A 273212-nucleotide genomic window follows, 5' to 3' on the forward strand; every position below is an offset into this window, starting at 1 on the left:
GAACGGGGCACAGCCGGGCGAGCGATGGCACTGCCGGGGAGAGCGAGGGCAGCGCTCGGAGCGGCTCCGCGGCGGAGGCAGAGCGGGAGCGGCATCGCCGCGCCCGTGGGCCCCGCTCCCACGCACCCCTCTTTCCCTGCTCTCCCCTCCGTGTCCCCCGTCGCCGTTTCCCGAGTGTCCCTGGGAACCCACGCGAGTTTGTGCCCACCCCCAGCAGATCCCCCCTCCGGGTTGTGGCTCCCGACTCCTGCCCAGCATTCCAACTCTTTGTCATCCTCGCATCCCTGCTCTGTGCCCGCCAGCTCCGCATCCCTCTCCGGTGCCGCGTGCTTGGAGCTGGAGCTGGAGCCGTGTTTGGCGGCGAGGAGGCGCTGACCCACTCGGGAGAATTTGCGGGAGGAATCGCAGGGCTGCTCTGGGAACTTCCAGCGCCCTTCGTTCTGTGTTTATGTGCGAGGACGCGGGTCCGTGCTGGGGACACGGGGCTGTGCTGGGAACCAGAGCGGAGTCGCTCTCTGGACGTTTGTTTGGATGTGGATTTGGGAAGGAAGGCTGGCTCGGGAGGATCCAGCGCTGCCATTCATCACCGCCTGCTCTCGCCTTCCCTTTGGAATTACGCTGAGCCGGGCAGCCCCGCTCTGCCCAGGGAGTGCTGCCGGCGGAGCGATGGAGCCAGGCTGGCCCCGCGCTCCTCGGTGGCTCCTCCGCGACACCGAGCCGGAGCACAACCAGCTCCTCCCGTCATTTCCTCGCCGCTGGATGGTGCCTTCGGATACCGCAGAGCGTTTCTCTAGCTAAACACACCTTTTCTTGGAATTCTTTTTTTTCCCTCTATTAGCCAAGAAAAACTTTGCAACTTTCCTTCGCTGTCGGAGAGGAGCCACTGCCGCTGCTGCGTTTCATTTTGTTTTTTTTAATTCGAGGTCACGTGTGCGTTGACAGTGTCTTTGATTCCAAACGATGGTCTCGTCTCCAGCTTAGGAAGAGCTTCTGAGCTCTTCCCTCTGTTGTTTTCTCTCTGTTCAGGAACAAAGAGATTTTTTCTGCCTTTAATTAAAAGGAATATTAATTCCCTGCTCCTTTGTCGAGCGACTTGAAGACACTCTGCAAACATCCGTCTGCTCGGCGCCGCGGTGGGGTGAGCTCTGCTGTGGTACAGGGCATGGAGAAATGGGGGAACCATCCCGAAATGCCACGGCAGACACGGAGCAGCAGCCGGGGAGGATGCTGACAGCCTCGGTGCTCGGGTGAGGAGCCCCACGGAGCTGAGCTGCCGCCTGGGGTGGGCTCTTGGATCCTCGGAGGTTTGTGAGGCAGGTCCCCGTGCTGAGAGTTTCCACACAGAGAGAAATTCCGTGGTTGGGGAGGCGAGTGGAGGTGAGCTTGGCTGTGCCAAGGGGGTTTTCCGTGCCGGCTGCCTTCCATGCTGGCAGGTGAGGTTTTACCCGGGAGCAGACAGATGTTGGCTGTGTTTTGTTTGGAAAACCTGAGTGCAGATGTTGGTTTGTAGGGGAGAAAAGGCCAGAGAGTGGCTTTTGAGGCTGTTCTTTTGCAGAGGCTGTTCTCCCATGGCTCTGGGTGCTGGCGTGGGGTGGCTGCCGGGTTTGGGCAGTGGGGAGGCCTCGTGTGGGTGCCGGATTTGCCTCTTACATCAGGAACTTCCAGGCTGCAGGATGGAAAAATATTCTGGGGTTCAGCCCCACTTCAGGAGGGGGCTCTGGCAGGTCCCACGGGGAGCCTGGGGCTGGCAGGTCTCTGCTGATGTTCCTGGAATTCTGCTTTGAGCCGTGGGTGTCTGCACGTGTGGAAACCCCCCGGCAGGATCCAGGCATTGTGGATCCTGTGGGTGTCTGGCTGTGCCGTGGGAATGGGGTCTGGGCTCTGCTCACTGCCCAGTAAATCCCTGCTGAAATCTGGGAGCTCTCGGGCTCTGCAGGGTCCCCTGTCCTGCAGCCACCTCGGGAAGGTGTCTGGGTGCTGTGGGACCCCCATGGAGCGGAACACCCTATAAATATTTGTTATTGTACCTCTTAGTGTGAGTCAGTGGACTGGCAGCGAGTCAAGCAGGACGTGCAGGGCTGCCAGGGAGTGCTGGCAGTGGGGACACACAAATCCCCCCCACAGCAGCACTGACCCTCTCCCGCCCCCAGCCAGACCAGCACAGTCAAGGTCTGGGGCAGATCAGGGCCGGGTGTTGTGAATGGGGCTGGGAAGGACCAGGGGCAGCCCAAGGGTTAAGCTGAGCTTAATCGCTGCTGCTGGGGTTGGGGGGATGCTCGATGCTGCAGGTCGGATGCTGTCCAGGCTGGATCTCACGTGGGAGATGGATTGAGCTGCCCAGCAGGACGGGAAAGACAGGAGTCCCCAGGCTGGGATCAATCCTTGTCAGCAAGAACAGGCTGGTGGCACAGAGGACACCCCCTGCCCGGCTGCCCTGGCCTTAGTGCCATTGCCGGGTTTGGGCTTATTTTTAGATTTCCTGAAGCTGTTTTCTGCCGTCCCTCCCACTGTGCTCAGGCTCCCCAGGGGGAACCCCACCTTGACAAACCCCCAGCTTTCCTTCGGAAGATGCTGACCAGAAAACATCCCAGGGATTTCCTGTTTATTTTGCAAATTTCCCATTTATATTTTTTTCCCCCTCTGTGTTCTTTGATTCAATTTCACATGGGCAAAATCGCCTTGAAATGGAGCCCGCGGTTCAAAAATAGACAAAGAGTCGGTGAGGCAGCAGCCTGGAGGCACGGCCGGACCCGGCACCCCCTCGGAGCCGGTACCAGCCCGGCGCCTGCGGGGCAGGATCTGCCGCGGGGTCCCTGGGGAGCCGCCGGCGCCTCGGCGTTCCCACGCTGCGGGGACCTCTCCAGGGTGTGGAGGGGGAGCTTTCCCTTCTCCGGCCACTCTCTGCCTCCAGGATGCCCCGAGCCCGCTGCGTGTGCCGCTTGTCCCTGCCCCAGCCACCAGGGCCACCTTTGGGCAGAGCATCCCCGTGCCAGGGCTGCAGAAATCGGGGCGTGGGGCTGGTTTTGGGGTGCTCCTTTGGCAGTGCTTTGGGCTGGTTTTGGGTGCCCCTTCGGCAGTGCTTTGGGTTGGTTTTGGGGTGCAGCCCCGGCGTGGGTGTTTCCCGGGTGGGGGAAGCTCCGGCAGGGTCAGCGCCAGCCCTGCTCCTCTCCAGGTGTTCCGGGCTGCCCGCGGCACTGTTTACTCCTGGTGTTTAGCCAGGATATTTAATTTCCAGGAGTGTAAGGCAGCTGGGGAGCAGCAGGGTGTGTGTGTGTGTGCCCACCTGCCCGTGCCACCCCGGTGGGATGAATCCGACGGTGGCAGCGGGCACGACACTGCAGCAAATACTGTGCCCTGGCTGGGTGCTGCCGGCCAATAAGTCAGAGGGACCCCCCAAACTGTCCCTATTCGGGGGGGACCCTCCTCCCAGCAGCCACGTCGTCGCCAGCCGCTGTTGACTCACAGGCTCCGCCGTCGAGTCCCGGGGCTGAGGCCGAGATGCTTTTACAGGCAGGGCTGAAATGCACAAAATGTTCGACTTGTAAAATATGTAGCGTGAGAAAATAGCCTTTTCTGCTCTCCTCCTCCTCCTCCTGCCGCCGCTCCCTGCCCCATCTGCTCGCTTGGAAAGCTTCCCGCAGCCGGGGGGGCCGGCGGCGCCCGGGGTCCCTCGCAGGGATGGCACCCACCCCGCGCAGGGGGCGAGCCCTGGGTGCCAGCAGCGCTCCCGGGGGCGGCGCGGGGATGCTCTCGGTCCAGGAGGATGTTGGCTCTTTGCTCCTTTGCCATCCCAAAGTTTCGCTCTCTCTCCGTGGACGCGTTTGGAGAGGGAGCGCGGGGCTGGCGCCGGCAGTGCCAGCGGGGCTGTGCCGCCCGGTGGGGGATGAGGTGACCTCGGGGCATCCCGCGGGGCTTGGGGTTCCCAAAACCTCTCCGGAGGGTCCCGGGAAATCCCTCTATGAGACGCCAGGGCTGGCCAGGAGCCACGGTTTTCACCTTAATCCATCATTATCTGGGCACATTTCGGATCCTTGCCAAGAGCAAGGTGGGAAGGGGGGGTGTAAGCATGCTTTCCCTATTCCCCTGCCATCCTTTTTGCTGCCTGTGTGTAATTAACAGAGTAATTAAAAACAGGATGAGTTAATTGGTATTCATTTATGTGGCAGATGTTTTTAATTGAGATACGAAACAATTTACCTGTTTACATAAACAATAGCAAATGAAGGCTTGTAAAACAGAGAGGGCGCCTTCCTTTTTTTTTTTTTTTTTTTTTTTTTTTCCCCGGCTTTTTTGTTGTTGTTTCGAGGAAAAATCAAACCCATCCCCATCCCCCCACCTCTGGCCACGCCAGCTCGGGGCGAGCTGGAGCTGCTGGCACTGCCTTGGTGGCACTGAGCCAGCTGCTTTGGGTCCCTGGGTGGATGGTTTTGCCTTGAAAACTGGGATTTGGGGGCTTGGGGTGTGTGGAGAGCCTGGCTGTGGGTGCTGCTGTCCCTGCTGTCCCTGCCACACCACGGGAGGATGAAGGGGACCCTTTGCTGAGGGAGGACATTGCCTGTGGGGCATCTGCCAGCAGTGCAGTTTCCTTACAGGGCCTGCCAGAGTAAATAGTTTGTTTCAAAAAAACACCTTTTATTTTCCTTTTCATGGCAATGTCCATTTCTGGGCAGAGCTTTGCCAGGCTTCTGCCATCACTCAGCATCCTGGGGGATGTGGGTGCTCAAAAAGCAAATTGGGATGTACCTGAGTGTGAGGAAATCTGCTTTAGCCTGGAATTGTGCTGGTGGGAGGTGTCCCAGCTGGGCCAGTGGCACAGGACCTGTCTCAGGTGGGGATGACCTGCAGGGGCTCCCCAGGCCTGGAGCTGGCTGAGTCTGGGCTCCTTTATGAATTGTGCAGAGTTTGATTGATTTGATTTACTTTTAAAGGATTTTGTTTGTGCTGATGAGTGCTGCCTGCTAGGCTGGCTCCCCAAAATGAGCATCACCCTGGTGATGGGTGGGCAGCATCCCTCCAGCATCATCATGGAATTGTGGAATGGTTTGGATTGAGAGGGGCCCTAAAGCTCAGCTCATTCCACTGCCATTGCAGGGACACCAGCCCAGGCTGCTCCAAATCCTGTCCAGCCTGGCCTTGGGCACTGCCAGGGACCCAGGGGCAGCCACAGCTGCTCTGGGCACCTGAGAAGAATTCCTTCCCAATATCCCACCTAAACCCACCTCCTGTCAGCATCCCACAGCTGCACTCTGCTTTCTGCTGCTCCAGCTGCAACTGGGGATGAACTCCAAGCTACCTCTTGTCACCTTTGTCACCAAAGAGGGGATGAGGATGGTGCAGGGTGGAAGGGGCTGATCCCAAAGAGGGGATGAGGATGGTGCAGGGGAGCAGGGAGCTGATCCCAAAGAGGGGATGAGGATGGTGCAGGGGAGCAGGGAGCTGATCCCAAAGAGGGGATGAGGATGGTGCAGGATGGAAGGAGCTGATCCCAAAGAGGGGATGAGGATGGTGCAGGGGAGCAGGGAGCTGATCCCAAAGAGGGGATGAGGATGGTGCAGGGTGGAAGGGGCTGATCCCAAAGAGGGGATGAGGATGGTGCAGGGTGGAAGGAGCTGATCCCAAAGAGGGGATGAGGATGGTGCAGGATGGAAGGAGCTGATCCCAAAGGGGGGATCAGGATGGTGCAGGGGAGCAGGGAGCTGATCCCAAAGAGGGGATGAGGATGGTGCAGGGTGGAAGGAGCTGATCCCAAGGAGGGGATCAGGATGGTACAGGGGAGCAGGGAGCTGATGGTGCCCTGAGGTCCCCCAGCTCCGCGGGGCTGGTGCTGGCGCTGCTGCCTCAGGCACTGCACGCTCCCAAAGCTGCTCCAGCTGGGACAGCTCCGGCCCTGCCATCTTATCGGGGAGTTGCTGCTGGCCCCGCTGGCCGCGGCAGCTGAGGAGCAGGAATGCTTCCCTGCCTTTGTTTCGGAGGCAGCCTGGCTTGGGGAGACGTCGCCTCCAGCATCTGGATTTCATTTGTGGCCATTTGGAGAGCATGAAGGATGCTGGGCGCTGAATTCCCTTTAACCCCTTCTTTGCCCGGGAAGCTTTGCCTGCAGGCAAAGTGTGCAGTGGTCACATCCAGGGCGGCTCCGTGCCGGCTTCACCCCCATCCCTGGGGAACGCAGAGCAGAGCAGCCGCCCCTGGTGCTCCCCACTCACCCCCGAGCTGGCACATCCCGCTTGTTACCCGGAGAGGAGGCAGAACCCCGGCTGGGGGTGGCTGGATGGGCTCCCTGGGGCTGTGGGAAGCTGTGGGGTGGCTGCCAGCCCCATCCCTGTGCCCACTGGAATGTGTGACAGTGTCGCCCCAGCAGGGTTAACCCTGCCCTGTGACTCGGGGTCACCCGGGGGGTGCGGGGGTCCGGCATCCGCTGCCCCGGGGGGCAGGGTGGGGAACAGCCGCTCCAGCCAGCCCAGGAGAAAATACTAATCCTTTTATTTTTATATTATTACTTATTCATCTGGGCTGCACAGACCTAATGGAAACCAGATGGAGGAAAACAGACACGGCCCCGAGCGGCTGGGACAAATTACCCCAAAGAGAGAAAAAAACAGAGGGAAAAATCATTCCAGTGGAGTTGGAGTTGTGCTGGGGAATCGCTGCTCGAAGGTGCTGAAGGGAGGCTGTACTTTGCTCCCCAAAAACCTCCTTTGCCCTCCTGCAAAGGACCCGGGTTGGGCTCTCTGGGCATTCCAGGCTCTTTATCCCATTGGATCTGGGACCATTCCTGCGCCTGCCTGGCCGTGTTTGGGTTGCAAACACCTCGAGGAAAAATTTAAAACTTAAAAAAAGAAAACACAAGAAAAACTAGAACCAGGCCCCGTTTTCCCTGAGTGCTTGCTCAGCTTCATGGAAACTTTCCTGCTGATGGGAAGCTGTGGAAAAGCCATGTCAGTGCCAGGGTGAGTGTATCCATGTTTTGCCCTTGGTGTGGGAATGTGGGGGAGCCAGGGGCACTGGAGCTGGGATGGGGATGCAGGCAAGGATGCTGTGACAAGGACAGGGATGGTGCCAGGGATGCAGGCAAGGGTCAGGTGGGATGGAGGTGCTGCAGCTGTGTCCCCTCACACTCTGTGCACACTCAGGGCTCTTCCTCTGCTGTCAGAGCTGGATCCTGCTCTGCTGAGTGATGGGGGAAGCCTGGGAGGCTGGCAAAGCTCTGCCCAGAGATGGACATTTCCATGAAAAGGAAAATAAAAGGTGTTTTTTGAAACAAACCATTTATTCTGGCAGGCCCTGTGAGGAAACTGAGGTTTTGGGGGGAGGGAAGCTGCATGGTCTGGAGATTTCTCCTGTGGCTGGGGAGGGAGAAGGGAGTGAGGAACGGGAACTGGAGCATGCACATCCAGGTGTCTGCAGCATTCCAGTGTGCTGTGGTCAGAGAGGGATATCCTGAGATATCCACAGAGAGACACCCATGGTGCTGCAGCCAAGATTTTGGCTCCTATCACCATCCCTGGTGCTCTGTGTGCCCCTGGCTGTGGCACAGCCCCGAGAGCACCTCTGTGAGGATGAGGCTCTGCTTTTATGTGCTGTGCACGGCTTCAATTAATCTCCCCACAGCTGCCCTGGATTAAGGATGAATATTGGATTATCAGCCAGGCTGGGGCACGGGGGGACCCCATGGCTGGGGTGGTCACTTCCATCTTTGGTAGAGCCAGGCATGGGCACAGTGACAGATCCCCACAGCTGCCAGCACTTGTGGCCACCCATCATCAGCAGTGTGGCAGCCACAGGGCCCAGAGCCTGCACTGGGATGGTGCTGGCCAGAGGGGATGGTGCTGGCACTGCCCCCCTGGGAAGGCACCACCAGGGCTGGGAGGGAGGTGGCAGTGCCCACTGGGGTGATGATGATGGCAGGAGCCCCACGATCCCTGGATTGCAGGATCTGGTCTTGCAGGGCCACTCTGGGGGCTCTGGGGGGGACAGTCACTGGTGGATGTGTGGGTGCCACTAAACACTGGTGAAATTATCTCTGCCAGTCCTGGGTGATGCTGCCAGGGGTGCTGAGGGCTCAGCAGGCAGCAGGAATTCCCAGGATGTGGCAGGAGGTGCTGTGCTGTGACAGCAGTGATGTGACAGGCTGGGGCAGGGTTGGCACTGCAGTGTCCCTGCACAGGGCACTGTTCCAGCGCTGTGCAGATGAAGAGCAGGTGATGTGGCACACAGGACACAGGTCACTGTCCCTGTTACCTGAGTTCTGCAGCAGGGACAGAGATACCTGAGGTCCCCAAGTGTCCCCTTTGCCCCTGAGTGCTGTTTGTCAGGGCTGGCCCTGCCTGACACACCTGCCTGACACACCTGCCTGGCACTCCCTGGTGGCACACCTGCCTGACACACCCTACCTGGCACACCCTGTCTGGCACACCTGCCTGGCACTCCCTGGTGGCACACCTGCCTGACACACCGGCCTGGCACACCTGCCTGGCACTCCCTGGTGGCACACCTGCCTGGCACACCTGCCTGGCACTCCCTGGTGGCACACCCTGCCTGGCACACCTGCCTGACACACCCTGCCTGGCACACCTGCCTGGCACTCCCTGGTGGCGCACCTGCCTGGCACACCTGCCTGACACACCCTGCCTGGCACACCTGCCTGACACACCTTACCTGGCACTCCCTACCAGGCACACCTGCCTGGCACACCTACCTGGCACTCCCTATGCCTGGCACACCTGCCTGGCACACCCTGCCTGGCACTCCCTATGCCTGGCACACCAGCCTGGCCCTCCCGCTCAGCCCTCCCTGTTCCCGCAGGTAGCGCAGCCCGTGGCCGCCGCCATGCCCGACTCCCCGGCCGATGTGAAGGCTCCGGCTCGCTCCAGCCCGCCCGGCATGGCGCCCCCGCCGCCCGCCGCCAGCCAGGGAGCCGCACGCCAGCCCTCCCTCGCTCCCAGCACCAGTGAGTACCAGCCTGGGCTGCAGAGCCCGCAGCTTCTCATGGCACCGGGGCTGCAGATCCCGCAGCTCCTCACAGCTCTGGGGCTGCAGATCCCGCAGCTCCTCACAGCTCTGGGGCTGCAGAGCCCCCAGCTCCTCACAGCACCGGGGCTGCAGATCCCCCAGCTCCTCACAGCTCTGGGGCTGCAGAGCCCGCAGCTCCTCACAGCACCGGGGCTGCAGATCCCGCAGCTCCTCACAGCTCTGGGGCTGCAGAGCCCGCAGCTCCTCACAGCTCTGGGGCTGCAGATCCCGCAGCTCCTCACAGCACCGGGGCTGCAGAGCCCACAGCTCCTCACAGCTCTGGGGCTGCAGAGCCCGCAGCTCCTCCCGGCACCGGGGCTGCAGATCCCGCAGCTCCTCACAGCTCTGGGGCTGCAGAGCCCACAGCTCCTCACAGCTCTGGGGCTGCAGATCCCGCAGCTTCTCACAGCTCTGGGGCTGCAGAGCCCACAGCTCCTCACAGCACCGGGGCTGCAGAGCCCACAGCTCCTCACAGCTCTGGGGCTGCAGAGCCCGCAGCTCCTCACAGCACCGGGGCTGCAGAGCCCACAGCTCCTCACAGCACCGGGGCTGCAGATCCCGCAGCTCCTCACAGCTCTGGGGCTGCAGATCCCGCAGCTCCTCCCGGCACCGGGGCTGCAGATCCCGCAGCTCCTCACAGCACCGGGGCTGCAGATCCCGCAGCTCCTCACAGCTCTGGGGCTGCAGAGCCCGCAGCTCCTCACAGCACCGGGGCTGCAGAGCCCGCAGAGTCCTGTGCCGAGCTGCCTGGGACATGGGTGACAGTACCTGGCTGGGACATGGGTGACAGCACTTGCCTGGGACATGGTGATGTTACCTGCCTGGGAAACAGGTGACATTACCTGGCTGGGATATTGGAGGTGATGTTACCTGCCTGGGACATGGGGTGATGTTATCTGGCTGGAACATGGAGGGTAACATTATTTGGCTGGAACATGGGTGACATTACTTGGCTGGGACATTGGGGCTGATGTTACCTGGCTGAGATATGGGATGACAGTACCTGCGTGGGACATGGGTGACATTACCTGGCTAGGAGATTAGGGGTGACATTACCAGGCTGGGACATCCTGTGCTCAGGCTGGAGGCTCTCCTTGGGTGCACATTCCCAAGCATGGCTGAAGCCTGTTCCTGCTTCCATGGCCAGCAGTGTCCTGTGAGGTCCCTGGGGACAGGGACATCCTGCTCTTCTGCCACCAAATGTTGGTGTGTGGTTGGAGGAGCCCCTGTGCATCAGAGACGCCCCATGGTGGGTCCTGTGTGTGTGGGGACACATCTGTCCCTCTGCATGTGGCACCCAGTGGTGGCAGGGCAGTGCCATGGCTGGGACCTCCTTGCCCTGCCCAGGCTGTGGCATGGTGGCATCAGGGGACTCCAGGTGGGAGTTTCAGTCTCTGGAGTTGGACTGGGGACAGCCACCCCCCCAGTGGCACGTGGGCTCATTGCACACCTGCAGACATGGCACAGGGATCGGTCACTGTGCCAGTGTCACTGTCCTGGCATGTGCAGTGCAGGATCCAGACAGGCAGGGGACAAGGCTGGCCCCTGGCAGGAGTGGCAGTGGCCACTGCCAGTGGCTGTTCCAGTTCTGCTGAGACTTTCCTGAGCACATGCACGTGCAAGGGTTTTGCTCGTAGCTGTTTCTTGCTTGGAGAAACCCCAGTGGGGAAGAAAAAACCCCAAAACAACCCCAGAGATCCATCCCCTGACAGCTGCAGCCCCCAGCAGCACTTCTGGATGGACTCCCGAAATCAGCTCGTGTTTGGCTGTGCTTGGAGGGAGTTTGGGTGTCAGTCCCAGCCTGTGGCTGATGTGGCAGCCCAGGTGTGGCTGGGTCTGGGATGAAGGACCAGGGGTGCAGGCAGCCTCTGCACCATGCCCAGCACAGAGAGAAATTTGGGACACAGGGCTGGGGGTGCAGGCAGCCCCTCCATCACAGCTCAGCATGGAGAGGGTTTGAGACACAAGGCTGGGTGCACAGAGCAGCTTGGCATGGACACCACAGCATTTTTGGCCTGGGGGAACTACATTTGGTCCCTGAAATGTCAGGATTTACCAGGCAAGTGAGCATCCATCCCCTGAACCCTCCCTGTGGCCGCTGTGGGACGCAGGGACCCGGGTCCCTGGTGGGTCTGGCAGCTTTGCCCATGGCAGGAGTGGTGAGGAGTATCCCGTGCAGGGCCCCGGGCTGAGAGCTGCCCCCTCTGCTCTCTCATCAAAGCGTGTTTTATTTTGCTTGCAGATCGAGACGCTGGCCCTCCGACGTTTCTGCCCCGCGGCCGTTTTCATGGTTGCTTGAAATGGTCGATGGTCTGTCTTTGTAAGTAAAATGAAACACCCGCTCTCATGAGAGAGCCGAGCACAGCCCAGCCCCCGGGGTGCTCCCCAGGCCAGCCCCTCGCCCTGCCCCGGGGATGGAGCCCCAGCCCCACCCCAGCCCAGGGACACGTGTGGTGTCCAACTTAAGCACCCACCTGTCGCCGCAATAAAAGCAGTTGTGGCCACCGGGTTATTTTGGGCAGCTCCTCAGCACTGCCCGGCCGGGGAGAGCAGGGGAGCCCCCAGAGCAGGAGGGCTGGCAGGGCAGGGCAGCACAGCACAGAGCACAGCCCAGCACAGCAGCCCCAGGTCGGTGTGAGCCCAGCGGGGACAGCGTGGGCGTGCTGGGGGCCGTGGGGACATGGTGATGTGTTTTGGGACATGGGTGATGCATGGTGTCACCCACGCTGGCAGGGACATGGGTGATGTGTGTTGAGACATGGGGATGTGCATTGTCACCCATGCCACTGGGACATGGGTGATGTGTGTTGTCACTCGTGCCATCAGGACAGGAGTAATGTATGTTGTCATCCATGCTGTCCAGGACATGAGTCATGCATGTTGTCACCTGCATGGCCAGGACATTGGTGTTGTGTGTTGTCACCTGCACTGGCAGGCACATGGTGTTGTTATCCATGCTGTGGGTGATGTGTGTTGTCACCCGTGCTGTTGGGATGTGGGTGATGTGTGTTGGGACATGGGTGATGTGTGTTGTCACTCCGTGCTAGCCAGGGAAAGGTCCCTGTGCCCAGCAAGGCTGCTGCAGGAGGGAGGGGTCTGTCACTGATGGTTGGTACCCCAAAATATCCCCTCTGGATCTCTGGTGTGCAGTGTTCAGGCAGCTCCTGTTCTTCCTGACCAGCAGTGGGGACAGAGGTGGCAATGTTCTGCGAGCCAGGCTGGGCTCCATGGGGAAAGGCTCCTGGGCTCTGTCTGGGAGTGCTGAGCAGCTCCCAGAGGGGCAGGAGGGAGCCCTTTCCCTTGGCTGCTGAGGAGCTGGCTCAGGCTGTGCTGGGGGATGCTCTGCATCCCCTCCTTGCCCACTGCCCCCACAGCACTGGGACCAGTCCAGCATGCAGCCCCAGGCATCCACCAGCATCCTGAAGCCTTCCAGGGAGTTCCATCCCCACATCACCCAGCAGCACACTGCAGTCCTGCCATCCCCAGGGTGCCAGGGCACAGCCACCCCCTCTGACCTCCCGTTCCTGTCTCCCCAGTGATGAACGGGAGCAGCCACTCACCCACCGCCATCAATGGGGCTCCGTCCACCCCCAACGGCTTCAGCAACGGCCCAGCCACCTCCTCCAGCGCCTCCCTGTCCACCCACCAGCTCCCTCCAGCCTGTGGTGCCCGCCAGCTCTCCAAGCTCAAGCGCTTCCTCACCACCCTGCAGCAGTTTGGCAACGACATCTCCCCCGAGATCGGGGAGCGGGTGCGCACCCTGGTCCTGGGGCTCGTGGTACGTCCGTGGGGTCAGACACGGGGTCCCCCCATCTGGGGATCCTCTGGTTTCCTTTGGGGATGGAGGTGCTGCTGAAAGGGAAAGAGGTTGATCTAAATCCTGGAGACAAGGGGGTTGTTTCCCCAGCATCTCTGGGATCTGTAGGGTTGGTTCTGGCTGCTGGTGTTGTCAGTGAAGCCTTGAGCGTGGTTTCCCCTTGGGTACGGTTTTCCTGTGAGCCTGGCAGAGCAGCAGGAATGGGGGAGGAACAAGTGTCACCCAGGGGTGCAGGGGGCTGTGCCAGGGGTGCTGAGCCCAGGCTGTTCCCACAGAACTCCACCCTCACCATTGAGGAGTTTCACGCCAAGCTCCAAGAGGCCACCAACTTCCCGCTGCGACCCTTCGTCATCCCCTTCCTCAAGGTGGGTCTCCACGGTGGGATTCATGGCAGCATTTCAGCACAGGGTGTTTGGGGCTGCCTTTGGGGCTGGCAGCTGCCTGTGGGTCTGCCCATGTCCCCCCAGGCACACGTGTGCCCCCACACATGTGGAGTCACACAGGGCCAGGGCTGCTTGCAATAAAGCAAGGGGTCGGCCCAGCTGGTTGCCATTTGAAATTCATTAAAAATTCCCTCTTTTTTTTTATATTTGCCTTTTAATTCCATGCTGACTCTGCAGTATCACCCTGCTCCAGAGGGATTTACCCAGCAATGCTGGCACTGCCAGCAGATGTTTGAGCCTGGTGTCCCCTGTCCCTTGTTAGCAATAATTAAATAATTAAAATATTATTAATAATAAAATATATATAATTAATAAATTAAATAATTTAAAAGTGCAAAAATAGCCCCTTTTCCACCTCTGCATCCCAGCCCCCCAGAGCAGGGCTCCATGAGTGGAGGTCCACGCTCACACAGCAATCTGCTGGAGCGCTTTGCTCCAGGCTGAGCTGGAGTGGGGCAGCAGAGCCCCCTCCCCTCCTGTCCAGCCTGCAGCGTTTTTGGCATCCATGGGAGCAGGGAAAGGTGAGCCCCAGGCCCGGCAGGCACTGGTGGCCCTGTGGCTCCAGGCAGGCTGGGATCCATCCCCGCTGTCCCCGTGCCAGCCCTGGCACCCCGCTCCCAGCTGTTCCCACCGCCCGCTCCAGATGTTTCTCATTATCCTAACTGCGACCAGCCGGGCTCGGCGTGCTTCCCAGACTGGGGACTTGCTGTTTTTGTGGGATTGCTCCCCCCCGGGCAGGGAAGGGAAGGGGAGGGAGGGTCCGGCCCCGCTCACCGCAACTGCAGCTCCGGCTCGGGCGCTAACGTGTCCCACAGATGGGATTTGGCCACGGCTCAGCTGCCTAAGGCAAAATCCAGGGCTGGCAGCCAGAATGCCGGGCAAAGGGGGGTTCTGCTGCTTAATTCCTGCTGCTCCTGGGACTGCAGCGCTGTGGGGGGACACGGTGGGTGGGTGGGAGCTGATCCTTACAGCTGGGGGTGCCCCACGGACTGGGGGTCCCACAGGTGCCAAGGTGACTGACCTGGCTCAGGGATGATGCTGTGCAGCCCTTGCCAGGATGCAGGAGGGCTCTGTTGAAGCTGTGTCTGACCCCTGTGGGGTGCCACACATTCACCCCAAAAGCTCACCTGGCCCCTGGGCATGCTGTTGGCATCCCCTGGGGAAAGGAGCAGGACCCCAAAGGGAAGGCAGAGCCAGGCAAGCTGGGGGCACAGCCAGGCTGTTTTGGGGAGTGCTGTGGGGCTGTGAACTGGACTGTGACCCCCCTGCAGGCCAACCTGCCGCTGCTGCAGCGGGAGCTGCTGCACTGCGCCCGCATGGCCAAGCAGACCCCGGCCCAGTACCTGGCCCAGCACGAGCAGCTGCTGCTGGACGCCAACGCCTCCTCTCCCATCGACTCCTCCGAGCTGCTCCTGGAGGTGGCCGAGAGCGGCAAGAGGAGGACGCCAGACAGGTGCCAGCCGGGGAGGGGCGTGTGGGATTTTTTCAGGGACGCATCCCTGAAAAGGGGAGGTTGTTCCGGGGGAGGACCAACCTCCTGTTCTCTGTCCAGGACCAAAGAGAACGGTTTGGACCGAGACCCCCTGCACCCCGAGCACCTCAGCAAGCGGCCGTGCACCATGAGCCCAGCGCAGCGCTACAGCCCCAGCAACGGGCTGAGCCACCCCCCGAACGGGCTGGGGCACCCCCCTGCCGGCCCCCCCCTGCCCCAGCACTACCGCCTGGAGGACATGGCCATGGCACACCACTACCGGGACTCCTACCGGCACCCCGACCCCCGCGAGCTCCGCGAGCGCCAGCGCCCCGCGGGTGAGCCCTGGATGTCCCCGAGCACGGGGGGAACGGGGCTGGGACCCCTGAAAGGAGAGGAGAGGAGTCCGAGCCCTGGATGTCCCAGAGCACGGGGGGAACGGGGCTGGGACCCCGTGAAAAGGGGAGAGGGGTCCTGCGGGGGCTGAGCCCGCTCCGCTCTTGCCTTGCAGCCGTGCACGGGACGCGGCAGGAGGAGGTGATCGACCACCGGCTCACGGACCGGGAGTGGGCGGAGGAGTGGAAACACCTCAATAATGTACGTGGTGTCCCTGCCCCATCCTGTGTGTGCGTCCCTCCATCCCCACCGTGTCTCCCACGGGGCTTTTCTCCTGAGCATCCTCAGCTTCCACAGCTGGCACAGCACCCTGGAGCTGGCACTGCTGGCACAGCTGGCACAGCCCAAACCCCTTTGCCCTGCGCCGGGCACCACAACCCCCCGGCCGCCTGCAGCAGAGCCCCCTCCCCATGCCCGCTGTTGCCCCCACAGCTGCTGAACTGCATCATGGACATGGTGGAGAAGACGCGGCGCTCGCTGACGGTGCTGCGGCGGTGCCAGGAGGCCGATCGCGAGGAGCTCAACCACTGGATCCGGCGCTACAGCGACGCCGAGGACATGAAGAAAGGCAGCCCGCCCTCCGCACGGCCCCACAACTCCTCCTCGGCCGAGGCTCCCCAGTTAGGTACTGACCCCCGGGGCTGCGCCCCTCGCCGGGGTGCCCGTGCTGTTCCGTTCTCCCGGGGGTCTGGCGCTGCCGGCGGCCGCGTTCCGAGGGGTGGCGGCTCCTAAGGGCGTCCCCTCTCTCCTTCGCAGACGCTCACCGGGACTTCGCCCCGCGGCCGCTCTCCGGGTACATGCCCGAGGAGATCTGGAGGAAAGCTGGTGAGTGCGGGGTGGGCGCCGAGCCCTGGCTCTGCCCCGGCTCCGCTCATTGGGCTGCCAGCGGCGCAAAAGGAATTCGGGGTGGTTTAGCGGGAACGGGGCGTGCCGGGGCGCTGTCACACCCCACACGCTCGGCTGCTGCCTTCCAGAAGAAGCCGTGAACGAGGTGAAGCGCCAGGCCATGTCCGAGCTGCAGAAAGCCGTGTCGGATGCCGAGAGGAAAGCCCACGAGCTGATCACGACTGAGCGCGCCAAGATGGAGCGGGCGCTGGCAGAGGCCAAGCGCCAGGCGTCCGAGGATGCCCTCACCGTCATCAATCAGCAGGAGGACTCCAGCGAGGTGGGGACCCTGGGGGGCACCTTGGTGGCACTGATGGTGTGCGGGACCTGCTCCTTGTGCAGATGAGGGTGCAGCGTGTGAGGGTGGGAAGCACTGTGGGATGGGAGGAGAGGAATTCCTGCACCGAGATGGGGATGCAGAGGGTGGGCAGTGATGGGGATGCAGAGGGTGGGCAGTGATGGGATGTGGGGTGTGGGCAGTGATGGGGTGCATGGTCCTGGATGTGGATGATGTGCATGGTCAGGGTAGGTTTGTATGGTCTGGGATTAGGGGGACCTGGTTCAGGAAACGTGAGCACGGTCCAGAATGGGTGTGCCTGGTCTGATATGGCATGAGTGTGTACAGACTGGGATGGATGTGCAGAGACTGGGATGATGTACATGGTCTGAAATGGATGTGCACGACCTGGGATGGATGTGCATGGACTGGGATGGATGTGCATGGACTGGGATGGAAGTGCACAGTCTGGGATGGATGTGCATGATCTGGGATGGATGTGCACAGTCTGGGATGGATGTGCACAGTCTGGGATGGATGTGCATGAACTGGGATGGAAGTGCACAGTCTGGGATGGATGTGCACAGTCTGGGATGGATGTGCATGATCTGGGATGGATGTGCATGGTCTGGGATGGATGTGCATGAACTGGGATGGAAGTGCACAGTCTGGGATGGATGTGCAGAGATTGGTATGATGTACATGGTCTGAAATGGGTGCGCACAGTCTGGGATAGCTGTGCACAGGTTGGGATAGACGTGCACAATCAGGGCTGACGGAGTCCCCGGCCCCAGCTGCGGGTGCCCAGCCCACCCAGTGACCGCACCCTGCAGTGCTGAGCCCGTGCATTCCCCGTTCCCGCAGAGCTGCTGGAACTGCGGGCGCAAGGCGAGCGAGACCTGCAGCGGCTGCAACACGGCGCGTTACTGCGGCTCCTTCTGCCAGCACAAGGATTGGGAGAAGCACCACCACGTCTGCGGGCAGACTCTGCAGGGGCTGCCGGGCCCCGCCGCCCCCGGGCCGGGCCAGCCCGAGCCCGCTGTGGCCGTGGCCAGCAGCCCCAGCGAGGCGGGCTCGGTGGCCGCGTCCCGCGCCGCCACCCCGGCCACGCCCGCGCCGCTGGACAGCGCGTCCCGCTGAGCCCCCGCGGGATGTCCCGGCTACCTGACTCGTGTGACCTCGGAAACCACCTCGCTAGCTCTCACAACTAACCCTCACGGATCCTCAAACTGGGCTTTAAGTGGAGTTAAGGCAAATACCGCTCTCTGTTCTTTCTTCAGTCTTTGTTTTGGCTTTTTTTTTTTTTTTTTTTTTTTTCGGTTGGTTTTTATATCGGTTGGGGGATTGTGGTTTGGGATTTTTTGGGTTTTTTGGCTGTTTTTTTTTTTTTTTTTTTCTTTTTTTTTGCTCTTTGGATGAGGAATTTGGCTCCAGCCTCACCGTGCAGTGCTGTGGGGAGAGAGAGACCAACCTGATCCCACCCCCCATCAGCACTACTGAGGGGTTCACTTGGAGGAGGAAAGAACCTTCTTTTCTTCATTTCTCTCTTCCTATAATTTTTTCTTTTTACTTTTTTTTTTTTGGTAAAAAAAAAATAAAGAAAATAAAAAAGAAAACGTCGGACTCTTTGGCTTTAAGTAAGAAATTGTAAAAAAGGAAAAAAAAAAAAAAAAAAAAAAGAAAAATCCAAAAACCAGACGACGCGTGATGGACGCTCACCTGTAACTACCTTGCTAGCTAGCCAAGAACAGACCAGACTCACCTCTGCTCCAAAGGAAATCCAAAACCAAGGAAGATCCAAACGTCTCTCCACTGCCAAAGTTCGTTTCGTTCTGTTGTCGCTTCCTTCCCCTCCCCACAAGGATGGATGGACGTGCCCCTGGGGCTTTAAAGAATTTCTATTAAAATAAAGAAAAAAAAAAAAAAAAAAAGTGTTTTTTTACTGAAACCCCAACCCCCAAGGTGTGGGAGGGGGAGATGGGGCTGAGAACTGCAGCCGGAGCTGGCACATCTCTACCTCTGCCCAGGAAAAGGAGAACAAAAGGAGATTTTGGGAAAAAAAAAAAATAATAAAAGAGATTTTTAAAAAAGAAATTAAAAGACGGATTTTGGGTTTCTCCCTCCCCGAAGCCGTCGGGGGAATCCCCCCCATCCCTTCACTGCTCCCACACCCTGCGCTGGATTTGTTTCACAAGGATTTTTAAAAGGAAAAGGAAAAGGAAAGGAAAAAAGGAACGCTGCCTCCTTCCTGGCCAGGACAATGTGGATTATTTGGGATTGTTGCCTCGCTGGAGCGGCTGGAGGACGGAAGTGCAATACGGGAAGTCCGAGCTCCGAGCGGAGGCAGCAGTGCTGTGCGCTCATGTGAATGTAAATAGTGTCTGCAGAGGTCCAAAAATGATTCATAATAATGATGATAGTGCTGATAATAATAAGAGACGTTTGCCAAATAAAGGATGAGGAGGAAGCGTGGAGCTGTGGCGCTGGCCGGAGCGAGGCTGGCATCGAGAGGAGCCGGAGTTTTTTCTGCATTTGCAAAACCCATCCTGTGTGTTTTCTGTAGGAGAGGAAGAGGAGGGAAGGGCGCTGGGCTCGTGGGGGGATTGTGCTGGTGGTCACAGGGCTGGGCTGGGTCACAGCAGAGCTCGGGACATGCCAGGGGTGGTGTCACAGCCCTGTGCCACCAGCACCCAGCCCTGCAGGGGGATCTGTGCATCCCCTGGGAGGGTTCTGTGCACCCCAAAATCTTGGTGCATCACCTCTGTGCACCCTAAGACCTTCATGCCTCTCCCTGAGGGGTTTCTGTGCACCTCAAGATCTCTCTGAATCCTCCCAGGGTTCTTGTTCTGAGGTCTCAGTGCATCCCCCCAGGAGATTTTTCTGCACCCCAAGACCTTGGTGCATCCTCCTGGGAAGGTTCTGTGCACCCCAAGGTCTTGGTGCATCCCCCCAGGGGATTTCTGTGCACCCCAAGGTCTTGGTGCATCCCCCCAGGGGATTTCTGTGCACCCCAAGGTCTTGACCCAACCCCGGGGACGTTTCTGTGCCCCCCAAGATCTCAGTGCACGCCCTGGGTGTTTTCTGGGAGCTTCGCCGGGTGCCCCTCCCGTGACTGTTCACTTTATTTATGGTGTGACATATGTAATATTGTCTATTTTTCTTACGTTTCCTGAGAAGAGGTAATATATAAGAGTATTGCAGATGCCCCTGCTCGCCCGGGTGTCCGGCCTGTCCCTGCCCTCCCGCCTGTCCCCACCTGTCCCCGGCCCCGCTCCTGCCGGGGCTCTGCCTCTCTACCTCCACCTCGCCGGGAAACCGCGGGCGAGAGCACTTCCACAGGGACTGCTCTCCTTTCCACTCCACTCCCTGCTGGTTTGCTTTTTTGGAATTATTCTGATTTTTTTCCTTTTTTTTTTTTTTTTTTTTTAATAATAATAAAACTACCCTACAGAACCTTGCATTGAAACCAAAAGCCGAGGGAGGGGAGGGAGGGGACGGCGGTGACGGCCGAACCAGAACGACAGCTTTAAATGCGAGATTTCCCAAAAAAAAAAAAAAAAAAAAAAAAAAAAAAAAAAAAAAAAAAAAAAAAAAGTGTGCTGCGGGGAGGAGGGAGCGGCCGCGGGGCTGCAGTGATGCTGCGCTGGTGCTGCGGGGGATTCCTCCGAAATGGTGTTTTTGGGGTGCGTGGGGGGCCGCGGGCTGTGCGCCTTTGGTGGCTTTGTGGCACCTTGGAGATGGCAGTGGTGCTGGCACAGCCCTCGGGGACACGGGGTGACACACCAGGTGCCCCCGGCTGCTCGCAGCTCGGGGTTCGCCGCTCCCATCACGGCTCTTGGGGACACGGGGACAGCGTGTGCCAGCTCCCCGTGTCCGTGGGGAGCCAGAGCCCAGGGCGCTGGCTGTGGCACCAGGCTGGGGAGGTGGCAGCAGGGACGTGGCTCTCTGGTGTCACCAGGGTCCCCTCTCCAGCCCCTTCCTCACGTTCCCAACCCAAAATCCCAGCTGAAACCAAAGCGCCGCGTCCCGGCCGGGCTGGAGCGGGGGTCCCACACCTGCCTGGCGTTTGCTCCATCACTGCCAGAGCCCCCCGAACTCCCCCTGCAGCATCTCCTCCTCCTCCTCCTCATCCTCCTCTTCCTCCGGGGGCTGCTGGGGTCCCCCCACTTCCCCCCGGGGTGCTTCTCTGGGTCCCAGTGGGTCTGAGGCTGGGGACAAGACGCCACTGTGTCCCCAGGTGCCAGGCACTGTGATGGGGTGTCCCCCCTGGCGGCTCCTCCAGGAGGGGGAGATGGAGCCAGTGTCCCCCCTCTCTCCTGGGGATGGCTTCCCCGATCCCGTGCGGGGCTGAGCCCTGCCCTTGTCGCCCTGCCAGCCCTGGCATGGGGACACCGGGGCACGGGGGGGCCCCGAGGGGCTGGAAACCAGAGCCCCCCGCCAGGGCCAGGCGTGGGGTGTGGGGCCAGCCCAGAGACATGACGTGGTAGGACTTCCCTTCGGCATGCTGTCCCCCCCTTGCTGTTCCCCGCTTTCTCTAAGTGTACTGTATGTTTGACCTGTGAAAGATGTAAACTTTATGATTCAGGTTATGTCTGTTCTTAACTCTGTATCTGTGTAATAAAGACAATTTAATATCAACCAGAGCCTCCGTAGCCTGGGATTGTGCTGGGTCCCCTCGTTCTGCACTCCTGGCAGTGTGTGTCCCCAACCTTGGCTTGGGGGGTTCATTACATTGGGGAGTTAATTACATTGGGGGGTTCATTGCATTGAGGGATTAATTACATTGGGGGGTTCACTTTATTGGGGGGTTCATTACATTGAGGGGTTCATTTCATTGGGGGGATTCATTGCATTGGGGGGTTCATTACATTGAAGAGTTCATTTTATTGGAGAAGTTCATTACATTGGGAGATTCATTACGTTGGAGGGTTCATTACATTGAGAGGTTCATTACAGTCCTGGGGCCGCTCTCTGCAAAATAGGGGTGTCCGGTGGGGGGAATTCAGGTATACTCAAAGGATGTGTCCCCCCTGCCCCCCTGCTCCCCCCAGCGGGGTCGGTGGGCGGGGAGGGGCGGAACGGACCCTGCCCACACCCACCAGCCCCAGCTGAAGGTCGTTACCGGGTCTCGAACCCGCGGCCCGAGGAACAGTAATGAGCCGCCCGCCGGCGGGGGCGGGGCCTGGCGCGCGCCCCGCGCTGATTGGCCGCTGCGGTATGAAAGTGGCGCGCGGGCGCGAGGCGCGCTCGTGGTGGCGGGAGAGCCGCACGTGGTCGCCGCTCGCGCGGGCCGCGCGCAGCAATGTTCGGGGGCCGGGCCAGGTGCGTGCGGGGCTCGGGGCCCGCGGGGCCTCCGGACGGGCACGGCTCGACCGCCCCTCGCCCACCCCTGCCGCGGCTCCCCGGGCTGCAGCGGAGCCGGCTTCTCGCTCCTGGCTGGGAGGGCGTGTCCCTCCGTGAGCCCCTCGGGGGTTGGGAGGGTGCGGTTCTGCCTGCGTGCAGCCTGGCAGTTCTGCTGCTGCCCGTGTGCTGCCGCCTCTTTCCCTTCCCTGCCCGCCGGCCGTGTTTCCCTGGGGGTTTTTCCCGCTGCCTCTGCAGCCCCCGTGAGCTGGGATTCGGTGTGAGCTGGAGACCTTCTGGCTGCACTTTGCATTTCGGGGGTTTTGCTGCACAGAGAGCCAGTTCTAGGTGGTTAATTAACGTCACCTCTCCATCCTTCTGCTGGAAACGCCCCGCAAGCATTTGCCGGGCTGGGGCTGTGCTCTAGCTCAGACGTTAAATGGCTGTTGGTTCAAAGTTCTTTTGCCCCTTGTCCCGCCCAGTTCTCTCTTCCTGGACACTTCAGAGATTTGGTGGCAGGACCCGCCGTCCCTGCAAGCGGACGCAGCGTCCTGGGATGTGGCAGAGGTGGCAGCGGTGTGTAAGGCAGCCGATGAGGGCTCAGATCCGAGCCCCAAGGAGGAGAACAGCACGGAGGAGGAGCAGGATGTTCAGGACCCGGTGAGTGCCTGCCTGCATGGGGAGCCAGTTTTCCCTGGCGCCCAAAGGAATTGGGGAACTTTTTACAGCTGGGGTGTCCCTGCTCCGTGTGCTGCTCATGAAATTCCTGGTTTGGCATCCAGGAGCTGGAGGCCATCAAAGCCAAACTGCGGGAAATAGAGAAGGAGGATGAGAGGTTGAAGGAGCTGCAGCTGGAAGCTGACAACCACCTGTTCATGAGTTCAGAAGCAGGTATGGGTTGTCCCTAGGGGCTGTTGTCCCTCCTCAGGGACACCTCTGGGGCACAAGGTGACAATTGGAGTATTTGGCTCTGCCTTTCTGGGCATCTGGGACTGGGCACATCAGGTGGGTGAGAGGACCTGGTGTGATGTTAATGCAGATTCTATCAGCTCTGACCTCCTACCTGTGTGGGCCCAGATGTAATAAATTAATTGCATTTAATTCAGTAATGTAATTGAGTTTAGTACTAACAGCCCCACTAGAGGAGTCACTGTGAAAACAAAAGGGGCAAAGGGGTGGGAGGGGAGGCAGCAGTGGGAGGATTTGGCTACACCTGGATGTGAGCAGGGCTGTGAGGAGCTTTGCAGTGTGTCAGCTCAGGGGTGGCTGTGCTGCAGACAGACAGATGTCCCTCTGGCCATGACAAATCCCTCCTTTCCACAGCTCTCTTCCCACTGACAACCAAGGAGAAGGTGGAGGCTGACCAGCGTTCCATCTACGTGGGCAATGTAAGTGGGAGCCCTTCCACTGCTGGGTGTCCCAAATCCCTGCCATGGGGCCCATCACCCCCACCAGAGCCTGCCTGTTCCCATCCCAGCTGTTTCTCCTCTCCCAGCCCAGCCTGGGAATGTGGCTCATTGTGTGGCAGCTCCCCCAAAGCCCCCCTGGATGCTGTGGGTTGTGTGGTGTTGCTTGCTCCTTCAGAGCAGGGCAGGATTTGTGTTCCAGCTGGGAGGGTCCCTGAGGCTCAGCAGAGGCTGAGCTGTGTGGGGAGCTGTGAGTGGGCCCAGGTGTGGATCCCACACTCACGAGGGGAGGCTGGGGCTCTCCTTGCAGGTGGATTACGGGGGCACAGCAGAAGAGCTGGAGTCTCACTTCAACAGCTGTGGGCAGATCAACCGCGTCACCATCCTCTGTGACAAGTTCTCGGGCCACCCCAAAGGGTCAGTGCTGGGTGCAGGGAGGGCTGGGGGGCTGCAGGGGGTCCCTGGGGCTCTGCTCACCCCCTTCCCTCACAGCTATGCCTACATCGAGTTCGAGGAGCAGAGCTCTGTGAAGGCTGCGGTGGAGCTGGACGAGAGCGTGTTCAGGGGCCGTGTCATCAAGGTGAGAGCTGGGGGATGCCCTGGGGGGCTGCTCCTCCCAGTATTCCCAGCCCTGGCTCCTGGGGCTGTGCCAATCCCAGCTCCAGCAGCCCCTCCCTGCCCTCCAGGTGCTGCCCAAGAGGACCAACATGCCCGGCATCAGCAGCACCGACCGTGGGGGCTACCGGGGCTGCTTCCACGCCCGGGGGGGGCTGGGCCGCTGGGGAGGCTGCTATGGGCAGCACCCCCGGGTGCGAGGCAGGACCTACAGGTGAGTTCTGGGCGTGGGAGGTGCCTCGGGTGGGGAGCAGGCTGGGGCTCCCTGCTCCTCTGCCTTGGGAGTTGTGTCCCTGTCCCTGCAGGAATCTGGGGAGTGGGGATGGCACTGCCGGCCTGAGCAGTCCCTGAGCTGTGCCTGGCTTTGGGGTTACCCTGGTTTTGGGGCAGGAGGGGGGATCCCAGCCCTTGGGAGGGGGAAGGATCAGGGAGTGATGCCCCTGTGCTTCAGGGTGTTGGTTTTGTTCCTGTTTAGGGGTCGGGCAAGGCTGCTGCCTTGGTATTTTCCATACTAGAAAAGACTGGACTGCCTGGTGATGCCAATGAGACTGGAACGAGGAGATGGGATTGGAGAGATTGAAAAAGATGCCTAGCCAAGCCAAAAACCAGATTAATTTTAAAAATGCCATCTGCCTGGCCATGAGGATTACTGGTGAGCCCTGTGCTGGGCTGCAGGAGGGAAGATGGGATCTGCCAGCATCCCAGGAGAGCCCATCCCACCTCAGCTGTGCCCTGGGCATTGTGCTTGCACAGAGAACAGGCTCTACCAGAGAACCCTCCTGGGAAAGGAGGAGCTCTCCCAGACCATCCACTCTCCTCCTTATCCCAGGAAAAGGGCTGTGCTGGAGGGTTTGGTTTGGCTCCAATGCCCTCAGCTCTTCCTGCAGCAGCTGGATGCTGCTTTCTCAGATCCTAAAGACTTTCCTCTCCCAAATCAATGGAGGAAGTTTTGGGTTGCAGCTCCAGATCTGATTGCTGGGGAGCTTTTCCTCCAGCAGCCCCATGGATGTGACCTTCCTCTTGGGAAGCCTGATGTGGTTTGGGTCTGGATTTTAGCCTGCTGTGTTTGTACCCTGTTCCCAGGACAGGGAAAAAACATCCCTTGTTTCTCTGGAAGCTTCTCTGTATCTCTGTGGTAGTTAAACAAGACCTGGGTGTCACAAAACCCTTTTTTTTTTTTTTTTTTTTTAATTTTGGATGTCAGCAAACCCCTCTTCCCTCCCTCCTGCTTTTATTCCAAGCACCAGCAGTCAAAGGGTGCTGGCAACCCCTCACTTTATTTCTTGCAGTAGCAGCATTGCAAAATCACCTTCACTGGTGCAAATTTGGGGTGGTCTCCCTCTTTATTCCCATCACCATTCCTGCTCTGGAGTCACATCTGGGGATGGTGTGAGCCCTGCTGGAGGCTCAGGGTACCAGGGAAGAAGGTTCCTAGCTCTTCCCTTTCCTGCTGATTTTGTGTTTATGAGCTCTGAAGCCAGGTGTTTTTAAAAGAAAAACTTTGTGTTAGTAGAGGCAGGCTGGGAACCCCAGCAGACAGCATTCCTGGGGGAATTTCTGCATGGAAATGGGTTTTATTATGTAATTCCCACACTAATCTTTTGGGATCCTTGGTTAGGATTCCTCTAACCCAGATGCAACAGATGCAACTGACTCCTAAAGCAGCTTTTCACAGCTCAGGGGCATTGCCAGGCTAAAAATCCCACTGTTTTTTTTTTTTTTTTTCCTCCTCTTTAAGATCTCTAGATTTTTTTTTTTTTAAAGCTTGGGGCCTTAACTCTTCATGTTATGTTGATATTGTCCTCAGAGCTGCTGAGACTGACCTTGATTTGAGCTACCCTTAAGCTTAGACTATAAACCAGCTTTTTCTAGGGCTTCTGTTTGATAGGATTATACATTTTTTAAGCTTATTTTTTAATAAAAAAATACTACTTTGAGACTCTCTTGTGGAACACTGAGGTGCCATCTCTGAGTGAAAACAGCCACGTTTTTTAGATGCAAATGTTTGTGGATAGCAGTACACAGCTGTGCCTTGTGGAGATGGTGGGAGAGGCTTGAACCTCCCATGATATTCCAGGTGGTTGCTGATAAAATGTACTTAAATTCTGTTTGAGAAAGTATCTGTAGCTGTTACTTTATTTTTAAAATAAATGATCCTGCTGTGTGAACTTCATGTGCAGTTCTGGCTTTCTCCAGGCTCCTGGGGTCCCCTGGGGCTGGGCAGATCTGTTATTTTTAGCTGGTTTCTGTGGTTTTTAACTGATGAGGTGCTTGGAGTAGAGGTTTGTGTGCCTGCTCCTGCTTCCATCTCCTCTGCTGGACCAGGAATGGTGGAGCTGGGATGCAATTTGTGCTTTTACTCCATAGAAATACCTGCTTCTGATTTGGGAGTCTGTAATTAGAACAGCAGGGAGCTGCAGGGGAGGAGATGCTAACAGAGATTATTTTGGGATGAGCCAGGCAGCTGTGCAACCCTGATGGATTAAAGCCTGGCTGGATTGGGTGGATTTATTCCAGCTGCTCCACCTGGGCTGGGAATCACTGGGGACTGTGTCTGGATGAGGTGCAAAGTGCTAACAGCAAAACTGAGTGACCCAAACATGAGCCCAGGCAGGGAAGGTTTGGGTTGGGAGGGAGCTTGGAGCAGCCTGGGACAGTGGAAGATGTCCCTGCCCATGGAATGAGATGGATTTAATGTCCCCTCCCACCCAAACCATCCCATGGTTCTGTCAGCAGTGCTTTCTGCTTGCTCAAGTACAAAGCCAGGCAAAGCTTGCAGGTGTCAGGTTTATTTTACACAGGATAAATTTAAATTATTACACAGAATGGAATATTTACAGCACTGCAGGCACATTTCTGCACACAGGGAATGTTTCCCAGGGGGGTGGGAAGGGGTTCAGCACACCTGCATCATCATGGAGTTCACCATGGTATCAAAAGCTCTGGAGAGGGAAATAAATTGTTATTATTAAAGAGAGCAGCTCATTCTGCACAGCTTTTGTAACAAAAGCACCTTCTCACCCTGCCTCTGCCTGGCTTTCCCTAAGCTGGACATGGGGTTTTACTCTTTACAGCACAGGCTGTTGAGGGATTAATGACTTTTAATTAAGCTGAGGTAAGGACAGGTCTTGTCCTGGTTACTGCTCTCTATCTGAAAAGTTGTTCTGGCCATGGAAACTCCCAATTATTGAAGTTCCCTGTGAGGTTACAATGGGAATGGGGGGACACTGACCCTCACAGATGAGGAATTCCATGTGCTGAATGTTTGTCCCTGCACAAGGACACTTGTTCATTCTTTAACCTGTTCTACATTTTAATATTCACAGTTATTACATTTGCAAAATACCTCCAAGATCAATTATTGCTTACCTCTATTCTCAGGTCATTTTTTCTCCTCAAAAAATACATTTTATTGACTTAATGCTTGTAACCCCAGTTCTGAGATAGGAGTGAGAATTCAGTATAACTTTTTATGACACCATTAGTTTTTTTGTGAGTAGGAATGACCCAAAACCAACATCACTGTTCTCATTAAGGCACTTAGAGCAGACACACACCTGAATTAACCAACCACAGGGCTGGTCTTGCATCAGAGATGCCCTGAAAATTCCACAATGATGTCCAAGAGACAACTCACCTGGAATGGATCCTGTCCCCAGGGTTATAGAAAGGGTTACACATGATGTCTGTGTAGGAATTGTGCAGCTTTCTGAACATCTGAAAAGGGAGTTCAGGTGAATGAATTGCTGGATTTGCAGTTTCCCAGCCCTTCCTGGGCAGCCCAGCAGGTCCCTCTGCCCTGCTGCACTCACACTGCGGATCTCGTTGTCCCTCAGGGCTGTGTTGGAGGAATCCACCACCATGACAAACTTCACCTTGGAGTTGGTCACGTAGCCATAGCTGGGCAGGGGTTAAGGATGTGCTCCTCACACAGCAGGAGTGGCTAAAGCAGGCTGGAGTGTGCCCAAAGGGACAAACTGAGAGGAAACACGAGGGAATTTCCTCATTGTGAGAAGGGACAGGACCCAAGGAATGGCTGGAGTTGGTTTAGGTTGGATTTTAGGGAAAAGGTTCTTCCCCCAGAGGGTGCTGGGCACTGCCAGAGCTCCAGGAGAGTTTGGACATTGCTCCCAGAGTGGGATTTTTGAGGTGTCTGTGCAGGGCTGGGGTTGGACTGGATGATCCCTTCCAGCTCAGGACATTCTGAGATTAAACTAAACCCACAAGGCTGTGCCAAAGATACACCTTGTAGTCCTCAGTGGGGTAGAGGAGGCCCAGGTACAGCTCCCTCTGGTCCACCAGGGCTTTGCCCATGGCTGAGATCTTCTCATCCACCACGTCCAGCGAGGTGTGCACGGTGTAGTGGAACTTGAGCTCGTTCTCTGTGGGGACACTCCGGATGTACAGGGGATAATTCTGGGGGAGAACAAGCCACAGTGCCTGGGAGCTGCTGCTGCCAGAGCCCTTGAACCATTTATGGTGCCAGCATAAATGTGTCTCTCCCAAGGAAATCCCTTCTCTCCCAGCAGCAGGACAGCCCTGAGCCCCCTCACACTGCCCGTGCTGCCTGCCCAGCCCATTTCACCCCAGTGTCCCCCCCTGGGGCTGCTCTGTCCTGCTTCCCTCACCCCCACCCAGACCCCACAGATCCTGCTCATTCCCCTCTCCCCTACCCCACAGCCCCAGCCCTGCTCAGACCCCAAATCCAGAGCCCCTCGCCCTCCCCAGACCCCACTGACCCCCTGTTCTCCATCCCACAACCTGAAATCCTGCCCATTCCCCTACCCCAGACCCCACTGACCCCCCTGTTCTCCATCCCACAACCTGAAATCCTGCCCATTCCCCTACCCCAGACCCCAAATCCAGAGCCCCTCATCTTTCCCCAAATCCCACTGCCCCACCTGATCCCCTGTTCCCTTCACCCTGCAAACTGAAATCCTGCCCATTCCCCTCTCCCCTACCCCACAACCCCAGCCCTGCCCAGACCCCAAATCCAGAGCCCCTCACCCTTCCCCAGACCCCAGTGATCCCGTTCCCCTCACCCCACAACCTGAAATCCTGCCCATTCCCATCTTCCCTACCCCACAGCCCCAACTCTCCTCAGACCCCAAATCCAGAGGCCCAGACCCCACCAACCCCCCATCCTGAGGCCTCCACTCCCTGCTCAGCCACGCTGTCCCCTCACCCCCCAGGCCGTCCCCTCACCTCCTTGGCGATCACGGCGATGCACACCGCCATCTTGGCCCCGCCCCTCCCGCCGGGTCACGTGAGGGGGGGCGGGGCGGTCACGCGGGGCGGTCACGCGGCGGTCACGCGGCGGTCACGCGGCGGTCACGCGGCGCGCGGGCCCCGTTGCCATGGCGAGCGCGGCGCTGAGGCCGCTGTGCCTCTGCTGGGCCCTGGGCGCCGCCGCCGCCGCCCCCAACATCCTCCTGCTCCTCATGGACGATGTGAGTGCGGGACGCGGGGGGACACGGGGGGACACGGCGGGACACGGCGGGAGGCGCTGTGAGGGGTCCCGGTGAGGAGCGCACCGTGGGTCGCCTGGGGAAAACGTGAGGGGTCACCGCCCACTCCACGCTTCCACCGAACTGGGTTTGCAGTTCCCTTTTTATAGTCTGGTTTTCATTCTAGGAATCAATAATCTTTGTTGTTTTGCTATAATAATTCTGCAAGGTAAGCAGCGGTGGGTAAAGAGACTTCCAAATTTCCGTGGAACGGCTCTTGGGACAATTGGTCATGGAACCATCTGGTCTTGGTGGATAAAAACCAGAAGTGGGAAATCTGATTTTAGCAGAGTTTGTGATTGATTACACAAAGGCAGGAAATCTGATTCTGAAAAAAAAAAAACCCTTTCAGACTATGGAAAACCCCTCTTTTTTGTTTTCTTTTACAAACTGATATATAATATTCAATATACAAAATTCATAACAGGGGGATTTAAACAGAACGGGTTTAATCATATATTTCCCTTTATCTAGATCCATATTTTTTATTTTAAGTATTTTGGTTTATACAAATTCCAAAACTTCTGTGTGTTCCTGTCACCTGCTGCAGGTGTCCCTGCCTGGGACCAACCCTAAAGATTGTTGGTCACAAGGAGAAGTTTGGTGGCCTCCTGAAAAAACTGAGCAAGAAGAGAAGTAATTCTGCTCATTTTGGCTCTCTGAACTAGGAAGGAAAAAAAAATAATTTGGGAATAAATTATTAAAAAGCAGAAATAATCACATTTGTGATTTTGTAGAGGAAAGCTTTGGAACAGAGATTTTCCCACTCTGGAAGTGTTGGTACAGCACAAGACTCCTCTCTGCAGCTTCTGTGAACTATTCATTTGTTTCATTAAATCAATGAATTAATTCAATAATTTATTTCATTAACATGTTCATTAAAAATACATCTCCCTGGGTTTTTTTTGTCTTTCTTCCTTGATGATAAAGAAAAATCCAGAAGTTGGGGGTGAATCCTCTTCAATATCAGGAGGAATTGAATTACTCCTTAACTCAGAAACCATCTCTGCAGCTCTGCAATTTTATTTTTTTTCCCAAACTGATGGCACCAGCTGGTTCCCTGACTGAAGGCTCAGCCATGGCAGCTGCACAACCCTGAGTAAACCACGAGTAACTTCCTCTTCCTCCTGCTCTCCATCTTCCTCAGGCCTCTGAGTAAAACACTGAGCTTCTTCCAAGTGCTTTAATACCTGCTCATAAATCATTTAATCCTGGGTGTGCCTTCATTTCCCACCCACCAGGGCAAGGTGGAAGAGTTCCCTGCTCCACAGGGCTGGCACAGATCATTTTGGTCACATTTGAGAAGGGAGATGAACACTGTAAAAATTTAGAAATGAAGGGATCAGAAGTGTTACGTGGCCTTAAAAATGTGCTTGTGGGAATGGACTTTGACATGTTGTGTGTTCCTTTTCCAGATGGGCTGGGGGGATCTGGGAGTTTTTGGAGAGCCCTCTAAGGAAACCCCTAACCTGGACCAGATGGCTGCAGAAGGGATGCTTTTCCTGGATTTTTATGCTGCCAGCCCCCTCTGCTCTCCCTGTAAGTACATGAGCAGTTTGAAGCATCTCTGATGTCTGGGGTGTTTGTCAGCCAAAGCAGTCACTGCCCTCAGGCCTCAGATTGGATTTGCTGCTTTGATCTTGCATTTTGCTCCCTTTTTTATTTGTGTTTGGATTGGAAAAGTGACAGTTTTCAGTTCCTGCAAAGCACTGGTTCAGTGGTCAGTCCAGCTAAAGGATTTTTATACTATTTCAGTTCAGTATTCAGCCCCAGACATTGCATTTTTCTCGTTCTGGGTTAAACAAAGCAGGATCTGAACTGTTGCTGGATGAATTTGGTCTGATTCTCTTGGCTCTGGTGAGACTTTGATGCAAGGAAAGGCAGCAATTTGTGTCCTGCTTTTGACCCTGGTGTCTTACAAGACTCTTGGGACAGGGACAAGAGATAAAAGGAACGTTTGGGTCTGGGAGAGGCAGATATTTTTCTCCTTGTTTTTTTCTGTGTCTTTTTTTTCTTTTTTTGCTTTCTTTTTTTTTTTTTTTTTTCCCCTCAAACCTGATTAGCTGCCAAGAACTGAAGCAAAAATGAAGAGCAGGGGCTTTTTATTTGGGCTCTTATTTAGGATAGCACTTGCCAGTGTGTTGATGATGTCCTTGCTCAGAAAAGGCTTTTAAAATCTGCTGAAATCCTGCTAATCCAATGGTGGCACTGCATATGCTTGAAGTTAAACATCTGTTTAAATATTCCCTGCAGTCAGGACTTGACTTTTATTGTCAAAGCTGGACAGCTCTTTCTTTGTATTTCATTTTTGTTCAGTCAAGCTCAAAAGCTTAGCCTTGAGCATCTGATCAGTTTGTGCTAGGATTTCCTCTTAAATACATAACAAATATATGTATGACTGAGATGTAAGTCTTGCTCCATTGACTGTTCAAAGGAATGACCCTTCAGTGTGGCTAATTTAATAAAAGGGGCCAAATTTCAGCTGGAATAACCCAAATGATACATCAGAACTGATTCTCTCATGGGAGTGATTGAGGAGGATCCTGACACACTCCACTCAATGTTCTGGCCTCATCCTGCTACAATAATGTGAATATTGAGCAGGGATGGCTAGCAAGAGCTGTTTGTGTTGTTTGCAGCCAGGGCAGCCCTGCTGACAGGTCGGCTCCCAGTCAGGAATGGCTTTTACACCACAAATGGACACGCCAGGAACGGTAGGAGCCTCATCCCCCTCCTCTCCTGATTCCCCCTCTGCCTTGCAGGAACTTGCTCTCCCCCATGGATGTTCCAAAGTGCCACCAAACCCTCTTAAGTGCTGCTAATAAATGTGAATTTTATTGCTTCCTCCTTAAATTAAAGAGGATAGACCAGGCTGCTTGATCCATTTGTTTCTGCTGGCTGAGAAAGGGCAATTGGGGTCTGGTGAGGGAAAATCAGGTGGGGGTGTTAAAATTCAGAGGCTGCTCACAGGTTTATTCAGCAGATTTCAGATTTCTGCCCAGTTTTAGAGCAGTTTTCCATCCTTTGTGCCTGTGGTGCTTTCAGGGAAGATCCCTGGGTGGATTTGGGTCCCAGAGTGACAAATGCCACGTGCTGGGACGTGGCTGGGCAGGAATCAGCAGCCAGGGGTTGATTCCCAGATCTGTCACACCTGAGAGAGACTCTTCATTTCTTTCAGAATCACAGAATGAATGAGGTTGGAAAACACCTTTGGGATCATCAAGTCCAAGCTCTTGCAGTCTGAGTTAGTTATTTGAGTTAGGAAAAAGCTGCTTTCATTTTAGAAAACACAAAGCAAATTTACCACATCAAGACCACCCCTAAAGCACCTGATTTTCTATGACATCTCCCTTTCAAGGATCTCACCTCCACTCTGGGCTGGCAGCTCCCTTTATTATTTATTATTCTACCCTCATCCACAAGTGGGTGGAAATTTCCCTTTGGTCTGCCTGGATCAATTTATTCTCTCCATCCCATGGGAGGATTTCTAAGGAATGGCATTGCTGGGACTTCAGACTAATTCCTATTTCTCATCCACTATATGAGCTGTTTGCTGTATTCTTTTGAAGAGTCAGGAAGGTGTTTTTGATTTGTTTTCCACAGCATACACACCACAGGATATAGTAGGAGGAATCCCAGATTCTGAATTACTGCTCCCAGAGCTCCTGAAGAAAGCTGGTTACACCAACAAGATCATTGGCAAATGGTAAATTTATTTGGAGATCTCTTGCTTTGAGATTTTACTTGGTGTGGATTGGGAAAGAGCAGCAGAAAAAAAAAACCAAAGACCATAATTACAAAAAAAAAAACTGTTTTGAAGCTCAAATTTTCAACTTTGGAAAAAGTGATGGATCTTCCCCCTGCTGGGATCAATTCCTGAGTGTTCCCATTACAAATACTTATATATATCTTCATACAAAGACTTGATGGGATTTTATGTGTGTTTAGAAACTCCTCAACTCTGCTTTTAGCCACACCTCACACCACTTATTTAATGAGAATATTCATAATGAGAATATCCAACAGAATATTCTGTTGGAATTTTCCTTACATGGTTTTTATCTTTGACTCTTGCTATATGCTGAGTTTTTCTTAATAAACTGAATTCCTGTGGAAACTAACAGGGATTTCTTTCACTTTAATGAACAAGTTAGAGAATGGTGAGTTTGAATTGTGGTTGGATTCACCTGCTGGAATTGGGAAAGAAAGCAAAGCACCCAAAGACAGTGAATTATTTATCAGCACAAATCCAAGCAGGAGAGTGGCCCTGAAGCATCAGCTCAGTGGGCTGGGTGCAATCAGCTGCACTTCAGTGCTAATAAATGGAAATTCATACACCCAGGGAAAAGGAATAAACAAGGCAAATGCAGATTGGTGCCAGTTCTTGGGGAAAAAAAAAGGCAAATCTGGAAGGACCTGCAGCTGTTAGCAGGAGTAGGACAGAGGAGGAATGTGCAGGGTATTTTTGTGCATCCAAAAACTGCTCCTGGCCAGGGCTGGGAGTGCTACCTGCTCCCTGCAAAGGGCTAAAGAAATGCAAAACTGGAGTCTCATCCTGGCCTCACAGAAGTTTTCCAGCAGAAAATTTTCTTATTGTTTCATCATCCCTTCTAAGAGCTTTTCAAGGTGTCCTGTGACAATAAATTCCATGGTTTTCAAGTCAGGTATTTTCCAGGACCAGTGTGGAATTTGTTGTGTTTCATTAAATCTCAGTTTTTTGTGCTGTAAGATGCAGAGACTGATTTGGATCTCAGTCATTGTGAGTTCTTTTTGAGCTTTCTTAGAATAAGATTTTTTTTTTTCCCATCTCCCCTGTTGTAAAACAGACAGGAATAACTTTGTGTTCCCACATCTACAAATGGGGAAAGGGTGGAATCCTGCAGGTCAGAGCTGCAGTGGCAGTTACATCATCAAGCTGTAATCATGGCTGAAATGAGGATTATTTCTGTAATAACTCAGTTTGGAACAGCTCAGGGTAACTCCAAGGATTGTTTTATTCCAGGCAATGCATTTTTTTACCCTTCATGTTCAGAAGGTGCAGAGGGGATGGCACAAAGTGGACAGGGAGCTCATGAGGGGAAGATGGAATGATTAAATAAACACTGAGCTACCAAGATCTCCTTTAGAATCAGAGGGGATTGGAATTCTCTGTTTTCAAGGTGCTATAAATGCAGGAAATGTAGAATTTGCAGTTCAAAACTTGGAGATTAGAGAGGAGCTTCATCTGGAAGTTAAGGATGGAGGATTTTCAAGCTGCACAGTAGAGAGGAGCTGTCATCAGGAGCAGCTAAATGTGTTTTATGTCCACATGTGCACACAAAAACCTCATTTCATTTCCATTCAGGTCTCTCTGTACCATTGTGGCAGCATGAATGCTCCATAAAGGGGATGAGGATGGAAGGGTGCATTGCATGAGCTCTGCCTTGTGTTTTTGCAGCTCAGTGGGATAAAAGGACTTGTCATAGATCAGAATCCTTAAGTAAAACATTATGTGCATCTCTGCAGTGGTTTGGGGCAGTGTAGTCCATCAGTGCTGATCATCAGACAGCATGGGAGAAGACACCAGTGGAAGGAAAAAATGGAAAACAGTGATTGGAGAGTAAATAAAATGGAATATAAGTGAGCACTGGGGTGAGTCTGCATGGCTGTGCTTGCACCAAGTGTGAGAGAGCTCAAGACATTGCTCTGGAGTCGTTGATGTGGTTGAAGTGCTTTGAGTTTTGGTTTCTTAGGCAGAGCCTGTGTTCTTGCATGCTGCTCTGATGAGCTGAGGTTGCTTTGTTTGCAGTAGGGTTTGACCTGTTGCTTTTGTTCCCAGGCACTTGGGGCACAGGCCCCAGTTCCACCCCCTGAGGCACGGCTTTGATCAGTGGTTTGGGTCCCCAAATTGTCACTTTGGGCCCTACGACAGCAGAGAGCGCCCAAACATCCCAGTGTACAGGGACTGGGAGATGCTTGGCAGGTAACCCAGCTGCATCCCTGCCACTGCCACTGCCACTGTCACTGCCACTGCCCTGCCACTGCCACTGCCACTGCCCCTGTCACTGCCACTGCCCCTGTCACTGCCCTGCCACTGCCCCTGCCCTGCCACTGCCACTGCCCTGCCACTGCCACTGCCACTGCCACTGCCACTGCCACTGCCCTGCCACTGCCACTGCCCTGCCACTGCCACTGCCACTGCCCTGCCACTGCCACTGCCACTGCCCCTGTCACTGCCACTGCCCCTGTCACTGCCCTGCCACTGCCCCTGCCCTGCCACTGCCACTGTCACTGCCCTGCCACTGCCCTGCCACTGCCCCTGTCACTGCCCCTGTCACTGCCACTGCCACTGTCCTGTCACTGTCACTGCCACTGCCCTGCCACTGCCCCTGTCACTGCCCTGCCACTGCCACTGCCACTGCCACTGTCACTGCCCCTGTCACTGCCACTGCCACTGTCCTGCCACTGCCACTGCCACTGCCACTGCCACTGCCCCTGCCACTGCCACTGTCCTGTCACTGCCACTGCCACTGCCCTGCCACTGCCCCTGTCACTGCCACTGCCCTGCCACTGCCACTGTCACTGCCACTGCCCTGCCACTGCCACTGCCCCTGCCACTGCCACTGCCCTGCCACTGCTGGGCACTGCCACTGCCCCTGCCACTGCCCTGCCACTGCCACTGCCCTGCCACTGCCCTGCCACTGCCACTGCCCCTGCCCTGCCACTGCCCCTGCCACTGCCCTGCCACTGCCCTGCCACTGCCCTGCCACTGCCACTGCCCCTGCCCTGCCACTGCCCTGCCACTGCCACTGCCCCTGCCCTGCCACTGCCCCTGCCACTGCCCTGCCACTGCCACTGCCCCTGCCCTGCCACTGCCCCTGCCACTGCCACTGCCACTGCCCTGCCACTGCCCTGCCACTGCCACTGCCCCTGCCCTGCCACTGCCACTGCCCTGCCACTGCCACTGTCACTGCCACTGCCACTGCCACTGCCACTGCCTCTGCTGGGCACTGCCTGGGCTCTGCCTGCAGGGCTCCTTCCAGCCCACACCATGCTGGGCTTCCCTCATTCTGGGGTTCAGGAGCCCCCAGCCCCATCACCCATCACCAGTGTCCTGTTGGGATGTGGAGCTGCCCTCCCACAGCTGTTTGCTCATCCCTGGCACCCTAAAAGCTTCCACTCTTGGAAGCTGCTGCCATTCTGGACTGAAAGGCCTCTTTGTTCCTTCTCTTCCTGTTTGGAATAACATTGTGTGTGTTTGCATAACTCCATTCCCTGCTTCCAGTCTGCAGTCTGGGCCCTTCTTACCCATTCATTTTTCACTCTGGTGTTGTCTCATTTCATTGCTGCTGCTCCTTGAGCACTTCCCCAGGCCCTTGAAGATTCTTCTAAAATAATGTTTCCAAAGCAGCTCAAGTTCTGCTTCCAGCATTTCTCTGTCTCACTGAGGGCTGTTGTGTACTTCTGAAATTTTATTCACATTTCAACCAGCTCTTTATGAATCACCATGGCATTTTTAAGCATTTTGCCCCTTACAGCAAAAGGCAAGTCCCTCAGGTTTGTCCAAAATTTAGAGTCATTAATTTGAATCAAGTTTGTCACCAGTTTCTCCCATAAGAACAAATATGGTGACATATTTTTAATATCTGAAGAGAATTTGCTGAGTGTTAACTGTGACTTGTTTATCACCTCCCTACACAAGGGGGGAAATCTATAAAAGGGGAAGAAATCCTTTTTGTGATGTTAATTCCTTAGGATTGATTTTTTTTTCCCCCTTTTTGATTCTTTTTATCTTAAGATACTATGAAGATTTCAAAATTGATCTGAAGACAGGTGAAGCCAACCTGACTCAGCTCTACCTGCAGGTACAATTTTAGTGGCTTCTAAGCCAAAGTGCCTTTATGCTTTTTTTTTTTTTTTTGGGAGAAATCTTGATGGCAGAGGATAAATTCATTTTTATTGTTTACAGGAAGCTCTGGATTTTATTAGCAAGCAGCAGGCCAGCCAGCAGCCATTCTTTTTATACTGGGCAATTGATGCTACCCATGCTCCTGTTTATGCCTCCAAGCAGTTCCTGGGCACGAGTCAGAGAGGGCTGTGAGTTCTGCTTTTTGGGCTTATTTTAATTCTAATACCTGTTGGAACAGCCAACCTGAGCAGTGGTTGGTAGATCCAAGGGGATGGATCACTCCTCAAGTGTGTTTGTGTGCTGAAATGTGTTATTTGCTGGGATTGTTCTTTTATAATTTGGCTTTAATCTGAATTGAAGCTCCTGTCACCCAAGGGGGAGGAGGGGGGCTCTAAGCTCCTTTGCCAGTTGGGTGAGGAATGAAATGCTGTCTGTGGCACAGATGATTTTTTAGAAGGCTTTTGTATGATTAGTGCCTGCTTTAAAAGCCTATAAATCACACCAGCAAATAGAAAAGCCCTCCTAAAATTGCAGTTTGGAGGAGGCAAAGAGCTCTGCAGGCACTGGGAGTGTTGCTTGAAGGAGTTTCTAACCATGAGGAAAACCATGTTGTTACCTCCCAGTCTGTGGCAAGGTGGGCTTGCCTCTCTTTGTGAATTTTATGGCTGAATTCCTCTGTCCAAGAGTTGCTCCCACCTGAGCAAAGCCTGACCCTCAATACCCCAGAGGAATTCTCTCTGCAGGCCACAGACACAAAAGTTTGCAGTGACAGCAGAAAACCTGATGCATGAGAAGGATTTCTGCAGCACAGGTACAAATTAAATCCACATTGTGCTGACCCTTTTTTTTTTGCTGCTTTGGGTGTTTTGCATCTCCTTTTGCTCCAGGTATGGGGATGCTGTGAGGGAGATTGATGACAGCATTGGGAAAATCCTGAAGCACCTCCAGCAGCTGGGGATCAGTGAGAACACCTTTGTGTTTTTCACCTCTGATAATGGGGCTGCTCTCATTTCAGCTCCCAAACAAGGTGAGGCTCAGCTTGGGAAATCAAGGCTTAAATCTCTCTCTCTGAGGGAAAAAAAAAAAAAAAAAAAACAAAAAAAAAAGAAAAAGTCCCTGTGTGTGGGGTCTGTGTTGTGAGTAGGAGAAGCCTCAAAAGACAGAGTGTTTATGTTTGGAATAATTTATGTTCAGTGCTTCTGGTCACTGTTGGAGGAGGTGTCCTTGGCCAAGTGGAATTTTTCCTGCCCCAGTGTTGCTGTTACCTGGGTGTATTTGCACTGTCAGGGAGGGAATATTCTGTCATTTGTTGAGAACCAGGCTCAGTAACTTAGCAGGGTGTTTACTCTCCATCTGCCAAATGCATATTTCAGCCTTCTGAGCCATTAGAGTGAGTTCAAGAGTCCCTCATTTTTTAGCTCTCATGAAAAATATCGAGAAGAGAAACATTTTTTTTTTTGTTACCTAACAAATTTCCTTTTGTTTAAGTGATGGTTTCTCTGAAACAAATCACTGCAAATTGATTTTAGAACCTGCTCTCTTCTCTTTGGAGCCAGGCTTGGTTTGTGGTTATTGAACCACAGAGCAGGGAGTAACCTGAGTTCTGATTTCAGCTCAGCCACTGGCTTTGACTTTGTGTGACCTGGAATCAGTTATGGGACCTCCCTGGTTGTTCCTTGGCCAGCTGAACTCCAGGGTTGGGTTCAAACTCCAAATATTCCTGCAAAGCCTTGGCCATTTCTGAGAGTAACCATTCAGGGAATGCAGGGTTATTTTTCCTCACTCTTACACCTTCATCTAATATTGTTCTGGTGCTATAAAATTTAAAATCATTATGAAAAATGCTATTTCTGCCTGAAAGTGTCAGATTTCCTTTGGTTGCAAACAGCCTTAGAGGGGACCAGTGAGGTATTTCCTGTTTGTTTGGGGTTTGTTTTTAATTTGGTTGTTGATAACAAGGTGTGTTTAACTGCCACTTTCTCCCTGTGCTCTTAAAATTTCATCACAGATGGATATTGAAAAAAATAAACCAAAACCACAACACAACAAACAAGGAAATAATGACAAAAAATCCAACTCTGGCCATGTTGTTTGAAGAAGCATCCATGCAGAAATGAGAATTCATTTCAAACCAGCCTGGGTGACAGAGTCATTTTGAAATGCTGTTGTTTTTTATGGGTTTAAGGATTCTTTTGTGTCCCCAGGAGGAAGCAATGGACCTTTCCTGTGTGGCAAACAAACCACCTTTGAGGGTGGCATGAGGGAACCTGCCATTGCCTGGTGGCCTGGCCACATCCCTGCAGGAGGGGTGAGTCTGCCTGGGGGAGTGGGGAGCTCCCTGGGGGCTTTTCTTCACACTTCCACCAAATCCAAGCTATTTGTGCCCCAAATCCAGGTGTTTGTGTGAATAAGGAGCTGCTGCAGCCTCAGAAATTGGTGCCATTTTAATGCAAATTTACATGTAGAGGGGCTGTGCTCAGCTTTGCTGTGAGCACTCAGGGTCTGCTCTTGTTTAAACCCTTCACTCTTTTGGACCTTTATATTGCTCATGTGTTTGAATAAATTGGAGTGTAAAGAGCAGGGATTTGTTCCCCACACTCCCCATGCCCTGAGGTACTGAGTGGTTTGACCCTCTCACTTTGGTGCTTGATGAAAGTTCCACTCAGAGAGGTTTAGACAGCACATTATTGCTCTGTGCTGCCTGTACACAAATGCAGATATGATCACTTGACAACAGCCCCCCGGTGGCACTGGCAGCCCCCCTTGTCCCAGCTCTCATTACAGAAAGATGCAATCAATCCTGCTGCAGGATCACAGGGACAGCACAGCCCCCTCCCCCTGGTGAGCATCTCTGAGCCCTGCAGAAAGTGATCCTTCATTAACTGGGCACCAGCCTGCAAACTGGTCATAAATAAAACATTTGTGGAAGTTGCATTCCATTGGGGTGGTTTAATTGAGGCAGGCTAATGATAATTTATCATTTACATTTAGGAGGGACCATGAGGCAGCTCAGATCTGCAGCTGAGGGCAGGAGGGTGGTTTGGTTTCATTATTTTTCGAGAGTTCACCAAACCTACCAAGGATGGTTTATTATTTTTCTAATTTGAAATGAAAACAGTCTTTTTGTTTAAATTTAAACATTTCCATAAAGCCTTTGCAAGCCAAGTACAACAGCCCTGGGCTAGCAAAGGAGAACATGAAACTGCAGCTGAGTGTTTTGTTTGCTGGGTCCAAACTAAATAATGTGCTAAAAGTAAACATGCATTATAAATGGGGACGTGAAAATGCCCAAATTTAAAAATTCTTTCCATTGTAGTAACTCTGAGGATAATTAAGAACAGGAGGAGAGAGAAATCCTTGTGCCTGCTTCTTTTCTGCCTGGCTGGGACCCTCTCCCAGGTAGTTTTTGGGAGCTGCTGCTTGAATTCCAGGCAAGAGGCATTGCTGTGCAGAGCTGTGTGTGCAGGGTGGGCTGGGCAGCTGAGCTGTGCCTGGAGCTCCCAGATTTTGGGATGCACCCCAAATCCCTCCTCCACCATGCCAGTATCACCCTTAAGCACGTGCTGAACCTCAAATCCTTTTTCTCTGCTGCTCAGTAACTGTGACAGAAACTCACCTGTGTTTTCTGCTTGTGTTCTTGCCTTCGAGGCTCCAGCACTCCTCCCTCAGCAGCCCTGACCACAGGTGAGAGACTTGTGTCCACCACTACATTTGGGGCTTTTTTTGTTTTTTCTTGCTGTAGTTTCACCATCCTCTGGAGGAGTTTTAACTGCTCAGCCCCAGTCCTGTGCACTCAAAGTAGCTGTAAAATGTGGGGAAGCTGCTTCAGAGTCTCTCTTTGCTCTTTCTTTTCAAGAGTTGAAGGAAACAAAGGCTTGGGAGAGCTGAACTTCAGCACAAAGCTGAAGGGTCCAGTCCTTCCTGGGCAGTGGTTTTTTCTTTCAATCTGAGGAACAAGGGATGGGCCAGGAGCTGTTTCAAGTGGAACAGCTGCAGCCAGGAAAGGAGAGTTTGTGTTCTGGCCAGTGGAATGCAGTTGTTGGGTGGAAAGCTCCTTCTGCTGATGGGAGTGCTCCAGGGAGAACTCACTGCAGCTTCCAGTGCCTTGGGAAAAGGAGGGAAAGGGACTTTTTATATGGGCAGATAGTCAGGATAAGGGGGAATGGACTCCCAGTGCCAGAGGGAAGGGTTAGATGGGATATTGGGAAGGAATTCCTCCCTGGGAGGGTGGGGAAGGTGCCCAGAGCAGCTGTGGCTGTCCCTGGATCCTTGGATGGGGCTTGGAACAAGCTGGGACAGTGGAAGGTGTCCCTGCCATGGCAGGGCTGGACTAGATCACCTTTCAGGTCCTTTCCAACCCAAACCATTCCATGATTCTGCCTGGTAGTTTGTTAATAATTCTATTAATACATAAGGCTGGGTGGTTTTTTTTAATTTTAATTTATGGAAGGGCATATTTATGGAATAAAGGAACACCCCAATCTAAACACAGGGAGTGAGGGGACAGGGTGGGAGCACCTGCCAGGCTCTCTGTGGAACTGGGATAATTGGTGCAGTTGGCTGGTTTGCAGGTTTTTGGAGGGGAAAAGATGCCTCAGGAGAGTGTGTTGCTCTTGGCATCAACACTCAGTGAGTTCTGCTCCCCCAGCAGGAATATTTATTCCCACACAAACAGCCTGGCTGCACTTCCCTCCTCGGCTCCGTTTTCCAGGTGAATTCACAACAAATCAGCGTTTCAACATTCCCCACATCACATCTGCCTTCTGGAAGGATCCAGCTGGAGGAAAAAAAAAAAAAAATCATATTCTATTGGTATTTGAATCCTCCTCCTCTCTCCCCTCACCCTCCTCCCCTTCCTCTCTCGTGCCTGCTTCCTGAAGGAGAAAAGAACATATCAACCCAAAGACAGCATTGCAACCTTTTCTTCCCTATCTCCCATGGGGCACAAATTGAAATTGAATTAGACAGGGATATCAGGTCTGCTCGCTGTGATAACTGTAAAAGGATTTTATTTAAAAACACCCTGACATTTGTTCACCCAGTTTCAAATATTTAGCTTTCCTCCTTTCCATTCCTGGCGGGGGCGACTTTATTAATTGTCGCCTTTGATTCAGAGTTAAAGCTTGAAAGCACTGATAACAGCACTGGGGACTATTTCTTCCAGCACCATGGCCCACAGCAAAAGGATTTCATTTTCTTAAAGACCTTGTGTGGATACTGAGAGTTTATTAAAAAGAAGGAGGGGGGGGGAAGGAGTGGGGAAAAAAATCCGTCCTTACGTGCGTAATACCGGCTGTTCCTCACTGATACAGCAGTATCTGATCTCCCTCCCTTTATATATTATTTATTTTCTCTGGGCTGTTGCCCTCTCTGGATTTTTTTTTTTTTGGAAAAAAAAAAAAAAAAAAAAAAAAAAAGGCAAGTAGAATGAAAGAGCCCTGTTGACAGGAGAAAAATGGTAATTTTTTTATTTTTTTCTCTGAAAATACTTCAAAGTTTTATAGAAATATTAACCTTTTTTTTTTTTTCTTTTTTCCTTCTTCAATGTGGTGCTGCAGAGCACAGATAAATCCAAGTGGCTGTGGCATGGGCATTTAATTTCCTTAAGAAGTTTTCTCTGCTTCACAGCAAAAATGTTGTCTGAGACCAGGAACGTAATTGGATGATTAAAGAGAGTCATCTACATCTGCTGCTGGTTAATAAGGGCCAGGACAAGGGGAGCCTGGTGGCCCCCCAGGATTGTCCTGGATAAATGAGGTGACATTAAAGGCACCAGCCTGGGGTCAGTGATTGCCTCTTATCAAAAGATTGAGCAGGGATGGAGCCACACCAGGAAAAGGGAATTTTGGATGAGATGGGGAAACTGTGAGAGCTCTGGTTACAAAAGGGCTCAGCCAGGGGCTGCTCCTGGGGGGTGGGGGAACAGCAGGGGTGGCAGCTGCTGCTTCTGCAGCTCTTGGCTGGGGATGAGCCCAGGGAGGAGCCCACGAGGGGCTGGGAGCTGCTCATGGCCTGAACTTCAGCCTGAGACTGCCCAGCCTGGGGGGACAGGGCTCAGGGGGACCTCAGAGAGACCCTCAGCCATGTCCTTGTGCTCAGAGAGACCCTCAGCCATGTCCTTGTGCTCAGAGAGACCCTCAGCCATGTCCTTGTGCTCAGAGGGACCCTCAGCCATGTCCTTGTGCTCAAAGGGACCCTCAGCCATGTCCTTGTGCTCAGAGGGACCCTCAGCCATGTCCTTGTGCTCAGGGGACCCTCAGCCATGTCCTTGTGCTCAGAGAGACCCTCAGCCATGTCCTTGTGCTCAGGGGACCCTCAGCCATGTCCTTGTGCTCAGGGGACCCTCAGCCATGTCCTTGTGCTCAGAGAGACCCTCAGCCATGTCCTTGTGCAGGGACAGGGCTCAGGGGGACCTCAGAGGGACCCTCAGCCATGTCCTTGTGCAGGGACAGGGCTCAGAGGGACCCTCAGCCATGTCCTTGTGCAGGGACAGGGCTCAGGGGGACCTCAGAGGGACCCTCAGCCATGCCCTGCTGCAGGACAGGACCCAGGCTGTGCTGCCAGGGCACAGGAGGGATGGGCAGCAGCTGATCCCAGGCATTCCCAGCTGGACATGGAGCAGAGATTGTTTCCCCTGTGCCCAGAGGGGCTGTGGAATTCCCTCAGGAGACATCCCAGACCTGCCTGGACACCATCCTGTGCTCTGGGATGGCCCTGCTGGAGCAGGGAGGTGGCACTGATGATTAAAATCATCCCCAAGAGAGAAAAAGGTTGCACTAAAATAAGAAATCAATGTTCTCCAATTCTCATCCAAGCCTGGCTTTGAGCACTTCCAGAGCTGGGGCAGCCACAGCTTCCCTGGGAAACATCTCCCTGTGTCCCTGTCCCCAGGCAGGCTGAGCAGGACCTTTCCCAGGCAGTGGCCAGGGACAAATCCTGAGCTCAGGCCCTGTTGGGGTTGGGCAGCTGCTCCAGCTGCTTTCCCAAGGATTTCCACAGGTTTCCTCTTGTGCTTCCAGCTTTGCACTTTGTTTCCTCCCAAGGAATTGTGGCAGGATTCTTGCATGCAGCTTTAATAAGATGTGTTCCTGCCAACACCTCCTGATGAATGAAAGCCATTAAAAATTGAAATGACTGTAATCAAGTAATGTGATATTGTAATGTTAAACTTGTAATTAGGTCCCTGCATGTTGCTTTCTCCAGTTCTTTTTTTTTTTTTTTTCAAATTTCTTAATTCTTCCTTTGTGTTGACTTTGTTCAGCCCAGCCTCTTAATACAAGGTTTAGTATCCCCTTTTTATTCCTTTATTTTTAAGCCAGCATCTCACAAAAATTCCTTTTTCATGTCATCATTTGTTGCATTTAAATATTTTCTGTCAGCTTAGAGGCTGAGGGCCTGTTTGTGAGTAGAAGAATCAGAGGTTAAAAGTCTTTTTTATAGTCCCACATTTATTCTGTTGGGATGGGACTTGGATTTTAGGCAGAAAGTGTTTTGGTCCTCACAGCTGTGGGGTTGTATCCAATGGTTTCTTGTTTCCCAACAAGTGCTGTGGCTGAAAATGCTCTTTTCTTGTCACATCTCGTGCTGGTGCATCCTGGTGCTCCTGATCTGGCAGTAACTGTGTGTGTCACTAATTAAACACCCTGCAACAGCTCCCACAACCAGGGAGGGAGCAAAGACTCTGAAAGGATCAGGCAGAACAGACTTTGTAGGGTTTTAAAATATAAATAATTAAGAGCATAGAGATGAGTATGGCTTCCAAGTAAGGAAAAAGGGGGAAAAAAAAAAACCCCTTGCACATCTCCATTGAAGCCAAACCCAGATGTTTTTCTCCCTTATTAAAATATGGACTAAAAATACCCCAACTTTACAGTTCTTGAATTGTTGGAAATGGTTTGCAGATGAAGTCATCAGGCTCTTTTTGTTATTATCCATCTATCCCTGTGCTTTCTGGGAACTCTCTCAGGGTATTCTGGACTCCAGAGATGACCTGGAGAAGGGAACAAATCAAGGACTTTTTTTTTCCCTTGGTCTAAGTGCTGATTTTTCAATCCACAAATGAGCTGGAATTTGCTAAATTAAGTTGAGCCCTGTGACAACACATGCCTGGAAAAGGGACACACAGGAGTGAGGAGAGGGAGATGAAAATGGGAAAAAAAAGAATCAAAATGAAATTCTCCCTGGAAATGGAGAAATAGGAATTGTTTCCTTTGCTTTGTTGTTTTCAGAGGAGTTTGCTGGTGACTGCAGCACTGTAAAGGGAGAGATTTTCAGGGAGCTTTGGAGAGAACCTGTTTCCATATAGATTTTCCTGAAGGGCTCTTTGCAGATGTGTTTGTGTTGATTGTTTTGTTGCAGGTCAGCCATCAGCTGGGCAGTGTGATGGATCTGTTCAGCACCAGCCTCTCCCTGGCGGGTCTGCAGCCTCCCAGTGACAGACAGATTGATGGCATCGACCTTTTACCTGTCCTCCTGCAGGGCAAAATAATTGACAGGTGATTATCCCAGAGCTGCCAGCCCTGCTCCTGGCTGAAGGGATGCCAAATAGGGGCTGGTTTGTTGGTTTTTTGGGTTTTTTTTTAACACCAGCTCCCAGGTATTTAATGTAAAGTGAATGGATGCTTCCCACTGTGCTCCTGCTCTGCTGGAACAAGCTGAGGTGGGAATTCCTGACATGTGGCATGTTGCCATACAGTGGAGTCTGGGGACAGATGAAAATGTCACAGGGTTAGCAGGGATCCCTGGAACAACATATGGCAGGAGAGGAGATAAAAGCCTGAGAACTGGAGCCTGGCTAGGGGAAAATCCATTATTTATCACTGCAAAAGCTGCCCAGAGTGTGCTGGGTCCTTGTCCTGCTGCAGGGCTGGGAGGTGAAGGCTGTGCTGCTGCAGAGGAGCTGAGAACACCAAGAAAATCCTCTTCCTAAAGTCCTGGCTCTGGGAATGCTTCTGCAGGGATAGATTTGGGTGAAAAAGCCAGAATCTTTATGCACAGGCACCAAGACCTGACAGCAAATCCTGCCAACAGAATTTTATTGGAAGTGTCAGAGGTCAGGAGAGATCTTAGGGTTGGGATTTGGTGAGGAATTTGGGAAATCTGACTACAACCTTTGTATTCTTTAGGAGACAGCAATGAAACTTAAGCATGGAAAACATTTTTGGAGCTCTTTTCCTTGTTGGATGAGAGCCTTTGTGCTGTGAAAATTCCTTTTGTGGCTGTTAAGCAAAGAGCACACCTGAGTGTTACCTGCCAGGAGCTTGCAGGTTCCTCAAACACAGCCTGGCTTCCTTCTTCTGGAAGTTGGGAAAGTTTCTTTATTGTTTTAAAAGGAAATTTCAGTGTAGTCATCAACCCCTTGTTTCAGTTACAATCAAAGCACATTGTGGCTTTTTTCCTTTTTTTTTTTTTTTCCCCTAGACATGACCAGGATAAAGTTTTCACAGCCCCCCAAAACCTTTCCAGGAGATGCAGTTTTTGTGTTCTTTAAGCTTAAAAAGGCAAAGGTGAATGGAGAGTGGGGAAAGAAATAATTTATATCAGAATACTGAGTGCAAGCTGGAATCCTTCTTCAAAGTAGAAAATGTATTTTTTTAAAAGGAAAACCCTAAACCCTTCATTCAGGAGGGCACATATCTGGTCAAATATTGGCTGTTGAAGGCAAGGAAAAGGAGATTGGAGTGCTGGGTGAAATATTTTTTGGGAGGTTTTGTTGATGCCACTGGTTGAGATCAGGTGCTGCACTTTGGCAGGTCTCTCCTGCTGCCTTTATTTCATTTCCAGGTGTGTTAAGGATGCAGGAATGGGATTTTCTGGGAGCAGCTTCCCCTTCCTCCTGGGGACCAAGTTGTTCTCCCTTTGTTCCCGGGGACAAACTTGTTTCCCCTTTGTTCCTGGTGGCAGCTCTTGGTGACAAAGGAGGGAGGCTCATGGTTACTGTGAGGCTAAAAGAGCTCTGAGGCCACTCCTGTCATTCAGACAGGGATATTTAAATTTCACCTTGCATTTAGGGGCAGGTTTTTCCGGGTGGCATCACCAGAGTGAGTCGTTTTTGGAGTGGCATTTGAGAAAGAAAGACAAAGGTTCCCCCAGACAGTGACAAACAGCTCCACCCTCAGCAACCCAAAAGAGCTGCAGAGAGCAGCTGCACCAACAAATCAACCCCCTCTTCTGCAGATAATCCCTTCCAGTATAATTTTGTGCTGTTCCCTCAAAAAAAACCCAAAAAACAGGAGTGTTTTATTGGGAAAACCAACAGGAACTTTGCTGGGATACCCAGGGAACAGCACAGATGCAGCCAGTGAGATGCATTTCCTGGATGAATTATTAATTAGGGAAACCTCTGGGAACAAATGCAGCTTTAGCAGCATGTTTACATGCTGCAAAGTGAGGTTTGGGGGGGGGGGGAAAATGGAGAGGAATCAAAAACACAGCATGTCTGGCTGCCAGCTTTTTCCATGTGGAGTTTCTCAGAGATGTCATCCAGCATCTGGTGTCCTCGTGGCCACCCTGCCTGTGTGACACTGGCAGAGCTGGCAACAGGAGCCTGAGCATCCCAGAGCCCCTGAATTCCACTCTGCCCTCCCAGGCAGGCACTTGAGAGCTGTTTGACATTGGAACTGCCACGCTCCAGAGGAAATCCCAGGGGCTGAGAGTTCAAGGATTAACAATCACTGGCAGCCAAGCTGGATAATGTTTCATTCTTGCACCGTGTGAGCTCTCAACTTGATGAACACTTTAAGAAATGTTAATTGAAAACCTTGCAGAGGAGACTATTAGGAGGCAGCCTGTTCCTGCCTGATATCCACATGGGAAGTGGGATGCCATTAAGGGGTTTGTGGCCCTTATCAGGAGGCTGGGCCTGGGCTCTTGGTGTTTCTCATGCAGCTCTGCTCTCCTTCCAGGCCCATTTTCTATTATCGTGGCAACGAGCTGATGGCAGTGAGAGCTGGGCTTTACAAAGCTCACTACTGGACCTGGAGCAACTCCCTGGAGGAGCACAGCAAGGTAATGGCACAGGGACCTGTCCTGAGTCACTGGAACCCTGGGGATGGATACACTGGGGGGTGTCACCATGCTTCAGTCTCCCCAGAGCTGCTGTGCAGGTTCCTGTTGGATATCAGGAATATTTCTGCCCCAAAAGGGCTGCCCAGGGAGGTGGTGGAGTCCCAACCCCACTATTTAACACCAATATGGATGTGGCACCTGGGGACATGGGTTGGTGGTGCTGGGGGAACAAGTGGACTCAGTGATCTTAGAGGATATTCCAAACTAAATAATTCCATGGTCCTAAAAAACCCTGAAGGGACTGGACCCCTCTCTCCTGACATCAGGGACAAAAAGAGGAAAATGAGCAAATTCCAAGTTGTTTTGAGGGATGCTCCCTTTAATCAACACTTATTTTCCTTTAATACTAAACCTTCCCTGCTGAGTTCTGAGTTTTTAGATGTTCACCTGTGGTTGGACTGCCTGATCCTTTTGAGTTCCTTCCAACTCAGGATATTCTGTGATTTTGAGAAGGTCTGGAGCCTGATGTCACACTGACCAAGAGTCTCACAATTCCTGGGACAAAACATCCATTTTGAACTATTGAACTGAAACTTTTTGGGTTTGTGATGGGTTAAAACAAAAGCTGTAGGAAAGGCAGAGTGGAAAATACAGCAGTGGTTGAAAACAGTAAAATCAATGTGTTTAATCTGTTATCAGCACTGTGAGCCCACATCACACTATGTGTAACATTTCATTTATTTTATTTATTTCCTGGCTGATCACAGATGTTAAGCACCATTATTTCCTTTTCTTTTTGTGTCTTTCTTGGCTCTGAACTCTGGGGCATTTGCTGAGTGGCAGCTTCACACGTGTGCCTTGCAGCAGATCCCTTCAGACAGAGCTCTCAGCAATCCTGACAGCAGCCTGGGCTTGGGGAGGGATTGTTTGCATGGTTTTTTATTTTTTAATGCTTTTTTTGGTTTGTTTGTTTGAACTTATGGAAGGTCCTCAAGGCATCACAGGTGCAGAACTAAGTGCTGGTGACATTTGTGGATATAAAAGTGCAGAGATTCTTTCATTGGGATGTCCTGGGGGTAGAAGGAAACTTCAGCTCCAAGGGAGTCATTTCCATTCAGGGCTGGAAATGTATGTGTTTGTCTTTTTTCAGACTGTAGTGCTTCAGGAGTCAAAGCTTGTTTTACAGGCAGCAAGGAGGAAAGGAAAGTTGGCTCTAGAAATGTATTTTATGCTCTGTCTCAGTGCTAATTGCACACAGATAAAATGAGATCATTTATTTGTCTTGTGTGTGAGTAAAACCTGTTTATCACCCGTGGAGGGTTTTCCCTGGGAGCTCCTCTGTGTGTTTGGGTGTAGGGGTGGCCTCCTGCTCTTCCCACAGGAATTCTTGCTCTCCCTGGTGATAAAAGCACATACCCACACTTCCAATTGGGAAAGAAATAAATCCCTGCACAGAAAACTCATTCCTACACCCCTGAGTGTGTAACAGTGATAATGGGGACCAGCTACTCCTTCCAGAGCCTCTCCCACTGTGAGCAGTGGCAGTGCTGCAATTAAGGAATATTTATTTCTTTCCAAGTCTTTGTTTAACTGCTGTCTGATAAAAGTCAGCAATTATCCTGTACATCAGAGAGACGATTACAAATCCACTCTCTTTCCTGCAGCTTGGATCACATGAGCTTGATGTGGGGAAAATTGGAGCACATTAGTGGCCAGAGCAGCCATTAACAACATGCAGAGGAAGCTGAGGCTGAGATTTGTTCCAATTCTCCTCATGTCCTCGAGCCATTAATTACAAACCTCACAAGTTTAAAAATAGAAATAAATCAGAATGCAGAGCAGTTCCACAGTTCCCAGCCCTGCTGGAGGAGTTTCTAAGCTCACCTTACAGCACAGTTCCCTCTTTCAGTGGCTGGGCTTCCCAGCTGTGTTGATATTGGACTCTGGAATCAAAAGGGCCACTTTGTTTGCTAATTCCATTTGAAAAAACAACTATAAATCCATGCACATCTGTGGCATTTGGAATTCTGACTGTTGGCCTGTTTGTTCAGTAGGGTTGGTTTGCCATCCCAGTAGAGCTCCAGCTAATGAGGGTTTGTTAATTGTGTGGTCTTCAGAGGTCTGTCCTTGTTGTGAATCCAGTGAGGCTTCCAGACATGAAACTCTCTGTGTGCAGGTCCCAGTCAGACCTGGAATATGTGGGTTTCTTGTCATCCATTGGAAAGGGAGCTGAAGTTGGCCAGATGTGGCAGAACAGCTGCCTGTACAATTTGAAGAGGTTTGTTTAATGGGTAGGTGAATATTTCATGATTTTTACAGACAGGCTTTAGCCAGCTTTCCTTTCACTTTCAGAATTCCCTCGCTAATTGACTGTGTGGAAAATCACTGATACAGAAAACTTGCCCTGGGTTTAATCCACATTTTTATTCGACTTTCAGATGAAATTATCTCACTAAAGCAGCCAGGACCCCATTTTCATGCTGCTGCTGGAAAATGGGGAGCTGGTGCCTGTCCTGGGTCTGTTTGGGATGAGCAGGATGGTGAGGGAGGATGTGGCCCCTCACCTGCAAAGCTGTGTTTGACTGGGGTGTGAGTTGGTTCAGTAATAAAGGATGTACACACAAATAAAAATGTACCAGGGAGGCACAGCCTGCAGAAAGCACAGCCTAGCAAAGCACAACAGGGCTCTGAAGGCTCCTCTCCATCTGGCACTCAGAATATTTGCTCTGGAAACATCCCATGCAGGCAGCACACAGGTTTACAGTCATCCTCCAGTCCCAGGACAGCAACATGCCCTTACTGGTCTGCATCCTCTGCCTTATGGCCTGGGATTAGGAACTTGTCATCTGACACACAGATGAATTGTGCTGTTCTGTTCTTCCCAGCTTTTGTTTGTTTATTTTTTAACCCCCAAGCACTTTTATTTTTTTCTAGTCTGACTCCTGTCAGGAAGTCTTGTAGTCTCTCTCAGTGCTGGAGGATACCTTGATGCTGCTTTTTCTGCTGGATTAACTGGAATTTTTGATTCTTGAGGGGGTGGTCTCTTGAAAGCATGAAGGGAAAGCTCACTCCACAGAATCAAATGGGAGTGAGCATTTTGTGGGACATTTTCCCTGAGGATTGCACAGGATGCTTATTTGGAGCTGTTTACCTGCCTTCCATCTATATAGGTGGCTCATGTTTACATAATATGACATCTCTGACATTCAGGAGGTGATAAATGGGACAGAGAAAGATGAAAGAAAACCTGACTTGAAAAATGTGTTTGTATTTTTAATCAGTTTGATAGAGGCAGAAAAATCTCCCTCCTGCACACAGGCTGAGTCCCTGGTGCTCCAGGACTGGTGGATATCAAGCTTTTCCATTGTTGTTCACCTTTTTTTTCCCTAGTAGCAAAAATCAGCTGTGATAAAAATAGCCATGTGTGCAGGAGCAAAGGGAGAATTGGGGATAAAGCTGGGGAGATCCCTCTTGGACAGTGAAAACACACAGGATTTTTACTGGCAGCCACCTGTAAAATGATGGGGTTTTTTTGAAAGCAGGTGTCTGAAAAGGGGGGAAAATAAGTGTTTTCTATAAATTTACCAGAGTAAGCAGCAAGTCCTCAGGAATTCCCTGGTTTAGTGCTGCATAGAGAAGGCAAGAATGGGAGGTAGCAGGAGAAAGGAAATTTCCTTTGCCTGCCACCGAGAGCATCCAGCACCGAGCCACCCTTGCACCTCCCAAGAACACTTCAAGAAGGGGGGAAAAAAATAATGAAGGAAAAAAAAAAGTGGATTTGGCTGTGGGATAGGGGCTGATACCATCAACCTTTGTGCTCTGGGATTGCTGGAGCGCGGGGTGCCGCTATTGTTTTAACCCGAATGCCGCAGAATTTATCGCAGCCACGCTCGGCCATTGCCCTTCTCCCCCACCTGAAGGGATCGATCAAACCTTTTCTGCGGCGGCCGTGTGAAGTCAAGCAGAACCTCACAAATAATGACATTTCATTGTGCTGCTCGGCATCGATCGCTGCGCTGCCCCTCTCAGCTCAGCTCAGCTCATCTCCGGGGGCTCTTCCAGCCTCTTAACGCATTACAAACAATTTTTTTTTTTAAGAGCACGGCGTTGAAGTTTGGCACCTACACTTGGAGCTGAAGAGGATTTCACCGAGAATGGGCGGGAGGGCAAGGACAGTGTTTATTACCTGTGCAATTATGATTATTATTGGGCGTTAATGAGCAGCTGCGCTGGGCTCGCCGCGGGTGGAGCTGCTTTAGGTGGCCTGGGCTGGAGCCAGGCTGAGCAATTGCCAGAGGGCTCCCGTTAACACCAGCGGTGATTCCATCTCTTGGCCGCCAGCCCAAACTGGCAGCCGCCTGTGTTTGTCTCATGTCTATATTGACACAGCATCTGTGAGCCGTTTGCTCGGGAAATTAAAGCTGTGCAGCCCAAGGCTGCTGCATCCCGGCCATGGAAAAACAGCCCGGTGGCTGCTGAGAAGGACAGGGCTGGAAGGTTCACCTGGTGGGAAGGGGATGGTGGGGTTTAATCAGGATAATCGGGAGAAAGGGTTGTTGGAAACTCTCCTGCAGCAAACAGGTTTTTGTGGTGGTGGAAATACTGTAAGAGCTGGGCTGTTCCTGGTGCTCCTGGTTTGGATTTCAGGTTTTTGTGATGGAGCAGAAAAGCTCCAAGAGTTTGCTGGAGCACAAGGAGTGATCTTTGTGCTGTGTTTGATCAGTGAGCTCTGCAAATCCCAGAATCCTGGAGGCTGGAAAAGCTCTGCAGGGTCATGGATCCAACCTGTGACATCCCTGAGCCCCTCCAGGGATGGGGACTCCAGTCAGTACCTTGGATAGGGAGCAGGGACAAAAATTAGGAAATTATGGATCCCTGCATATTGCTATAACCGGTGTGACAATAAAGAGCTTTCAGGGATAACAGCAGAGTGGATTTGGGTGGTGTTATCCTGGTGGGTAGGACAGGCTTAGGCAGCTCTTGGCTCTTTTCCAGCTCCAGACATCACCAGACCTATCTATACAAAATAAATAATATTGAATTTTATATATTTATATCTTTCATTACTCATTTGCTGATGAATAGAAAATCCTTGAAATCTCTACAGGTTAAGTATTGACTCACAGAGTACATAAAAATAGCAATATTCTATTTTATTTACAGGAATAAAGTTGGAATGCCTTAGAAATGTCCTAAAATGGTATTCTTGAGGGGTTTATTTATTTACCTATTTCTTTATTTATTTGACTTTTCTCTACTAGACTGCTTTTCAAGTGGGTGCTTAAATTGGAATGACAGGTAGCTTTAAGCTGGTGGCTTTAAGCAAATTGTCCCAGCACTTTCTTTCCTGGGAATCTCTGGGATTATGTTGGGCTACAAGGATTTCCTAGGAAACACAAGATAAAACAGAAACAGAGCAATGTCTAAACAAACACCCAAGAGACAAAAATCTTTCACACTGAAGCATTTGCAGCCGAGGAGCATTGTACCAATTAGCAGGCTCTTAATTAAATTGCTTGTTTGATTTGCATCCAAATTATAATTTGGATGTTATGGAGGCTTTGATACCTTTTCATTAACTGGTCCTTTTGTGGGGAAAAAAAAAAAAAAAAAAGCCCACAAAAATCTCTTTTCCCTGTGTGTTTTAGAGGCCTGTGGCATCACAGGGTGGGAAGGTCAATCAGTTTTATATCCATTTAAAGTCCATTATTGGTGGGGCCACTCCAACCTATCAAGCAACTCCCTTATTTTTCCAGTCAGTGATTCAGGAATCTATAGCCCTGTGCAGATAAATGGGATTTCATGGGCTTCTAAACTTCTTGCTTTATTGAAAAGCAGAATATTAACTGCTCCACTGACCAGCTGTCCATTAAAAACACGGGGTATTTTTAGAAAATTGTTTGCCAATCAAATCCTACCAACATCTGTAAAGAGCCTTTTCAGTTTGTTTTCTAAGCAAATGCTGCAGCTGCTTTCCCACTTCCATTGGAACATTCCCTGCTCTCCCTGTCTCAGGGCACTTTGGGATTGTGAGGAGCAGCGTGGGAGCTGGAATTGTAAAACCAGTTTTAACAGGTCCAGTTGGGGCCAGGCCTTGCTGGGCTGGGCTGGGGGCAGGCTCTGCTTTATTGCCTGCCCAGGGAAATAAATGAGTTTTGCATTTTTGGCTCTTGCCAGGGTTTAAATGGGCTCTGGTGGCCCTGGAGGCTGCAGGTCAGGGATTAGGGAATTAGGGAGCTCCCAGCTGGCACAGCAGGGCTGGGGGCAGATGGAGCTGCCAGCTCCAGTGCCCACTGAGCACTTAACCCTTGCTGCTCCCAGCTGCTTCCCTGGGAAGGAGCTGTGCCCTTCAAACCCAGGGAAAATCCCACCCTGTGCCTCCACAGAGGGTCAGAGACAGGAATGTGGGAATGTCTCCACTTCCTGCAGCATTTCCATCCCCACTGTCATGCCCAGTCCTGAATCAAATTGAGAACACACCAGTTTTTATCAAATTAACCAGATTTGTTTCATTTCTCAGAGAAACTGATCTTCAGGTGCCTGCAGCCTCTCAGGGTATCTGGATGTCTCTCCTGGGTTTGGTTTGGATCAGAAGTGCCAAGTGATCCCATTTTCCTGGGACCTTCCAAAGCCAGAAAATCCTTTCCACGTGCAGAATTTTTATGATTAAAAGCTTCCACCTCTTTGTCTTTTGTTCTGCCATTTCATTTTAATGAATATTTTATTTGGATTATATTTTTATAAGACAAGAAGGCACAGCCTTGCTTCAGCTCTTGTGTCAGTGCAACACCACTTACCTTGTTTTACCCCACCAACTCAGAATGTGTTTTGGAGATGGAAGTGGTGGTTTAAAATAATCCTGAGGTTTGTGGGTGTTTTGCTGGAGAAAAGTGGCATCAATTCAAGCTTTGCTGCATCACCTTTGATGACCTCTCTCCTTTTTCCTGCAGGGCATTGATTTCTGTCCTGGCCAGAGTGTGGCTGGAGTGACAACACACACCCAGGAGGAGCACACTTACCTGCCCCTGCTCTTCCACCTGGGCAGGGACCCTGGTGAGAAGTACCCTTTAAGGTGAGCCACTTCAGGGCCTTTCATGAAAATTCAGGGTTCAAAATTTGATAGCTGGTTCTTGAAATCTGCTTATAAACTGTCCCAGAAAGCTGTGCTGGGAAATTGTGGCTTTTTCTCAGAAGGAAAGGACCAAACCTTCTTTTGGTGGTCAGGTGAGATGAGTGTGCACATGGACTTGTCAGCCTGCCTGTTCCTGTTCTGTGTCCTCCTCCTTGGGGAGGAAAACACCAATTTTTGGACAGGACAGGGCTGAGTCACATTCAAACACAGTGCTGGGGAGAGCTGGGAGTTTTGTGTCCAGGGAAGGAGCAGGCAGTGCTGTGTGGAGCTGGAATCTCTGCAGGGCACACTGGAAACCTTCCAGCCTCCTACCCCAGCTGGGGGAGCTTCTCCTTCTTCAGCAAGAGGACTTTGTGCCCAGCCCTGCTCCTTCCTCAGGCTCTCCTGGCTGTCTGAACCCATTTTCCTCTAAGCCTGCTATTGTAATATTTATCTGTGGCACACACCATGCCCTGAGAGATTCCCACAATGCAGTCAGCAGCCAGCAGAGCCCCCAAAAAGCCCTGCCACCTCCAAAAAACCACTGCCAAGGTGTCCCCACCTCCCTCCTTCCCTCCCTGCCTGCAGCAAATCCAGGGACACTCAGCCTCATCCCTCAGCAGTGGCTCTGACAGGGAGAGTGTGGAAATAAATCAAGAGGGAACAAGTGCTGCTGGGGCTGCCTGCACACAGCTGGGTTTGTGCAGCAGCCTGGAGAGGCAGAGATGTTTCCTGAGCTGACAGGGCTGCAATTACTCAACTGCTTTGAATAATTGAGTGGACACACTCAGCCCATTCCTTCCAGAGGAACTGAGCCTGTGCTGTCCACTGAGTGTTTTCACTGGAGAGAGGAGGGGAGGGAAAATATTTCCATTCTCTCTGGTTTAACAGAGCACTTTGGAGGTGCATCAGCAGTGGGTAAAGCTCTTTGGGAGCTCTGCTCCCACTGCATTCCAGCACTAATGAACAAAGCACAGCTGCAGCTCCAGGGCTGTAAATACAGCTCAGTGAAACTGAAGTGGGCTGGGATTGCAGGTGAGAGCCAGGCAGTTTAACAACTGTTTTATTTCCCAGGGGCCTGGAGTGCCAGGACACAGGGAATGGTTTCCCACTGCCAGAGGGCAGGGACAGGTGGGGGACTGGGATGGAATTCCTGCCTGTGAGGGTGGCAGGCCCTGGCACAGGTGCCCAGAGCAGCTGTGGCTGTCCCTGGATCCCAGCAGTGGCCAAGGCCAGGCTGGAGAGGGCTCAGAGCAGCTGGGACAGGGGAAGGTGTCCCTGCCGTGGCAGGGATTGGCACTGGATGAGCTTTAAGGTCCCTTCCAACCCAATTCCAGGATTCTGTGATTCTGTGTTTTAGGAAATGAGTGTATAGAAATAATGTCTTTTTCCAAAAATCAAAGCAGTGAATAGCAGTAACTGAACTGTAGCTTACCTGCTGTGTGTGTCACCTTTGTCACCTGCTCCAGGTGCCCCTGCCTTGCAGGGGATTGCACTGGATGATCTCTGGAACTCTCAACCCTAAATACTCTGTGATTTTGGGATTTTTGTGTTTGTGGATTGGAGGCAGAGGAGCTCTGCCCTCAGAGGTGTTTGCAGCACCTGCTCCTCTGTGATTCCACTGTTCCTTCCACCACCATGGAGTGAGCATTGGAATAAATTCCAGGGCTCCAGCTGCAATCATTTCTCATATGGTTGCATTGATTTTTTGGATATTCACAAGCTGTTGCCTTGATTGAATTTTATGGCAAGATTATGACCCAATTCTGGAGAGCTGTGCTGCTGTTTATTATGCAGCCCCTAATAGAAACCCTCTTTTTAGCAAACCACTCTTCCTTTCTCCAGCACATTCTGCTGCTATTGTCTCCTCTCTGGTCACAATGGAAAACTCATGGGAAGTGGGTCTCCTCTATCGAATGTGGTAATTAAATTATCCTCATTTGTGGAGCTGTTCCTGGTGTGTATTTTTATTTAGCTTAATTATCCCCCTTGGCAGGGAGCCTGCTGGGAGTCCCCACACTAATGTTTCTCCAAAGGGAATCCAGCATCCTGCTCCCAGCCTGCATCTGTCTGTCCCTGTGTGCTGCCTCTGCTCTCCCTGCCTGCTTTTGCTCACTTTTTATTACATTTATTCCTTATTTAGAGCAGCCTTTTCTTCTCCCTTGAAATGATTTTAATAATCTGTCATCTCTCTTGATTTACAATGAGTTTTGGAGTGGGGTCACGTGCAAAGCCACCAACAGTGGGTGTCACTGCTGCTCAGGAGGGTCTGGCATCACAGGCACCTCCAGAGGGATTTGCTGCTTCTATATTTGGGATTTCAGAGCCAGGGAATGGCAGGAATCAGCAGCAGCACCCCTGACCCTGCACGTGCAGGGCACACAGAGAGTTCTTCAAGGCTGCAGTTGTATAGATTTGGGGAATATTTAATATTAGTAATAAATACTATTTAATATTTAATAATAAATATTTAGATTGGGGCTTTAGGACCATCAAGTGCCATTACCTGGCCCTGCCAAGCCCACCACTGTTTGGGTCATCTCATGGGGGATGGAATGAGATGGATTTTAAGGTCTCTTCCCACCCAACCCATTCCATGATTATTGTTCTATATCAGGAAGATGAGTGGATGGAAATAAGCCATTTTTCCAAAAACCAAACAAAGCTTTTCAGTCTTTGTTGAAGTGGCTGCTGAAGGGATCCCTGAAGATGCAAAACCCAGCAGGGAACACGTTCAGCTCCCTGGGATTGTTGGTGAGGCAGGACAAGTCCTTCCTCTTCCTCACACTGTTCCCTGCATTTCCTGGAGGCTGCAGACCATCCCAGCACTTTCCATGCAGTGAAAAGCTGCTCAGGCAGGTCCTGGCAGGGTGCTGTGACAGGTCCTGGCAGTGCTGAGCACCTGCCCTTGTGTTCCCTGCTCTGAACAGCCTCTCCCAGCATGGCTGGGCCTTCTCTGCTGCTGCTGCCCCTCTGGGTTGGCTGGATCCCCCCTGCCCCCCATCACCTGCCAAGGGACACAGTTGTGTTTGCTGCTTTGCCTTGAAATGTTGTGGAATCCTGCAATGGTTTGGGGTCTGAAAGCTCATCCAGTGCCACCCCTGCCATGGCAGGGACACCTCCCACTGTCCCAGGCTGTTCCAAACCCCTTCCAGCCTGGCCTTGGGCACTGCCAGGGATCCACAGCTGCTCTGGGCACCTGTGCCAGGGCCTCCAATCCCACAGGGAGCAATTCCATCCCAACATCCCACCCAGCCCTGCCCTCTGGCAGTGGGAGCCATCCCTGTGTCCTGTCCCTCCACCCCTTGTCCCCAACCCCTTGAGACCCTTGTGAGTTGCCTCCTCCTTGGTGGTGAGAGTTGAGCCCTTTGTGCCTTTTTGTCACTTAGATCAGTGCAGGCTGGGGGACAGAAAATCTCACTTTTTATAGCTCTCAGCTTTAGCTGAGTGTGTGTTGGGCAGCACAGAAAGCAGAAGCATTTCCCTGAGTCTGGGCTTTGTTTCCTGCCTGGATGCAATAACTGCCCTTGTTACCAAATTTATCTAAATGCAGAACTAAAAGATCTGATAGGTTTTTTTCCTTGGCCAGATTCTGTTATCTTTGGGCTGTGCTCTGTGTGTGCTGAGTACCACAGAGGGAACTTGTTTCTCCAATGTGACAAATTCAGTAAAATTATCTGTTGGTACCATCTCCACAAGCAGTTGTCAGTTTTATTATCTGAGTCAGATTATTGTATATACAAACATTTACTAAAATACTGCATTACCAGTCAAGAAGAACACAAAAGACTTTATATATATTTATATATATATATCTAAAAAGCAAAGCTGGCAGAGCTAAAAATACAGTTAGTAAAAAACCTAATGCAGCCTGAAGTAGCAAAAGTGTTTAGAAGCTGAAGAATTTATAACAGAAATCTTTGAAATGCTGCCAGTTTGAGCCAGAGGTGCAAAGCTTAATAACAAGTGAGGGCAGGGTAAGTAAAGACTGCTCACACCTTGTTCTTACTCCAGGTTTGTAGCAGCTCCTGCTCTGAGCAATGAGTTTATTGAATTATGAACATCCAAATTCCTGTGTTTCACTTAGGGCAATGGATTTTACTATTATGGAAGAAAATGGAAGTGATAAGGCTTGGTTGATGAACATAATGATTTTAGAACACATTAATTAAGAAGAGAGCTCACAAGTGCCTATTTTGAGCAGATGGAAAATTCAGGAAATCATCAGAGAGGTAATTGCAGTGGTTATGGAGCCAGAAAAAAAAAAAGGGAAGGAGCTCCTGAAGGGAAGCTAAAGGGGAAAGGATCTGATAGAAAAGTTGCCAGTCTCACCTTAGTGCTCAGGGCACAAAGCTGGCTGTGGGGAAGAGAGAGAAGGTACAAAACAGGGGGAAATGTGAATAATAACAAAGAGCAAGGATTGTGCCCAGGGGAGATGCTGATTCCTCATCTTGGAAAAGAGGGAATGGTACCAGCTGCACTGCAGGGCTGAATTAGCAGCTGCCACAGGAGAGGGGACACTAGAAATGTGGAAATTGTGGCTAAGGAGCCAATAAAATACAAATGAAATAATAATAAAAGCCATGGGGCACCAACCATGCCAGGGCTGGATGCAGCAAGGTGGGAAGGAGCCAGGTGGGAGTGTACAGAGCCAGCTCAGAGGGGAGAGGGGGAAATAAATAAAATCCACCTGGGGAGGAGAATCATCAGCCTGGAGACTGGGAATGGACACAAACACCTCTGGCTGCCCTTTCCCAGTCTCTGGAACCAAGCTGGAACCCATCCCTCATCAGCCCTCAGGTGTTCTGGGTGGATGAGAAGGAATATTGAGAGAAAAAAGCTGAACAAACCAGCAAACTGCAGTTTGACATGGATGCCATCATCTTCATCATCATCTTCCTCAGAGACAGGAGCAGGCAGTGCTGCAGCCACAAGAAAGTGGCCTGAAGAGCACAGCACAGAAATGGTGATTGAGGAATAGCACTGAAAATGAAAGTTCAGGAGCAGCAGAGGAGCAGCCAGCAGCAGGATCAGTGGATAGCTGTTATTTCACACCCAGATGAAGCTTTTCCTGCTCACTCTGCCTTTATCCCCTTTGCCATTTCAGTGCTGGGGTTCCTGGCAGTGAAATCCAGCAGGAAGGCAGGATCCTGGGAGCTGGGGAGGGGAAAGTTCCATGAGAACAGGTGATCAGCACCATCCCAGCTCCTTGCTGCAAGGAGCTGATCCTCACAGCTTGGACTCAGATCCTGGAGGCCTTTTCCAACCTGAATGATTCTGGAATTCCAAGGTTTTCTCATTGGCCACATGCCCCTCCTGCTTCCAGGGATGCCAAAATGCTGCTGGAGCAGAGGTGACTTGGGGTTAGGGCCACTTCACCCTTGGATTCCTCATTTATTTTCCTTTGGCTCCTCTGAGTCTCTCCAGTAATTCCAGCAGCAGAGCCCCAAACCTGTCTCTGCCTCCTGCATTGTGCAGACCTTAAATTGCAAATAAACTTGATAATAGAAGAGAGGAACTGAGGAAGACTGAGTAATAAGGCTTGGATGCCACGGTGCTGTGAAGCCTCAAAGCACTGATAACAGATAAAATCAAATTATCAGAATCTGGGTGTATTTCACAATTAAAAATAATGGTTTTAATTAAAATAATTCCAGGGGAGAAGGAAGTAAAGTATCATTAGCCACCATTTTATGCTCTTCCCATAACTTCATATCAATCTGAGAGCTGCTGTTCCTAGAATCCTGCAATGGTTTGGATTGGAAGGGGCCATCCTGTTTAAAGCTCATCACCTTCCCCTAAACCAGGCAGCTCCAAGTTCTTGGTCTAGAGCCCTTTGTCAGGTTTCTGTGAATATTTTATTGCAATCCTCTCAGTTACACCAGGGCCCCATCACTCCCAGGACAGGCACTGCTCTGTGAATCAGCAGGACGAGGTGTAAAACATGCTGAAATCCTGCAGAAAATGCTCCTGGATTTGTTTGGGTGCACTGAATGATGGCCAAAGGTGCAGAGGATTAAAGCAGAGTTTGAGCTGTGTGTGAGACAAGCCCTCCTCCCTGCAGAGCTGCATTTGCTGGGAGGGAGGGCAGGCTGGGGTTAAGCAGCAGAGCAGGTTCCAGGAGCTGTGGGGGGAGGATGGGAGCAGATTGCCAAGGCACAATTACAGCAAATGAAGGAAGCACAGCCCACACCTGTGCCTGGGACCCCGAGCTCCAATCCAGCCCTGATTGCATCTCCAGGGACTTCCTGGAGGTAAAGTGTCAATTAGTGTAATGACCCTGGACTTTGTCCACTCTGCTCCCTCCTTCTGAGCGTGGAATAATTTCATGGTCGCTGGGGGATCTCTTTTAGCCAACTCCTCACAACACCACCTGCTCACCCTCTCATTCTTGCACTGCTATTCCCAGCTCTCCTGGCTGGGATTGCTGAGCTGGAATACAAAATGCAGCTCACTCAGAGGCAGCATCCTCACAGACAATGGTGCCCTGACACCTGTGCAGATAATTCCACCTCTGTTTGGAGCAGGGAATGCAGCAAACCTGCCTTGCAGCCCAGGCCTGCATGTGCATTCCAGGAAAGGATGGGACTGCAGGTAGGAGAAGTTCCCAGCTCCCTTAACAGCTCACACTGATTACCATGAGGTAATTATCCCCATTTTACATGCAAATTCCAGGCACTCTTGCAGATTTTGTCTCAAAATGCACTTGCTTAGGGCTGGAGGCAGTTTTAACTCCCGTGCAGTCAGTAAATACTTGACAAATCCATGGATTTGTGGGATTTTGGGGCATGTTGTGGAGCTGAACAGAAATACCTGAGGAAAAACTTGAGCCATGGAGCCAAGGCAGGAAAGCCAACCCCCATGGAATGGGGATATCCATGGGGTCAAGAAAAGAAAATGAAGCTCCATGGAGCAGGGTTAGATGGGATATTGGGATGGAATTCCCTGTGGTGGTGCTGAGGCCCTGGCACAGGTGCCCAGAGCTGTGGCTGCCCCTGGATCCCTGGCAGTGCCCAATTCCAGCTTGGATGGGGCTTGGAACAACCTGGGATGGTGGAAGGTGTCCCTGCCCATGACAGGGGGTGGGATGAGATGAGTTTTAAATCCCTTCCAACCCAAACCATTCCAGAATTCTCAGATTCTACGAAATTCAGGAGCTTCTCAGGATACTCTGGATTTCAGGGTGGTCCAGCTCTCTCCAGCAGGATCCATTCAGCTGGGTGTGAGAGCAGCAGCTCCAGCTCCTCATCCCACATTCCCTTCCTGCTCTCTATCAGCACAGCTCAGCCCAGCCCCACAATCAGCCTCTGCCTGGCTGCCTGCCCAGCTGGGATATTTATAGGGTTTACTGGAAAAGCTTGGCACATCCCTGGCCTTCCAAATGTGATTGTTTTGCAAAGAAGGAAATTAGCTGGAGTGTGGGGCTGGTGGCCAGCTTGGCCTGGGAGCAGAGGGAGCCCGAGGTCAGGACCCAGCTGCATTGTTTCTTTTATCTTCAGAAGGAATTTGCAGCTCTCTGTGGGGTTTTTGGTGATTTTTTTTAAGTGACTCTTAACGTGATGGACAAAGAGAGATCATTATTAGGGATCCTGCTTTTTAGAAATACTTGAGATATCAGTGAAGTGCACTCTGAGCCACTCCAGCAAATACCTGCTGGAGGAATGGATGGGTGAAGATCTGGTCATTTCTGAGCACCTTTGGGACTGGCAGATGGGTCCCAGCTTGGAATAATCAAGCTGCAATGGAAGAATGTGGATGGAGCAGAACCTCAGCATGTTGTGGAATGGGGGAGGTATTCTCATCTTGGACAAGGCCCTTCTATTCTTCTCCTCTCTGTTTGCATAATTTGAGTTCATTTCCTTGGTGGCTGTGGAGTTTAACTGGCCTGGGGTTGTGTTTGAAAGCCTTCCTGAGAACACTCTTGTAAAACAAAATATTGACATTCCCCTCCAACAACAAACGCCTCCACCCGGGGCAGGTGTTCCAGGAGAGCTGCTGGGGGAGGGGGGATGGGGCTGGAGAGCTGCTGACTCAGGTGGGACACGCTGGAAGGGGTGCCTTGGGAAATTCTCTGTCCTGAGCTGACTGGGAAAGTGTTTGTCCTGTGTCTGGGAAGTCTCCCTTGATGATCATTTAAGGAGGACAACCCAAAATGCTCTTTTATTTGCTAAGACAATTCCCTTGGGAATCCACACGAGCTCCTAGCAGATCTGCACCAGGAGGAAACATTCAGGAGTCCTGAATGGAAAGCTGAGCTGCTCTGGAGCCAGGTGATCTGTGGGGAGGACAAGCCACTGCCACCCCTGCCCTAAGCAGAGCACTCTGCCAGCCTGGATTTCATTCCAGCTGGCAGGATGATGCCACATCTCCTCCTCCTTGAGGCACATCCTGGTGATGTGGGCAGCAGGGTGGAGCCCCAGCAGTGACCCCTGTGCTTTCCCCTTGCAGTTTTGCCAGTGAGGAGTACCAGAGGGCTGTGGAGCACATCTCAGGGCTGCTGCAGCAGCACAGAGCCACCCTGGTGCCAGGCCAGCCCCAGCTGAACGTGTGTGACCAGGCTGTCATGGTGAGTGCCTCCAGCACAAATGCACTGGGGAATCCTTGGATTCAAATGCATTTGGAAAGGTTTCATAAAATGTCAGTGTTGGGAGGGGATGAGAAGAGATGCACAGTCACCTGCTGGTGGCTTCCTTGCTTAGAGACAGGGCAAATTCTTCTTTTCCTTTCTAATCCCCTTCTGCAAACCTCAGAATCCTGGAATCCTGCAATGGTTTGGGTGGGAAGGGATCTTAGAGCTCATGTAGTCCCACCCCTGCTGTGATTCCACCATCCCAGGTGCTCCAAGCCCTGTCCAGCCTGGCCTTGGGCACTGCCAGGGATGCAGGGGCAGCCACAGCTGCTCTGGGCACTTGTGCCAGGTCCTGCCATCCTCCCAGGGAGGAATTTTCCCCAATATCCCATCTCACCCTGCCCTCTTTGCTTTGAATCTTCTATGGGGCAAAGCCTCATTTTCAGTGATGTATCTTTAGTCTTGCACTGTCTCCTCCAATCCCCCCCATGCCTGAATTTTCCAAAGTCTTCATTGAAATTTTCAGGGACATTTTCAGTTCTGTTTTCTCTTTCCAAGCCTCCTGTTGGAAAGTTACACTTTGGCTTCCCTGTCAAACCCTGCCTGGTTTGTTGAGAACCTGGGAAAGGAGCTGGATAATCTGGGGGAGGTTGTCACTCGACAGGAGGTTGTGTCTTCTGAGGGAATGTGTCTGTGGGCTGACAGACAAAATAGTAACAGGCAAAATCTTCTTACAGACAAAATCTTGAAATGGGCTGTTACAAAATAGTAACAGAAATCATCTGAATCAGTCAGAACCTGCTGCCTCTGGTCTGTCACCAGCAAAGAACAAAAGGTGGAGCTGTGTCCTCTCAGTAACAAGGCAAAGATCTCCCTTAGCTTTGTGCCATCTCTTTATTTTTAGATGTTAAATAGGAAAAAGATTTGAGGGCCCATTGTTTCTGTGTTGTTTTCTTTCCTTATTCAACTTTTCCCTTAATGAGCACTGTTCTCTGCTCCTCTGGGACATTTTGGATTCAGGCACTGTCCCCAGGGCCTGGCTGCTGCCACAGCCCTGCAAAGGCATTTCTTCCAAAATTGCCTCACAACTTGAAGGCCAGCAGAGGCACAGAGTGAGCTGGGGGATCCTAATCCCAGGAGAAATGTTTCAATCCCAGCAGGAAACATGGGGAGTTTTCCTCACAGGATAACTCCATTCACTCCTCCAAAAATATCAGGCACCAGAAATGAAGATAAGCAAATTTTTAGGGAGTGATTATGTTGTTGGGGTGGATTGGGGCCTAAATCTGTGTTTGGGTGATGCTGGGAGATGAAGGTCATTTACTGACACCTGTTTATTTGATAAGGGTGTATTTGGGAGAGAGAAGAATTGTCTTTGCTTACACATAAACAAAGTGTGTGGAAGTGTTCAAGGAAATGTCCAAGGCCAGGGAGGGACAGGAGACAGGGAATGGCTCCCACTGCCAGAGATATGAGATGGCATGTGGGGCAGAAATCCTTGGGAGGGGTGGCACAGGTGCCCAGAGCAGCTGCCCCTGCATCCCTGGAAATGTCCAAAACCAGGCTGGACAGGGCTTGGAGCAGCCTGGGACAGTGGATGGTGTCCCTGCCTTGGCAGGGGTGGCACTGGATGAACTTCAATGTCCCTTCCCAGCCAACCATTGCAGGACAGCAGGTGGATCACTGCAGCTCCTGCAGCCCAGGACTGATGGAAGCAGCAGAGCAGGGAGTGTTTGCAGCCCACCTGTGCTGGGTGCCAGCAGCAGTGTCCAGGGAGCTCCCCCAGGGCTCTGCTGCCTTTTCCTGCCCTGGGAGAGGCTGTTCCTGCAGCTCAGGGCTGCACAGCACACATGGTGTCCCCAGGGCTCCCAGCAGCAGGACTGGGGCTGCAGGAGTGCAGCACAGACCATTTATTGTTCTGCTTTTTCAAAAGAACAAACATTTCATTTCATGTGCTCCTTTGGCTCTCAGCTCCTTCTGCACAGCACTCATTTTCCAGCCGTGGCTGCACATTTTAAACCAGAGGAACAGATTTAGAAAATGGCATTAATTGTTGTGAAATCCTGCAGAGCCCTGGTGCAGAGGTGCCTCCAGCACAGCTCCCTCTGTGGCTGCTCCTCTGCAGGAATAGCTGGTGTCTCACTGCCATCTGTTGTCAGCTCCAAGGAACAAAAACTTGCTCCACTGTTGGGTTTTGGTTTTTGGTTTTTTTTTTTTTCCTGGGGTTGAGCATTTCTTTTCTTTAGGAATTTAATTCCAAGAAAACAGAAATACTTGCAGGGTGAAAATCAGCAAAATGAAAGGTCAGTGTTGAACTGGCCTTTAATAGGGGACAGCAGGAATGTCCCATGGATGGACAGACCTGAGAGACAGAGGGACAGACAAGGAGCACAAAAGATCCCTGAAGGCAGAATGGGAGTTGTTATCTGCTCTTCCCATGACCACAATCCTAAATTTTAAATGGCAAACCCTCAGTGGAATCAAAAATGTTCATTTATCCAAATTCCTTCCTCTATTACTCCCTCTGGAAGCTGAGGTTGGCAGTGGATCTCCTTGCTGGTGTCCTTTTTCTCTTCTGCACATCCAGGTAGCTCAAGAAACATGGAAACAAGGGAAACAAATAATTTTGGTGTGCAGTGAAAGAGGTGTTTCAGGAATGCTTCCTGCCCCATCTGCCCATGGATTCATCATCAAAATGCTCATTAAAATACCAACATTCTTATCTCTCACACACCCTTGGCCTTCTGCTGCCTTTTGCTTCCTCAGGAAGGTGCCTGGATATTGCTGGGAATGGGAACTCTTCTGGAATCCCAGGTGTCACCAAAACCTCCCACTCTGGTTGTTGTGTGCTGTACAGGAGGGGCAGGAGGGTCACCAGCATCCCAGCAAACTGGGCTGGGAGAGGCCAGGAAGGACTGGAGTGTCCCAGAAGGGGGAATCATCTGCTGCCCAGGATTTGTAGCCTTTCCCAGCTTTTATTTGAGCACTGTTTGGAGTGGGGAAGTTTATGAGCCCAGAGGCTTGGGCTGCAAGAGGAATTTCATTTTTCAACAGCACATAAAAGTGTCTTTGTGAGGAACATAAAGAGCTGCTTGGGGTGAGAGCTTAGCAGATACTTGGTGTGAATCATCTCTCTGTCTCTTTCTGTTTGTTTTTAACAGAATTGGTCCCCTCCAGGCTGTGAGAAGCTTGGGAAGTGCCTGAAAGCACCAGAGTCTGATCCTAAGAAATGCTCTTGGCCTCACTGATGGCTGCAGCCCTCCAGAGCTACCCAGAGGCAGCTGGACATGCAGCTTGCAATGCCTGCTCCTGTTGGCACTCCTGTTTACACAGGAAGGGTGTGTGATGTGTGCATGATATCATCACTTGCTCTTCCAAAAGGGCCAGTGTTTATATTCCTCCTGCTCAGGGTTTAGCCTCTACTCCTCTCTTCTCCCAGCTCTTTCCCTAAATGGTAACTCCAGTGAGGATTGCTTCAGCTGTGAAAGCTCCCTGCCATCAGCTCCAAAATGCCAGGGATCACTCCTGCTCCTTCCAGCCCACCTTGCTCACTGGGGTGCCCCAACAGGAGCCATGGGACAGGTCAGGAAACCCAGAGCTGCCAGAGAACCCTGCCCAAACTGCCCGTGTTTTGTTTGCCTGTAACTTGTTGTTTTAACACTTGATTTCCATTGTGAGCTCTGGACATCAACTTGTTTTTCCTTTCTCCCGAAATTTGTGAGTTCTGGGTGCAAACAAGGGATCCCCCCTGTTCACAGCTGAGGGGTTTGGATCCAGGGAGAATGCCCTGAATTCCTTCCATGTGTAGCTGCAAACATTCCCTGGGTTGTGGTGTCAGGAAAGGTGAGGGTTGTGTTCAGGTGAGTGTTGGATTGGGGTTCCAGCCCCTGCCAGTGCCTGGAGGAGCTCCAGGAGCTGGAGAGGCACTTGGGAAAAGGTGCCAGGACACAGGGGACAGGGCTGGATGGGATATTGGGCAGGAATTGTTCCCTGTGAGGGTGGCAGGCCCTGGCACAGTGCCCAGAGCAGCTGTGGCTGCCCCTGCATCCCTGGCAGTGCCAAGGCCAGGCTGGGCAGGGCTGGGAACAGCTGGGACAGTGGAAATGAGGTTGCACTGGATGAGCTTTCAGGTCCCTTGCAACCCACACCATTCCAGGATTCTGTTCTGTTATTGGTGCAGGACATTTGTGGGCAACTAGGGGTGAGGTGCTCATTTGAGGGCTTTCCTTAATTTCCAAAAATCTGGGTCTAAAGCTGGTCCAAGCCTTGCTTCCCATCTCGTGCTCTGGGCCCAGCCAAGTGCAGGCTCAGAAATGCCCCTTTGCATCAGCCCTTAACTCCTGACCCCATTTCCAGCCCATGCTCTCTGAGGAATTCTTGTGTAAACTTTCCCCAGGCTGGGTGTAGCTCTCCTTTAGCCAGAGTTCCTGGGGAGCACAGTTGCTCAATTCCACAGAGCAGATCCCTGCTCTGCCTTGGAGCCTGTTCCCCACCCTTCCCTGTCTCCAGTAAACCTGTCTGGATTAAAATCAGCTCCTCTGGGCCTTCAGGGCAGCAGCTGGAGGGAGCCCTGAGCATGTTTGGGTTCAGACTGAGAGGGGAAATCCAGTTTGGATGTAAGGAAGGAAGGAATTGTTGCCTGTGAGGGTGCAGAGGGTGCCCAGAGAAGCTTGGAGCAGCCTGGCTAGTGGAAGGTGCTCCTGCCCATGGAGGGGGTGGAACAGGATGAGCTTTTAGATCCCTTCCCACCCAAACCATTCCATGATTCCCCATTTGTCCCACCAGCAGCTCTACTTCCACCCCTGCAATCTTTTCCATGTGCTCTCTCTGGGTGATGTGCTGCCTCAGGAAAATCCAGGTGCTCTGGAAACAGCTGAAATTCCTTCCCAATCAGCTTGGAGCTGCTTGAGAGCTCTGCTTCTGTGCAAACTGCTGTGCTCCACTGCCTCTGGGCTCTCAGCTGCTTCTTCCCACCCTCCTGTAATCCCAAACACTCCCCATTCCCATGTTTATGTACCTGGAATCCCCTCCATGGCAATTCCTGCTGTGTGCCTCATGGAGCTGGATAATCCCATCAAACTGGAATAAGAACAGCACTGGAGTCAGCTCTTGCTGTTCCACCTCTCAGAAATCCCAGCCAGCATTTCAGGGATCCCTGCACATCTGCAAGTGACATTTGTTTATAGCCCACATTGCTTAGGATGTTCCTAATTGTCATTCAAGTATATCATGGCATTTCCAGCTCATCCAGAACATTCCTCCTTGTTTAGACACAGCTCAAGGCTTGGGAGATCTGGCCAGCAGCTCCCTCAGAGGTGAGGTGAGGGCAGGGAGCAGTTGTGGGTCTGTCACAGGACACCAGATAAAACCAGAACTCCCCATTTGCTGGGGATCCTCCATGTGCAGGGAAGGGAATGGAGCTGGGAAAGGGGCTCAGCCTGGAGAAAAGGAGCTCAGGGGGAATTTCTGTCTCTGCACAACTCCCTGACAGGAGGGGACAGCCAGGGGAGTCAGGCTGTGCTCCAGGAAACAGGGACAGGAGCAGAGTTGTGCCAGGGGAGGGTTAGGTTGAATATCAGGGAATTTTATTCATGGGAAGGGGGAAGCACTGGCACAGGGCAGTGCTGATATCCCCATCCCTGAAGTGTTGGAAGGCACATGGATGTGGCACTGAGGTGACCATGGTGGTGCTGCTGGGCTCAGGGTTGGACTCAGTGATCTCCAAGGTCCTTTCCAACCTCAGTGACTCTGATGCCACAGTTCTGTCACCTGAGCCCTGCATTCACTGCAAAGCTCCCACCAGAGGAGGGAGTCCCTGCTGCAGCTCCCTGGCAGTGCTGGCAGCCCTGAAAGCCTTGTGAGGTAACAACATTTTGTGGGATTTTGTGCTGCTTAGGAAGGGCTCCCCCAGCATCAGGTGCTCCTCAGTCCCCAGAATTTGCTCTGGACACCTCCTCCCTGTCCCCTGCCTGCTGCTTCCTCCTTTTCTCTTTCACAGCTGCACTTTGGAAGATCCTGCTTTGCCCCTGGAATTTGCTCTGAGCAGCCACAGGGTTTGTCCCCCACTCCCAGCACAGCAAACCCTCATTGCTCCCTGCAATGAGCTCAGGACACAGATCCTGGAGGGAAACTTTGTACTTGAAAGCAAGTAAGTGAAGCCATGGAGTGTTTGTGAAGCAGATAATAAATAATCAGGGTTTAATGTGACAAAGCTTCTGCTTTAAATTTAAATAGGAATAGTTGTTTTACAGCTGGATTATAGGAAGAATTTCAAATGAATGCCTTTTCTAAAAATGTACAGATTTAAAAATTGTGAGGTGAAAAACTAATGAGGACAAATAAACTTAATTTATCAGCAGTGCAGTCTGTGATTTCACCTGTAAGCCAAAGGAGTAACCCCTTGCTTAGGGGGACTCTCCCAGATTCACCTCCTGGATCATGGGGCTGACTGGGGTTAAAAATAACTTTCTTTGTTTTCCTGGAATTATTTTTACCATGGATCAATCTGGCAGCCCACACAGTGCAGTTCAGAGGCTGGGGGAGACTGGATGGTGCCTGCAGCCCCCACTGCCCAAAGGCACAAAGGGGCCACATCTGCCCATAAAACCATCCTGAGCTGCAGCCCAGTTTGGGAACTGGGGCAGGAGTGGGGCTGGAGGGATTTCCTGCCCACTCAGGGACCTGCAGCAGCCAAACTGGTCTGGTGGTGGCTTCTGTTCTCCAGCTGGGAGACAGAAGTGCCAAAGGAATGCTGCAGTTTAGGGCTCTGATGTTCCTTTCTTCATGTTTATTATGCTGAACACTAAAAGCTTCATATCTTCCTGGCTTAAGAGCCCAAAGAATTTCTTTCTTGCCTTTAATTTCCAATTAGCTGAGCCTCTCCAGCCTCCCAGCTCTGCCCCTGAGGCTCTGTTATCATCCCACCCTCCGTGCAGAGAAGCTTCCCAAATGGATGGAACTAATCCTGGTGCAGAAACTCGGGCTGCACAAGTGGAGCCTGGATTTCAAATCCTGCAGCGACAAATGGATTATTTCAGTGGCAAATTGCTCCCTGGGGAGCAACAATTGGGGGAGCTGAAGGCTGGAACTGGGAAGCAGCAGATCAATTCCCTCACTCAGAGCCAAGGTTAATGCCCTGCAAACTGCCCTGAGTGCAGCAGGGATGGAGAACTCAGCTCTGCCTGTCTGAGGGGAGTCTCAGGAATGTGTCAGAGGCAAAAGGGGGAAGTTTGGAATGGATTTGCTGGTAAAACCTGGGGGCTGTTTCTGTAGAATTTCACTAAAAGAAGTGGAACTGGTATCTCCCAAAAAGAGGCTGTGGGACTTGGGGCAGTGGTGGAAGTGGCAGTTCCATACCTGTCACCTCCAGCCTTTCCCAAACATCATGGACAGCATCCCAAAATCCCTGGTGTCACATAAAGGATCTTCTCAGTTTGGACACTCTTATTTTCCCCAGTGACAACAGTGTTGAAATAACCCCATGAAGCTGAAGAAGGACCTGGGGAAGGTGAGAACTGAATGGAGTTTGTGGGACAGGAAGGTTTGGGGTGCTGGGAGGTGATTTTTGGCTGCAGAGTCCCCAGCAGCCTCTGGAGCACAGCCAGCAATTCCTCCCCAGGGATCCTGCCCTTGTCCTCAGCACTGGGAAACTTTACAAACTAAACACACTTTTATTCTCTTAAGAGTTCCTTTGCTTGTTCAGCTTCCAAATAACTGCTCTGCAGTTAGAAATGCCTGTTTTCCATCTCTCCTAGCAGTTAGAATACTTGGAAATCAACTTTTCCTTTTGTTTTCTGGTAGCAATTGGATGTTTTTCTGTGTTATCAGGAGGTGACACTGTGGTGCCCCTTGAATTAAACTGTCAGATTTTAAGAACAGCTGCAAGGGAAGAACTGAAATCCCATTTGGGGTTCTTTCTTCCTTTGGAAAATGGCTATTTTAAAGACCAAGGCTGTTTTCTTTATATCCCCTTCCACCATTTAAAGTTTTGTTGTTGCTTGAAGTGGAGTTGGGATTATATAAATCCTAAATAAAGGTAGATCCATAGCCAGAAGCTTGTGGTCTTTTAGGAGGGAGAAAAAACCTCTGCCTTCCAGCTTCTGGAGAGAGGCAATCTGGCAGCTCTGGAGGCCTTTGTCCCTCTTGGAGTCACTTAACACCCTCTGGGTGACAGGAGGTTGGTAGCACAATTCCCAGCTGAAAGGGAGAGCAGATAAAAGCCAGCAGGGAGGAATGTGAGCCAAATCCATTAGTTCTGGATCAGACACAAAATCCAGGCTGGCCAGGGGAGAGAGAGGAGTTTTGTGTCTTCTCCAAGGGCTTGATCCAACCTGCTGCAGCAGGCAGGAGGTGCTGCCTTGGGCTCTGGGGGAGGCAGAGCTGGATCACCACGTTTTTCCCTCTTTTAGGGGGACAAAACCAGCTCTGAGGCTTCTATCCCGAGCCCAGGGATCTGGCTGGGGAGCTGCATTCTTCTGGTGTTGAAATAAGATATTTCAAATTTGTTGCCTTTTTTTTTTTTTTTTTTTTTTTTTAAAGGGTTTAAAGTGCATGAGTTTCCTCAGCTGAGATTGAAATGAAACATTCCAGTGGATTTGCAGGGAAATTTTTTGTGCTCGTTTTCCCTGGTGGAAGGGAGATGTTGAAATTCAGGGCATTTTGTTCCACTTCACACTGAAGTGTTAAAATCCTGAAAGGAACAGAAACTTCCAGGCTCAGCACAGCTCTTTAATTGCCTGGTTAAGCTGATTAAAGTTAGTTCCCAAGCTTTTCTACTGCCAGTTTCTAATAACACCTATCAGCATCTCAAAGCACTTTTAAATCACTGATGGCCCCCAGAAAAGAGCCAAAACCAGAGGCTCCTGGGGGAATCCAGATTCCAGGTGCTGATTCCTTTGCCAGGCACAGATCAGCCCTGGAGTCACCTCCCGGGTGATATTCCAGAGCCCTTTGACATCACATTTGGAAAGGGGTCCTAGGAAAGTTCTTTGCAGATGGAAATTGCAGTAGGAGTCTCAGCAGTGTTGTTTGAAAGGTGGAACAATCACAGGAAAAACTGATTTCCTTGGGGTGTTCCAGTCCTGCTCTGTGCTGGTGGGTGCAGTTGGAATCCTTGGAGATGGGGGATAAATCAGGAGTTCAGGCAGGAATCTCAGGAATGTTGGCTTTTAACCATGATTTCTGGCAGCTGGGTCACTGCAAGTCCAGTTTGGTGTAACCTTTGTGCCCTTCCTGGCAGAACTGATGGAGACACTGATCCCACATCTGAGGAGGAGAGATCCTGGCTCTGGGATGGAACAGTGGGGGCACCCAGCAGCTCATCCTGGTGAAGGTTTGCCAGGGCCTGGTTGGGATGAGGGGTCTGGGAACCTCACCCAGCCTCCAGGGAAATGTGGTGGAGTCTCCTGCAGTGAGGGTGGGATCGTGGGGGGCTCAAAAACAGGAGAAGGGTGACACAGACCCCCCATTCCAACCCCTCTGTTAATGAGAGGCAGAAGCAGAGCTGCCTGGCAGGCTGAAAAGATCTTTTTTTTTCTTTTTTTTTTTCCCAGGAAATAAGCTCCTGCTTATTTATTTCCACGAGTAGGCAGATAAATTCCATCAGCAATTCCATCTGCCAGGAAGAAGAGGAGTTGCTGGAATAGCTCATTGTCCAGTGCTGTGCTTGTAAGGTCACCAGAAAAACCCATCCAGCTCATCCCAGCGAGCTGCACAGCCCTGGTTCCACTGCTTCCCTCTCCTCCAGGTTTGGAACAGCTGCCCAGAGGATTCTTCTGGTGCCAAACAGATAATCTGAGCTCAGGGAAAATCTTAGTTTGTGAGGGAACAGGGGCTGTCTCTGGCAGTAGAGGGAGTTGACCTTAACTGGAGTTGGGATTGTTCAGCCTGGGGAAGAGGAGGCTCCAGGGGAACCTTAGGGCTCTTTCCAGTGCCTGAAGGGGTTCTGAGAGAGCTGGAGAGGGGTTTGGAAAAGAGCCAGGGGAAGGGGCAATGGCTCCCCCAGAGGGCAGGGTTAGATGGGATATTAAGGAGAAATTTCCAGTGAGGATGGTGAGGGGCTGGCACAGGTGCCCAGAGCAGCTGTGGCTGCCCCTGCATCCCTGGCAGTGCCCAAGGCCAGGCTGGACAGGGCTGGGAGCAGCTGGGACAGGGGAAGGTCTCCCTGCCCATGGCAGGGGCTCTCCAGAAGGTGTGGGTGAAGTTTTCCTGGTCACAGCTCTCAGCAGCAAACACTGAGCTCAGCCAGGGCTGTTAGAGGCTCAAGCTGCTTCTGCTGTGTGCAGCGAGCCCTGCCCGATGGGCTTGGAGCAGATCCAAGGTGTATTTGCTAATGGAAGAACAGTTCTGCTCATTTGGTGGATTTTTTACAGCCAAACAACATTCACCACTGGGAGATGGGAGCTCCATGAGCTGCCCAGGACTCAGTGACACCAGGAGCTGTTGCTGCAGAACCCAGGGCTGTGTTATTGTCCCTCCTGGTTCTCATCCCCACCCAATGGGTTTAACAAACACAGAATGACTCCAGGAGTTCACACGAGGTGATGAGGGATGGAAAAGCAGGAAATTGGAAAGTCCTGAGGAGCTGTGTGTGGAAGGCTGGGCAGGGTGAGGGGGTGGGAATGGAACCCCCAGGCAGGGAGCTCCTTTCTGAGGCTGGGCCAGGCAGGGAAACCAGCTCCAGGAGCAGGTACTTGGGAACTCTTCAGAGCAGAGCCTGGGGCTCCATCCTTTGTCATGCCAGGGCTCCTTGCAGCTGGAATTGCAGCTGCATGTGCCAAGGTGCCAGGGCTCCTTGCAGCTGGAACTGCAGCTGCATGTGCCAAGGTGCCAGGGCTCCTTGCAGCTGGAATTGCAGCTCCATGTGCCAAGGTGCCAGGGCTCCATGCACCTGGAATTGCAGCTCCATGTGCCAAGGTGCCAGGGCTCCATGCACCTGGAATTGCAGCTCCATGTGCCAAGGTGCCAGGGCTCCTTGCAGCTGGAACTGCAGCTCCATGTGCCAAGGTGCCAGGGCTCCTTGCAGCTGGAATTGCAGCTCCATGTGCCAAGGTGCCAGGGCTCCTTGCACCTGGAATTGCAGCTCTATGTGCCAAGGTGCCAGGGCTCCATGCACTGGGGTTATCAGAGCTCCATGCATGGGGGAATTTGGGCTGTGTGCACGAGGTGTCAGAGCTCCAGGCACCAGGGGGTCAGGGCTCCACACACCAGGGGTATCAATGCCTCATGTCCCGGGGTGCCAGACATTCTGGGATGCCTCCCTGTCTGCAGTATCACACCTCCATGCACTGGGAATGTGGGGCTCTGTGCACGGGGATACCAGAGCTCTGTGTGCCCCGGGGGCTGATGCTCCATGCTCCAGCATTCCAGAGCTCCAAATACCGGGTTACCCAGAGCTCCAAATACCGGGGGAATGATGCTCAATGCTCCAGGATACCAGAGCTTCAAATACCGGGTTACTGGAACTCCACACTCCGGGGTACCCAAAGCTCCAAATTCGGGGTTACCAGAGCTCCAAATCCTGGGTTACCGGAGCTTCATACTCCGGGGTACCCAGAGTTCCAAATACCGGGGTACCGGAGCTCCAAATACCGGGTTACTGGAACTCCACACTCCGGGGTACCCAGAGTTCCAAATACCGGGGTACCGGAGCTCCAAATTCGGGGTTACCGGTGCTCCATACTCCGGGGTACCCAGAGTTCCAAATTCGGGGTTACCGGCGCTCCATACTCCGGGGTACCCAGAGTTCCAAATTCGGGGTTACCGGTGCTCAATACTCCGGGATACCGCAGCTCCACGCACGGAGGTGACTGATGCTCCCGGTCAGAGTAACCGGACCCCCAGACCGCAATGCCAGAGCCGCTCCCGGTTCCCGCCCGGTTCCCGCCCGGAGCCGTCCCGGGGCGGAGCCGCTCCCGGTTCCCGCCCGGAGCCGTCCCGGGGCGGAGCCGCTCCCGGTTCCCGCCCGGTTCCCGCCCGGAGCGCCCCGGGGCGGAGCCGCTCCCGGTTCCCGCCCGGAGCGCCCCGGGGCGGAGCCGCTCCCGGTTCCCGCCCGGAGCCGTCCCGGGGCGGAGCCGCTCCCGGTTCCCGCCCGGAGCGCCCCGGGGCGGAGCCGCTCCCGGTTCCCGCCCGGAGCCGTCCCGGGGCGGAGCCGCTCCCGGTTCCCGCCCGGAGCGCCCCGGGGCGGAGCCGCTCCCGGTTCCTGCCCCGCTGCCGGGGCTGCGCACGGCGGGGCCGCCATGAGCGAGCAGCGGCTGCGGGCGGTGCGCGACCGCGTCCGAGCCTTCCCCGACTTCCCCCAGCCCGGCGTGCTGTTCCGGTGCGAACCGGGTGGGAACGGGAATGGGAACCGGAACGGGATGGGAACGGGAGCGGGGTGGGGACGGGAACGGGAATGGGAACGGGAATGGAAATGGAAATGGGGACGGGAATGGGAATGGAAATGGAAATGGGGACGGGAATGGAAATGGAAATAGGGACGGGAATAGGAACGGAAATGGGCACCGGGAACGGGAATGGGAACGGGAATGGGAATGGGAATAAGGCCGGGAATGGCGCCTGGGCTGGAACTGGGGATGGCAGCAGTGCTGGAATTGGGGATGGCACCAGGGCTGGGATTTGGGGTGGCACCAGGGCTGGAATTTGGGATGCAGCAGTGCTGGAATTGGGAATGGCACCAGGGCTGGGATTTGGGATGGCAGCAGGGCTGGAATTTGGGATGCAGCAGTGCTGGAATTGGGAATGGCACCAGGGCTGGGATTTGGGATGGCAGCAGGGCTGGAATTTGGGATGCAGCAGTGCTGGAATTGGGAATGGCACCAGGGCTGGGATTTGGGATGCAGCAGTGCTGGGATTTGGGATGCAGCAGTGCTGGAATTGGGAATGGCACCAGGGCTGGGATTTGGGGTGGCAGCAGGGCTGGAATTTGGGATGCAGCAGTGCTGGAGCCCCGCTGGGCACTCGCTGCCAGCTCCTGTGCCCCCTGCCCATCCCAGCCCCTGGCAGGAGCTGAGCCCCCGCAGGTCCCTCACTGCCTGCCCTCCCCCATGGCAGCGATATCAGCCCCTTGCTGAAGGATCCCGTGGCCTTCAGGGCTTTGATTGATCTGTTGGAGGATCATGTGAAGGCCTCTTTCCCTAAAATCGACTTGATTGTGGGTGAGTGTTGGTTGAACATCTCAGGGCCAGGGCAGGTGTGTGCCAGGTGGGAAGTGTGGGGTGCCCTTGGGACACAAAAATCACCTGAACATTGGCTTCTGTCATGTGGTAACACCAGGACAGTTTATTCCCTTCACCTTCTCCTGTGATTTCCTGAAATACTGGTTTGGGATGTGGTAGCTGCCCTCTGACACTTTGGTGCCATTTGCATAATTCATTAATTCATTGTTAAAAAAGAAGGAGCACACAAAGGCTGCTGTGCCTGCAGTGTCCCAGCTTGTTTTCCTCAGGGAGCCTTTCCAGGCCAGCACAAACAGCCTTGGTGGCCACAACACCTCTCAGCTCACCTGGCAAAGTTCAACCCCAGCCCAGGGTTCAGGGAGCACAGACCAAACCTGGCCCAGGTGTGCTTTGATAAGTGGAGCTTGCCCAGAGGTGCAGCATTCCTGCTGGTGTGGCCTGACTGATACCAGGGTTTATCTCTAAGGAGAAAGGTCAGAGGGGAGGGAAATGGGCTCTTGGGGCCCAGCAGCACATCTGGCTGAGAACTGGGCTCTGTTTTCTACCCTCAGAAACGACTTGAAGAGCAAATTGCTTTTAGAGCCCCCTGAATGGGAGGATAAAACAGGGGGGTCGTGCCAAGACTCTCCCCAGTGAAATTGCTCTGGTCTGAGTGATGGGACAAGAGGAAAAGGTCTCAAGTTGCACCTGGAGGGGGGTTTAGGTTGGATATCAGGGACAATGAATTCACTGAGGTGATCAGGTGTCAGAGCAGGGCAGCAGCTGAGTCACCATCCCAAGAAACACGTGGATCTAACTCAGCAGTGGCCTTCAGTGCTGGGGAATGGTTGGACCTGATGGCCTTGGAGGCCTTTCCTGAGGTTTCCAGGCATTCCCTGAGTCCTGCTGTGCCCCCAGGCCTGGACTCCCGTGGGTTCCTGATCGGGCCCCCCCTGGCACAGAGGTTGGGCATCGGCTTCGTGCCCGTACGCAAGAAGGGGAAACTGCCAGGGGCCACCCAGTCCGTGTCCTACAGCCTGGAGTATGGCAAGGTGAGCCTGGGGAACCTGCCAGGGGCCACCCAGTCCCTGTCCTACAGCCTGGAGTATGGCAAGGTGAGCCTGGGGAACCTGCCAGGGGCCACCCAGTCCCTGTCCTACAGCCTGGAGTATGGCAAGGTGAGCCTGGGGAACCTGCCAGGGGCCACCCAGTCCCTGTCCTACAGCCTGGAGTATGGCAAGGTGAGCCTGGGGAACCTGCCAGGGGCCACCCAGTCCGTGTCCTACAGCCTGGAGTATGGCAAGGTGAGCCTGGGGAACCCCAGGGGCCACCCAGTCCCTGTCCTACAGCCTGGAGTATGGCAAGGTGAGCCTGGGGAACCCCAGGGGCCACCCAGTCCGTGTCCTACAGCCTGGAGTATGGCAAGGTGAGCCTGGGGAACCTGCCAGGGGCCACCCAGTCCCTGTCCTACAGCCTGGAGTATGGCAAGGTGAGCCTGGGGAACCTGCCAGGGGCCACCCAGTCCGTGTCCTACAGCCTGGAGTATGGCAAGGTGAGCCTGGGGAACCTGCCAGGGGCCACCCAGTCTGTGTCCTACAGCATGGAGTATGGCAAGGTGAGCCTGGGGAACCCCAGGGGCCACCCAGTCCCTGTCCTACAGTCTGGAGTATGGCAAGGTGAGCCTGGGGAACCTGCCAGGGGCCACCCAGTCCGTGTCCTACAGTCTGGAGTATGGCAAGGTGAGCCTGGCAGGGGCAGGGCTCAGCCTGGGCTGCTGAAACCCCTGGGGAGGGGTCCCAGGGTGGGTTCTGATGCTGTGGATAGTTGGCATGGCACATCCCTGGAGTCTGGGTGATGTTTGGTGCTGTGCTTGGCTCTGTGAGGGGCCTGGTGCTCACACCTGGTGCTAAATGCCTTTCTTTGGCTTGAATTCAGGGGCATGGCCATGGAGAGTGTTCCCACTCTGGCAGTGAGTGCTGTAAGTCAGAGCCCTCCCACTTGGCTTCCACCATCCCACCTGTAACCCCGAGCACTGAGCCTCCTTCTCTGCTGCTCCCACTAGGAACTAACTGCAGACCCCCCTAAGCCAGGCCTAAGCCCTGGGGATTGCTTGGGCCAAGCCTAACATGGGGACAGGCTCATGTGACACCTGCAAACTGGTGCCAGGCAGAGCTGCCCAGTGTGACTGGAGATGTTCCTCTCTGGAGAGCTGCCCTGGGATGAGATTCCTGGTCACAGTTCAGGATCCTGGTGTGCCAGAGGGTTGGCCCAGCAATCCCCTCCCTGCTCTGTGTTCCTGTGGCACTCCCCTGTAGCTGGAATTGGGGATTTTAGGTGCTGAGTGTTTAGGCTGATGTTGCTGAGGATTTGTCTGTGCTCCAGCATGAACCAGCAGCTCCTGAGGGTTTTCTCCCCAAGGCCAGACTAAAACAAAGCTGCTCTTTGCTCCCTGCAGGCTGAGCTGGAAATCCAGAGTGATGCTGTGGAGCCAGGACAGAAAGTGGTGATTGTGGATGACTTGCTGGCAACTGGAGGTGAGGGAAGCACTTGTGTTCATGGAATTATGGAATGGCTGCCTTGGATAAATCCCATCCAGTCCCACCAGCCCAGGTTGCTCCAAGCCCCATCCAGCCTGGCTTTGGACACTTGCAGGGGTATCCAGAAGCTGTTGGCAGCAGCAGGGGTGGCTGTGGGGCTGGGAGCTGCCCCTGCAGTGAGGATTTTCTGCTCCCCTCCACAGGTACCATGTGTGCTGCCTGCGAGCTGCTCAAGAGGCTGAAGGCTGAAATCCTGGAGTGCCTGGTGGTCATAGAGCTGAAAGCCCTGAAAGGGTCAGAAAAGCTCAATTCCATCCCTTTCTACTCCCTGCTGCAGTATGACTGAGGAGGAGCAGGGAGAAGGGAGCATTGGGAACAAATCTGGGGCTTTATTCAGTGACTGGATGTCACAGGGGGGTGGGAAGGGGTTAAACACAGGTTTTGAGCATGGCCAGATGCTCTTCAGTCCTAAATTTCCCAAGCACTGGAGTGTAATGACCCCTTTTGGAGTTCATCCTTTTGGGAGGGAACAGGCTGATTTTTTTGGGGGGATGGAGACCAAGATGCAGCTTCACTGAAGTTGTTTTTTTAGCACAGCAAAGTGCTGACATTGCTGCTGAGGCAGGAGAGCTCCTGGGCTGGGCCTGTCAGCCTCCAAGGAACCTGCTGAAAAATTCCCAAAGAGCAAAAAGCAGTTCTTTCTGTAAGGGCCAAAGCTGCTGTGTCTGAGCTCAGGCTGGGCTGGAGGCTCTGTGCTGTCCCTCACACCAGGGCTGTGCTTGTTGAGAAGTGCCTGCTGTGCCCTTAAATCAGGATGGTGCTGGGGTGGATGAATCTGTGTTTTCCTGCCCTGGGGACCACAGGCACTTTCTGTTCAGCACCAATTCCCCACTCTTGCACATCCCACTCCCCTGTGCTGCTGCTTTCCCCCTGCTGGGGTGTTCTGAGCCATCAGAACCAGCTCCTGCTGGCTGTGGTGGGTGGTCTCAGGTGGGGTTTGGAGATGCTTCCTCCAGCACGTTTCAGTTTGGTCACAGCTCAATCCTTGTGTGCCAAAGCTTCCACAAGCCTGGAAACATCAGGGATTGTGTCCCTGGCCCAGCAGGGACTGGACTCACGGGTAAAATAAATATTGATGTATTTTTATGTTTCCTAAACTGTCTGAGAGCTGTTCTTGCAGTGGCTGAAGCCATTAATGACCCTTGGGAGTGTCTCCCTGCAGCCCCAGGTGTCAGTGGAGCCAGGCTGTGGTGTGAGCTCTCCATAATCCTCCAAATATTTGGAATTGTTTCCCAGGGAGCATTCAGGTACCTCTTCTTTACTTTGCACCAAAGGCTGGAGGGGCTTGGTCAGCTCAGCTCCCCTTCCCCTGGAAGGATTATTCCATCTCTTTTCATCCCCATTTCCTAAAAAGCCACTTCAATGAGCTCAGTTTACAGCAAGGAACAATTTCCTGGGGATCAGGGCACTTGGGGGAGGCAGCACCTCCCAGGCTTGGCACCAGGAGAGGGTCCCTGCTGTGGGGGAGAAGGGAAAATCATTTCCACCCCTGGGAGCCAAGGAAAGCAGCGTCAGCCCCAGCAGTGCCAGCAGGTGACATCAGGGAACCTGGGGACACTGCCTGGGCTGCCAGCAGCCCCTGATGTCATTGGTTTGGAGAGAAGAGGCTGGGCAGGGGCAGCTTCCAGGTGGGAGAAGGGTTTTATCCCAGGGAGCAGAACAGGAGCTGGCTGGGAGCTCTCCTGGGACCTGAGTGTGGCTGCCAGGCTGCTGATTCCAGCTCCTTTCCAACCCTGCTCGACTCCAGCTGCTGAAATCCAGCCCCTTCCCTCCACTGGGAGGTCCCTGAGCGTGGCTGAGAGCCCAGCCTGCCCCAGGAGCCCCCAGACTCACACCCAGGAGTCCCCCCAGCCTCACAGCCAGCCCCTGGGCTGGGTTTAATCCCTTCTCCTCCTCCCTGGAAACTTGGGCACACTCCTGCCAGCAGTGCTGGCCAGCTGGGCTGCACAGGCAAGGAGGAGGAGGAGGAGAAGGGCTCTTGCTCTCTCAGGAAGTGCTGTGGGATCTCAGATGCTGCCAGACTCTGCAGCCATCCTCACCCTCTTTGTCCCTCTTCCCAAACCACTTCAGCTGAGTGGGCTGGGATTTCCCCTGGGAAAAAAAAAAAAAAAATCCAAAAAAGCAAATCCTGGGCTCCTGTCAGCCCCTGTCCCTGCAGGAGCTGCTCCCCAGCCCCATTTACAAAAGCTGCATTCAGCTTCCTGCAAAGCCAGGCTCACTTTTTCCAGTGAGTCCTTCTCCAGGAGCTGGAGGAGGACCCAGCCCTTCCCAGAGCCAATTGCCATGGAGAGCCAAGAGACAGGCAGTGAGGAAGAGCACTGGGTTAACACAAGTCAGCTATATTTAAAACATTTAATACAAATGTGTTTTGACAAGCCCTGCAGTTGTTTCCAGCAAGGACTGGAAGATGCATTTTCCCCTCCCTTAAAAACAGAGCGAGGCCTGAAGCTCCAAAAACATCAAATTGTGACTTTTTCTCCCACTCCTTCCTGTCTGTCACCCTCTCAGCCTGCCCTGTTCTGCCTTAACCCCATCAGGACCCAGTTAATGGAAGAACCTTCTGAAATTGGACCTCCAGGAGACCCCACTGAACCTTCAGGAGAACATGGGAAAGGAGAGGAAAAGATCCCTCAGGTTCCATCATCACCCCACAGGATTGCTCAGGAACTAGGAGACTTAAAATCCTCATGGATCCCACCACAGGAATTAATTAAATTAAGGCATTTTGCCCTTCCCCAGCCATGCTGAGGACGAGCCTCCCTCCAGCCCACCCCAGAACCCAGAGCTGTCGGGATTTGCTACATTTCCAGGAGATTGCACAGAAAAAACCTCAACCCTTGGGGGGTTTAGAGAGCTCCAGCCTCCTTGGCTGCCTTGTTGAGCCTCTCAGTGACCAGGCCCAGGTCCTTGTCTTTGTCCAGCTTGACGTAGGTGTCTGTTCTGAGGCTGTGAATTTCCACCCAGTCAGGCAGCACCTCTGCCAAGAGCTGCACGTGTTTCTCCATCTCACCTGCAGCAAGGAGCAGGGTCAGAGCTCAGCTCCCTCCCCACATCCTCCTTTTCCTGCAGGGATTCCCCCCTGGAATTCTTACTGGGTGCCATCCTGGGTCAGATCTCACCTCCCTCCTCACATCCTCCTTTTCCTGCAGGGATTCCCCCCTGGAATTCCTACTGGGTGCCATCCTGGTTCAGATCTCACCTCCCTCCCCACATCCTCCCTTTCCTGCAGGGATTCCCCCTTGGAATTGCAAGGTCAGAACTCCCCTCCCTCCCTATACAGACCCCTCCTCCTGCAGGGATTCCCCCCTGGAATTCTTGCTGGGTGCCATCCTGGTTCAGATCTCCCCTCCCTCCCCACATCCTCCTCCCACTGGGATGCCCCCCGGGTTCCTACCGGGTGCCAGCAGCTGGGGGCAGCTGTCGGCCAGGCGGGCACAGAGCAGCTCCATGCTGAGCGCGGGTTTCCTCTCGGCCACGAAGAGGCCGCGCAGGGCGCGCGCCATGGCCGGGAGCCGCGCCAGCCGCGCCGTGCGCCGCTCCAGCCGCGCATCCCGCGTCAGCAGCGCCCGCAGCCGCGCCGCCTCCCTGGCCCGCACCTGGGGGACACGCACAGCTCAGCCCAGCCCAGCCCAGCCCGGGGAGCCCCCCAGCCCCGTGGTGGGGTGCGACAGGGTGACTCACGCGCTCCAGCAGCTCCTGGGACACCCCTCGGAGCGCGCCGGGGGTGCTGGCAGGGGTTGGGGTTTTGGGGAGCGGCGGTTCCCCCGCGTCGGCTGCGGCCGTTCGGAGGGCCAGGTTGGCAAGAGCTTTTTCCATCTGCTCATGTGGATGGAAGAGGGAGGAGGGGGTGGGTTACAGTTCGGGATGGAGGAGGGAGAAGTTTCCCCTCTGCCGCCCCCGGCAGCGCAGTGATCCCAGCACAGTGATCCTGATCCATCCTGCCTGCACTGAGGAGCTTGGGGTGCTTCATGGAATCATGGAACGGTCTGGGTGGGATCATCCGGGTGTGAAGGGACCTAAAAGCTCTTCTTATTCCCACCCCTGCCATGGCAGGGACACCTTCCACTAGCCCAAGCTGCTCCAAGCCCCATCCAACCTGCAGGGCAGCCACAACTGCTCTGGGCATCCTCTGCCAGGGCCTCCCCACCCTCGCAGGAAGGAATTCCTTCCCAATATCCCATCTAACCCTGCTCTCTGGCAGTGGGAAGCCACTCACACCTTCCCAGAGACAGGCAGCCCCTGGCCCTGCCTCACCTTGGGGCTCAGCATGCCCCGGGCTGTGCTCAGCACCTCCTGGGCCGTGCTCAGCCTGTCCTCCTGCGGTGGCCGTGGCAGCTCTGCAGGGCTCACGTCTGGCACCTCGTCCACGTTGAAGCGGGGATGCCACCGGGTCAGCTCCTCCTCTGGCACCACCATGAGAGGGCTGAGGGCAGCCAGGAATGCCTGGAGAGGGGAAGAGCCATGTCTGGCACCAGGAGTGGAGAGGCAGCCACTGCCCTGCGCTCCCAGCACAGCTCAGTGACAGCAGGAGCAAATTCAGAGCCCATCTCCACGAGCAAACTCCGTGTCCCTCAGCCTGGATGGCACCAGTGACAAGCCCAGAGCTGGGGGTGCTGGGTGCCCCTCACCTTGTGGTGCTCCCTGACGATGTTCACCAGGTTGCGGTGGAATTCCCTCCGGCGCTCCAGCAGCCGCGATGCCGACAGGTGCGGGCGCCCATCCACCTTCTCCTCTGCAAGGAGGGACACCAGTGTCACCCACGGCACCCCAGAGGGACACAGACCACGGGAGGGACAGGACCAGAGCCCTGCCATGCAGCTGAGTCCCTGCTGGGCACTCTCCCTCGTCCCAGACCTGTTCCCCACCTCCAACACGCTCCATTGAATGGACTGAGCAGAGAGCATCCCTGTGGATTCAGGATCAGCCAGGACTGAGCGTGCCCCAGCTCTTGGACACCCCAGAAATGTCCATACCTTCCTCCAGCACTGGCTCCAGCGTGAGCTGATACTCAGACTTCTTCCCACTGCTGCTGAAGGTGGGGATGTTCTTCTCCTGGCGCAGCCGGTACGAGCTGGGATACACGGCCTTGATCTGCCCCAGGTGCCGCTCCTCGAACTGCCTGTGACAGCACCACGGGGATTGGGGACACCCAGAGTCACCAGCCCCGAGAGCTTCGGCTGGGAGCCCAAAAGGGGCCACTGGGAGCCCAAACAGGGCAACCCACCGCCCCCAGCTCACCTGCGCATCATGTCCTGCACGCCCTGCTTGACCTTGGCGAAGGTGACGGTCTCAGAGCGGTTGAAGAGCATCCCGGTGATGGTGTCCACGCTGCGGAACATCTCTGCCAGCACCTTGAACTTGTAGGGCAGCGTCAGCCCCGGGGGCAGGTCCTGGGCTAGAGTGTGGAACCGCTGGTAGGCCGGGGGCTTCTTGCTGCAGGGAAGGATGGGACCAGGGGTCAGGGTCCTGGTGCCCACCTCCCACCCCATCCCAAACCTCTGAGTCGCATTGGGGTCACATCACCTGGAGATGTGGGTGACGGTGCTGAGCCCCTCACAGAACCACTCCAGGGCTGTGGCAGCTCCTGACCCCCCTCAAACCCGTCCTGCAGCTGCTCCTCACCTGCTCTCTCCCTCAGGAGCTGCTGTCCCGGTGTCCCCAGTGTCCCCGGTGTCCCCGGTCCCCGCTCTCCTCTGCCGCACGCGCAGCTCCAGCTGCCGCACCCGCTGCAGGCGGCCCCGCAGGTCACTGCTGCTCCCGCTGGGCACGGGGGGCACCTGGCCCAGCGCCCTCATCCTCTGCAGGCGGCCCTGCAGCTCGGCCACGTCCTCCTGGGCAGGGAGGGGACACAGGATCAGAGCGGGACACTCGGCACCAAACCCGCACCGGGGGCAGGGCCGGGAGCGTCCCGTACCCGCTGCAGGCGCCGCGCTGGCCCCGGGGCGGCCGGACCGGGCGCTGTCCCCGTGTCCTGCCCGTGGCCGGGGGTGGTGGCCGCAGGGGACACGGCCAGGTCCTGTGAGAGGGGTGTCGGGGGTCGAGGAGTGGCCAGAGGCGAGGAGCTGGTGGTCTGCAAGAGAGAGGAGAGTTAGGAAATGGCCGGGGAATTCACCCACCCAGACCCCTTCCCCTGTGCCCCCCAAAAGTCTTGTACTGGGGGGGAGCCATAGAGGGGTCTGCAGTAGGGGCAGAGGGGCGAGTTTTGGGGATCGTGCACTTGGGGCAGAGATAAATCCGGGTGGTGGGGGGGAATTGTACACCAGGAGAAGGGGGGCATGGGGGGACAAGTTCTGGGGGTCCTGCACTGGGAAAAGGGCTCGAACACTTGCGGGGCTGTTGTTTCATGGTCCCACACGCACCCATTCCCTGCCCCAGGCCCTGATCCTCCCCCATCCCCGAGGATCCCCGGCTCCATCATCTCCCCACCGCTCCCGGAGACCCCGGCTCCGCATCCCGGGGCAGCTCCAGCCTCTTCCGCGCTGATTTTCCGTTCGGCTGCCCGAACAGGACCCCGATCGGCGACTCCGCTTCCATCTCGCGGCGGCTCCGCTTCCTGCCCGTCGGGCCCCGCAGGGCCGGGGAGCGCCCGCGGGCCGGGGTGCGCGGGGAGCCGGGCAGCGGGCGGGGGGCACCATCCTCCTCCTCCCGGTGCACCGGGGGAGCGGCGAGGGCGGCCTTGAGCCGGCGGCCGCCGCTGCGCTTGGCCGGGGCTCCGGTGGGCGCTTTTGTCTGGCCGAAGAAATCGGTGAGGCGGAGCTGGGCCATGGCCGCGGTGCCGGTTCTGATCCCGATCCCGGTTCTGATCTCGGTCCTGGTTCCGGTTCTGATCCCGGTCCCGGTCCCGGGAACACGTGGGCTCGGTCCCGCGCGCTTCTTTCTCTTGGCGGGAGCCCGCGCGCCGAGGCCCCGCCCGCTTGGGGGCGGGGACAAGTCACGTGAGACAGTGGTTTGGCGCCACTGGGCTCTTAAAGGGGCCGCGTCCTCGGAGCGCTGTTGCACGTGGGGGTCTGGGGGGACAAGGACAGCTCCAGCATTGCTGGGTCAGGGACAGACTGATGCGCCACGGACAGGAATGGAGTTTGCCCGCTCCAGCTGGTGCTAGTGAGGCAAAAAGCGGGGAATTTCCACCTGGAATGGTGCTGGTGGTCACCCCCTCTTTGCCCTTCCCAGGGAGTGGTGGCACAGAGACCCTCCAGGGTGCAGCCATGGGAATGAGGGGCTGGGGGAGCCCTGCAGCACCCCCTGCCCCACGCCGTGGCCCTGGGCTGTTGGAGCTGGGAGAAGCCTTTGCCCATCACTGCAGGCCAAGCACTCAGCGCTTTCCAGAGCCTCACGGGTCTCCCCCATCCCTCGTAAAACCTGAGCGAGGCCGGCAAAGTGCAGCAGGGCCGGATTCAGCCGGGCAGGGCAGGGCTCTGGGGTGCCATTCCCGGTGCCCATTTGCTTCCACAGCCTCCATTCCTGCCTGGCTGCGGGTGCTGGGGGCTGGGACGGGAGTGAGAGGCTGCTGCGGGTGTCTGCACCACCCTTTCCTGGATCCCTGCTGGCCGGGGGGTGCAGCAGGGTGTTGGCAGAGGTAATTCTCATACCCACAACTGGTGGATATGGTGTTAATGCTGAACTTCACGTCTTTGTGATGACGAGTGTTTAATTTACAGGAGCAGATCCCTCTGGATCCCGGTGATGAGGGAGGGTGCAGCTGACTCCCTGTGATAAGGATGCTCTCACCAGGGGCTGTGCCTGCCAAACCCATGGATTCAGACATTTGGGAGCCATCAGGCCCATCCTGGCTTGGGGGTTATGGTGTGGGCAGGGGTGCCTGGATGGCAGGGGCTTGGCACATTTGGGGTGGCGAGAAAAGGGCCTGGAATTCTGGAGGGAGCCCAGAAGAGAGTGGGGAGCAGTGTGGCAGTGTGCCAGCTGCATGCCAGTTTATGAACCGTGTTGGGAAAACAAGCGCAGGGAAGCCAAGGAATGTGGAGAATTTCACAGGCCAGTGGTTCCTGTTAGAGGTGGTGGTTACCAGCTCTGCCAGGTGCCACCAGCTGCACCAGCTGTGCTGCTGTGCCACCAGCTGTGCCACCAGCTGTGCCTGCTGCCCTCCCACCGGGATTTGGGTTGGGATTCGGGACTGAGCACAGCCCAGCTCCAGATGTGACCCCAGCTCCGCACACCTGGGCTCCCAATTCCGTGGGGGTGTGGGGCTGCACCTGGCTCTGCAGTGAGCACCGAGCTCTGGGAACGTGGGATCCAGCTCCAAGGGATCATGGACCCAGCTCCAGGAACAGGGGGTAATTCCCCAATTCCCCAGTGCCAGGGACACAGCACCCAGCACTCCCCAGCTCCCCACGCCCCGCTCCAGCTGTCAGCCCTGATATCAACAACAAACATTCTGCAAAAACTAGTTCCGACTTCTCTAGTCAATTTTCGGACGAAATAAACATGAAGCACATCTGCTTAATTCCTTTCCTTTCCTTTCCTTTCCTTTCCTTTCCTTTCCTTTCCTTTCCTTTCCTTTCCTTTCCTTTCCTTTCCTTTCCTTTCCTTTCCTTTCCTTTCCTTTCCTTTCCTTTCCTTTCCTTTCCTTTCCTTTCCTTTCCTTTCCCTTCCTCTCCTTTCCTTTCCTTTTTCCTCTCCTCTCTAGTTTTACTTTTATTTTTTGTTGTTGTTTTTTTTTTAATGGATTTTTTTTTCGCCGGACCCCACAAAGCGGAACCGGGGGAGGCCGTGCTGAGCCCGGATAACTCGTGTCAGTGCGGGGAGCGGCGGGCGCGGTGCCGGCGGGAGGCGCTGGGGCCGCGCCGGCCCCGCTGGGGATGGGGGCGGGCGGTGCCGCTTTATAAAGCGGCGGGCGCGGGGCGGGGGCAGCGCCTCGGAGCGCCGCGGGACCGGCCAGCGGCACCGGTACCGGGGCCAGCCCAGCCCGCCCAGCCCAGCCCCGGCGGGGCGGAACGGCTCGGAAACGGCTCGGGCCGGGCCTCCCCCGCCGCCCCGGGATGAACCGGCGGGGACTCTGCGCGGGGCTCTACTGGCTGCTGCTGCCGCTCGCCCTGCTCGCCGGTGAGTGCGGGGCGCGGGTGCGGCGGGGATCCCCCTAAAGGTGACCCGGGTGTGTCCCCTGCCCGCGGAGAGGGTGGCTCGGGGCACCCCGGGGCTGTCGCGGTCGCCGGTGGCTCCCCCGGCACGTGGAGCGAGGGGCGCGGGAAGCGCCGGGAATCCCGGACCGGGAACCGGGGCTGGGATCCGCGGTGCGGTTCCCCTTGCAGCGATCGCCCTAAATCCCGCCGGGACAGGAGGGTGTGTGCGCGTCCCCCTGTGTCCCCCACATGTTGGGGGTGCGGGTGAGCCAGTTCTGGCTCTGCTGAGGTCGCTCAGGGTGGGCGATGCCCGGGGGGCGGCTGGCACCCCTCCTGTCCCCACACCCGGCTGAAAGCAGTGCCCACCGCAGCCCCGGCGGCTCTGCGGTCCCCAAGCTGCCACCAGCCCGCTCGCAGCACTGTCGGCCTTTGATGGCAGATGTGCCACCCACCGAGGCAACCGGGCTGGCCACCGGCCTGGAAAATCCCCGTGTCCCGGGACGCGCAGGACAAGAATCGGCTCTTTGAAGCCCGACGGCTCCGGAGCCTCTTCGGGGCTGCGTTTGCGTAGACGCAAAGGAAAAACCTCTTTATAAACAGGATTGTTCAAGGGGCTCCTTGTGCCGGGCACGGGCTGGGGCTGTTTGGGCTCACACCACCCGTGCTGGGGGTGCAGAGCCCCGGGAAACTCTGGCATGGCTTTTGGGGTAGCCCTAGAATGACTTTTGGGATAATGTCACCTGGAGAGAGAGAGAGAGGGACCTGCGCCCGGCCGAGGGAGGCGCGTCCAGCCCAGCAGCCCCATTCCCAGCTGTGTTTTTGGGGAGCAGAGCTGGGTTTTCGGGGTGCTGCCTCCAGGCAGAGCCTCGCTGGCGGAGGAAGTGGGTGACTCTTGAAAAAGCTGCTTTTCCTTGGGTTTGCTGGGACAGTGAGTGACTCAGAGCATCGCGCAGGATGTGAGGAGGTGAATTGTAATTACAGCCCAGCCCAGAGCGGGGCTGGCACCGGGGCTGCGCTCCCCGGGAGCTGCCGGCTGCATCCCATGGGTGCCCGGGGCCACACGTGGCCCTGGGGCCAGCCTCCCGCGGGGCCCTGCTGCCCCAAACCTGCTGCTTTGGCCCCAAATCCTGCCAGCCTGCCTTGCCTCTTCACCCTGCTCCACTCCCCGCTGCCCCCCACGCTGGTGGCTTTGCTGTCCCCCCTGTTGGTGGCTCGGTTTAAAATTTGGGGCCCCGCTTGGGCGGGGACTCCGTCCTGCTGCGGGTGACTCAGCAGCGCCCGGGGGTCAGCAGCAGCACCCGGGGGAAACTGAGGCACGGGTGGGGTTGTGGCTGTGTGTCCCGCTGCACCTGGCTGGGAGGATTTACCCCGCCTGCAGCCCTTCCTTTCCTTCCCGGGCAGTTTGGCTCTCCCCAAGCGTCCGGAGGATGTTTGCTCGCGGCTCCCGGCCAGCCCGGGGCCACTGCAGGCGCTGCACTCGTGGCCCCACAGCCTGGCTTGGGGTAGCCCGCTCTGTCTTCCCACGGCTGGCACAGCTCTGACCCACTGCGGGGGTCCCAGCCCTGTGCCCACTTTGTCCTTCCTGCTGCTGTGGGGGGCACAGCACATCCCGCTCCCATTGGGGACCCCCAGTGGCTCTGTGGTGGCTCTGAGGTGCCCCCCAAAGCCCCTGATGTGGGTTCACAGTCCCCCCTGCCCTGCTGGGGGTGCCTGGGGGTCCCGGGTGCTGCAGGGCTGGAGCCCAGCTGGGTGCCAGCGTGGGCTGCAGCAGCTGCCTGCTGCGGTCAGGTGCTTTTTATAAAACTGAGGGAAATAAAATAGAGGAGGGAAAAAAAACTATATTAAAAAAAAATAAAAAAAAGCAAAGCCACCGCTGTCTCCAAGAGCAATAACTGCTGCTTCCTCCCGGGCTCAGGGGGAGGGGATGGGATGAGAGGATTGCAGGGTGCCCAGGACTGAGCCCCCACAACCCCAGTGAGGTGGGGGGCACCCCAGGGGTGAGGGCAGCAGGATTTGGGCACTTCTATATGGTCACAGCCCCACTGGGAATGTCTGTGGATCTGGGGATGTGCGTCCTCATGTGTCCCAGCACTGAGCCTGTGGCACGGGCTGTGCCATCCTGGCGTGTGCCAGGGAAGCAAGGGGGTGTCCCCTGGCACTTGTCCCCTGAGCTGCTGCATTCCCTGTCCCGTGGCACCAGCTCTTGGCTGGTGCTGGGGTTTCTCAGCCTGGCACCCGGCCCAGAGCCCTCCTGGGGCATCTCCTGCAGCACTCCCAGAGCAGGGTCGGGACTGGCAGGATTACCATGAACTTTCCACAAAAACAGGATATGGTGGGTGAACCGGTGGGGCTGTTCTTTCCTGGAAAGAGAAAGAGGGGCTGGGAACGTGCCGGTGGCCAGCTCTGCTTGCCTGAGGGCTCATTGCTTTGGGGCCAATTTTGGGACAGAGAGAGCCACTCTGATGGGATTTTGGAATAGGGAGAGCCACTCTGATGGGATTTTGGGATGAGGCCTCTGGGCTCCTCACCCTGCCTGTGGTTTTTAGCCAGTGGGTGCAGAGTCCTGGGAGCAAAGTGACACCTTGGGGACCCTGTCAGGGGACCCCAGCTGGGGCTGGCGAGCTGGGAGGCAGCTTGGCAGAGCTGCCTGCCTCCAGCAGCAGGTAACGGGCCCGTGTGAGCAGGGCAGGGAATTAAAGAGCTCTGCTAATTAATCCTGAGCGGCCGCAGGTCCCTGCGGAGCAGCGGCTGCAGCGGTGCCAAGCACGGTGTGGATGCAGAGCCATGGTGCAGGGCTGCTCTGGGGGTCCTGCAGCCCACTTTGCCCTTGCAGGTGGGAATGAGCCATCCTGGAAGCTGGCTGGGTGTGGGGAGGGGGCTGTACCAGACCCCAGCCCTCTCCCACAGCTGCTCTTTCCAGCCCGGTGCCCCAGGAAATCCTCCTGGCTGCCCCCACTTTGCCAGCGGTGCCCAGTGACCCCAATCTCCTCCCACGGGACAATTCAATTAAAGCTGGCATGGAGGAACCCCAGCACATCCCACCCATCTCCCCAGTGCTGCAATTTATCCTCCTGGCTCATTAATGTCATTAATATTTCACGTGCTGGCCGTGGTGGTGATGAGCTCCCGGCAGCCTGGGGGCTGATCCCGGGGCTGGGCAAGCAGGAATTGGGGTGTCAATCCTGGATTCGGGGATTTAGGGGACAAGGTGGGTGCTGAGAGAGGGACACCCCGGGGTGTCGTGGGCGCTGTGGGTGCTGCACCCACCCAGTGGCTGCTCGGAGGGCGGGTTTGCTCTCCCCACACGCCAAACTGGTTTTTCTCCCTGTGCTGCCCTTTCCCTGCTGTCAGCACCGTGGGGAACCGGTTCCGTGCGGGGTGCAGGATGTGTGCAGCACCCACACAGCCACGCCCCGCTGGGTCCCCAAAACTGGGCTGTCACCCCTTCTTTCCCTGCTTTTCCATCCTGCATGGACGTGTGGGAGATTCCCTGGTGGAGGGGTGCAGGGTGAGCTGCCAGCCAGAGGGTCCCGGGGGTGCTGGTGGCACCAAATATTGGGGTCACAGCATGAGGGTCCCCCCCTGCCCAGCAATCCCTGTGCTCATTGTGACTCCCAGCGATGGCACCGTGTGCCCCGATGCCACCAGCAGCCAGGAGGTGGCCGTGGCAGGGCGGGGGGCTCACGGTGGGGCCGGGTCACCCCAGGGTGGGCGCTGGGCTGGGCGGGGGGGCCGGTGGCAGGGCGATGCCCGGGGGCTCTGCTTGGCTCCCACGGAAGCCGCAGCAGCGTCTCGCCCCCGTGCCGGGAAGGCTCCTCTCGGCTGGAATTTTTGCTCCATGAGATCATGGTTTGCCGAAACAGCCAGGAGCCCTCGGCAGCGGCTGCGGGAGGTGACGCGTCCCGGGGTCACCGTGGCGAGGTGGCTGCTGGTGGCGGTCCCGGTGTCCCCCACCCTTGTTGGGGGCTCTGCAGCTTTGGGGACACCTGGGGACCCCTCTGTGGGGCTGCAGCTGGGTTTAGCCCCAGCCTGGGGGCGTTCCTGGGCTCTCCCTGCTGCCACCCCCGTGGTGCCCCGCTGTCCCCGGGGGTTGTGCCGTGTCCCCCCCCTTGGCTGTGCTGTCCCCTCTCCCCAGGATGTGTTGTCCCATTGAAACCTCGTAAACACAGGAAGGGCTGTGCCGGGCTGAGCACGTCCCTGGCACCCGGCCGGGTCCCCCTGAGCCCCCCCTGTGTCACCCCCTTTCCCCTTGGGGTGCCAAGGGGAGCAGCCCCAGCACCAGTTCCCTGTGGCTGTCCCCTCCCAGAGGGATCCCCCATTGAGCAGGGCACAGTGACAGACTCACTGCCCATCTCCAGCCAGGCATTGATGCTGGGGGTGTCCCAGAGGCACAGCTCCTGATGCATCTGCTGCTGTCTGTCACTGCCAGCGTGGTGACAGGAACGTAACAGGAACACTGTGGCCCCAGCCGGGGTGGCAGGTGCCTGGCCATGTCCCTGTCCCCATCCCTGTGCCCCCATTCCCATCCCTGTCTCCATCCCCTTTCCTGTCCCCCCATTCCCTTCCCTGTCTCCCCATCCCTGTCCCCCCATTCCATCCCTGTCCCCATCCCTATTCCTGTCCCCATGTCCCCATCCCTGTCCCCATCAGTCACAGCAGGGTGCTGGCTCAGTTTTGTGGTAGTTTTGTGCCTCCAAACAAGCTGTAATTTAGATCTAAAAATAAGTGAGGGGGAAGGTGCTGAGCTGCTGGCACACCCAGAGCAGGGCTGTGCTGGGACAGGTGCTGTGCCAGCCCTGCAGGGGTCCCAGCCTGGCCATGGGGGTCCCTGCACTGCTCAGGTTTTGTGGGAATGATGTCTTGGTGTCCCCTCATCTCCTTGTCACCCACGTGGGTCACCAGGGGTGGCACAGCCTGAGGTCCTGCCTGTGTCCCTCTTTCTGACAGCACTTTTTTTGGGGCTGGACCCCCTTTTCCTACCACCTGGCATTTCGGGGTGCCTCTCTTTGGGGATGCCCGTGGTGAGGGGGTTGCAGCTGCGAGCCCTCCCTGTGCCACGCCCCTGTCCCTAACGCTGTCCCTCTGTCCCCAGCCTGCCTTTTCCGCTACAATGTCCTCTCCCTGGTCTACCTGCTCTTCCTGCTGCTCCTGCCCTGGTTCCCGGGGCCCTCCCGGCGCTTCACCACAGGTAAGGGGCTCACCTGGGCTGGGCCAGCTGGGGTGGGCAGCAGGGCAGCTGCCACCCCCCTCCTGCAGGCACCTTGCTGTGGTTTCAGCTGCCTGGGCAGTGTGGCTCCGTGTGGAGCCTCTCTCTGTTAATTATAGCCCAGCAGGGCTATGAATAGCCCTCCTGCTCCACTTTGCAGCCTTATTAACCCAAAACCTCAGAGCTGGGCTGTGTGGGCACACCACGAGCAGCCCCTCCACCCTGCCCAGGGGTGTGGTGGCTGCAGGGGGTCACCCACACCGGGGCAGGTGCCCAAAATCACCCCCTGTGCCCAGCCTGGACCCCACCCCCAGCACCTGGCACGGCCACAGCTAAAAGCTTTCCCCTCTGAATATTTCATGGGCTGCACAGCCCTGCATCCCAGCACTGCCCAGAGCCTTGGTGGGGATTTACAGGAAAAAACAAGTGGAGGGGAAGCTGCTGGCCCGGGGCTGGCTCACAGCTGTGGTGGGCTCGCTGCCCAGCCCTCCCCCTGGCCAGGAGCACGGGCACAGGGCCTGGGGCACAGGGATGGGGTACAGCTGCAGCTGGTGGAAGGGCTGATGGGTTTAGGGTGGGAGAGCCTCCTATGGGGTGTTCCAGCAGGGATGGGGATGCTGGCTCACCCCAGTGTGGTCCAGGAGGTGCCAGCTGGGTGCTGCAGGGTTTGGCTCTTGGGGTGTCCTTGGGCTGTGCAGGGTGAACAGAGCCCTGGTGGGATGCTGACCCTGCACAGTGCACCCTTCCCAGCCCTTCCTGAGGGTGCAGGGTCCCTGCTGGGGTTGTTGGTGTCCCTGGGAGGTGGGTGACAGCTTTGCCTGTGTCTCTCAGGTCACACCACCCGCATCCTCAAAGCTCTGCTGGGGACCAGCATCATCTTCCTCCTCGCCCACCTGGTTTTCCAGATATGTCTGTACACCCTGCCTGTCCTGGACCAGCTGCTGGGGCCCAGCTGTGAGTAGGGGGTGTCTGTGCCCACCCACAGCCCTGCACCCTCAACCTGGTGACATGTGGCACCCATCCTGCTGCTGCTGAGGGTCCCAGCCATGTGCCAGCTCTGGGGACATCCTGTGCCATGCCAGGGTGTCTGCTGGGTGCCCACTGTACTGGGTGGGAGTGTTCTCTGCCCCACTCAGTGCCCCCTCCTTCCCACAGGCAGCACCTGGGAGGTCCTTGCTCGGCACATTGGGGTCACCAGGTAAGGGCAGCCTGATGTGTGGGGCTGGGGACTGGCAGTGGCTGGGGGGTCACCCCTGAGCCCCCCCTGCCCTGCTCTCCCCCCCCAGGCTGGATTGGAGCGACATTCCCAACTCGGTGAGGCTGGTGGCACCCGATGTTGGCATCCTGCTGGTCTCATCCCTGTCCCTGTGCCTGTGTAGCCGCCTCAACCCTGACACCTCCAGACGGGATCTCGAGTCCCTGGAGTCCTCTGAGTGGGTGAGAGCCACCCCCAGTGCCATGGGGGCATCCCACCATGGGGGCATCCCACCATGGGGACAGCACATGGGGTGTCCCTGTCCCTTTCCTGGGCACAGCCTGGGGCTTGGCATGGGGACACCCCCAGTGGTCAGGGATGCAGTTTGGGGCAGTTTTGGCCAGCTTGGAGGGCTTGGTCATTGTCACAGCTGAGGGTGACTCAGCCATGGAGGAGTGCCTGTGTTTGCTCTGGCATTGCCACAGGGATCGTGACAACCAGCTGGGACAGTTTGGGGTGGGCAGTTATGGGGTGCTGGCCTCCAGCTCGAGCCCTCTGGGTGCTGTGCCATGCTGTGCCGTGCTGTGCCATGCTGTGCCATGCCAGCCCCACCTGGCAGTGCCAGCAGGTCACGGGGTCACTGTGCTTGTGGCAGACACACCCCAGTGACACCCCAGCCCTGCTCTGGGGACTCCCCACCCACCCAGGCTGCCGTGCTGGGCTGTAACCAGAGCACTGGCCAGCCTGGATGCCTTTGCTGTGAGCCCAGGGCTGGGGAGGCAGCCTGGAAAAAAGCTCAGTGCTGGGAACAGGGATCCCTGAGCCAAGACTAACAGCCCTGACGAGATAAACACGGCCAGGTGCCGGGCACTGTGCCCACCTGGGCAGCCAGCCCTGCCCTCCCCTGAGCAGGGAAACTGAGGCAGGGCCTCAGCAGCTGCAGGAGCTCACAGCAGGCTGCATTGGCAGAGGGAAGGGAAGGACTCGGGGCGGCAGCGGCGCGCGGCCGGCAGGGAGCGGCGCCTGAAGAACAGGCTGAAGGACAAAGCTCACTGGCTGCTCTGGGAGGCTGGCAAGGCCCTGGCCATCCTGCTGCTGGGCTTGGCAGGTGGGCACGGGGGGGAGGATGCTTGGTGCAAAGTGGGGATGCTCCATCCAGGGTGGTTGTGGTGCTCAGTCTAAGGGAAAGAGTGTTTGGTACATGGGGGGAGGATTTTCCATGCAAGGGGAAAAGCTCAGTGCATGGAGGGAGGGATGCTTGGAAAACAGTCTGAGGAGAAGGTCTTGGCTTAATGCTTGGTCTGAGGGGGACAATGTTCAATCCAAGGGAGAAATCTCACTCCAAGGGTCAAGTGCTTGATGTATGGAGGAAGAGATGCTCGGACTGGGGAGGGAGGGGATGCTCAGTCTGAGGAGGGAGGATGCTCATTCCAAGCAGGTGGTCTGGGCACAGATTTAGAGTCCAAGGGGAAGGAGGTGCTTGGTCCAAGGTGCAGTGCAGGGGAAGGGATGCTTGCTCTGAGGAGGAATGCTGGCTGCACTGGGATGTCCAGGGGCTGTGGGCTGTGCACTGACCTCTCACGGGGTGCTGCTCCCCAGGGATCATGCTGCCCTCTGCCTCCTCCTGTGTCTACTTCCTGCTCTTCGTGGGGCTGTGCACCTGGTGGTCCTGTCACCTACCTGGTGGCCACCGGGCCTTCAAAGTCCTCTGTGTGCTCGTGGGCATCTACAGTGCCTGCCACCTGCTGTGCCTCTATGTCTACCAGACCCCCTTCGTCCAGGGGCTCTTCCCACCCCCCACTGTGTGGGCACGGTGAGTCTGTGGGGTGCCAGCTGTGCCCTGGGCTGTGGGTGACCTGTCCTGTCGGGGAGGGCAGCCAGAGCATCCCTGTGGTGCCAGCACAGGGCTGGGACCCCAGCTGCTGGTGCTGGCTGGTGGGGGGTTAATGCCACCTCCTCTGTCCCCACAGGGTGTTTGGCTTCAATAACATCATCCTGTACTACAACTGCTCCCAGCCCAACACCCTGGAGCTCAACACCAGCTTCCCTTGGCCTGTCTATGCCAACCCTGGTGTGCTGCTGCTGCTCTACTACGCCGTGACCACGGTGGTGAAGCTGCGCTGGCAGGATGCCAAGGTGAGGGGTGACAATGGTGACAAGGTGTGCTGGCTGCCACTGCCCCAGCCCTGGGAGGTGTGCAGGTGTGGTGCAGGGGGCTGGGGCACAGTCCTGCTCCCCAGGGGTGGCAGTGGGTGCCCTGAGCTGGCTGCTGTCCCTCGCAGAGAGCAGTGACACCGGCACAGCCGTGCCCCAGGGACCTGGTGGAGATGGAGAGCTGGTCCAGGGACACTCAGCAGGCAGCTGAGGACTCCAAGGTGGGTTTGGGGGGGCTGTGCAGGGAGTGGGTGTGGGAGGGGGGTGTCAGGGTGGGATCTGAGCCCTCTCTTCCCTCAGCCCATGCTGTCCCCCAACGCTGGGAGGCCGAGCAGCAGCGACAACAGCACCGTGCACATCCTGAACCCGTGTAAGCCTGAGCCCAACCCCTCCCAAACCCTGCTGCAGCCTGGAGTGCCCCCTGCTCCCCTTCCCCACCTCCCAAACCCTGCTGCAGCCTGGGGGTGCCCCTGCTCCCCTTCCCCACCTCCCAAACCCTGCTGCAGCCTGGGGTGCCCCCTGCTCCCCTTCCCCAGCCCCTCCAAAACCCTGCTGCAGCCTGGGGTACCCCCTGCTCCCCTTCCCCAGCCCCTCCCAAACCCTGCTGCAGCCTGGGGTACCCCCTGCTCCCCTTCCTCAGCCCCTCCAAAACCCTGCTGCAGCCTGGGGGTGCCCCTGCTCCCCTTCCCCACCTCCCAAACCCTGCTGCAGCCTCGGGGTGCCCCTGCTCCCCTTCCCCACCTCCCAAACCCTGCTGCAGCCTCGGGGTGCCCCTGCTCCCCTTCCCCACCTCCCAAACCCTGCTGCAGCCTCGGGGTGCCCCTGCTCCCCTTCCCCAGCTCCCCAAAACCTGCTGCAGCCTGGAGGGGATATCTTACCGTCCCTCTCCCCAAACCCTGATCCAGGGGAGTCTCACCCTCCCTCTCCCCAAACCCTGATCCAGGGGTATCTCACCCCTCCTCTCCCCAAACCCTGATCCTGGGGTGTCTCACCCTGTCCCCAAACCCTGATCCAGGGGTGTCTCACCCCCTCTCTCTCCCCAAACCCTGATCCTGGGGTGTCTCACCCTGTCCCCAAACCCTGATCCAGGGGTGTCTCACCTTCCCTCACCCCAAACCCTGATCCAGGGGTGTCTCACCCCCTCTCTCTCCCCAAACCCTGATCCAGGGGTGTCTCACCCTGTCCCCAAACCCTGATCCAGGGGTGTCTCACCCTGTCCCCAAACCCTGATCCTGGGGTGTCTCACCCTCTCCCCAAACCCTGATGCAGGGGTGTCTCACCCTGTCCCCAAACCCTGATGCAGGGGTGTCTCACCCTGTCCCCACGCTCTGCCTGCAGCCCGGGGCCGGCTGGCGCTGCCCGTGCCCCGCCGCAGGCGCCCTGCAGCCTGGCTGCCCCTGCACACCCTGGGCCGTGCCCTCATGAAGCAGAGCTACGTGTCTGCCCTCATTGCCATGATGGTGAGGGGCTGGGGGACACTGACACTGGGGGGGGACACAAATGGGGGGGACACAGACACTGGGAGACACTGACATGGTGAGGACACAGGCATTGGTAGGGGATGCAGGCATGAGGGGGACACAGACATTGAGGGATACAGACTTTGGGAAGGACACAGACATTGGGAGGGACACAGACATGGAGGGGACAGAGACTGGGGGGGACACAGATATTGGGGGACACAGAACCTGTTGGGGGTACAACCCTGGGGGAGGGACACAGATGTGGTGAGGACACTGACATGGAGGGGACACTGACATGGAGGGGACACAGGCATTGGGGGGGACACAGGCATTGGAGGGACACAGGCATTGGGGGGACACAGGCATTGGGGGGACACAGGCATTGGGAGAGACAAAGACATTGAGGGGCCTCATGGTGGGGACAGGCATTGGCAGGGGACACAGGCATTGGGGGGACACATGGTGGGGACAGACATGGAGGGCACACAGGCATTGGGGGGACAAAGGCATTGAGGGGACACAGGCATTGAGAGGACACAGATGTTGGAGGGAACACAGAATTTGGGAGGGACACAGACATGGAGGGGACACAAATGAAGGGAACACAGACTTTGGGAAGGACACTGCCATGATGGGAACACAGACATTGGTGGGAACACAGACTTTGTGAAGCACACTCCCACAATGAGAACACACACCCTGAGAGGGACACACAGCCATTTTACATCCACCCCTCATTCCCCCAGGTGTGGAGCATCTTCTACCACAGCTGGCTGACCTTCGTGCTGCTGGTGTGGGCGTGCCTGGTGTGGACGGTGCGCAGCCGCCGGCACTTTGCCATGCTCTGCTCGCCCTTCCTGGCTCTCTACGGTGTCACCCTGTGCGTGCTGCAGTACGTCTGGGCCATGGAGCTGGACCCCGAGCTGCCCACCCGTGTCAGCTTCCTCAGCCTGCGGCCCCTGGGGCTGGTGCACCCCGACTACCCCTGCCTGACCCTGGGGGCCAAGGTCAGCCCCACGCTGCTATGGGTTATTCGTTTTTGTTTTGTCACACTCGGCATTAAAAGCTTGATTTTTTTTTTTTTTTTTTTTTTTTTGGATTCGGATGTTTAGTAATTTGTATTTGTATTATGTTGTTGCAGGCTGTTTTACGGTATTTTAAATTAATAAGTTAAAAATTGAGATTTTTTTTTAAGGGTTAACTAATTAAGTAAAGCTACTTGCATTATTTTTTTTTACTTATTACTAATAACATTTTTTTACCTTTTTTACTTTACTTTTTTTAAACTTTCCCCCTCTTTCCCCCTCTTTCCCCCTCTTTCCCCCTCTTTCCCCCTCTTTCCCCCTCTTTCCCCCTCTTTCCCCCTCTTTCCCCCTCTTTCCCCCTCTTTCCCCCTCTTTCCCCCTCTTTCCCCCTCTTTCCCCCTCTTTCCCCCTCTTTCCCCCTCTTTCCCCCTCTTTCCCCCTCTTTCCCCCTCTTTCCCCCTCAACCTAATAACTAACTACTTATTACATAGGTTAGCTACCTGCAATGCAGTTTTTTTCTTTAATTACAAAATATTACTTAGACTCGTGAAGAAGAAGGATTAAGCTTCTACTCTAGAACTTTATATATATATATTACTACATTTTAATACTTTAAATTCTGTGATATCACACATAGTATAATACAGTGTCGTTTGAAAACTACACGCTCTACTACAAACTACACACTCACAATCTTAATTCCGTCATTTAATTTTGGAAGCCTTCTCCAGCTCCTCAGGCCCACAGCAGCGTTTTGTGGGGGGTCAGTGCAGAAAGTCTGCAATTCTCAGTTTGCAGGGTTTCCATCAGCACTGTCCCCTGTCCCCACAGCTGCTGCTCACCCTCACCTTCTGGATGCTGCTGCGGCAGTTCGTTAGGGAGAAGGTGCTAACGAGGAGATCCCCGGCCACGCTGCTGGTGGGGGTGCCTGCCATGGATGCAGGTGAGCTGCTGTCACCTCTGCCCCCCACCCAGCACCCCACAGCTGTGGGGGGACCCCCCCATTGCCCCCAGCCCGGCTCCTGCAGCCCCTCGTGCCCCACAGACACCAGGAGGATGCGGGATGTGCTGCAGAGCCTGGGGGAGATGCTGCACAATTTCTTTGCCAAGTTCTGGATCCTGCTGTGTGCTGCCAAGTTCATCGTGGTGACCTTCACCGGCCGCCTCGTGGTCTTCAAGATTTTCTACATGCTGCTCTTCCTGCTCTGCCTCATCCTCTTCCAGGTAGGCAAACTGCAGGCTCCTGGGTCTGAGGTTAATGCCTCCACTCTTCTAGGCACTAAACTTCACCAGGTAATTCTCTGAAAAGTTGCTAAAAAAGTTACTTATTGCAGAAGCACATCAGTCTCCGAGGCACCGTCACAAAGTCCATGCTAAGTTAGTTTAAAGTCCCAAGTTAAAGCAGAAGCTGTCCCCAAATGTCCTGGCAGGGCTGATGTCAGTGCAGCAGCTCTTGTTCTTCTCAGGTGTTGATGGCTGTAAAAGCAGTGGCAGCAAAACGGGGGGCAAAAAAAGGCAAAAGCACCAACTCTCCCTGTTGCTAACTCTTATATAGGGTTTTCTCAACAAGCTAAGATGATATTTGGGGCCTTTTAAAACACTATAGCTCCTACTAAAACTTACTGACGCTTTATGTCTAAGTGGCTTAATATACTTCAATCCATCCAAGGGCTTTAACTCAATCTCTGCACGTTGATTCCTCCTTGAGGGATTCAGAGGATCCCCTAACTCACTGACTCCCAACCCTGGGAGCTGTGCCATCCCCAGGGTGGCCCTGCTGATGTCCCTGTCCCCACAGGTGTACTACAGCCTGTGGCGCAAGGTGCTCAAGGGGTTTTGGTGGCTGGTGGTGGCCTACACCATGCTGGTGCTCGTTATGAACTACACCTACCAGTTTGATGACTTCCCCATTTACTGGAAGAACCTGACGGGCCTCAATGACAGCCAGTGAGTGTCCCCCACCCACCCTGAGGTGGCACCAAGCTCTGGGGACACCGAGGCACGGAGCAGGATGGGGTGGGATGGGTGTGACCCTGTGCTGACCCTCCTCTCCCCATCCAGGCTGAGTGACCTGGGCCTGGAGCACTTCAGCATCTCGGGGCTCCTCTCTCGCATCCTCATGTTGGGTTTCTTCCTGCTGGCCTGCACCCTGCAGCTCCACTGCTTCCACAAGCCCTTCATGCAGATCACCGACCCGGCGCACATCTGTGCCCCCTCTCCATCCCCCTGCCACATCCCCAGGTGGGACCAGCGCTGGGTGACCCCCCTGCACCCCCAGGCTGCCATCCCTGCTCTGAGCCCCCCTTCCCACAGGTCTGAGGAGCTGCAGGGGAGCCGCCTGCTGCGGGATGCAGCTGCTGCCGAGACCAGAGACTCTGCCCAGGCCAGAGACTTCGACACAGAGTCCCTGGGTACAGGGCAGGGGAGGGGGATGGGCTGGGATGGGCTGTTCTCCAAGCCAGGGGGGACCTGGGAGGGGTAGGGAGTTGGATTTGGGTTGATATCTAAGAGTGGGAGGGTATGAAGAGATGGACTGGGGCATGGAAGAGAATTTTGGGGTATGGATTGGGGTGTCCTACAAGTCTGGGAGGGTGTGGGGATGCATTGGGGTGGCCTCTGAGCCAAGAAGGGGCTGGGAGGGCATGGGGGTGGATTGGGGTGTCCTGAAAGCTGGGATGGGACCATAGTAGTGCAGGGATTTATTGGGGTCTCCTCCAACTCTGGAAGGGTACAGGGTGGATCAGGATGCCCTTTGAGCCAGGAAGAGGCTGGAGGTTGCAGGGATGGATGGGGTGGGGGGTTGTGGAGTGGATTGGGGTGTTCTCTGAGCAAGGCAGGACACCGGGGATGGGTTGGGGTGTCCATGAGGGTCCGTGTCCCACAGAGTCCAGCAAGTGGGGGCTGGTGCTGGAGCGCCTGGTGGTGCTGGGGCGCAGCTTCTCAAACATGGTGACCCGCGGGGAGGTCTTCATGAGGCGCGTGCTGGAGCTCCACATCGTCAAGATGGTGGCTCTCTACACCGTCTGGGTGGCCCTGGAGGAGGTACCCTGGGTGTGCAGGACTGGGGTGGGGTGCTCAGCTGGACCCCCAAAGTGCTGACACAGCCCCTGCCCCAGGTCTCGCTGATGAACTTCTTGCTGGTGCTGCTGTGGGCTTTGGCCATGCCCTACTGCCGCTTCCGCCGCATGGCCTCGTGCCTCTCCACCATCTGGACCTGCATCATCATCGTCTGCAAGATGCTCTACCAGCTCACGGTCGTGGAGCCCCACGAGTACTCCAGCAACTGCACCCAGGTGTGCCCAGCAGGGCTGGTTTTTGGGGGGTTCCCTGGCTGCAGGGGGGGTCTGGGGGGTCCAGGGTGTCACAATCTGCTCAACCGCAGTGGGAGTCGTGATGGTTCGTGTGACCCCAGGGTGCAAAAGGCAAAAGCAAGAGGCTCAGGTTTTATTCAGCAGAAAGCAGCAATGCAGTTTATTGCATGCCAGCAATTAAGTTTTGCAATGGAAGAGAGAGAGAGAGAAAGAGGTAAAGGAAACAAAGTAAAAGTGAGGGGAGAGAGAGGATGGGGTTATAGATACCAACAGAAGGAATGCATCCTCGTGGTCATCTGACAATGGACTCATCTTCAATCCATTGGGGAGAAAGAGATCTTAAAGTCTCTTCAGGAAAGTCACTTTTTATAGTCCTTTTTCAAAGCAAGTGGCCTCTGGCCAAAAGGTGGGGAGATTTATGGGCTATTGTGTGTGGAGATCATTGCTCCAAGAAGCAGGTGCAGGAACAGGGGGCTATAAACAGCACCTGCTGAGAGCAGTGTGCCATGGCAGCACCAGGCACAGCTACAAACAGCCCTGGGCAAGCACCAGGCACAGCTACAAACAGTCCTGGGCAAGCATCCACCTTGGCCAGGCCAGAACTCAGCTCCAGAGCGAGTGGTGTGGTCCCGGGTCTCAGTCTCTGATGATGGTCATGAGGCAGATCAGAGAAACTTGGACTGACTCTACACAGGGGCACTGACCTGGTGCTTCCCTTGGCAGCCCCTCCCCAACAGCACCAACCTGACCCCAGAGGAGCTGGGCAACTCCACGCTGTACCGTGACCTCGTGGACCCTGCCAACTGGTTCGGCATCCGGAAGCACTACCCACCCTGGGGTTATGTCAAGGTGGGCATGGGGATGCTGTGGTGTCCTGGTTTGAAGGACAGGTGTCTGCCAATGAAGGCAGAAGCTTCTCTTTGAAATGGAGAATGTAAACACCCTTCCCACAAATTATTGTATTTTTGACATTAAGGGGCTCTTAGGTAAAGGTTGGGGAATTAGGAATAACAATTCTTTACTAGGAAAATTAAAATAGAAATACAGTATTACAAAGAACAATCCCAAACACTGCCAGAGTCAGAATCCAAGCTGACACAGTCAGTCAGGGTGGTGGCACAGTCCCATTCAATGGTGGCTGCATCTTCCTGCAGTGGCAGATGTGGTTCAGCTGGAGCAGTGCTCCTGGAGAAGGTGCAGTTTCCTCTGAAGGTCCAGGGATGATGTGGAAAGGTTCAGTGTTTCTCTGGAATCCAGAAGGTTCCTTGGTGTCCAAAATCTCAGTTTTTATCAGGGTAGGAAAGGCTTGGCTCCTCCCCTGGCTGGAGCATCTCCCAGTGGGATGATGGAATTTTATCAGTCATGCACTGGGACTCACTGGCCATGAACAGGAGATATCTCCTGGAGGGAGGATGGGCTGTGGGAAGATAAAGATGATTGCCCAGCTGGTTTAAAGATGGCCCATTAGCAGAGAATGTGTGTCACAGTGATAAGGGTCACTGCCACACCCAGTCTTTAACAATGGCCCATTAACAGGAGATATCTTCCACAGTGATAAGGGTTTACTGCCACACCCAGTTTTAGCAATGGCCCATTAACAGGAGATATCTCCCACAGTGATAAGGGTCACTGCCACACCCAGCTTTTAACAATGGCCCATTAACAGGTGATACCTCCTGGATGAAGGGTGGGTCATGGGAAAGGTAAAGAAGATTGCCCAGCTGGTTTAAAGATGGCCCATTAGCAGATAATATCTGCCAGGAAATAAGGAAATCACTACTCTACCTGGCTGCAACAGATGGTGACAGAATCCACAATCTGTGGCCAGAATTCCTGGCCACATCAACCCGACACATGTGGGGACCCCCTGGGGGGATGGATTCCTGTTCCTGAGCCTGTTGCTGGCTGTTCCCCCTGCAGAACCACCTGCAGGTGCTGCTGCTGCTGGTGTTCGAGGCCGTGGTGTACCGGCGGCAGCAGTACCACCGCAAGCAGCACCAGCTGGTGGCCCCTGTCACCGAGACCATCTTCGAGGACATCTCCCGCCAGCACCTTGACGATGGCCTCGTCAGCTGTGCCAAATACTTCATCAACTACTTCTACTACAAGTTTGGCTTGGAGGTGGGAGCGTGGGCTCTGGGGAAGAAACAAGGTTTTTGGACAGTGTTTATGCAGAAGTTGATTTATTGTTTACTTTTTACCTTTAATTATGCATATTAAGACTAGTGTTTATGCAATTATGCATTTTTTTGATTGGTGCCTTTATGCTGTTTACTCTCTTTGCATGGGCTTTTTAGGTATGATGATTGGTGGCTGTGTAGAACTTTTATTTAGTTTTTTTTTCATCTTGGTATTTTGTTTTTCAGCTCTTTTAATTCAGCAGAATTTATGTTTCAGTGGCTTTGAAGGGTCTTAATAAGTTGCAGAATAACACTTAAAACTGCCTTGTGTTGGGCACTAGTTGTAAATATTGGTTTAAGCTAAGAAATGTACAGAAAAACACTTAACCAAGTGTGTGAAGAAACAGCAAAATATGCAGAAAAACAGGCAGCAAAATAGAGAGAGAAACAGCTAGATATATTTTGGCTGGTGTATAACACACAGACTAAGGCTCGGACTTGCTCAGACACAGCACTGTGGCCCAGACTTGCTCAGTGTCACTACAGGGAGGGGTCGTGGTGCTGGCACCATCCCAGTGCTGAGCCCTGCACCCCTCTGCACCCCCAGATCTGCTTCCTGATGATCGTGAACGTGATCGGGCAGCGCATGAACTTCCTGGTGATCCTGCACGGCTGCTGGCTGGTGGCGATGCTGACGCGGCGCCGGCGCGCGGCCATCGCCCGCCTCTGGCCCAAGTACTGCCTCTTCCTCGTCATCTTCTTCCTCTTCCAGTACCTGCTGTGCCTGGGCATGCCTCCTGCTCTCTGCAAGGGTAAGGGGCACGCTCAGCTGTTCTGTAGGGTGCAGTTTGCCTGGCCTGGCAATGATTGTGGCCCCTTTCTCCCCCAGACTATCCGTGGCGCCGGAGCAGCACCATTCCCCTCAACTCGGCTCTTGTCAAGTGGCTCTACCTGCCTGACTTCTTCCAGGCTCCCAAATCCACCAGCCTCATCAGTGAGTAGCCCTGTCACCCTATTCCACCCCTTGTGTCCCCAAAACCTCTGGGCCTCCGTGGCCATCCTGCCTCCAGGAGGGGGAAGGAGCTTTAAGAATCTCCACTGCACTGAAAGTAGAGCTTAAATCACACACACCTCATTGGAGAAGTAGTCAGGGCAAACCCCACCTCTTTTTGGGAGAACTTAATTATTTTCCCACTTCCTTTTGGGAAAAGAAGAGACCTGGAGATTTGGTTAAAGAGGAGGTCTGGGAAAGCCACACCTGGTGGAGGGAATTCATGGGCTCCACATCCTGGGCAGGAGTGTCCTGGGATGCCCCACGCCTCATGGAAGGGTTTGAGGATGTCCTGGCTTGAAGGACAGGTGTCTGCCAATGAAGGCAGAAGCTTCTCTTTGAAATGGAAAATATAAACCCCTTTCCCCCAAATTGTTATTATAATTTTGAAATTAAGGGACTTTCAGGCAAAGGTTGGGGAATTAGAAATAACAATTCTTTACTAGGAAAATTAAAATAGAAATACAGTATTACAAAGAACAATCCCAAAACTACTGCCAGAGTCAGAATCCAAGCTGACACCCGTCAGTCAGTCAAGGTGTTGGCAGCAGTCCCATTCCATGGTGGCTGCATCCTCCTGCAGTGGCAGATGTGGTTCAGCTGGAGCAGTGCTCCTGGAGAAGGTGCAGTTTTCTCTGAAGGTCCAGGGATGATGTGGAAAGGTCTGGCTTTCCTCTGGAATTCAGTGGAAAGAAGGTCCCTTGGTGTCCAAAATCTCAGTTTTTATCTGGGTAGGAAAGGCTTGGCTCCTCCCCTGGCTGGAGCATCTCCCAGTGGGATGATGTAATTTTATCAGTCATGCCCTGGGTCTCAATGGCCATGAACAGGAGATATCTCCTGGAGGGAGGATGGGCTGTGGGAAGATAAAGATGATTGCCCAGCTGGTTTAAAGATGGCCCATTAACAGGAGATATCTCCCACAGTGATAAGGGTCACTGCCACACCCAGTTTTAGCAATGGCCCATTAACAGGAGATATCTCCCACAGTGATAAGGGTCACTGCCACACCCAGTTTTAGCAATGGCCCATTAACAGGTGATACCTCCTGGATGAAGGGTGGGTCATGGGGAAGATAAAGATGATTGCCCAGCTGGTTTAAACATGGCCCATTAGCAGATAATATCTGCCAGGTGATCAGGGTCACTGCCACACCTGGATTTAAAGTTATTGATAGAATAGACATTGCTGCCCACATCAGCCCAGCACAGGGGCAGTGTTTGGGGGCAGGCTGTGGCTGAGCCCTGTTCCCCCAGATGATTTCATGCTGCTGCTGTGCGCGGCCCAGCAGTGGCGCGTGTTCAAGGCCGAGCGCTCCGAGCCCTGGCTGCGCGCGGCCGGCGACAACTCCGACCAGCTGGACCGGGAGAAGGACCACCACAACCCCACCCCAAACTTCATCTACTGCAAGTGGGTACCCCCAGAACGGCACCCTAGCCTGGGATGGGGTCATGGGAATGGGGTGTGAATGGGGTGCTCATCTGGGATGGGGGAATGGAGCCAGCTGGGGTGAGACCCCTTGGGGTTTGGACACAAGGGAATCCCACCCTTGGAATTCCAGCCTTGGGGTGTGGACACAAAGGAATCCCACCCTTGGAATTCCAGCCTTGGGGTATGGACAAGATGGGTTCCCTCCCTGGGATAGGACCCTTTGGGGTAGAGACAAGATGAGATCCCACCTTTGGATGGCAAATCCCCAGAGGCATTGATAGGATGAGATCTTCAGGCAGTGGGACCTGCTGGGCTAGGATCTCTGAAATGGGATTGAAACCCCTTTGGATATGACCCCCCTGATGGCTGGAGCAGGAACACCCTGAGGCTCTTCTGGAAGGAGATGAGGTAGTCCAGGACACCCCTGCTGATGGTGCTGGACCCTCACTTTGTGCCTTACACTGGGACAAACCCCTTTGACAGGGCTGGTGGGGAGGACTGGGATCATGCCAGGAAGGGACAATGCTCCTGCTCTGACCCCTCCATCTACAGGTCCTACCTGGACATGGTGAAGGTGGTGGTGTTCCACTACTTCTTCTGGGTGGTGCTCGTGGTGGTTTTCATCACCGGTTCCAACCACATCAGCCTCTTTGGCCTGGGCTACCTGCTGGCCTGCTTCTACCTGCTGCTCTCGGGCACGGCCATGCTGCGCAAGCCGGCCCGCACCCACCTGGCGCTCTGGGACTGCCTCATCCTCTACAACATCACCATCATCATCTCCAAAAACATGCTGTCGGTGCGTTGTGGTCCGTGTGCCTCTCCTCAGGTCACCCTGGCCACAGCTGGGGTGGTGACAAAGGCGTGTGTGCCCTCTCTGCCCGCAGCTCCTGTCCTGCGTCTTCGTGCAGCAAATGCAGAGCAACTTCTGCTGGGTGATCCAGCTCTTCAGCCTCGTCTGCACCGTCCAGGGTTACTACAGCCGTGAGTTGCTGCTCTGGGGAGCTCAGGGCTGCGGGTTTGGGCTGCTGCCTGACCTGCCTGCCCCTCTGCCTGCCAGCCAAGGCGATGCACAAGGACCAGGACTGCATGCTGCCCGTGGAGGAGGCTGGAATCATGTGGGACAGCATCTGCTTCTTCTTCCTCCTGCTCCAGCGTCGCATCTTCCTCAGTTCCTACTACCTGCACGTCATGTGGAACCTCCAAGCCTCCCACCTGCAGGCTTCCAGGTGGGATTGGGGTCCTGGGGGGTTCCCATGGGTGCTGGGGGCTCCCCCTGACCCTCCACTGTCCCTTGTCCCCCAGGGGTGTGGCGCTGTTCAAGGCCAGCATCATGAAGAGCCTGATTGCACACCGGCGAGCCGAGAAGAAGTCTCTGGACCAGCTGAAGCGGCAGTGAGTGGGTTTAGGGGGGCACTGGGACCTCTCTCCCTGCACCTTGGGGCCACCCCCGTGTATGGGACACCCTGGGGGAGTGGGGTCTGCAGCAGCCTGTGCCTGCAGGATGGAGCGGATCCTGGCCAAGCAGCAGAAGTACAACCAGGAGCGGGTGGCCCGCAGTGCCACGCCGGGGCAGGAGGGGCCCAGATCAGGTGAGAGCAAATGAGGGGGGGTCCCTCCCTCCCCTGTCCCCCCCTCCCCTGTCCCCCCCTCCCCTGTCCCCAACCCCTTTCTGGACACATGAGGTGGCACTGTGTCCCATCACTGACACCCGTCGTGGTGGAGCCCTGTGGAACATCATAGTGACTCCTGCACCGAGTGCCCCCCAGGCAGGGTGGGTGGGTACCCTGAGTGCCCCCCAGGCAGGGTGGGTGGGTGTCCCTAAGTGCCCCCCAGGCAGGGTGGGTGGGTGCCCCGAGTGTGGCCATCCCCAGCTCCATTTTCCATCCCACAGTGCCCAGTGACTCCGCAGACTCATCCCAGCAGAGGGAGCGCTGGTGGCAGCCCTGGTTAAACCATGCCACAGGTACAGCCCTGGCACGGGGCCATAACGGGGCACAGCCCCTCGGGGAGGTGCCCCCACTGGGACCTGCAAACGCCTGCAGGGTGCTGGTGGCACTGCTTGGCCAAGGTGACACCCTGCATGTGCCCTGTCCCCAGGCTCAGCTGCAGAGCACTAACCATGGCTTCTCTGCTCCCCAGCACTAATGGGGTGTTGGACTGGGGGTGCCAGGCTGGGTTTGGGGTCACCGACATCGGTCACCTCCGAGCGACGCCGCTTTGGGGACGTGGCAGTTGAGTCGTTGGTTTTGGTGTCCCCATGGGTGTCCTCGGGTGCCCTGGGAGATGGCAGCAGGGCCAGCCTGGGGTGTGACAGCCCTGCCATGGCCCTGGTTGGGCTGTGACACGCTGTGTCCCCCTGGCAGTGCTGCATTCTGGGGGATATTTCCTGTTTGAGTCGGACAGCGAGGAGGAGGAAGAGGTGCAGGAGGAGCCGCGGCCGGAGAGGCCGAGCGCCTTCCAGGTGAGCAGGGCTGGGGGTCTGCAGAGCAGCTGGAGGGCTGGCAGTGTCCCCAGGGTGCTGATGGCCCCTGTCCCCCTCCAGCTTGCCTACCAGGCGTGGGTGACCCACACCAGGACGGTGCTGCGGCAGCAGAGGCAGTCTGAGTCACGGCCATCCAGCACTCAGAGCACTGCAGGTGGGTGTGACACCCCAAAACAAGGCTGAGGGGGCAGGAGGGGACACAGCCCTGCCTGGTGCCTGCTGTGTGTGGTGGGGGGACTCTCTGGTGGCTACAGTGGGGTTGGACACAAGCTGTGCAGCTTCTCTGGTGCCCAGCCTGGTTTTTAAAGTGGATGTGGGGGGACAAGGGATGGGGCGGTGGATGGGAGAGCTCCAAAAATGATGTTCATCCTTGTCTGGGGTCTGACCCTTGCAGAGAATGGTGCAAGGAGAGAGGTGGAGTCTGCTGAGGAGGCTGAAAGCCAGGAGGTGGAGAACATGGAAACTTCTGGTAGGTGTGCAGCAGGAGTGCAGCTCAGAAGGGTGCTGGGAGCTCTGAGCGGGCACAGGTCACTCTCCACCCCTCTTTTTGCCCTGGCAGAGCGCAGCAACGTCCTGCAGCGGGCCCTGAACACGCTGAGGTTCCTGTGGCTGCTGTGCCAGGCGCTGGTGGACGGGCTGACCCAGTGGCTGGACACCTGCACCCGGGAGCACAGGGACATGTCCCACGTGCTGCGCCTCGAGAGGAGCGTCTTGGCAGAGCGCCTGGCCAAGGTCAGCCGGGGACACCGGGGTGTGGGGTGTGGCACCCCACAGTGCCACTGACATCCTGCCTGCCACAGGGAGAGGAGATCAACGAGGGGTTCCCAGATGAGCTGTATGTGCTGCCACAGGAGCTCCCAGGGGAGCCGAGCTCCTCCTCCTCCTCGGCTACAGATTCCCAAAGCAGCGCTTCCAGGCAGGTGCATAGAAACCCCTGAGGGGGTGTTGGCAGTGCCACAGGAGGGGCAGGGGGCTCAGCCCTGTCCCTGGGCCATCCCCAGTGGGTGCCTAAGAGCTGCCCCCCTTTCTTCCAGCAGCCAGGAGCAGGTGGTAAGCCTGGAGAACGGGAGTGATGCTCAGCAGTTCCTGGTCATGCCCAGGCAGCGCAGGCGGACTGCCAGTGAGCTCCTCAAGAGCAGGTGGACGTGGGGACAGCAGGGCTTGGGGACAGCAGGAGGGGATGGGAGTGGCCAGGGGGGCTCACCCCAGCCTTGCACCCCACAGGAGGATGTGTGTCTCCGACCTGGAGGAGTCGGAGCACTTCTACCAATCCCACAACCGGTTCCTGAAGCTGCTGCTGGCCGGGTACCGCTGTGTGACCGCCCACTCCGAGCTGCTCTGTTACTTTGTCATCATCCTCAACAACATCGTCACTGCCTCCATCATCTCTGTCTTCCTGCCCATCCTCGTCTTCCTCTGGGCCATGCTTTCCATCCCCCGGCCCACCAAGCGCTTCTGGATGACAGCCATCATCTTCACCGAGGTGGGCAGGGGGTGGGTGGTGAAGGGACGATGCCACCTGGCCCCCACTGCCACCCACTGACCCCAGTGTCCCCACAGGTGATGGTGGTGGTGAAATACCTCTTCCAGTTCGGGTTCTTCCCCTGGAATGGCTACATCACCTTGCTGCGCCACGAGGGCAAGCCCTTCTTCCCACCGCGCATCCTGGGCTTGGAGAAATCCACCCACTACATCAAGTATGACCTGGTGCAGCTCCTGGCCCTCTTCTTCCATCGCTCCCTGCTGCTGGTGAGCCCTGGGTGGGCGTTTGGGGGGAGCTGGAGCTGCTCCTGGGGGCTCCAGCTGAACTCCTGGGTGGCTCTGCTGTGGTTTCCCACCAGTGCTGGTGGGAGTTGATGCTGCAGGATGGGGAGTGAGGTGTTGGGGCAGCAGGACCCCTCTGTCACGATCTGCTGAACCCCATCGGGAGTTGTGATGGTTCATTCGACCCCAGGGTGCAAAAGACAAAGGCAAGAGACTCAGGATTTATTCAGCAGAAAGCAGCAATGCAGTTTATTTCATGCAGACAATTAAGTTTTGTGATAGAAGAGAGAAAAAGAGGTAAAGGAAATAAAGTAAAAGGGGGGAAAAGAAAGAGAAAGGATGGGATATAGCTACCAACAGAAGGGACATTGTCCTCGAGTTGTCTGATGATAGACACGTCTTCAATCCATTGAGAAGAAAGAGATCTCAAAGTCTCTTTAAGAAAGTCACTTTTTATAGTCCTTTTCCAAAGCAAGTGGCCTCTGGCCAAAAGGTGGGGAGATTTATGGACTATTGTATGTGGAGATCATTGCTCCAAGAAGCAGGTGCAGGAACAGGGGGCTATAAACAGCACCTGCTGAGAGCAGTGTGCCATGGCAGCACCAGGCACAGCTACAAACAGCCCTGGGCAAGCACCAGGCACAGCTACAAACAGTCCTGGGCAAGCATCCACCTTGGCCAGGCTAGAACTCAGCTCCAGAGCGAGTGGTGTGGTCTCAGGTCTCAGTCTCTGAGGCAGATCAGAGAAACTTGGACCAACTCGTACACCCTGACCATGTCCCTCTGCAGTCCTTTGGGCTGTGGGACCAGGAGAAGACAGCAGAGGAGAAGCAGGAGAGCAAGGAAGGGGAGAAGGAGCCAGAGGAAGCCATGCCCACAGAGCCAGTGGGGGCTGAGGAAGGGCTGGAGGCTCCAGCCCAGCCAGGAGCACCAGAAGCAGCCACAGGGCCAGAGCTGGAGCTGGGGCCAGAGGGTGAGTCTGTGGAGGAGGAAGAGACCACACAGCTCCGCCTGAGGAGGAGGAGGAGAAGGCAGCAGGAGAGGAAGAGCCTGGAGATGGTTCCAGCAGAAGGTGAGCACCAGTTCCCAACCCTCATGTGAAGAGCAAGGCTGGCACCCCCAGAGTGCTGGGGTGGGGCAGGATTTGGCCCTGGCAGTCACCCACACTGTGTCTCCCTTCAAGGGGGCGAGGAGGAGGAGGAGGAGGATGAGGAAGAAGTGTCAGAAGAGAGCCATGCTCAGAGGAAGCTGAGGGAGTTTGGCTTGCGGGTCAAAGGCTTCTTCCTCACCATGTGAGTCCTGGTGGAGCTGGTTGGGGTGGGGGCTGTGGGGTGCAGTCCCAGTCACCTGTTGTCTTGGTTTGAAAGACAGGTGTCTGCCAATAAAGGCAGAAGCTTTTTTTTGAAAAATTATTATAAATTTCAAGTTATTACAGTTTTGAAATTAAGGGGCTCATAGGTAAAGATATGGGAATTAGGAATAGCAGTTTTTCACTAGGAAAATTAAGACATGCAGTATTACAAAGAACAATCCCAAAACACTGACAGAGTCAGAATACAACCTTACACCCTGTCAGTCAGGGTGTTGGTATCAGTTTTATTAAATGGTGACTGCAGTTTTTTTGCAGTGGCAGATGTGGTTTAGTTGAAGCAGTGCTTTTGTAGAAGGGTGCAGTTTTGGGTTTTTTTTTTGAAGGTTTAGGGATGATGTGGAAAGGTTTGGCTTTCCTCTGGAATCTAGTGGAAAGAAGGTAACTTGCTGTTTAGAATTTTAGTATTTTATTTAGGTAGGAAAAGCTTGGCTCTTCCCCCTGGCTGGAGCATCTCCCACTGGTATGATGTAATTTTATCAGTCACACAGTGGGACTCAGTGGGCCATCAGCAGATGATATTATTTTGGAGGGAGGATAGGTTGTGGAAAAGATAAAGATGATTGCTTTACTTTGTCTTAAAGATGGCCCATTAGCAGATAGTATGTGCTACAGAGATAAGGATCACTGAGCTTTAACAGATGATGATAAAATCCACATTTCTGGCTGCATTAACTTAACACACCCTGTGTCCCCTGTCCTGCAGGGCACAGAACACGTACCAGCCAGTGCGCAGGTTCTTCCAGGAGATCCTGGACACGCGGAACCACGCGGCCACCGACGTCTACGCCTTCATGTTCCTGGCTGACGTGGTCGACTTCATCATCATCGCCTTCGGCTTCTGGGCCTTTGGGGTGAGCAGGGAGTCCCACGGGGCCCTGACTGTGCTGCCTGCACCACAGGGGTGAGGCTGGGCCACATCCTGATCTCTCCTGCACCCCAGAAATACTCGGCGGCCGCCAACATCACCTCGTCTCTGTCGGAGAACCAAGTGCCGGAGGCTTTCCTGTTCATGCTGCTCTTCCAGTTCACCACCATGGTCATCGACCGTGCGCTCTACCTCCGCAAGACCGTGCTGGGCAAGCTCATCTTCCAGATCATCCTGGTCTTTGGCATCCATTTTTGGATGTTCTTCATCCTGCCTGCTGTCACCCAAAGGTACATCCCAAAGGATGGCATGGCGTGGTCCTTGTGTGGCACCTTGGTGGCCCAGGCTGAAGAGTGGCACATCCCTCCTGCAGGTTGTTCCGTCAGAACACGGTGGCCCAGCTGTGGTACTTTGTGAAGTGCATCTACTTTGGACTGTCGGCCTACCAGATCCGCTGTGGCTACCCCACCCGCATCCTGGGCAACTTCCTCACCAAGAAATACAACCACCTCAACCTCTTCCTCTTCCAGGGGTAGGGCACAGGGCCACAGGGAGCCCCTGGCACCCCGAGACTGCTGCTCACCATCACCCTGTCCCCCCAGGTTCCGCCTCGTGCCCTTCCTGGTGGAGCTGCGGGCTGTCATGGACTGGGTGTGGACGGACACCACACTGTCCCTCTCCAACTGGATGTGTGTGGAGGACATCTACGCCAACATCTTCATCATCAAGTGCAGCCGGGAGACTGAGAAGGTACAGCCCCTATGCCAGGAAGGGTTTCCCACTAAACCCCTTCTGGGGATTTGTTGGGGTCCCCCCTGAACACACCCTACACTGTGTGCTGTCACCCCCACCCTAGAAATACCCCCAGCCCAAGGGGCAGAAGAAGAAGAAGGTGGTGAAGTACGGCATGGGCGGCCTCATCATCCTCTTCCTCGTGGGCATCATCTGGTTCCCGCTGCTCTTCATGTCCCTGGTGCGCTCCGTGGTGGGCGTCATCAACCACCCCATCGATGTCACCGTCAACCTCAAGCTGGGGGGGTACGAGGTGAGGATGTGGGGGTGGCTGTTGGGGTGCCCAGGTGGGGGACACCAGCGTGCCTTGCCTGGCTGATGTCCCCCTGTCCCTCCTCCAGCCTCTGTTCAGCACAAGCTCCCAGCAGCAATACATCCAGCCCTTCACCCCCGAGGCCTACGAGGAGCTCACCACAGAGTTTGAGAGCGATCCGGTAAATCCTCCCTCCCCACCCCCAAATAAATCCCTGCTGGCTGCGTGGGGCAGGGTCTGTCAGAGCCCCCAGGGCTGGGGCTGAGCTGGGTCCCTTTTTTGGTGGCAGTTGGCCATGCAGTTCATCACCCTGTACGACGACGAGGACATTGTGACAGCGCGCATCGAGGGCAGCTCGGGATCCCTGTGGAGCATCAGCCCCCCCAGCCGCGAGCAGATGCGGCTGGAGCTGCAGAACGGCTCCTCCGACATCACCGTGCACATCTCCTGGATCTTCCAGAGGTACCTGGGGCACGGCCAGCAGGGAGCCAGCCCTGCCTGCACCCTCTGAGCCTCTCCTGCCCGCAGGGACCTGGGCAAGGGCGGCACGGTGGAGAACGCCTACGGCAAACACATCATCGACCTGAAGCCCGGCGCGCCCCAGCGCCTGCAGCTGGCCCAGATGCTGGATGGCACAAGGAGTGACCCCGTGTGAGTGTCCCTGAGGGGGTGATGGGACCCCTGTGCTCAGTGGGATGGTGTAACCGCCCCCCATCACTCTGTTTTCTTGCAGGTTATTGCCCAAACTTTTCCCCAAATATGTCCGGGCACCCAGCGGACTCGAAGCTGAACCTGTCAAGCAGCTGCTGCCAGGTAGGTCCCAATATGTCCCCCACAAGAAAACCAGCACTGGGTGACACCTCTCTGAAGGCAGGGAGGAGGATATCAGTCCCAGTGTGTCCCTCCCTAAAAAATCAGCACTGGGAGCAGACCAGTAGCCATGCTGGGTGCCAGCCCCTGCAGACAGCGAGGATGTCATTCCCACTGTGTCACTCCCCTACAAAAAATCATCCTTAAGAGCAGAGCAGCCATTGTGATGGTGTTACCCTCTCCAGATGACGTGGAGGGCTTCCTGGACGTGGAGGTGCAGCTGAAACAGGAGCGCAGGGGCTCTGGCACCGGCGCGCACTTTGTGGAGTGGTGGGTGCTGAGGCTGAAGAATGCCCCACCCCAAGAGGGCAACATCCTCCCCATGATTATCTTCAACGACAAAGTCAGCCCCCCCAGCCTGGGCTTCCTCGCTGGCTACGGGTACGTACAGGGTGCCAGGGCAAGGGGGGATCCCCAGGGAATTGATGGTGGGATCTTGTCCTGGTTTGAAGGACAGGTGTCTGCCAATAAAGGCAGGAGCTTCTCTTTGAAATGGAAACTGTAAACCTCCTTCCCCCAAATTATTATTTTGAAATTAAGGGGCTCTCAGTTAAAGAGATGGGAAATAGGAATAATTAACAGTGCTTTACTAGGAAAATTTAAATAGAAATACAGTATTACAAAGAACAATCGCAAAAACCCTGCCAGAGTCAGAATCCAAGCTGACACAGTCAGTCAGGGTGGTGGCAGCAGTCCCATTCAATGGTGGCTGCATCCTCCTGCAGTGGCAGATGTGGTTCAGCTGGAGCAGTGCTCCTGGAGAAGGTGCAGTTTCCTCTGAAGGTCCAGGGATGATGTGGAAAGGTCTGGCTTTCCTCTGGAAGCCAGTGGAAAGACAGATAACTTGCTGTTCCAAATCTCAGGTTTTATCTGGGTAGAAAATGCTCCCTGGCTGGAGCATCTCCCAGTGGGATGATGTAATTTTATCAGTCATGCCCTGGGACTCAATGGCCATGAACAGGAGATATCTCCTGGAGGGAGGATGGGCTGAGGGAAGATAAAGATGATTGCCCCAGCTGGTTTAAAGATGGCCCATTAGCAGACAATGTGTGCCACAGTGATAAGGGTCACTGCCACACCCAGTTTTAAACAATGGCCCATTAACAGGAGATATCTCCCACAGTGATAAGGGTCAGTGCCACACCCAGTTTTAGCAATGGCCCATTAACAGGTGATAGCTCCTGGATGAAGGGTGGGTCATGGGAAAGGTAAAGATGATTGCCCAGCTGGTTTAAACATGGCCCATTAGCAGATGATATGTGCCAGGAGATAAGGAAATCACTACCTGGCTGCAACAGATGGTGAGACAATCCACATTCCTGGCCACATCAACCCGACACATGTGGGGACCCCCTGGGGGGATGGATTCCTGTTCCTGAGCCTTTTTCCACATCAACCCAACACAGATCTCCAGGGTTTCAGGATGTGCCCTCCCTTGCAGGATCATGGGGCTCTACGTGTCCATCGTGCTGGTGATCGGCAAGTTCGTGCGCGGCTTCTTCAGCGAGATCTCGCACTCCATCATGTTCGACGAGCTGCCCTGCGTGGATCGCATCCTGAAGCTGTGCCAGGACATCTTCCTGGTGCGGGAGACGGGCGAGCTGGAGCTGGAGGAGGAGCTCTATGCCAAGCTCATCTTCCTCTACCGCTCCCCCGAGACCATGATCAAGTGGACACGGGAGAAGGATTAAGGGGAAGGGGCTCCAGCTCCCCCCTGACAGGGACATCACCGCCAATGCCTTAAGCAGCCCCTGCAGCTGGGGCTGCCTCCAGCCCGGGAGGCAGTGGGATGTGGGGTTCTGGGCACTCCCTTGGAGGGAGGATGTTTTTCTGGATGTTTTTCTCTACATTGCTTTGAAGCCGTCTGACCTGCACAGACCATGTTGTGCCTTCCTGAGGAGGGGGACAGGAGGTGATCCCCCCACCCACTGGGCACCTCTGGCTGCCAGGTGGGATGGGGGACTGGTCAAGAGCCAGCCTGTGCCCCCCTCCCTGCTGGTCCCAGCCCTGCTCCAGAACCAGGTTGAATTCAAGCAATAGTCCCCCTGCCCCCAGCTTCAGGATGGGGGTCCTGGGTTGTGGCCCCCTACATTTGAGGGGGTCTGGTAGCCCCAGTTGGACTTCAGATACTTGTGACTTCGGGTTTGTTTTTGGTTTTTTTTTTTTTTTTTATTAATTCAAATGGTTTATTTATACAGATACTGAATAAAACAAACTTGAGGCCTCCCTGGCTGACAGGCAGCTGGGGCAGGGAGGTGGGGTTGACCAGGGACCTGCAACCCAACCCCTAATAAACAGGGGCTGGGGGCTCTCCCTGCCCTTGGCAGGCTGTATGTCAGGAATCCTCAGCAACCTCTGGGCTATCCCTGAGGAGTGGCACCTGTCCCAGCAGTGCCACACTGGGATGGGGATATGTCCCCTGCTGTCCCCAGCCCCTTCAGCTCTTGCTGGTTCTCCTGGTGCTGCTCCATCTCAGCTCTGCAGGGATGGACATGGACACTGGGTGGACACAGCCTCGGGGCTGGGCAGGGGGGGAGGTGCCCCCCAGCCCTGGTACCTGCGGATCCTGCGCTGGCCCTCGGCGCGCACGTAGGGTGGCAGCGTGTCGAGGGGACCCTGCACGAGAGGGGCTGTGAGCCTGGGGACCCCCATCACCCTGAGAGCCACCCCCAAAAACCCACCCCAAAACCTCACCAGCTCCTTGAAGGTGAGGCGACAGCTGTAGCACAGCAGGGGGATGTAGGCAGCTTTGCTCTCCACCCTGTGGGACAGGGATGGGGATGCTCAGGGACAGGGACACTCAGTGGTGGCACTGTGGAATCCTGCAATCCCCCCCAGCCCACATGCTCACCCTGCTGCTGGCTCATCATAGATCAGTGTGGGCCGCAGAGCCAACTCCTCCTCTGTAAGAGCCAATGGGGGTCACTGAGGGGTGCACAGCTGCTCCCCAAATCCCCCTGAGCCCCCCAGTGCCCTCCCCACTCACCCCCATCAATGTCAAGGCGGCAGAGGCAGAAGAGGCAGCACTCGGACTCACTGCTGGCCTTGGCTGGCTCTGGGCTCAGCTTCTCCCCGGTCCTGCAGCCAACACAGGGTGAGAACACAAACCCCCCACACCCCCAGTCTCCCCAGAAGGACCCCCCTACCTGTACACGGTGCTGATGGTGGAGGGGAACTCCTCCTGCAGCCCTACCAGGAAGCGCTCGACCAGCTGGTGGATGCTGGGCTTCTCCCGGCGCTGTGGGAGCCAACAGGGAGGGCAGGGCAGGACTGGGGGGTTCTGTCCCTGCTGTGGGGACACAGAGGGGACTCCCCAGCACGGTACCCCCCTACCTTGGTGAAGAGGGGTGGCACGGTGACGGTGGGGACGCTGAAGAAGCGGTTGTAGAAGGCGATCTCCTTGGCCGTGTAGTCCCGCATGGGTCTCACCACCATCACGTCACCGTGGCGCTGGTCCGTGAAGCCCTGTGGGTGCAGGGACAGTTCCACCACCCAGCCATGCCCCAGTGGTGGCATTGTGTCACCTCTTGGGCGTGTCCCCATCCCCAGCTCACCGTGTCCACGGCGAGGAAGGCGCCGCGCCCCAGGGAGAGGTTGGTGAGGAGCTTGACGGCCACACGCGTGAGGCTGTGGCCCATCATCACCTTGGCATAACCCTTGTCCCGGGCTGTCTGCACGATCAGGTGGGTCCTGGGGGACGAGGTGACAGCAGATCAGAGCTGTCCTGCCCTCCTGGCAGCAGTGCTGGTGGCAGGTCAGTCCCTCACCGCAGCATCTCCAGCAGCTCCTCCCGCGCCGTCGCCGTCCCCGCGGCCTCGAAGCTGCGGAGCAGCTCCTGCGTTTGGGCAGCGTCCGGCAGGCGGGGGGTGGCCGAGGGTCCTGCTGGCCTGTCCTGGCTGCTGTGAGCAGGCAGAGAGGTGCCACTGTCCCCATCCTGCCGCTGCTGCTGGATGAAGCTATCCACAGCCTCCTTGTAGGAAGGGCCGGCTGGGCTGGATGTGCTGGTGCGCTCCAGCCCCGGCTGTAGGATGGATGGGGGCAGCTCCAGTGCCTGCAGGGCAGAGAGGGATACAGGGGGATGTTGTCCAGATGTGTCCCCTCAGCTCAGCACCCCATGTCACCCCAGTACCTCCTCCAGGTGGATCAGGTGGTAGGGGAAGCCGGTGGCCTGCAGCAGGGTCTCCATCTGGGCCAGGGTCTGCTCCCGCTGCTCTGGGCTCTGCCTGCGCACAGCTCCCTCTGCAAGGCAGGGGAACAGTGCCAGGGCTGCTGCCACATCCCCAGCCCTGTTCCTGGGCTAGCAGCACCCCAGCACTGGCACAGTGCAGGGGACACTGTGCTGGGAGCCAGTGATGGGGCAGGGAGTGGGGCTGGGAATGAGGCAGGGAACAGGCAGTGAGCTGGGAACTGGCAGCAGGACAGGGAACAGACAGTGGGGCAAGGAACAGGCAACAAGGCTGGAAAGGGGAGCGAGGCAGGGGACAGGGGATGGGTTGGAATGGGCAGTTGGACATGGCAGGGGATGGGCTGGGAATGGGCAGGTGGAGCAGGGAATGGGCAGCTGGACACGAAGCAGCAGCAGGGCTCCCTCACCCTCCACGTAGACCAGGCTGGGGACGAAGCGGAGCCTCTTGGCTGCCTCCCGGCTGAGCCCCTGCAGAGGAGTGGGGTGAGTGTGGGGTGAGGGGGGAACAAGCCACATACCCCCCGAGGCCCCCCAAGCCCCCAGTCTCACCTCCTGCACCTGCCGGATCATGGCACTGGAGGCTGCGCCCCCCGACACTGCCAGCAGCACCTGTGGGGACAGCAGGGACAGTCACCGGCCCTGGGGCCACCCCCCGTGCCCTGCCCGGGTCCCCCCAGCCCGGTACCTTCTCTCCCGGGAAGATGACACGGTTCTTGCCCAGCATGGCACGGAACTTGTGCACAAAGTACTCACGGAAGCAGCTCCTGGGGACACGGAGACCCCTGAGCCTGTGCCCACACCCCAAAATCCCCTTGATGTCCCCAAAACCAATGTCCCAGAGAGCAACATCCCCAGGCTCTGACATCTCAGAGATCCAATGATCCCCATGAGTCACATCACCAAACTTTATTGTCCCCAAACCTTACTGTCCCTGCTGCCCTCTTAAAACTCAATGTCCCCAAGCCCGGATGGTATTTTGCCCCAATATCCCAAACTTTGAAGCCCCCAATGTCCCCAGCCCAAACACCCCAATGCTCCAGACACAACACCCTTGAGAATTGTCCCCAACCCGATGTCCCCAAGCCCCAAAGCTCCCAAGCCTCCATCCTCTGGAAACTCAGAGACCCCAATTTCTGATGTCCCCAATTTCTGATGTCCCCGGTTTCTGATGTCCCCGGTTTCTGATGTCCCCGGTTTCTGATGCCCCCAAATCTCTCGTGTCCCCATCCCCGGTCCCTTACCGGCAGAAAGGGTCCCCAACACGGATGACGAGGGCGGCCGTGCCCTGCCCGCACTTCATGCACGTCCGGGGGTGCCTGTGGGGACACGGCCGGTCACCGGCAGCACCAGGGATACCCGGGATGCTACCGGGGGGTACCGGGAGCGGCCCCGGGGGTCCATTCCGCGGCCGGACCGGACTCGCACCTGTCTCCCGGTGCGCGGCGGCGTCGCGGCTGTTCCGTGTCCTCCCCGTAGCCACTACCGTCATCCTCCGCGTCGCACATGGCGGTGCCACTCGGCCCCGGTGGATTCCGGTGGCTCCGGGTGGGTCCCGGTGAGTCCCGGTCGGTCCCGGTGAGCCCCCGGGGGTCTTGCTCGGCTCGGGCCTCGCTCGGCCTCGTTCGGCTCAGCTCGGCTCTCACTCGGCCCCGCCCGTCCTCGTTCGGCCCCGCTCAGCCCCGTTCGGCTCTGTCCGCTCTCGTTCGGCTCCGCTCGGCTCTCACTCGGCTCTGCTCGTCCTCGTTCGGCTCCGCTCGGTCCCGGCGGGTCTCGCCGTGTCCCGGTGCGCTCCCGTCGCGCGGCGATGACGCGGCGGCGCCGCTGGATGACGTCGCGCCCGCCCCGCCGGCCGCCGCCGCCATGTTCCGCAGCCTGCTGGTGGCGGCGGCGCAGCGGCCGCAGGGCCCGGCCGGGACTCCCCGCTCCGCCCCCGCTCCCGGGGCCGCGGCCGAGGCGCTGGAGGCGCAGTTCAGCTGCCCCATCTGCCTCGAGGTTTTCCACCGCGCCGTCGGCATCGCGGGCTGCGGGCACACGTGAGACGGGGCGCGGGCGGGGGCGGGCGCGGTGAGGGGCTGGCGGCCGTGCTGGGATCCCTGCGGGCTCTCTGCCCCTCGCCCCGCCGGCACCGGGACCCCCAGCCCAGAGCGGAGTGCCGGGACCCCCAGTCACACACCGGGATCCCCGTCCCGTCCCTTCCCTCTGCTCCCAGCCCCGGCTCCTGCCCCCCAAACCCCCCAAACCCCGTTCACGTGTCCCCCCAGCACTGCGGGGACACCTCGAGCCCTTTTCCCGTCCGATTTTGGGGACATTCCCAAGGGGCTGTGGCTTCGGTCTCGCTCCTGCTTGTCCGGGGATCCCTGATCCCTCCTGATCCCTGCCGAGCCTTTGGGGTTCCATTCCCTGGTCCTGCTGGCTGAGCTGGGGAAGAGGGGCCAGGAATTCCGGGATAATCCGATTTTGGGGATGGGATGGGGCTCTTCTGCCTCCTCAGCCCTTGGATTCCTTTGCTGCTGGGGATGTAAGGAGCTTGGAATGATCCTGGATACTCAGCACTGGGGCTGCTGTCAGATGCAGCTTTGGAGCAGTGGAATAGTCTGTGCCTGCAGGGAGCTCCCTGGGGACTCACCTGCTCCCAGTGCTCCCAGTTCTCCCAGCAGAGCCCTGTGATGCCTTGAGAGGCTGATCTGGAGCAGAGGCTGGCAGTGTTGAAGGAATAAAGCAGGGATTTATTAAAAGGCTGTCAAAGGATTCACCTTGGGCAGTACAGGAGCTCTGCCCTGGGTGGACCCCATGTCAGGAGTTTTCACACTTTTATCAGTTTTGCTCCATTCATTGGGTTCATTGTCCAATCCCAGCTCCAGGTTCTTCATTCCCACCCTCCCAGATTCTCTCCCCAGTTCTCTTTTGCACTTTTTGGGGCTGGGGCTGCAGCATGTCCTTGGTTCTGGGGCTGGATAAGGATTGTTCTGTGTGACTGAGCTGGGAGGAGAACTTGGAACACCTGATATAAACTTTAGAGTCACACATCAAGGCGGTGCAAAATCTGAAAAATAAAAAAGCTTTAACTTAAGGCATCACCTGTGTTTTTGGGGTGCTGGGAGTCCCGGGGAGCCCTGCTGGGTCCTGCTGTCCCCGGGGTGCTCAGGGCTGCTGTGTGCCCCCAGGTTCTGTGGGGAATGCCTGCAGCCCTGCCTGCAGGTGCCCTCCCCCCTGTGCCCCCTCTGCCGTGTGCCCTTCGACCCCAAAAAGGTGGAGAAGGCTTCCAGCCTGGAGAAGCAGCTCTCGTCCTACAAGGCTCCCTGCAGGGGCTGCAGCAAGAAGGTAAAGATGTCCCCATGGTCCCCATCCCCCTCTGAAATGTGTCCAGAGCTGGGGGAGGCTCAGGGGGACCCTGTGGCTCTGCACAGCTCCCTGACAGGAGGGGACAGCAGATGGGGGTCAGGCTCTGCTCAGGGAACAGGGACAGAACCCCTGGGGATCCCTGCAGCCCCAAACCTCCATCCTGCAAGGAGGGATGGGTGGGTGCAGCATTCCCACTGCTGTGGGTCATCCCCCATGGACCAGAGGTCACTCCCACCCCAGCTGAGCAGAGCCAGCTCCTGTCCCTGCACCTCCAGGAATGTTTCTTGTCCTTGTCCAGGTGAGCCTGGCCAAAATGCGCTCCCACGTCTCCACCTGTGCCAAGGTGCAGGAGCAGATGGCCAACTGCCCCAAGTTTGTTCCAGTTGTCCCCACATCCCAGCCTATTCCCAGGTATTCCTGTGCCTCTGGTATGGAGTGTGTCCCTCCTTGCATGTTCTGAAATGCAGGTGTGTGTTGTGCCTTTCCCTGGGAGGAAGGGCAGCACCTTTTCCCTGCTGGCACTGCTGCTCTGGGTTTGGAGCCTGGCGTGGGGTGCAGGATCCACCAGAGCAGGGAGGGGGGGTGGGGAGGGGCTTCTGCTGCCACAGAGCTGTGCTGGATTGGAAGGAGTCAGCCCAGCCCCCCCTCAGCTCTGAGCTCATCCTTGCTCTCTCCAGCAACATCCCCAACCGCTCCACGTTCGTGTGTCCGTACTGCGGGGCCCGGAACCTGGACCAGCAGGAGCTGGTGAAGCACTGCATGGAAAACCACAGGAATGACCCCAACAAGGTGGTGAGTGATGCTGGGGTGTGTGTGAGAGCTCTGCAAATCCAACCACTCCCCAGCTGATGCAGCAGCACAGATGTTTGTGGAAGCACAGCTGGTTTAAATCCCTTTGGGAGGCGGGGGCTGTCTCTGCTTTGTTAGAGCTCCCTGGAATGAGCTGCCTCCATCCTTCTGTTCCTGCAAACCTTGGGGGGGGGTGGGTGGCTCCTCTCCCTGTTCCCTCTGGGTTGACCCAGGTGGGGAACTTGGGATCTTCAGCACAGGAAGGACCTGGAGCTGTTGGAATGACTCCAGGGGAGATCACCAAGTTAATCAGAGGGATGGAGCAGCCACGAGGAAAGGTTGAGAAAATTTGGGTTGTTCAGTCTGGAAAAAAAGAAAGCTTCAGGAAGACCTAATTGTAGCCTTCCAGGACCTTCTGGAAAGGTGGAGAGAGGCTATTGACAGGGGCCTGGAATGGCAGGACAAGGGGGAATGGATCCAATCTGCCAGGGAGTTGGTTTGGGTTGGATATTAGGGAGCAATCCTTCCCTGTGAGAGTCCCTGGCACAGGTTCCCAGAGAAGCTGTGGCTGCCCCTGCATCCCTGGAAGTGCCCATTCCATGTCTGTGTCCCCACAGGTGTGCCCAGTGTGCTCTGCCATGCCCTGGGGGGATCCCAGCTACAAGAGTGCCAACTTCCTGCAGCACCTGCTCCACAGACACAAGTTCTCCTATGACACCTTCGTGGTGAGTGTGACCCTGAGCCCAAAAAAGGGGAACCCCCCTCCCTGTGTTCTGTGCCAGGAGATGAAACCAGCCCTTCCCATCCTGTTGGGATGACACCCCCACACCCACCAGGTTGTCCTCACACATCAGGAGAAGAGAAAATTGTTCCTGCACTTCACAAAATGGGATTTTCCATGAAACTCTTCCCCTGAGGAATTCTAACACAAAACTCCTTTTCTTGGAGGTTTTGGGAGGAGGGGGTGGGAGCAGCCCAGCCCCAGGGTTTGGGGGGGTCTGGTTGCTGCATGTGGGGGGTCCCTGACCCCTCCTGTGTGGGGGGCAGTTGTGAGGCTCAGCCTTGGCCTCAGGGGAGGCTCTGTTCTCATCCTGCTTTTATTGGATAGATGTCAGGGAAAAGAATCTCCAGGCATGTACAGAGGAATATCCCAACCTCAGGAACTGTGTTGGATAAACCCAACCTGGAGCTCTGCAAAAACCTCTGGCCTTGCTAGAAAACTTCACCCTTTGCCCTCAGCTTGTGTGGGGGATTCCAGGCAGGAGAGGGATGTGTGCCCAAAGGACACACAGAGAGCAGGAGTGCCATTCCTGGGATCTGTGTGCCAGAGGAATGGAGGCTCCATGGGCACTGGAGCTGTGCCAGCTCTCCTGAGCTCCCCTCTTTGATTTTCAGGATTACAACATCGATGAGGAGGCAGCATTGCAGGCAGCCCTGGCTCTGTCCCTCTCTGAGAACTGAGGCTGATCCCTCTCCCTGCCCTGAAGCTGGGATCTCTCCCACTGCTGCTCTGTTCCCACCTTGCTGAAGAAGGTGGAGCCTCTTCAGCTGTCACAGTGAGTGAGCAGAGACCTCTGGAGAGAGGAGCTGACACCACAGGACTGGGATCAATCCTTGGATGGGCAGTTAATACCCGTGCTGAGAGCATATCCCTGTGTCCAGGTCTGTGTGTTATTAGCTGCTTCTTGGCACACTCATCCCTGCTCTCTCTTGCAACAGAATAGGTACCTGAAACTGATGGATGGGATGCCAAAACCACCCTGATTTGGGACTGGAATCAGCCACATCCTTTTAAAAAGGAGGAAGGCAGCACGGAGCAGCTTTTTTTAAACTCTCCAAGGATTTTTTTTCTAGAGATGTCAGGCTGTCCTGACCCCCATGCTGAATCCCAGGATGAGACTGAGCTGTGCTTCAGAGGAGCCCTGGAGGATGACATCCAGGGAAACCCTCCCTTTCCTCATTTTCTACTGGCTCTTGGGATACCAAATCCTTGCCTTTTTCTACACAGAGTGGCACAAAGCCTTTTCCACCTTTTCTAGAGCGGGGTCAGAAGCTGTTCCCCTTCACACTGCAATATCTGCCACCCAGGACAAGAGTATTTTTATGGAACATTGTTAAGAAAGTTTTATTTTTTACACAAATAACCCAAGCAAACGAGCACGTGGATTGGGAATGGGGCAGGAGCTGGATCCTGGAGCAGCATGTTGGACTCTGAGGTGGGGGGAAGTGCAGGGATCTTTCTGGGACATCCCTGGATATTTCTGGACCTTTCCCCTCCCTCACCAGAATTGCTCTGCCTGTGAGGGAGCAGGCAGGATGGCTGTGCCATGCTGGCACTGGGCAGGAGCAGCTGGATTGGATCCAGTGCTGAGTGCCTGGAATGTGTGTCCATGCAGGATCCCAGCCCCAGGGATTGCTTCTCCCTCTTGTAATCCCTCCCTGGGAATGGGGCACTGTTGATCCAAGGTGCTCCACAGCATCCTGGTGATCCTCCTGTCCCTTCCCCAAGGCCCCCAGTGGTGGAGCTGAGGGAAGGGTGTGATTCCTGAGAGCATTCCCACAGGATGTGCAGGGAAGAGAGGTGGGAGAGCCCCCCCTCTGCATCTCCCTGCTCCAGCTCTGCTCTAGCAATACTGGCTTGGGTTTTATTTTGATTTTCCTAGTACTGGATGATTTTGGGATCTGCAGCCCTGCAAAGGAGAGTGCAGGGAACCCTCAGCTCCCCAGGCAGGGCAGGGAAAGGGCTGGAGCTGCTCTGCTCCCCCTTCAGGAGCCAGGCCAGTGAGGAGGAACGGGATCTTCCCTTCCCTGCCCAGCCCTGCTGGCACCTGCAGGGTGTTCCTGGTGGGATGGAGAGTCCTGGCATCTTCCAGGAGGGACCCAGGAGCATTTCCCTGTTCTGTGCTCAGCTGGGACCCTCAGCTGCTGGAGCAACCTCCATGAGAGCTCCCTGCTGTGGGGCCAGCACTGCTAACCTCGGCCTCCTTCCCTCTCTCCTTTCCCTTCTCCTTTTTGCCCCACAGAGACAGAGCAGGGGCAGCAAGAGCTGCTTTTGTAAAGCACTTTAAGGCCCTGGGTGTGAGGGGCCAGGCCAGGGATCCCCCCTGTGCCAGGGATCCCCCCCCTGTGCCAGGGATCCCCCCCTGTGCCAGGGACCCCCCTGTGCCAGGGATCCCCCTGTGCCAGGGACCCCCCTGTGCCAGGGACCCCCCTGTGCCAGGGATCCCCCTGTGCCAGGGATCCCTCTGTGCCAGGGATCCCCCCCTGTGCCAGGGACCCCCCTGTGCCAGGATCCCCCCTGTGCCAGGGATCCCCCCCCTGTGCCAGGGATCCCCCCCCTGTGCCAGGGATCCCCCCTGTGCCAGGGATCCCCCCTGTGCCCGGGATCCTGGATCCCACCGGCCATACCCGCCAGTGCATCACCCACCACTTTTTTGCATAATTAGAACTTTTGACGAGCCGTCCTGTTTTTTGAAGAAGAATTAACTCGATGACGTTATTTGTAGCAAACCATTTTTCTCAATAAAGGCAGTTTCATCCACGCGTGGCCTCTATGGGGGAAGCACTGGGATCCACTGGGAGCACTGGGGCTGTTTGGAGCGCTGGGGTTTGGAGGTTACAGCGAGTTTGGGAGCACTGGAGGTGTCCTGGGGACGGTGCTGGGGGAACTGGGGAACACGGGGGCAATGGGGTGCTGGGGACTGAGCGGCACCGGGAACACCGGGAGCGACACCGGGAGCGGTACCGGGAACACCGGGAAGGAGCGGGGAGCACCCGCAGAATGTGCGCATGCGCAGTTATTGCCCAATTCAAAGATGGCGCCCCGCAGGCCCTGCCCAGCGCCCTCAGGGGGCGGGGCCGCCCGTGGCGCGATCGCTGCCATTGGCTGTTTGGAACCGGCTGCTGCGCCCTCGACCAATGGCGAGGCGGGAGCCGGCGCGCGCCACGGTCACGTGCGTGGGGCGGGTCCTGAGGGCGGCCGGAGGTGGCGGCGGCAGCGATGGCGGCGGAGCGCGGCCCGGCCATGGCCACCTGCACGGCCCCCGTCAACATCGCCGTCATCAAATACTGTGAGTGCCGGGGAACGCGGGCCGGGGCGGCTGGGCACCTGCGCGGGGGGCGCGGTCCCGGGAGTGCCGGCTGTGCCGTGTCCGGCCGTGCCATGCCATTCCAAACTGTCCCATGCCATTCCAAGCTTTGCCATTGTCGTGCCAAGCTGTGCCATGCCATTCCAGGCTGTGCCGTGCCATTCCAGGCTGTGCCGTGCCATTCCAGGCTGTGCCGTGCCATTCCTGGCTGTGCCGTGCCATTCCAGGCTGTGCCGTGCCATTCCTGGCAGTGCCGTGCCATTCCAGGCTGTGCCGTGCCATTCCAGGCAGTGCCATGCCATTCCAGGCTGTGTCATGCCATTCCTGGCTGTGCCATGCCATTTCTAGCCATGCCATTCCAGGCTGTGCCATGCCGTGCTCTCTTGCAGGGGGCAAACGTGACACCGACCTCATCCTGCCCATCAACTCCTCCCTGAGCGTGACTCTGCACCAGGACCAGGTGGGTCAGCATCACCTTTAGGACCAGGATCACCTTTAGGATCAGGATCAGCTTTAGGATCAGGATCACCTTTAGGATCAGGATCAGCTTTAGGGTCAGCATCAGCTTTAGGATCAGGATCACCTTTAGGATCAGGATCAGCTTTAGGATCAGGATCACCTTTAGGATCAGGATCTGCTTTAGTGTCAGGATCACCTTTAGGATCAGGATCACCTTTAGGACCAGGATCAGCTTTAGGGTCAGGATCACCTTTAGGATCAGGATCAGGATCAACTTTAGGATCAGGATCAGCTTTAGGGTCAGGGGGTGCTGAGCCCCCTCCCTTGTCCCCACAGCTCAAGACCACCACGACAGCGGCCGCCAGCCGGGATTTCACCGAGGACCGGCTGTGGCTGAACGGGAAGGAGGCGGACGTGGGGCACCCGCGGGTGCAGGCGTGTCTGCGCGAGGGTGAGCGTCCCCCTCCCGCGGGTGTCCCCGCTGTCCCCAGTGTCCCCTGACCCTGCTGTGCCCCCCAGTGCGGCGCCTGGCCCGCAAGCGCCGCGGGGGTGGAGAGGACACAGCTGCTCTCAGCCTTTCCTACAAAATCCACATCGCCTCCGAGAACAACTTCCCCACGGCCGCCGGGCTCGCCTCGTCTGCCGCCGGCTACGCCTGCCTGGGTGCGTGCTGTGGGGCCGCCCACGGGGCGGGGTGACACCGGGGGGTCCCCTCTGCCTGTCCCCATAGTGTCAGCTCTGTGGTGGCACTGGGAGGGGTGCCAGGGGATGTCCCCTCTGCCTGTCCCAGCTCCGTGGTGGCACTGGGAGGGTGACAGGGGTGTCCCCTCTGCCTGTCCCCATAGTGTCAGCTCCGTGGTGGCACTGGGAGGGTGACAGGGGTGTCCCCTCTGCCTGTCTCCGTAGTGTCAGCTCCGTGGTGGCACTGGGAGGGTGACAGGGGTGTCCCCTCTGCCTGTCCCCATAGTGTCAGCTCCGTGGTGGCACTGGGAGGAGTGACAGCGGTGTCCCCTCTGCCTGTCCCAGCTCCGTGGTGGCACTGGGAGGGTGACAGGGGTGTCCCCTCTGCCTGTCCCCATAGTGTCAGCTCTGTGGTGGCACTGGGAGGAGTGACAGCGGTGTCCCCTCTGCCTGTCCCCATAGTGTCAGCTCCGTGGTGGCACTGGGAGGAGTGACAGCGGTGTCCCCTCTGCCTGTCCCCGCAGTGTCGGCGCTGGCCCGGCTCTATGGGCTGGAGGAGGAGCTCTCCGAGGTGGCCAGGCGGGGCTCGGGCAGCGCCTGTCGCAGCATGTTCGGTGGCTTTGTGCAGTGGCAGCGCGGGGAACGCCCCGATGGCACCGACAGCCTCGCCCTCCAGGTGGCCCCCGAGACGCACTGGCCGGAGCTCCGTGTCCTCGTCCTGGTGGTGAGGGGCTGGCAGGGGATTTGGATGGGATTTGGGACTCGGGGGGGGTCAGGAGGAGCCGCGTCCCACTGTGTGTGTGTCCCAGGTCAGTGGGGAGAAGAAGCCGGTGGGCAGCACAGTGGGGATGCAGACCAGTGTGGAGACCAGTCCCCTGCTGAAGGTAAGGGGACACGGGCAGGGACAGGGTCCCCTTCCCCTTGGAATGGGGCTGGAGGGTGTGCAGTGACACCCAAAGGATCATGGTGCTGTGGGTGTCACCAAACTGGGGGTACAGTGGCCTTCCTGCTGAGGGTATTACCACATGCAGGGTGACCACAACCCACCTGCTGTGGGTGTCACTGGTTTGGAGTGACCAGCACCCACCTGCTGTGGGTGTCACTGGTTTGGAGTGACCAGCACCCACCTGCTGTGGGTGTCACTGGTTTGGAGTGACCAGCACCCACCTGCTGTGGGTGTCACTGAGCTGATGTGACCCCCCTGCTGTGACAGCACCGGGCAGAGTCGGTGGTCCCTGAACGCCTGGCCCAGATGATGAGGCACATCCAGGAGAGGGACTTTGAGGGCTTTGGCCAGCTGGCCATGAGGGACAGCAACCAGTTCCACGCCACCTGCCTCGACACCTTCCCGCCCATCTTCTACCTCACCGACCTGTCGCGCCAAATCATCGCGCTGGCGCATCGCTACAACGCCCACCACGGCCACACCAAGGTACCAGCGGGGTCCTGGGGGGGGTCACAGCACCCTGCTGGCCCTTCCCCAGGTCCCCACGTGCCCACAATGCCACCACAGGTCGCCTACACCTTCGACGCCGGCCCCAACGCCGTCATCTTCGCGCTGGCCGACACCGTGGCCGAGTTTGTACAGGTGGTGAGGCAGAGCTTCCCCCCTGCCACCAACGGGGACCAGTAAGGGACACTCACTTCTTACTGGGGGGGCTGGGGGGATGCTGGGGACACGGGGAGTGACACGTTTGCTGTGCCACAGGTTCGTGCGGGGGCTGCCCGTGGGCTCAGCCACGCTGTCACAGGAGCTGGTGGCCGCCGTGGTCAGCGAGCCTGTGCCAGGGGCTGTCCAGTACATCCTGCACACCAAGGTGAGGGGCTGGGGGCTGGGGGAGTGGGACTGGGGGCACACGGCCTCTCTGGGGGGGTTTGACCCCATCCCTGTCCCCAAGGGGATGGTGGGACCCTACTGCTGTCACCAGGGGTGTCCAGGACTCCATTCCTGTCCGATTCCTAGGGGAGTGTGTAGCACCCTGTCCATATCCCCAGGGCTCTGTGTGGGACCCCATCCCTGTCCCCATCCCCAGGGGGGTGTGCAGGACCCCATTTCTGGCCATATTCCTACTGCCACCACCCGTGGGGTGACCTTTTGGGGCCCAGAGCAGGGAGAGCCCTGCAGGCAGTGGGGTTCCCCAGTGTCCCTGACCCGTGTCCTGCCCCACAGCCTGGCCCTGGTCCCCAGCTCGTGGATGATCCCAGCCAGCACCTGCTGGGAGCAGATGGGCTGCCCCGGAGCCGTGCCTGACCCTGGTGACACTCTGGGACAGCCTGGACACACTGAAAGGACTCTGCTGGTGCCACCAGTGGGCCTCAGGACCCTGAGCCAGGCCTGCTGCAAAGCTGTCCCCAGCCCTGGGGCAGGATGTGACCCCGGGGCTGTTTTTTTAATCTTTTGTAAGGAAATAGAGGATTCCTGTTTCCAGTGCTGTTTTGGGGTGTTGACTTCTGTGTGTGGTGCTGGGGGGGGAACAGGAGATGGGGACAGTCCCTGGGGTTAATCCTGTTCCTCTGCACAGCCCTGTCACCCCACATCACCCCTGTGTCCCTTGTGGGGCATCTCCTGTCCCATATGCCCCCAAGTTGTCATTTGTCCTGTCCTTCCACTTGGCCCCTGTGCCTTGCACATCCCACATCCGTGTCCCTGTCCCTTGCAGGACTGATCCTGTCCCCATCCCTCAGATGTCCCAGCTGCTGGGACAGATCCTGTCCCCCCGCATGGCCCCTGTCCCCTCCCTGTCCCTGTCCGTTGCTGGGACGGATCTTGTCGCCTGTCCCCCTGCATGGCCCGTGTTGTCCCCGCGTCCCCGGGGCTAATCCCGTCGCCCCGGTTCGGGCTGACCCTGTCCCTCGGTGCCGTCCCTGTCACCCCCGTGTTCCCGGTGTGTCCCCCGCGGGGGCGTGGTCTGTGGAGGGGGCGTGGTTATCAAAAAGGAGGCGTGGCCTGCTGCCTTCCGGGTCGGGACCGGCCGAGCGGAGCCGAACCGGGACGGGCCGGGCCCAGCCGAGCGCACCGGGCAGAGCAGCGCGAACCCCATCGGGACGAGCGGGACCCGCTCGGGCTGAGCCGAGCCGAACCGAACCGAACCCTCCGGGCCGAGCCGAACCGAGAGCAGCCGAACCCGCTCGGGCCGAGCCGAGCGGAGGCGGGAGTAGCCGAAGGCGCTCGGTTCGGCCGGTGCCGCCATGGGGCAGATCGAGTGGGCCATGTGGGCCAACGAGCAGGCGCTCGCCGCCGGGCTCAGTGAGTGCGGGGGGCTCGGGGGGCTCGGGGGGCTCGGGGCTGGGCGAGCGGAGGGGCCTCGGGCACTTCGGAGGGTGAGGAGGATTTGGGGAGGGGGTCCCGGTCCCACCGGGCTGGGGGATGCGGGGGAAGCGCCCGGGAAGTCCCGGCCCGGCGGGGCTGGAGCCTTCGCTTCCTCCTTTTCTCTTCCTCCTCTGCCCTCTCTTCCTCGGTTCCGTCCTCTCCTCCTCCACTCTCCTCTCCTCTTCCTTCCTCTTCCAAAAACTTCCCCGCAAGGCGCTGCAGCTCGCTGGATCCACGGGGTCCCGCACGCAGCATCTCCCCAGCATCCCGCGTGTCGGAATCCCTGGGGTCAAAATCCCCATTTCCCTTCTCTGAACCCCGCGTGTCGGGGTCCCTGGGGTCCCCATTTCCCTTCCCTGAACCCCGCGTGTCGGAGTCTTTGGGGTCAAGAACCCCATTTCCCTTCCCTGAACCCCGCGTGTCGGGGTCCCTGGGGTCAAGGAACCCCCATTTCCCTTCCCTGCACCCCGCGTGTCGGAGTCTTTGGGGTCAAGGAACCCCCATTTCCCTTCCCTGAACCCCGCGTGTCGGGGTCCCCGGGGTCCCCATTTCCCTTCCCTGAACCCCGCGTGTCGGGTCCCCGGAGCCATAATCCCCGCTTGGGGGTTTGTGGGGGGTTGTGTCCCGAGTTTGGGGGTGACATGTCCTGACTTCGGGGTTGTATCCGGGAATTTGGGAGCTGTGTATCCCAGGTTGAGGGCTTGCATCTTGGTTTGGGGGATTGTATCCTTGTTTGGGGGGTTGTTTCGTGATTTGGGGGTTTGTGTCCTGCTTTAGGTGGTTGTATCCTGGTTTGGGGTGTTGTGTCCTTGTTTGGGGGGGTTGTGTCCTGCTTTGGGGGGTTGTATCCTGCTTTGGGTGGTTGTATCCTCTTTGGGGGGTTGTATCCTCTTTGGGGGGTTGTATCCTCTTTGGGGGGCCGTGTCCCGGTTTTGGGGCCGTGTCCCGGTTTTGGGGCCGTGTCCCGGTGTGACCCCCCTCCCGGTGTCCCGCAGTCCTGCTGACGGGCGGCATCGTGGCGGTGGCGGGGCAGTTCAAGGGCTGGTACTTCGCGGCGTATTCCATGTATCCTTCCCGACAGCATTCCCGGGGCTGGGCTGCGGGAAATCCCTGCGGCCATCGGGGTGGGCGCCACCAACAGGGGTGGGTCCCATCCTTCTCTCCCCACCCTGGTCCCTTTTTGGGGTGTTCCTTGGGCTGTTCCCGGTCCCGTCCCTTCCTTGACGCCCCGCAGTGCCGCAGGTGTGCTGGTCTGCCTGCTCGAGTATCCCCGGAGCAAGCGGCAGAAGGGCTCCACCATGGAGAGGTGGTGAGTGCTGTGTCCCCGCTTCTCCATGTGCAGTATTCCCAAGTGGAATACAGCCTGTAAAAATTCCAGTACCTCTCACCTAACTGGTGTTTGCCAGTAATGCACTTGGACTGAAAAAGAAGGTAGGAAAACACCAGTGAAAACCCTAATATTGCCTTCACCAGAGAGAAGTGTAGGAAATAGAAAAGGTATAAAACTCAGAAAACTGTGTGAAAGTGAATCTCAGGATGGAGAAATGCAAGAATGCTGAAGGTGCAAGGACAAGAAACAGTAAGGCTGTGTAGAGATGGACCTTAGGAAAATATGTGAAGCAAAACAGTAGAAATATGTAAGCTTAATAATGAACCTTAGGCTTAATAATGCTTAATAATGACCTATAATATATTTAACTATAATATATATAACTATATATAATGATATATAATGAATCTGTTGAACCTGTATCCTGGTACCCCCCCAAACACAGGAATATGGGAGCAGATCTGGGTGGGTCCCCAGGGTGATCCTTGTGGAGATGGGGGTCCCTGGAGCCTGGGTGTCCCCCCTGTGACCCCCTGCTGTCACCCTGCAGTGGCCAGAAGTACCTGACAGCCGTGGTGAAGCTGTTTGGGCCCCTCACCAGGAATTATTACATCCGAGCCATTCTCCACGCTGCGTGAGTGGGGTGCAGGCTGGGGGCTGGGGGCTGGGCCCCCCCAGCTCCCTCTGAACCCCAAATCTCTGTCACAGCCTGGCTGTCCCTGCTGGTTTTCTCCTCTCCACCATCCTGGGCACCGTCTGCCTGGGCATTGCCAGTGGCATTTACCTGCTGGTGAGTGCAGAGGGGTTTTGGGGGTTTTTGGGGGGCTGGGAGGAGGTGTGCACCCCTAAACCCATGTGAACTCCAAGAGCATTCCCAAACTGGGCTGCAGCAAAACCCTGTCCCAATCTGGGGGGACAGGGCAGGGTCACATCCTCATCCCCCACTCTGCTCCCAGCTGCCCCAAACAGCCCCTTTTTGGGGTGGGGGCTGTTCCTTGGCACTTTTCCCAATCCCACAGGCTGCAGTTCGAGGGGAGGAGTGGAGACCCATCGAGCAGAAGCCCCGGGAGAGGCCACAAGTGGGGGGCACCATCAAGCAGCCCCCCAGCAACCCCCCACCCCGGCCCCCCCCCGACGCCCGCAAGAAGCAGCCGGAGGTGGGGGGGCAGGTGAACCCCATCCCTGTGGAGGTGGAATAATGGGGGATCCTCCTGCCCTGCTGCCCTGCTGCTGCTTCCAGCTGCTCCTGGATCCACTGCAGGGATCCCCAAAACCTGGGGGATCCCCAGAACTCAGCACCAGGGGGTGCTGAGCTCCTTGCTGTGGGTTCCTGGCTCCTGGTGATGCTCAGATCCCTGGAGTCATCATTTCCCTCTGCTCTCCTGAGGATCCCCAAATCTCCAGTGATGCTGTGGCCATCTCCAAATCCCCAGCAATGCTCAGCTCCTTGTAGGATCTCCATCTCCCTCTATGATCTCTGTCTTCTAGGGATCCTCAAATTCCCTAAGATGCTCAGTTCCCAAATTCCCAGCAATGTGATGTTCCCTGTGGGGTTTCCAGTCCCCAGGGGCTTCCCAGCTTCTGGAGATTCCCAAATTCCTGGGGCTGCTCAACTCCTTGTGGGGTCTCCAGCTCCTGGACCTCTCCAAATCCCCAGGGATGTGCAGCTTCCTGTGAGGTCTGCAGCCCCCAGGGGCTCACCAGCTCCTAAGGATCCTCCAAATCCTTGGGAATTCTCAGCTCCCTGCATCTCCTGTTTCCAGGGGCTCCTCAGCTCCTGGGAACCCCCAAATCCCTGAGGGTCTCAACTCTCCAAGCACTCCCCAAATCCCTGTGGAACTCCAGCTCTCAGAGAATTCTCAGTGCCTGGGGGGGGATCAGGCAGCTCTGCTCTGGCTCTCCCTGTTTTTTTTGTCATTTCTGCAGCTGCTGTTGCAATAAAAAGTGGGAAAGGCACTGGCTGCCCCTGCCTCCTGCTCCAGGGGGAATCCTCCCATTCCTGCCCTGCTCTGGGGCAGCTGGGACAGGACTGGGGAGGTGTTTTGAGGACAAACAGTGTGATTTTGGGCAAATCCAGGATGTGGATGTGCAGAGTATGGCCATGGCAGGGTCCCTTCCCAAAATCCTTATGGATCCAACAGTGGGGTGGAACTGGGAGAGCCCAGCACTGGAGCTGCACAGTGAATCCCAAAGGAATCCCCAAAACCTGGGATAACCCCCAGCAGGGAATGTGGGGAGCATTTCCCTTCCCATTCCCCTCTGTGGGTGCCAAATCCTTGATCCCACTGGGATCAGCAGCTGCTCCAGACCCCCCTCTGCCCCCTCCCCACACAGCCCCTGCCCCCCCAGGGGCTGCAGGTGGCCCAGGGCCCCCCAGGTGCTGCCAGCACAGGTGCAGTGGCCCTGGCAGGTGGCAGCAGCTCCGTGGGATGTGGTGCCCAGGGGCAGAGCCATGGGAAAGGTGTGGGTGTCGGGGTGCCAGGGCTGGGTCCCCCCCCCGGGTGGGGGTGTGGGGCACCCCTGCCCTGCTGCCCTCCCCATCACCTCCCAGTTCATCCCTCCCTGCTGCACTGGGTGCACTGGTGCTCTGCCCAATTCCCAACATCCCAATGCCTTGGAAACAGAACAAGGACCGTGCCAGGAGTGGTTGGCTTTTATTTGCAGCATTAAATAGCATCAGGGAGATGACAATAAATAGCTTTTCTTGGAGGAATAAATAACCAGTGAGTGCCCAGGCAGCACCCACAGGGTCTGGCCGTGGGGCAGTGCCGGCCCTGGAGTCACAGCCGTGGCTGGGGGTGGTGTCAGCAATAAATAGGGGGTACAAAACCTCCCCCGGCAGCAAGGCTGATAAATAACTCATAAATACCCAGGGGAGGGAACACCCTGGCCGGGCTCGGGTGCTCTAAAACAAGCACGGGCGGGGGCCGGGCGGTGACACGGTCACGCGTGGGGGCGGCGCGGGCGCGGGGGGCTCAGCGCACGGTGCGGGGCAGGACGCAGGTACAACCCACGGGCACCTGGATGTGCGCGGCCTCCAGCGCGAAGTGCCCCGGCAGCCCGGGCAGCGGGCACGGCTTGCGCCGCAGCACCAGCATCGTCTGGTGGATCGGCACCGAGTTGAGCGACGTGGTCTCCCGGCCGGTCTTCACATCCACGCAGCCGCCGCACAGGCACTCGGCGAACGCCAGCTTGCGCGGGTAGCGGTTCTCGTCCACGTCGATGCTGCGGGGACACGGCGACACTTTTGGCTTGTGGCAGCAGCCGGGATGGGCGCGGCGGGGAGCGCGGGGAGGGCGCGCACACTCACCGGTAGCGCCACGGGGACAGGGAGCGCTCGTGGATTTGGCTGTGGAGCCCCGAGCGCAGCGACAGAGCGGGGCAGGAGCGCGGGCGGTGCCGCCGGGCCCCCGGCGCTTCCAGCTGTTCCAGCTGCGGCACCAGCTGCACCGGCAGGTAGCGGTCCCAGCGCAGCCGCCGCCCCAGCAGATCCACCGGGGGAGCCTCGGCCCCCAGCTCGGCTGCGCTGCAGCAGCGCCCGGGGCACGACGCGGAGACACCCCCGGGGTGCCGCAGCCCCCGGCAGCGCCCCAAAACCGCCAGCAGCGCCAGGACACACAGCCAGCCCTGCGGGACACACGGACAGTCAGGGACAGGGACACGCGGACAGAGACAGGGACACACGGACAGAGACAGGGACACGCGGACAGAGACAGGGACACACGGACAGTCAGGGACAGGGACACACAGCCAGCCCTGCGGGACACACGGACAGTCAGGGACAGGGACACACGGACAGAGACAGGGACACACAGCCGGAGATAGGGACACACGGACAGTCAGGGACAGGGACACACGGACAGTCAGGGATAGGGACACGAGGACAGAGACAGGGACACACAGACAGAGACAGGGACACACGGACAGAGACAGGGACACACAGCCAGCCCTGCAGGACACACGGACAGTCAGGGACAGCAAAGGGACAAGGACACACAGCACAGAGCATCAATGACACCAAATGGAAAGAAGACACACAATCGGTGACACCAAAAGGGACAAGGACACAGCGCAGAGCATCAGGGACACCAAAATGGACAGGGACACACAGCCAATGACACTAAAGGGGACAGGGACACACAGGGACATCACACCCTCCTCCCCAAAAAAGTGTCAGAGTTACACACACTGTGTGACACACACACAAATATACACCTGTATATATATACACAGAATAGATACAATACATACATACATATATATATATATATATAAATAAATAAATATATACATATATATACACCTGTATATATATACACAGAATAGATACAATACATACATACATATATATATATATAAATATATACATATATATATATATATATACACACAGAAAAAAGTATATAGGCACAGAGAGATGTATATGCACAGGGACTGCCTGTTCACACACAGCTGTACACACAGGATATGGATACAGATAAATAGACAGCTGTAGATAGATATAGGTGACTGCATATCTATAGATAAAGATAGATATAAATTCAAACACAGAAAAAAAAAGTATATTCAGAGAAGTGTACATAGGGACTGCCCACACACACGAACAGTATACACATAGAATATATATATATATATATATATATATATATATATATATATAGATAGATTTTCTGTATCTATCTATACAGATCTTTATAGATATATAGATATCTATACAGATATAGGTATCAATTATTTATATATATAGATATAGATATACAAACAGAGGAAAAATATCATATACAGAAAGCTGCATGTCCCCAGGGACTGTCTGTACACAGAATACAGAATATACATTTATATATTTATACTTTGGTAGGTATTTGCAGGCCAGCACACACCTATAGACTCCCACCCTAGTGTATACACTATATAATGTATCATATATAAATATTATATTGATTAAATATATATAATAAATATATATTAAAGAGTATATTTCAAATATATAATATATTAATATATAATGTATAGTGTATACTGTATATATTTTGTATAATGTAATTATATATTATATATAATACACACAACATATATATCTTAAAATCTACATAGTATATACATAATATATATAACATATATATACATACATGTAATATATATTATATATAGCATGCACAATATAATATATATAATTTAATGTATGTGATTATATAGTATATAATGCATAATATATAATATAAAATATATGAAGTATTTTTATATAGGGATACATCCGTATGCTAGACTATATTATATATTATATATTATACATTATATATTATATATTATACATTATATATTATGTATTATATACTATATGCTATCTATTGTTTTATATTATTTTATATTTATATTTTTATTTTTTATTTTGTATTTTATATTTTATATATATATTACTATAAAGCATGATGTACATATACATATTATGTGCATGTATATTTATTTACATGTCTTTAATATATATATATATTTTAATATATTGTACAGTCTACATATAAAAATTAAAAATTCTATTTGAATATTTATTTCTCTCTTTTTTGCATTCCTATAGAAATGCATTTATTTCTATTCACATATAGAGCAGGGTGTGCAGTCCCTACCCCTGCAGGAGCAGGAAATGTCTGTGCACACAGAGCTGCAGCTAATCCTGGGGATTCACACCCACACAGAAAACACCTCTGTGTGTGAATGAAATAATAAATAAAGGATAAACAACCCCCTGAATTCAAACTAATCATGGAAAGAAAGGAGAGAAGGAAATAATGCAAATCAAGGAAATATAAATGGATATAATAGCCTAATAGTATTATATAAATAAATGGTAAATAAAGTTAAATATAGTAAAGTACGAATATATAAATATCAATGCAAATATATATAAAATATATAAATTTATAGACTTAAATATTTTAAAAGTTGAAGTATATAAAATAAGCATAACTTTAAATCATATAACAAAATAAATACATAAAGGAATAGATAATGGAATGGAAAGGATAAAGCAAAAAATAGGGAGTATAAATATACATCGAAAATGAAAATAAAATGGAAAATAATAGCAAAAATACAATAAAATTGAATCTAAATAAATATAAATTATATTTATATTTATATTTATATTTATATTTATATTTATATTTATATTTATATTTATATAAATATAAATATAAATATAAATATAAATATAAATATAAATATAAATATAAAATAATGTCCCTGCAGTACTAAATAAAAATCTGTGTGTGCAGAGCAGCACAGGATAGGGGCTGTGCTCCCACACATCCTAGCCATGGAGAGAAATAAATATAAACACAGAAATACATAGAAACACATACAGACACATATAAATAGAGATAAATGTAAATTAATGCAGATTAATGCAGATAAACACAGAGAAGCAGTGCACACACACAGCACTGACATGGATATAAAGAGAAAATAAAAATACACAGAATAAAATCACAGAGCTCTGCATGTGCTGTGTAACATAAAATATACAGATAATAAAAATACACAGAATAAAATCACAGAGCTCTGCACGTGGTGTGTAACATAAAATAAACACAAAATAAAAACACACAGAGCTCTGCACAAGGTGTGCAAACAAAAATACACAAAATAAAAAACCAAGGAGTTCTGCACATGGTGTGTGACACATAAAATAAACACAAAATAAAAACACACAGAGCCCTGTACATGGTGTGTAACTCACATATAAAATACACACACATAGAGCCCCACACGTGGTGTGTAATATAAAATAAAGTCACAAAATAAAAACACACAGAGCTGTGCATGTGGGGTGTGACATAAAATAAACACACAAAATAACACACAGAGCTGTGCATGTGGTGTGTAACACATAAAATAAAAACACAAAATCAGAGCTGTGCACGTGGTGTGTAACACATAAAATAAACACACAAAATAACACAGAGCTGTGCATGTGGTGTGTAACACACACATATATAACTCCGAAAATTTTACACATGACATGTAACACACACAGAACATGCACACAGACATGTAACACACAAACACACAGAGCTGTGCACGTGACACACAGAAATCACTCAGAAAATTTCACACATGTAACACAGATTAAACATGCACACAGAGCCCTACACGACATAGAACACACACCCAGAGCTGTGCACATGGTGTGTGACACATGAAACATGCACACAGACATGTAACACACATAAAACACACAGAGCTGTGCACATGTAACTCACAAATCACTCAGAGAGCCCTACATGTGACATATAACACACATGAAACACACAGAGCTGTGCACATGTAACTCACAAATCACTGAGAGCCCTACATGTGACATATAACACACATAAAACACACAGAGCTGTGCACATGTAACTCACAAATCACTGAGAGAGCCCTACATGTGACATATAACACACATAGAACACACAGAGCTGTGCACATGTAACTCACAAATCACTGAGAGAACCCTGCATGTGACATATAACACACATAAAACACACAGAACTGTGCACGTGTCACACAAATCACTCAGAGAGCCCTACATGTGACATATAACACACATAGAACACACAGAGCTGTGCACATGTGACACACAGAAATTACTCAGAAATTCTTACACATGGCAGGTAACACACATTAAACATGCACACAGAACTCTACACATGACATGTAACACGCACGCAGAGCTGTGCACATAAAACACACATAAATAACTCACAAATCCTTGCACATGACAGGTAACTCACACATAAACTGCTCAGGGAACCCTACACATGACATATAACACACACAGAGCTGTGCACATAAAACACACATAAATAACTCAGAAATCCTTACACATGACAGGTAACTCACACATAAACTGCTCAGGGAACCCTACACATGACATGTAACACACACACAGAGCTGTGCACATAAAACATACATAAATAACTCAGAAATCCTTACACATGACATGTAACACACACATAAATAACTCAGAAATTCTTACACATGACATATAAAACACACATAACTCAGGGAGCCTTACACATGACAGGTAACTCACACATAAATAACTCACAAATTCTTACACATGACATATAAAACACAACCCCCCCCACACCCTCCCGACCCCAAACTTTCCCCCCTCACCCCAAACCCCGCAGCCCCCCCAAACCCCACGTTACCATCAGCCAAGTGTCGAAGGCACCGCGCCAAAATTTGGGGGGGTGGGGGCAGGAAACACGCCCAAATTTGGGGAAGGGAACACGTTCAAATTTTGGGGTTTTTTTTGGTTTTTTTTGTTTTGAGGGGGCTCTTTTGGGAAGTGCAGCCGCAGGGATGAAGCGGCCGAGTGAGTGGCAGCTCCGCAGCCGCCGCCGCCTTTTTATAGGGCCGGGCAGGTGATGTGCACACACCTGGAAACTCCAGCTCCAGGTTCCTTCCTCCTCCCCGCGGGCCGGCACTTCCTTCTCCCTCCCCGCACGTGTGCCAGCCGGGAATTGCGAACCTCACAGCGCCAGGATTGCGGCAGCAGCAGCCCAGGGGTGTCCGGGTGTCCTGGTGACACCTGGGCATCCCCCAGGCCGTGCCCCGTTGCGTCACCGGCGCCCTGAGATCAGCATCGCATTCCCGGGCAGAAATCCCGAATTGGGCAAGGCTGGGAAGGGCTCGAGGGCTGCCACCATCCCCCCAGCATGGCCCAGTGAACTCGGGCAGCAGCGCTGGGATGCTGGTTTCGTACTGGGAACAAGGAGAAGGGCTGGAGAAAAGTTGTTCTCTGAATAGAAGGGCAGCCAAATCATTCCCCAGTAACCCTTCACACCAGTAGGACACTGGTTCCATACTGGGAATAAGGAGAAGGGCTGGAGATGGGGAATCCCAGGGGATGGGACCCCAAAAGTTGTTCTCTGAATGGGAGGGTACTCAAATCATCCCCAGTAACCCTTCACACCAGTAGGATACTGGTTCCATACTGGGAATAAGGAGCAGGGCTGGAAGATGGAGAATTCCAGGGGATGGGACCCCAAAAGTTGTTCTCTGAATGGGAGGGTACTCAAATCATCCCCAGTAACCCTTCACACCAGTAGGACACTGGTTCCATACTGGGAATAAGGAGAAGGGCTGGAGATGGGGAATCCCAGGGGATGGGACCCCAAAAGTTGTTCTCTGAATGGGAGGGTACTCAAATCATCCCCAGTAACCCTTCACACCAGTAGGATACTGGTTCCATACTGGGAATAAGGAGAAGGGCTGGAGATGGAGAATCCCAGGGGATGGGACCCCAAAAATTGTTCTCTGAATAGAAGGGCAGCCAAATCATTCCCCAGTAACCTTCACACCAGTAGGATATTGGTTTCATACTGGGAACAAAGAGCAGGGTTGGAAGATGGAGAATTCCAGGGGATGGGACCCCAAAAATTGTTCTCTGAATAGAAGGGCAGCCAAATCATTCCCCAGTAACCTTCACACCAGTAGGATATTGGTTTCATACTGGGAACAAAGAGCAGGGTTGGAAGATGGAGAATTCCAGGGGATGGGACCCCAAAAGTTGTTCTCTGAATGGGAGGGGTCAGCAGAGTAACCCCAAATTATCCCCCAGTAACACTTCACACCAGTAGGACACTGGTTCCATACTGGGAATAAAGAGCAGGGCTGGAGGATGGGGAATCCCAGGGAATAGGAAATCTCGAGACCCCAAAAATTGTTCTCTAAATAGGAGGGTACCCAAATCATCCCCCAGTAGCATTTCACACCAGTAGGATATTGGTTACATACTGGGAATAAGGAGCAAGGCAGGAAAATGGAGAATTCCAGGGGATGGGACCCCAAAAATTGTTCTCTGAATGGGAGGGGTCAGCAGAGTAACCCCAAATGATCCCCAGTAACCCTTCACACCAGTAGGATACTGGTTACTAGAGCTTGAGAAATCCATTGGGACCCCCAAACATTGTTCCCTAAACTGGGGGGATTTATCAGAGGGACCCCTGATGATGCCAGGCAGGGCAGAGCCCCCCCAGTCACACACCAGTGGGATACTGGTTTCACACTGGGTGCTCCCCCAGCAAACAGAGCCCCAAAAACCCCCAAAGTGAGGGGTACAGACTCCCCCCCTCCCCCAAGGCAAGGGAGATGCAGAGAACAGCAGGAAAAGGTAAAATTGGTTATCAAAATATTTTATTTCAGGGAGATCCCTCCAAAAAAACAAAAAAAAAAAAAAGAAACAAAAAAAAGAAACAAAACAAAATAAAACAGAAAAGGAAAAAATCAAAGGAAGAAGGACCCTCCTGGCAGACAGACATGCCCACAACACCTGCAGGGCTCCTGGGAAAATCAACTGTACCAATCCCCTGCTCCAAAGAAACGACAGGTCATTCCTGAGAGGGGGGGACTGAGGCAGGAATATATATATATATATATATAATTTGTGTTTTTCCTGGAGGAGGAGGAGGAGGGGTGCTGCCAGCAGTTCACAGCAGTTTTTGGCTCTCTCTGCACACGGGACTAGAACTGCATTGCTGAAGACACTCACCACACAGCAGGGCTAACTAGGAGAATACACCTGGAGGCTAGCAAAGAGGGGAGGGGCACGGCAGGAGTCCTCTGTGCACAATTCACACGGCTCTGGATCTTCCCCAGAGCCATTTTATCACGGGGCTGGACAAAAAAAATTCCTTAATTTTTATTATTTTTCTTTTTTTCCCGTTTCGCGCCTGTGGGTTTTTTAAAAAGAACGGCGGCCTAAAAAAAAAAAAAAAAAAAAAAAAAAAAAAAAAAAGAAGATGATGAAGTGGCCATTTTTTTTTGTGGTTTTTTTTTTTGCTTTCTCCACTATTTATAAAAACATCAACAGTCACTAAGAGGGCACTGCCCACTATACTTTTCCTGGGATTTTGGCCCTTTTGCGGGCGATGGCGTCTTCCACCGCCTTGAGCTGCTTGAGGAGCTCCTCCCGCCGGGACAGGGTGCTGGACTTGCTGCCCTTGGCAGCTGCAGGGCCCTGCTCTGAGCCCTTGCCTGGCACACTTGTCACCTTGCTGGAGCTCTTGGATTGAGGGGACAGCTGGCGTTTCCTGCAGGGACAGAGACAGAGAGGTTGGGCACGGCCCCAAGGTTCTGTGGGGATCCACGGTAAAAAGCAGGTTGGGATTGTGGAATTAGTGTGGGAAAGGGAAAACGTGTACAAATCATCTCTGAGAAATCATCTCTTAGAAATCATCCCTTAAAAACCACCCCTTCAAACTCTTCTCTTCAAACTCATCTCTTCAAAAATCATCTCTTCAAAAATCATCCCTTCAAACTCATCCCTTCAAACTCATCCCTTAAAAAATCATCCCTTCAAACTCATCCCTTCAAACTCATCTCTTAAAAAATCATCCCTTAAAAACCACCCCTTCAAACTCTTCTCTTCAAACTCATCTCTTCAAAAATCATCTCTTCAAAAATCATCTCTTCAAAAATCATCTCTTCAAAAATCATCCCTTCAAACTCATCCCTTCAAACTCATCCCTTAAAAAATCATCCCTTAAAAACCACCCCTTCAAACTCTTCTCTTCAAACTCATCTCTTCAAAAATCATCTCTTCAAAAATCATCCCTTCAAACTCATCCCTTAAAAAATCATCCCTTAAAAACCACCCCTTCAAACTCTTCTCTTCAAACTCATCTCTTCAAAAATCATCTCTTCAAAAATCATCCCTTCAAACTCATCCCTTCAAACTCATCCCTTAAAAATCATCCCTTCAAACTCATCCCTTCAAACTCATCTCTTATAAAACCATCCCTTCAAACTCATCTCTTAAAAAATCATCCCTTAAAAACCACCCCTTCAAACTCTTCTCTTCAAACTCATCTCTTCAAAAATCATCCCTTCAAACTCATCCCTTCAAACTCATCTCATAAAAAATAATTTCTTCAAACTCATCTCTTCTTTCCCTAGCCAGGAACATCTTTCACTAGCCCACACTGCTCCAACCTGGTTTTGGTTATTTCCAAGGATTCAGTTTCTCTGGGCACTCTGTGTCCATCCTCACAGGGAAGGAATTTTCCCAAATTTCTGAGCTAAGTTAAAATATCAGGAAATGCCACATCTAACAGCTGGCTCCAGGAGAAGGTGGGTTGCAGGCCTTGGGTTGAAACAGTAAAAAATCAGCTGATTCCATGGGGATTCCCAGGATTAAACTCAGTGCCAGCTGCAGTGAGCAGTGAGACCCAGAGGGGAGAGCAGCCCCTCAATCCCAAACCCTCCAGCCCCTTCCCTGTGATGTTTGCTCATAGAGATCCCTGGAGAGGATCCCCAGAGCCCCAGTCCTGCACTGGGATATTGCCTGCCAGGAATTGGCTGATCTGGTCACCTCCAGCTGCACAGGAGGTGCCAAGGCAGGGCTGGCACTGCTGTGAGTATGTGACAGCACCCAGGGGAGCAGCTGAGGCTGTGCCAGGCTGGGAAAGGGGAACCAGGCACTGGAAGGAGCTGGGCAGAGGGGAAGGGGTTGCACTCTGCTCATTAACACTGTGCTAATGAGCTGCAGAGGCACTGGCTGAGCTCACTCCTGACCCACTTGGCTCCTGATCTTCTCCCAGCTGGAATGGCCCAGCCAGAGGCTCTGCAAGCCCTGGCACCCCTGGCATCCTTCCTCATGCTGTGCTCCATGGCTGGCAGAGCCTGGAGGAGCAGGGCTGGAGCCCCTGGAGGGTGGGAGGCCCAGCAGGAGCAGCAGCACTCACCTGTCTGCCTGTGCAGGGGAAGGTTTTGGGTTCTGGCCCCGCTGCCGCTCCTGTTTGGGGGATGAGAGTCTCCCTGTCGCCTTCCTATCACGAGAGCCTGGAGGGAGAGAGAGCAAAAGGACATTCCTTCATTGTCCTGCTTGGCACAGGTCACCCCCTGCCTGCAGATTGTGCCAAAAAAATGCCAAGACCAGCAGCAGGTGGAATAAACTCAGGGTGTGCAGGTCAGGGGGAGCAGAGAAGGCAGGCAGGGCTGTGCCCCACAGTCTCCTGCACACATCACCTTCCTCTGGCCCTGCTCACCCTCCAGCTGCTGCTGTAAGGCTGCTCCATGGCACCCTGTGCCTGCAGAGCTGCTGGCTCTGCCCTGGCAGGTCACAGGGTGCAGTGGCTCCAGCAGTGACAGGTGAGGGCAGCTCTGCTGCTTTGGGAGCCAGCGGGGCCTCCCCCGAGGCAGCAGCACCCCCGTGTTTGTTCAGCACTCACCTGCCAGGCCCTGCCCCAGGAGAGCTGCCCTGGGCTCTCAGGATGCTGGGGAGCAGCTGGGTCACCCCACAATGAAAGGGAATTCCACCTGTGGGGCTGTCACCCTGCACTGACCTCAGCTGCAGCAGTCCCTGGGTATGCCAGGGCATCCCTCTGCATCCCTGAGCCAGCCCACAGTGCAGGTGACAGAGCAGGTGACACACTGGGGCCACCAGCACTGACCAGGGGCTCAGTCCCAGAGCACCTTTCCCACTGGAGCTTGGAGTCCCCATCCCTGCAGCTGCTCCAGGCCAGGCTGGATGGGGCTTGGAGCCACCTGGGACACTGCAAGGTGTCCCTGGTGTTCAGTCCCTTTCATCCCAAACCCATCTGTGCTTCTGTGATTTGCTACAGCTTAAAAATTGCTTCAGAACAAAAAGCAGAGGTGACATTGCTGCCTCTGCAGAAACTGTGCTGGCCTGGCCCTGCCACTGTGTGTGAACCAGACCCCAGTGAACTTCAACCTGGGGCAGTCCCTTGCAGGCTGCCCTTGCAGGAGGTGAATGTTGCAGGTTATTAGCACAGAGCTGCTGCTGGCTGGCACCCAGAGTCAACAAGATCCACCTACAGCTGAGCCACCAGGGAAAACAACATCACGTGGCAGCCCCAGCGTCACCACGGCCACCCCTGGCTGCCAGCTGCCCCAGCACCCCCCTGCCAACTGCCCCAGCACCCCCCTGCCAACTGCCCCCACATCTGTGCCAACTGCCCCCACCCCTGTGCCAACTGCCCCCAAACACCTCTGCCAGCTGCCCCAGCACCCCCCTACCAACTGCCCCCACCCCTGTGCCAACTGCCCCTAAACACCTCTGCCAACTGCCCCCACCCCCCTGTGCCAACTGCCCCCACACCCTGTGCCAGCTGCCCCCACCCCTGTGCCAGCTGCCCCCACATCTGTGCCAACTGCCTCCACACCCCTGTGCCAGCTGCCCCCACCCCTGTGCCAACTGCCCCCAAACACCTCTGCCAACTGCCCCCACCCCCCTGTGCCAACTGCCCCCACACCCTGTGCCAACTGCCCCTAAACACCTCTGCCAACTGCCCCCACACCCTGTGCCAACTGACCCCACCCCCCTGTGCCAGCTGCCCCCACATCCCCCTGCCAACTGCCCCCACCCCTGTGCCAACTGCCCCCAAACACCTCTGCCAACTGCCCCCACCCCCCTGTGCCAACTGCCCCCAAACACCCTGTGCCAACTGCCCCCAAACACCTCTGCCAACTGCCTCCACACCCCTGTGCCAACTGCCCCCACCCCTGTGCCAACTGCCCCCAAACACCTCTGCCAACTGCCCCCACCCCCCTGTGCCAACTGCCCCCACACCCTGTGCCAACTGCCCCTAAACACCTCTGCCAACTGCCCCCACACCCTGTGCCAACTGACCCCACCCCCCTGTGCCAGCTGCCCCCACATCCCCCTGCCAACTGCCCCCACCCCTGTGCCAACTGCCCCCACATCCCCCTGCCAACTGCCCCCACCCCTGTGCCAACTGCCCCCACACCCCCCTGCCAACTGCCCCCAAACACCTCTGCCAACTGCCCCCACACCCTGTGCCAACTGCCCCCACCCCCCTCTGCCAACTGCCCCCACCCCCCCTGTGCCAACTGCCCCCACCCCCCTGTGCCAACTGCCCCCACACCCCCCTGCCAACTGCCCCCTCTGCCCCTGGCAGCCACAGCAAAGGCTGCAGGTGGCACTGAGGTCCCAGCTCTGTTTTCCCAGCTGCTGGGGGAGGATTGAGGCCCAGGAGAAGCCTTGGAAAGCCCAGCTCTTTCTAAAGATCCAGGGCAGAGGGTTGTGTCACCAGAGGTGGGGCAATCAGCTCATTTCCCAGGCTGGCTGATGCAGGGATTGCAGCCCAGCCTTTCCAAGCAGGGACAGCTCCCCCAGGACACGGGGCTGAGAAAACTCCAGGATGCACCAAAGGAAACTCCTGTGACTCGGAATCCTGGAATGTCAGAGGGCTGCAAGGGATCTCCAGGATCATCCAATCCAACCTTTAGGCCAGCACCACCACCAGGGAAGTTAGTCACCACTAACCCTGTCCTCAAGTGCCACACTTGAACACTTGCAGGGATGTTCTATCCCCCCTTGATAAAATTTCTAATTCTTTCTGGGTAAAAAACATTCCCTAAAATCCAACCTAAACCTGATTTCCACAGCCACATCCAAGGCCAGCAGCAGTGAGCAGGATGCTGTGGGGTGGATGTAGAGGTGAGAACTCCATGTCTTCAAAACCAAGGGGTTCTTTTTTTGGAGAAGACTCACAGGGACAGAGTGGAGTCACACAGTGGCAACCTCTGCTGTGTTTTGGCAGCAGGATGGTCAATACCCCCCTTTCTGTGGTGGCAATGGCACTCTGAGGTTTTGGGATGACTCTCTGCAGCTGTGGGGAAGCAGGAGCTGATGCCTCACCTCTGTCAGGGGACAGGTTGGCCCGTTTGGCTGGAGGAGAGCCTGGCCTCTCTTTGTCTGCTGGCTCATATCTCTTCCTGCTTCCTTTGTCAGCTGCCTGCAGTGGAATTAAAACAACAGAGCTGAGCAGCCACTTCCCTCTGCAGAGGGAAACAGGCACAGCTGGGATTCCAGGGATTCCCTGGCTCCTGCTAACACCTTTCCCAATAAACTCTGCACACACCAATCCCAGCCATCCCTGAATCCACCTAATTCCCAACCACCAGAAGCCAAAAGCAACCCCCAGCTCTGGGGTTAATTTCAGAACAGGAACAGGAGAACAGCAGCTTTTTGGGATTTTTTTTTTTTTTCCCCAGCAGCACCAAGGATAGCAGGTGTGAAGGAGGCATGGGGAGCCTTTTCCAGGCTGTCATGTGTCACTGCACACTCCTCCCTCCAGAGCAGCTTCCTGCCTCTGATAAAGCCTCCTCACGTCAGAGCACAGGGAAGTAGAGAAATCTGCAGCCTCAGACTGGGCTGGGGAATTTGGGCTGGCAGGGCAAAATCTCAAAAACAGGAACCTGCCCATGTGATGGGGCCAACACCCTGCCCCAGCACCAAACCCCACAGCTGCTGTGGGCTGGGATCTGCAAACAGGGGCAGGGGGAGCAGAGGGGAGGGAGGAGGGAAGAGCCAGCTTCCCCAGAGCCCAGGCACTGCCCCTGCTCCCCCTGCACTCTGTGCCTGCCTGCTCCCAGCCTGCTGTGGCACAGGAAGTGCTCCCAGAGCATCTCCCAGTGGGACAGGCCCCAGCACCTTCGAGCAAGTGGTGGGGAAGAGGCTGAAGCTGCAGCAGGAATGTGCCCCAGGGAGCCGCCAACACAGCCCCAAAGTGAAGCCACCACAGGGTGTGTGCTGCCAGACTGGTTCTGTGTGCTGCCCTCCCAGCCAGCCCCAGACCTTCCTGGCTGAGCTCATCCCAACAGTGCTGAGCACAGAGCTCCCCTGCTGCTGGCATCCATTCCTGCTCCTGCTGGGATCCATCCCCTCTGCTCCTGCTGGGATCCATCCCCCTGCTCCTGCTGGGATCCATCCCCCTGCTCCTGCTGGGATCCATCCCCCTGCTCCTGCTGGGATCCATCCCTCTGCTCCTGCTGGGATCCATCCCCTCTGCTCCTGCTGGGATCCATCCCCCTGCTCCTGCTGGGATCCATCCCCCTGCTCCTGCTGGGATCCATCCCCCTGCTCCTGCTGGGATCCATCCCTGCTGGGATCCATCCCCTCTGCTCCTGCTGGGATCCATCCCCTCTGCTCCTGCTGGGATCCATCCCCCTGCTCCTGCTGGGATCCATCCCCCTGCTCCTGCTGGGATCCATCCCCTCTGCTCCTGCTGGGATCCATCCCCTGCTCCTGCTGGGATCCATCCCCTCTGCTCCTGCTGGGATCCATCCCCCTGCTCCTGCTGGGATCCATCCCCTGCTCCTGCTGGGATCCATCCCCTCTGCTCCTGCTGGGATCCATCCCCTCTGTTCCTGCTGGGATCCATCCCCTGCTCCTGCTGGGATCCATCCCCTTGCTCCTGCTGGGATCCATCCCCTGCTCCTGCTGGGATCCATCCCCTTGCTCCTGCTGGGATCCATCCCTCTCCCACCAGGATCCATCTCCCCTCCTGGCAGGAACCATCTGCCTCCCACTAGGATCCATCTCCCCTCCCACCAGGATCCATCTCCCCTCCACCACAGCCCCCAGGAGCAGGGAGTCCCAGGCACCAGGGAATGGCCAGGGAATGGCCAGGGAATGGCCAGGGAATGGCCAGGGAGTCCCACCTTGTTCAGGAGAGTCAGTTTGATCTCCTTGTGCCCACTGAAGCCACCCTGCTGTGCCTGGGGGGCCGAGGGCTGCTGGCCCTGGGGTGGCTGCTGGGTTTTGCTTCCTGGGGTGGGCTTGGCTGATTTCAGGAGCTGAGCAGGCACATCCCGTTTCCTCTTCTCCTCTTTAGCACTGTCTTCTTTTTTTGACTTTCCTGTTGAAAGCAGAGAGCACAAGGGGTGACTTGGGAATGATTCCTTGGGCAAGAGGGGATGGAAAAGCTCACAGGAGTTAACTCAGCTCATGGGGCTGAGGTTAAGGGATTCAGGAAACCAGCATTTCACAGAGAGGAACAGGAAAAAGGCTTTTGCCACAGACTCTGCTATGGTCTGGAATGAGCAGAGGAAGAGCAATGTGATACTCAATTGTCCAGATTTATGTCACCCTCCAAGAGTGAAGGAGAACAGGGTGAGGCAGGAAAAGGACTGAGACAACCACAGGCACAGGGATGGAGGGACATGAAACCTTAACTTGCTCCAAAACCTCCCAGGACAATTCTCCCAAAGCCCAAAACATGGCCAGGGGGGAGAATCCATGCTCCTAAACCACTCCTTAGAGGAGGAGAAGGCCAGGCAGGCAGGTGTGGTACCTTTCTTGTGCTGGGCTGGACTGAGACAACCACAGACACAGCGATGGAAGGACATGAAACCTTAACTTGCTCCAAAACCTCCCAGGACGATTTTCCCAGAGCCCAAAACATTGCCAGGGGAGAGAATCCATGCTCCTAAACCACTCCTTAGAGGAGGAGAAGGCCAGGCAGGCAGGTGTGGTACCTTTCTTGTGCTGGGCTGGGGTGGGGGAGCGGGAGCTGGCCGAGGAGACGGGGCTGGCCAGGTCGGCGTACATGTCCTCGGAGTCGGCGCTGCGCACGGAGCTGCTGCTGGACGAGGCACTGGACACGGAGGAGACACTGCTCACACTCAGGGACCTGCAACAAGCAACAGCCCATCACCCCCTGCAAGGCCCCCCAGGCCTCTCTGCATCTCACTGAGGGGTTGCAATGCTGGGAAGATCCAAAGGGGGTGATACGTAAAGGTTGTTGTGTGCTGGGGTGCTGCTGGTAGGAAAAATCTCAAAGTGTGTTGGGTGAAGACCTGGAAAGTAATGGTTATTTATAGGCAGGATTAAGGAAATGTGTAAACAGGTCACTGTTTGCCCAGGAAAACAAGGAGTGAAAGCAGGGAGTGCACTGGCACATCCAGGTCAGTGTTACAGCTCAGGGCAAGGGTTCCCTGGCAGGGTTTCTGCTGCTGGCACACATCCACTGTCACAACTGACAAACACTCCAAGGTGGAAATCTCCTACCAGGGCCTATCCTGGGAAGGGTTCAAGCCAGGCTGGACAGGGTTGGAACCACCTGGTCTAGTGGAAAGTGGCAGAGAGTTGGACTGGATGAGCTTTAAGCTCCCTTCCAAGCCAAACCATCCCACTCCATGAATATTCAGGCAGCCTCTCCAGCCTGTTCCACGGACCTGCTCTGCCAGCAAGGCCCAGGCTCCCTGGCTGGAAGCTGCATGGGGTGACTGAAGGGCTGTAGCAGCTCCAACACACACCAACCCTCTGCAGCCTCTACCCCCCTGGCACCAGGAGCTGAGTTCTGAGAGCTCTCATGGATTGTTCCAGGAACTCCTCCAGGCCACTGGAGCTGCTGTGGGCACACAGTGCATTCCCCACAGGCCCCAGTGTGCTGACATTTCCCACCTCCATGTCCTGGTGCTCTCTGGAGCTCTTGCATCACCCCTGGCTGAGCTGATGAATGTGACAAGCATGGAGTAAACAAGCTAGATTTCTCTAAAATAACACGGATGTTCAACCCTGGAGCTCCACAGAGTTCACAGATGGGAATTTGCAGCTGCTCAGAGCCAAATCCTGCTCCATCCACTGGTTTTACACCCAGGGAAGTGCTGTGTTTCAAGGTTCTGCTGTGAGGATTCAGGGAATCCTCTGTGTGAGGAGGTGGGAATGACTTGAGAGTGGTTTGTTTCTCTTTGCTGGAAGGAGTTTGCTGTTTACACATTCCACAGACTTGGAACTATTCACTCGGGGCTAAACACAAAGGAACTGGACCTGCAACTTTGCCAGCAAAGGAAAAATATCATTAGCTGGGCCTTTAGGGATTTTCTGACCTACCTCTGCTGACAGGCCAAGCATCTCCCCTAAGGACACACAGGAACCAGAGGCAGGAGAGGCTCAGGAGAGCCAAGCTCCATAGCCTGGAACTGTTCATTTGCAGTTTAATGAGGATGTGGGATCACCTTGGCCAGCAGGAATTGTTCTGGTCACCCTTTAGGTTAAATGATGGGATTATTTCCTTGAATAAACCACATGGGAAATATCAGGGAATCATGGAATGGTTTGGGCTGGAAGGGACCTTAAAGATCATCCAGTTGCAACCCCAATACCTCCTAAAGGACCAGGTTGCCCCAAATCCTGTCCAAATTGTCCTTGGACACCTGCAGTGATGGAGCAGCCACAGCTTCTCTGGGGGCTTCCCCCATCCTCACAGGGAAACATTTTCCCCAAAAATCCCACCTAAATATCCCCTCTATCAGTTTAAGGCCATTAGATCTTGTTCTATCACTCCATGCCCTCTCCAACACTGTATTCCCATCACAATTCAGGATTTGGGATGTGAAACACAAACCCAACCATGTCCCACCTCCCAGGTGCTGCTGGAGAGTTTCCACTACAAAAACCAAACCAGTGAACAACAGTCACAAGCTCTGCTGTTAAATAAAGATTCACAGGACTGTACCTGGATTTCCTTGACCCAGAGGGAGAGTGGGAGACTGAGGCAGAGGATGATCTGGAATGAGATCTGGAGAGAGACCTGGACAAGGACCTGGACCGGGAGCTGGAGCCACTGTAGCTGCTGGCACTGCCACTGATGCTGCCACTGATGGTCCTCCTGCAAGGCAGCACCACCAGAATGGGATTGGAAAGGGAAAGAGAGGGAAAAACCCCAGAGAAACACAGAGATCTGTTCAACACCCTCTGACTGACAGCAGCCCTCCCTGAGGGGTGATGGGCCCCTTCCAGCACCTGTCCCAGTTTATGTGCTGGGAATATCACTGGGAATGATGTTCTGTGCTGGGAATATCACTGGGAATGATGTTCTGTGCTGGAAACATTTTTGGGAATGATGTTCTGTGCTGGGGATATCCCTGGGAATGATGTTCTGTGCTGGGGATATCCCTGGGAATGATGTTCTGTGCAGGGGATATCCTTGGGAATGATGTTCTGTGCAGGGGATATCCTTGGGAATGATTTTCTGTGCTGGGAATATCCCTGGGAATGATGTTCTGTGCAGGGGATATCCCTGGGAATGATGTTCTGTGCTGGAAACATTTTTGGGAATGATTTTCTGTGCAGGGGATATCCTTGGGAATGATTTTCTGTGCTGGGAATATCCCTGAGAATGATGTTCTGTGCAGGGGATATCCTTGGGAATGATTTTCTGTGCTGGAAATATCCTTGGGAATGATTTTCTGTGCTGGAAATATCCTTGGGAATGATGTTCTGTGCAGGGGATATCCCTGGGAATGATGTTCTGTGCTGGGGATATTTTTGGGAATGATGTTCTGTGCTGGGGATATCCCTGGGAATGATGTTCTGTGCTGGGGATATTTTTGGGAATGATTTTCTGTGCTGGGAATATCCCTGGGAATGATGTTCTGTGCTGGGGATATCCCTGGGAATGATGTTCTGTGCTGGGATCAAGCAGATCCCACACATTCCTTTTTCCTCACTGTGCCACCTCCACAGCAGCAGCTCCCAAAAAAGCCTTTTTTCCCCACTCCCACCCTGATTTTGGCACATTTCCTCTGTTCCACCCCCTCCATCCTCCCCCAGCTCCACAGGCAGGAGCCACTCATGGCACATCAGGAACATTCCAGCCCAGCTCTCCTCCCCTTTTCTCCCTGCCCCAGGAGATGGATTTCTCCCTTAACACCAGTACTCTGGGATTTGCTGGATCTTCCAGGAGACAGAAATCTGGGATTTGCTGCCTCCCTCCTGCCCCCAGCTCTCTCACCTCCTGGGTGGAGTCCTTGTCTGACGTTCCTTCCTCCTGGCTTCCCGATTATCCCCTGCCTTGGCTGCCTCTGGGGCTGCTGCTGCAATTTTTGTGAGTGGCTGAGGGACTGGGAGGGCAGTGAGCTTCTTCACAGATTTTTCCCTGGGTTAAAAAAAAAAAAAAATACAATTTTTAGGTGTGTGATCCCAAGAGATGAGCACAGAGTAGGGAAATTCCTAGAAATGCTGTGCTTGGGTTTGTTGTTTAATGTTCTAGAGATGATGGAATTCTGGAATGGTTTGGGCTTGGAAGGGACATTAAAAATCATCCCATTCCACCCCATTCCATGGGACACCTTCCTCTATCCCATCCAGCCTGGCCCTGATGTGATTCCTGTAGCTACAAACACTTGGCTGCTTCACCAAAACACAAACACCACAGATTTCCCTCAAGGGATTTGTTCCCCATATTCTCAATTAATTCATCTTTTCACACACAAATTACTGTACAACAGCCAATTTTGGAGATATTTCACTTGTAAATGAACTCCTGAAGCAGAATGGGTGGAAATGTTGTTTCTAATCCATTTAATTCCATCATTTTTATCCCAGCAGCACTGGGAGGGAGCAGACAGCACTGCAGGGCCAAGTGGAGGGGAAAAACCCCAAAAGGCAGGATAACAAGGGAGAAGAATTGTGGCAAAGGGGATTGTCCTAAATTCTGGAGAATTCTGGGGGATTCCCACAGTGTCATTGATTTGCAGGTCAGCTTAGAAGAGGTGACATCACTGTGGTGTTGTGTCACCCTCCAATGGCCCCATAATTTGCCACTGCAGGGTTTGTGAAATAGCAATTTCAGGAATTTAAAAGAGCAGCAGGGCTGTCAGAATGTGCCAAACCCAGCTGCAGAGAGCTCCAGTCCTGCTTTCATCTGTCCCCAGTGTGAAAAGTTGATGAGGTTGAACAATTTCTTTATTCTGAGGCTGTGGATTAACCAAAACCACAGCAGAGGAAGGAATTTAAACTTTCTTACAGTTCCTATTAGGAATATTCAGATTATACAAATATATCTGCACACACAGATTGTTGCAGCAGTAAATCATGTGTTTAAACACTGCATACAGGTAATATTTAAGGATACTTAAATTGAATTTAATAAGTAAAAGTGTCATTATTGAATTAAATTTGCCAAGCTAAAAACTCTTCAATAAAAGTTGCACTTTGCATCTTTCATTTCTTTCTTAAACTCAATCAGGTTTAGAATCCCAGAATGAGGATTTGGATGGGAAGGGACCTCAAAGATCCTGTTCCAGTCCCTTCCACCATGCCAGGCTGCTCCCAGCCCATCCAGCCTTGGGTACTTGCAGGGATCCAGGGCTCCCCACCCTCACAGGAACAATTCCTTCCCAAAAATTCCATCTAATCCTGAATTTCTGCAGCTTGAGGCCCCTGAAGGTCAGAGGCATCCAGAGGAAGATGGATCCTTACCCTTTCCCAGGGGGTGGCAATAATTCCCCTTTGGCCTTGGCCAGTGGCTTGTGAGGAGATGGTGTTGGAGAAGGAGAGGGAGAAGAAGAGAAGGACCTTGACCTGCAAAGGAAGGAGACATCACTCAGCTCAGCCTCTGGGATGGCAGGAGCTTTTCCTGCCTCTCAGGGCATTCAGCCACCACTTCCCCCCTCCCCAGGAACCCTGAGCTTCTCCTGCTTTTATATTTCTGCAATAAAAGTCAACTTCTGTCATCAGACAGTGGGAAAAGTAGGAAATAGAATCAAAAATAGGATCAGCTAAAAGAGAGGCACTCCAGGTATTCCACAGCAACACCTGAGGCTGCCTCCATCCTCTCCCTTCTCTCCTTAGGGAGAACACACAGGAAAATAAGCAGGATTTTGAGTTTTATGTCCATCACTTTATATCCTGTAACTCCAGTTCATCCTTTAAACAGCAACAAAACCAAAAACAACTTGGGAAAAAGATAAAAAATACACCTAAACTTAATATTGATCTGGAACACAAGGAGCAGCATTAAGTGGTGCACCCCAAAGGTGACAGTCAAGGGCAGGAGCAGCTTCCTGGGGTGATTCACCCCCAGAGCCTCAGCAGCCTGACCCCTGTGTGACACTGGGGACACTGGGGCTCACTCTGCCACCTCAGGGACAGCAGACAAGGGTGTCTGAGCTGATAGATGCTTCTGCTTCCCACAAGGAATCAGCTTTTTCTGGGACAGCAGTGCCAGAAGTGACAGTGTGTGCTCTGCCATCACCTCTGGGATCTGCTCTGGGTGCCTGTGTGTGGCTTCAGCTCCTACCTAAGGAGCCAGTTCTCCTACTATGGATATTCCAGGCTTGGGAAACTGTCTGCAGGGGCAAGGAAGTTGCAGAGGAATAAATCTTAATCAGCCTGGGACACTGGATTGCTACTTTGAAGTGTCAGGACTATCACAAGACACAACTACTTTAATAAAGAAACGGGATTTGCCTCTTGAAACAGAAATTCCAACGCCACAGAAAAGAGATGCTGCTGAACTTCTTCCAACCAGAAAATGCAAATGATGGGAATGTTAATCCACCACAGGCATGGGAAAGAGCCCAGCCACAACAGCACTGCACCCGTGGGTGGGAGCACTGGGGACAGGAGGGGGTGGCTGACAGATCTCCTTCCTCCAACAGCCACAGCCTCGCTCAGCCAAGGAAGAATGGCTCGTTTTAACAGAGCAAAAAGGAGCTGTCAGGAAGAATTTGGGAACCATCCCACCACTGGATCCCAGTGCCAGGAGGCACTACCTGGACCTGCTGCCTGAGAAAGAGCTGTGCCTGGAGGAACGACTGGAGTAGGAGCTGTAGGAGGAGGATCGGGAGCGCGAGCGGGAGGAGCCGGACCCAGAGTAGGTGGATGAACGAGAAGAGGACCTGCAGGAGAAAAGTTACAATTCAGAGCTTCCTCAAAAGAAATATCAGACTTCAGAGCTTCCTCAAAAGCCCCCAGGGTCTTGTTTGCAAAGATGTTCTTCCCAAGTTCTGCTCCAAACCCCACAGACTCTCCTTGAGGAACTGTCAGGATTTACATCCCCTCCTCAAATCCCATTTTTCTTTCAGGGAGGATCCTGTTGCTGCTCTCTTTGCATCCTTAATAAGCCTCCCTTTCTGTAATTACTGATTTTCCATCCTTTTTGGGAACTGCTTCCATGTATTTTGTGCCTTTTCACTGGACAATCACCTGACTGGGTGCAGTGATCCCAGCAGGAAAATCTGCTTCAGGAGGGCTCTGGCTTTTAGATGTCTATCTCCAATTAAACGTGTTCCTCATTCCTCCTGGATACTTGCCCCCTCTTTCAGGGCATTTAAAGGAAATGGATCCAGTTTGTGCCTTGAGGCTCCCAGATTCAGGGAGTTTCTTCCTGAGAAGTGGTTTTTATCTTATTTTACACTCTTGATTTCCAAGCCTCATTCCAACACTCCCAGGCTCTGTCAAACCTCCACAATTCCAATTCTCCCAGTATCAACCAGCTCTTACTGGAGTGAGCACAACTCCTCCCTCCATCCATCCCAGAGTGACCAGGATCCAATTTTTACAGCTCCTATTGAGGTCAGTTTTCATCTAGTGAGTTGCTATCATGCATCCAGCTCTATTTCCCTTTAAAAGTGGTTTTTCCACGGATTTGCCTTTTCCTGATCCCCAACAGCCACAGCACAGCTCCCACAGCTCCCTGCCTGCTTTGGCTTCCATCTCACTCCCTGTCCACAGGGCAAAAGCTTTTGTGAACCAAACCCTTCCCTCCTCCCCAGAATTTCTCCAATTTGCTAAGAACCTTCCCCTTGAACCTCCCCCATATTTAAGTTGTTGCACTTTTGCCTTTTTTTTTTTTTTGCCTCCTGAATTCCCCAGAGTAATAAATCCTTTTTATCCTATGCAAAAAGAACAGCAAAGCAATATGACAAAGCAAATTCTTCCAAAGCAATCTGACAGCCAGTAAAAAAATAAAAAAACAAACATGGAGCAACAGCTCTGACCACATCTAAATCTCCTATTCCTGGGGTGGAACTCACTCTAGGCACAGGACTGCAGTGGCAAAGTGAGTGCAGCTCTGACCTGCACACCTTTCCTTGGCCATGAAGAAGCCCCATCCCATTATCCTACCCCATTATCCCATCCTATTATCCATGCCATTTTCCCACCCCATTATCCCACTATTCCACCCCATTATCCCATCCCATTTTCCCACACTATTATTCAATTTTCCCATCCCATTATTCCACTGTCCCACCCCATTATCCCACCATCCATTATCCCATTTTTCCACCTCATTTTCCCACCCCATTATCCCACACTATTATTTCATTTTCCCACCCCATTATCCCATCCCATTATCCCATTTTCCCACCCCATTATCCCATCCCATTATCCCACTATTCCACCCCATTATCCCCCTCTCCCACCCCATTTCCCATTCCCACCCCATTATCCCCCATTCCCACCCCATTATCCCATTTTCCCACCCCATTATCCCCCATTCCCACCCCATTATCCCATTATCCCACCCCATTATCCCACTCTCCCACCCCATTTCCCATCTTCCCACCCCATTATCCCCCATTCTCACCCCATTTCCCATTTCCACCCCATTTCCCATTCCCACCCCATTATCCCCCTCTCCCACCCCATTATCCCATTCCCACCCCATTATCCCCCTCTCCCACCCCATTACCCCCCTCTCCCACCCCATTATCCCCCATTCCCACCCCATTATCCCCCTCTCCCACCCCATTATCCCCCTCTCCCACCCCATTATCCCCCTCTCCCACCCCATTATCCCCCTGTCCCACCCCACTATCCCCCTCTCCCACCCCATTATCCCCCTCTCCCACCCCATTATCCCCCTGTCCCACCCCACTATCCCCCTCTCCCACCCCATTATCCCCCTCTCCCACCCCATTATCCCCCTGTCCCACCCCATTATCCCCCATTCTCACCCCATTTCCCATTCCCACCCCATTTCCCATTCCCACCCCATTATCCCCCATTCCCACCCCATTACCCCCCTGTCCCACCCCATTATCCCCCTCTCCCACCCCATTATCCCCCTCTCCCACCCCATTACCCCCCTCTCCCACCCCATTATCCCCATTCCCACCCCGTCCCCACCCCAGACCCTCACCTGGAGGATCCAGAGGCAGAGGCAGAGGATGCCGATGTTTTCCGGCGCCGCCGAGCCCGGCTGGGGGACACGGACACTCCCAGTTTCTTTTTGGGGGATTTGGATCGGCGCCAGGGATCCTTCCACTCATCTGCCCTCTTGGATGGGGCAGTGCCCAGAGCTGTGGCCTCCTTGTCCTTCTTTGGTGCCTCGGGCTGGCGGCTGCAATGCCAGGAGGAGGTCAGCAGGTAGGAAAGGGAAAAGCAGGAATCATAAATGTATAATAAAATGTATAAGTGAACATATAGGGCTGTGGAGAAATCAGAATTCATCCTTTAGGTGGATTCCTTACAGATCCTAATCCCCACTGTGGGATTCCAGCACTGTTTTGGGGTAATGAAGAGTTAGAAACTCTGTTTGTGAAGCAGTGACAAACCAGAGCTGCTCTGCAAGCCAACAGTCACCATTGTGTCACCTCCTCTGTCCCACTGGGCACCTCCTGGCTGATTCCAGCCCCAGCTCTTGGCCTCCAAGGACTGGACACAGGGGATGGGAAACCTGCTCCTCCCTAGGGCAGCACAGAGCTGGAGCTCTCTCCATGTTTCCTTTCTCCTCTCCAACCTTCTGAAAAGAATTCAGGGCCAACTTTCCAGCACCTGCACCAGACACTTCCTTAAGGACTCCAGGATGAGTTTCTTGAGGCTGAGACTTTGCCTCTCTTATCTCTGGGTGATTTAACCCGGAATTTTTCCTTGCCCTTGCTCTAACCTGCACTCAGCTCCTCAATTACAGCTTCTGACCTTCACCCTGTGCTTTCAGGCAGAGTTTGTGAGGGATTAAAGCTTTCTGAAGTCTCTTGCACTCAGCAAATTAGCAGGACAATGATGCATTTGTTCCTTTCCTCAAAGCCATGGGTTCCCTGGGAATTTGGGGAAGGAGAGGCCCCTTCCCCACTGGGTTCAGCCAGTACCACCCCATTACTCACACCACTGCAGCAACCACTCCCCACACCACTTCCTCCACCTTCTGGAGATACAAAAGACACCTCCAAGTTTTCTAATAATTCCAGGAACACTTCAAAAAACCCCAGGATAATGAAAGCTCTTGCTCAGGAGCCTGGCCTTTGAAGACTTCACACCTCACAGAAGCCTCATCCCCTCTTTTCTGGCAGTTTCCTCTTCCCCAATCCAGGACTGGGATGTGCTGACCTAAAAATCCAACATCTGACTCTTTCCTTATCATCTCTGCTGATGTAAAAGCAGTTTTACTCTTTGTCCCACAACTCCCTTGGAATATTCAGAGGGAAATCCCTCCTTTCACATTCACCCCTCCCATAAATCTCATTCCAGCTCCAGCAGAGGAGAACTGGGTTCATTCACTCCATTCCATGGGAGTCCCAGGCAGGGTCATGGCTCAGCTTTATTCCCCAGCAGCTCCATCCCATCCTCCCCCTTTCCCAGCTCCAACACACAGTTTAACTCAGGGTATCTGCAGTGGATTGCACAAGTTCTCCACAATTCCAAGAGTATTTCACCTTGGAGGAACACCACACCTGGGGTTGAGACACACTGGGCCTATTATTTATAACATTAAATAGTCCAAGCTGGGCTCAAGGGCTCCTTCCAGCAGATGTTTATAAATCCATTTGGAATTTAACCTCTGGAATATCCTTAAATCAACCAAGTGCAGAGAAAGAAGAAAAGGAAGATTGGGAAAAGCCTCCACACCTTGCATGAAGCAGAAGGATAAAAAGCAAGGAAAGGAGGAGAGAAAACCACATGAGGATGCTCATGGATAATATCCAATATCCTGATCCAATGTCCCTTCCCATGGGATCTCAGTCTGGAATATTCTGTTGGCACAGACAGACAGAGAAGCAGCTTTATCCAGGGCAAAACCTCTGGAGAAGTTTCTCCTGCAGTGTCCAAAATGACACATCTGGAAGCCAACAGCAGTGTCAGGCAGGCTCAGGTTGGAGATCAGGGAAGGATCTTCCCTCAGGGAATGGGCACAAAGCTCCAGGAGAGTCTGGACACTGCTCAGGATTGGATTTTGGGGTGTCCTGGGCAGGACCAACCCTTGGGCTGAAGATCCCTGTGTGTCCCTTCCAGCTCAGGGTATTTCACAAATCCATGAACTAATAAATATCCTCACATCCCTCCAGGCTCAACTCCCTCCTGAACCAGTTTTCATACCCAAAAGGGTTTCTCCTCCCTTAAAATCCAGATCCCACAGCACATACTGGGAGCTGGAACAACTCCAGCTGAACTCCAGAGCCTGGGAGCTGGGATGGCTCTGAAAGCAAATCTCACTTACTTGCACCTATTACCTGGTTTGATGCAATTCCCTCTGGATGAAGTCACTTTCTGGAGGAAAGGTTTTTTCCCCAGGAAAACCACAACAGAAAGGTTCCTTTTGGGGTGTGCTTGGCTTTTTGACTCAGCACTAAATGCTACAGACAAGGAAGATGCTGCTCCTGTCAGGACAATTTCAAAGCCTTTTGTCAGAGCTTCACCAAAGAAACTTGTTCCACCTAAAACTGGGATCTGATGCTGCTGGACTCATCTTCTCCAGTGGAATTCAGGAGGCAGAATGGAAAGTGAGCTGCAGCAGCTCCCTAGAGGAACATCCCAAGGCCCATGGCTGGGAGATGAGGATTTCTCCTCACTTTCACTCTTACAGGTCATTTGGTGCTGGATCTGGCTCTTGCTCCCAGCTCCTTAATTCAATAAATTAAAAATTAAGAATGGTTTGCTGCTGGCTCAGTGAGATCAACCTGCCCACAGCAGGGGTTGAGTGAAAAGGAGGGAAGGAGGGAAGAATTCCAGGGGTGGTGAGCCATGGGATCAGCTCAGGAGTTCATCCTCACCCTCAGCACAGGGAAACCTCACACACTTCAGCACAGGGAGTGTGTTCATCCCAAGTGAAATATTTCAGAATGAACTCCTAAGTTTCTTCCACAAGGTTTTAAAAAATTAATTAGATGGAAGAAGAGAAGAGACAGGGCGACCAAAAGCAAAATTTCCACCCAGATCCTCAAGAATCACTCAGGCAGCAGCTTCCAAAGGCAATTTTACCCTTAAAATCACTCAAAGTTTTCTTTTGCAGAAGGAACAGGCTGATGCCCATTTGGCTGGAATGTAATGACAGCAAACAGGAGGAGAATTGAGGCTGAACTGGCTTTGGCAGGGAGAGGAGGAACAGAGGCAGCTCCAGCTGGCAGCACCCCCAGCCAGCTCCCCCAAAAAAAAAACCTGATACCAAAAAAAAACCCCAGCACCTCACCGAATCCAACAAAACTTTGAAAGGAGGAGAGAAAAAAAACCCTGCCCAGCTCATGTTCTCCTCATGCATGATGATTAGAAATACAACATTTCTAATCTCGGAGTGGAAAATCAGCATGCAGGGCAAAGCTCTTCCTGCCCTTCCTTCCCCACAGCGTGGCACAGGGAAGCAGAGCTGTCACCCCTGGGCAGCAGTGACATCAGCCTGGCCCGGGGCTGCTCTCCCAGCTGAGATTTCTCCAGGAGGAAAGTGCAGGGCTGGCTGAGCAGCCCCGGTGCTCCCGCAGGAAAAGCCGCGGTTGCGTCAGCGGCCGCTGCTCCCTCAGCAAAGTGGAATTTTCCAGAGGAAGTGGACTCGAGGAATGACTGCAGCCATGTGCCAAGCAGCTGGGAAGGGACTGTAATTGCTGCAAAATAAATTCCAGCAGAGTGCAGGCACGCAGGACCTTTTCCTGTCTTGGAGTAATGAGAGGGATAATAGCTCTGGAAAGTGTGTTCAGCACAGCCTTGGAGCTGCTGGTCAATACTGGGGGAAGATTAACAGGGAAAATGCTTTTCTCAAGTTGTTTCCATTATCAGACACAAAAAAAAAAGGGAGAAAGAAAAAAAAGAAAAAATGAAGGATTTCTTCAAAGCATGATGGGGAGAGGCTTGGAAATTAAAGAGTGGAGATACAATCTGAAGCTCCAGGATGAAATCATCCCAGCAGGGAGATAAAGTTATCTGAGATGGCATCTCCCCTAAGGGCTGAGCATTTGACACCTGGAGAGCCTCCTCTCCATGAGCAGCAATCCTGCCCCCAGAATGTGCCACTGATCCTGCCCTGGAATTGCCTTGTTCCACCAAAATCCAGGCTGGGGGATCTCCCAGTAACTCCAGCTCTGAAATGCCAAAGAAAATCACATTTTTATGATCCACATCTGAGTCACTCACTGCCCTTCATCTCAGTTTAGGGTTATGAAACTCTGCTGCTGCTGCTGGGGCAGTGGAGGCAGCAGCTCAAGAACCATAAGGACCAACAGAAATTCCAGTCAGCAGGAATTTTTTTTTGTGGAGAACTTAGAAATCTTAGTTTGATTCACAGACTTTATCATCGTGGAATCACAAAATGGTTTGGGTGGGAAGGGCCATTAAAACTGCTCCAGTCCCTGTGCAGGGACACCTTCCACTGCTCCAAGCCCCATCCAACCTGGCCTGGGGCACTGCCAGGGATGAGGCAGCCACAGCTTCAACCTCCATCCTCAAAGGGAAGAATTCCTTTCCAACATCCCATCTGATCCAGCAGTGTCCCATTCCCTGTGTCCTGTCCCTCCATCCCTTGTCCCCAGTCCCTCTCCAACTCTCCCCTTTGGGCCCTGGAGCCTTCCCTTCTCCAAGCTGAACACTCCCAGCCTGGCTCCAGAGCAGAGCTGTTCTTATCACAACTTCCCCCAAGTCCTGGGAGCAGAAATGAAAGCAGAGCTGTCTAAGCAGGTTCCATGGCTCTGGCTGGCAGCTGCACCACAAAAAAACAGGGATGTAAACAAGTTGTTATCGTGTTTATCACAGCAGAGCTTCCATCAGGGCACTGGATTGAGATCCCAAAGAACCTTGGAGTGGCACTGGATGTGCTCTGCATGTGAAAAGAAGGGAATTCCTTCTCTGAGCAGTGCTGGAGCACCTGGAGTGTGCAGGGGAAGAGATTCAGCTCCAGCTGGAGCAGAAAAAACCCATCTCAGCCTGGGAAACACCTGCAGAGCAAATCCATACCCCTGGATTCCCTGGTTACCCCTTCACTCAATTTTCATGGATACAAGGCTGAATCAGGGCATTCCAGGCTTTTACCAACTCCAAAATCTCCCAGTTGTCTGTCCTGCCTGCTCTTCCTCCTGTGGCAGGACAAACAGGAACAAATGAAGGATTTCTTTTAGGAAATAACTGAGATTTCCACAGGGAAAACTAAGAGGATCCCAAATCCACCATCCTCCCATCTTTAGGATGAGATGCCAGCACTGACTACCCCAAAACTAGTTTCATTCAGAGCCTCTACACCCAAAAAATAGAGAACAAATCCAGCTGGCAGCATTGGGAAGCTCTCAAGAAAGACAGCAATGACCCAGGAACACTCAGAATTAGAGATTCTTCCCAAAAAAACGAGCTCAGTTGCTTTGTGGTGCACACACCACCACCATGAATCACCCCATTTGCATTCCCTTCTTTTTGCCACTCCTTTATCTAATCAAGCTCATTCCAACACTTTCTGACTTGCAGGCCCTGGATAACCTGCATTGATTCCAGAGCCTGGGTTATCCTGCTCATTAAGGTGCTCAGAGATTAACAAAGTCAACTTGAACCAGCCTGAGAAAACAACACAAGGGTGAGCACGGCCATGGGATCACGTCACCCTCACCTGCTCCAGGTGAGGCCTCAGGAACAGCTGGGAAAAGCTCCAGGTTCCTTTTTGGAAAGGTTTTGTAAGGATTTTGTGATTTGTCCTTCTTGACTTGGCTATGAGTTGTCTGAGTCCTCGCTCCCAGGGTTATTTTGGTTTTTAATGGTTGCCCAAGTGCTCTCCATTAATAGTTTTAGTTCTGATGGAGGGAACTTCATTCCAAAATAGGAGTGTGTGATACAGGATGGTCTGTCAGACACTGCTCCTTCCTGACCTCTGGAGCTGCTGTCACCTCCTGGGAACATCTCTGAGGACAACAGCTCCCTCCTTCTCCTCATCCTACCTGGCTCTGGTGCTCCATGGAATTTGGGCTCCACACCATGAGAATTCTGGAATCACTGAGGCTGGAAAAGAGCTCCAAGTCCTCTCACCCTGTGCCATGTCCAGTCCTTTCCTGGACACCTCCAGGGATGGGGACTCCACCATTTCCCTGGGCAGCCCATTCCAGTCACTTTTTCCATAAGGAAATTCCTCCTGATGTCCAACCTGAGCCTCCCCAGGCCCAGCTTGAAGCTTGTCTGGTCTTTGTGGGTGACAAATCCCAAGACTGGAGATGACAATGTCTCACTCCAAGGTTCATTTTGCTGTGCTGCTCCCCATCAGAACCCCCAGCATTGCTTGGAGAGGAAACCCAGGTGGGAAAGAAACCAATGCCCATCCCATGGACCTTCTTCCTCCTTGCTTGGCCAACACTGAGCACCACCCCAGCTGAGGGGCAGCAAAATTGAGATTCCTTCTCTCTCTGGTGGGTCCAACCCCAGCCCTGCACAGACACCCCAACAATCCCACCTGGGCATCCCTGGGAGGGTTTTTCAAACCCTCCTGGAGCTCTGTGCCCATTCCCTGGGGAATCACCTTTTAAACCTGCCCTGACACAGCTGCAGCCATTCCTGGCCCTGTCCCTGGTCAGGGACATCAGTGTCCCTTGGGAATGGTCTCCTGAATCTCCCTCAGTGTTTTGGGAACACAACCAGGCCCCACAACACTGGGTTGCTTCATGAGCTCCTGGAACAAACAGATGCTGGAGGGATAAAGGCCTATGGCAACAACAGAAAGGATTAAAATTATTTCAGTGTGTAGAGCCTTCACCCCCAGCTAAGGGTCAGAACATCTTGCACTGCTCTAGGTTTCTTCAGAGGACATATTTCATGTCACTTCTTTATCCCTGAAAGGCTTTGCACAACAGGGAGCTCCACTGGCAAGCCAGAGAGAAAAAAAAAAAGGAATTCTGCACTCAGCAAAAATCAGGCCCAGCCTGGGGCATCAGAACTCGTTCTGGAGATGGGAGCAGGAGCACAGACAGCCAAGTTATCCCTCTAATTGATCATAAAGTGTCCTGGCTTGTTTGAGTGTTTGGTGCCTGAGGAGGGAGGGGGAGGAGGGGGAGGAACAGTTTTACCAGCAGTGCAATCTCAGATTTTAAACTTCTTGGAGTGCTCATCTTAAGCTTGGGGAAAAAAAAAAAAATCCAACCCAATGCTTAAAACAGCAATTGCACATTCACAGAATCATGGAATGGTTTGGAATGAATGTTGAAACTCACCTCATTCCAGCCCCTGCCAGTTTGAAACCATCTCCCTTTGTCATGTCACTACTCCTTACCCTCTCTCTCTCTCTTTGGGTGGTTCCCCACAGGTACTGGAGGATAATTTTTTGAATTTCTTCCCAAAAGGCCAATCCACATGTGACAATCCCATTGGAGCCTGAACACTGCAGCCTCTTCTTTCCAAAGGTTCAAGGAGAACTGCTTGTCCCTGAATGCATCAGGATTTAAATCTTTGTTAAATTCTATTCCTCCTGAACTGGCTTCTCCACATTTTTACCCTTAAACTCTCCTGTTGTTGAGAGATCAGGTTAAACCTTCCTGCTTTCAGCAGAATGCAAAGGGAATTTGTTCCTTTATTCCTGCTATTTGCTGTTTGGGTTCTTTCATCCCTTGACTCTGCAGGTCCTGGTTTGTTGCTTCCTCCAGCTCCTGCAGGAGCCTCTACACCAACAGAGAGACCAACATGGACCTGGAATTATTGATATGGACCTGGAGCTACCAACATGGACCTGGAATTATTGATATGGACCTGGAGCTACCAACATGGACCTGGAATTATTGATATGGACCTGAAGCTACCAACATGGACCTGGAATTATTGATATGGACCTGGAGCTACCAACATGGACCTGGAGCTACCAACATGGACCTGGAGGTACCAACATGGACCTGGAATTACCAGCATGGACCTGGAATTGCCAACATCCTCAGCTCTGCCTTTGCCAAAGCTCAGTGCTGCTTGCACAACCTCTGTGGAGAAGCTCTCCAAGCTCTGTGAATAAACTCTCCAAGCTCTCTGAATAAACTCTCCAAACTCTCTGGAGAAGTTCTCCACACTCTGTGGATGAGCTCTGAGTACTGGGGAGAAATTTTCCAAGCTCTGTAGAGTTCTCTGAGCTCTGTGGAGCAGTTCTCCAGGCTTTGTGGAATAATTCTCCAAGCTCTGTGTGGAGGAATTCTCCAAGCTCTGTGTGGAATAATTCTCCAAGCTCTGTGTGGAGGAATTCTCCAAGCTCTGTGTGGAGGAATTCTCCAGGCTCTGTGTGGAGGAATTCTCCAAGCTCTGTGGAGTTCTCTGAGCTCTGAGGAGCAGTTCCCCCAGGCTCTGTGGAGGAATTCTCTACACTCTGTGGATGAATTCTCCAGGCTCTGTGGAGCAGTTCTCTACACTCTGTGGATGAATTCTCCAGGCTCTGTGGATGAATTCTCTACACTCTGTGGATGAATTCTCCAGGCTCTGTGGAGGAATTCTCTACACTCTGTGGATGAATTCCCCAGCCCTGTGGAGCAGTTCTCTACACTCTGTGGATGAATTCCCCAGCCCTGTGGAGCAGTTCTCTACACTCTGTGGATGAATTCTCCAGGCTCTGTGGTGCAGTTCTCTACACTCTGTGGATGAATTCTCCAGCCCTGTGGAGCAGGTCCTGGAAGCCAGGCAATGCCAGCAGGCAGCTGTGGTGTGAGCCAGCCCCCAGCAGCACCTGCAGAGGCTGGCCCTGCCAAAAGCTGGGATGCAGCAATTAGGGAAAGGCCAGAGTCTATAAATAGAAGCCCAGGTGTGTGCTGTGGCACTGCAGAGCATCCTGCTGCCCTGCAAGCACACAGCAAGCCCAGCTTCAGCAGGCTGGGGAGCTGCTCAACACCTGCATGCCAGAGCTGCCCCTCTGCAGCCTGGCACAGAGGGATCTGGAGAAAAGGTGAGACAGCTCCAGGCACTGCAGTGCCATGAGGAAGTTGGGAGCAGGTCCCAAAGTGACGTGGGACACGGCCCAGAGCCAGCAGTGTGACAGGGACTCCTGGGGAAAAGCCAAGTGACAGCACCTGAGGGATGTGCCCTCCCAGGGAGAAACTGCAATCATGCTTTCACTTGTTAGGATTTATCAAAATCTGCAAAACTTCTTTCTGCAGGTTTGTTTTCTCCACAGGCATCCAGACACCTGCAGAGCTGTGGGATGGGGTCGTGCTGACATGGATGTCCATCATGGGAACTGAAATTCCATGGGATGGGATAGGATAGGATGGGATGGGCTTCAGGGTCACTCCCAATGTGGCCTCACCACTCTCACAGGGAAGAATTCCCTCCTAATATTCCATTCAACCCTGCATTCCCTTCAGTTGAAGGCCATTCCCTCTTACCCTGTCACACCATGTCCTCTGAAAAGTCCCTCCCCATAGCAGACTTAAAACAAATAAAAAGCAAAGAGGTGTATCAGGAAATATTTCTGAAGATTAATTTGAAGGATGATTGAGTTTTGGAGACACAAGAGGCATCTCCAGCTCCCTTGTGCCAGAGGGAAGCAGGGAATGTGCATCCCTGAATGCTGTCCTGGCATCCCTGGGCTCTCACGTGGTTTCATGGAATGAGATGGATCCAAGATTGGTGAGCACAGCCCCTGCCCTTCCCAACACCCTCTGGACAGCCCAAACTCTCCCAACACAGCCCTGCCCCAGCACTGCAGGAGTGCCAAGGCAAGGAGCAGCCAAGGCTCAGCCTTGGGTCACGGTGACTGTCACTGACTCATGACCCTGAGCTGCCAGGCAGGTGACATCACTTTCATTGACATCATCTCCATCACATGGGTCTGGGCAAGATCTGTCCCATCACCAAGCCAAGGAGAGCAGAAACCACAGGGCAATGTGGTAATTAAGGTGCACAAATCGTGGTTGTTAAGTGAAGATTATAATTAAACAGAACATGTAATTATGGTCTTCCTATAACTGCTCTGGAGCTGCTGCTGCTCCTCCAGACCGTTCTGAAACTGTCACTTCCTCTTGGGAAAGAGGGTCAAAAATCAGCTATTTCTTCAGCATTGCAGATAAAAATTCTGGGTTGGATTCAGGACTAAGCCCTGCTCACACTTGATTCCATGTGAAGCCTCATTCCTGGCATTCTTAACCCTGCTCTTCATTGATCCAACTCTTCCTCGTGCCCATTGTGTTTCACACCTTCCTCCAGTGCAGAGGAACAACACAGACAGCAGGAAAAGCTCCAATGAGCCTTGGCAAAAAGCTTCCCTGCCCTTCTCTGTGCCCACACATGGCTCTGTGTCCCCATGGTGCTCCTCATGCTGTGGGAGTGCCACTCTTCCCAAAAAAACTGTTAAGCAGTTTTCCTGGAGGTCACAAAATCATGGGATGGGTTGGGTGGAGAAGGACATGGAAGTTCATCTCATTTCATCCCCATCATGGGCAGGGACCTTCCACTACACCAGGTTGGTCCAAGACATCCCTCTGCAAAAAAATGTGGCACTTTTCCATGGTTCTGAACCAAATTCCACTGGGATGTTTATCCATATTTACAAATGTGCCACAGACAGGGGAGGCTGGCAAAGGCAGAGCTCATAAATCATTGACAGAGGAACAAAACAGGAATCACATTCCTGCACTTTCAGTCTGTCTGGTTCCATTTTCTCTTTCATGCAGGTCACAACCAGGATTTCCACAAACAATGGGTGATCAAAGGAAACAAACCTGACCTCAAGCTGCAATTCCACTGAGCAGAAACTCATTCCAAGGACAACTCCTTTACCTTTTCCAGCTGTATTGAAATCTCCAGATACTTTTGCTATCCACAAGCTCAGAGCAGCTCTGGTTCTTGTGACAGACATTTCTCAAGGCTTTAAAGGGAAGTCAGCACAGGATTCCCATGCAGGATTCCCTCATCCTTTTCCAGTTGTACTTAAATCTCCAGATACTTCTGTTATTTATGCACAAATTCTGAGAGCAGCTCTGGCTGTTTTGAGACATTTCTCAAGGCTTTAAAGGGAATCACCACAGGATTCCCAGGGAACCAACCTGCAGGATTCCCTCATCCTTTTCCACCTGCACTTAAATCTTGAGAATATTTTTACTATCCACAATCTCAGAGCAGCTCTGGCTGTTTTGGGACATTTCTCAAGGCTTTAAAGGGAATCACACAGGACTCCCATGCAGGATTCCCTGATCCTTTTCCAGCTGCACTGAAATCTCGATATTTTTGCTGTCCACAATCTCAGAGCACCTCTGGCTCTTGTGACAGACATTTCTCAAGGCTTTAAAGGGAATCACACAGGAGTGCCATGCAGGATTCCCTGATCCTTTTCCAGCTGTACTGAAATCTCGATATTTTTGCTGTCCACAATCTCAGAGCAGCTCTGGCTGTTTTGGGACATTTCTCAAGGCTTTAAAGGGAATCACACAGGAGTGCCATGCAGGATTCCCTCACCTCCCCAAGCCCCTCCGTGCCGAAGGGAAGGGGACACTCCCATCTCCCAGGCTCAGGTTACACTCTCCGTGCCCGTGCCCGATGTTCTGGCTCCCCTCAGTGGTCACAGCGCTCACCATCCCTCGTTCCCAGCGCGCACTTACCCCGCCAGCAGCGGCGACCGCGCCTTTGCCTTGTCCTTGTCGCGGTCCCTGTCGCGGTCCCTGTCGCGATCCCTGTGCTGCCTGTCCTTCTCGTCCCTCTTGACTCGCTCCCTCTCCCGTTCCCACTCTTCTTTCCGCCGCTGCCGCTCCTTGTCGCGCTCCCGCTCCCGCTCCCGTTCCCGCTCCCGCTGCCGCCGCTCCCGCTCCCGTTCTCGCTCCCGCTCCCGTTCCCGCTCCCGTTGTCTGTTCTCTCTTTCCCTTTCCCGTTCTCGCTCTCTTTCCTTGAAAAACACAAAAACACAACAAACAGAAAACCGCGGTGATGTTTGGGAATGTCAGGAATTGCACCCGCCCTCCCCTCAGTGATCAATAAGCTGCAAATTGATGATAAGAAAATCAATCAAAAATCCGGATCCTGCTGAGCAGGACCTGCACACAAACACAGCAGCATATCCCACACAACTGCTGTTTTCAAAGGCAACACTTGGATTAATTTGGTTTATTAAGCTTATTAAATTAATGTGTTGATGTTTACAAGTCGTTCCTCTCGTTGCTGATCATTTCTATAACCAGCTAATTAACTTTGCAAATGAGCATCAGGAAAATAATTGGTCATGTGTGGCCCAGGCTCCTGTCTGGGCATTGCTTCTACAGAAAGCAAGGATTTAGAGCAAAGGAAAAGCTACTTTTGGAAGGATTTGATGGAAAGCACTGAAAAGCTCCCCCCTGAGCAGGAGTGGCTGGTTTGGTCACTGCTCCAGAGGCACAAAGTTGGCATGAGGGGGAAAGGAAGAGCAGGGAAAGGGTTCAGAGCCTTGTTTTCATCCAGATCCTGGTGCAGCATCACCCACTCCTGATATTTCAGCACCTGGCTGCTGCTTTCCTGTGTCTCAGCACTGCACAATCAGGCTGGAGCCTCTGCTGGCACACAGAGCCAAAATCTAACCCTCCTTCCCAACAATGAACCTTCAAAAACCTTTCCTTTGAGGAAATTAACCTTTCCTCAACCAGGAGCTTTCCCTCCCTCCCCAAGATGTCCAAGGATGCTCAACTGCTGCACTGAGGGGCAGCCAAGGAGCATGAGAAGGAACCACCTTCCCATCCCAGACATGGGATTGTTGAGTTTGGAAAAGACCTTGAGAACATCCAGTGGAACCCTCAGCCCAGCACCACCACTGACCATGTCCCCAAGTGCCACATCCATGGGTTTTTTGAACACTTCTAAGGGTGGGGACTCCACCACTTCCCTGGGCAGATTTTCCAATGCTTTACACCCTTTCCATGAAATAATTTTCCTAAAATCCATTGTAATAATTTCCTGGTACAACTTGAGGCTGTTCCTTCTCCTCCTGTCCCTGTTCCCTGGAGCAGAGCCCAACTTGGGGCTGTCCCCTCCTGTCAGGGATTAAACCAAGATTTCACTCTTTGTAAACTCCTTTTTCAAGTTGCTCTGGGATTGTGGCAAGGCCAAGAAGAACCTGGAAGAAAGTCAGGAAGGGAAAAGGGGGGAGAGGGGGATTTCCTTACTTACTCTGTAGTTACGGTAGGGGTCGGGGTCTGTGTACTGAACCCTGAAATTCTCATACTGCCCACCACGCCAGAAACGTTCTATTTCATAGTCATAATAGGGATCTGCATAGGGATCAAGCCTACAATGAAAAACAGGGAGTGTTAGAGAGGGAAGTGGCACCTTGGCACCACAAAAACTCTGTGTTCTAGGCCAGCTCAGTCACAGTGACAAGAAAACCACGTTCAATGCAGCAGGGCTGCACAGAGGTTGTTTATTTTCTACATAACCCAACCAAACAGTTTTTTTTTTTAATTTTTTTAAGTGAGGCTTATCAGAGAAAAGCACAAACCTTTCTTGATAAACAACAGGGGAAAAAAAACCAAAGAGCTACCAAAAATCCAGCCTTCAAATCAATGTGGTGCAAACACAGCAAGTGCTTTTGAGAGCCCCTGCCAGGGAGCAGGAGATGCTCTGCTGATGGATTGAGAGCTGGATTTGTGCCCATGCACCCACAGCTCATCCCAAACACCTTCAGGATGGAAGGGATGGAGATCCACCAGCTCCCTGCTCCTGGCTGCATCCCAGTGCCACCAGTACAGCACAGGAGCTGGTGCTGAGCTTTTCCACAGTGGAGCTTTGGGGGAAGGTCAGCAACATCTGGACCTGGAATTATCCCCTGGAATGAAGGCACCACTTTTCCACAGCTGATGTTCTCCAGTGGGAATCAGCTGCAGAACTCAGGATTTTTGGGGAGGAAAAGGATTGAAACTCCACCCTCCTTAAAGCTGTTTCCTCCATTTCCTGCTTTCTATTGACATGGTTTGATGGTTTGAATTGTCCAACTCAACAACATCCAACCACCTGGAGTGCAAATATCAAATCCACTGTGAGGATGGGGAGGTGGGTACAGGGATAAGAAACTTCCAGGGCCACAGAGGAGTCAGTGGCAGAGCTAAGATTATACAGCAAGTGCTCCCAAATTCCAGATTATCCACAATGAGATTCTTGATTTATTTAAAAAAATATAAAAAAAAAGGAATAAAGGGCCACTTTTTGCATTTTAAAAAGCCAAGTAGCCTAAACCTGGTTAAGATGTAGGTGCTGCTCTGTGACTCAGGTGTATTTCCTTCAGTGCTTTTAAATAATTTAGGATTTCTCTTTTGGACTGAAGCAATAAGCCAAGGGAAGGAGAACCAGGATTTGGGATGCTTCAGTCAGAAACAAATTCCTGATGTCAAGCCCAAACCAGCCTGGATTCAGTGACATCAGGTGTTCAAAGAGACACAAAAACATCTCAAGCCATGCCAGGAAGGAAACTCTGCTTTTTCTCACAGCCTCCAACCCAATTTTCCCTTTTCTATAATATTGGTGGAGTTTTTTTTTAAATTTCAAAAAGGATCACTGCTGTGTTTAGGTAATTCAGTGCTTAAATCATTAGAAAATAATTGATATCATGCCCAAAATAATCCAATATATCCACTGAGGGGACAGTGGTCTGTCTGTGGCCTCGGAAGTTGGAGGAAGTGCAATGGGGAAAAAAAAGCAAAAGAAAATTTTCTTACAGTTGTAACAACAGTACTGGAATCAAAGACCTGCTTACCCATAGTTAATGTTTTCTTTGATGTCCACCTCCCTATAGTTATTCAAAAAAGAAAAAGGGATTCATGAACTACTGAGACAACTCCACATGTCACAAGACAGTGCTGAAAGCATTTTCCACATCCCAGCTGCACTTCCAGAGCTCAGCTGGCTGCAAGGTGTCCAACTGGGCAATAAATTGTGTGTGGGGGAGAGAAAAAAATCAGCATTTTCTAGGGTTTACAGAGCAAACTCCCTTCACACACAATGAAGATATTTTAATGCCATTGAATTTTCAGGAATTGCAGCTGTTGGATGACTTAACACTGGTTATGTGCATATACATTTTTTTTTTTTCTGAATTATAAGAAAACCAGGCCTGTTCTTAACAATTTCTACATCAGAGAGGCCCAAAATGCTGCTGGTGCATTTTACATAAAATAAAGGTAATGGATGAACAACCCCCAAAGCTTTGGGGATAAACCCCAACTGTTTCTGAGAGAAACACAAGGCCAAGATTAAGAGTTAATTAAACTCTTGAAAATATGAATATATTAGAAATTTCTTTTTTTTCAGAACTGAGTACAGGTTTTGGGGTTTTTTTTGGTTGTTTTTTTTTTTAATTAGGGAAAGGAATTGCACTCCAGAGCAAATCAAAGAACATTGAACAAAAGCTTAATTTACTCCATTTCAAAGTGGTTTTTTTTGTAACTCATTCACTCTAAAATAAACAGAACTAAACCTTGCAAACCCTCTGGGAGTGCAAATAATCTGTCCATGTAGGAAGAACAGAGCAAGGAGACACAAATCCACCTGTATTCCTACAGAATCCAAACCTCTTTCCCAAAAATTCTCTTCCCACTCCCTTTCTTGGCTCGAGAACTACCAAACAATTTCCCAGAGCTGAGTTTGAGCTCTCCAACACTTTCAATTTAACCTTAAAACCCCAAGGACCTAAACACTTAAACTTAGGGTGCTGGTACCAGCTTTGCCCAGTAGCCAGCTGAACTGGGACCAGTTCAGGTGTTTGTTAAGCCAGTTGTGCCCAGCTGGGGCCACCAGCTCCTGCACCCTGAACACGCTCCAACTTCACAGCCTCGGCTCAAATAGTTTGAAATTCTCATGGTTGGGATAAGGAAAAAAAAAAGAGGGAAACAAAGCTGGAAGGATGAACTGGTGTGAGGGAGGCAATGCAGAGCTGGAGAGAGCCCAGGAGGGAGCAGAATTCCAAGGAAACTGGAGGCAGGAAGGGTTAAAGGAGACTGGGAAGGGAGGTGGGGTTGAACCGACGCGAGCGGAGGCGGCTCAAAATTTTTAACCTCCCGCTTCATGGAAGCTGTTGGCACATTTTGGAGGTGCCATTGCCTGGTTTTGGAGGGGTGGGTGAAGGCAGGCAGCCTCACTGCAGTGCTCTCCCACCCAGCCATCCCTGGAGCAGAGGCAGCAGTGTCCCTTACGCGGGGTCCCGGACGTCTCGGGTGATGCGATAATTCCAGTCCCGGAAAAACTCGTTCTCCTTGTCAAACTCCCTCTCATCCTCCCCGATGGTCACAGTGAATCTCTTCTCCTCAAAGTCAGGCTCCTGCTCTTTCCTCATTGTGGCTTTTTTTAATACCTGGCAGAGCATAAAAAACAGTGTGAGGAGTGAAGGGAGAAATGGTAATAGTAAAAAATTCCCCTCTACTTAATTTTAATATAGAGCATCTTCTTCCCTCAGAATGTGCAGGGTACTGGACTTTTCCTCATTAATTCCATATTTCAGCAGCTCAGAACAGCAGGAAACAGAAGTTTCCTCTCCCTTCAGTGATCAGGTACTGAAAGGAGGGAAACTGGATTAACTTAAAGCTTTGCTTTGTGAGGGCTGGACTTGAAGGCCATAAATTCCCATTATTTTTAAAATAAAACACCCTCCCAACCTGGATTTGAGCTCTTGGCTGTCTGACAATTGTGATATACAACAAAACATAATTAACAGGTTAAAAGGCAAAAGGAATAGAGAAAGAGCAAGACACTTGTGCTCCAAGAAGAGCTTTTCCAGTGGGTTTTGGAGGCAGGCAGCAATTCCCTGAGGAAGGAATTCACCTCTTTAGCATGCCTGAGTCCCCTCTCCCAGGCACTTTCTGTTGGAGGGTCTGGAGGAGGTGGAGGTAAGATTTCATCAACCACTGGGCCTCCCTGTGGGAAGGTGAGAGAGCAGGAGAAGACACTTGAGTTAGTTTCAAACAGCAAAGCTGGGCTTTGTAAATCTACCTGAGTTACTCCAGAGATGCAAACCATGGGAAATTACCCCCCTCTACTGGCAACTCTGAGATCACCATTTAAAAATCACACATCCAACTGTGGCTTGGATTTTGCTTAGGTATCAGCTCAAAAAAAAAAAAAAAAGAAAAATCACACAATTGTGCAATGGTTTGGGTGGGAAGGCGCCTTGAAGAGCCATTTGCCACTAGACCAGCTTCTCCAAAACCCCACTTTGAACACTCCCAGGGGTGTGCAGGACCATAAAGCCACAGCAGGGATTCCATACCCAGGGGTTGGCTGGCATCAGTGGGTGAGGGCCCATGGGAGGGGCACCATTGGGGGAGAAGGGCTCAGGTTTGGAGATCAAGGAGTAATTTCCTTTGTCGTTCACTCCAGGGTGGATAAAGCGACAGTTCATGCCCCAGGTGCAGTGTCCTGTGGGAACACACAGCTGTTAGATCCCTGTCCCTGCAGCACTTCAGCCCCACAACCACAAAAATCCCCATCAGGTATTTCAAATCCTTGCAGGAGTCATGTTGTTTCAAGTGTTTGATTTTTCTCCTCTCCAGCTTGGTTGGGATTTACACAGGTAAATCACTCAAGGTCATTTAAATGTACCCACAGGTAAATTTGCACACACACATGGAGAGATATTTGTCACTCTCCAGGTGCCAGAGGGGACAAAGAGATCCAGACACAGATGGATCAATGTTCAAGAACCTTATTCCAGTGGGAAAAAGGGAGGGATGGACACACACTGCTAATTAAATGCAGGAATAAGCCTATGGGATCCTCATTTGTTAATGACAAACATTTCTAATTAGGAGCTTTGCCTTTCACAGGAAACCTGAGAGCAAAACACCAGAGTGCACCTCAAACAAACAGTGAGACAGGGAGCAGAACCATGAGTGCTTTGAGCTGGAAAGGCCTTAAAGCTCATCCATTCCAATCCCAACACCTTCCACTACCCCAGGCTGCTCCAAGCCCTGCCCAGCCTGGCCTTGCAGCCTTCCAGGGATGGAGCAGTCACAGCTTTTTCTGTTTTATTTCCCTTTATTTCCCTCCTGAGGCTCACCACGCTGAGGGCAAACCCCCTTTTTTGGGGAGTGGCTCCACAAAAATTCAGCTTTGGTCACCAAGAAACAGAAAGGTGACACTGAGGCAGAATTTATCATGGGACAGCAACTTCATGGAGGAAAATAAATCCCCAAAGAGGAGCAACTTCAGCAGTTTTGGCTCTTCCCACCCCCAGAGGGTGGTTACCTTTCATGAAGAAGCGGCAGGTGGGACGTGGCCTCACTTTCCTGTCGTTGGGGTCTTTAACTTCCCCTTCTTCCAAGTCATCATCCTGGAACACACAAAGCTGACATTTCATGTGGGGCACTCCCTGCAGGACCTGACATTTCCCAATCTGCTCAACCATCAGTCACTGAGAGCCACCCTGGGGCAAAAGCATGGGATAAAAACAAGGTCAGGTTACAGGGAATGGCTCAGAGCACCTGCACAAGGGGAAGGCACAAAATTCCAGCTGGCTCTAAAAGCTCCTTCCACCATCCCAGGCTGCTCCAAGCCCCTTCCAGCCTGGCCTTGGCCACTTCCAGGGATTCAGGGCAGCCACAGCTTCTCTGTGCCAGAGTCTCCTCACTCACACAGGGAGGAATTTCTTCCCAATGTCCCACCTAACCCTGCCAGCCCCACCTCCTTCTATCCCTCCATACTCTTTGTCCAAAGTCCCTCTCCAGGGACAATTTCACAAATGAACTTTTCAGGATAAATCCAACAGATTTTTTCCAGCTTCCCTTCTACTCCTCAGCTCCACACTGGAGTTGGGAACCAGCTCAAACAAAACTCTGCCTCATCCTCAGGGATGCAACACCAGGAATAAATTCTGGTTGCTCCAAGATTAAGAAATAACAGCCATGAAACACCTCCAGAAGAGAAGTTGTTGGAACTTTCAAGTACCAGCATTTTCTTCTGCTCTCAAAGGAAGAAAAAAAAGAGAGGTGTCACAGGTATCTGGCCAGGAAATCAGGATTTTATCCTAAAGGACATCCTGGTTTTCCCTCTCTCTGTTCCTTATTTTCAGCATGTGAAACATGTGAAGAGGGAGCATCTGGATGTGCCTTCCCTCTGCCTGGCAACAGGGGTTTTCTGGGTGGAAAATATGAGGAAAATTCTCTCCTTTGATGCAGCTGGATAGAAGAAAAAATCCATCCCTTGGCTGCAGACAAAGACAGGAGCAAAGAGAGGTGGGTGAAGAGCCTCTCCTGCTGCATTCCTGAGCCAGACAGGAGAGAGAACTCTCCTCAACAGCCACACATTTAAAAACCTGCACTTACACCCCAATTAAAATTTGCATTAATATTCCCCTCCCTCCACAGTGAAAGCAGAAGAAAGTGCAGAGTTTGAAGTTTTCCCCAAAGCTGGGGCTGGCTTTCAGTGCTGCATGAATGGGAGAAGCAGCTCCACTCTGCTGCTTTCAAAAGAGCTGTGTGAAGTCTGCAACAAAAGGGGAAGTATTTATTTCTGGGAGGTCTCCTTGGAATCAGGCAGCTGAGAATGCTGTTATGAGTTAATGTATGAAAACCAGGGTACAGATTCATCTCCTGCTTTGTGAGGAGAGCTCCCAAGAATGCCTCAGGCTCCAAAGGACAGCATTCATATTTTAATCAAGGAGCAGGCATGGAGTCAGGACTCCAGGAATTTATTTTTTTTTCTGCCTTTAACATGCTGGAATTTTTTCTAACTGATTCAGGAATACATAAAACCTTTGGAAAACATGTGTTGAACAAAAACACCTGTCAGGATGGGCACGAGGAAGACAAATTATGGCATTTTTGAAAGCAATTAAAGTTGTCAATGGAGAGTGAAAAACACACAGAAGATGATCCTTTAAAGAAAAGAGAATTTAAGGAAATTAAGGAGAATTAAGGAAAGAAAAGGTGGTATTTAAACTAAACTAAACTAAACCCCCAGTTTTGATTTTTCTGAATATCTTGGCTTGTTCAGGGCTGTGAAACTCTGCACATCCCTCACCCCATCCCCAAACCATGCCTTGGGTATTTTCCAGAAATCCCAGCACCTTCCATTCTCCTTCCAGGCATCCAGATGCTGCTGGAGCCCCTGGAACAGCTCAGGGTTTCCCACACAGCTGATGGTTGGAGCACCACAACCACCCTCCAGAGCAGCCCCTCACTCTGAACAGCTCCTGGACACCCAATCCATGGGATTTGCAGCCAGCAGAATTGCCAAGCCCTCCTGGAGCTGAGAGCAGGGCCTGCTCCATGCTCTGGCCTCAGCTCCAGGGAAAAGGGTTCCCTGCACCCTGGGGAGATGGATGTTCCCACCAGGAGGAGGAAGGAATTGCAGTGGGAGAGGCAACCAGCTCCCCCACCTCCTACTTACATCAATTTCTCCATCATCAATTTCCCCATCATCCTCTTCTTTCTTCTTCTCCTTGAGGGGATCCTGCCCATCCTTCTCATCATCACTTTTGCTGCTGGATTTCTTCTCATCCTCAGGAGCATCATCTCCTTTCTCCTCTTCCTCATCATCCTCCCCAGCAGCTTTCTCCCCGTCCTCCTCTGCAGCAGCAGCACTGGGTTCCTCAGGAACCTCCTCATCATAGTCCAGCTCGTGCTCATCCAGCTCTCTGGTGACAGAGGACACTTCCAGGTCATTTGTCCTGTCTTCCTCCTCTCCCTTGTGGGGCTGGGGGCTCTTCAGCTCCAGGCTCTGCTCGTTGGTGTCGGATTCCTGCGACTTGGCCTCGCTCAGCCGATCTTCCTCGTCAGAGTGGTTCTCCTCCTCCTCCTCCTCCTCCTCCCCCCGGCTCAGAGCCCTGCCTGCCTCCTCCTCCTCACCCAGGAGGCTGCCCTGGCCACCCTCCCCATCCAGTTCCCTCTCTGAGCTGCTCTCCTTCAGTGCCTCCTCATCAGAAAGCTGCTGCTCCTCTTCCTCAGGAGAGCAGGGGTTTCGCTGCGGGCTGTCGGAAACGTCCATCAGTCCCCGAGAGTCTGCAGGGCAGAGAACACCTCAGGTTATGGGAGCAGATTTGGGGAAGCAGGAAAGACTCACCCTGCAGCAACTCCTTCCTCCAGAAAGGTTCTTGGAATTCCTGGAGAATTCCCTGAGGAACTCAGTGCAGAGAGCCCACGGCGCAGGTTTGGAATGAGAGGAGCTTTAAGGTCCCCTCCAAGCCAAACCATAAATTCAGGAATATGGTTTCTCACAGGTCCTTCAAAAGGTAAATTCAGAGTTTAAACTGCACAAAGAACTGATTCCAGTATTGTTCCAGACAGGAACAATAAAAAATTGCTGCCCTTCATGGACAATGACAGAGCTTGAGGTTGGAATTTCACAGAATCCCAGATTGCTTTGGGTTGGGATTGATCATAAAGATTCCACTCCATCCCTGCCATGGCAGGGTCACCTTCCACTACCCCAGGGTGCTCCAAACCCCAAAGTCCAACCTGCCTTGGACCCTTCCAGGGCCCCAGGGGCAGCCACCCTGTGCCAGGACCTGCCCACCCTCCCAGGGAACAATTCCTTCCCCAAATCCCACCCATCCCTGCATTCCTTCAGCCTCATCCTTCTCCATCCTTCCTGCAAGGCCACACTGAGATCACCCCAAAGCTTTTCCTCTCCAGGCTGGACAATCCCAGCTGCACCCCTGGGACCATCCTGGAGCATCCTCTCTCTGTGCTGGGGCAGCTCTGCAGGTGGGGTCTCACCTGAGGGGCAAAACCTTCAGTAAAGATCCCAAAAATTCCTTCAAAGCAGCAGCTCCAGCTGCCTGCACTGAGATTTTTCTAGAAGATGTCTAAACATGTGCTTGGGACATGTTAAAATAAATACACCAGAAAGGGGCAAAGTGCAAAGCAGGGAAAAAAAAAAAAAAAAACCTGGGCCATACATTAATTTCTCTTACTGCAGAAACAAAAATCCCCCATAAATTACAGAAGTGCCTGACTGGGTCACATCCACACAAAAGCTCTAAATAGCCTGAAAAAAAAAAGCTACAGAATTAAAAATCACTTTTATTTTAATGTGCCCCATGTTTTACTCCAGCTGCTCTCTGCAAGTTCATTTAGTGCTGCCACAACACCCTGGCTTAAATGATCAGAATTTCACCTGTTATTTTTAAAACCCTTGGAGCAGAAATGCTACAAATGTCAGACAATGTTGCTCCTTGAAACACACCCAGCTATCCAGAATTTATTCATCTTTTATTAAGCTGCTATTTCACCTTTTCCTGACACTTTTCCCTGTTTGCCCAACTGGTTTTGCACAGAAAAAGCAAAATGATCTCCTTTATTGAGCACATCAAGCCTGATGTTGAGCTCATAAATTCCTGCACAAATTATTATTGGTTTGAAGAGCCAGTTTAGAGCAGGGGATTTTAATTTTTAATTGCCCAAGTGCTTGAGAAGTGACTTTGTGTGAACACAAAGGTCATCCTGGAGAGGCCACCAGAAATATCAAAAGCTGCCAGGGGACAACGTGGACTCAGGAAATTTGTTTTCTGTTTTCTTGCAAATAAGCAGCACCAAAAAAAAAAAAAAATTAAAAAAAAGGTATTTAAGTGAAGTAAATTGCTTTTTGTGTTAGAGGGATGGCAGGAAACAAATAAATTCTGATGGTGAGGAATATAAAACACTGACCTCCACAGCAGCTTTGATAAAATCCAGAGCATCCAACAGTTGTAATAATTTCCTATTAATTTCCATCAGCAGAAATGATAAGAAACACAATAAATGATGATCCAAATAAGAAGAATTTTTAAAAAATCCAGAGAGGGTTTTTTTTTGGGGATGTATTTTCTTGGATTCAGGCACTGAAAACCAACCAAGCAGATTTTGGCAGCAATTTTACCCTGCATGGAAATGCCCCAAAACAAAGCCCAGGTGGCCACAGGTAAAATCAGCAGTAGGAAAAAAAGAAATAAAAATAATAAAAATAGAAATAAAAATAATAATAATAAAAAAATTAAAAATAAATTTAAAAATGGAGGTAGAAATTAAAAGGAAAAATGGCTAATGATGGAACAGAACAGGAAGTTTAATTTCAGTTTTAAGTGTTAAAATAAATCTGCAAATCAATTTATTCTGTGGGTTTTTTTTTTTGTTTGTTTTTTTGAGATGGTTTTTAAACTACAAATCACAATTTACCCCAAACTTCTGGAATTGTGTCAGGTTTTTCTGAGGAACTTTTTAAATGTGCAAATCACAGCTTGTCCTAAATTTCTGAAATAATTTTTTTTTTTGGGTTTGTTTTTTTTTTTTTTTGGAGGTGTTTCTTAGGAGTTGTTAGGGTTTTTTTAATTATTTGGGATTTTTTAAACTGTTTTCTGCTGTCCTTAAGGGAAAAGTAAAGACAAATATCACAAAAACCTGAGAAAAAAATGGAAATATTTAAATCAAGCAGCAGTGACAGAGTGGCAGAGCAAAAACCCCCAGATTTCAACCCTTTCCAATCATAAATTTGCCTTTTTTATGTTTTAAAACTGAGCCAGTTTCTTCCTGATTCAAAACCAGTTATAAAAGCAAAAAATTAACTCTTAAGCCTCAGATAAACTTGTTTGACTTGCAGCTCAGGCAAGAGGCAGGGATGTATTAATGCCTCTTACTGAGCAGCTTTTTATCTTTCAAAAATCATAAAAATTCAGGCAAAGCTGCCTTTGGTCTGAGCTGAACTATTTCTGTTCCAAAATTGGCTCAAATTTGTTCCAAGTGTGTCAAATATTCATTTTCTGTGTGTCTGGGGCAGCCCTGGAGCAGCACAGGGCACTGGGAATTCCATCCAGCCTCAAAAAACTCTCCTGAAAAATAAAAAAAAAGCTGGGCCAGCCTTTCCATGGGGAATAAATGTAAGAAATAAGGGGTATTTTCAGGCAAAAATAAAAATAAAATCAATCTTTCCCCTGTTTTTGGGTATGTCTCAGTGAGCTGAAAGCATCTTCAAAGCAGGTGACAGGTTTTCAAGGAAGAAATTGAGGAGCTGGCAGCAGAATTTCCCAAGAATGAGGAGATTTTATTTCCACAACACATCATGGAGTTAAAAGTTTCACACTCTGGGCTCTGGAATATTTCAAATTAGGGAATGGACTGTTCCTGAATTTATCAGAGTTCCATGGTTTGCACAAAATCCTCCTCCTCACTGTGCCAATTTATTCCCATTAAAGCCTTCTCAGAAATATTTAAAATGATACATTTCCCCCTTAAAAAGGGGAGGAAAAATTTGTGGAGATGCCACAGAAATTGAAATTCACCTGCATCACTTCATTTAGATGATATTTTTATCAAAGTTTAACAATAGCCAAGATTTTTTTATCTTAAAGCACTGGGATTAAGCAGCTTTGGCACAGCACTAAAGGCAGGGAGAAAAAAGCCTTTTGTTACTTAAGTTGCTTTTAAAACTTCACTTCCACCTCACCCAGGATACATTTTAAATAATATCCTGAACTCTCAGGTAATTTTTACAAGGCCAGAAGAGTCAGAGCAGGAATTTCTACCTTCTGCAAAATCAGACCAAATTTTTATCTTTTGTTAATTAAACAGCACCAAAAGGTGCAAAATTAAAAAGGAATTAATTTCACCCAGGAACTGAGTTCCTATAAAAATCTGGAGCTGAACAAAGTCATTAATTTCAGCTTTAAAACACTACAAATTTTCATGGATATGAGAAACCAAGTGAATTCCCAATTTCTGTCCCTTTTGCTGCCCTAGGGGGAGTCACAGGAGGGATGGGAAAGAAAGAAGAGAGGAAGATCTTTTTCCTTCAGGCTGAAATCTTTGGGATAAAAGGATAAAAATCCACTTCTTAAAATGCAAAGAATCAGCTGCATGAAACCCAGGGGTTAAAGCAGAGCAGAAAAGTTCTGGAGCAGGGTCTAAGTGCAGGCAGGAACAATGAGGGGGGTGAGGAGAGTGAATGGGAATAGTGCTGACAGGACAGGTGAGGAGAAAAAGGCAGCACAAAAAGATTTAGGGAACAAAGAACTGCAAAAACAGAGGCAAAGCAGAAAGCAAGGGCAGGAACCAACAGAGGGAAAAGAATGCAAGAGCAGCAAGAGCAGGAGCAGGAAATCAAATCCCTCAGGATCCAGGAGAGGGGAACATTGAAAGGATGAGTTTGTGTGCCCTGAGTGGAATTCCAGTTGTTAACAGGGTTAATTAACCAAAATCCTGATTTCTCTGCCATTCTCAGGGAGCTCTGAGGTGGAGGATGCCCAGGGAACCCTTTAATGCCCCAAACCCAGCTGCCCTGTGGGGTCAGGTTGGTGGTGAGAGGCATTTCCAGGAGCTGGGTTTGAAGAAAAGCTAGAGAAGAATATTCCCCATGGATTTGTATTGGGGTTCTGAAGGGAAAAGCAGCTGCTCTTGGGTTTTTTTCCTGTGTCTCTCCCCCAGCAAATGCTGAGTTTGAGCTCTCAGGGCCTCAGCAAGAGACAACAGCAGGGCTGTACCTGGATCCAGCAGGATTTGGGATAATCCCAAAATCAGAGGACTGATTTTGGATCAGCACTTTGGCAAAGAGATGTCCTGATAAACTGAGATCCTCTCCCTGAATCCAGGCAAACCTTAGGAAGAAAGAATTCACACCCTGGAGCTCTGAGGAGACTCACCAGGGAACTGATCCCAGGGGTGATGGACCCCAAATCCACCCCAGAACTGACCCTGCAGGTGATGGACCCCAAATCCACCCCAGAACTGACCCTGCAGGTGATGGACCCCAAACTCATCCAGAACTGACCCTGCAGGTGATGGACCCCAAACCCATCCAGAGCTGACACAGGTGATGGACCCCAAACTCATCCAGAACTGACACAGGTGATGGACCCCAAACCCATCCAGAACTGACCCTGCAGGTGCCAAACCCCAAAATTCATTCAGAACTGACCCTGCAGGTGATGGATCCCAAATCCATTCAGAACTGACCCTGCAGGTGATGGACCCCAAACCCATCCAGAGCTGACACAGGTGATGGACCCCAAACTCATCTAGAACTGACCCTGCAGGTGATGGACCCCAAACTCATCCAGAACTGACCCTGCAGGTGCCAAACCCCAAAATTCATTCAGAACTGACCCTGCAGGTGATGGACCCCAAATGCATCCAGAACTGACACAGGTGATGGACCCCAAACTCATCCAGAACTGACACAGGTGGTGGACCCCAAACTCATCCAGAACTGACACAGGTGATGGACCCCAAACTCATCCAGAACTGACACAGGTGGTGGACCCCAAACTCATCCAGAACTGACACAGGTGGTGGACCCCAAACTCATCTAGAACTGATCCTGCAGGTGCCAAACCTCAAACCCATTCAGAACTGACAGAGGTGATGGACCCCAAACCCATTCAGAACTGACCCCAGGGGTGCAGAACCCCAAACCCATTCAGAACTGACCCTGCAGGTACCAAACCCCAAAACCATTTAGAACTGACCCCACAAGTGATGGACCCCAAATCCATTCAGAACTGACAGAGGTGATGGACCCCAAATCTACACAGAACTGACCCCACAAGTGATGGACCCCAAATCCATTCAGAACTGACCCCATAAGTGATGGACCCCAAATCCATTCAGAACTGACCCCATAAGTGATGGACTCCAAACCCACTCAGAACTGACCCCATAAGTGATGGACCCCAAATCTACACAGAACTGACCCCACAAGTGATGGACCCCAAATCCATTCAGAACTGACCCCATAAGTGATGGACTCCAAACCCATCCAGAACTGACCCAGGGGTGCAGAACCCCAAACCCACCCAGAACTGACCCAGGGGTGCAGAACCGCACCCCCCGCCAGGCCTGCCCCCGTGCGGGTGCCCGGTTTGTGTCCCCCCCGTGCCCCCGTGCCCCTCACCTCCGAGGGTCTCCTGCCAGGCTGGGCTCCTCCTGCTGCGCCCCCGGGCCGCGGCTGCTGGCGCTGTCCCTGTCCCCAGTGCCTGAGGAGAGGGGACAGTCAGGGCCACCCGCAGCCCCGGCGAGTGTCCGCCGCGCCCCGCCCCATTCATTGCCCCGCACAAACGGGGGCAGCTCATTGATTTCCGCACTCGGCCGGCCCCGCACGCTCCAGCCTCCCCCCGACCCCCATTGAAACGGCGCCGGGCGCTGCCCCGCTCTCCCCGCTGCGTTCCCGGGGGTGTCCCCTGTCCCCGCTGCCCGGGGCCGCCCCCGCCCCGCGCTCCCCGCTCCCCCTCCCCGCGCCGGGCCCGGGCCCGCCCCCCCATCCCGGGGCTAGGCCGCGGCGGCGCGGGCGGCGCCTCACCGCTGTCGGGGGAGCTGCGGGGGCCCGGCGCGGTGCGGGGCGCGGCGGGGGCGGGCCGGGCGTGCGGCGGGAGCCGGCGGGGCCGGCGGGGCGGCGGCGGCAGAGCGGGACGGGGCGGCGGAGCGGCCTCTACTCGCGGCGGCGCAGGGCGGCCATGGCGTGACGTCATCCGCGCGCGACGGGGCCCCGGCGGCGCGAGGCGAGGGGAGGGGAGGGGGGAGCGCGCGCTCTGCCGCCCCCCCCCCCGACAGTCTTAAAGGGGCCGCGCACCGCAAGGGCGGAGCGCAGGTGTGCGCGCACGGGTGAGCGCGCCAAGGTGCGAGCGGGGCGCGCTCGTGGAGGGAGGTGCGAGGTTCCGCGCGCACTCGCGCCAACAGATGCGCACACGCGCGGCTCCAGGTGTGCACAGCTGGCGCGAATCCGCAGGACCGGCGGATGTTCGGGGTGGAAGGGAGCAGGTGACACAGGAACACGTCCAGGTGTGTTTGGGATGGCTCCGGACAGGGAGATCCCTGGGCAGCTGTGCCAGGGCTCTTCCACACACTCCATAGAAAGTTTTTCCTCGTGTTGAGAGGGAACTTCTCGTTGTTTGGTTTGTGGCCATTGCTCCTCTCCCTGTCGCTGGGAACAGGCTGGCACCGTCCTGTAACACCCCATGGAAATATTTGTGTGGGATCCCCTCTGAGCATTCCCTTCTCCAGCCGACCCATGGACACCACCAGGAAAACGCCCCAGATCCCCCAGCTGGGACTGGCTGGGCAGGAGGGGGTGCGGCCGGGGGGAAGGAGGAGCCTCTGGGACAGGTATATAAGGTAAGGTGAGGGCAGCATCCTGGGGAGAAGAGCTGGTGATTGCTGGAGGTGAAGGTATGGGGTATGGGGTATGGGGTATGGGGTATGGGGTATGGGGTATGGGGTATGGGGTATGGGGTATGGGGTATGGGGTATGGGGTATGGGGTATGGGGGTCAGCTGGACTCCCCATGAGGCTCCTGGCTGGAGATCTCCGTGGATCAGCAGGGTTGGGGTGGCTCCCATGGTGTCTCTGACTCCCGGGGCTCTGGCACAGCCCAGGCTGGTGTCTCACCTTTGCTCCAGCGCTGACTCAGGCTCCCACGTGTCCCTTTACGCAAGAGCAGTGCTGGCAGGGGACTCTGGCCAGGCAGCCACTGCTGGCCTGGCCCTGGCCAAAGGGCAGGACCAGCCCCTCTAAAGGCAGTGGTGACAGAGCTCAGGCTCGATTCTGTCACCGGAATTGCCAGTGGGGACATCTCCTGACAGGAAGATCCCCTGGAGCAGAGGTGAAGGCGCTGGTGGGAACAGATCTGGAGCAAACAGGAGCTGACAGAGACCACTGTCCTTCCTCCCACAGGCTCCTCCGTGCTCCTTGGAAGATGGATTACGCCAAATCCCTGAGCCAGCGCCTGGCTGCCCCTGTGTCCAGGTAAGTGCTGCTGTCCCTAGAATGGGGGACACCCCACTGCCAGGGGGGCTCTGCTGCCTCTCCAACACCCCAATCCCTGTCTCCCTCCCCAGGTGTGTGTCAGCCAGTGCCTCCATGACCCAGCAGCTGCTGGCCAGCCCGGCCCCACCGCCCCGACCCTACCGCGTGTGCAGCTGGGACCGCAGCCTGCGCAAGGGCGTCATGGCCGCGAGCCTGGCCGAGCTGCTGCGCCAGGTCTGTCTGTCCCTGCGGGCTCTGTCTGTCTGTCTGGGCTCTGTCCCCACAGCCCTGCTCACCCCCAGTCCCCCTGCAGGCTCAGAGTGCCCTGGCCCTGCCGGCCCCCATCGTGCTGGTGCTGGATGAGGACGGCACCGCGGTGGAGACGGAGTCGTTCTTCCGCACGCTGGAGGAGAACACGGCGCTGATGGCCCTGAGCAAAGGGCAGAGCTGGAGTGCCCCCAAGGTGAGGGACCCCCTGAGAGGGCCAGGAGGTCGGTTTGTGTGCTGTGGTGGGATTGGGAGGGTTGGGGTGACTGTGGTGCTGCTGCTCTTCCCTAGTCCCGTGGCTACCAGGTGAGCCTGTCCCGCAAGCCCCCGCACAGGATCGACGTGGCCTGTGTCACCTTCGACCTGTACAAGACCCACCCCAAGGACCTGGGCTGCCTCAACGTCAAAGCCACCCTGTATGGCACCTACAGCTTGTCCTATGACCTGCGCTGCTACGGTGCCCGACGCCTGGTCAAGTGAGTGTGGGGGAGCAGGGGGGACACTGGGGAGCCCTGGGGACACTGCCCGGCCCTGGGGACACTGGGGGAGCCCTGGGGCCACTGCCCAGCTCTGGGAGACACTGGGGGAGCAGGGGGACACTGCCCAGCCCTGGGGCCACTGCCCAGCCCTCCCCTGGCACGCTGACCCTGCTCTCCCTGCCCAGGGAAGCCCTGCGCTGGGGGCTGTTCACCATGCAGGCCACTGGCCATGTCCTGCTGGGCACCTCGTGCTACATGCAGCAGCTGCTGGATGCCACCGAGGAGGAGCAGAAGGAGGAGGAGAAGAACCCGCTGCCCCTTCAGAACCTCCTGCCCTGCAGCCTCCCTGCCCTGCCCTACAAGAAGATGTTGCAGTGAGGGCTGGCTGGCCTGGCTGTCCCCTCCTCTGTCCCCACACCCCTCGGGGGTCCCAGCACTAGGTCAATGCCTGGGCAGAGGCTGCCACAGTGCCTGCACAGCCTCTCCTTGCACTCCGCTGGCTGAGCGTGGCCAAATCTGCTCTGGAATAGCTGCTGCTCTGTAAATATATTTATTTAAGTAAAGTTCTCCTGGATTCAGCTGTGTTTTGTGTCATCTTTGCTGGTGTGGGGACACCCAGGACTCTCAGCCCTTGCACTACTTGGCACCCTGAGCTGGTGCTGTAAGAGGTGTGAGCAGAGGACCTGTTGCAAGCGCTTCCCCAGGGGAGCTGCTGCCTTCATCCTCCTCCTCCCTGGCACCAGAGCCTGGCTCCCACTCCCTGGCACAGAGCTGAGACTCCCCTGGCACTGCAGCCACCCACAACACGGTGATGGGGCAAACCCCAAAGCCCCTGGTGCCAGCTGGCACCACATCTGTCCCTTCCCTGCTCCTTGTGCCCCTGCACCCTGGAGGGGTGTTCCAGTCCCTGGGGTCCCTGCTGGCAGCCCTGGGCAGTCACTGTGCCCACCCCTGCCTTACTCAACCCCCAGTGCTGGTGCTGGCCTGGCACGTCCCAAGGGCCCAACAGCTCCAGGGAGAGCAGCTGGGAAACAAACAGAGCTGGGGGCACTGGGCTGCAGTGACCTGGCCCTTGGGGACTGTCCCTGAGTGTGCAGGGGGAGCCCAGAAAGATCCTGAACACCACCCCTGCCACAGAGGGTGGGAGGGAGGGGAACAACCCCCTGCTGCCTGTGCTGGACTGGGAATACTGGGAAGCACTGGGAGGAGCAGTGGGAAGGCGAGAGGTCCTGCTCTGGGGGTCCTTAAGGCCACCCTCCCCTGTCACACCGTGGGGGACACCTGAGCCACACTCACCTGGGCACCCACTGCAGGGTCTGGAGCTGCAGTGCAGGAACTGCTCATTTGGCAGAACTGAGCCCCACCCGGGCTTAATTAGCTTGATAATTAATGAGCCATCAGCACCAGCTGAGCTCCATCTGGGAGCAGCTTTGCCCCATGGCACAGTGTGACATCCCTGGGCTGCTGAAGGTGCCACCCAGGGGCACTGGGGACAGCGTGGGGACAACATGCCCTGCCCCAATACAGCTGCTGTCACCCACCCCATGTCCCCGTGCCCCCCCCCAGTGTCCCCCACCCTACACAGGTGTTTAGCAGACATATTTATTTCTGTACACACTTATACACACAGTTCCCAGGGCAGCTCCATCCTCGCTGGCTCCGTTCTGTGCTGAGGGCACCCCCAGATTTCTCGGGGTGCTGGGGCCAAACCCGTGCCCCCCACACCCCCAGTAGTGTCTACCTGGGGGGGAAAAAGCCCCCTGCACCCCCAGGGCAGGGCCATGCACCGTCCCCCTGCCTCAGTTTCCCCCCGGGGCTGCCCCCACCCCCAGGGTCCTCACCCCAAAACCGGGGGGGGGGGCGGATCCTCCATCACCCCAACCCCTGCACGGTATGGGGGTGTCAGGCACCGGTTCCATCCCCCTGCAGCCCCCCAGGCAGTGCTGGGGGGCTCCGGGCGGGGGTTACTTGACGTGCTCGGCGGCGTGGGAGGAGCAGTAATACTTCTTGTGGGCGATGAAGGTGGACAAGCTGCTGAACTTGATGTTGCAGAGGCGACAGTACCTGTGGTTGCCGTTGGGCACCGGGCCGGGCACAGCCTTGCCCGGGGGGGTCTGCACCGCCCTGTCCGTGTAGGCGGGGGGCGTGGGGGGCTTGCGGCTTTCCCGCAGCGCCTCGGGGGCTCCGGGCGAGGAGGGGGCTCGGGGGGAGCCGGGGCTGTCCCTGCCCTCCTTGGCGCTGTCCCGGCGGAGGCGGGGGCCGGGCGGGGACGCGGTGGGCAGGGGGGGCTCGGGCGTCCTGCCGGGACCAGCAGCGGGGGCCAGCGCGTCCGGGAGCCCCTGGCCCGCCCCCGAGGGCGGCTTGGCCACAAAGAGCCCGTGGGCGTTTCTGAAGTGCTCCAGGAGGTCGCCCTTGATGGCCCCGTTGAGGGGACAGTAGGGACATGCGGCGAGGGGACCCTTGGCAGCCGCTGGGGGCAGGGGAGCTTTGGGGTGACGCTGCAGCGAGTCCGCCACGGGGTAGGGGATGCCGGGGCTCGCCGCCGGGGCCGCCCTCACCCGCAGCCCTCCCTCGGGGTCCCCCTCGCCGGGGCTCCCGGGGCTGCGCCGGCCCTTGAGGGGGGTGCCCACGGCCCCCTTCATCTTCTGCAGGTGCTCCAGCGTGCGGGGCTGCAGCGGCGTGGCCGGGCACTGGTACTTCTTGTGCGCCAGGTACGCGTCCAGGCTGTTGAAGCTGATGCGGCAGGCGGTGCACTCGTGGTAGTCAGCCAGCGGCAGCAGCGCCGCCGGCTCGCTCTGCCACCGCGGCTTCTTGCTCAGGTCGATGGGACCCTCGGCATCGGGGCTGCTGCGGGGCTCGGAGGTGGCGGCGGGCGGCTCTGCCGGCGGCGGCGGCGGCTCGGGCGGGGGCTCGGCGTGGCGGCGAGCGGCGCCGTGGATCTCGTAGAGCTTGCGGCGCTTGCGGGTGCGCAGCGGCTGCGGCACGAAGGGCACTTTGGGGGCGCAGGGGCGGCGCAGCGGCGGGTCGTGCCGGGAGGCGCAGTAGAAGCGCTTGTGCACCACGTAGGTCTCGTGGCGGCTGAAGCGGATGTTGCACGCCTCGCACAGAGTCTTGCTGGGGTCCTCGTCCCCCTCGTCGCCCGCCGAGCTGGCGGGGCTCTGGCTGTCCTCGCTGCACCGCCCCGACCCCCCTTCCGCCTCGGGGGACCCCGCTTTGGCGACCCCCTCTTCGGCTTTGCCCTCCGGCGCGGCGGCCGCCGGGGTGGCATCGTGCCCGGCGTCGCTGTCACCCGCTGCCAGCCCCGGCCCGTTGCCCGCCGGAGGGGACAGCAGCGTCCCCGGGGCGGGGGGAGCCTTGGGCAGCCCGGGGGGGGCTTTGAGCTTGCGCTGCTGCCCGGGGGGGCTGTCCTCGGCCAGGTGCCGGCTGGAGCAGTACAGCCGCTTGTGCACGTAGTAGTTGTTGATGTTGTTGAAGGTGATCTCGCACTCGAAGCAGGTGGCCCCCTTGGGCACCGGCGTGCCCGCGTAGATGGCGGGGGGCACCGCGCCGCCGCCCCCCTGGCCCTGCTTCAGCCGGCTGTGCACCAGCTCCGACATCTTGGCCAGGATCTCGGACGCCTGCGGCACCACGGCGGCCTCGTGGCCGAACACGTACTGCGGCAGGAACACGGTGCCGCCCGCCGCGCCCGCCCCCGGCTCGCTGGGCACGGGGCTGGAGCCCGGCGTGGGGCTGGCCAGCTCCGACTTGACCTTGGCCGAGGACAGGCTGCGGGGGGACGAGGTGCGGGAGCCGGGCTGGGGGCTGCCGGCCCCCTCCCCGCTCTTGGGCGCCTCTGCCTCGCTGCCCGGGCTGCCCGCCGGCTCCTCCTTGATGCGCACGGGCTCGCCGGACGTGGAGGAGGAGGAGGAGGAAGGACCTTCCCCGTTCTGCGGCTGGGCTGGCGGGGAGAGCTTGCCGGCTCTGGGGTCGGGGGGCGAGGCGGGCGGTGCCGGTGCCGGTGCCGGTACCGGGGCGGTGTCGGGGCCGGGCAGCACCACGTGCTGCGGCAGAGCTGGCAGCGCCTCAGGCAGGAACGCGCTCAGGCTGCACTTCCGCAGGGACGCGTTGTTGGGCTGGCTCAGCCCTGCAGGGGACAGAGGGCACGGGGTCACTGAGAGCCCTGGCACAGGGATGGTCAGCCTGGTGTCACCAGAGCCCTGGCACAGGGATGGTCAGCCTGGTGTCACCGAGAGCCCTGGCACAGGGATGGTCAGCCTGGTGTCACCAGAGCCCTGGAACAGGGATGGTCAGCCTGGTGTCACCAGAGCCCTGGAACAGGGATGGTCAGCCTGGTGTCACTGAATCTGAGGTGCTGCCATTCCTGTCCCTGTTAGTGACATCCCAGGGCAGGGGTCCTCACCCCATCCCTGTCCCATCCTGGCTTGCCATATCCTATTCCCAACATCCCTGGCACAGGGATCCTGCTCTCTTCCCCATTCCCAACATCCTGGCACAGGGACACTGTACCATCCCCACCTCCCTTCCCACCACGGACACACAGTCCCTTGGTGACAATGCCATCCCGTGTCCCCCACAGCCCCAGGACTCACCGGGAGCGAGGGGTTTGGCAGCAGGAAGGGCCGATCCAGGTGAGAACACCTCTCCCTTGGAGCCAGGCTGGCAGATCATGTGGTTGGTCACCAGGTGGCTGTACAGGATGTCCCTTGTGGTGGAGATGAAGCCACAGCTGTGGCAGACACCTGAGGGGACAGGCCACCAAAGCTGAGCGGGCAGGGCAGGAAGGACAGTCCCCTCCCAGGGCTGTCCCCGTGGGACACTCACCGTTCAGGGTGTCCGTGTGCACCTTCAGGTGCCGCTCACAGTTGGCTTTGGTGGTGAAGGCAGACAGGCAGATCAGACAGACAAACGGCCGCTCTCCTGGGGACAGACAGACACTCAGCGCTCAGAGGAGGGGGACAGGGACTGTGGAGACACCCACATTGCCAACTCCATCTCTACAGCTCTGAGATGGAGGAAGACCTACAACTGAGCTGTGCCAAACCAGTGATGCAGCTGGAGAGAAGCTCATCCCACTGGGCACTGTGCTCCATCCAGCCCTGCACCCCCCCTGCCCCTCCAGCAGCTCAGCCTCCTCTAACAGGTCACCACGGTCACCATGGTCACTGTGCTGCCAGCCCAGAGCCTCCAGAGGAGGGCTGCCATGCTGTGCCATGCCATGCCATGCCATGCCATGCCATGCCATGCCATGCCATGCCATGCCATGCCATGCCATGCCATGCCATGCCATGCCATGCCATGCTGTGCCATGCCGTGCCATGCCATACCGCTGTGGCTCCGCATGTGGATCTCCAGGGAGCTGGCACTGGGGCAGCTCTTCTTGCACTGAGGGAAGGGGCAGACCCTCTCGTTGGGGTAGGTGTCCTTGGGTTTCTCCTCCAGGGCCGGGGAGCCGGCGCTCTGCCGGCTGGCACAGTAATACATCAGGTGTGCCTGCAGGTTCCGCTCGCTCCGGTACCAGATCCCGCAGTCCTTGCAGGGGAACACGTCCTCTGTGGGGAGCAAGGGACAGGGACATGGCTTGTGTGACAGCCTGGGGAGCCCTGGCAGGGCTGTGGTGCTGTGTGTGCCTCCCTGTGTGTCCCTCTCTGTGTGTCCATTCCTGTATGTTCTCTCTGCATGTCCTTCCCTCCGTGTCCCTTCCCAGTGTGTCCTTCTTCATGTGTCCCTCTCTGTGTGTCCCTCCCTGCCTGTCCCTCTCCATGTGTGCCTCTCTGTGTGTCTGTGTCCCTCTCCGTGTGTCCCTTTCAGTATATCCTCCATGTGTCCCTCTCTGTGTCCTTTCCTGCATGTCCCTCTCCGTGTGTGCCTCCCTGTGTGTCCTTTCCTGCATGTCCCTCTCCATGTGTGCCTCCCTGTGTGTCCCTCTCCATGTGTCCCTTTCAGTATGTCCCTCTCCCTGTGTCCCTCTCCATGTGTCCATTCCCACGTGTCCCTCTCCGTGTGTCCATTCCCATGTGTCCCTCTCCCCGTGTCCCTCCCCGTGTCCCTCCCCGTGCCTCCCCAGACTCACTGTTGACCACAGCAGTGGCCAGGATGGCGGCCATGCCAGCCTGCTGTGGCAGCAGCTGGATGTCCGAGTGCAGCGCCGCCGGGTACGGGGACTCTGCGGGCTCCGCTTTCACCCCGTGCTTGGGGACAGCTGGTGGCTCTGCCACCACCAGGGCGCTCAGGGGCTCGTCCTCCCGCAGCGAGCGCGTCGTGCGGCACCACAGGGCTTCGTCTGGAGAGGGGGAAGGAGTGAGCGAGCAGGCACCGCCCTGCCACCCGCCCGGGCCCTCTGTCCCCGCCTTGTCCCCGCCGAGGAGCTGCTGCTCCGTGCGGCCGCGGCCTGGAGATGGCGGTGTGTGCCCGCGCTGAGCCCCGCACAGCACCCCAGCCGCGCTGGGCCGGAGCCATCTCTGCACAGAGCCGTGCCCAGGGCTCTGCGACAGCCCAGTGACATCCCTGCGACAGCCCAGGGACATCCCTGTGTGCATCCCTGCGACATCCCTGTGTGCATCCCTGCGACAGCCCAGTGACATCCCTGCGACATCCCTGTGTGCATCCCCGTGACATCCCTGTGTGCATCCCTGTGCCCAGCCCTGCGACATCCCTGTGTGCATCCCTGTGTGCATCCCTGCGACAGCCCAGTGACATCCCTGTGACATCCCTGTGCCCAGCCCTGCAACATCCCTGTGCCCATCCCAGTGACATCCCTGTGTGCATCCCTGCGACATCCCTGTGTGCATCCCTGCTACATCCCGGTGACATCCCTGCTACATCCCTGTGCCCAGCCTGGCAACATCGCTGTGCCCAGCCCTGTGACATCCCTGTGTGCATCTCTGCATCCATCCCTGCATCCATTCCTGTGTCCATCCCCGTGTCCATCCCTGTGCCCATCCCTGCATCCATCCCTGTGCCCATCCCTGCATCCATCCCTGTGCCCATCCCTGCATCCAACCCTGTGCCCATCTCTGCATCCAACCCTGTGCCCATCTCTGCACACAGCCAGTGCCCAGCCCTGTGACATCCCTGTGTGCATCTCTGCATCCATCCCTGCATCCATTCCTGTGTCCATCCCCGTGTCCATCCCTGTGCCCCATTCCTGCATCCATCCCTGTGCCCATCTCTGCACACAGCCAGTGCCCAGCCCTGTGACATCCCTGCGTGAATCTCTGCATCCATCCCTGCATCCATCCCTGTGCCCATCCCTGCATCCAACCCTGTGCCCATCTCTGCACACAGCCAGTGCCCAGCCCTGTGACATCCCTGTGTGCATCTCTGCATCCATCCCTGCATCCATCCCTGCATCCATTCCTGTGCCCATCCCTGTGCCCATCTCTGCACATATCCCTGTGTGCATCTCTGCATCCATCCCTGCATCCATCCCTGCATCCATTCCTGTGCCCATCCCTGCACCCATCCATCCTTACACCCACCTCTTCACTCACCCTTGTGCCCATCCCTGAACCTTTGTGCCCATCTTTACATCCATCCCTGTGCCCATCCCTGCTGGGACCCTCCCCAGCCCCGCTGGCAGGAGCCAGGGGGACAATCCCAGGGACAGTCAGCAGTGGGACAGGGGGAGCAGACACTGGGACAAGGGACATGGATGGGGGTCCCTCCCCTCCCACCCCCAGCCCCCCCAGTACCAACCCTTCCTGTAGATGACAGTGTTGGCATCGGGCTCTCCAGGCACCAGGGGCAGGTGGGACAGCCAGCAGCTCTCATCCCCCAGCACCAGTGTCACAGGGGGGCTCTGTGGGGCAGGGACAGGGGTCAGCATGGGGGTCACACTGAGGGGCTGCCAGGGGGTCATAGTGTCCCCAAAACCAGCTGGAGTCACACTGAGGGGCTGCCAGGGGGTCATAGTGTCCCCAAAAGCAGCTGGGGTCACACTGAGGGGCTGCCAGGGGTCACAGTGCTCCCCAAAACCAGCTGGGGTCACACTGAAGGCTGCCAGGGGGTCATAGTGTCCCCAAAAGCAGCTGGGGTCACACTGAGGGGCTGCCAGGGGGTCACAGCTCTCCCTGCTCAGCCTCCCTGCATTCTAATGAATATTAATGAGCACAAGGGGGGGGAAAATTAATCTCCCTGATCCTCCGATGGCTGCTGCAGTAACGATATGAAATCTAATTATCCATCCCAATATTTCCAACCCCTCCAACTCAGCCTGACAGTGCAGCCAGTTGGGGCCTTATCACTGCCAGGAGCCGAGTGCTGGCAGTGTGATAAAGCTCCCAGCACACATGGGTGACACACTGGCACATGTGTGTGACATTGGCACAGGGCTGTGACACCCTGGCACTTGGGTAACACCCTGGCACATGGGTGTGACACACAGGTGGGACACACTGGCACATGGGTGACACACTGGCACATGTGTGACACTCTGGCACATGGGTGACACCCTGGCAGATGTGTGACACTCTGGCACAGGTGTGTGACACCCTGGCACACAGATGTGACACCCTGGCATGTTAATGACACCCTGGCACAGGTGTGTGACACCCTGGCACACAGGTGTGACACCCTGGCACAGGGCTGTGCACTCTCACAGTGGTTCCCTGTGCACACAGGAAATGGGGCTGGGGGCTTTGGAACCCCAGCATGGCAGACAGGATGGGCACTGCTGGTGCCAGAGCCCCCTCAGGGAGAGGAGAACCCTCTGGAATTTTGCCTCCCCATCGCAGGGTACCTGCCCTGCCCTGGACCCTGCAGCACCCCAAGGTGCTCCAGCACCCCGGGGTGCCCAGCCCAGCTCCCTGCAGGGCCCCAGCCCCGCAGTCAAGCCCTTCCTTGTTCTCCCTGGAACAAAGAGGTGGCTGTCTGGGCTCCAGGCTGCTGATAACCATCGGAAACCCTATCTGAAACCTGATCTGCCCCGCATCCGCCGGGAGGGCGCATCCCTGCCCTCCCTCAGCCCTCCCTCAGCCTGGCCTGGGGCACACGGGGCATGGATGGACTCAGAGGACACCCCCAGAGGGGCTTCACCTTCCCTGAGCTGGCCCAGAGGGTTTCCACACCCTCCCAAGCAAGGATTTTTTGGGGACACTCTAGATCAGGTAGATCTCCTCCTCAGCAGCATGGGGACACTAAAGCCACCCACTAAAACCCCAAGCTGGATCATCTTCCCACATGGAGATGAAGAGGAGAACCAGACAGGATTTGGGGGAGCACCCCCTGCCACACCCTCCACCACCAGCAGCACAAAGAGGAAGGGGACCTGAGGGTGACAGCCCCTATCAGGGATGGGACTGCAATTCCTTCCTCCCTTCCCTGAGCAGAGATAGGGAGGAGGAGAGTGGCAGGAGGAGAGCAGGGCTGGGAATCATCAGCCTGCTCGATAAGGAGCTGCTGAAATGGGAGCAAAAATATTAGGACAATAAATGAAGTATCAGAAAAAAGCTGGGCATATCTTGGGGAAAATCAATCATCCTGTACCGGGTGTCTGGACACACGGGCGCCAAGCAGGAGATAGGAGCCAAACTGGGCAGATAAGGGTTAATCAAGGATTTAATTCAGCAAAGATAAACGGGCCTGAGCTTAAAAAAAAGAGAAAAAAAAAAAAAAAAAAAGAGCAAAGGAGGAGAGGAGGAGGAGGAGGAGGAAGAGGTGGGGATGGGAGCCAGGGTTGGAGGATTCCTGGGCTGGAGCTGCCTGTGTGCAGCTCAGGGGGGATGTGGAGGGAAGGATGTGGCTGGGATGGAGGATCCAAAGCCCAAAACCAGCCAGAGTGACACTCGTGAACCTTCCTCCCCTGCTGCTCCCCCCCAGTGATGCCACCAAGGGCCACCAACCCTCAGTGTCCCCTCAGTGCTCCTCTCCTGCCCCTTCCCCACGGCTGCTGGTGCTTCCAGGCACAGCTGGGGACCCTTGGGCACCCCAAGCAGGAGGAGCTCAGGCAGGGATTTCTCCTCCCGAGGATCTGTGCACTCCCATGCCCCCGGGGCGCTCCTTACCGTGTCACCGTGCCCGGGTGATGCCGGCTCGCTGTGGATGCTGCCCGGGAAGGGGCCCCAGGAGAAGCCCTCGGGGAGGCTCCTGCGGGTTCTCAGCTGTCTCTGCCCATCCTGCACCTCCAGAGCCAGCTCATCTGCCGGGAGACACGCACAGCATCAGCGGGATGCGCCCCAAAACAGCACCCCAAATCCTGGAGGATGTGGGTACCCAGCTGGGAGCACGAGGGGGGATCCACACCCTTCCCGGGGGTCCCAGGGAGGATCCATCCCCTTCCCGGGGATCCCAGGGGGGATCCATCCCTTTCCCAGGGTCTCAAGGGGGGATCCATCCCCTTCCCGGGGTCCCAGGGGGGATCCATCCCCTTCCCGGGGTCCCAGGGAGGATCCATCCCCTTCTCCGAGGTCCCAGGAGGATCCATCCCCTTCCCGGGGTCCCAGGGGGAATCCATCCCCTTCCCCAGGGGGATCCATCCCCTTTCCGAGGTCCCAGGGGGAATCCATCCCCTTCCCCAGGGGTCCCAGGGGGATCCATCCCCTTTCCCGGGGTCCCAGGGGTATCCATCTCCTTCTCGGGGTCCCAGATGGATCCATCCCCTTCCCGGGGGTCCCAGGGGTATCCATCCCCTTTCCGGGGTCCTGAGGGGGATCCATCCCCTTCCCGGGTCCCGGGGTATCCATCCCCTTTCCGGGGTCCTGAGGGGATCCATCCCCTTCTCGGGGTCCCAGGTGGATCCATCCCCTTCCCGGGGTCCCAGGTGGAATCCATCCCCTTCCCGGGGTCCCGGCTCAGCCCGGGGGGTCCAGACCCGGCACGGCAGAGGAAGGAGCGTTTCCCATCCCCGCACCCAAGTCGCAGCAGCTTCAGGGCTTAATGGCTTTGATTATCTGATAAGGCTCTGCTTTAATGGGTTAGATAACATGTGAATACGCTATGAAGGCTGCTCGAAAATGTTTTAACTGTGCCTTTGTCTTTGGGAGGCAGATAAGATGGCAGGTAACCAATACCCAGATGGATGTGCTGCCTGCCCCTCGCTGGGCTGCTGCCCCCAAAAAACGAGCAATGGGATCATCCCCCACCCCAGAACTGCAGGACAAAGCCAGCCCCCAGGAGTGATGCAGCCACCTCTGGTGCCCTGGGCAGGGAGGAGGCTGAGCTGGCTGAAGGCGAAATTGCCTTTGGAGCCGGGAGGCTGGGGAGGAAAAGGCGATCCCATGGCTGCGAGATTGAAATCTGATGTGTTTATTAGCCAGGGCTGACATCTGGATCCTCCCGGCGCTGGGGTGAGCTGAGGTGAGCCACTGGGAGAGCTGGGAGGTGTCACCTGCCATCACCCAGGTGCCACCGGGTCCCCTCCGGCCACCCCGGGGACTGCCTGGAGCACATCCCAGGGGAGCAGCTGGTGCCAGCTCAGCAAAACCCACTGGCAGCTCTGGGGGGGCTCCCCGAGGTGTTTGGGGTCACCAGGCTGGTCCCTGTCACCCTCCATCCACGTGCTGGTGATGGGCTCTGCCTCAGTTTCCTGTCCCACAGCCTGGGAGCCCTTGGAGCCTCAGTGCTCCCAAGTCCATGGAGATCCCAGCTGTTTCTAGCTGGGATGTCATCCTTGCAAAGGGGCTTTTGGGAGTGAGGCACAGCATGGGATCCCTGGAATCCTCCCACCCTGCATCCCCCACATTCCTGGCATCCCCCTGCCCTTTGCTCATCAGCTCCACCTCAGCACAGTGAAGAGGAGGAGAAGGGATGAGGCCTTTGAGGAGCTGTTGGGATTTATTCCCTGGCACAAACGGAGCAGAGTGACCACCAGAGTGACCTCGGGGCTGAAGTGAGGCACTCACACCCTCACATTTCCCATCTGATTCCCAAAGTGCTGCTGAGTTCTGCACTCCCCCCAGCCTCATCATCCACCCTAAACCCCCCAGTAGAGCCCCAGCAGTGCTGCCTCCCTCTGCCTTGGCCACCCCCAACATCCCAGCTGCTTTATGGGGAGCGAGGAGCCCACCGGGCCACGTCCCCCTGGTGGGTGCCCACCCCTTCCCTGTCTCACTGGTAATCAGCAGCCTTTGGCGTCAGGGAGACCATGTCTGGTGAGATCAGTAGCATTCGCCTGACACATTCCCATGTCAGAGCACTCATCTGTGTGTATCAATCCCCAGCAGAGAAAACACGCAGGCGCTGATAAAGAGCGGGGGGAAACCGTTCTCAGACAGGGGACCAAAAATATGCATGCTGAAGCCAGCCAATGTTCCTGGCAGCTACCCCACGCCTCCCAGCCAACCACAGAAAACGGGTGTGCTGAAGGGCTGAACCCCTGCCCCTCCTGTGCTGCTGAGAGCTAGCTCCAGAGGGGAATGAGTGTCCCTGTGCCAGCAGGAGTGCTGCCCAGAGCCCCTTGCGCTGCAGACACAGTGAGGGTAGAAAAAGGAGCGGCAGACGAGGAAGGAAGGGAAAAAGGTTAAAAGGTTTTTGGTTTTTTTTTTTTTTCCCAGCATAAACACACCGCACGTGGCTGAGTGGGAAGCAGAGAAAATAATGGGGCGATGCTGAGTGTTCCACATGGGAAACAAACCCAAAGCCAGCAAGCTGAGTGGTCCCCACCAGGGATGCTGCCTGCAAGGTGGGAAAGAGCTGCTGCCAGCCCCTGGGTGTCCTGGAGCAAAGTCTGAGAGCTGCAGCTCACTGTGAGGACTCCCTGGCAGGTGCAACTGCCCCCAGGTATCTCACCTGGCCATCGGTCCCTCCTTATCAGGGGAGCAGGCTTCTCTCCCAGCTCATTAACCAAATTGGGCAGGGACCAGCCTGTTTGCTCTGAGGTGCAGAGAAAAGCAGCAGGAAGGAAGGAAGGAAGTAAAGAAGGGAAAGGGAAAGGAGGGAAAAGCCCAGAGAGCCAGGTGCACCTGCCTGGTGTGACACAAACCCTGGGAGGGAAGGGCAGAGGGTTCCCAGACAAACCCACCCCATCACCATCCCAAGCTGTTCCCACCTTCCCCTTGCCTCAGCTGCATCCAGAGGATTTGAACACACACCAGAAGCAGCTGCTCTGCCCCTCAGTGGGCAGCCAGGCTCAGAGGTCCCTGCAGTGTTTGCAGCTGCCTGGATACTATCAGGATAAATACTGCTATCAGTGTGTCATGGGATCACATCCCGGGATCAGCCGCCTTGCTCTGATTAAAGTCAGCACCCTGTGCCAGCCTGGGGGGCCAGGAGCCAGATCTGGCAGCAGCCCTGGGGATGGAGAGACTGGGAAATGGGGATGGGTGGAGAGACTGGGAAATGGGGATGGGTGGAGGGATGGAGGGAGAGACTGGGAAATGGGGATGGATGGAGAGACTGGGAAATGGGGATGGGTGGAGGGATGGAGGGAGAGACTGGGAAATGGGGATGGATGGAGAGACTGGGAAATGGGGATGGGTGGAGGGATGGAGGGAGAGACTGGGAAATGGGGATGGGTGGAGGGATGGAGGGAGAGACTGGGAAATGGGGATGGGTGGAGAGACTGGGAAATGGGGATGGGTGGAGAGACTGGGAAATGGGGATGGGTGGAGGGATGGAGGGATGGAGGGATGGAGGGATGGATGGATGGATGGATGGATGGATGGATGGATGGATGGATGGATGGACGGATGATGGATGGATGGATGGATGGATGGATGGATGGACGGATGATGGATGGATGGATGGATGGATGGATGGATGGATGGATGGACGGATGATGGATGGATCCATCAATGAGCACCCAACCTCCCATGGCTCTGCTGCTCCTGCCTGGGGAAATCCGAGCTGGAGAAGCCCCAGTTCCCCCAGTTCCCCCAGTTCAGTTCCCCCACTCCCCTGGCAGCCCCAGCTGCTGTTTTTAGCCGCGGCGAGCGCGGCGGAAGGAATAAATCCTGACAACTCAACTAGTGCAATGATGTGATGGCAGCACTGAGATAAGATGGGGGAGCCGATTGGGAAGAGTCTTAAGCTGTGAACACGCAGCATCTCCACTCTTCACCTCGGCTCACAAAGGGAAATCTCTCCAAAGGGGCTAAGGAGATTATCCCAGCTTTGGTGCTCCAGTAATCAGGGCAGCCTTGGGCACGACAAAGGAGTGAGGAGGGTTTGAATCGAGCCTTGCTGGGCTCTGCCTGCTTGGGCTCAGCCTGGGCTGGCTCAGGGATGGAGAGGGGATGGCTGTGGCAGAGCTGCCCCGCTTTGGGGTGCTGGGGAAAAGCCGAGGGGGGATTTCTGCCGTTATCTCCCCTGCCCATCGCTCGCCGCTCATTGATTGTTTGCTGCCCGAGTCCAAAAGCGACTCGTTATCAGGCTGAACCCTGCCCCCGGATAATGGAGCAGCTGAGCCCTGCCCGCGCCCGGGCAGGCACCACCCGCCCCCGGGGGGGCTGCAGGGCCACGGGAGGGAGGGGCTGCACCCCAAAAGGGGCTCTCCCCGCTGGCCAGCTGTGCGGCACAGCTGGCAGGCAGGACAGGGCTGCCCTGCCCCAGCAGGATGGGCTGATAAGCATTCCCCGGATTTGCCTTTGGGGTGTTGCTGTGCCTGGCTGGGATGGGGCTGGGAGGGGCTGGAGACCCTCCCCATCTCCAGAGGGTCCCCATCCCCAGTGATGCCATCCCAGGAAATCAGTGGGACCTGTGCCTGCAGGGATGTGGATAGAAACACTGGGAGTAAGATCAGAAATAAAAGGCTCAGGGAGGATGGGAAGCAGGAAAACTTCCTGGGGCTGCCAGGACCTCTGTGCCCTGTCCCTGCTGTCCCCACTCATGGACCCCCCATCCCATGAGGTTCCCATGCCTGAGGTGCTGCCATCCCTGTTCCCAGGGGACAACCAGGAAACACACAGGACCTGTAGACAGGAACAAACACTGGGAAAACCACCAGAAACACTCAGGAAGGATGGGAAGGAGGAAAACATCCTGGCTTCCCCAGGGCTGCCAGGGTGGTGGGACCCCTGTGCCAGGGACACCCTGTCCCCTCTGCTGGGACCCCTGGCAGTGGGAAGAGGGCTTGGGGGGGCAGGAAGCTGGAGAGGGGGAGCAGGGGGAGCACAGGGGCCCCCGGAGCTGATGCAGAGGGAAGATATCCCGTCCGGAAAGGGGAGGGGACAGCAGGGGGGACCCTGCCACAGCCCCACAGGGGCACCCAGATGGAAGAGGGGGGTCCAAGCCACAAATCCTCAGCAGTTCTCAGCTCCAGGCAGTGCAGGGAAGAGAGGTGAGTGATTGGCAGGTGTCAGTCAGCAGCAGGCTGGCAGCAGAAGGGCTCTCAGCACAAGAGTGCAAGACACAGCTCTCCTTCCCCAGAGGAATGGGAACCTGAGCATCCCTGCACTGCCACTGTCCCCAAAATCCCTGAGAGTCCCTGCACTGCCACTGTCCCCAAAATCCCTGAGCATCCCTGCACTGTCACTGTCCCCAAAATCCCTGAGCATCCCTGCACTGCCACTGTCCCCAAAATCCCTGAGCATCCCTGCACTGCCACTGTCCCCAAAATCCCTGAGAGTCCCTGCACTGCCACCGTCCCCAAACATCCAGAGCATCCCTGCACTGCCACTGTCCCCAAACCTGTCTGATCATCCTTCCACTCAGCAACACCCCCAGAGCAGTCAGAGCATCCCTTCACCATATCAGTGTCCCCAGACTGTCCCCTCCACCCTGCAGTGACCCCAGGCACTTGGGGACATTCCCCAGCAAGGACAGCTGCTCTTCCATGTCCCAAATCCAGGACAGGTGTCCCCATCACTGCTGGGACCGTCCCCACCCTGCTGCCCTTGGCAGCTGGACACACACCAGGGCAGGGGGAGGATTTCAGGTGCTGATTTGGGATTCTGGGGGTGCCAATTCCCTGAATCCCAGCTCCCCCCACCCCCAGCCATCTCCCACAAGCACAACTCTCTGCTGCTCTGCTCCCAGTGATAAAAACAGAATAGCTGGAATAATTTTTCCCACCCACACATACCAGGGTGGAGGGGGAGGGATGGGGCAGATGTGGTGGGGGCTGTGTCCCCCCCCCAGGACAAGCTGTCCCCCCCATTGTGCCCTGCTCACCCCGATAATGAACCTTGAGGTTTCCAGACAAACTCTGGGCAGCCAGAGATTATTGAAGAGGGAGATAAACACAACTGAAAGGGAGCAGGAGCACGAGGGAAGGGGGAGCTGGGAGGAAAAGAGGGGGAAAAAAAAGGACTTGAGAGTTTTAATTAGATGCACAAAAAAAAAAAAAAAAAAAAAAGAGGAGTTGCTCTGTGCCATCCTGATATGGAGGATGGGGGGTGAGGATGGGTTTGGAGGATTGGGAGAGAAGCCCGAGGTCTGAAATCAACCCAGAGCCATCATTACTGCCCAGAGGAAATATTAAATGAACATTTAATAATTAATTGAATAAAGCTCAGACAGCAGCAGGAGCTGGGGTTCAGCAAGGTGGAGCTGCAAACATCAATGCTGATGTAGGGAAGGGGGTGAAGAATTCCCTGGGAATTCCCAAGGCTGGGTGGGATAACCCAAAAACCACCCTGGGTTTGGGCACCTCCAATCCTGTCCCTGACTGTGGCTGCTCCCACAAGGACAAAAAGCAAAAAGCTTCATCCCAGCAGGTGGAAAAGCAAGAATCCAGAATTCCCAGGGGCTGCAGCTGGAATTCTCTGCTGGTTCATCATAAACTCGAGCAGGGCCCTCCTCTGCTGCACTCCTGCCCCAGCTCCATGTGAAATCTGCAGTTTTCATCTAATCCTTCTGGGAAAACTGTCTGGAATATCTGAGGCAGGGATGGGGAGGGATGGGACAGCCCTGGGATGGCAGCTGGAGGCTGTGGGTGCTCCCAAAATTCTCCTTTCTCCTGAGCAAACCAAAACGAGTGGGAAAATGGAAAGCTGAGCCAAGGATGGAGGGGCTGTGGGGAATTTGGGATGGTTTGGGGGAATCTGGGAAGGATGGACATCCTGTCCCCATCCCTGCTAGAGGATGCAGGGAGCACAAAGCATGGCCATGCTCCATCCCACGATCCCACTGGGAAGCAGGACAGAGCCAGGGTGTCCCAGCACCCCGAATGAAGGGTCCTAAGCTCAGGATCCAAACTGCAGCTCCTGGGAACTGGAGGAGCTGAAACACAACCCTTTCAAAAATTAACCAAAATCCTCCTTCTCCCTCCTGCCAGGTGGGCCAGGACGAGCTGCTGGCAAGCCACATCCCCTCTGGATGACCTCTGGGGACACCACCCCCAGCAGGGGTGACCCAGTGACCCCCAAACCCCCCTCAGGGCGCCAAAAAACGCTCCCCCATAACCCCACCCCGGCACATCCATCGGATCCTGGCAGATAAAGCAGCGAGCTCAGGCTGCTCCAGCTTCCCTTCTGGGCAGCTCCTGGCTGATAGTGGGGAGGCTGCAGAGCCCCTGATAGCAGGGCTGGGGAAGGAGAGAAATGAATAGGGCAATTAGCACCGTGAGATGGGCTGCCAGCCCATAATCACATCGCTGGGACATCAAGAATGCAAATAACCCGCAGGGGAGGGGGAAGAAGGGGAGGCACGGCCTCAGCCAAGCTGGTTTTGGGGGGTTTGGGATCTGACCCCATAGGGAATGAGGGGGTTGGAGGGGCAGTCCCCTCCTGCCCTGCCCCGGGGGCAAAGGGCTGGGAGCAGATAAGGAGGAGCAGGGGCGGCCTCGCAGCTCCTTCCTGCCGGGAAGGGCAGGGATATCAGCGGGGTCGGCAGAGCTTCCCTTCCCCTCGGCCCTGCAGGGGGAGGGGGCTCCCGTGGGGATCTGGGCAGCTGCAGGACACAGCACGTGTGCTGGCAGCTGCCACTTCCCAGGGCTCCTGCAGCAGCCACAGCCTGGTGGCCTTGGGGACACCGCGGGACCTGCCTGGTGCATCCACACCCAAAGGGGAATCGCTGCCCTGCGGGGTGTCACCACTTCCCAAAGCACCAACAGGCTGTGGAATGTGGCACATCCACCCTCGGGGGGTCCCAGCCCCACCTGCCAGGAGCTGTTCCCAGTGGAACAACCCAAGAGTGATGGCCACGAACTAGAACACGGGAAATTCCACCTCAACACGAGGAAGAACTTCCCATGGAGGGCAGCAGAGCCCTGGGAGGGTGTGGATATCCCAATCCCAGTCTCTGGATGTGTCCCTCTGTCACCTCCAGGTGTCCCTGCCTCGGGCTGGGTGCTCTCCAGAGCTCCCTTCCATCCCCTGGCTCTGTGGATCCCTGTGGCTTTCTGTAAGCCCGTGGCTTTGGAGATGGTGGGTGATAGGGCTGGGGGTGCCCACAGGGCCAGCCTGGTGCCCACAGCCCTGGCATGGAGATACCAGGGGCAGATAGAGGCTGAATTTGCTCCTTGGGGTTTTGATAACCATCACCAAACCAGCCCAGCGTCGCTCTTGTGGTTGTCAGGATGTTGGTGAAGGGCCCTGGTGCAAGGCAGGACGGCCCCAAACCCTGCCAGTGCCAGGCCTGTGATGCCAGCTGTGGGGATGGCATCCCTGCTGCTCCCAAATCCATGGTTTTACCATGAGGGATCACAACCACCACCCCTCCAGCAGGAATTCTGGGGTTTGCAGCCTGCCCAGCTCCCTGTGCTCCTCATGCTGCTGTTTGCAAGAGGAGGTGAATGCTTGAGGGCTGCTCCAGATGCAGCCAGGACACTGGGATGGAGAGGGATGGCCCCACACACCAGAGACCCACCTGGCCCATTCCAGCTGTCTGGCTCCTGGGGGGTTTCTCCAGGATCTCCCGGCTTCTCCAGCTCCTTGGGGCTCTCCAGAGCATCTCTGGACTCTGCAGCAGGAGGCAGAAGGCAGCAGGCAATTCCAGAGGCAGCATTCCACCATGGGCACAGCGTGCCTAAAACCCCTCACCCCTTTGGGAACACCCCACAAACCCACCCCAAACCCTCAGGGGCACACCCCGCTCCCCCTCACCGCTCCATTTGCGGCGCGCTCGCAGCAACTTGATAACAAATTATTTTCTCCATTAACTGCTGCTGGAGATGGGCTGATAAGGCCAATCTGCATATGACAGTGTGGCAGCTCGGTGCCCAAAGTACATGTTTGCCTTGGCGTCCCGGGCGGATCGAGAGCGGAGCCCAATCGATCGGCGCCACCGCCGTGACGTCACCGCCCTGGCCCATTATTAATACAGGTGATAAGCGCCGTGATTAACATCAAATAAATCAATCACCGGGTATAAAAGTCCTATTATTTTTGGCTATAAATCAAAGTGCCTGGCGTATCGATTTTTATCCGTGGCGCTGAAAGCTTTAGTGGCCGTTATTGCTGCTGGGCTTTATCTCTGCTATCGCCTCGTTATCGAGGCAGGCCAGTGCCAGGTGCAGCTCCGGCCCCCAGCCCGCCTGCCCCATCAGATAACAGCCCTCACTTCTCTCCACCACAGAGCAAAGTTTGCCTGGGAGACCTCCCTGACTCAGATAGTGGGGTCCCTTCCCTGCTGCACTTATCAGGTTCCCTCCCTGTTTCAATTATCAGGCTCCCTTCCCTGCTTTGCTGTAGGATCCCTTTCCTGTTCTGGCTGTTGGGGTCTTTTCCCTGAAATTGGGGTCTCTCCTTGCTCCAGCTATGAGGGTCCACTCCCTGCCTCATGTGGAATTCCTGGCCTGTCCCAAATCTGGGATCTCTTCCTTGCTCTCATTATCTATGTCCCTGCTTTGTCCTGGCTATTAGGATCTCTCCCTGCCTCAGGGAGAGGATCCCTTCCCTGCCCCAAAAGTTGAGACTGTCTCAGATATTTGTGTCCCATCCCTATCTCTTTATCCCTCCCTGCCCCAACTCTCAGGATCTCTTCCTGTCCCAATTCTCAGGGTCATCCCCTGCCCCAAGAGTTGGGCTCCCTGACTGTCCCTATTTGTGTCCCTTCCCTATCTCGCCTATCAGGATCCCTTCCTGCCCCAGCTGCCAGGATCTCCCCTGCCCCAGCAGAGGCTCCCTGCTGCCCCATGCCCTGTCTGTCCCTGGTTTTGGGGACTCTTCTGCCCCAGTACAGCCCCGGGGTTTGCCGGGAGCCTCGGCTGCAGCTGGGTGAGCCTTGCCCCGGCTCGGTTATCTCAAAGGGCACAGCAAACATTAACTGATTGGGATTTGCCCCCACCTCCACAGGAAGGAACTTGAAGGATATCTGGGACTGTTGCAGCCCGGCCCTGAGCCGCAGCCGCCTGCGGGGCGCGGCACGGCTCGGCACGGCGGCAGCCTGGCGGCCACCCCGGGGCCACCGCCAGCCCTGCGCCCCCAGACCACCCAGGGCACAGCCTCTGCGGCTGCCTGGCACCCTGGGGGGGTCAGCAGAGTCACCAAAGGGACGTGACTTTGTCCCCCTGGGCGGGGGAACTTTGCACCCTGAGGGACGTGACTCGGATCGTGGGCAGGGTGAGGAACTTTGCATTGCAAAGGATGTGACTTTGCACCCCGAGAGGTCACTCTGCACCCCTGGGATGGGACACTCTGCACCCTGAGGGAATGAGACTTTGCACCCCAAGGTAGGGGGAAGGGTCATTCTGCACCCCTAAGGGGTCACTTTACATACCTGGCCTGGGGGGGCATCACTTTATATCCCAAAGGGTCACTTTACATCCCTGTGAAGAGTCACTTTAAGCCCCAATTCTGTCACTCTACACCCCAAGGATGTCACTTCATACCCCAGCTTTGCAACAGGGTGTCCTGCCACCAGCAGAGGATGACACGGGGGTGTCACTAGCCCAGCAGCCCCGAGGGGTGGCCAGGCTGCTTCCTTAGCTAATTACCACCAGCAGAGACAATGCCCAGCAGGTTGCTGCGGTGGCAGAGCCTGTCCCGTGGGGAGGGGACAGCAGGGACAGCCCCAGGGCTCACCTTCACTGCCGGGGGGGCTGCAGGTGTCGCGCTCGGCCGAGCCCTCGCCGTCTGAGGTGGCCCCATCCCTCTCTGAGGGGCTCCTGTCCCCCACTGGGGCATCCTCACCTTCCTCCATGGCTGCCAGGGAACCTGTGGGAACACAGACAGCGAGTCAGGGGGGCTCAGCCAGGGGGACAGCTGGGAAATCAGGAGGAAATCCCACACAGGGAAGGAAAGGAATGCCCTGCCCCATCCCTGGGGGCCACTGTCCCCTTGCAGAGGTGGCCATGAATTGCTCCAGGTGCTCCCCGAGGCACTGGCAGCAAGAGGGGTGCTGTGCACACACACCTGTCCCCAAAAGGACCCCCAGAAATGTCCCCACCACCCCTTACCTGACAGAGCACACGGGGATGACCCTGCAGGGGGGACACAGGGGACAAACAGCAGGCACATGGGGGACAAACAGCAGGCACATGGGGGACAAACAGCAGGCACATGGGGGACACAGGGGACAAACAGCAGGCACATGGGGGACACTCCCCAGCCCTGCCATCCCTCCTGCCCGTTTCCATGGCAATGCAGCATCCCCCAAGCAGCGGTGACACACGTGGCTGGCACCACACGATGCCACCAGGGCTGCCCTGGCCCAGGACTGGGGGGATCAGAGCAGGGCCAGCCCGTCTGCAGACCTCAGCTGCTCACTGTGACTCCAGGCATGTATATTTACAGCAGCAGAACAAAGAGCCCATAATCTATACAAAGCACACAACAATGAGCGTGAATAAAGAGGCTGCCGGAGAAGGGAAGGCAATTTATTCTAATTCTGCTAATTTCAGTTCCAGCACAATTAAAAAGGCTCTGATAATATTCAGAAACAATCGCCAGCTAACAAATCGTTTCTCCCGCTGTAAATGAAACATTGTTAGGCTAATTTCTTCCTTCACGCCTTCACGGCTCTTGGGCTTCTGATAAAGTTAACCCGACGCTGCCTGCGCCGGGGTTTGGCACCTCCAGCCGGCCCAGGGAGGGGTGGACGGGGCTGGGAAGGGATGGGTGGGACCAGGAGGGCACCTGGCACCCACCCAAGGGTGCTGAGACCACCCACACCCTGCTGGGAACAGGAGGGTACCACAGCACTGTGACCTGCAGAGGATGGGCAGCCAGGAGCATCCCATCCGTGGTCCCTGGATGTATCCCACATCCCACCCCAAAATACCCATCACCAGACAGGAGGGAAATGGGGATGCCCCATATAAATCCAACCAAATGAATGCCCCAAATAAATCCAACTGGATGCCCCACATAATCCAACTGAATGCTCAAAATAAATCCTTCTGGATTCCCCATATAAATCCAACTGGATGCCCCATATAATCCAACTGGGTGCCCAAAAAAAATCCAACTGGATGCCCCACATGAATCCAGCTGGATATCCCATATAAATCCAGCTGGATGCCCCACATGAATGCAACCGAGTGTCCCATATGAATCCAACTAAGTGCTCCATATTAATCCAACTGATGCCCCATATCCAGCTGGATACCCCATATGAATCCAGCTGGAAGCCCCACATGAATCCAGCTAAATGCTCCATATAAATCCAGCTGGGGTTTGAGTCCTGTGGTGCCACCAAGCTCCTACAGGGTGGCCAACAGCATCCCAGCAGCACAGCACTGGGGTCCCTGGGTGCATCCTGGGATGACCCAGGTGCCACCCTGAAATATCCACCCCAAGCAGGAAGGAGATGGGGATGCTCCCTGTAAATCCAGCTGGGGTTTGGGTACCGTGGTGTCACCCCAGCAGGGATGATGGGGAACCAACAATCCCAGAATCTTGTCACTGTGATCCCTGGATGCATCCTGGGACCACCCACATCCCACCCCAAAACACTGAGGCCCAGCCATGAGGAAGGTGAGGATGCTCCAGATAAATCCAACTGTGTCAAACCTGGTATGGGGCCAAGAGCATCCTGCAATCATCTCACACAGTCCCACCCCAAAACACTGCCAAGCACTCCCAAGGGAGATGGGGATGCTCCAGATAAATCCAAGCATGTAAAACGAAAGGTTTGGGGACCATGGAGAGGCTGGGTGACCATCAGCACCCCAAAAATTGTCTTAGGATGCATCCCAACCCCCAGGGATGCACTGCCAGCACTCCCAGCTGCACGGGTTAAACGAACCACTGGGGAAAAAAAAAAAAAAAAAAAAGAAAAAAAAAAAAGGCAAGTGAGGGAGAGGGAGCTCAGAGCAGTAGAGGAGCGTCACTGGGCCAGGATTGCTGGGAGCCCTGCACAGTTATCACCACACACAGCCTCCCTCGGCTGGCCTGATCTGTCTATTCTTCATTAAGCAAATACGCTGAAATGGAAATGAAAACATAATAGCTATTTGATTCTCGGCGAGATATTTTGCATATTGGTTCAGTGCTGATAGCGGAATTTCATCAACTCCCTTTTTTCATGCTTTAAAACTGAATTACTGAGGCTGGTTTTACAGAGAGGGGAAGAGCCAAAAAACGTTCCCTTCCAAGATACTCCGCTTCGACGATTAACTCTTCTCCCTCCCTCTTTTTTTTTTTTATTGATAACGAGCAAGGATTTCTTTTTTTTTTTTTTACTTTTTTTCTTCTTTTTTTCCCTCCAAAAAAAAAAAAAAAGAAGACAGTGAGTCTAAAAACTTGCAGGAAGCTGAGGCAACGTGCCTGTGTCACCAGGGCTGGGCTGAGGGTCGGCATTCCCAGGGAAACCCAGGTAATGATTTGATCACTGCTCTCCAATTAAGGTTCTCCCAGGAACAATAAAGCTTTTCTTGATTCTTTGTGCTTAGCTGGTAAATTAAATAAAAGGCAAAAGAATATAGGGAATCAAGGAGGAGTTGGGGGGGGGGGACTTTTCCAGGCTGCCAAGAGACCCTGGGCGCTGGGAGAGCCGGCAGGGAGACAAGAGCAAAAGTGATAAGAGGCCTTGATAAGAGATAGAAAATAGCAACAGCCACAGACTTTCCCACCGGCTCTGGAGCAGGGAGGAGGAGGAGGAAGAGGAGGAGGAGGAGGAGTTCCCATGGTGGAAAGCAGGTCCTGGATTGGGAACACGTGCAGGCTGGTGGCAACCTGCCTTGGCCGGCTGGCGCTCGGCACTGCCAAGTGTTTATTTTTAAATAAGGATTTAAATAAAAAATTCCCATCTGACTCCTTCCAATTCCCATCTCTGGAAGCGTTCAAGGCCAGGTTGGATGGGGCTGGGAGCAACCTGGGCTGAAAGGAATGTGTCCCTGCCCGTGGAGGGGGAGGAAGGAGATGAGCTTTAAGGTCCTTCCAACCCAAACCCTTCTGGGAATCCACCATCCTCATTTCTAAAAATAAAAATTCCTCCAAGTCCCACTGGGCAGGGGATGAGTCCAAGGAAAGCTCCAGGAGCCAGGGAATAAGGGACAGAGCCTGGAGCTAGGTGGCCTCACATCCCAAACCTTCCTTCAGGCACCTCAAGGCTCAGCCTTGGCTCTGGGTGTCACTGGGGGGGGACAGTGGGGACATCCTGGGGGATACCCCAGCTCCAGCAGCAGGCAACAGATGGAGAATCCCTTCTCCATCCTTCCAGCTGCTCCTCATCCCATCCTCTTGCAATTAAAAAACCACAATTAATAACAACAACAACAATAATAATAGTAATGATAATTATGATGATGATGATGAATACCAACCCAAAAGCAGGCTGCAAACCAGGTCTTGGCATACACAAAGCATCACCAGGATACTCCTCCATCACCTCATGCTGCAAATGTGGGAATTCCACTCAGGCATCACTTCCTTGCTGCCCCTAAATCACCTCTTTTCCCCCCAAATTATGGAGCCAAAGGCAGCCCTGGTGGGATCTGGAGCATCCCGGGATTCCCCAGGGGCTGTGCAGTGCCAGAAACAGCCGAGAACAACCCGGGAACTGCAAACCCGGTATCTGATGGGCCACCCGCCCTCTCTTCTCACCCAATTCCTCCCTGGCCCTACCAATGTTTGTTTTACCAACGACCTCGGCTGCTCCCCGGTCCTTTTCCTGCGGGTTGGGAATGCCAAGGGTTGGGAATGCCAAGGGTTGGGAATGCCAAGCCGGGAAAAATTTCAGTGGGTGCAGCTACTGATCATACAGGACACCTCCCCTCGGTGATGCTGGAATTGTTTGGGAAGAAAATGGACTTTTTCTGAGCCCTGTCCCCTATCTGCAGCATCCCAGGCTCTTCCCATGGATATCTCCCCATGAAAGATCAGCCCTGTGCATGGAGCTGATAGCAGCTGGGGCTGGCCCCAGGGGAATTTATCTCAAATTTGGGGCCCTTCTCCATCACCTCCAGATAAAACTCACCCTGAGCCTGCCTTGGTGCCCTGAGAGAAAAGGGTAAGGAACAGAAAGTATGGTTGGACAATTGGAAGGTCCAACGGGGGGGATTAATAATGTATAGATCATGATTTGGGATTAAATTATTACTGGTTTGTCCAGGAGGTGGTAGGGATGCTGGGATTACTGATGGGGGATATTTATAATAATTTATAAATTTATAGACTTATTTAAATTTTTGTATTTAGGCCTAATTTACCCAGGAGAGGAATAGGGGATAGAGGTGCTGGGTGATCCTTGATGGGGAGATGCTCCAACTCCTCATCAGGGGTTTTATAATGATTAATATTATCACATTTATAACCTATTAGGCCTAATTTATACCAGGAGGGAACAGAGATGGTGGGGCACGAGTTGCCATTGTTCATGGGATGGTATTTATAATAACTGCTAAATTTATAATAACAATTACATTTATAATACACTAATTTTTGCAGGAGGGTAAGGAAGAGGTGGGAATGGAGGTGTTGGGAAGGCTGGGATGGGGAAAAAGGGATGGGGAAAGGGGATGGGATGGGATGAGGAAGTGGGATGGGGGAAAGGGGATGGGATAGGAAAATGGGATGAGGAAATGGGATGGGAAAATGGGATGAGGAAATGGGATGGGATGGGGGAAATGGGATAGGAAAATGGGATGGGAAAATGGGATGGGATGGGAAAATGGGATGGGATGGGGGAAATGGGATGGGAAAATGGGATGGGGGAAATGGGATAGGAAAATGGGATGGGAAAATGGGATGGGATGGGAAAATGGGATGAGGAAATGGGATGGGATGGGGGAAATGGGATGAGGAAATGGGATGGGATGGGGGAAATGGGATGGGAAAATGGGATGGGATGGGGGAAATGGGATAGGAAAATGGGATGGGAAAATGGGATGGGATGGGGGAAATGGGATAGGAAAATGGGATGGGATGGGGGAAATGGGATGGGATGGGAAAACGGGATGAGGAAACGGGATGGGGAAATGGGATGGGATGGGGGAAATGGGATAGGAAAATGGGATAGGAGAATGGGATGAGGAAATGGGATGGGATGGGAAAATGGGATGAGGAAACGGGATGGGATGGGAAAATGGGATGGGATGCAGAGCTGCTCTGTCCCAACCACCACATCCTGGTCAGGTGGAAGATCCCTGCCCTGGATCTGGATGAACTTTAAGCTCCTTCCCACCCACCCCTCTCCAAAACCCAGAGCCCAGCCTGGAATGGGGCACCCCTGGGCGCTGTGCTGCCCCAGGGGAGCCCCCAGGGAAGAGCAGAGCAGGGAGAGGCCCAGCCTGAGAAAAAGCAGCGCTGCTGATAGGAGAGGGATTGGTTTCAGCCAGAGCTGCTGGCTGCCAAGCCCAGGCGGGTGCAGTTACTGAACATTCATCACTGCCTGAACTCTGAAACTTTATCAGCGGCGAGCGGCGCCAGCGCCGGCCCGGCTGCGATGGGGGCCGATAAAGCACCCGGAGATTCCGGGAGATTGGGGCTCCAGCCCCTGCAGGGACCATCCAGGCAGGGAGGAAACCCAGGCACAATGACAATGGAGTGACTTTAGGTTTCAGATGGGCTCGATAAGGCCCTGATAGATTCGGAGAGAGGGGAATGGAGCCGTCCCCGGCGCAGCAGATGGATGGGTGAGGGAGAAGGGATGAGCTGAACTGGGAGCATGGAGCAGGGAAACTGAGGCAGCTGGAGAGGAGGAGTTGTCCTTACTGGGATGGAGACTGGAGCTGTCTGCACCCAAACCCCATCCAAGAGGTGTTTAACCCCATGGTGATGCAGGATGTGAGCACCGATACGCACCAATGTGGGAAAGAAATTCCAAAATTCCACCCCTGAGGATCGGGCTCCAAGCAGCCAGCCCTGCTCCCTGCCAAAGGGTAGAACTGGGGGAGAGCCTCTCAACTGGGATCCTTCTTGTCCCACCTGGAATAAAGCATTCCAGACTGGCTGGGGGTGGGGATGCTCAGGCAGCACTCCAGCACATCAATACCAGGTGACAGCGAGGACAGAGGTCAAGCTCTGGGCTAATCCAGCACAAATTACCCTGGAGAACCCAGCTGGAGCCATCCCCTTCCTGTGGGAACTGCTCCAGGTCCACCCTGCTCCCAAAAGTGATAGAAAGGGAACAGGGATGGTTTTCAGTGTCCATCCCAAGCCTGTGACAGCTCTGGGTGATGACAAAGCCAGAGGGATGGGGACAAGGATGGGACAAGGGGACAGCAGCAGGGATGTCCCTGCTGCTCCCAGTCCCTCAGGATGCCAATCCCAGCTCCCAGGGACACCAGCAGGAGCCATGGGGGCTGCAGGGGCAGGAAGGACCCTCAGAGGGCACAGCCAGGTGGGGTGGCCCATCTGAGAGCAGCTGGCACCAAGCCTGGCACCTGGAGATCCCTGGGACAGCACTGCTCCCAAAATCCCTCCCTGCCTTCCCAGCACCCCATCCCTCCAATTCTAACTCCCTTCTCCTGCCCAGCTCTGTGGACACAGAGTTCTCTCCGTGCAAACGTGCCTGTGCTGCCTCTCTCTCTCTTTTTTCTAATTTTTTTTTTTTTCCTGTTCTTGGCATTTTGGTGGAGCGAGATAAGAGCGAAAAACAACAGAGCTGCTCGGAGAGTGAAAAAGGGAGATAGATAACACAGATACAGACTCCTACACAAAACAGTCCTGGCTTTATCTCTGCTTTTTATCACAGTTCCCCTAAAAAAAATAAAGAGAGCAGCCCAACTGGAATGGGGCAGCACATTAAAAAATGAACTTTATACTGTTCGCTCTTTAGTTTTCTATTTAGATGAAACAAATTCATGGTTGATACCTTTTCCAAACCAAGAATTCTGGAAGCTCTGTTTGCTCCAGTGGGCTGATGAGTGAGGAAAGCCAAGGAGCTGAGGATGGATGGGGCAGTGGGATGAGGCTGCTCCAAAGTACCCAGAGCAGATTGCTGCAGCAGAGCCAGATGGAGACATGGAGATGCTTCCTGAGCATCCCTGGGTGCTGCCAGCTTGGGGACAGATCCCACCTGAGATGTCCCAGCCACTGCCAGGATCCTGGCAAAGCCCAAGCTGCAGGTCCCTGGATGCAGAACAGCATCTCCATCCCAGCACAGGGACCTGACTGGACCACACCCCACCCAAAAATCCTTAGTCCCCCCATTCCTGAGGACACCTCACAGGGCTCTGCCTTCCTGCATTTCAGAGCAGCAAAAACCCAACTCCCAGGGCACGGCCAGAAAAAGGGAAGGAAAGGAAAAAAAAAAAAAAAAATGGACTGGAGGTTTTTCCCTCCCCTCGCACTCCCTTCCCTACCTTCTTTTTGAAAAACATAATTTATCTGTGTATTATCAAGAAATCCAGACACTTTAATCAGTGAGCTATGAAGTCAGTATTTCCATTCTTATCTAGCGGAGGAGTGGAAATGGAGAGCAGATAGGCAGCTCCGAGCCCGGCCGTGGTGGGGAATGTTAATGGCAGCAGCGGCTGAGCCATTGGCTACCGAGCCGCCGCTATCGCTGCCATTATCGGGCTCTTATCGCGGCAACCATCGCCGCGCAGTAATGGGGCCAGTTCAACTTTCCGCATTATCATCGGAGCTGCGAGGAGCATGAGAGGCCTCGGCTGGGAGATGGAGAAGAGCGCGGCCAAACTTCCCCCAGCGAGGGAGGGAGGGAGGGAAAGGCGGCTCTTCCAGAGGTGGGTGCTCTGCTTGCTGCTGCCAGCCTGGGTTTTCTAAAGGAGGAATGGATCCATGGGGGCTGATGCTGCTGAGCATCCCAAAAGATATGGGTGTCAACCCTAACATTCCAAACCCCAGGCACTGACCCAAAACCCAGGCACCAATCTCACCAAAGCATCCCAAAACCCCAGGCACCAATCTCACCAAAGCATCCCAAAACCCCAGGCACCAATCTCACCAAGCATCCCAAAAACCTGGGTTCCTAAAGCTACAGGGACTGACCTTGTTGAGCATCCCAAAAGATCTGGGTATCGACCCTAATATTCCCAAACCCCAGGCACCAATCTCACCAAAGCATCCCAAAACTCCAGGCACCAATCTCACCAAGCATCCCAAAACCCCAGGCACCAATCTCACCAAAGCATCCCAAAACTCCAGGCATCAATCTCACCAAGCATCCCAAACCCCTGAGTTCCTAAAGCTACAGGGACTGACCTTGCTGAGCATCCCAAAAGATCTGGGTGTCGACCCTAATATTCCCAAACCCCAGGCACTGACCCAAAACCCCAGGCACCAATATCACCAAGCATCCCAAACCCCTGAGTTCCTAAAGCTACAGGGACTGACTCTGCTGAGCATCCCTAAAGATCTGGGTATAGACCCTAACATTCCAAACCCCAGGCACTGACCCCAAAACCCCAGGCACCAATCTCACTGAGCATCCCAAAACCTGAGGCACCAATCTCACCAAGCATCCCAAAAACCTGGGTTCCTAAAGCTACAGGGACTGACCTTGCTGAGCATCCCAAAAGATCTAGGTGTCAACCCTAATATTCCCAAACCCCAGGCACTGACCCCAAAAACCCAGGCACCAATCTCACTGAGCATCCCAAAACCCCAGGCACCAATCTCACCAAGCATCCCAAAACCCCAGGCACCAATCATCCCAAAATCCCAGGCACCAACCTCACCAAGCATCCCAAAACCCTGGGTACCATCTCTAAGTGTGTTCCTAAAGCTACAGGGACTGACCCCACTGAGCATCCCAAAATATCAGGGTATTAATCCTAAGGCACATTCCCAAACCCCAGGCACCAATCTCACCAAGCATCCCAAAACCCTGGGTACCATCTCTAGGTGTGTTCCTAAAGCTACAGGGACTGACCCCACTGAGCATCCCAAAATATCAGGGTATTAATCCTAAGGCACATTCCCAAACCCCAGGCACCAATCTCACCAAGCATCCCAAAACCCTGGGTACCATCTCTAGGTGTGTTCCTAAAGCTACAGGGACTGACCCCACTGAGCATCCCAAAATATCAGGGTATTAATCCTAAGGCACATTCCCAAACCCCAGGCACCAATCTCACCAAGCATCCCAAAACCCTGGGTACCATCTCTAGGTGTGTTCCTAAAGCTACAGGGACTGACCCCACTGAGCATCCCAAAATATCAGGGTATTAATCCTAAGGCACATTCCCAAACCCCAGGCACCAATCTCACCAAGCATCCCAAACCCTGGGTACCATCTCTAAAGCTACAGGGACTGACCCTGCTGAGCATCCTCAAAGCCCAGGCACAAGCTTTAAGGTGAATCCCCAAACTCCTTCTAGCATCCATAATTCCTAGGCACTGACCCCTTAAAGCCCCAGAACCTGTTGGGTACCCACAAATTCCAGGGCACCAACCCCAAAGCCCATCCCTAAAGCAAGGGCTACCCACCCCACCAAAAAACCCCAAACCCTGGGTGTGCATTGCCAAAACTGCAGGCACCATTCCTAAACATTCCCAAAGCTCCAGGCACTGACCCCACTGAACATCCCAAAAATCTCCAGGCACTGACCTCACTGAACATCCCAAAAATCTCCAGGCACTGACCCCATCAAACACCCCCAAAAACACAGGCACCAATCCCAAATACTGCCAAAGCTGCAGGCACCGACCCCATCAAAAATCCCCAAAGCCCATGCAGTGACCCCAAAACCTCCAGACCATGACCCCACTGAGCATCCCCAAGCCCTGGGCACATCCCCAAATCCTGGGGTCACGCTCCCAGCCTGGCCAAGGCCGAGGGAAAACAATGGATCCACATTTCATCAGATGAACAAATTAGAGGAGCACATTTCCTCCACGCGCTATCGAATGGGAGATGTCAAGAAAATATGTTGATGTGAGAAAGAGGAGATAAAGAATTATTTTGGAGGAAAAAAGCCGTGGAAGGCTCTTATCTGGAGTGACTCATAGGCACACACTCCTTAACCCCACTGCAGCCCAAGGTCAGCAGTTGCATTCCTTTCGCCATTTCAGCCCTTCCAAAAAAACACGTTGCTGCAGGAACAATGTGGAGCCTTTGCCGGGCAGCCATCGGAAGAGGGAACTGTATTACCCCGAAACACTTGAACTTTCCTGATAAAAGGAGCAGCAGGACACAGCCTGGCCAAGCCAGAGAGGCCAAAAGCCCTGAGTCAGGCAGCAAAAGGAGTCATGGGATGTGGCGCAGGATAAAAAAAAAAAAAAAAGGAGATGTTGGTCTCCTGCTCCCATTGCTGCTCTTCCCCAAAGTGGGGGAGCTGATTTCTTGGCCCCACAGGAAGAAGAATGGAGCAGAGATGGAGTGAGGTGCGGGGTGGCACAGGGGCTTTTCCAATTTATCTTCTGAAATGTTGAATTCTGAAAAGCTGCAGGTTCCTCGCCCAGGTTCTCACATCCCTCTCTCTGGGCACTCTCAGCCCTGGCTGTGCCTCTGTGGAAGGTCTGGGCTCCTTTTCCCTCCACAGCAATGCCCCATTCAGTGTTTTCCAAGGCAGATCATGTTTTTTGGGTTTTTTTTTCTTTTTTTTTAGCAGGATGGACAGCACACACGGAAAACATCCTGCAAACATCCTCTTCCTTCACTGCGTTTGACCCCAAATCCACCAACACCACCAGCAGCTCTGCTGCTCTCAGTTTGGGCAGGATTATCCTTTCCCAGGGATCTGGGTGTCCCCTCAGGGCTGGGAATGTCCCAGGGCACTGAGATTCCCGTGCCAGGATGGATGTGGACACGGTGATGCCTTTGGGGTGCTGCCCCTCTCCAGGAACCTCAGCTCACTCCTTGCCCAATTCCTGCAACACCCGTGGGGAAAGCATTGCTTCCTTCCCAAGCCCTGATTGCTGAGCTGGCCACATCACAACTTGGCCAAAGGCAAAGCTGCAGCTTGCTAGGTGGCCTCGTGATTCACCATGGAAAATAAGACCTTGCCCAACCTCGGATCTGGAGGTGCAAATCGCGGCTGGAGGTGACTTCCCTGGGACACACTGCCCGGTGTGGGGCACCCCCCAGGGGTTCAGGAGGTGGAAAAGCAGCAAAAAGAACAAAACCAACCCAACCCCAGTGCTCACAGGTCCTGCAAGGAGCTGCCTGGCAGAGCCTCCCTCACTAGCAGGGCTGTGCCAGGCTCCAGGCAGAACTGGTTCAGCCATGGCCAGATCCTGCTCCCCGAGCATCCTCCTCTTCCTCCCTGCTTGCTGCAGAGGTGGGGATGGCCAGGGAGAGCCATTCTGGGATATTCCCCCAGCACAGTCCCAAAAGGGTGCCCTGGCATCAAGGGATGATGCATCCCATGGCTGGCAGGGCACGGGGCTGGTGGCCACCTGTGCTATTTCTCCATTATCCACAGAGAATGAATTCCCTGCTGTCCCCTTGGCCACCAGCTGCCAACCCTTCTCCTGGAGCTGGGGCCTGCAGGGATGCTCACACCTGTGGAAGAGGAGGAAAACTTCATCCAGCATCACCACATCCTCCACTGAGCAGGAATATGGCTTGTGGGAAACACCTGGGGAATGGCTGGGAGTGCATCCCACCAGCATCCCAACCCACCTGTGAGGACCACCACGTGTCCCCAGCCCTGATGTCACCCACAGCACATGCCAAGAGGCTGGTGACAGCTGGGATGGGCAGTGCCAGTGTGGGGGCAGCCGTGCCACAGGGCATTGCCACCTACCAGCTGTGAGGAGCCGCCAGTGCCAGTCGGATGCCACCACGCCAGGGCTGGCAGATGCCCGGGGCTGTTTGCACAAGAGGGGAGGGGCTGGCAGGCAGGCAGCACCCGTGGGTGTAGCAGACATGTGGGACATGGGGATGCCACCCTCGGGATGCCAGGAGTGGGGTACAGGGGGGTTGGGAGGCTGGGGAGGGTTGGGATGTGCAGAAAATTCCGGTTTTGGGAGGTTGATCCCGGGAGAAAACCCTCCCCAAACACCCCCCGCCCACCCGGATGGGGAAACTGAGGCACGGATGGAAAAGCGCGGCTGCATCAGAGCGGGAGGGGGAAACAGGCAAAAAACCAACAAACAAAAAAATAAATAAATTAAAAAAAAAAAAAAAAAAAAAAGGAGCAAGCAGAGGAGGCTGAACCAGTCACCTGAAAGCGAAGGCAGCGGGAAGGAGCGGGCAGGAGGCGTGCCGGGAGCATCCCACGCCACCGGCTCACCACGCCGCCGCTAAAAATAGACGCTGGGTTGGCCACTGTCATCTTCAGCAGAAACGCAATTTTCCAAGCTCCCGGGAAGGACGGATCCCACGGGCACCCCCTGCCCGGCTCCACCATCCCCTTCCCGGCATCGCCACCCTGCCCACGCGGGAGCGGCGAGCGCGCAGGAGGAAAGGAAAAAAAAAATAAAAATAAAACCGCCCAGCCCAGCACACCCCCCTGAAGAGACGGCGGCTTTAACAGCGCAGATCGCACTCGTTATCTGACACCATCTAATAGCAATTAAAGAAAATCCACTTGCAAAAATGTGACGGTGTTTTCACCTCCTCCCCCCTCACCCCTGCCCCGCGCGTTCGCTCGGCGGAGCAGAATGGGAGATAATCATCAAAAAAAGTCAAAGCTCTCATCAAACTAATGCAACATCTGCGGCCGATAACAGGCGCTGGGAGAGCTCGGCTTCTCAACCCAGAGCACGTGGAGGGGGGGAGAGGCACCCCACCACCTTGAGAAATAAAAACACACATGCAGCTGCCCCCCATCAGATAATTAAAGCGCCTGCGTTAATCACATTTGCAGTGGAACAAATTGTTGGAGCCCTTTTGCCCCTCTTTGCTGTGTTTGTTGTTGTAGCGAATCCTGCTCCGGTCTGGTGGGGAGAGATAAGTGGTGCTTATCAAGCCTGGCAATCTCTATCAGGATGGAGATCGGGGCTTGGCGCTTATCAGGAGCTCAGATCTACTGCAGCTGAGCGCAGAATAAAAAGGGAAAAAGGAAAAAAAAAAAAAAACAACCTCATGGTAAAAAAAAAAATAATAACCACAAATAGGCCCCTGCAACTATGACAAAACATTCGCTTCCAGCTCGCTTAGGAACAACAACAACAAAAAAAAAAAAAAAAAAAAAAGAAAAAAAAATCAGTATTAAAAGAACAAGGGAGGGGAAGGCACATCAGCGCGATTAGATCAATCTGCCGCTTATCGGGCTCCCCCATCGCAGGACCCGGCGCTGCGAAAGCACCGGCAGCTGCCAGAGCCTCGCTCATCAGCTGGGCGCCCGCGCTCCCATGTTTGAAGTTAATAAATATAACAGGCTATCTGGGTTGGAGATCAGCTCCTGCTCCCTATCAGCCCCTCACATCTATCTACCAGCAGAACAAAAGACAGACAAAAAAAAAAAAAAAAAAAAAAAAAAAAGAGAGAGAGAGGAAAAAAATAAACCAGCCCATAAAGCAGCAGCAGCTGCAGGGAGGTTGGTAGAGGCAGGGATGGAAAGGAACTGTCCTCTGCGGGCAGGAACCCCCAAAAATGAAAGGGAGAGATGCTCGGGGTGTTTTCTCTGCTATCAAAAGCCACCATCGCGATGCAATCGGCTTTCAAAGCCTCCCCACCGTGTGCCGGGTGGGGGGGGGGGCTCGGAGGGAGCGGCCCCTCCATCCCCGCCCGGCTCCAGCCCGGAAAGGCACGAAGAAAAGGAAGGTTAAAGCAGCTGGTTAAATATAGTCCGGTGTCTGATCTTTGTCTTATCTCTGCTGGCGATCGCCCGCTCTCCCGGCGATCTCCCCGCCAGCCTTAATCAGCGCCTCGCATCGCGCTTCAAAAAAAAAATAAAAAAAACCCAACAAAAAAAAAACCCCAACAAAAAACCCCAACCCCACAAGAGAAGGCGAAGCCCAGAGCGAGAACATCGCGTCACCCAGGAAAATAAAATCAGCAGATACCAATCTGGAGGAGGTTTTTAATGCTCCAGCCGAGATGATAAGGAGGATAGACTTTGTGGAAACAGGTCCGGTCTGTACATGAGAGGAGTCTGGTTACCGGAGCCCTGATTCATGCATACCTTCCCTGATGGAGCAGCGGCAGGGCGCTCTCGCCGCGCTCGCCGCCTCTAATGACTGTTTTCATGTTGACACATACAGGAAAGCTTCCAAGCTCTCAGCTCTTTAATCAGTTTTGGCCATCGCCGGCGGCCTGAGATCAGCCTCCCACTTTTATCGTTTCTTCACATCTCTGCAGAAAAGCAGCAGAGGAAGGAGATACGAGGAGCCGCCGCCGCCCGGCCGAGCTGCCACGGCCTCGTCCTGCCCCAGTTTGCCCCATAAAGTCCGTGTTGGTGGTTGCTGGGATCGGGCATCCCATCCCAGCAGGGAGGGAGCGGTGTCATTCCAGCGCTACCGCTCCGAACGCTCCCGCTTGGATGAGCTGCAGTTACCCAGGCAGGGCTTTTTGCCGAAATAAAGCCGCGGAAGTTGGGTAAAGCCAGAGGAGAAAAGTATCCCGAATAAAAAAAAAGAAAAAAAAAAAAAAAAAAAAAAAAAAAAAAGGAGGCAGCTGGGACTATTTTTAACTCTCCCCGGGTAAAAGTCTAGCTGAGCGTTATCACCACAGCAATCACCCCAGGCAGGGAAACAGGTAGGTGCAACTCAGCCTTGCAATTATTTCAGGAGAAAGATAAAGGTAGATTATCACATGGTGGCCAGCCTTCCCTATCCTCCCATCTCCCTCTTATCACCAGCTTCCATCGACTCGAGGGGGAAAGAAAAAAAAACACACACACACACACCGGAGAGGAAGGAGAAAAGCCAAGCTGAGCCCGGCACCGAAAAACTTCCAGCACTTTGCAGGATTTTCCTGCCTTGCTGGTACATCCTCGCTGGAGCAAAAAACAAGAGCCTGGATCGTGGGCAGCGCGACCCTCTGGAATCACAATTCCAACAGGGAGGGACAGGGATGTGACCAAAGTCCCGTGGGACCCTGTGGCCGCTCCTTAGGGCCACATCCCACCTGGGCTGGGATGCGAAGCGGGATTTGGGGAGGGGGCACAGGGCAGGGTGGGGGGTCAAGGACAGCGTGGCCAGTGGGGAGGATGGCACACGGGGACCATGGCACACGGGGACCATGGCACGGCGGGTCCAGCAGCGCCCCGGCAAATGGGGGTCCCCATACGAGAAGGGGAAACCCTGGCAGGGTTGGGGTGCTGTCCCCGAGCTGGGGTACCCCAGGATGGATGGGGAGCCCCTGACACCGTGAGGAGCCCTGGGCAGGGCTGGGGTGGCCCGGAGGCAATGGGGAGCCCCGGAGGGGGGGCGTTTGGGGAGCCCCTAGCCCCGGCTGCCGGCGCTGGATGGGAGGCAGGCAGGAGAGATAAGATCACAATTTCAGGCCGTCCCGACAGAGCGATGTTATCAGGACGGGACTTGCAGAACGGAATATTTTAAAGCCTTATCGAGGCCCCCATCGGGAGCCGGTACCGGAGCCACCGCGCTGGCGGGGGGGAGGCGGCGCGGGAGGGGCGAGCGGCGGGGACAGAGAGCGAGGCGGGAGCGGGAACCGGCACCCACGGCGGCCGGCCCGGGTGGGTCCCCGCCGTGTCCCGGGTGTGTCCCGGGAGTACCGGAGGGACCGAGGGAGGAGGTGCGGGAGCACTGCCGCAAAAAAACCCAAACAAATAAGGCTGGGGGCGGTATGACCAGCACAAAACAAGGGAAGGGGATACCGACAGCCACGACTCACGTTTGATCTGCCGGGGGTTGCTCTGTTTCCTCCTGGACATCGCTCGGCAAGGGGCGAGCCCGGCGCCCCGGCTGGCGGCTGGGCGGGCGGCAGGTGGGTGGCGGCGGGCGGGCCCCCGGCTGCTCGCATGCCCGCCCGCCCGCCCGCGGGGCCGGGGCCGGGGCCGGGGCCGGGGCCGGGCCGTGCTCGGCGGAGCGAAGCCGCCGCCGCCGCCGCCGCGGGATTTTCTCAATGGGCGCCGTGCCGGATCAAACCCGCGGAGCGCTCCGGGGGGCGGGGCCGCGCCGCCGCCGCGGCCGCCCATAGGCCCCCGCCCCCCGCCGGCCACGCCCACCGGATGGCGCGCGCGCGGCGGGGCGGGGCTAACGGGGAAAGGGGCGGGGCCTCCGGGGCTTCATCCTTTGCCCCGCGGGGTCCCCAAAAATTCTCCCGCGTGTCCCCAAAAATTCTCCCGCGTGTCCGCAGCTCCGCTGGGTGATCAGAGAGGCGCCGCGCTCTGCTCCGCGTGTCTGGCCCCGCCCCGTTGGCTCGGGCGCCACTTTTGGGTGTCACCGCCCATCCTCAGCATCCCAGACTCTCCTTTTGGGGTCTCAGTCCTTTCTGGGTTTCACAAATTTCAATCCTCAGCATGTCAGACTCTGCCTTTGGGGTCTCAATCCTTTTTGGGTTTCACGAGTTTCAGTTTGGGGGCACCTGTGGGGTCTCTGGAAGCTCCTGCACTCACAGTGATCCCTCTGCTGGGACCTCAGTCCCCTCGCTGGGTCCCAATTCATCTCTCAAAGCCTCTTGTGGGGTCTCCCCAAACCTTTCTGTGGGGACCACAGGGGGTCTCTTTTGGATCCCTTGGAACTCCTTTTATTTCCAGACAAATGGCCCAAAACCTCCCACTTGTGACTTCCATGGCCACCGTGACCCTGGCTGGAGGTTGGGGACACCCCAGGGTTCCCCTTTGACATCGCCCCAGCCAGCTGACCTGTGAGCATGAAGAAATTTTGGGGTGAAATGTGAGTTAAACAGGAGCCACTTCGATTTTTGGATCTATGATGAGAATATTTTCCTGTGAGAAATAACAATTTCTCCAAAACTGAAATGATCCTGGATGAGGGGGATTTGCCAATGGGAATGGCTGGTGGTCCCCAAAAAATGATGGAATTTTTGGATCAATGCAGGGGGCTGGTGGGCTGTGGGGACACAGCACAGCTTGGTCATATCCCTTCATCTATCCCCGGACATGGGATGTGCTTTTTCCCCCTTTTCTTTTTCTTTTTTTTTTTTTTTTTTTTTTTAAAGGGTTTTTAATTAACTTCCTGTTTCAATGGTGGGATAATGACTTTTAAGCAGCACATGATTCCAGTAAAGAGGTCAAACCGGCAATGAGGATGTCAAAAGAAATTAAGTTAGGAATTAAGAAGAGATCCAGGGGAGAAAAAAAAAATTAATTATAGAAGGAGGGAGATGCTGCTGAGGACAAGGTTCTGCCGGCCCCCCCTTGTCTGACCACCCCCCAAAACGAACCTGGCGGCGCCTTTCACCTCGGGTGGCCTCGAATTTCTGCCGTGCTGGAGACCAAACCCCCGGGGCGGCAGCTCTGCTTCCAGAACCTTTTTCTTCCTTGCCAGCCCTGCTTTGCTGGAGGAGCCCACAGTGCCCCTGCTCTGTTCTGGCTCCATCAGGGGCGAGCCAAACCCCGTTTTTTGGGGGTCTGCAGCCTCTCCCCGGCTCTTCTCCAGGAATTTTGGGTCCAGCCGTGTCCTCTGGCACACCCATGGGTCTCCCATGGCACTCACCTGGTGTGTCTGCTTACGCCAAGATGATTAGACAGCCGTTTAATTAAACACAGCATCGTTAATTGGAGGGGCTGGGGGTGAGTGAACACGGACAGGATGCCCAAATTTCCCCTCCCCGGGAGGCAGCAGGGGATGGGGGCTGTCCCCATCTGGCCCCTTTTTGTGCTGGAAGAAGCAGTGGCAGCATCTCGAGGGGACAAGAGGACATTGCCACACCCACGGGGAGCTGCATCCCCTCCCAAAAAATGCCCCAAAAGCCTCTCTGGAGCCGGTGGGCGCTGCCACCCTGCCCTGGCGAGCCAAGAAAACAGGTTACATCCCTTCCCCTGGCACATTCCATACCAACATCCCTTTAATTCCCTTTTTGGCACATCCCAGAGCCCAATTCGCACCCAAGGGCTGGATCCCGGCGCGGGGACATCCCCAAATCCCAAATTCCCGCTGTCCCATCCCCTGTAGGGACCCATGGGTGTCCCTGCAGCAGGGCTGGGTGTCCCCCTGCTCCCTCCCGCCGCCGTGGTGTTTGCAGAGAGATTGTTACAGGGTAGCCGAATAAACAGCGTGTTTTCCCCAGGAGTGAATTACACGCCTGCAGAGCAGAGATAATGCGGGAGCAGCCGTTCCCCCCATTGTGAGCGAGGTGACATCTTTTTATGGAGCTGTGTACATTTGTATTAGTGCCAATTAATCTGGCCTGATATTATTGGAGAGGAGGTGGCGGCGCAGGAATGTCAATGGGAAGAGCCCAGGCGCTGCCTCTGCTGGATTTCAGGGCTCAGGGATGGCTGGGGGGGATTTTGGGGGGCTGTGCTGAGCCCCTGGTACCACTGCACACTGGCACTGTCTGCCAAAGCTCCAAAAAGAGCTTTTTTTCCAGCTCAAAATATCACTATATAACACAATATATAAAAAATAACCCTATTTGTCTTGGGTTTTGTCCCCAAAATTGTGTATTCTGTCACCATCTGTTGAAACCAGGTGGAGCAGTGATCTTTATCTCTGGGGGGATATTTTCTGTTCACGGCCACTGAGTCCCAGTGCATGGCTGATAAAATTCCATCATCCCACTGGGAGATGCTCCAGCCAGGGGAGGAGCCAAGCCTTTCCTACCTGCATAAAAACTGAGATTTGGAACATCAGAGCAGCCTTTCCCACTGGATTCAGGAATTTCCACTGGATTCCTTGAAGACCAGGCCCATCTTCATCACCACTGGACCTTCAGAGGAGAACTGCACCTTCTGCAGCAGCACTGCTTTGACAGAACATCTGCCACTGCAGGAGGATGCAGCCACCATTGAATGGGACTGCTGCCACCACCCTGACCAACAGGATGTCACATTGTATTCTGACTCTGTCAGTGTTTTGTTTTTTTGAGGTTTTTTTTGGTATTGCTATATCTTCATTTTAATTTTCCTAGTAAAGAACTGTTATTCCCATTCCCATATCTTTACCTAAGAGCTCCTTGATTTCAAAATCGATTCAATAATTTGGAGAGAGGGAGTTTTACATTTTCCATTCCAAGACACCTGTCTTGCAAACCAAAGGGGTTTTTTGTCCCAAGAGGGAGGACTGGCACCACGGTGCCCCACCTGCAGAAGGGCCCTGCCACCTGCTGGCAGCAGAGCCTGGCCCTGGGTGCCACTTGTCACCTGCCTGGGGTGGCTGCCAACACCCCTGTGAGGACATGGGATGGGGCATGAGTAGGACAAGGCAGGAGCAAAGCCTGGGCACAGCTTGGGCATGGTTTGGGCACAGCTTGGCATGGTTTGGGCACAGCTTGGCATGGCTTGGGCACAGCTTGGGCATGGTTTGGGCACAGATTGGCATGGTTTGGGCACAGCTTGGAATGGTTTGGGCATGGTTTGGGCACAGCTTGGCATGGTTTGGGCATGTTCCTCCACGACTTGGGCATGTCCTGTGCAGAGAGGCTGCTGTGGAATTCTGGGCTCCGGGGAGCTGCAGTGGCAGCGTGGAAGGGTTTGGGATTAAAGCAAAGCACAACCGTGGAATTATTTAGGTTGGAAAAGCTTCCAAGGTCATTGAGCCTCAGCACTGAACCGTGCCCCCAAGTGCCACATCCACGTGGTTTTTAAATCCTTCCAGGGATGGGGACTCTGCCACTGCCTTGGGCAGCTGTGCCAGGGCTGGAGAAACCTTTAATATCCACCCCAGACCTCTCCTGGCACAAATGATGCTGGGTGCTCCTGGAACCAGGTGAATGTGTGGAGGAGCAGCTCCCAAATCCCAAATCCAAGCTCAGTGCTTATTTCCCCTTTCCTCTTAGTGATCCCATCTGTAAGAATGATGTTCTAACTCCCAAAAGGAGCAATCCAACCAATTCCTGGGCTGGCAGGGTGGCATCCCTGGGGGCTGCAGGGCTCCTATTCCCTCCCTTCACAGCCCCCAGAGCTCCAGGTTTTCCTGCATGAATTCAGCCTCAGGGGTGCCTGATCCCACTGCTGCGTGTGGTCCCTGCCACACACCCCAGGGAGGAAGGTCTGAGCTGGGCTTTAAATTCCTGCTGTGCAAGGAATGGCCAGATTTAACTCAAAAGCAAGGAAAAAAAAAATTCTAAATCTTCAGCCCCTGCTTGCAGCCTGACAACCATGGTGGATCTCGTTATCCTCCAGGCTTTATGGAGAGGCTTAAAGCACCTCTGGCTCAGAAACTTGGATGTGGGGCTGAGAAAAGAAAGCTGGATTTGGGGGTGGGGTGGGGGGTTTGAAGAGCAAACAGCTCGAGGAAAATTTAGAAATTCAGGGTGGTGGCAAGAAGCCAAGAAATCCCCTGAGGGGCTCCATCAGCACCAGGCACCTCCCATCAGACCCTCCCTGTGACCCCTGTCCCGTCCCTGAGGATGCAGATCTGGGATAAGGATGGTGCAGAGTGGCCCCAAATCCTGGGGGGTGCAGGGTTGGGACCCCCAGATGTGCTGAATCCCACGGGAGCCCCCCCTGTGCTGCTGGTCCCCCCAAGCAGGGAGTTAATCCCCAGCAGGGAGAAGCTGCCTGGCTTTGCATCCTCGCTGGAATTATGGTGACAGGGGCCTGCAATCTTCCAAGTGACAAACGCTGCTGGATAATGCAGGACTCAGCAAACCCTGGGGCTTTAGGGAGCTCAGAGGAGCTGATGGGTGGGGGGGACTGGGGGAGTGGGATGTGGGTGAGAAAGGGGGGAAAAAAACTATTCACATTTAGAGGGGAAAGGATTAATTAAAGAATTCAACCCCCCAGAGTTGTGGGGATGATGCCAACATCATCCCAGAGCCTGAGGTGGGCATCACTTGTGTCCTGGGCTTCCTTAAAATGGGTGCAGCTTTGGGATGGGGTCCCTGCACCCATCCCAGAGCCCTGGGGATGGCTCCCATCCCTCCAGCATTCCCCTGGCTCCCAGGAGACTCAATTCCAGGTGCTGAATCTGGAGGTGTGGGAGAGCTCTGGCAACAAGCAGGAGTGAAATTCTCCTCCTCCGCCCCGCAGGTTTGCTGCCCTGGTGAAATATAGCACAGGGAAAACATAAAAGTCCCATTTCCAGCTCCATAATATTTCCTGCCAAAACAAAGTAAAATGTGCCGCCTTAAATTTTCTGCAAAATTCTTTTGAGGTTATTTTTTTCTCTAAATTAAGCCATACTAATTATTTTCAGCCACTTTATCTCCACTCTGCAACACACCAGGAGGGTGCAGGCGGCAAGCATTTTAAGCCTCCATAAACAAAAGAGTAGTTTGGAAAATAATTCTATCAATTAATCAAATTAATCCTGCAGTTTTAGTTACAAGCCCCGAGTGGCGAGGATCCCAGCCGGCGGTGCCGAGCTATCTCTCACTGACAGCGGCTCCGTGTTGTGATTGCAGCAGTAATTAAAGGATGGAATACACCGCCCCTGTGGCAGCTCCTAGCCCAGCCCAGAGGTCAGCTCGAGGACAAAGAGGGGATGGGAGAGCTGGGCCTTCATCAGCACCGTCGTTGTCTTCATCATCCATCGTCATCGTCATCGCCGGCAGCAGGATTGTCATCAACATCGCCATCAGCAGCACCATCGTCATCACCATCATCATCAAATGGGCCCTCACCACCACCATCATCATCCTCATCATCATCATCATCATCATCATCATCATCATCACCACCATCATCATCACCAGTAGCAGGATTGTCATCGATATCGCCTTCAGCAGCACTGTCATCATCACTGTCATCATCAAATGGGCCCTCACCACCACCATCTTCATCATCATCATCATCATCAATAACTCTCATCATCACCCCCACCTTCATCACCAGTAGCAGGGTTGTCATCAACATTGCCATCAGCAGCACCATCATCATCACCATCATCATCAAATGGGGATGAGCAAAATGGGCCCTCACCACCAGCATCATCATCCTCATCATTATCATCATTATCATCATCATCATCGTCACCATCATCACCAGCAGCAGCATTATCAACATCAACATCGCCATCACCAACACCATCGTCATCACCATCATCATCAAATGGGGATGAGCAAAATGGGCCCTCACCATCATCATCACCATCATCATCATAAATTTGGGATGAGCAAACCAGGCTGTCACCATTACCATCATCATCACCTTCACCATCACTGTCACCATCACCACCACCTTCATCATCACTGTTACCACCTACACCACAAACTGATCACCAAACTGAGCCATCAACACTTGGTCATGACCAAACCGGGTAACCCCACCAGAATCACCAACTGATGATGACCAAACTGTGCCACCACCATCACCAACTGATGATGACCAAACTATGCCACCACCATCACCAACTGATGATCAAACTGGATCACCACCATCACCAACTGATGATGACCAAACTGTGCCACCACCATCACCAAGTGATGATCAAACTGGATCACCACCATCACCAACTGATGATGACCAAACTGTGCCACCACCATCACCAACTGATGATCAAACTGGATCACCTCCATCACCAACTAATGATGACCAAACTGTGCCATCTCCATCACCAACTGATGATGACCAACTGGATCATCTCCATCACCAACTGATGATCAGATGAGGTTGTTGTCATTGCTGGTTGGTAATAACCAAATTTGCCTATGACAATCACCAATTCATGATGACCTAACTGTGCCATCACCATCCCCAGTTGATGACCACCAAACCAGGCCACCACCACCACCACCATCATCATCACCTTGGGTTTTCCCCCTCTGAAACAAGACTCTCCTGCCACGAGCAGCACTTGGACAAGATCTGTGAGGAAGAGGATCTCACTGTTGAGAAACTCCAACATTTGAGGTGACAGCAGTGGCACCAAGGTCCTCCTCAGCCCCTTTACAGAGGACACCTCAAACATCCCACAAACATCACGCAGACAGGGAACTTCTGTGAAAATATTGGAATATATTTGAAAAGATTAATCATGGATGACTTTACAGTACCACCCCATATTTTTATCTCATACTTTTATTTCACAATATTAAAGAGGCACTTTAAAAGCACACGGACAACATCATAAAACGGCGTTTCCTGCTCTCTCTCTGCTTCTCTGGACAAAATATCAAAATAAAAACTTTTGACAGAACACATTGCACCCAAGGTAAATTACCTACAATAATTTTTTTTTATACAATACAAAGAATTGTAAAGATACATATTAACAGAATAAAGCCTCTTATTTTTTTTTCCTTTTAACTCTAAAACAAAACAAAAAAATCATTGCAGGACAGACGCAAAGTACTCTGACTGTTCATATCACATCAGTGCATTACTTCACCTCCTTGACTTGGGAGTATTTCAATAAAATCTTTCCATGTCCTCATTTGCACCTGAGATTTCTTTCTGGATCCAAAAGTTTGGTTGTAGAACGTGCTCGTTTAATGTGACGAAACCTTTTCCACACTATGGAGTACCAGCATAGAGGAATTTTTTTCCCTAAAGTTGTATTTTTTTCCCTAAAGTTCTTTTCTTAAACTTAAGTTGCATTTTCCCCCCAAGTTGGATTTCATCCCAAAATTTAATTTTTCCCCCTAAAGCTGAATGTTTTTCCCCTCAAATTGTCTTTTTTTTTTTTAATTCTCTTTTCCTGCTCCATTTATTTTTTTTTTTTTGACAGGTAATGGCTTCTTCCTACCAATTCCATTTTTTTTTTTTAATCAAGGAAGTCTGTATTCACATTACAAATGAAGAATAGCACCAGTAACTGCATAGTACAAGCGGATACCTATAGAGCCACTACTTCAATACAGTAAGAGATTTTAGAATTGATACCATTGAGGGCACTTGGACAGTACCAGTTTTCGCTGCGGTAAAATTGGCACAGTTTTCTCGTTGCACAAAAAAAAAAAAAACCAAAACCAAACCCCACAAACAAAAAAGGAAAATCCACACACGCACACGCACACACATTAAAAAAGAAACAACCCAAAAAAAACCCTAAAAAAAAAAAAATCAGAGTTTGTCACAAGTGTCAAGGTGCAGTTTGCTCGCGGGGACGCTTCTCCTCCAGCCCCATCGTCTACAGTGGTCAAAGAGTGGCAGCATCCTCTGGAGGGCTCTGACAGCCCCAGAACCCCAGAGCTGGGTCGTTCTTCTCTTGACGATGTAGAAACAAAATCCTTAGGGATGGCTGTCAAAATATAGGACACTTGGGTCTTAATTTAATTTTTTAATTGTATCATCGCTTAGGCCAGCTCCCAATTAAATGAATTGTACGGGATTATTTGTGCAAAATCTTCAAAAAAAAAAAATTTTTTTTTTTTTTTTTTTTTTGCTTTCTACAGTGTACTGCACCTTATGAATAAGACGTCTACGGAATGAAGTTCATCTCTTCAAGTACTTTGTACAAAGATAACACAGACACAGACTCAAAAGGGTCTGAGATTTGCAAGTATCCTTATAACCTCAGCACTTCTGCAATAAAGCAATTGCTCTCGACGATTCAGTCTGCCCAAAGCGATTACAATTTCAGTTCATGAAAATCATCAGCAACATCAAAGTTCTAGCATTTGCATGATAAATCAGGTGAATTAAAGTAGATTAGTAGACACAAAGCAAACTATTTCACAGAGGCTGCAGTGCAAGTTCATTTAAGCTAGACAGAGAAATCATGCTACACAAACGAATTTAATGCTTTGATAATTTTTCCCTTGCAAACCCCATGAAAGCAGCTGAGGATCACCATAAGTCACTTCCATAAATTACTCTGAAGTATCTCTTCTTAAAGGAATTTTAAAGCTGGTTAATTTTTGCCCAAAGAGTTGGCTGAGCAGGGTGTTCTGGGACTCGGCGCTGCGGTAGCTGGCCGGGTTGGCCGCCTTGGTGCCACGGGGGCCGTGCCACGAGCCACGTGGAGAAGGTGCCGGGCCCTTGGCCAACACCTGGTGGAGGCTCTTGCCCAGAATGGCTTTTCTGCGCTTCACGTCCCCGTTGGCGTGGCGCAGCTCCCCTTTCTTCTGGTTGTAAGGGTCCAGGACCATCTTCTTCAGCTGGGGGCCGGGTCTGGGCTTGGCTCCCAGCTTGCTGCAGTGCGTGTCCCTCCTGCCAGGGGACAGGGCGGGACCCTCGGCGTTGCTCCAGCTGCCACGTTTGAGCTCAGCCGCGCTCTCGCTCCTCGCCGGGCACGGTGCCCGGGTTTTCTTCTTCTTCCCGTCTCCCTCCATGTTCTCCCGGGAGCCAGAGCTGCCCCGGTGGCTCAAGGATTTGTGTTCTTTCCTCCTCTTGGGGTGAAGCTTGCTGGAGGCTCTGCCTGGCTCTGCGTGGCCGTGCCTCGAGGTGTTGCTGGCCACCTCACCCCTGGGCTGGTGGCCGCTGGATCTGCCTGGGTTGCCACCGTGGTCCTTGGTGTTAGTGCTACTGTCCTTAGCCTCAGGCATGGATTTCTCCTTCCCTGAGATGGGCTGCTGACCCTCCTCGGTGCTGCCTGCACCAGGAGCAGCCTCACTACCCTTCTTTGGTGGTGCTGAATCTTTGGCAGCTCTGTTGGGTGTGGGTGATGCTCTCTTGTCCTTTGGGGGCAGGGGCTGGTGGGCACCTTCTGGAGGAGTGGGTTTGGTTGCACCTTCCCAGGCAGAGGCATCACTGGCACTGGGGTTGCCCCATTTGTGGGTGTCTGTGGCTTGTGGAGACTCTGCTTTAGGGGAAGGAAGCTCTGAGACCTTCTTGGCAAGCTGGAGGAAAGGGATCTCATCTACAGCGTTGGTGTCTGCGCCAGGATTTTCCAGGACACAGGCCCTGTACTCATCCTTGTTGCCTGTGCTTGTTTTTTTATGGGCATCAGCACAGCCACGTTTCTGGGTCAGGAGGGGAGGGGACAGTTTTTGATTGGTGGCCTGGTGACAAGCCAAGCCAGCGAGCTCCATGGGAAACTCGGGCGAGTCCAAGAAAGGAAGTGGTTTCCCATCAAAGGCTCCTTTCTCCAGCTCCTCCATGGACAGCCCAGCGATGTGGCCGAGCTCGGGGCTGCCCACAGCAGCCGGTGGCAGAGATGGGGACAGGCAGGGCGGTGGTGGCAGGGGATCAAATGGGGACTTCTCCATCTCTGCCAGGAGCTCTGAGAAGTCACCCACCAGGACTTCTGCTTTCCCAGAGGGTTGGGGCTCTCCCAGCTCACCAGGTGCTGTTGGGAAGGAGTCAGTGGGAACCTGCAGGCTGGGGCTTCCAGCTTCTACCAGCTGAAGGTCGTTTGTAGGGTGCAACTGGACCGGTGACCTGTGTGGGATTGAGTTGTGGTGAGCCACCTTCCTCTTCTTGCTGGGTGGCATTCCCTCCCGGAGAGACCCATCCTCCTTCACCTTCTCCCTGCCCTCCCTGCAGGCAGCTCCAGGCCTCATGACCCCTCGGAATTTGAAAGTCTTGCTGCTGCCTGCCAGGTGCTTCTCCATGTGCCGGTCGTACTGCTCCTTCTTGGAGAAGGTGTAGTTGCACATGCTGCAGATGAAGGACTTCTTGATGACGTGCATGACGTCGGCGCAGAGCTCGCAGGCGTACAGGGTGGTGTGCTTGATCTCCTGCTCCTCCAGCACGCCGTGCTCCTGGCTCAGGTGGCTCCGCAGCTCTTTGGTCTCCTGGTAGAACATGGGGCACTTGTGGCACAGGTAAATCTTCTGCAAGCTGTGCACGACCAAGTGCCGCTGGAGCTTGAAGGGTTTGGGGAACTGTTTGCCGCAGTGATGGCAGTCCCGGGAAGGATCCTTGCAGTCTGGGTGCATGGGGACAGATTTTGGGGCGTTTTCACCTCTTGCTGCGTGCTCTGGAGACGGGCTGGAGGATGCTTTGGAGGAGCTGGCTGCAGGTGGCTTCACTTTGACACTGCTTTCCACAGGCTCTCTCATCACCTTCTCCTCAGCGGGCACCTCCTTGGGGCTCTTGCCCTCCCTGCTGACCCCGTTCCGCCCATTGGGGTCACCATGCCGGGAGGACCTGCCGTGTTTCCGACACATGATGCTGTTGAGGAAGTGGGTGACAGCAGCATTGTCCTCACCGAAGCAGCCGGGCAGCCCCATCACCGATTTCTGCGCCTGTCCCCTGCGCGCAAACTGCGTGGCGTGCTCGCGCAGGTGCTCGTTGTACATCCACACGTCCGAGATCTCCTTCAGGCACATCCCGCACGCCCACAGCCCCGCCTTGTTCCGGGCGTGCTTCTCCTTCAGGTGGTCCCGCAGCTGCTCCCGGGAGCTGAACTTGCGCTGCACGCACATGTAGCAGGTGGGAGGAGGGGAAGGGTTGTGGGAGAGCTTGTGGAAGTCCAGCTCGCCCAAGGTCAGGAACCACTGGAAGCACACTTTGCATTTGTATTGCTTGTCTTTGGTTTTGATTGTTATCTCCCCGCGGTTTTTCCCCGATTTCCCGTCTTCCAGCTTGCTCCTGTGCTTGCCCGACTTCGGCTTCAAACTGTCCTCGCCGTGGCCAGGAAGATCCTCGCAAGGGCTGAAGAAGCACACGTCTCTCATTTTCAGCTTTGCATTCAGCATCTCAATGTCGATGGTGTGGAACTCGGCCGAGTCCGAATCCCCGTTATCCTCGGCGTTGTAGGACTCCTCTGCCAGCTCGGGGGGTTCAGAGCTCATTTCTTGGAGCGAGTGCTCGTCCTCGAGGTCCATCAGAGGCTCAAACATGTCCTGGGCAGAGAGGCTTTCCCCCTCCTTCTCCAGGCTGCCCCAGATGTTCAGGCTGGGGACGTTGTCTGCGTGGCTGTTTTGGCACAGGAATGTCAGCATGTTGTCCTCCAGGTCAATGTCCTCCTTCCCTTGGCCGGTCAGCTCCTGGTCCAGCCTCAGCTCGATGCTGTTCGATCCGTCGGGAGCAGCGTCTCCGCCCTTTGCCTTGCTGCCGTGACACATGTTCAGCATCAGGGCGTCGTCCACGGAGATGGTCTCGTAGTCGCAAGGCTCCTCGCTGGTGACACAGGGGGAGCTGCTGTCGCTGAGCTCAGAGGAGAGGCGGATGGTGAGCAGGTCGATGGTCCCCGCTGGCTGCGGGCTGCCCTCGGGCACAGCTTTGGGTTTCTTGCTGCGCTTGCCGTACACCCGCCTGCATTTCCTGCGGGCGCCCTGCTCGTCCCTGGGGAACAGCCGGGAGAACGTGGAGTCGTCGTCAAAAAAGCTCTGCAGCTCTGAGGTGGCCGTGCTGTCCCCGCTGTGCTCCCTGCCTGCTGCCACATCTGCCTTCCCCCACTGCTGTGGCTCTGCGGGAGGAGAGCTGCTCCCCGGCGGGGTCTGCGGGGCACCACGCCCAGAAACATTTTGGGAAGTTCCCAAATCGTGGCTCTCCAGCAGCACAGCCCCTTCGGCGGGAGCTGTGGGACCCTGCAGGGCGCTGCTCCAGTTCCCTGTGTCACTGCCTGCCGCAGGACTGTCCCCTGTCCCAGCATTCACATCCTCTGTGCCATCAGCACCGCGATGCTGCTCTGTGCCCACCTTGCCCCACCCTTTTGCCACTTGCTTCACAAACCCACTAATCCATTTCTTGCCAGCCTGTGTGTCCTCCACTGCATCTGGATCCTCCATCTCCCCAGCACAGGTGGCTGTGCCTGTGGCTGTCTCCTTGCTGCCCATCTCCTTTAGGGACCCCATCCTGCTGTCCAGGTCTTCTGCACAAGAGGACTCTTTGGTTTTTTGGGAGTCCTGGGCAGCGTTGGTCCTGTTTTGCTGCTCTGTGGGGATGCAGCCATCTGGCTCGTGCAAGCCCTCCATGGTCCCAGGCAGGCTGGAGCTGAGGGCAGCAGGACCTGTGTTCTTCTCCAGCTCACAGGGCTCATTCCTCCTGGGAAACACCTTCGCTCTCCTTCGCCTCACTTTCCTGTTGAGCTGCTTCTCAGAGCTGCTGTTCTCCTCTCCAAGACCTTTGCTTTGGCTCCTTCTGCCCTTTTCTCCTTTCCTGACCTGCCATCCTGAATCAGATGCTGCCTCTCCGGATCCCCCCTTCGCCCTCGCCTCCCTCTGCGGGGCCCGTGTGCTCTGCAGCTCCTGGGACACCTCCAAGGAGATCACACTGAGGTCACTGAGCACTCTGCTCACCACCTCCTGCATCTGTGAGCTGGGCTCTTTCTCCAGCTCTGGGAGTGTTTTCTTGGGAATGTGTTCAACGCTGGAGGTCAGCACCTGTGAGCTGCGGGTTTTGTCTTTGACTGACGCCTTCAGGCTCCTCCTGGGCACCTTTTGGGCTGCTTTTGCTGTCTCGTGTGCAGGAAGCAGAGGGGATCGGGGAGTCTTGCTGGGCTGTGGCAAACCACCATTCTTCACCTGGTGCTTGACAGCTTTGTGCCTGGTCAGGCCGGGCTTGGACCGGAAAGTGGCTGAACAAATGTCACAGGTCACCGGGAGTCCATTGGGCTTTTTTGCTTTGTGGAGTTCATTTGGGGATGGGTCTGGAGTACTGCTGGGTGTGTAGTCCTCTCCTTGGCCCACCCTGTTTAGCACACAACCCTCAGCTTCTGCAGTCCCATGGCTTTTGGATTTCTCTCCTTTTAAACTCTTTCCTTCACTCTCTGTGGTTTTGGAAACACCAAGTCTCACTTCTGCTGCCCCTGAAAACTCGTGGCCATTTAGTTCAGCAGGATCAAGGTCACCAACCCTTGTAAGACCTCTGCTGATGGCAGCTGACATGTCCTGAACAGCAAAACCATTGGACAAAGCCTCTGGTTCAGTCTGATGCTTCCTCCTGACATGGGAGCAGTTTTCAAGCTTGTTCTCTTGGTTCAGGTTGACCTCCCTTTCTTCCAGATCTGCTGTGGGCTGGGTTGGATAATCTTGGGTTTCTGGAGGGGTGGAGTTAACAACTGTGTCTGTGGTGGAACATCTTTGCTTTTTTTTTAAATTTGGCAGCACAGCACCAGTGTTTTCAGGTACCTCTTTCCCAACAGCCTTTTGGTGGAAAGGTGGTGAGCAGGGCAGAGAACAGTCCTTCCCAGGAGCTTCCTGGGGACCACCCATGTCCAAGGCAGAGCCCACCAGACCCTCACCATGCAGCAGAGTGCAGGGTCTCACTGTCCCCTCTCTTCCAGGTGATTCGTAGCCACCCAAAAATCCATCAGGGAGGGAATGAGGATGTTCCTCAGCCATTTCCATGGGCACAGCCCCGCAGTGATGCAGTGAGGGAGGGAGGGTGGGAGCCCTTTCCCACGTCCCCTGCTCTGCTGGGCTCAGGGTGTGATGGGTGTGATGCCTGCTGGCCTCAGGAGAACAACTCTTTGTGACAAATGAACTTGGTGTTGCAGGCAGGGAGGAGCTGTGTTTCTTCTCACCCGAGAGCTGAGTGCCAAAGCTGGGGGCCTCTCCCCTCTCGTCCCCACTGCTCTGCAAACATTTGAGGTCAGAATATTTGCCTGGCAAGAGCAGGCTGGCTGGAGATTCACCCTGGTGGTGACAGCCATTGAGGGACAGTTCGCCATTCCCTTCTCTGGGAACATCTGCACTGGCTGTGCTGGCTTCCATCTCCATCCCCAAGCTGTGGTCCTGGTGGAGATTCCCCCCAGAGGGACCAAGGGGGCCGACAGGACTCGTGGGAGCACTGCCCAGGCACTGTGCCCCCTTCCCCACCCCACTCCTCTCCAGCCTCTCTCCCTCCTCTCTCCCCAGCGTTTCTTCCTCCATCAAACCACGGCTGGGGTGGGACTGCTCGTGTTTCCTAAATGCCAAGGTCGTGGTGTCGTTATCTCCCTGCTGCTCTTCCCTGGGCTGATCAGCTTTCCCTGCCTGCCCTGGCAGCGAGGTCAGCGCGGTGCTGCTGGGTGCTGAGAGGTCATCACGCTCCTGGGAAACACCATCTGCAGGGATATTAATGTCCCTGGGCTCCGGGGCTTCATCTGCTAAGTGCTGCAGCTCTGTTACATTATTTTGTAGCTCTGGCTTTGCCGGTGTGGATTGTTTTGCACGGTGAGAACCCTCTGCATCCAACGACTCCAGCTGCTCGCATCCTCTGGGAGAAAGCCCCTCTTTCCCTGGAGCAGTGATATTCCCAGCCTCTCCTCCCTCTTGGGGCTGATCTTCCCCTTCCAAGGCACCTCTGCTCTGCTCCTTGTGCTCCACCTGGCCGTGGCTGGTGGCAGGGGGGTGGCTGGGGGCCAGCAGTGCAGGGAAGCACGGCATCAACAGCTCCTCCTCGTTGTTCTTCACCGTGCGGGCAACAAAGAGCTGCAGCTGCTGCAGAGGGTTGGCAGAGGGTTCTTGGGGTGCCACCAGCATCTCCTGGGAAGGGTGGTCGCTCTCCTTGGGTACACCCAGCATCTCAAACAGCAGCACTTTGGGCTTGCTGGCTTTGTCACTGCATCCAGGGCTTTCATAGGTGTTGGGACTCCTCCTCTCCTCCGTTTCCTCCACCAGCACAGGCCCACCACCACTCCCTTGGAGATCCACAGCATCTTTCACTGTTTTGGGGGGCTCAGTCCTGCCTAAGGGTTTTTCTTCTGTATCTGGGACCTCTTTGACGTGAGGTGAAAAAGCAAAATCCAAGGCTGGGGTGGGAGACTGCTGGAAACTGAATTGAGGCTTAGGGTTTGGAAGATTGGCATCAAACCTCTCCAGCTGTGCAGGATCAGTGTCTGCTTTCCCCAGCACAGGGAAGCCCTTGGCACCACACTGGCATGGCAGGGATGGCAGGGGGTCTTTGGTTGCTTCTGCTGCATCCAAGGTCTCGGGGAACACGGAGTTGGTGACAGCAGGAGGGCTTTTTGTCACAGGATCGCTGTAGATGGGAGCCTCTGTTTGCCCAGTTGTGCTTGAGCCAGGTACACTTTTGGAAGAAGAACCATTTTCCATCTTCCTGAGGTCTCTTTCCTCAGTGGCTGCAGTTCCCTGGAGCTGCTCACTGCTGTCTTTGGAGCAGAAATGGTTTGTGGCCAGCGGGGCTGGGACGCACATCCCCGTTTCCAGCGAGCCCAGCTCCAGCCAGGGCTCTCTGGGTCTCTCATAGTCCTCACGGGTGGTCACAGCATCCAGCTTGTCCCCTGCCAGCCTCTCCCCAGCACACAGGCTCTGTCTGCCCAGCTCAGCAGCCAAAAACATCCCTTTCTCCTGGGCTGCCTCTGGCCGTGCCGGCAGCGCCGGGAAGCGCTCGGCGCCCTGCGCTCGCGGCTGCACAGCCACGTTGGGCTCGGCTTTCTGGAGGCTGAGGGACACCTCGGGGTCCAGCTTGGTTTGCAGTTGGCTCTCCAGCTCCGTGACCAAGCGCTTGATCTCCAGCTCGTCATCTGAAATGCTGCTCATGAAAGCCACGCCGTAATCCGCCATCCTGTCCGGCAGCGCCAGCGCCAGCTGGCTGCTGGGCACAGCTCCTTCCTCGGGGAATTTCTTGGCCGGTGGCTTCTCCACGGAGAGGCTGTGGAATTGAGTCATGTCTTCTGGCAGCTCCTCCATGAGGGACCAGTCTTTCTCGGGCAGGAAGGGCGGGTAGGGCTGCTCGAAGGGCAGCGCCTTGCGGGAGGCGCCCCCGGGACAGGGGAACGCTGCCACGTACCCGTCCTTGCTCTCGTAGGGATCAAACTCAGACACGGGCAGCTCCCCAAAAATGGACGAGGAGTCAAAGCTGAGAGGGGAGGACGCTTTTCCCTGTGGCATTTCCGTGGCAAAAGGGGAGATGCTGGGGTGTTTCTGCTGGAAGGAGCTGGCGCTGATGTCGTCCCGGCACAGGTACATGTCGTCCATGTGGGACGAGCCCAGGGCTGGCGGCTTTGGGAACAGGTTGTCGTTGTCATAGTGACCTGGAAGGCCTTTGGGGTCAAAAAATGCATTGTCACTGCTGACATACGGATCGGGGGCCTTGGCAGTGAGCATCATTCCCACTGCATCCCCCCCGAAGGTGGGAGCTGGTGTGGGATAATCCTTCTGGCTGTCACACAGCCCCTGTCCCTTTGTGTACTTGATTCCTGCTTCCAAGCTGGTGGCACTCCCATGGCCAGGACTGGATTTGCTATTGCTGTGGGCTGGAGCAATCACCTCCTCTGACTGGTATTTCAGCCCTTCACTTGGGAAAGGGGTGAACTGGTGCCTCTGGTGATCCATGGTGAGCTCAGGAGAGCCCTGAGCCTGCATGGTGGGTTCATCTGGGAGCTTTGCTGCTCCTCTGGGCTCTTCCACCCCCTCCTTAGAGGAGAAGCTGGCAGGGCTCCTGCCTGGGGTGGCTGTGCTGGGCATTTGCCTTTCCTGGGGCTGTGGTGACAGCTCCTCCTTGGCACAGTCCATGGCAGCAACATCTGGTTCTGTACTCGGCTGTGTTCTGGAGCCTGCCAGCAAAGCTTTGGCTGAGCCAAACCTCCTGCTCCCCCTGGGAATGTCCTCTTTGCTCTCCTGGCTCATCTTTGGGCTGCTGTCCTGGGGAGGGCTGAGGGGAGTGCTTGGCACACGGGCTGAGCTGCCTGAGCGCCTCCTCCTCTGGGTGCCACCCTTGGCTGGGCTCATGCCCATCTCTCTGGGCACGCTGTGGTTGCTGCCAGCAGATGAGTGACTGCTGCACCGTCGGGCTCTGGCAGCACAATCCTCTTTCTCAGCATCCTCCCGATTCGGGACACCCCCCTCCTCCCTCTTCTGGCTGCAGCTCCAGGCTGGGTCTCTGGCTCTCTCACTCCTTCCCAAGCGTTTCTTGAAGCTGTACTTGCTCCTCCCCATGAATCCCGTGCCACGCTTCCTCCTGCCCCGGGGCTTGCTGCACTCTGCCCCCTCCTCATCCGAGTCGGACACGTAGTCGTATTCCCGCAGCCCGCCCTCCGTGCTGGCTGCCAGCGGCCTCTCGGTGGCCTGGGGGAGCTGGGCCAGCTTGCTGCTCTTCACCTGCAGTTTGTGCAGCTTGTTCTTCTGCTGCACGATCTTGTGGATGAGCTCCTTGCTCCACGTCCCGCTCCGGGGCTTCCGCTTCTTCACGTCCTTCATGGAGAAGCGCGGTGGCTTGGGGCTCTTGGTGGCATTGCCCGGCCCCACCTCGCTCGTCATCGGGCTGAGTTTCCTGGGATGTTTGGTGGCTGGCGGGATGCTGTTCTTCCTGCCCGCCCTCAGCCTGGCTGTCCTCTCTGCCCCCTCTGCCGCGGGATCCTGCGGTGCCACCCTCCGTGCCACCCTCCCTTTGTGAAGGTGCTGCTTTCCTGCCCCTCTCTTCACCCGCTCCCCATCTTCACAAAGAGCCTTGCCCTCTCCTGCTGCCTTCTCCTCCGCCGCCTGTTTGCATTTGCTCTCCTTGTGTGCCATCCCCCCGCCCGCCGCCTTCACCCCGGGCAGCTCCTCGTCAGCGAACACGTCGATGAAGCTGCTGTCGATCTCGGGGTTGTCAGACTGGTACCCCAGGCCGTTGAGGGCCTCGGTGATCAGGCTGTCCAGCTTGGCATCGTCCATGTCCAGGTCGGAGGCGCTGAGCGGGAGGGAGCTGCCGGCCAGGCCGTGGAAGAGGCTGCCCTTCAGAGCATCCTCCTTGCCTTCACTTTTGCCTTCCCCGTCCAGCAAGAAGTCGTCGCTCTTGTTTAACACCAACAGTCCTTGGGGGTCAGGAGAGAGCGCCAGGCTGGGGGGTTTGGGGGGCTCTGGGGGCGGCGCTTTGCGCCCCTCGGTTGCGCGGGCGGCGTCCTTGGGCTCCGCCTGGGCAGCGGGGTGGGAGGCACAGAACTGGCGGTGCTGCAGGAAGGACGACAGGTTGCTGTAGTTCTGGTCACACTGCCTGCAGGTCAGCAGCACGTCCAGCTGGTCCAGGCTGGCGCTGCTCAGGGAGGTGGCCAGCAGGTGATGGGAGGAGTAGGGGGGCGGAGGCTGCTCCCCGTCCAGCCCCTCCGAGCATCCCTCGGCCCCGTCCCCGCCGGGTTTGTGGAACGGGCTGCCCGGGGCACACTTCAGGAGGCTGTCGTCTTTCAGAGCATCCGCGGGGAAGCTGAAGGACTTGACAGAGTCCGGGGGGTGGTAATGAAGCGAGCTGGGGCTCAGAACCTCGGAGGGGTGGAAGGCTTTGCTGGCATCCTTGGCGTGGCAGGGGTGCTGGAAGAAGGGCGAGGGGGTCAGCGCTCCGGACATCTGGCTGTCCTCGAAGGTGGGGTTGAGTGGGCTGCTGGACATGGGGGACAGCGACGAGCAGGTGCTGCCACACGTGGGGTTGGGGACAGGGGACGGCAGAGGGGACTCACAAGGGGAGGCAGCCACCAAAGCTGATGGTGGCAGAACCAGCCCTGAGCCTGACGAGCTCCTTGAGGGAGGAGGAGGAGGAGCTGCTTGAGCCATACTGTAGAACAGGGCTTTGCTTCTCGAGTCACAGGCAGGAGACCCTGGCTCCTTCCCACTGTCAAAGGAGAAAGCTCCCGTCACGCTGGGATCTCCCCTCTCTGCTGATAACAGCTTTTTGCTGTGGTACCCTGGAGAATTGCTTATGGGGGGCCCTTTCTGGGCTTTCCCGCTGCCCTGCCAGTCCGACGTGCCCGGGGGGAAGGGGAGCTTCTGGCTGCTGATGTGTCTCGACAGCTCCAGCCTGTTGGCACCGGGCATTGCAGAAGGGAGGTGCATCTGCTGCCAAGGCAGCCTGGCATTTTTCTGCCTGTGCTGCCTCTGCTCGGGGCCAGACTGGCACTCGAATGAGAACTGGTTTCCAACAGGGTTTGAATAAGGTGCTGAATTCTGGTCCATGGGAGAAAACGCCTTCGTGGCACCTTCCCAAGCTTGCACAAGCCTGGGGTGGGTGGGTGCCGTAGTGGGAACGCTCGTCTCGAAAGGCACGGCTCCCGCGGGGGAGCTGCAATAGGCCTTGCTCTGAAAGTGCACTTGGGACAGGGAGTTTGGTGGCACTGTCCTTCTCAGGGGGCTGCTCTGCACCAGCAGCCGAGCGCCGGGCGCACCGTCCTTGGCCGAGCCTTGCCTCTTCCCCACGGGAGGCGAGTGTAAACTAGACGGAAAAACAGCTTGGTTCTCTTGGAAAGTGCTTGTGTTTTGGTCGATAGCACCAGACGACGGGAGAGCACCAGAGGGGTCGGCGGGATGCTCGGCCCCGCCCTTGCAGCAGGACAAGGGGCCGTGGTGCAGGGCTGGCGGCGGCGGGCGCAGGAAGGGCGCTGGGGGTGCAGGCAGCCCGTACAGCCTCCCCTCGGGGGACAGACTCTCGTAGGAGCCCCCACTCAGCTCCTCCGGCCACTTTGGAGGGGACGAATGGAAGGAGAAGGAGGCAGGAGCCAGCTGGGCGCTGGTGGCCATTCCCACATCCAGGAACTCCTGGCTGCCTGCATTGCTGTGGAACGGCTCCTTGCCCAGCTGGAAGGGCAGCGGGCACGGCAAAGCCCCCAGGCCGTGCACAGCCCCTTTGCCACCCTCGGAGAAGGAGCCGGGCTTCTGCACCGAGATCCCGTAGGGAGCACCTGCAAAGCTCTTCTCCGGGGAAGGCCAGGACTCGGCCCGCTTCGCCTGGAACTCCAAATAATGTAGCTGCCCATGGGTGCCGGGGCTCTTGAGGGGGATGCCGGCGGCGGGGGGCTGCCCCTTGGGGCCGAGGAGGGGGGCGGGCTGTGAGGTAAAACCGCTGGAGCAGCGGCCGAAGCTGCCGAGTTCTTGCGGCCGGAGCTCGGCGTCGCGCTGGGCGATGCCGGGCCCGTGGAAGCCGTAGCCGCCGGCCGCGGGGGCCACCTCGGGTTTCTTGGGGGGCGTCACCTTCTGCTGGGGGTAGGCGATGCCGATGGTGGGGCTGGGCCGGCTGCCGGCGATGCTGAGCCGGTAGAGCTGCTGCTGGCCCCGCTCGCCCTTCCCCGATCGCCGGCCGCGCTCCCGGGCTCGCCCCTTGCCCGGCGGGGACAGCGCGCTGCCCTTGACCTCTCCCCAGGCGCTGTCATTGCCGAACTTGGGCTTCTGCAGCGATTTGAAGTCGATCTTCCCCGCTTGCTGAGGCCGGATCACGGCTTCCCGCTGGCTGTGCTGCTCCTTGTCCTTAGGGAAGGGGGGTGTCCCCTCCCCGCCCAGCGCCCTCCCATCCTTATCCCCGCTGCCTTCACAGCCAAAATCCTTGTCGGGCTCTTTGGGGCCGGCCTCAGTGTCGCCGATGGTGTAAACATGCTGGGTCTCTCCAGTCATGATACCGAGCAGGGGACACGGCTACAGAGCCGCTGCGAGCTGCCGTGCCCCGCTCACGGGCACGGTCCCCCGCCGACGGGCACCGCAGCGGGCAGAGGGGCTCTGCCGCATCCTTTCACACCTGCAGAGAACAGGAGACAAGAGGGGAAGGGCTGGATGTCACTCAGGAGAGATTTTGGCCCCTTTTCTTGCACTGCAATGGGAGGAGGGTGCATCGCAATTCCCCCCCCCCCTGGGGTGAAGCCCTGCGGTTCGGGCTCTTCAAAGGATGCTCAGAGCAGTTCACCTCTGGCAAAAGCTGCTGAGGAAGCGCTTTTCTTTCCCTCCCCGGGAAAGCTATTTCTGGGTTACTTCTTAGCAACATAAGCAGAAAAAGATGACAGAAGAGCTCCACCTACGGATTAGTGGGAAGGGCTGTCGGGATGGGCTGGGAGAGGCATCCTGGGAAGGACTCTGTGTCCCCATGTCCCCGTGTCCCCGTGTCCTCAGGTTCCCGTGTCCCCAGATCCCCGCTGCTGCAGGGAAAGGATTTTGCTCCACCACTTTCCCCTTGGAGCTGCCCCTCCTGGCTATAAAATCCTTGCAGAAAGGATTTTACCGCCCTCCCCGCGAATTGCCCTGGAAATTTTAGATGTTATTAAGGAAAGGCAAAAACAGGAAAGCTGAGTCCCAAATTTCGCAGCTGATTTTACAGCCCAGACCTCGGGGCGTTGGGCACGGAGCACAAGTTGAGTGCAGCCTTTTAAAAGGCGCCACCAGGATTTTATGTGAAGAAGGTTTTAATAAAAAGAAGGGTAAAGTTTTGCTTTAAAGAGTCCCTTTTAAAAAGAGAAGTCTGCTGGAAACAGTGAGGGTTTTTTTCTCCTCCCTCACTGGAAATGTTTCTTTACCGTCTGCTGCAATGGGTCAAGGCACGGCACTGCTGGGAGGGGGTGAGGAGCAGGAAATTCAGTTTATTCCTCTCCTTCTGGGTGTAATTCCCACAAATCCCAACCCCTCTGAGTTCACTCATCCTGCCCAGGAGTGCCCTGAGCACAGACCTTCCAAAGAAAAGAGGAACACCTTGCAACTATCCAGGATCTCACCTCCCCATCCCCACCTGGAATCTGCCGGGATGAGCCCCCCAGTGCTGCATTAACAACAATATTTGGGATAGAGAGGGGCAGATCCATCCCCCCTGCTCCTGCAGGGACGCAGCAGCGCTCCCGGCTGTTCCCTCCGTGCTTCGAGCTCCCAGGCCTGAATTCCTCCCCAATTTCACACCCTGCCGAGTGAAACGGATCCGGGGCCGATAGGGTCGGAGCCGAGCGTGAGCCAAAGCTCACACGCGGCCCTTTGGCACAAAGGGCTCTGCTGGGAAAACAATGCCCCACTTATGCCTCAGCCAGCCACAACTCCAGAGCCCGCTCGCTGCTGTTTAAATTTGCAAAGGCTCCTTGCCAAGATAAAATACCCAAGGCCAGCGCTCGCTACATTATCACAGTCGGGCTTTTCAGCCACATAAAGGAGCCTTTTTTTTTTTTTTTTTTTTTTTTTTTTTTTGCGAGGGAAAGGCTCGTCGGTGTGGCTGGAAAGCTGCAGGGTTTGCATGGCAAGGGATGCTGAGTGCCAGGAGACACAAACATCCTGTGCTGGCAGAGGGATGGGGACATGGGGACAGCAGGGCTGGTGGCACGCAGGGCTGTGCCGCTGCTGCTGGGATCCTGCTGGTGGTGGCACAGCCTGGGCATGAAATGGGTGTGAATTTACTCCATGCAAATCACAGATGGTGCAGAGATACGAGGGCAAGGTGTAAACACGGGGTTTGCTGGCCAAAATCCCCCTGCTAGGAGTTGGGGGTCTCCTGTCCCTGCCTGGGGGTCCCTCCTGCTGGCTGTGGCCACGGGGCATCGCTCCGAGGTGGCCCAGCAGCCCTGGGAGCAGGGAAATCCGGGCTCTGCTGTGGCTCCGATGGGGTGATCGATAAGGAGGGCTGGGCGTGCTGATTTAAAGTGATATTCCCCAGGCAGCTCCTGCATCCATCCCCCGAGGGGTTACGGATCTGGCACAAGCACTGTTCACCCCCCGTGGGATGGGAAACCCGGGAAAAAACGAAAATTGGGAGAGTTCCTCTTGGCTTTCACACCCCAGCCTGCCCGCAGCAGCAGGCTGAGGTTACCACTGGCATCACTTCTTGGATTTTGCCATTCCAGCTCCCGGCAGAGGAGGTGGAAAGGGATGGGACAGAGACTTTTTAAAAACCTACTGCGATTATTGCTGCAGGGAGAGCCATCCCCACCTAGTTCTGTGAGCCTTGCCGGGGGTTTGGAGCATCCTGCAGCCCCTCTGAGGCTGGGGACAGGCCAGCAGCGGTGGCAGCAGCCTGGCTGGCGAGGCAGGGCAGGTCCCGTCCTGCCGGGAGCCCGACGTGCCAGACAGGTTGTGATTCACCATCCCCGGCAGCGCAGCCAAAGCAGCTCCAGAGCTCGCTGTGCCCATGGGGCAGGGCTGAGCTGGGGGTCCCTGAGCACCCCCGAGCATCCCAACCCCCCTGCAGCGTGCAAATCCCATGGGAGAAAAGCTGGGATGCCACCAGCAGCTGCCCTAGAGGGGTCACCAGGGTGGGGAGGGGGCAATCAGGGTGGGGAGGGGACCACCAGGGTGAAGAGGGGACATCCAGGGTGGGGAGGGGCCATCCAGGTGCCCACCACAAGCAGGGCAGGGACAGGGGCAGCATCCCCCCAGGGTAAAGCCCCGCTCAGGTGTAACCAGCGCACAGAACAGGGAAAAGACAAAAATCCCACTAAGGAAAGGCTGGGGAACAGGGAATCCCTCCTCCCCATGGTGGGCAGAGGGTGGGCATGGCCTCGGCGGGGCCTGGCAAAGCCGGGCTCAGCGCTGGGCTCGGCCTCTCCCCTGGCTGACCTTGGCGAGCCGGTTACTCGCGGTGACTCAGCTCCATCTGGAAATCAGCCCGATAACGCTGCCCCCGCCTATCGCTCCTGGATGCCGATTATCGGGCAGGGACTGTTCCTGCTGTGCCTCTGGGCAGTGCCAGGGCAGCCCTGCTGGGGCTGGCACACGTGCAGGGCTCGGCGGCTCCAGGTGAGGTTCGGTGCAGGTGAGAACAGGGGCTACTATAAACCAGCCCGGGATGGGGCTCTGGGACAGGGACAGCACCCAGGGAGCGCCTGGAGCTGTGCCATGGAATTTTAGGGAAAGGTTTTTCCCCCAGAGGCTCCCCAGGGAATGGGCACAGAGCTCCAGCAGAGTTTGGAAAACCCTCCCAGGGATGCCCAGGGTGGGATTGTGGGGTGTCTGTGTCAGTGATCCTTTGGCTCCCTCCCAGCTCAGGATATTCCCTGGTTCCATGGAGCACAGTCAGGAGTGTGGCACTCAGCTCAGGGATCAGGGACAGGCGTGGGAGGGGGTGGCTGGAAAAAACTCGGGATGCCAGCTGGGTGGCAACTGCCAGGGCAATGCCCTTCGCTGTGCTGGTGGGAGGGAGATGGGTGGGGGCAGCATTCCAGGGCCTCCAGGAGGGTTGGAGAGCGACTGGGGACAAGGGATGGAGGGACAGGACCCAGGGAATGGCTCCCACTGCCAGAGGGAAGGGTTAGATGGGATATTGGGATGGAATTCCTGGCTGTCAGGGTGCTGAATCCCTGGCACAGGTGCCCAGAGCAGCTGTGGCTGCCCCTGGATCCCTGGCAGTGCCCAAGGCCAGGCTGGGCAGGGCTTGGAGCAGCTGGGACAGGGGAAGGTGTCCCTGCCATGGCAGAGGTGGAAGAGCTTTAAGGTCCCTCCCAACCCAAACAATTCTGGGATTCCCTGAGGGGATCCCATCCCTGGCTCTGTGGGCATTCAGTGGCACGAGGGTGACTCTGAACACACTCTGTCCCCAAAAAGAAGCTTTTAACCCCAGCCTGAAGGACTGAAATCCCAGCCAGACAGATTGATCTGACCCAGCATGGCTCTGTCTGGAGCTGGGAAAAATCCCTTCCTTGTGAACTGTCCCCTTCTCCAGCCCCTTTGAGCTCCCTCCCTCCTGCCACTGAGCAGCTGCAGGGCCAGAGGAGCTCCCCGAGTGTCCCTGCAGCCAGAGGCATTCCCAGAGCCCATCTGGGATGGGGAGGAGAGAGTCTGGCTCCCAAAAATAGCAACTGAGCCCCTGCTGTCACTGGCCCCTACCTTGGCTCCCTCTGTGCTCAGCTACTGCCGGGACTCACTTTCACCTCCCATGAAAAATGAATTTCTTGGCTGCAAAGGAAAGAGAAAAATATGTCAGGAATCTGTGTTTGGTTTGGCTGTGGTGCTGCAGTGTGTGGGGAGGGTTCAGTCCCAAAAAGGAGGGATTGCACCCCAAAATTCCCACCCTGGCCACCCCCAGCTGGGTCCCCCAGCTTTCACTGGGTGCTGTGGGAATGAGGAAATTGAGGAGATGGGATCTCATCTCCCCCTCTGCTGCATCCCAGCTCCATCCCTGCAGCACACTGGGGTCCTGCTGAGCTGATTTGGGGTTTAGCCTATCCCTGGTCAGGAAATGGTGGAGGAGGAGCAGGAAAGGGGATTGAGGGTGGCCAAAGCCCAAAGCCCAGCCCTGGGCACACTTTGGGCACAGGGAGCTGCCCACCTCTCCCAGCTGGGCCCCCCAACCCTCTCTGCTCCCAGAGCCAAATCTTGGTGCTGAGAGCTTGTAAAGGACCTTGGAAGAGAGGCTGGGAAAGATTTTGGGGATGCAGACACACAGAGGGACACATGGATGTTCTGGTCTGGCTGTGCTGGGACAAGAAGTGATTTCCAGTGGATTTTTCTGGCCCAGGGAAATCGGAAAGTTGTTCAGAAAGTTTCTTTCCTGCTCATAATGATCCAAAATTGATTTGCTGGATCTGAGCAGCTCTGAATTTCCAGACTGGTGAGGATCCAGATTTTGCAAAGGGTTCTGATCCTTCCTCAGCCCGTCCTGTACAACCACAGAGGAGGAGGAGAGGCTGAGCCTGGCAGCTCTCAGGACACCCCACGGGATGCAGGGGTGTCACCTGCTGGTGTCACAAGCCACTGTCTCGGCTCCATGCCCGGGGTCCCCTCCCAGCCCCGGGGCACTTCCAGAGGAGGCTGCACGTCTGGGATCGGCACGGCGGAGGTGGTTGGGATGGGGAGAGGAGGAGGCACCAGACAGGGCTCAGCCCCAGCTGGAGGCCAGGGGGGATGGTTTGGGGTGAGCTGGCAGTTCCCTGGGCTTGGAGCAGGGTGCCAGCTCCAAACTCTCACTCCAGTCCCATTATCTCATTATCCCATTGTCCCACCCCATTGTCCCACCCCATTGTCCCACCCCATTGTCCCACCCCAACAGCCCCAGGGTTCTCCCAAGGGAATGGGATGCCTGGAACAGGGAGAGGGGAGGCTCTCCCAGGGCTCAGCTCTGCTTTCCTCACCCATCACCGAGTGGGAAAAGCAGCTGGGATGTGCCAGGCAGGACTGGGAGCTGCATCCCAGGGAAATCCAGCTTGGATCCACGCAAGGGCAGAGCCAGGATCTGCATCCTCCTGTGCTGTTTCCCAGTGAGAGCAGCTCCCAAACCCCCCCGCTGTGTTCCCATGCCCTTCAGAGTGTCTGCATCCCCAAAAATCCAGAGGCATTGGACATCTGAGAGCTGCCCAGCCCGAGGCTGTGCTGGGTTTAATCTCCCTGGGGATCAGCAGCAGGGCTGGGGCTGACAGCAGCATCTTTGTGGGGCTGGAATAAAGCCTGACTTCTTCTGCCATTTATTTAAGGAATATTAATCTTTCATTTTCCTTCTAAATGCTCCTGTTTGCTAAGGACCTATCTGTTACCTAAGTGCTCCGATAAATCTTCGAAGGTAAAATTACATGTTGGATGCTGCCAGAAGGGTACATTTAAGAATACTTCCTAAATTATCAACTGCATTAATCTTAATTACTTGGGTAAAAGTAGAGTCTGGCATTAGGGTGGACTAAATTGAGCGGGTGTTTGTTTGTCTTTATCATATCACATATTTGAGATCATTTAACAGAGCCCAGATAAAAGGGGCAGCCAGGGGCAGAGCAGCTGCCTCATGGAAATGATGGCTCTGGGTGACAAAGAGCAGCTGGGAGGGGACCCTGGGGTCCCTGAGATGGCAGAACCTGCCTGGAGCAGGTGGCAAAAATATCCAAAAAATCCAAATGAACTCCTCAGACAGCAGGTTGGGTGAGGAAGGAGTTTTACATGGAGAGGCAGGATGGGGAATGGCTTTAAACTGGAAAAAAAGGGAAGTTTAGATGGGATATTGGGAATTATTGGCTGGGAGGGTGGGGAGGGACTGGGATGGAATTCCCAGAGAATCTGAGGCTGCTCCTGCATCCTTGGGAGTGTCCCAGGCCAGGCTGGATGGAGCAGCCTGGGACAGTGGAATGAGATGAGCTTTAAGATCTGTCCCAACCCAACCCATTCCAGGATTCCCTGGTAAAGCTGGGATCCCCCAGGGTGCTGGGCACAGACAGAACAGGAGGCACCATATCCTCTGCTCAAGCTTTTCCCAAAATTTCCTGCTTGTTTGGACAAGGGCACCGTGCCTGAGGGAGCCCTGGCTCTGAGATGAGCACATCCCTCAGCATTTGAGAGCCTGAAATTGGGATTGAGGTGCCCCCTTTCCCTGGGCCTTGCACAGGTATTAAACATTCCTGATGGGAACTGTCCCCATCCCCAGGGCTGCCTCACCTGGGCACATTCCTTACCCAAGAGGGAATTTGGAGAAGTCAGAGGGAGGGTTTTCCTCTCTCTGGCTCACTTTTGGTTTAAATGGAAGGAAAATTTGGAAGCTCCTGTGCAAGGGGAGCTGCTGGCAGGAGGGGAGAAATGATTCTGTGCTGCTGGAGAGGGGGATGATGGATCCATCCACATCCCAGCTGAGCCCTGGGCATCACCAGTGCCCTGTGATCCCACAGGGATTCCCTCCCCACCATCCCAGGATCAGCCCCTGCTCTGCATTTCCCTCCCAGCCTCCCATGACCCCAAAAAAAGGAGAAAAAAAGCCAAAAATCCCAGGCAATGACAGCACTGCCAGGCCAATCTCACATTTCCTTCCTCCCAGCAGAGCCTGGGTCTGCTCCAAGCTCCCAGCCCTGGTCAAATGGGGACAGGAAACCTGAGAGCCATGAGCACATCCCAGGATTTTCACCCAAGCCTCATTTAGCTCCTTGTCCTTTTGGCAGCCCTGCTCCTCTCCTTGGGTCAGGGCTGGGGGTGGTTCTGCCTTCAGGCACACACACATGGATCACTGACAGAAATTAATTGGCTCCCTGCAATTAAACATCCCAGGTTTCAGCTGGGCTCAGGGCATGGGTGGGATGGCAAATCCAGAAATTCCTTTGGATGCTGTGAGCTCCTGGAGTGGGAGAGGGACAGAGGGAAACACTCCCCTGCAGGTCTCATCCTGCTCCTGGGGCCATGGGCAGAACAGAGGGATCAGCTCCCAGCAGAGCCAGGACAGGGAAATCCCAAAGTGCTCTGGCTGAAGGGATGCAGAGGCCCAGAGACATGGACACAGCTGGAATTGGGCTGATGGAAAGGCAGGATCTCACCTGGGGCTTGGGTAGACCAGGGGAAGCACAGGAAGAACAAGGACCACGGGAAGAACAAGAACCATGGAAAGAACAAGAGCAATGGGAAGAACAAGATCCATGGATGGCACAAGAACCATGAGAAAAACAAGAACCATGGGAAGAACAAGATCCATGGATGGCACAAGAACCATGAGAAAAACAAGAACCATGGGAAGAACAAGGACCATGGATGGCACAAGGATTCTTGGTGCCGCAAAGATCATGAATGGCACAAGAACCATGGGAAGAACAAGATCCATAAATGTCACAAGGATCATGGGAAGAACAAGGACCAAGGATGACACAGGGACCACGGGAAGCACAAGGACCATGTGAAACACAAAGATTCTTGGTGGAAAAAGGACCGTGAATGGCACAAGGACCATGGAAGCAGAAGAACAATGGGAAGAATGAGATCCACAGGTGACACAAGGACCATGGGAAACACAAGAGCAATGGGACAAACAAGATCCATAGGTGGCACAAGGACCATGGGAAGAGCAAGGACCACAGGAAAAACAAGATTCAAGGACCACAGATGGCACAAGGACCATCCCAGCAGCCCCAGCACGGATGCTCTGAGCCCACCCAGGTGCTTTGGATGCTCCTGTCACCCCAGAACCCCGGGATGAGCCACAGCCAGACCCGTCCCTGCAGACTCAGACCCCATCCCAGGGACCCCCATCCATCCCAACGCTGCTCCTGTCCAGCCTGAACCAGTTCTCACAGGATCTGATAGGAGGAGACTGCTGCCAGATTTGGGGGCTTTTAAGCTGTCAACTTTCCTATAATTATTAGCAATGTTTTCAATCAGTTCCCCTCTGAAATTTGCTTCGGAAAGACAAGATTAATGAGCATTTCCTTTGGGGATTTATTGCACTGTTAATTATTCTCTGCCAGAAATTTGGTGCAGAATATTATCAGCTTTTCTTTTTTCATTTTTTTTTCTTTTTTTCAATTAAAAGTGATTATAATTTGCTCTCTATAAAAGAAAAGTGGATTTCAAATAAAAATATAATATCCCCCTTTTCCTGATTAAGTATAATAGTCAAGTGATGGAGATAAAAGCAGCTGGTGGCTCTGGCAGGCCACGCTGTACAGACATGAACTTTGGGCCCCCCCGGCTGCACTTCCATCCCTGCTGGGGTCCAGTTTTTCGGGATAACGGGATTCAGAGAGGCCAACTTGTAATTGATGGAATTTTCCTGCAGAGGGAAGCAAAGGTGTCTGAAAGGAGCCGCCCGCGCCGTGCCAGCTTTGGGCGGGGGGCTCAGGGAGGATGAGGATGGGGATGGGGATGAGGATGAGGATGAGGATGAGGATGAGGATGAGAACCCAAAGAACGCTCGGCTGCAGGTTCAGAGCTCGGGGGATGCTCGGGGGGTGTCGATCCCGCGGGGAAGGTGCGGGAAGAAGCCGCGCTCGCTCTTTCCAGGGAACGAACGCGTTTTGCAGCAAGGTCCGAGCAGATCCAGCCCCCAACAGCGGCTCTGTCCCCTCCCCGTTCCCCCTCCCCAGCTCACATTCCTCGGGTGTCTCCCGAATGTGAAACATCCCGAAAATGCCGCGAGGACAAACCCTCGCTTGGTGCGGGCCGGATCCCATTTCAGCCGAGCGCGGGGTGCGGGGGCTTTGCTGAAACCCTTCCCTGCTGGGCTGGACTTAAACCCAGGCTTTAAACCCTGGATTTAACCCCGGCCTGTCCCTGTAAAGCCCCACTGCTCTGCGAAGCAAAGAAGTTGAGCTGAACTCAGATTTGGAAGATGGCAGTGGGGATGGGCAGATTTGGGGGATGACCATGGGACGTGGCTGGGGTGTCCCTTGGGTGCTGCCTGTGTCCCCTGGGGGTGACAGGGTGCTGAAGGGGGTGCAGAGAGTTCTTAGGGAAGGGAATCACATCCCACAGAGCAGGGATGGAGTTTTGGGGTCTCCTTTCCTTTAGGCTCCGTGGGGCTGGGATGCTCCAGTGGGTACCACATCCCGTGGGGGGCTGCACCCGTGGAGATGGGAATGGAGCTGTCGGGATTTGACCTGGTTTGGCTTCCTGCAGCTGGAGCTGCTGCCTGGAGCCAAATTTGCCATCACCTCCCACGGTGTCTGCCTGGAATCCACGGCTCTTGGAAGGCAGCAGGGACTGTGAAATGCAGGGAAAAGTTGAGGAAAGAGATGGATAATCAAACCAGGACACTCCCTGTGCTCTGCCACATCTGAGCTACAAACCAAACCAGCGCCAGAGCAGAGCCACGGGGGTGAAAACTGGATTTTGGGAAGCAGAATCCCAAAAAACCTGTCCTGCCGCAGCCCCCGCTGGCCGCAGCGGCCGGCGCTGAGCGATGCTCTCTGTTCTCCACGGGAGCAGCAGCTCCCGGGGCCAAGAAAAACGCCCGGAGCTATAAAAAGTCTGGGGAACAGAGACACATTCATGGACAACTTCAAGGATGCCGCTGCAGCAGCCGGGCGGGATCCAGGGAGCAGCTCCAGCCCCGGGCAGTGCCAGCCCCAGGCAGCAGTGCCAAAGCCGTGGAAAAGCCACGGAAAAGCCACGGGAAAAGCCACGGAAAAGTCAGGGAAAAGCCACGGGAAAAGCCACGGGAAAAGCCAGGGAAAAGACAGGGAAAAGACAGGGAAAAGACAGGGAAAATCCAGGGAAAAAACAGGGAAAAGACAGGGAAAAGACAGGGAAAAGACAGGGAAAAGACAGGGAAAAGACAGGGAAAAGCCACGGGAAAAGCCACGGGAAAAGCCAGGGAAAAGTCAGGGAAAAGAGGGATGGGTTCGCAGCGCCCGGGTTTGGGGTGGGGAGGAGCCACTTAGTCCCGGCGCTTTCCCCATCACTTTCCTATCTCTTTTCCCATTTATTTCCCATCTCATTCCCATCTCTTTTCCCATCCCTTCCCTATCTCTTCCCCATCTCTTTCCCGCCCCTCTCCAGCCCCGCAGCCGGCTCAGGTTCGCAGGTGCCGAGCACGAGCCCGGCACATGCCTGGAACTTCAAAGGGCCAGGGATGGAAACCATCCCGCCGGGGGATTTCCAGCCCTTCCTGCTGCTCCAGCTGCTGGCTGGCAGATGTGGGACACGGACACATCCCCGAGCTCCATCCCTCTGTGCCGCTTTCCTGCTGCTTTTCCTGCTGCCCTCCCGTGCACCAGCCAGCCTGGATAATGCCAATATTCACAGCCCAGACAAATCCAGGCTCTGTTTGCTCCCAGGAATGTTTTCTCCAGAGACACTCCGAGTGACAAAATCCCCTTCCTCACGCTGCTGGGCTTTTCTTTCATCAGGCAAAAATAAAAACGAGTCCAGGGTTGAAGAATGGCATCCTGTCAATATTTTCCTTTTGCTGGTGCTGAATGAGCTGGAAAAGCTCTTGGAGTCCAAGCTGCTCCTGCTCTTGGTGCAGTTACTGCTCCAGGACAATGTTCCTCTTTAGGGATGCAAAGCAAGGATTAGGAATTTCCCTTCTGCTTTGGGATGTGGTTTTCAGGGAGAAAAGGGAGATTTTAAAGTGTTGTCTCAGAGGTGTGAGGAAAGGATGCTGAATCCCAGTGCTGAGGGATGGTGAATGGGAAAAGGTGCTGGAAACTGAGAAATCTGGGAATTTTCCCCAGTCTGGGGTGAGCAGCACCACCAGAGAGTGGGATCCGTGTGACTCATCCCTTTCCTCATCTTCAGCCACTGAAGGAGGAATGAAACAACCCAACCCTCTGGGAGTCTGCAGAAAAAGGGATATTTTTATATCTTGGCTGGAAAACGGAATTCTTCCCAACAGCGACAATTAAAAAAAAATAAACATTTAAAAAAAAAAGGTGAAAACCACTCATTAATGGTTTCTCTCCAGCCTGCCAAGGTCGGGAGGAGAGGGAAGGGGGTCAGGCCATCACTCCCTGTCTGGACAGCCACACTCATCCCAGGAACATTTTCCCTGTCCACAGAAAGAATCCCAGACAATACCTAATCCCATGGACACCGGAAAGGATTCCTTTCCCTCAGCCCTTTAGCAGTGCCACCAAACCCCACATATTTTCCCCGTGAATTCACAGACCAAGAGCATTTTTTCCTTCACCTGGAGATTTAAAGCACTGGGAAGGGATTTTTGCAGGGAAAAGTCATGTGGGATCTTCATCCCGGCACGGGGGTAAGGAATAACTTTGTGCATCTCTCATCTGTGCTGCTCCTTTTCCAGCCAAACGTTGCAAGTAATAATTTTCCCACATGGAGCAGGAGCTGCTGTAAAGGGGCTGCTTCTTCCATTAAAAGCCCGGCTGCTGCTGGATTTGGGGAAAGGGGGTGTTGGAGAAGGGGCTCCCCATGGGGTATCGCTTTTCCCCGCTGCTTCCTGCCCAGGTGATCCCACACAAACCTGTCTGTGCGATGGAAAAACATTCCGGGACTGGGACACCAAAAAACCAGCTCCCAGTACATCCTCTTTTTTTGCCACAGAAAGTGGCGTTTATCCCGGGATTCCTCAAAGCCACGGGGTGAAAAAAAAAAAAAAACCAAACAGGCAAAACATTCGATGTGGGTGTGGGTGTGTGCCCTGCCCGCATTTCCACCTCCTCCGGGCACAAAATGACACTGGAGCAATCCTGGGGATGCTGCGGGGTGATCCCAAATTAACCAACGCTACAAGAGGGATTCACCAGCTGGGCTGGGGGCACACAGGACAGACAGACAGACAGACAGCAGGAGGATAAATCCCCCCTGGCTGTCCCCTCCCAGTATCCCGACACCCAGCCCCGCTTTCCAGGCACCCTTTAATCTTCCTGGCCGCTGTTTCCAAACTGAGACTCGCAAGGATTGACCAGGACAGGACCTCCCCGGGATGGTTGGTTGGTTTTTTTGTTTTTCATTTTTTTCCAAACCCATCTTAAAAAAAAAAAAAAGAAAAAAAGGGAAAAAGAAAGAGGAAAAAGAGGAAAAAGAGGAAAAAGAGGAACAAACTGGCCCGGGAGCCCGGCGGGGGCTGCAGGGGGTTGCTGAGCCTGGGTTGCTTTTCCCTTTTATCCCGTGCCAGGCTTCAGCCCAGGACTGGGACGGTCAAACCCAAGAATCCCTGGAAGGCAGGGCTTGGCTCGGCGGGGCCGCAGCTGCTGCCTTTCCCTGCTGCTGTAATTACCGCCCCAAACTTAGAAAGCAGCGGAAGAGCCGCGTGTAGCGCTGCAATTAAGATGCTCTTTAATTGCCGGGCATTGTTTTCCTCTGCCGACCAGCGGCTGAGCGCCGGGAGCCGCGGTGAAATCCCTGGAATTGCAACTCCACAACAGGTTTGTCCCCCAAAAAGTGACCCTTGGGTCAAGGGCAGAGCATCCAGCTGCCAAAATCCATCTCTGCTCCAGGCAGGGAGGGTTTTGTTTTTGAGGAACAAATGTTCTCTTCTCCCTGGGACTCCCCTTGTCCTGCTGGGGAAGTTCTGGAGCAGACAGGAATGATTGTCCCTGAGATTTCCATGGATCTGTGAGTGGGAATCTGTGGGAATTTCCATGGATCAGAGTGGAGAGGACATGGAAGAGCTGCTGATTTATATCCCCATGGATGCTCCAATCAATCAATCAATCAATCAATCAATCCACTGCTTCCCAAGGTCAGGCAGGATTGGGGACAGCTCTGCTGGGCTCTGCTTCATCCCCTCCCTTCCTGACTCATCCTTGGGGACAGGGATGGATGGCACAGCAGGGACGGTGCCACCACCAAATCCAGCCTTGGCCATGGAGAAAATGGGGATCCAAGGTGAAAAATCCCAGTTGTTCCCAGTCTGACACAGGCAGGTGCACACAGAGCCTGCTGCCACATCCTGGGGTTCAAGATGGAGCAAAACTTCCTGAGATTCCCAGCAGCTCTGCAAGAATCTTCCATGGATTTATCCAGAAGGGAGGAGCCCATTCCCCCATTTCCCCATTCCTGGAGCCCATTCTCCCATTCCCCACATTCCTGGAGCCCATTCCCCCATTTCCCCCATTCCTGGAGCCCATTCCCCCATTCCCCACATTCCTGGAGCCCATTCCCACATTCCTGGAGCCCATTCCCCCATTCTCCACATTCCTGGAGCCCATTCCCACATTCCTGGAGCCCATTCCCCCGTTTCCCTGGCTGGTGGAAAGCTCAGACACAATCTGGGGGCTCCAGGATGGCAGCAGTGCCAAGAGCAGCGATGAGATCCTAAAATTTATGGTTTAAAATGTGGGAACAGATTTTGGGGGGAGAAAAATAGGAGAAGCTTCATGTTCCCACCAGGACTTGGGTGCCCTGTGAGCCTCTCCCTTTAAAATGCATGGATGCAGTGACTCAATCTCCCACTCCATCACTTCCATCCCAGAATATTCCCTGGTAGGAAGGGGCTGCTCTTGTTTTCACAGCTGACAGAGGGGCTGGAGAGGATTCCTGGGGTTCTGAGCAGCACAGGAACCCCCAAGGCTGCTGCAGCTGGGCTGGGCTCAGCTCCCACCCCCGGGGGCACAGGAGATTTCCAGGGATGAGCTGCTGCTGCAGAGCCCTGCAGGAATTCCAGCATCCCTGGGAGATGCTCTGGTGAGGTCCCAGGAGTTCCTGCAGGGTGGGAGAGGAGCAGCAGAGCCTGGCATTGTCCCTCAGAGTTTGTCCTGGGGGGTGTCACACACTCCTGTCAGGAGGTGGGGATGGAGAGAATGTGGGAGGTACCAGCAGAGCCAGGAATTCTTCTCAACAGTGACAATTAAAAAAAAAAATTAATTAAAAAAAAAAAAAAAAAAAAAGTGAAAACCACTCACTAATGGTTTCTCTCCAGCCTGCCAAGGGGTCAGGACATCATTCCCACACTCATCCCAGCCCCAAGTCCTGGTGGCAGCAAGGATGAGATTTGGGAAAAATCCTGGCTCCAGAGACAGCTCTTCCCTTCCTTCAGTGATCTGCTCTCAACAAAGCCCCCAAAGGAAATTCATATTTATATATATTAATAAATATCATAGAATCACAGGGGGAATTAAATTTCCTCTCATTCCACTTCCACTGTCCCAGGCTGCTCCAACCCAGCTTGGGACACTCAGGGATGTTGTGACTTAACTCTCCCATAATATGGAATAATTAGATATATTTATTAATAAAATAATAACGGGTATAATGATACAAACAGAGCCTGGATCCCCTCATTGCACCCCAGTGGGCTGAGCCCTTGTCCCACTGTCCCAGTGCCACTGCCACTGTCCCCCCCTGCACAAACAGAGCAGAAGAAAGAGCCCCTTTGTTCCTGGCTCCTCTATTGACACAGCTGGGAGGGCTGGAGCTGGGGGAGCTTCCTGCTTCCCTCCAGAGCTGGGGGAGAGGCAAAGCCCCCTCAGCCACCCCCTGAGCCGGGGGACAACGGGGAGATGTCACCCAGCTGCTCCTGGGGGCTGCCCTGCCCCAAATCTGGGGGAGAAGGAGCCTCCAGCCCCACCCAGGGATGCTCCTGAGGGGGTGCTCAGGGGCTGAGGTCCCTGCCTGTCACTGGCTGTCACCTTCCCCTGTCCCACAGGACCTTCCCAGCCCCTCTGGGCACGGCACAGAGGGATCCAGAGGGATCCCAGGGGATTCTCCTGCTGCAACAGGAAAGCACCAGCCCCTCCTGTCCCTCCCATTCCTGCTGGTTCTGTGGATATCCAGTGCCACTGTTCCCTTCCTGCTTATCCAAACCCTCCTGGGGCTTGGGGTTCAGCCATGGAATTAGGATTTGGGCTGGGAATCACTCTCAGATTGGGATTTGGGCTTGGATTCAGGAATAGTTTTGGGATTTGGGCTGGGAATCACTCTCAGATTGGGATTTGGGCTGGGATTCACTCTCAGATTTGGGATTTGGGCTGGGATTCACTCCCAGATTTGGGATTTGGGCTTGGAATTACTCTCAGATTTGGGATTTGGGTTTGGGATTCAGTCATGGATTTGGGATTTGGGCTGGGATTCACTCCCAGATTTGAGATTTGGGCTGGGATTCAACCTGGGCTGGGAAGAGATTAATTAAAGAGAAGAGATTAATTAATAAATCCTAGGGATTTGCTGTTTCCCCCATAAATAAACCCTGAGGTGTTGCTGTGCCTGTATCCCCAGCCAATATTTAAGAGCATGAAGCATCCTGAGCATCACTTCCAAGCACCCAGGATCTTCCAAATCCATCCACCTGGTGATCCATGGGTTTGCTCCTCTTTGCCTCCAGCCCCTGAGCATTCCTTTATCCCCTGCCTCTCCCACTAAAGCAAAGCAATAAAATGCCCTTTTTTTTATTTTTATATAGAGCTGTAAATTTAATTTCCTTTAAAACCATTTGCTTCCACTTAGAACTGCATGGAAATCCTGCCCTCCTGGCAAAGCTGCAGCATCCCAGCCCTGCCATCAACGTATGGAGTGTTTTGGATGAGCTTAAAAGTTCATGGAAGGGAAGATGGGGGGAGAGAGATGAATTCTTAGGGCATTAAGGGTCTATTTTCCATCTTCCTCAGGAACCTTCCTGGAGGGAAGAGCTGGAGCTGCTTTATGGGGCACAATTAAATCCAGCTCTGTCTGCAGGGCAAAAGTTCAGCCCCAGACAGAGCTGGGAGTGAGGGAGAAGTCAGGATTTTCTGAGCTGAAAAACCACCTGGAGCTTTAAATCCAGGAGTGGAATCCAGAAGAAGCAATTTGGGCTCATGGGTATGTCCAGCACCCTTCCAGCAGCAAGGGGAATTTTGGCAGGGAGCAAGGCAGGGGTGATGGGATCCAACCCTTGGCATGGGAATCAACCAGGGGTTTGGGATCCCCAAAATCCAAACAGCTTGGCAGGGGTTGGGGGATCCTCTGGGGCAGGTTCTGCCTGTGCAGAATTCCCTGGGACACAAATCCCAAAAGCTGCAGAGGCCATTCCTGGCTGGCCTGGGCTCCTGATGCTCCCTGCCACCCCCAGGGGGCTTCCAGGGAGAAGGGGACACCTGGCTCAGGTGGGAATGAATTCCCTGGGATGCTGGAAATGTGGGAAAAAGGGACACCTGGCTGAGGTGGGAATGAATTCCCATGGATGCTGGAAATGTGGGAAAAAGGAGACACCTGGCTCAGGTGGGGATGAATTCCCTGGGATGCTGGAACTGTGGGAAAAAGGGACACCTGGCTGAGGTGGGGATGAATTCCCTGGGATGCTGTAGGTGGCTCCAAGCTGCCCCTGCTGGGACATCCTGGGCAGCTCTGATGGGAAGGTGCTCCAGGAGTCAGGGATTTTGGGAATGTTCCCAGCTCTCGCAGGCCAGGGGATGCTCCCCCCAAAATTCTCTGGGGCTGTTACAACAGCATCCTGATTTTTTAATGGGATAAAAACAAATGGCTCCAAACAGACCCATGGGGGCTTTTCTGTCCCTGTCCCACATTCCACAGTGTGGGACCCCTCCACATTCCCATGATTCCAGTTCAGGATGACTCCTCAGGGCTGCTCCCACCATTTCTGCAGCTCCAAAAGATGAAGGTGCCTTTTTGGGGTGAATTTTAGGGCAGGCAGCCACAGCCCCTGGGCACAAAGCAGTTTTACAATGACCCAGACAAGCCCAGCCCTGAAAAGCTCATCCCAAAGCCTCTGGAATCAGGACATGACCCATTTCCAGTGCCCCAGGACACAGCAGCAAGGCCAGATGTTCCCAACACCCAAATCCCACCCAGCCACATCTGGGCTCCTCCAGGCTCTCAATCCCATTTTCCTCCCCAAATGGGGCGTGAGCAGTGCCCTGGACACCCCTTGCTGGCCACAGTCCCTGGGTGTGGGGTGACCCCACCCTGATGCCAAAGGTGAAACCCCCCCAAGGCTCCAGGGCCACTTCAAAGAGCTGCAGCTTCCTCCTCCATAACATCAGGGTTTGGGATCAAAGGCGGCGCCCTCAGAAATCCAGCGAGGAAAGGGGAATAAAATCCCTCCCTGTGAACATTCCTGGCTGTTGGGATCAACTGCTGCTGCAGGGAAATCCTGTGGAAAAACCTGAGGGGAGGCTCAGCTGTGCACCTCTGATGGATGTGGCTGGGTTGGGATGAGCGTCCCCAGAATCCAGTTCCCATTGGGATTTCATCCCTAACAATCAGTTCCCATTGGGATATGCATCCCCAACATCCAGTTCCTATTGGGGTTTCATCCCCCACATCAATTCCCAGTGGGATTTCATCCATAACAATCAGTTCCTATTGGGATTTCATCCCCATCATCCAGTTCCCAATGAGATGTGTGTTCTTAGCATCCAGTTCCTACTGGGATTTATCACTCACATCCAGTTGCTACTGGGATGTGCATCCCCAACATCCAGCTCCCATTGGGATTTCATCCCCCACATCCAATTTCCATTGGGATTTCATCCCTAGCATCCAATTCCTATTGGGATTTCATCCCCCACATCCAATTCCCATTGGGATGTGCATCCCCCACATCCAACTCCCATTAGGATTTCATCCTCAACATCCAGTTCCCATTGGGATTTCATCCCTAACAATCAGTTTCTATTGGGATTTCATCCTCCACATCCAGTTCCCATTGGGATTTCATCCCTAACAATCAGTTTCTATTGGGATTTCATCCTCCACATCCAGTTCCCATTGGGATTTCATCTCCCATATCCAGCTCCCAATGGGATGTGCATTCCCAACATCCACTTCCTACTGGGAATTCATCCTTACTCACAATTCCTTGATGAAAATTCCTGGCTGGCAATTCCCTACTCACAATTCCTTTCTGGAAATTCCTTTCTGGAAATTCCTTTCTGGAAATTCCTTACTCACAATTCCTTGCCTGCAATTCCTCACTCAGAATTCCCTGCTCAGAATTCCTTGCTGGCAATTCCCTGTTCCCTTGCTGGCTGGTCCCTGCAGTGCAGCACAATGAATGTCCAGGAAACACTTCCCTGCCCCAGAGGGAGGAGAAGCCACTGACACCTGCTCAGAAGGATTTGATCCATGGAATAAACTGGGAATTCTTGGGAATGCCATTGGGAAGCACCACTTGCTGCTCTGCTACAGCTGAGGGGACAATATTATGGAAAAAAAAAAAGATTTATTCCTCCAAAATGCTGGAGGAATTAATGGATTGATTCTAACAGAGATGGACAAAAATCCCCAATTTTTCTGTATCAATGCTCCACCCTTAAATCCAGGATTTTTGTAATTCCCAAGGGGATGGATGAGGCAGAGTGAGCACACACAGACCCCACTTCCCACATCTCCCACATCCCATCCCCTTCCCAGCAGCTCCAGCACCCAGGATGGGCTCAGCAGCAGCTCTGAGCTGGGCACCCTCTCCAGGAAAATGTGGGAATCCTCTGTCACCTTCTCCCTCTGGACTCTGGCCAAGGAAAACCCCGTTGTGCTGGGAGCAGCCAGAGCTGGAACAGCAGCTCTTTGTGTCCCTGAGCCTTCCTTGGGGTGCAGAGGGAATGGGAAACATGGCACAGGAGGGAAAATCATCCCAGCAGGATGGGAGCAATGCCACGATGTGGGAATGACAGCCCTGGGTGCACAGGCACCTTCAGGGATGCTCCAGCTCCTTCCAGCCCTTCTCCAACCTCCAGGGATGAGTCCCTGGCTCTGAGAAAGGTCAGGAAGTGCCAGGGCAGGGCAGGGATTTGTGTTTATCCCTGATAATCTCCGTGGGAATTGGGATCTCTGTGGAAATCCCACTCTGGGTTTATCATTTGATCCATCACTAATGGGTGAGGAAGGAATAAACTCTGGCAAAGCTCAGGACAGCATTCAGGGATGCCAAATTCTCTGGTTTAGAGTTAAAAATGCCTGAGAGCCCAGCTGGCACATCCACCAGCCTGAGGACACCTGGCCAAGGATGGGCTGAAGGGCCAGGGAGCCAAAAGGATCCCAGGAAAGATGGAAAAGGGATGGAGGGCAGCTGGATCTGAGCCAGAGCTGCCTCAGTTTCCCCTCCAACCTTTTCCCTGCCATGGATATTCCAGTTAGAACCCCTCAGCTGATCCATCCCTGCACCCCAGGCTCAGCTGGACACTTCCACACATTCCCAAACCCTGCCCACCCAAAGCATTCTGTGATTCCATGATTCTCTGGAATTCCAGCAGGAATTCCATCCCAGGGAGGTGTTTTTGGAGCAGGAAGTGCCAGGGAAGCCCTGGGTGCAGTTCCAGCCTGGTTGGATCCCATGGATGGGGAGATGCTCATTAAACGTGACTGGAAGGGGATTTAATTAATTCCTTAAATAATTCCTGCCATCCCATTTATCCTGGCAGCTCCCTTGAATTAAAAAGCAGCAGATTCAACCCCAAAAGAGGCTGGGTTTTGAAGGGCACATTGGTGATGAATTTTCCAGGAGGCTCTGGAGAATCAAGGAGCTGCTTTTGGCTGGGGACACAGGACTCAGGGCTGGGAAAGGCAGGAGAAGGGAAGGAGCAGGTGCCAGGTGGGAATGCAGGAGGGGCTGGCACAGGAGCAGAGCTCTGGGCACTCCCAGTGCTGCATTTCTGTCCTGGCTGACCAGGAACCAACTCTCCAACCCAAAGAAAACAGATTCAAACCCAAAGGAAAACACAGGGGACAGGCCCTGCTGGATTCCATCCCCATGGAGCAGCAGCCTGGAGAAGGGGGATGAGCTGAGTTCATCCCACACTGTGGACACTGAGCACTGACTGCATCCCAAAGCTCTGGGATGGATATTCCCAGAGGATATTCCCCCTGCAGCTGGAGCTGGGATAAATCTGGGTGCCTTTCTGGGTATGAATGGGATACTTCAGGTTCTGGGTTTCATGGGCTCTCTGTTCCCAGCACCCTCAGGAGATGCTCCAAAGGGAAACCCATCCCTGGTGGCTGCTATCCTGGAAAAACTCACTCCAGGCAATCCTCACATGATCCAAACCACCTCCCAGCCTCTCTGCTGCCCGTGTGTCCCCAGAATCCTGCCTCTGCACCACCTCCCCTGGCCTTGGATGCTGCTTTTCCAGCTCCTCTGGGATGTAGAAAAGGTGGAGACACATTCCTGGTGTCGCAGGGAATTCTGCTCAAGGACCCTGTGGGAATTCCCACATTCCAGCAGCTGGGATTCAGGGGGGACCCCAAACAACCCCTCCAGGTGTTCCCCCTCCACAGGCCCAGTCCCTGCTGTGTTTGGGATAACAGATGGGCTCAGACTCCCCAGGAATCCACATGCACACGAGTTGAGTGGCCAGGACCAGCACTGGCCATTCCCCAGGCAGCTCCCCTTTCCATGAGCCTTCCTTGGGACAGACAGGACAGTCCTTCCCGTGCCTCAGTGGGAATTCCAACTGGGAATTGCCCAAAGCAATTCCTGCCATCACCATTCCACATTTACCAATGGCTGGGATGTAACAGCACAATGCTCAGCTCCCCTTCCCAAGCATGGGCATCATGGATAACCCTGCTCATTCCCAAAATCCCTGAGCTTCCCTTTCCATGCACCAAGGATCATGGATACCCCCTGACCTGCACATTCCCCAAATTCCCTGAGCTTCTCCTTCATGCACAAGGATCATGGATACTCCCTAACCTGCTCATCCCCAAAATCCCTGAGTGTCCCTTTTCATATACAGGGATCTTGGACACTCCCTGATGTTCTGCACATCCCAATAATCCCTGAACTCCCTCTTCCATGCAGGAGGATCATGGATAACCTTTGACCTTCTGCACATCCCAAAATCTTTGAACTTTTCCTCTCAAGCACAAGGATCATGGAGACCCCTTGACCTGCACATCCCCAAATTCCCTGTTTCCCTTTCCATACACAAGGATCATGGACACTCCCTGACGTTCTGCACATCCCCAAAATCCCTGAGCTTCTCCTGACCTTCTGCACACCCCCAAAATCCCTCTCTGACCCCAATCCCAGGCATTCCCAGTTAATGACTGTGACAAACATCCCAATCTCCGACATTCCTGCAGCAGCCCAGGTGAATTCCCAGCCTCAGGACCCGCCCAATCCCTCCCTCCTGCCCAAATCCCCTCGGCTCCGAAGGAGTTAAGGGAGCCGAGCCGCTCGGATTCCTCCACCTACCCCTCCAAAGTCCCGCACAACCAGACTTGGCACTTGGAGAGAGCTCCACAAATCCAGAGGCTCAAACACGCTGCTGCCTTCCGTTGGTCGGGAGAAGGCAATTCCCAGCTAATTGCGGAACCAGAGCCGCCCCAGACCCTTCCAGCCCCATTATTTATTTAGGGGCTTCCCCCCTCCTTCCTCTTCTTTTTCCTCTTTTTAATTTTTTTTTTTTTCCGCTCTTCCTCGTGCAAACATCAGGAAAAGAAAGTGCAAAATAATTTGGTGGGGAAGGGCTGCAATTTATGATGCTCCCCAGCTGGTGAGGGCTGTTAACCCCTGGGTACCCGGGTTCTGCATCCTCCCATCCCTGCATTCCCCACTCCCCATTTCTCTTTTGGGATTTGGGAACAACATCAGGAAGCCAAAGGGAAACAGTAGCAGATATCTTTTTTTTTTCTTTCCTAAATCTCTTTTTTTTTCATCCCTAAATCTTCCCCCACCCACCCCACAAATCTCAGTTCGTCCCCTACACATAATTTTCCCCCATAATCTCATTTTCCCCCCTCTTTTTTTCCCCTCTCTGCCTTGCAGTTGCTGAAGGTTCCCCGAGTAATTTTTAACTCCCTCTGCCTCCTGCACACAATTCAGAGGAAATCTGGGAAACCGAATTCTCGGCTCTCCAGCACAGCAAATGGAAAGTCACTTAAAGGGACACTTCTGCCTTAAAGCGGCAGCGGCGCTTTTCTCCAGCGGCGCAAAAATGGGGTTAAAACCCCCTTAAATCCCCCCGCAAGGAAAAATCCCGTCCCAACAACACCCAAACCCCCGAGCTCAGCCCTCCGGGGCCACCACAGGTGACAAGGCGCTCGCCACCCCCTCGGGTCCCCCCCAGCCCCGCAGCGCTGCCGGGGGGGGATGGATGCGCATCCCGGCAATGGGGTGGCGATGGGACGCAAATTAAAAATAAAATGAAAAAAATTGAAATTCCAGCCTCCCCGCGTGTGCCACGCACACGGAATTCCCGGGTGGCGATTCCAGGCAGGCACCGGCAGAAGGGTTAAGGGGGGGAAGGAGGGGAAGGAGGAGAGGAAGGACCGACAGCAGGACCGACATCAAAGCGACTTCTCTGCTCAGCAGATGAGCGGATCCACCCTCACTTCATATTTTTTGCAGCTGAAAGTCGAGGGTGGAGGGAAAAGGGGGGGTTGGATTAACTCCTGCCCTGCCAGGGGGTGTCTCTGTCGCGACACAGGCGACACTTTCCCCGTGGAGGGCGGTGACAGCAGCAAGAGCAGCCGCGGGGGTTCGGGAACAGGAGCAGCCCCCAAAGGGGCCCTGGGGGCGCTTCGGCCTCGGGAGGGAGGAATGGGAATGGCAACGACTCCCCTCTGAAACTTCTGGGATGATGACACAAATATCCCGAATAGTTCGAGCGAAGAGCATCATTTTTTAACTCTGACAAACCCCGTTGAGTCATTGAATGAGCCAGAGAGGGGGGAAAGGAGGGGGGAAAAGTTGTGTCTGCAGGGGGAAATGCAGGAGCTGCAGGGAATGGCGAGGGGGACAAATCTTGGGGAAGCGCTGGAGGGAACCCCAAGAGCAAACAGCACATTCTGCTTCCCCCCCAGGCTTCCCCCGGGGGGAAAAAAATCCCGCTTTTATGACATCAGGCAGCAAAGCGGCGCTGGAAAAGGGAATTTACTCACCTCATCATAAGCCGGCGGGAGGGGAAGGCTGCGCTCTCCTGGAAAAGGCGCTGGAAAAGGCGAAAGTCGGGAATCAGGAGCTGCCGGCTGGCCCTGAGCGGTGGCTCCGTGCTGTGGGGATGAAAAGAGCAGAAAGTCTTCATCACTGACCACAGGCACGGAGCTGCTCACGCCCCTCGAGCGGCACCAGCCAGTAGCGCACAGAAATTGGGATACGGGAGAGGAGAGGAGCGCAGGAGAACGGGAATGATCCGGCAGCGAGAGGGGCGACCGGGGAAAGGGGAATGGGAAAAGGGAAAAGGGGAAGGAGAGAAAAAACGGGTGGGAAATGGGAAAGGGAAAGGGAAAGGGAAAGGGAAAGGGAAAGGGAAAGGGAAAGGGAAAGGGAAAGGGAAAGGAGAGGAAAAACGGGTGGGAAAGGGGAAAGGGGGAAAGGGAAAGGGGAAAGGAGAGAAAAAACGGGTGGGAAATGGGAAAGGGAAAGGGAAAGGAGAGGAAAAACAGGTGGGAAAGGGGAAAGGGGGAAAGGGAAAGGGGAAAGGAGAGAAAAAAACGGGTGGGAAATGGGAAAGGGGGAAAGGGAAAGGGGAAAGGAGAGAAAAAACGGGTGGGAAATGGGAAAGGGGAAAAGGGAGAGGGGAAAGGAGAGAAAAAAGGGTGGGAAATGGGAAAAGGGAAAGGGAAAGGGGAAAAAGGAAAGGGAAAGGGGAAAAGGGAAAGGGAAAGGGGAAAAGGGAAAGGGAAAGGGGAAAAGGGAAAGGGAAAGGGAAAGGGAAAGGGAAAGGGAAAGGGAAAGGGAAAGGGAAAGGGAAAGGGAAAGGGAAAGGGAAAGGGAAAGGGAAAGGGAAGGGGAGAAGGGAAAAGAGAAAGGGAAAGGGGAAAAGGGGAAGGGGAAAGGGAAAGGGGAAAAGGGAAAGGGAAAGGGAAAGGGGAAAAGGGAAAGGGAAAGGGGAAAGAAGGAAAGGGGAAAGGGAGAGAAAAATGGGTGGAGAAGGGGGAAAGGGGTAGAAAGAGAAAGGGAAGGGAAAAGGAAAGAAAAAATAGGTAAAAAAGGAAAGGGGGAAAGGGTAGGAAGGTGGAAAAGGGAAAGGGAGAGGAAAAACGGGTGGGAAAGGGGAAGGGGAAAGGAGGAAAGGGTAGAAAAGAAGAGGGAAGGGAAAGAAAAGCTAGGTAAAAATGGAAAGAGTAGGAAAGGGGAAAAGGGAAAGGGAAAGAAAAACAGGTCGAAAAGGGAAAGGGGAAAGGGTGGAAGGGGTGAGGAAGGGAGGGAGGGAGGAAAAGGGAAAGGAGGAAAAGGACAGGGGTGAAAAAAGGGGTAGAGAGGGAGGAAAAGGGAAAGGAGGAAAAAGATGGAAATGTGTGAAAAAAGGGATAGGGAAGGAGGAAAATGAGGAAAAAGGGCATATAAGGCAAAAAGGAATAAACAGGGCTAGAAAAGGGGAGATGGGATAGAAAGAAAAAAGGATAGGAAGGGGAAAAGAAAAAAAGTGATGGAAAGGGAGTAAAAAGGAGACAGGAAAAGGGAGAGGGGAAAGGAAAAGGAAAGGGGAAAAGGAGATTGAAAGGGGGGAAAAACAAAGGAGGAAAGGGGGATGGGGAAATGGGATAGGGAAAAGAATGGGAAGGGAAATAAAAGAGAAAG

The 273212-nt window shown here is 54.7% G+C and overlaps 16 protein-coding genes and 1 long non-coding RNA gene across 37 annotated transcripts; 9 read left to right on the forward strand and 8 right to left on the reverse strand.

Moving 5' to 3' along the window:
* Window positions 1–1408: 1408 nt before the first annotated feature.
* On the forward strand, window positions 1409–18229 carry CBFA2T3 (CBFA2/RUNX1 partner transcriptional co-repressor 3). Of its 3 annotated transcripts, none has more exons than XM_079315982.1 (11): window positions 8824–8947; window positions 11252–11329; window positions 12546–12787; window positions 13102–13191; window positions 14541–14722; window positions 14822–15078; window positions 15252–15337; window positions 15569–15761; window positions 15893–15961; window positions 16111–16301; window positions 17163–18229. In XM_079315982.1, exons 1-11 carry the CDS (start codon window positions 8827–8829, stop codon window positions 17436–17438), a joined length of 1785 nt encoding a protein of 594 aa, XP_079172108.1. In that variant the 5' UTR covers window positions 8824–8826; the 3' UTR covers window positions 17439–18229. The 3 variants fall into 3 exon arrangements, with proteins under 3 accessions (XP_079172110.1, XP_079172108.1, XP_079172109.1); XM_079315983.1 differs by having other exon boundaries at window positions 16114–16301; XM_079315984.1 differs by lacking the exons at window positions 8824–8947; window positions 11252–11329 and adding an exon at window positions 1409–1433.
* A 3126-nt stretch (window positions 18230–21355) lies between these two features.
* Window positions 21356–25827, forward strand: PABPN1L (PABPN1 like, cytoplasmic). 2 transcript variants are annotated; one of them, XM_079316036.1, is made up of 8 exons: window positions 21356–21754; window positions 22121–22298; window positions 22421–22529; window positions 22962–23026; window positions 23355–23461; window positions 23537–23624; window positions 23731–23873; window positions 24135–25827. In XM_079316036.1, exons 1-8 carry the CDS (start codon window positions 21453–21455, stop codon window positions 24172–24174), a joined length of 1032 nt encoding a protein of 343 aa, XP_079172162.1. In that variant the 5' UTR covers window positions 21356–21452; the 3' UTR covers window positions 24175–25827. The 2 variants fall into 2 exon arrangements, with proteins under 2 accessions (XP_079172162.1, XP_079172163.1); XM_079316037.1 differs by having other exon boundaries at window positions 21466–21620.
* TRAPPC2L (trafficking protein particle complex subunit 2L) lies at window positions 24828–29016 on the reverse strand. The gene is made up of 5 exons (XM_079316054.1): window positions 28865–29016; window positions 27903–28075; window positions 27472–27559; window positions 27297–27376; window positions 24828–26601 (listed from the first exon to the last, which is right to left on the reverse strand). Exons 1-5 carry the CDS (start codon window positions 28895–28897, stop codon window positions 26556–26558), a joined length of 420 nt encoding a protein of 139 aa, XP_079172180.1. The 5' UTR covers window positions 28898–29016; the 3' UTR covers window positions 24828–26555.
* Window positions 28927–79418, forward strand: GALNS (galactosamine (N-acetyl)-6-sulfatase). Of its 10 annotated transcripts, XR_013775600.1 has the most exons (15): window positions 28930–29109; window positions 30582–30705; window positions 31806–31880; window positions 32770–32872; window positions 34985–35128; window positions 36944–37010; window positions 37115–37242; window positions 37942–38081; window positions 39259–39362; window positions 45413–45549; window positions 47959–48061; window positions 55012–55133; window positions 63621–63738; window positions 66903–67079; window positions 79351–79418. XR_013775600.1 is itself a non-coding variant. In XM_079316002.1 (14 exons), the coding sequence occupies exons 1-14, from the start codon at window positions 29017–29019 to the stop codon at window positions 73383–73385; spliced, it is 1551 nt and encodes a 516-aa protein (XP_079172128.1). In that variant the 5' UTR covers window positions 28929–29016; the 3' UTR covers window positions 73386–74464. The 10 variants fall into 10 exon arrangements, 7 of the variants coding, with proteins under 7 accessions (XP_079172129.1, XP_079172131.1, XP_079172128.1 ...); XR_013775598.1 differs by lacking the exons at window positions 66903–67079; window positions 79351–79418 and adding an exon at window positions 60280–60535 and having other exon boundaries at window positions 28929–29109; window positions 63621–63727; XR_013775599.1 differs by lacking the exons at window positions 63621–63738; window positions 66903–67079; window positions 79351–79418 and adding exons at window positions 59260–59404; window positions 60077–60222 and having other exon boundaries at window positions 28929–29109.
* LOC306806908 lies at window positions 74501–75473 on the reverse strand. Its single transcript, XR_013775603.1, has 3 exons — window positions 75292–75473; window positions 75018–75197; window positions 74501–74868 (listed from the first exon to the last, which is right to left on the reverse strand). It is a non-coding gene; the product is annotated as an uncharacterized lncRNA (long non-coding RNA).
* Window positions 75928–80583, forward strand: APRT (adenine phosphoribosyltransferase). Its single transcript, XM_079316050.1, has 5 exons — window positions 75928–76057; window positions 76792–76895; window positions 77814–77947; window positions 79351–79429; window positions 79636–80583. Exons 1-5 carry the CDS (start codon window positions 75978–75980, stop codon window positions 79776–79778), a joined length of 540 nt encoding a protein of 179 aa, XP_079172176.1. The 5' UTR covers window positions 75928–75977; the 3' UTR covers window positions 79779–80583.
* Window positions 80584–81815: 1232 nt separating this feature from the next.
* On the reverse strand, window positions 81816–86387 carry CDT1 (chromatin licensing and DNA replication factor 1). Its single transcript, XM_079315980.1, has 10 exons — window positions 85919–86387; window positions 85407–85562; window positions 85115–85323; window positions 84731–84925; window positions 84466–84611; window positions 84121–84224; window positions 83747–83935; window positions 83174–83308; window positions 82887–83088; window positions 81816–82502 (listed from the first exon to the last, which is right to left on the reverse strand). The coding sequence occupies exons 1-10, from the start codon at window positions 86255–86257 to the stop codon at window positions 82339–82341; spliced, it is 1839 nt and encodes a 612-aa protein (XP_079172106.1). The 5' UTR covers window positions 86258–86387; the 3' UTR covers window positions 81816–82338.
* A 1960-nt stretch (window positions 86388–88347) lies between these two features.
* PIEZO1 (piezo type mechanosensitive ion channel component 1 (Er blood group)) lies at window positions 88348–118147 on the forward strand. The gene is made up of 51 exons (XM_079316305.1): window positions 88348–88552; window positions 93662–93757; window positions 94607–94729; window positions 94931–94973; window positions 95062–95212; window positions 95940–96078; window positions 96570–96783; window positions 96941–97106; window positions 97253–97345; window positions 97425–97531; window positions 98428–98584; window positions 99334–99594; window positions 100444–100555; window positions 100658–100836; window positions 101411–101559; window positions 101674–101853; window positions 101926–102023; window positions 102497–102654; window positions 102729–102905; window positions 103647–103772; window positions 104844–105044; window positions 105651–105855; window positions 105933–106037; window positions 107348–107501; window positions 108075–108318; window positions 108407–108503; window positions 108580–108748; window positions 108825–108914; window positions 109023–109111; window positions 109414–109485; window positions 109886–109983; window positions 110065–110158; window positions 110399–110473; window positions 110564–110736; window positions 110805–110920; window positions 111039–111143; window positions 111229–111487; window positions 111565–111753; window positions 112558–112840; window positions 112952–113060; window positions 113844–113991; window positions 114081–114295; window positions 114379–114537; window positions 114608–114755; window positions 114862–115050; window positions 115139–115231; window positions 115340–115512; window positions 115579–115701; window positions 115784–115863; window positions 116106–116301; window positions 117362–118147. Exons 1-51 carry the CDS (start codon window positions 88489–88491, stop codon window positions 117609–117611), a joined length of 7494 nt encoding a protein of 2497 aa, XP_079172431.1. The 5' UTR covers window positions 88348–88488; the 3' UTR covers window positions 117612–118147.
* CTU2 (cytosolic thiouridylase subunit 2) lies at window positions 118062–121916 on the reverse strand. 2 transcript variants are annotated; one of them, XM_079316012.1, is made up of 16 exons: window positions 121815–121916; window positions 121532–121713; window positions 121348–121422; window positions 120792–120870; window positions 120656–120715; window positions 120514–120574; window positions 120050–120159; window positions 119688–119971; window positions 119475–119610; window positions 119254–119385; window positions 119067–119158; window positions 118907–118998; window positions 118772–118823; window positions 118615–118681; window positions 118478–118536; window positions 118062–118398 (listed from the first exon to the last, which is right to left on the reverse strand). In XM_079316012.1, the coding sequence occupies exons 2-16, from the start codon at window positions 121609–121611 to the stop codon at window positions 118281–118283; spliced, it is 1497 nt and encodes a 498-aa protein (XP_079172138.1). In that variant the 5' UTR covers window positions 121612–121713; window positions 121815–121916; the 3' UTR covers window positions 118062–118280. The 2 variants fall into 2 exon arrangements, with proteins under 2 accessions (XP_079172138.1, XP_079172139.1); XM_079316013.1 differs by lacking the exon at window positions 121815–121916 and having other exon boundaries at window positions 121532–121737.
* Window positions 121917–121924: 8 nt separating this feature from the next.
* On the forward strand, window positions 121925–126845 carry RNF166 (ring finger protein 166). Its single transcript, XM_079316041.1, has 6 exons — window positions 121925–122139; window positions 123271–123427; window positions 123747–123859; window positions 124126–124240; window positions 124855–124962; window positions 125633–126845. Exons 1-6 carry the CDS (start codon window positions 121967–121969, stop codon window positions 125696–125698), a joined length of 732 nt encoding a protein of 243 aa, XP_079172167.1. The 5' UTR covers window positions 121925–121966; the 3' UTR covers window positions 125699–126845.
* Window positions 126846–128173: 1328 nt separating this feature from the next.
* Window positions 128174–131897, forward strand: MVD (mevalonate diphosphate decarboxylase). The gene is made up of 10 exons (XM_079316035.1): window positions 128174–128307; window positions 128715–128785; window positions 129121–129235; window positions 129304–129447; window positions 129990–130189; window positions 130275–130349; window positions 130679–130897; window positions 130979–131094; window positions 131174–131282; window positions 131636–131897. The coding sequence occupies exons 1-10, from the start codon at window positions 128238–128240 to the stop codon at window positions 131714–131716; spliced, it is 1200 nt and encodes a 399-aa protein (XP_079172161.1). The 5' UTR covers window positions 128174–128237; the 3' UTR covers window positions 131717–131897.
* A 492-nt stretch (window positions 131898–132389) lies between these two features.
* CYBA (cytochrome b-245 alpha chain) lies at window positions 132390–135913 on the forward strand. The gene is made up of 6 exons (XM_079316049.1): window positions 132390–132712; window positions 133771–133840; window positions 134010–134084; window positions 134656–134739; window positions 134814–134895; window positions 135125–135913. The coding sequence occupies exons 1-6, from the start codon at window positions 132655–132657 to the stop codon at window positions 135302–135304; spliced, it is 549 nt and encodes a 182-aa protein (XP_079172175.1). The 5' UTR covers window positions 132390–132654; the 3' UTR covers window positions 135305–135913.
* An 863-nt stretch (window positions 135914–136776) lies between these two features.
* Window positions 136777–142338, reverse strand: IL17C (interleukin 17C). Its single transcript, XM_079316047.1, has 3 exons — window positions 142298–142338; window positions 137416–137732; window positions 136777–137330 (listed from the first exon to the last, which is right to left on the reverse strand). Exons 1-3 carry the CDS (start codon window positions 142298–142300, stop codon window positions 137081–137083), a joined length of 570 nt encoding a protein of 189 aa, XP_079172173.1. The 5' UTR covers window positions 142301–142338; the 3' UTR covers window positions 136777–137080.
* A 2569-nt stretch (window positions 142339–144907) lies between these two features.
* ZC3H18 (zinc finger CCCH-type containing 18) lies at window positions 144908–188158 on the reverse strand. 3 transcript variants are annotated; one of them, XM_079315965.1, is made up of 20 exons: window positions 187990–188157; window positions 187585–187666; window positions 181114–181724; window positions 178972–179056; window positions 177995–178143; window positions 177550–177642; window positions 176925–177082; window positions 175490–175522; window positions 173911–174028; window positions 172380–172660; window positions 160793–160993; window positions 158421–158546; window positions 157126–157227; window positions 155657–155800; window positions 154379–154531; window positions 152397–152551; window positions 151581–151777; window positions 149776–149872; window positions 146837–146933; window positions 144908–145183 (listed from the first exon to the last, which is right to left on the reverse strand). In XM_079315965.1, the coding sequence occupies exons 3-20, from the start codon at window positions 181708–181710 to the stop codon at window positions 144985–144987; spliced, it is 2985 nt and encodes a 994-aa protein (XP_079172091.1). In that variant the 5' UTR covers window positions 181711–181724; window positions 187585–187666; window positions 187990–188157; the 3' UTR covers window positions 144908–144984. The 3 variants fall into 3 exon arrangements, with proteins under 3 accessions (XP_079172091.1, XP_079172093.1, XP_079172092.1); XM_079315967.1 differs by lacking the exon at window positions 175490–175522 and having other exon boundaries at window positions 187990–188158; XM_079315966.1 differs by lacking the exons at window positions 187585–187666; window positions 187990–188157 and adding an exon at window positions 182442–182459.
* A 965-nt stretch (window positions 188159–189123) lies between these two features.
* CIDEC (cell death inducing DFFA like effector c) lies at window positions 189124–190755 on the forward strand. Its single transcript, XM_079316042.1, has 5 exons — window positions 189124–189431; window positions 189524–189665; window positions 189745–189894; window positions 189990–190174; window positions 190363–190755. The coding sequence occupies exons 1-5, from the start codon at window positions 189382–189384 to the stop codon at window positions 190553–190555; spliced, it is 720 nt and encodes a 239-aa protein (XP_079172168.1). The 5' UTR covers window positions 189124–189381; the 3' UTR covers window positions 190556–190755.
* A 1249-nt stretch (window positions 190756–192004) lies between these two features.
* ZFPM1 (zinc finger protein, FOG family member 1) lies at window positions 192005–227345 on the reverse strand. 6 transcript variants are annotated; one of them, XM_079315957.1, is made up of 10 exons: window positions 227027–227345; window positions 211015–211146; window positions 208859–208951; window positions 200179–200312; window positions 197873–197975; window positions 196248–196457; window positions 195502–195726; window positions 194999–195094; window positions 194767–194916; window positions 192005–194300 (listed from the first exon to the last, which is right to left on the reverse strand). In XM_079315957.1, exons 1-10 carry the CDS (start codon window positions 227328–227330, stop codon window positions 192142–192144), a joined length of 3606 nt encoding a protein of 1201 aa, XP_079172083.1. In that variant the 5' UTR covers window positions 227331–227345; the 3' UTR covers window positions 192005–192141. The 6 variants fall into 6 exon arrangements, with proteins under 6 accessions (XP_079172083.1, XP_079172085.1, XP_079172084.1 ...); XM_079315959.1 differs by lacking the exon at window positions 227027–227345 and adding an exon at window positions 225354–225790; XM_079315958.1 differs by lacking the exon at window positions 200179–200312 and having other exon boundaries at window positions 227027–227256.
* A 7874-nt stretch (window positions 227346–235219) lies between these two features.
* ZNF469 (zinc finger protein 469) lies at window positions 235220–249090 on the reverse strand. Its single transcript, XM_079315949.1, has one exon. The coding sequence runs from the start codon at window positions 248327–248329 to the stop codon at window positions 236015–236017; it is 12315 nt and encodes a 4104-aa protein (XP_079172075.1). The 5' UTR covers window positions 248330–249090; the 3' UTR covers window positions 235220–236014.
* Window positions 249091–273212: the final 24122 nt, after the last annotated feature.

This window comes from Erithacus rubecula (genome assembly GCF_903797595.1).
Source record: "Erithacus rubecula genome assembly, chromosome: 12".
Lineage (NCBI taxonomy): Eukaryota > Metazoa > Chordata > Aves > Passeriformes > Muscicapidae > Erithacus > Erithacus rubecula.

Excerpts from the sequence above, each read along its gene's own strand:
- ZC3H18 (XM_079315965.1), bottom strand. The coding sequence starts at position 181,710 with ATGGACGTTTCCGACAGCCCGCAGCGAAACCCCTGCTCTCCTGAGGAA. Across the intron at positions 158,547-160,792 it reads TCTGCCTCTGGATCCTCCAG|GTCCTCTTCTCGTTCATCCA; the intron begins GTGAGGGTCTGG and ends TTTCTCCTGCAG. Across the intron at positions 146,934-149,775 it reads CAACCTGTCCCCTGACAGAG|GCTCTCGTGATAGGAAGGCG; the intron begins GTGAGGCATCAG and ends CTCTCCCTCCAG.
- IL17C (XM_079316047.1), bottom strand. Across the intron at positions 137,331-137,415 it reads CTGTCCCCGTGGCGCTACCG|CATCGACGTGGACGAGAACC; the intron begins GTGAGTGTGCGC and ends GTGTCCCCGCAG.
- RNF166 (XM_079316041.1), top strand. The coding sequence starts at position 121,967 with ATGTTCCGCAGCCTGCTGGTGGCGGCGGCGCAGCGGCCGCAGGGCCCG. Across the intron at positions 122,140-123,270 it reads ATCGCGGGCTGCGGGCACAC|GTTCTGTGGGGAATGCCTGC; the intron begins GTGAGACGGGGC and ends GTGTGCCCCCAG. Across the intron at positions 124,963-125,632 it reads TCTCCTATGACACCTTCGTG|GATTACAACATCGATGAGGA; the intron begins GTGAGTGTGACC and ends TTTGATTTTCAG.
- CYBA (XM_079316049.1), top strand. The coding sequence starts at position 132,655 with ATGGGGCAGATCGAGTGGGCCATGTGGGCCAACGAGCAGGCGCTCGCC. Across the intron at positions 134,740-134,813 it reads CGAGCCATTCTCCACGCTGC|CCTGGCTGTCCCTGCTGGTT; the intron begins GTGAGTGGGGTG and ends TCTCTGTCACAG. Across the intron at positions 134,896-135,124 it reads CCAGTGGCATTTACCTGCTG|GCTGCAGTTCGAGGGGAGGA; the intron begins GTGAGTGCAGAG and ends CCAATCCCACAG.
- PABPN1L (XM_079316036.1), top strand. The coding sequence starts at position 21,453 with ATGAGCCGCCCGCCGGCGGGGGCGGGGCCTGGCGCGCGCCCCGCGCTG. Across the intron at positions 22,299-22,420 it reads AGCAGGATGTTCAGGACCCG|GAGCTGGAGGCCATCAAAGC; the intron begins GTGAGTGCCTGC and ends TTTGGCATCCAG. Across the intron at positions 23,874-24,134 it reads GTGCGAGGCAGGACCTACAG|GGGTCGGGCAAGGCTGCTGC; the intron begins GTGAGTTCTGGG and ends GTTCCTGTTTAG.
- PIEZO1 (XM_079316305.1), top strand. The coding sequence starts at position 88,489 with ATGAACCGGCGGGGACTCTGCGCGGGGCTCTACTGGCTGCTGCTGCCG. Across the intron at positions 93,758-94,606 it reads CTCCCGGCGCTTCACCACAG|GTCACACCACCCGCATCCTC; the intron begins GTAAGGGGCTCA and ends TGTGTCTCTCAG. Across the intron at positions 96,079-96,569 it reads CCTGCTGCTGGGCTTGGCAG|GGATCATGCTGCCCTCTGCC; the intron begins GTGGGCACGGGG and ends GCTGCTCCCCAG.
- MVD (XM_079316035.1), top strand. The coding sequence starts at position 128,238 with ATGGCGGCGGAGCGCGGCCCGGCCATGGCCACCTGCACGGCCCCCGTC. Across the intron at positions 130,190-130,274 it reads TCCGTGTCCTCGTCCTGGTG|GTCAGTGGGGAGAAGAAGCC; the intron begins GTGAGGGGCTGG and ends TGTGTGTCCCAG. Across the intron at positions 131,283-131,635 it reads AGTACATCCTGCACACCAAG|CCTGGCCCTGGTCCCCAGCT; the intron begins GTGAGGGGCTGG and ends CCTGCCCCACAG.
- CDT1 (XM_079315980.1), bottom strand. The coding sequence starts at position 86,257 with ATGGCCCAGCTCCGCCTCACCGATTTCTTCGGCCAGACAAAAGCGCCC. Across the intron at positions 85,563-85,918 it reads AGCCGGGGTCTCCGGGAGCG|ACCACCAGCTCCTCGCCTCT; the intron begins GTGGGGAGATGA and ends TCTCTCTTGCAG. Across the intron at positions 83,089-83,173 it reads CCCAGGAGCTGCTGGAGCGC|GTGCGGGCCAGGGAGGCGGC; the intron begins GTGAGTCACCCT and ends CGTGTCCCCCAG.
- APRT (XM_079316050.1), top strand. The coding sequence starts at position 75,978 with ATGAGCGAGCAGCGGCTGCGGGCGGTGCGCGACCGCGTCCGAGCCTTC. Across the intron at positions 76,058-76,791 it reads CAGCCCGGCGTGCTGTTCCG|CGATATCAGCCCCTTGCTGA; the intron begins GTGCGAACCGGG and ends CCCCCATGGCAG. Across the intron at positions 76,896-77,813 it reads TAAAATCGACTTGATTGTGG|GCCTGGACTCCCGTGGGTTC; the intron begins GTGAGTGTTGGT and ends CTGTGCCCCCAG.
- CIDEC (XM_079316042.1), top strand. The coding sequence starts at position 189,382 with ATGGATTACGCCAAATCCCTGAGCCAGCGCCTGGCTGCCCCTGTGTCC. Across the intron at positions 189,666-189,744 it reads TGGCCGAGCTGCTGCGCCAG|GCTCAGAGTGCCCTGGCCCT; the intron begins GTCTGTCTGTCC and ends GTCCCCCTGCAG. Across the intron at positions 190,175-190,362 it reads GGTGCCCGACGCCTGGTCAA|GGAAGCCCTGCGCTGGGGGC; the intron begins GTGAGTGTGGGG and ends CTCCCTGCCCAG.
- GALNS (XM_079316002.1), top strand. The coding sequence starts at position 29,017 with ATGGCGAGCGCGGCGCTGAGGCCGCTGTGCCTCTGCTGGGCCCTGGGC. Across the intron at positions 45,550-47,958 it reads CAGGGCAAAATAATTGACAG|GCCCATTTTCTATTATCGTG; the intron begins GTGATTATCCCA and ends CTCTCCTTCCAG. Across the intron at positions 63,739-73,292 it reads TGTGTGACCAGGCTGTCATG|GAAATAAGCTCCTGCTTATT; the intron begins GTGAGTGCCTCC and ends TTTTTTTCCCAG.
- ZNF469 (XM_079315949.1), bottom strand. The coding sequence starts at position 248,329 with ATGACTGGAGAGACCCAGCATGTTTACACCATCGGCGACACTGAGGCC.
- CTU2 (XM_079316012.1), bottom strand. The coding sequence starts at position 121,611 with ATGTGCGACGCGGAGGATGACGGTAGTGGCTACGGGGAGGACACGGAA. Across the intron at positions 121,423-121,531 it reads CGCCGCGCACCGGGAGACAG|GCACCCCCGGACGTGCATGA; the intron begins GTGCGAGTCCGG and ends GTGTCCCCACAG. Across the intron at positions 119,972-120,049 it reads ACCTGATCCACCTGGAGGAG|GCACTGGAGCTGCCCCCATC; the intron begins GTACTGGGGTGA and ends TCTGCCCTGCAG.
- ZFPM1 (XM_079315957.1), bottom strand. The coding sequence starts at position 227,330 with ATGGGCGGCCGCGGCGGCGGCGCGGCCCCGCCCCCCGGAGCGCTCCGC. Across the intron at positions 208,952-211,014 it reads CAGCCCCCCCGGCAGTGAAG|AGTCCAGAGATGCTCTGGAG; the intron begins GTGAGCCCTGGG and ends CTCCTGCTGCAG. Across the intron at positions 194,917-194,998 it reads GCACACGGACACCCTGAACG|GTGTCTGCCACAGCTGTGGC; the intron begins GTGAGTGTCCCA and ends CTGTCCCCTCAG.
- TRAPPC2L (XM_079316054.1), bottom strand. The coding sequence starts at position 28,897 with ATGGCGGTGTGCATCGCCGTGATCGCCAAGGAG. Across the intron at positions 28,076-28,864 it reads TCGCCGTGATCGCCAAGGAG|AATTATCCCCTGTACATCCG; the intron begins GTGAGGGGACGG and ends GTTCTCCCCCAG. Across the intron at positions 27,377-27,471 it reads GGGACAACGAGATCCGCAGT|ATGTTCAGAAAGCTGCACAA; the intron begins GTGAGTGCAGCA and ends CTCCCTTTTCAG.
- CBFA2T3 (XM_079315982.1), top strand. The coding sequence starts at position 8,827 with ATGCCCGACTCCCCGGCCGATGTGAAGGCTCCGGCTCGCTCCAGCCCG. Across the intron at positions 12,788-13,101 it reads CCCTGGTCCTGGGGCTCGTG|AACTCCACCCTCACCATTGA; the intron begins GTACGTCCGTGG and ends CTGTTCCCACAG. Across the intron at positions 13,192-14,540 it reads TCGTCATCCCCTTCCTCAAG|GCCAACCTGCCGCTGCTGCA; the intron begins GTGGGTCTCCAC and ends ACCCCCCTGCAG.